The following is a 266472-nucleotide window of genomic DNA, read 5'->3' as shown; positions in this document are numbered from 1 at the left end:
GATAAAATTACCTCTTTAAACCCTTATTTAATGTAACACATTACCGATAACGTTTAATTTCTGGAATTTAACTTTTTTATAGGGGTGCCAAAAATATCGATGACAGAAATATTAAGTATCAAAATGTATCAGTTTTGATTAGGAATGATATAGGCGTAGACAGATAAATCAGTAGACTGATTGGAGTATCGTTGTAAATACGAATACATTCACCAAAGCAAAATTTTTATTTTTTTTAGGGCTGTAACTTTGTGCTCAAAATACGTTTATTCTTGTTTAGTCCATGGTTGTGCCTGAAAAAATTTCACGAAATAATTCCTTGTCTCATTTTTGCTGCTCGCATAAATTATTCTCTTTTTAGAGGGAATGCGATGGACGATTTCTATCAGCTGTCTATTTACTTACATGTCTACGATGATAAAGCTAGCCACTCACCATCCGATAAGCCCACTGATCGTGTATTGGTCACGATGTGCATGATCATGATCTTCAACATGCAGATCGCGACCAACACACAATCAGTTTTATTGGACGTGAAGCTGGTGAGCTTACTTGATCGTCAGTGACTGACTTAACAGTATTTATCATGAGGTTGTAATTTCTAACAAAGGCTACAATTAGATGTAGACAATCACAGACGCCTGCTAATAAATACTATAGGACGCCTGCGATTGCGATTGAATTGCGTTGTAAAAGAGTAACAAAAATACTTACGCAAACAAAATTTCGTCTTTTTAATACTAGTGCGATGAAGTATGATAACAAAATTTTTAGTAAGTTTTTTATTGTAGGCTCTGAATTGAGAAAACATCAGAAGCCACGTTCAACTGTCATTATAAAGCACGCATTGTGTCCAAAAATTGTCACACAACACGGCATACACAGAATTACAAATCGCTTGTTCGTGAAATTACCCCAAAAAAGATTGATTTCAACCGCTTTATTTCTTTGCGCGATCACACCTTTTTCTGTATTCTGAGATTGTAGGTATAAAATAAGAATGAAGGCTTTATAAAACCGCAGAAGCTCAGCAGGGGATTGGAGAAATACAACAGATCTATCAAAGATGATACCGACGACTACAAAAACAATGGGGATCAAATTATCTTTGAGGATGTCTTTGGTGAGACTCGGACATCGAATCCTCGACTCAGTAGCCTCTTTTAATTAAAAAAAAACGTGCTTTTGATAATCATCCTATTTATTATACGAGTAGTTATTCACTACAATAAAATATACTTAAACAATACACATCACTATCTAGCCCCAATGTAAGCATACAGAGTAGCTTGTGTTATGGGTGCTAAGATAGTTGATATTATAATATTAATATACATTTATATACTACATATAAATACTTATATAATGTATAAATATACACAGACACTGGAAAACACCCATGCTCATCACACAAATATTTTCCAGTTGTGGGAATCGAACCCACGACATATAAATAGACATTTCTATATCCAAAAGAGTGTCATATCTTTCAATCAACCATTAATGTTATTTAACATTAATCATTTTTATTGTATTCACGAAAGCACAGCCCATTTTACCCCAACCCTAATGTTACACCCCGATTCCATCGCTATACATTAAACATTGCATGATTATTATTCAATTGTTACATTTTAACACGAACGCGGAACGATGGCCATAAACAGTGCAATAGCGAACATAACCTCAAATGAATGCGAAAGTATAGAGACTATGGCCCAAAGTGCTGCTAAAATAGCATTCCACAACTTCAAGTGGCAATTTGTTACACTAGTTTTGTTCAATACGACACTTATGTGCGGTGTGAACGCTTTTCTGCGGTCTTTTAAAAAGAATACAATAGTTGCTAACGATATGTATATTCCGTTGTATTCTCGGCGTTCTATTACGCGACAGTATGTTATATTTGGAACTAATTTGGATAGCATTTTACATTTATTAACTTGGATGGAGAGACGTAAATTTGACAACACCGCCGATCATCTGATCATATGCCAATCTAAAGGACGAGACAATTGCGATGAGGTTATCGCTCTGCAATATTTATGGGAGCGAAGAATTATGAGCACTATATTCATTAACGATGTATTCCATAATGGTACGAGTGGTTATTATTATGAATACGGAGAAGAATGCAGAAATACACCGCCAATTAAAGTAGCCGATTGGGATTCTTGCGTTTCCACAAACATATCGAGTTATTGTGCTGGAAAATTTCCTCTGCCATTTCATAATATGTACGGATGTCCTCTAATAGTATCAACGTTTTTCCAACCTCCTTACATGTATATCACCGATGGTATGCCTTCAGGAGCTGATGGAGACTTGTTGAAGATTATAATACAAGCGCTGAATGCTACTCTCGTGATCAAGACACCGAGTAGAGGAGATGGCTGGGGAAATCTAGACGAGAACGGTACGTGGGTAGGATGTCTCGGTGACCTTTACTTCGATTTAGCAAACATTTCTATGGCATCTGCTGCCATTACCCACGCAAGATACACGTCGTTTGAACTGTCCATATTTTACTACACTACTACAATAGTCTGGATAACACATCCACCAACACTGGAGCCATCTTCGTATAAACTCCTTCGCCCATTTAAGGTTGACGCTCGAATTGCTTTAGGCCTTTCTTTTTTATTTGTTGTTATTCTGGCTCTATTTTTCAGAACTAACTTCTGTACATCTTTATGTCACATAATAAATGCAGGCCGTTTACCGGATAGTGTAATATTCTCGGCATGGAAGATGTGCATGGGTCAAGCAGTCACTGTCGTACCTTTGAAAATGACGACTCTCTATTTGATACTGTTCTGGATTTGGTACTGTTTCTTAGTGAGAACGTTTTACCAAGTGCATCTGATTAATTCTTTAAAAACAGACGTATATTCGCAAGAATTGTTGACTATAGAGGATGCTATTGCTGAAGGTTATTCCTTTGGTGGAGGTCCAGCATTGCGGGAGTACTATGTTGATTCCCCTTTAGTTTATAGAAACTGGGAAGGCAGAGATAGTTCTGAGTATAAAATGATTTTGTTAAATATATCACAAGGAATGAAGTACGTTTTAGCGGTAAACGTAGCAATGGTCCGAAAGTTTCTTAGAAAACCAGGAAGCAAGTTACAAATTTTACCTCAGACAGTTATTTGTAGCCCTATAGGCATATTTTTGAAGAAATATTCTCCTTTAACTGAAGTGATTAATCGAAAATTGACACATTTGTTTGAATTTGGATTTCCTGAAAAGATTTTCAAGAACAATACCGATTCAGGATATGTGGAGAAACCGACAGATGAGAACAAACCGATCAAGCTCATACATTTCACGGGATGTTACATTTTATTGTTAGTTGGCTGGGTTTTGTCGTTTATTTTGTTTCTTATTGAATTGTACGTCAATAGACAAAGGAAACCTACCATTAGGTTTAGTAATTGATTTCGTTAATAGCACAAGCCATCAAGATATTAAAATCATTAATATTTCAATAATGACATACATTTAAAAGTATTAAAAGCAAAACTGCAGCATAACGGCATATAAAAACGCATTACAGTTTAACATGTAAAACGGCAATCAGCGATGTAGATACTCATTGTGCGAACACAGATATAGGCACTTTAGCGTTAATTGTGAAACTTTTAGAAAGTAAACTTTTAGATTTATTGATTTGACTATAACCGAAATAAAAGTTATGTTTTAAAATCATGAACCACACAGCAAATATATTACCCCCAAATCCAGAAGCCTTGAGAACAATAGGATGGATTGCAGCGAAGATAGCTTACTACAATTTTGATTGGCGGTATATCACACTTGTGATGTTTCACACAATTCAATATGTGGTTGCGTTGGATTCATTTTTGAGTAATTATAAACAATCTGTGATATTGAAACGTGGAAAATTTATTCCTCAACATCGAAACGTCGTACCGCAATATGTACTATTTGGAAAAGATACTGATTCGTTAATTGATACAATTAACTGGTTGGACAAATCCAAATATGATAACTCTGGGAAATACATCATTATTTGTACATCGCCTTATAATAGAGATTGTCAAGAGTCACTGATTTTTGTAACTCTATCTAAAGTATTGATTATTAATGCGATATATTTAAGAGCAAAGAGTTTAAATGAATTAATGGCATTTTCGTATAAGATCGTACTACCAGATAAATGTATAAATAGTGAACCGTTTGCATTAAATATTACCGAATGTTCGTCTGATGATTGTTTCAAAAATTTGTATCCAGAGAAATTGAAAAATTTCTTTAAGTGTCCATTGATCATATCTACTTTCGAGCAGCCACCGTTTATGTATTTAAATAATATCACTATGGAACCTTCTGGTGGAGACGGTGATATTGTGAAACTGGTAGCCAATGTGTTAAATGCAACGTTAGAAATAAAGACACCTATTGAAGGTAATGATGCTGGTTTGTTTAGATATAATAATTGGACTGGTTCTTTGGGTGATGTTTACAATGACCGAGTCCACGTATCAGTGTGTTCCTTACCCGTTACAGCGAATAAGTACGGTAATTTCCAAATATCTTTCATATATAACTATATGGATATAGTTTGGACTGCACAGTTACCACCATTCAAACCGTCATGGCAGAAACTTTTGAGCCCATATCAGACGGACCTGAGAATAGCATTGTTCTTCATGTTTGTTGGAATTGTATGTGTGAACGCATTCACAAATTCTAGTATGTGGAGAAATATTAGAAGAGTCGTTAAAATGCGTCCTATACGGTCAAGTTTATTGTTTTATTCGTGGGCATTATTTTTAGCCATGCCTATAATGAAGATGCCAAGAAGACGTCCTCTTTTACTAGTCGTGTACACCTGGATATGGTTTTGCTTTGTAGTGAAAAATGCGTATCAATCAGTGCTCATAAGATCTCTGAAAAATGACATTTACGAGGACTTTTTCTCTGACTTTGAGAGCGTTGTAAAAAATAAACTACCTTACGGAGGCCTTGCTACTTTGAGGGAATATTATATTGATGAACCGCTTATTTACAAAAATTGGATAGCATTAGATTATGACGACGCTAAAGACACTCTGGATAGAATTTCCAATGAAAGCACCGATTTTGTTTTAGCGATGAACAGGGAAATCATTATTGAGCATTTAATCGTACATAACACCAGACGTTTGCAACTTTTGCCTGAAAAAATTGTCAATAGTCCAACTGTGATGTATTTTAAGAAGCATTCGGTTCTAACTCAACCAGTCAGTCACGTTTTGAGCATTTGTGTAGAAGCTGGGCTAACTCAAAGAACTTACAGAAATTATATAAGCCACAAGAAACAGCTGTTTTCTCAAAGATTAGTCAAAGGGCAACGTAAGCCCCTCACTTTTGATAATTTTAGAGCTTGCATGATATTGATAGTTTTTGGGTGGTGTTTGTCGACCATTTTTTTCGCAGCTGAAGCTTATTGTGGACGTATCGAAGCTGAGAGTTAAAAAAAGCTTTAGAAGGTAATACATACAACTTATTTTAACAATTTGAGTGCGTATTTTAGCTAGGCTTTATGTTTTTTTTTCTATAAAGTTCTTTTTAGCTTGAAGTTCCACTCAAATTGAAGTAAATTTATTTAAATTAAGTACTTATTACTATATTTTGAATTTTTATTTTAGTGTGCGATTGTCATGAGTGTAATAAATTTTTGTAACAAAGTAATCGTGTTTTAGTATTTCCAAAAAATTCTTGTAAGATTTTTATCGGGAATGTCACCCAATATCGCATGAAATTAATGACCTTATGATCCTGAGCAGTATAAGCTAACCAACGTGCCAGTTAATAATATCAAAGATAGTTTTCCCAAAAATGCAAAATTGTTTATTTCAAGTAAATTATCACTTTAGAATCGTTAAGTTTTACTATTTGCATTTCTACCACCGGTTCAGAAGACAGGTTCTGCTGAGATGAGCCGGCAATAAACTCTCTTTAAAACAGTTGCACTTTTTGACCGACTGGTCCAAATATGACTTAAATTTCGTGACTTAATATTTTCTATATTTATGTATTTATTTATTTATTTATTTTTGTCTCTTCTAAGTTGCTTAGCTCCTTTAGCTCATTTGGGTCACGTCGGAATCAGCAATGTGGAATGTGCTACTCGATCCGTTTCTGCTTCATTTAATACGCGGAGGGTTGCGCTGGGTTTTAGTGGTATTCCGGTCCTGGCTATGGCGAGTCCCATATACCCTTCCGAGAAAATTGCTACTTCTGTGGAAAAGAGGACACTCCGCGACATGCCATATTCGAATGCCCTGCCTGTGATGATCTGAGAGGGGCGACACATGGGGTAGATGGCCACGTAGACTCCGGCAGCCTGATTGCGCGTATGCTGTCAAGCGAAGGCGAGTGGCAGAAATATGCACAAATGCTCCGGAAAATAATGATAAGAAAGGAAAAAGAGGAGAAAAAGAAATAGGAAATACCCTAGAGGCAGTTAGCACGATGTAGTTCCGTGCTAACTCTGACGATAATATAAAAAAAAACATACCCTCCCGAGGGTACCACGGACAAAGCATTTCCCAGTGAGAAAAAAAAGTTATATCGTTCTCAAGCGATCAGGCAAACTATGAGCAGTAGAGAAGTAGGATTTGACAGTTGCTTTTTTAAAATCATCACTCAATCACTATTCATCAATCATCATTTTTAGCACGTTGCTCATATGGTTACTGATTTCCATATCAACAGCTGTAGCACTCAATTCGACAAGTGAGTCCGTTCATTGTGTCAATCTGTATTCATTAACGTTACTTTGTAACGCTCTTCACTGGGAATACCTACTTATTGTGTAGTTATGACACCTTCTATGGCACAGTTGGTATGGTGTCGTGGTTCTATACAGAGAAGTCCTGGGTTATACCCAGCTCGGGTTAATTTAGGATTTTAAATTTTTTTATATTGGCTCAAGTTTGGTCTGTTGGTATGCAATTTATTTATTTTTTTTTTTAACTTGTCCTCTTAGTTATAAGTTAAAGTAAAACCTTATCTTTCTTTTTCTGATTTTCTATTTTTATGATTTTCTCTACGAAAATAGAAAGAGAGAAAATGCATCACTGTGTTGGCACAGCCTTCAAAGTGATCATAATATGACGTCATTTTCGCTTTTTAGTTTATTTTTGTGATTTTGAAGTGAGTTTAATTTTTTTGTTTAAAAGATTTTATTTTTCTTACTGTTTTTAGTGTTTTTTTTTGTGCATTTAATTTTCATAAAAATCAATTCAGTATTTTTTTATAATTGCCCATACTGTGGCGCTTTCGTTCACATTTCCACGAAAACTAAATGGGACCAATCTGGAAGTATACTCTTCCAAACAATAAAAGAATTTTTAAAATTGGTTAAAAAATGACGAAGTTATGAGGTAACAAACATAAAAAAAGAAAAAAAAAACATACGCGTTGAATTGAGAATCTCCTCCTTTTTTTGAAGTCGGTTAAATATTGTCAAAAATGATTTATTTAGATTAAGTACAAAAAGAATGGCTATCTACGAGTATGTAAGTAGGTAAGTAAGGTATAGCTAGCTATTTATTAATTCTTTGCTAGCTGACTAGATAGTAAGATGCTAAGTTTTCAAGAGCAGATAATAGTTAATACCTTTATCTCTAATTGTTATTGTCTTGAGCCGTGAAATGGTTTTAGATCTTATCTGAATGTAAATAACCAGTTTCTTTCAGTTATATTATTATGTATAACAAAGTTGTGCTCAAGTGTGTTTGTATTTGTTAGCCCCCGACGCAAAAAGATGGGTGTTATTATATGTTTGACGTGTCTGTCTGTCTGTGGTACCTTAGCTCCCGAACAGATAAAGCGATTTCAATTAAGTTTTTTTTTGTATTCAAGATGATTTATGTGCGAGTGTTTTTAGATATGTTTGATGATAATCGGTTGAGCCGTTTAAAAGTTGTGGGGGTGAAAGTTAGAATAACCCATGTCTGCAAATATACTCGAGTGGGGTCTCAAATGAAAGCGCACTAAAAGAGATGGCAAAAAATCATACTTTATTTACATAAAAATATAGGAGGGAAACTCCGGGACATGTTTTCGTCCAAAATTCCTCAGTGCCTGAATACAAAAGTCTTAGAACAGTGCGTGTTGCCAGTGATGACTTACGGATCCGAGACCTGGTCGCTAACTGTGCCACTCATAAAAAGGCTCAAAGTCACACAGCGGGCGATGGAGCGAGCTATGCTTGGGGTTTCTCTGCGTGATCGAATCAGAAAAGAGGAGATCCGCAGAAGAACCAAAGTCACTGATATAGCTCAGCGAGTCGCGAAGCTGAAGTGGCAATGGGCGGGCCACATAGTTCGAAGAGCCGATGGACGTTGGGGTCCCAAGGTGATCCCGCACCGAAAAGCGTGTTGGACGACTTCCCACTAGGTGGACCGAGGACATCAAGCGGGTTGCAGGTAGCAGCTGGATGCTCGCGGCTAAAGACCGTTTTGTTTGGAAGTCCATGCAAGAGGCCTATGTCCAGCAGTGGACGTCCATCGGCTACTACTAATGATGATGATGATGATGATAGGAGTGCCCTGTGAAATAAAGTCGGTGAACATGTTTTAACATGCTGTCGCTATAAAGAAAAACAAATCGTGCATACGAGTTACGACTGAAACTAACATTTTGGATATATTTTTATAAATATAAAGAAATAATATTTTTTATATTGAACAGGTTGATATTTTTGCCAGTAACCGAGATCAAACGTTGTTGTTGTAAAGAAAAATATTGTTGGTTTTTTTAGCCATAACTTTTTCTACACAGTTGGTAATAAGGAGCTTTTGATCTGGTTATCTAATGATATATCGAATGTTGTTTTTGGTATAAAGGCAGGAATGCCGGTACTCATTTATTTTTAAAATATCATATTTTTATTAAAATTTGTATTCTATGGATATTTTTTACGAAGACCCGCTTTCGATTCACTCAAAAGTCCCGACTTGCAAAAAATCTCGTTATTCTAATTAGCGCCACCTGTATAAAATCATCGTAACCAGGTAGTAACGTGAACCATGGAAGGCAATTGTTGCTTATTAATACCAAAATTTTCCATTAGGTGGCGCTTTATTATATTGCGGTACAACAAAACGACGTTTTTTGTCAGCCACTGACGATCAAGTAATCTCACGTGTTGGTCGTTGACATGATGTCATCAGTGTCGGATTTACCAGTAGGCTAAGTAAGTTGCAGCCTTGGGCGGCAGATTTCAGAGGGCGGCAAATTTGGCCCAAGTGGTTTTTATTACAGAAATAAAGAAGTTGAAGTTTTCAAGAGTAGTTTATTCTTGAAAACTTCAATGAAAATTTCAATATTTTAGTCCTACTGTACGTACCAAAAATATTAAAAGTCGCAATGTTACCGACAGATAAAATGTAATAAAAATGTTTGCGAACAATAGTCTCAAATTTCAGAGGACACGGAGACATTAAAATTAATTGAATAGCCTATGGTGGCATATTTGCAAATCCGCCACTGGATGTCATGCACATCGCAATCAACACACGGTCAATTTTATCGGACGTCCAGCCGTTAGCGCTGTAGGCACGTGAGATTACTCTTGATCGTCTGTGGCTGATGTTAGAGAATCGTGTTTTCTGAACTCTTGGAATATCGCCAGTCTCGGATTAGCTAAGCTATTTACAATACAAAAAATGAGCACCCTAAAATTTAAGCAATGTCAAAATCCGTGCGATTTTATTGATAGACTAGCTGACGGCCGCGACTTCGTCCACGTGGAATTCAGTTTTTCTCAAGTCCCGCGGAACCTATGGATTTTCCGGGATGAAGTGTAAATCCAGGGTATTATACAGGAAGAAATTTTTTTTAGTACAGATATTTTTATATTTTGTATATAAACAAAATTTAATAAACACGTATTTTTTCTTTTTTTTTTAACTCAAAAAAAAACAAAGTTATCGTTAGCTAAAGTTATTTACGTTTAAACAGAATTTGAGGGACACCCTATCGCTGTACTATAATAGGCAACTACAAAATCAGCTGGTAGGTAGGTTAGCGAGCGCCCGCGCCGAGGGCCGTTGACCTTTTTTTATTTTATTTTTGTTCGATACCTATTATTTTTTATAATAATTAAAGGTCGTCACTTTTGAGCTGAGTACCGATATTCCCTTCATACTTTATTGGGCTTAGGACCATCAATAATGCCTGAAGTGCATGCGTAATAATAATAATAAAAACTATGAACTTTCGATTGAAATAATGAAATACAAATGATGATTATTATTACGCAAACTTTTGCATTATTAGCTTATTTACATTAATCAGTGATATATAGTTTGTTTTTGTTAATTTGAAAATTTTAATCACTGTATTTTAACAATTGTTCGAAATGAAGTCCATTTCTTTCAAGGCACAACCGAGCACGTTTTAATAAAATTGTCATTTAGTTTATTTAAAACACTTGTTCCTCACATTAGGCACTGCGGGGTTCAGGATTCCTTGGGCTCGTAGCCTAGGAACACTCACTCGTTCGTACATTGTGCAAGCTGCACGAAGGCGTTCATTGCTGAGCAAATACACTCGCCCCATTTCGTAATAGTCGCGATTTGAAAATCCCGACATAGTGACATGCACATGCGATTTATTAATTAGGTAACTAAAATGCGCACGCGACGGCAGATTGTCTGTCACTGGTCGCCCATCGGCAATTCGGTAGGCGTCCTCAGGGATTTTTCGATCCCCTCACCTCTGCCACCCCCGTCAGTCGAAGCCGAAGCGACATGCCTACGGCCGGTATTTCTTTGTCGGCGTCTTACAAAGTGCCGCCAGCAGTTGCGCAGTTTGTTTGGTAATGTGTCCATTATTTTGTTATTTCTGAGACATAAATTGAAAAAAATAAATTACATAAAATGTATCGAACTGTATGTAGATTTATGTTCTATTAATGATACAGAACCACGAAAAAAAATATCGGTACTAAAGTCCGAATCACCCTGTATATATATATTTATCTTCGTTTTAAATTTCAGCTATATCAGTTCGGCCTAAGGAGGGAGTCCTGCCCCTGTAGCTAAGTGGCACGTCGATTCTCTTTCTATGATCGCAAACGCTTGAAAAACTGGAAAAATGTATGGGAATGACAGATCTTGATCACGAGACCTGTCGATAGCAAATGTCATTCCCATACTTTTTTCTAGTTTTCGAAGCGTTAACGGTCATAAGAAAGAGAATCGACTTGATGACAAAGACAAACACACACACAGGGATCGAATAGAGAAGAAGAATCCTTATAAACGACTAATAAGAGAATCTTAGGTAATGTTGGCCTCCTCTCTGACTCTCTGCCTCAGTTAGGTTAGAATCCGGTCCGGGGCATGCACCTCCAACTTTTCAGTTGTGTCCATTTTAAGAAATTAAACATCACTTGTCTCAAACGATGAAGGAAAACATCGTGAGGAAACCTGCTTACCAGAGAATTTTCTTAATTCTCTGCCTGTGTTAAGTCTGCCAATCCGCATTTGGCCAGCGTGGTGGACTACTAGCCTAACCCCTCTTATTCTGAGAGGAGACTCGAGCTCAGCAGTAAGCCGAATATGGGTTGATAACGAACGAAGTACCAGTAGTTTGAGAGCCTCAATGTAAACAAACAAGCAATCAAATCTTTGCTCTACTAAATCATCAGCCTGTATTTGTCCACTGGTGAACATAGACTTTTCCGAGAGCGCGCCACCACACACGATCCTCCGCCTTCCTCATCCACTTCCCACTACCTTCTTAATGTCGTCCGATTATCTAGCTGGAGGGCGTCCTACACTGCGCTTGCTGGTACGTGGTCTCCATTCCAGAACACGGCTGTCAAAGCGGCCATCTGTTCTACGACAGATATGGCCCACCCACTGCCACTTCAGTTTGCTAAGCCTTTGAGCTAGGTCGATTTATTTTGTTCTCCTACGGATTTCCTGGTTCCAAATTTTGTCCTTCATAGAGACTCCTAACATAATATTATAAATGGAAAAGACAGTCTGTCTGTTACCTTTTCACGGCTAAACGGCTAAACCGATAAAGATGAACTTTGGTTTAATGGTAAATGGGAACTTGGAGCAAAACAAAGGGTACTTTTTGACACTAAAATGGAAGTAGAAGGGGGTGAAATAGGGGTTGAAAGTTTGTATGGAAAGTCCTTTATTTTTAGAGTTACAGTTTTAAAAAATTGTAGCACAAAGAGGTAAAGTTTACATTGATTTCCACGCGGACGAAGTCGCGGGCGTCCGCTAGTCTACATAGGTATATCAGTCACAGGGTAAACAGTAATTTACATTTAGAAGAACTAGAACTAAGAAGGAAAAAGGTGGGTAGGTAATTTTGTTAGGTCCAAGGAATTTGCATTACAAACTCCAGTAGTGTTGTCTAGAGTATTCCCTAAAGTGCCGTCTTTCTTACTTACCCACGAGTCTTCCAGGTTTCTCTGCCGTTGATTTTTTAAAGTTTACATAAAACTTTAAAGCTGGTGTCGCTGATATATTAAAAAAAAGATGTGCAGTTATATAGAAATAATCTTTTATTGACCGACAGTAAAGGTTTATAGCCCAGGAGCCAGCAGCCAGGAGCAGGATAGTAAGAAGACTAGCCGACGACCTAATATTATTTTCCCCGTTTTCGCCACATTTTTGATCGGTGCTTTGCTCCTATTGGTCGTACCGTGATGTTATGTAGCTTATAGCCTTCCTCGTTAAATGGGCTTTTCCACACAAAAAGAATTTTTCAATTCTATAAGTAGTTAAGTTCATCAGAGGTAAGGCAGAAGTACGAAATTGCCTATACCGGCTAGAAAACGGCGTTAAACAAGGGCTGATCACTGCGCACTAACTTTAAAATTCTCTATGTCAGGAACTAATTAACGTATCGCAAAAATTCTTTCACGAGCATTTTAATTTTTTTTTCAATGGAGAGTACAGAAAGCTAACATTTAAAAATAGTGAACTTTTTCCATTGATTACTATCAAGTTTATTTTCCGTGACTAGCTTCATCTTGATGAGACGCTCAACTTTTATATTTACGAAAATTCATGATTCTGGTAGCTAATTGGGTTACCAGGTAATAAAAATTTCTGAGCGTCAGAACGAGATAATGTAACACGCAATTTGTAGGACATTGTGGCTGTTAAGTTGCATAACGCAACAGTAAAAAACAGCGGGTTAGTAACAACTCCTTCTAACTTGTATCAATAATAAGGTTATTAAAACAAATAGGTACAAATTCAAATTGCGTGGTACGTTATCTCGTTTCGACGATGATTCTGATGATATTGATAGTATGAATGTTTGTTACTCTTTCACGGCTCGGCTACTAAACCGAATCACCTGAAATTTGAAGTAGAGACAGATTATAGTCTGGATTAACACATAGGCTACTTTTTATTCCGGAAAAATCCATGGTTCCCGAGAGATTTGTGAAAAACTAAACTCCACGCGGGCATCCGCTAGTAGAAAAATAAAGCTTGTTGTGTCCGATTTCGGAAAATTCAGAAAATGGATCTACGACCTCATCCAAACCTAGTCTTCTTCTTCTTCTTTATCGTTACACTCTTGACAGAGTGGTCGTGGTCGTCATTTGGGTGCGGCGGCAAGCCTCACTATCCGTCGCCATTCCTCCCGTAGTGTGGCTCTCCTAGAACATTCGTGGAGCGATCCATGGAGAGCGGTTTTTACTTGGTCAGTCCAGCGCATTGATGACCTGCCACGTGCTCTTGTGCCCTCCACCTTTCCTTGCACTACAAGTCTCTCTATGGATGTGTCATCTCTTCGTGTACTAAAGAAAGTCAGTATAGCCAAACCAAGTAGGTTAACCAAAAGAAAGAAAGAAAGAAAAGATCTCTATTTTTAAGTAATGCCACATATCACATTAAATCTAAATTATAACATATTATGGCTTAACTGTCCACTCAAACAGTGGAGCACTAAAGAATGCCCTGTAATATGTGGCACAACCTAGAAAAAGGCCCCAACTCAGCATTTTGCCGCATACTTTCAATAAAAAAAGTATGCAGCACTGATTTTCAGTTAGGACCCAGTTCAGGTGCCGCCACGCACACAGTTCAACACTTTACGTAAACTATTAAAGACAATTATTAAGAACTAATTAAAACTAACTAGGTAGACACATTGATTAAAAAAAAACCCAGAAAACTTAAACATAACGATGAAAAACAAAATTAATGATACAAATAAAAATTACCTGCAATATAATTATGTATACTTTTTTTTTGTTAAGAACTCTTTTTACTAATTTACCAAAAGACCAACGGGGCAGTAGCTACAAAATCATTACCACAATATTCTAGTTGTGATTACTGTGGGTCGCTTTGACAACAGAGCGTGGATGCACGGTGCATGGCCGTACCTGCATTGTTTCTATTCGAGTTCAACGTTTTGGAAATTTCGAGATAAATCATTTTGACCGTCGGACACCTTTGTAAATCACAGCCGAAATTTGCGCTCCCGAATTTCACAGATATTTTCGTTGGCTGTTAGATGTTGCGTAAACTTGTTTATAAACAACGTAAAAAGGACAAATACATTTGTTTTGTTGTGATTTTGTTTGCGTAAAATTTTTAATATTATTCTGAGGTCAAGATTATCTTAGTCATGACAAGTTTACGTATCTCTTTTGTCCAATGCAGTGTTGTAAAAACAATTTATTTCAGATCAATTATTATTCATGAATTAAATTACGATTCAAAAGGTTGGCTACTTACTACTAAAGGTAGGTAAGTGCTGTATCATAATAATAAAAAAATCTACCGAGTTTGTTTTCTGGCTTTTCCTGACATTTTTAACAAATGATAAAAAAGCCTTCAAAATTAAGGTCTAATTAAGGTCTAATTCCAACGCCCAAAATTAAAAATGTATCAGTACTCGAAAAATAGTAGATTGTTATACAAGAGGCTAAAACGACCCATTATATACGAAGTATTTTTAGGGCCCGAGACGTAAGGCGAGAGCCGCTAAATAAAAACCGAGTTTATAATGGTTCTTTTTAGCTCCGTGTATAACAATCTACTATTTCCCTACTCCTGCTCAAAAACGCTGTCATATTACTGCTCCAATGCGGGGCTAAACAACCATTTCAGCCTCTAGGGGCTAAAGTAATTTTGTTTTTTTAATTGTTGTCTGTTATGAGTACTAGCCAAGTACTAGCATAAAATACTTACCTCGTATATAATGGGTCTTTTTAGCCCCTTGTATAACAATCTACTATTGTTTTAAAAACGCTGGCGTGTGAATGGAGGCTTATGGCCTTTGTAACGCTTGTAAAATTGTAACGTTTTTGTAACGCTGAAGATTTTTCTATACAATTTCGAAAAAAGGGCTGATCTTTTTCTCTCTGGAAGGACGTTTAAGTAGAAAAACACTAAAATAACCATCAGTTAGTACTGCAAATTACATTTATTACGCATTTTAACTTCAGCTTATTAAACAACTTTAAGATCATATTAATTCATTATAAAACACGGCTTAAACTCACGTGACAACGTCTGTTTGGCTCGCCGCGTTGCAAGAACAAATTCATGATTAAGAGCCCCGGGCATACTTCGACGTTGTTACGTGAGTTTTATCCGTGTTTTTATATTAATTCAACTCACATAGCAACAAGGTTTGCTAGGTTCGCCGCATTGCAAGAACAAGTTCATGATTAAGGGCCCCAGCCATACTTCGACCTGTTACGTGAGTTTTATCCGTGTTTTTATAATAATTCAACTCACATAGCAACAACGTCTGCTAGGTTCGCCGCGTTGCAAGAACAAGTTCATGATTAAGGGTCCCGGGCATACTCCGACGTTGTTGTCACGTGAGTTTTATCCGTGTTTTTATAATAATTCAACTCACATATTAAAAACGTCTGCTAGGTTCGCCGCGTTGCAAGAACAAGTTCATGATTAAGGGCCCCGGCCATACTTCGACCTGTCACGTGAGTTTTATCCGTGTTTTTATAATAATTCAACTCATATAGCAACAACGTCTGCTAGGTTCGCCGCGTTGCAAGAACAAGTTCATGATTAAGGGTCCCGGGCATACTCCGACGTTGTTGTCACGTGAGTTTTATCCGTGTTTTTATAATAATTCAACTCACATAGCAACAACGTCTGCTAGGTTTGCCGCGTTTCAAGAACAAGTTCATGATTAAGAGCCCCGGGCACACTTCGACGTTGTTACGTGAGTTTTATCCGTGTTTTTATAATAATTCAACTCACATAGCAACAACGTCTGCTAGGTTCGCCGCGTTGCAAGAACAAGTTCATGATTAAGAGCCCCGGCAATACTTCGACCTGTCACGTGCGTTTTATCCGTGTTTTTATAATAAATCAATATGAATCACGATGGTTTAAGTTCTAAAATTTCAACATCGTTTACACCCCGGCTTATCAGTGACCATGTGTTCGCCTTTAGTGCTCATTTGCACCTCGGATTCGGATCCGCATTCATCGGAGCCATCGCAGGAATCCCTGTCCTCTACTTTGTCTTCACAGGAATATTTATATGTACACTGTATGTTACATTTGATCTTGTACGTCCCGGAGAATTTGTTGGCGCATTTGTCTTTGCATTCGTCTTTTGCTTCACATCGTAGACTGTTGGAAAAGAGATTATGTTAGTTGTGGCACCAAATTCGGAACCGATTTTTAAAAATATGTGCCAAATTTTTTTATTCCCCTCCAACTGGTACGACAATAGTGGGGTTTGAACCACCATCCTTCGGTGATGCTAGGTGATTTTCATAATTTAATTATCATATCAGCCGATGGATGTCCACTGCAGGACATAGGCCTTTTGTAGGGACTTCCAAACGTCACGATACTGAGCCACCTGCATCCAGCGAATCCCTGCAACTCGGTGTCGACCAACACTGCGCTTACTAGTGCGGGGTCGCCATTCCAGCTCTTTGCGACCCCAACGTCCATCGGCTCTTCGAACTATGTGCCCCGCCCATTCATTGCCACTTCAGCATTATTTAATAGTATACATAAACGCACAAATAACAAAGATATTTGTAATTTTGTTGAAACGCCCATACAAATCTAAATCGACGACGTAATCCTTTCGTGCTATTTATTATGGAGCATTTTTTTAGCGATTCGTGGCAACGCCAAAAATATGAGCCTTTAAATTCCTGCAGCTCCGAATAATCGCAGATACCCTGTTACATCTACAACATTGCTTTACTATTGGCATCATCGTCATTACCAACCCATATTCGGCTCAGTACTGAGCTCGAGTCTCCTTTTAGAAGGAGAGGGGTTAGGACAATAGTCCACCAAGCTGGCTCAATGCGGATTGGCAGACTTCACACACACAGATAATTAGGAAAATTCTCTGGTATGCAGGTTTCCTCACGATGTTTTTCCTTCACCGGTTGAGACACGTGATATTCAGTTTCTTAAAATTAATATACCTACAATTTAAAAAACTGACATTATGCCTTTAAAGTTCCTTAAACTGTAATAGAAGTAAATCAGTGGCTCATCAATACACTGGTATGGCAAACAGCGCACGTCCGCCCTCGACCAACGTCAATCATAGACTGCCCGCCAAAGAGGAAATTTGCTGCCTAGCCCGCTTCTCCCCCTACCAGTATACATGAGACAATGTATATAGGTATCTATTTAGCAGACACAAATACTACAGTATGCATTACCTGTTAGAGATTCTCAACAGTTTCTTCACAATAGGCGATCTTAAGGTCTTATCTTCGTTCTGTAATGATCTATCTTCTTTATCCCTCTGAACTCTGTACCGGTTTTTGTCAGATAGCTGGTATGGTTTTCGTGTACTCTTTTTGTACTGTACTGCTTTCATCTTGGGCTTGAATAAAGAAAATAAATTTCAAGGCTGATTAATGATTATACATTTCATATAATTAATTTAATTTCTAAGAAATTTAATATCGCGTATCTCAAACGATGAAGATCATCGTGACGAAATCTGCATACCTGAGAAATTTTTTTATTCTCTACGTGTGTGAAGTCTGCCAATCCGCATTAGGTCAGCATGGTGGACTAAGACCTAACACCTCTCATTCTGAGTAGAGACTCGTACTCAAAAGTGAGCGCAAGGGTTGTTAATGATGATACATTTCATTACCTACTTATTATATCTACCACTGCGAAGTTTTAATAAGTAACGGGTAGCTAATCGTGTATTAAACATTTAAACCACATAAGTGTATATAGCACATATGTATATATATAGGATGCTGTATACCGGTATACGGGGGTAAAATGTAACCTGTTACTTGCTGATAATGTATCTTTACACTTAAAGAATTAAAAAACTGGCTTAGTTTAGGCCAGAAAGTGATGATATAAACAATTCAACTCTCATTTTCATTTATAAAATTAACTAGCTGACGCCGCGCGGTTTCACTCGCGTGGTTCCCGTTCCCGTAGGAATACGGGGATAATATATAGCCTATAGCCTGCCTCGATAAATAACACTGAAAGAATTTTTCAAATCGGACCAGCAGATCCTGAGATTAGCGTGTTCAATCAAACAAACAAACAAACAAACAAACAAACAAATAAACAAATAAACTCTTCAGCTTTATAATATTAGTATAGATTAGGAGGTTACAATTACGTTTGAATTAAAAAAAAATAAGGCCAACCCTTACTGACCAGTCTGTAGAAAAGTAAATGAGAGACACAGAGACATTTATAAAGTTGCAATTAATTTTAATAGTCCAGTTTTAACCTCTTCATAATGTCAGTTATAGCAATGTTAGGTGCGCTCCCTATTTGTAAATAGTTTTAATTGCGGACTCCGCAGTCCATGAATGTTGGTTTCAAAAATATTTACTAGAGATGCGCCGAGTAACACTTTTGCCGATTAACGAGTACCGAGTTTTACTCGGTTTAATTCTTTTTCAACCGAGTACTCGGCCGAGTAACTCGGTTCAATCAAATTCCCATTTCGCGCGCGTAAACAAGTATTAATTCAATACAAAATTGTTTTTTTCAAGTAGGCTTAGTTTACAAACACTTTTGAAACGTCAGGTTTGGCTATTTGTAGTGACTCTACCAACAGCTCAGAAGGCGCAGTCTCTGTTGAGAAGAGCGACGGGAAATTCAACAGTAGCTCTTTTAAATCTTCCATTTTAATTTATTTGAGATTTTCAAAGATTTCCTAAATTACTGATAAATACTTTTTGATTAACACTGTTGTTTTAATTATATGTACCTAAATAATGCTTTTCTTAAACAAGGTATACTCGGCATTCACCGACCGAGTTATTCGGCCGAGTACGAGAATCAAAAAATCCGCCGAGTACGCCGAGTACCGAGTATCAAACGAGTACTCGGCCCATCTCTAATATTTACCTAACAAGTTAAACATAACGTTTTAGTTGGGTTGAATTTTTATCGCAAAACGAATGCTTTTTAAGCTCAAAAATGTCTGCTATGGCAACATGCATCACGTTTAGAGTTTGAATACTTGTTTGCTCATCTATACCTAGTTTTTTTTTCTTTACAAGTAGTAGTACTCATCACATCTCACCTGATGGTAAGTGATGATGCAATCTAAGATGGAAGCTTGCTAACTTGTCAGGTGGATGAAAACCCACACTCCTTACGGTTTCTACACGACATCGCAACGGAACGCTAAATTGCTTGGCGCTACGTTTTTGCCTTTAGGGTGGTTTAACGGCCGAAGCCTCCCACCAGCGAGACCTGGACCAATAAAGAAAACCTCAATCATCCCAGTCGGGGATCGAACCCAGGACTTCCGTCTTGTAAATCCGACGCGCATATCACTGCGTCACGGAGGCCGTCAAAAGTGGTGATGAATCTAGACAAGACCAGGTCAACCCCAGGGTTTACACAAATGTATTTCTAAATTCTAAGCCTTAATGTCATCTAATATGTGGCATAAACAGCTCTATCTTTTTTTTTTACGTTTACTTTGAAGTTTTTTTTTTCCAGTGTCAATAGTTTATAGTCCTGCCCCTGTATCTTGTAAAGTTACAGTGATGTGACATCTCATATCCATGGCTCATTTCCATGGTAGCTATACGTTGTAAATGACATTTTATTATTGGCATCCCATAGAAATGAGGTTAAAATTCTAATAAAATTTGTTATAGTAGAATATATAAAATAGCAGAATCACACCTCTGGGTATAATATGATGTTAATTTCTACTCGATAGTGTTAACAAGATAAAGTATCTTGACAGAGAGACAGATGGATGTCAAAGTGATATGATCTGTTTGTCTTCTTTTGAGGAACTCTAAAAATTAAAAAGTTTGTTATGTAATACCTGATCGTGTCCCAACAGCTGATGAATCAAGCGGTTTCCATCTTCAGCACTAGATTCCAAAGACAATACGTTGTCCAAACGAGCTCTATCTTCGTTGATTACAGCATCTTTCTCCAGTATAAGAATGATTGGTTGCTTGTGATGGTGGATCGTGTTGGTCAGTAGAGAAAGAAGATTTGATGGCTTGGATGCTTCGGCTTTTGGCAGCGTCTGAAAATTAGTATTGGTGTATTCATTTACTAATTTATTATTAATTAGTACAGACAAATCCATTTACACTAATTAAGAAGGTACCTACATAAAAATTAAAAAGAAACAAAACACCACAGTAAAAATGAACAAAAATAAGAAAAATTAAACAAAAAACGAATGGCATAGGTACAGAAATAGCCATTGACTATCTTAACTAAAATAACAACTATAATAATTATAACGAATACCAGAAAAAAAATATTTAAAATGTAATTTGAATAATTTTCTCTCGGAAAATTGCAAAATATCCTTGCACAACTATCCCTGTATTGTATCACATTATTATTTTTTAGTAAATCGCTTACTACCTCACGATTGCAAAGACAAGAAAATAGTTCCCATTTCATTTAAAAGTTCATTAGCTCAGGTATACGCCTCAGGTATACGGGTATACCCAGGTCAGCTCATACGTGTTGCTTGGATGCATTACTCTTTTATAGGTGACTAGCAAACGCCCAGTAGTTACAACTGCGTAGACCCCGTTTCCGATTTAAATAAGGGGATAAATTAGCTTATGACACTCAGAAATAACGCGGCTTTGTATTGATAAAAAAAAATTAAATGGGTTCAGTAGAACCAGAGATTACCCCCTAAATTGACAAACATTACCCCTTTACAATATTTGTATAGATTTCAGTTACCTAAGATTTCACTTACTCGAGCCAATAAACATTCTTTTTAAGATTATATCGATATCGAGTACTGTTATGAGTGGGCCTGGGCAAATTGTTTTACTAAAAATATCTGTATATTATACAAAATATTTGTTCTTGTACCCAGTTTACCGAAATTGGAGGTACACGAACTTTTTTTTAGCCCCGAACGTTCATCGGCTCTTCGAACTATGTGGCCTGCCCATTGCCACCTCAGCTTCGCGACTCGCTGAGCTATATCAATTTCAGAGTTTGAATTTTTCTGTAGATCTCCTCAATTCTGATTCGATCTCGCAGATTAACTCTCGCAGAGAAGCATAGCTCGCTTCCGCTAAGTAACTTTGAGTCTTTTTATGAGGTACACAGTTAGCGACCAGCCCTGCATTCTGTAAAGTTACAGCGATGTGACATCGCTCATTACCACAGATATATAGCTTTTAGCGATGTCTGTTCTGTGCTCATTACCAAGGCAACTTTGTTGTTAGTGACATTTTAGTGTGGAATAAAGTATAGAAATAAAGTTCAAATTCTAATAAATCTTATTAAGGGCGAGAATAAAATTCGATTCGACGCGATACGTAGCTCAATATCAAAAATATAAATGACTAGCTGACGGCGCGCGGTTTCACCCGCGTGGTTCCCGTTCCCGTAGGAATATGGGGATAATAAATAGCCTAAAGCTTTCCTCGATAAATGGGCTATTTAACACTAAAAGATTTTTTTAAATCGGGCACGTAGTTCCTGAGATTAACGCGTTCAATCAAACAAACAAACAAACTCTTCAGCTTTATAATCTATACTAATATTATAGTATATATATATATATAACCTATAAAGAGGTAAAGTTTGTAAGTTTGTAAGTTTGTCACATTCTTTAAATGGGGTAATCTTCGGAACTACTGGTCCGATTTCAAAAATTCTTTCAACAGTAGAATGCTACATTATCGAGGAGTGCTATAGGCTATATTTAATATGGGTATCATATATATTATCCGAGTTATCACAGTTTTTGTCATACAGGTCGGACCGAAAATCCTCTTAAACAGACTTATTCGCATGCGCTGCCTCAACTATTGTGTAAAATTTAAATTAATGTGTGGAGACTTTATGTATCTTTAAAAGTTCTACAAAAAAGTCCGTGACACCATATATCTATCTTCTATATATTAGCAGATATAGTACCTTTTGTGTTTTAAAAATTATTAATATTATGTTCTTAGGTTTACGTCATTATTTATACTACTAAACTTTAATCCTTATTAAAATAAATTATTTAATAATCACGACGATATTATGGAGATAAGATTTGCCCTTTACAGTATGTTAATTACTTAAATAGTTTCGGAGATAATACAAAATTTCTAAAAAAGACGCAGAAATTCCGCTATATGACGCCCCGCGTTTTCATTTACGTAGTTCCCGTTCCCGTGTGAATATGGGGATCAAACATAGCCTATAACACTCGCAAATAACGTAACTTTCTATTGGTAAAACAATTTTCAAAATCGGTCCAGTAGATCCAGAGATTACCTCCTAAAACCACACACACTTTACCTCCTTATATTATTAGCATAGAAGTCTCTATTTCCCTTGGTCATCGCACCACTCTCGAAGGGCTGGACCGATTTTGCAAAGGGTAGGAGTAAGATAGAAAATTTATAGAGTAGGGTAGGGTACGGGTAGGGACGCGTAGGGGTAGGGTAGGGGTAGGACCGGGGTAGGGTTAGGGTCAGAGGTAGGGTAGGGGTAGGGTAGAGGTACGGGTAGAATAGGGAAGTGGTAGGGTAGGGGTAGGATAGGCGTGAGAAAGGGGTACGGGTGGGATTGGGGTAGGAAAGGGATAGGGTACGGGGAGGGTAGGGGTTGGATGGGGGTAAGGTGTAGGTTAGGTAGGGGTAGGTATGGGGTAGGGATAGGGTAGGGGTAGGGTGGGGGTAGGAGTAGGGGTATGGTAGGGGTAGGGTTGGGGTAGGGGTAGGGTAGGGTAGGGGTAGTAGTAAAGTTGACATCGAATTTTACGCGGACGAAGTCGCGGGCGTCCGCTAGTATTAGTATAGATTTATTTCATCTTGTCAACAGAATATAAGGTCTTTTCCCGTCAATTAATTATAATTAGGAAATAAATACTTACAAGAGCCAATATAAGTGTAATCGAAAACATTATTTCCAAAATAAATGTTATTGACGCCATTTTTGTCAGATTTCCGCGGCGTCTGCTTCGAAAATATTGGATTGAAAAGTAATTCAATAAATTTTCGCTCCAATAAATTTAATCAAGTGGATTAATTATTTCCTGATTAAGAGGTTTAATTTTACGTGGATTTTAATGTCTTTCGCGCAGATTTTGCTAATTAAATTTTCGATCGGATTTTCGTGTCTAGTGTTATTTCATATTTTACGAATACAAACGTTTGATCGCGGTTTCGTCTGCTTTTTTGACTACTACATCATCATCATCATCATCAACCCATATTCGGCTCACTGCTGAGCTCGAGTCTCCTCTCAGAATGAAAGGGGTTCGGCCAATAGTTCACCACGCTGGCTCAAAGCGAATAGGCAGACTAATCACACACGTGATAATTAAGAAAATTCTCTGGTATGCAGGTTTCCTACTGCATAACTTGATGTTAATCTGATGTCTTTTCAATTTTTTAAGCTTGCATTTATCTGATGATAAATATGCTCAATATGTAAGAATCAGGGAAAAAACAGACAGAAGGAAAATAAGAAAAGCAGATGGTGAAGATGAAGAAAACGCTTAGATATAATAGAGTAAGGTATAGCTTCAATCCATAACTTAGATTTTTTTTTTTTTTTATTCTCTACAAGTTAGCCCTTGACTACAATCTCACCTGATGATAAGTGATGATGCAGTCTAAGATGGAAGCGGGCTAACTTGTTAGGAGGAGGATGAAAATCCACACCCCTTTCGGTTTCTACACGGCATCATACCGGAACGCTAAATCGCTTGGCGGTACGTCTTTGCCGGTAGGGTGGTAACTAGCCACGGCCGAAGCCTCCCACCAGCCAGACCTGGACAAATTAAGAAAATCTCAATCGGCCCAGCCGGGGATCGAACCCAGGACCTCCGTCTTGTAAATCCACCGCGCATACCACTGCGCCACGGAGGCCGTCAAAATAGATTATTAGTTAGATTAGTTTTAGTGATTTTGCCATCGATCGTAGATCGTTAGATGGGCCTCAAACCTTCGCGGAATTGTCATTGGTTTCGCACATTGTACGTCATCACTGGTAACACATTTCTCTTTATTCATGTTGTGGCTTGTGTTTTTACACTTCCAAAATGAACACGAAGGCATAATTAAGGGATGTGAATAAAAAAAAAACAGTAAGTAAATATTTTTTTAAGTGCTCGTCCACTCACAGCATGCGCTTGTTACGTACTAAGATAAGATGTGCGTGCACGTCTTTGGGTAATGACATAAAATTGTGCGTTCTTTAGTATGGAGGGGCCCATCTAACGATTTTTATCGATGGATTTTGGTATATATGCTAAATCGTTTTGTACGTCTTTTCGTGGAAGGGGGAAAGTAACTAGCAACGACCGAAGCCGTAGACTTATGGTATTAGTGAAGTATAACGAAATGACAAAGTTTCAATCATGTAGGTAGGTATTTCAAAATAATATTAGTGTTCAAGCCACTACAGCTTTTGACTAGGTTTACCACGTTAACGGATTTTTCTGGATATGTCAAAACAATACGAGCCAAAACGCTATCGACCATATAATGACGTCACATTAGCGCCAAATCTGGGGGACTTCTTTCACGAAAAGGAATAATTACCTTAGTTTTGAAGTTTATTCCTCTAGTGTCATCAAGTAACACATGTCGTCACAAAATGGACGACAGCGTTTTAGACGTTTGGAAAAATTGAAAAATTACATAATTTTTAAATCAAGTTTATTAAGAAATCCTTAACTTAAATTAATTAATGTCGATATATTTTTATAAAAAAAAATCAATTTTCGTTGATGACATAAATTAAACGCATATAAATAAAATTAACGTGTCTGTCTGTGATTTCAAAATCACTTTTTTCAAGTGCTTATAGTTATTTTTAAGATACGAGAACAAAAACAAGCTTTTTTAAATATGGTCTGTTTTTTCAGAGCTAATCTTAACGAGATATATAGAATATGATTTAGGTTTTGATTCTCTTGCAAGTGTCAAATAATGCAACGTACACAAATAACGCAAACACAGCCATTATTTTTTAAAATTATAGATTGCTGTTTTCATTTTCAACAAATCGTAGAGATGTTTACAACTGAATATGCTATTATTTCGCTAATATAATAAAGGCGAAAGTTTGTGTGTAAGTGTGAAAGTGTGTAAGTGTGTAAGTATGTTTGTTCCTAGGTTACGATGCGGCTACTGAAGCGATTTGGCTGAAATTTGGAAATGGAATAGATAAAAATAGATTTTACTTTGGATTAACACATAAGCTACTTTTCATCCCGGAAAAATCCATGGTTCCCGCGGGATTTGTGAAATCAAATGTCTTGACAAACAGACAGATGGACATCAAATTAATTAACCTATGGTTACGTATATTTTTTTTTCAAAAAATTAAAGTGTTATCCTTATTATTTCTCCCACAAAAGGTCCACCCTACTACTGAAAGCAGAGTTTTCCAAGGCATTCCTGTGACATACCTGCATCGCGGCACGCTTTGACTGTCTTAAAATATTTTATCGACGTCTCCGAGACTGGCTCCGTCGAGCACGGTTCGATGATCAGATTTGAGCACGTCATGAGGGTAGAATGAGATTTGCGAGAAAATTCACGCCGACAATATTTTTACGGGCACTTCAATCACTATGCTCAACATAGCATTTTGAAGTTTCCATTCTTGTCCTAAATATAATGGACCGAGAGACTGCGATAGCAACACTTACCTCATTGTATGTTCCTATCTAAGTCATCATCATCATCATATCACCCGATAGACGTCCACTGCAGGACATAGGCATTTTGTAGGGACTTCCAAACATCACGATACTGAGCCACCTGCATTCAGCGAATCCGCGACTTGCAGGGATTATGATGATCTATCGGCCGATATGATGATGATGATGATGATCGTGGTTTTGGAAAGTAGCAGCTTTCAAGGGTCAAGATCTTAAATTTTCCAATTGTAAAATGTGATTTTTGGTACCTACTGTTTACACACTTACAAGCACTTTCGAAACGTCGGGTAATAATATCTATACTAATATTATAAAGCTTAAGACTTTGTTTGTTTGTTTGGTTGAACGCGCCGATCTCAGGAACTACTGGTCCGGTTTGAAATTTTTTTTTAATGTTAGATAGCCCAGTTATCGAGGAAGGCTATAGGTTATATATTATCATTGTATTCCTACGGGAACGGGAACCACGCGGGTGAAACCACGCGGCGTCAGCTAGTTATTAGATAATAGTGATGACAATAAGTCTAAAACTTAAAATTCAAGTTAAATGCGCGCCCGCATCAAACTCAGCCAGGGTTCATTTTTTGTTTATCATCATTTTACAAATTTATCTAGAACTAAGTAAGTATTCATTCGTATAGTGCAATACATACCAAGATTTTTTATCGTCTAAATAATCATTAACACTATAATAAGATTTTTCCAAAAGCTTGATGCGTTTAATAATAAAAATTTTAATAAAAAAATTCAACCGACTTCCAACTCAAAAATTAACCTTAACTAAAAAGGAAGAAATAACTTCTTACCTATGTGCCTTCTGATCAGTTTGAAGGCGGTGCCAAACCAGTGATGTTTTAATTCAAGCCGCTTAAATTACAATTTTTCCGCTTAATTTACATTACACTGCCTCCTCCTTTTTGGAAGTCGGTTAAAAACATTGAACTTATTGAGAGAGAAATGATTAGGTTGATTAGGTGAGAAATTATTCCTCGAGTCGTGAAAAAACTTATATTTGTAGCAATCCTTTAAATTTCTCTTCAAAACAATTTATCAGTGGCTATTTTAAGGGTTGCCTCGAAGCTAACCTAACTAGCGACTGGGGATTTGATTTTTTCACTTCTCTTCTCAGCAGAACCTGCCTTCCGAACCGGTTATAGTATGAATAGTCAAATGGCGTGTCAAAAGTGCTTGTAAACTTGTAATATAGGAATTTTCACTATGATTTTGATTTTTTGATATTATTATACCGAATGTCTGTAAACTGTAGTGTGTTTCACCAATAGATAACTTAACTGAAATCTCTTGATAAATAGGTATTTCAAATGATGTCGATGAATTCAAACTATTAGAATTGTTTAAGAATCTTTATTTCTCTCAAAGACATATTTAATTCTTTTTAAAGAACTTGTTACAATGGATCTAAGGTAGGTACTTAGATATTTTCTGAGAAGACCTAATTCATCGAGTTTCGCGGAAAATAGCAAAGGAAAATTATTATCCATTGCACTTTTACGAAGAAACTAAGATTCTATTTAATAGAAAAAATATCGTTAAAAAGTCCCGTTGAGTAAATATTTTATAAAAATCTCTTTACCTTAACATTTTAAATATTATGTTTTCTAACAGGTATTAGAAATCTTTACCACAGTGCGAATGCGGAAATAGAAAATAAATTTCTATTTCAGCTGTTTTGATCTATAAAAGTTTTTTTTTTTTCTCTGGGTTTATCTGCGATCAGTAAGAACTATAAGCAGATATGTTCTATGATAACTTCGCTTTTCGAGTGTATTCCCCAGTGAGAACATCCCCTCATTGTTTTTATAATAATATGTCTATGTAATAATGTGCTTTCTTTTAAGCCTGCTCTGATATGTCCTGTAAATCAGTTTTGAAGCCAGAACATTTGGATGACTCATCAGTCGTGTTTTATACTTTTGCGAGACTCTGTCAATCTCTTCGTAGACAGTTTTCACCTTTAGTTGCTCATGAATCTCGTTATTCTTTCTATCTATAAAAGTAGAAAATCCTTTTACGCATTGTTGTGTTAAATCTCAAATGAAATTAAGCAAGCAACAAATCTCAAAAAATAGCGATTAATCGACGCCTCTCGTGACCAGAAGGCTGGCCTATATTTTGGTCAGAGAATCAGCCATACAACGTTGCAATGTTTTCAAGTATTTTTTAATATATAAAAATAGCACTTCATAGGACATGCCAGCAACACGTCGTACAACGTACTCTCTTGCCCGTCAGCAAGGCTGTTAAGCCTCAAGGTACTGTTATACATGCTCTAACATAGCATGCTAAAAATGTGCTATTAAGTATGCTCCATACGAGCATGTTTACATTTGCTAGCAATAAGCATGCTATTTTTAAGTATGCTCCTGAATAAGCATGCTGAAAGCAAACATTCCAGTTACACATGCTAATCTTGCTTGCTTTGTATCTATCGCTCTCTGTCTGTAGTATCGTGTTAGATAGGGAGAGATGAAGGTGAAGAGAATACAGAATAGCAATGCTGATCGACTAGCATACTCAAAGAAAACCCGTTCAGACTGCAATGCGATACACATGCTAATAAGTAGCAACTGCTCAATAGTAGCATGCTTTCGTGCTTCAAATGAGCATGTGTAACAGTAGTTTCATGCTGCATACTGACAGAAATTAGTATGCCAGTATTACCTACTACTTCGGAGGAGCTCTGTCACAAATACCCTAAAAGAATTCACATTTTTTTTCAAAAATACCTATTCATGTCAGAAAAAGAACCCTACGCGGAAGAAATTATCTCATTGCTCTTTATTTCTAAACGATTCTTTATTCATTCAAATGAAATATTTATTAAAAGATTTATGACATTCAAATACGTCTGAGCCAAGATGGTGGCATAGTATGGCCACACTTTGGTGTTTTACACATATTCTTCTTCTTTGGCTGGCATACGTCGTAGTCGTCGTAAGTTTCTCTGCATTCCGTAGTGCATGTTATGTACAGTTTCTTAGGACATCGCCTGTAGCAAGAACTCAGTTTCTTACATCTCGTGCGTAATGCTTGGCGCAAGATCTGTTTGGTTTCTTCGAACTCTCTGGCCGCTTCTTCGTCTAATTCTTCGCGTTCTTCGGCAGTCTTACAAACAAATAAATTAACTTTATCATCATCATTATAAACCCATATTCAGCTTACTGCTAAGCTCGAGTCTCCTCTCAGAATGAAAGGAGTTAGGTCAATAGCCCACCATGCTGGCCCAATTCGGATTGGTAGACTTCACACACGCAGAGAATTAAGAAAATTCTCTGGTATGCAGGTTTCCTCACGATGTTAGCCTTCACCGTTTGAGACACGTGCTATTTTAATTCATAAAATGCACACAACTGAAAAGTTGGAGGTGCTCCCCGTAGCCGATTCGAGCCCACACCCTCCGGAATCGGAGGCAGAGGTCATATCCACTTGGCTATCACGGCTCTTTTATTCTTAGTGTTGCTAGATTAAAAATACTTACCCTCAAAGCATGATACAACAAATAAGCTTTCTCCTCATAAGGTGCACCTAAAGAATCGATGTCTGGAGATATGTCTTGGGTTAAATCAACTTGAGATAGAAGATTATCATTTCCCTCTATATCTTTGCCTTTATCGTAGTACACAGCGACATATCGTGGTTCACCATTTGATAGAAGTTGAAGAATATTGTGTTTCCGACTTTCGACAGCTCCATTCTAGAAAAAAAATGATGAAAGGAGATGGCCCATTTCAGATCCACTCTTGTATCCCGTATCATTAAAATTTAAAAAATACAAGGATTTTATTAAAATCTAAATAAGTGAACTAATTAAAAAGAAATAAATAAAATTAAAACGCAAGTTTTTGAGTTATATCAAGATGGCGCCCATAAAGCAACTGTGACATGACAATTGACAGCAAATGTCATTCAAAATCCTATTACAAAAAAAAAAATTGTACCTTTACAACTGAAAATATACTTAAAATTAAAATACTGAACCGTTTAACACACATGTTAGTAAAAAATGTTCCGCCAATCTTTGAGTACGCTTGGAATGATTTAATTAGATTATAAACATTCATCTTAATTAATTATACTCGAGCAGAGATTATAAGCAATTTGTTTTGTTAGGACTAATTTTGCACAATAAGGGTCTGTGTAGACGATGGAACTTTTGGAACTTTTTTTGACGATGGATGATTTTATATCTATACTAATATTATAAAGCTGAAGAGTTTGTTTGTTTGATTGAACGCGCTAATCTCAGGTCCGATTTGAAAAATTCTTTCAGGATTTATCCCATTTATCGAGGAACGGTAACGGGAACCACGCGGTTGTATTTGAACGTTTTTTAACGTCCGTTAAAAAAGCTCTCGTGCGTATAGGGGATCAATCTAAGATCTGCCGGATCTTAGAAATATATACCCTCATTTAATAATAAAATATATTATGATGAAAATATGTTGACAATCTCCGTGGCGCAGTGGTATGCGCGGTGGATTTACAAGACGGAGGTCCTGGGTTCGATTCCCGGCTGGGCAGATTGAGATTTTCTTAATTTGTCCAGGTCTGGCTGGTGGGAGGCTTCAGCCGTGGCTAGTTACCACCCTACCGGCAAAGACGTACCGCCAAGCGATTTAGCGTTCCGGTACGATGCCGTGTAGAAACCGAAAGGGGTGTGGATTTTCATCCTCCTCCTAACAAGTTAGCCCGCTTCCATCTTAGACTGCATCATCACTTACCATCAGGTGAGATTGTAGTCAAGGGCTAACTTGTAAAGAATAAAAAAAAATCATACAAACATCGGGGGAGTTTGTTTTGTAATAATATGTAAGTACCTATAAATATCGAAGGTCGGCTGGCCTATTCACTATTTTGTTCTTTATAACCAACCTATTAAAAATAAACATCAAAACATGTGAGAAATGTCATGATCTTTGTTGCATAGAATTTTAATTTCGTATATGTCATCTACCATGTCAAAGATAGTGTATTAGCAGAACCGAAAACGTTGAAAGCTTACGCTTCACATGTTCAAGTTTAGATATAATAGGTTGAGACTAAAGACTCAATCAACATATTAAAATAAACATCAAATTGGTCTTTACACCAAAATAGTGAATACGGCAGCTGGTCATGGCATGCTCTGAATCGAATACGAATGACTTTTACGACCTCCGTGGCGCAGTGATAGCGCGGTAGATTTACAAAACGGAGGTCCTGGGTTCGATTCCCGGCTGGACCGATTGAGATTTTCTTAATTTAACGATTTAGCGTTCCGGTACGATGTCATGTAGAAACTGAAAGATGTGTGGATTTTCATCCTCCTAAAAGTTAGCCCGCTTCCATCTTAGACTGCATCATCACTTACCACCAGGTGAGATTGTAGTCAAGGGCTAACTTGTAAAGAATAAAAAAATTACATTTGAAGAATTTTCTTTCATAAGTTTCTGTCCAGTAATTTCATTGGAGAGCTGTGATAGCCTAGTGTGGGTTCGAATCCAGTCCGGAGCATGCACCTCCAACTTTTCAGTTGTGTGCATTTTAAGAAATTAAATATCACGTGTCTCAATCGGCGAAGGAAAACATCGTGAGGAAACCTGCATACCAGGTACGGAGGTCTGCTAATCCGCATTGGGCCAGCGTGGTGGACTATTGGCCTTACCCCTCTTTTTCTGAGAGGAGACTCGAGCTCAGCAGTGAGCCAAATATGGGTTGATGACGACGAATATCATTAATAATAATAATAAAATAATAATAAAATCTTTATTCACCAAAAAAAATATACATAAAACCATAACATTGCCTGTGGTCTCCACACTAGATTGATCTGTATCGTGGAGACCAGGTAGGATTTTCTAATGCTTTCCGTTGGACTAGGACTAATTACAAAAATTACAATAAATAGGACTACATTACAAAAAGAAAAACATTACAAAAAAGAAAAGTAAAGTAAAACAGTAAGCAGAAACATTAGATGGTGTACACAATTATTTTAGCTTATTTCATATTTGCATTGAGTAATTCTTCAGTGTCTGTATAAGTTAAACTTTTTAACCAATTAGTTATTGTTAGACTTGCCTGATTTACTGAGAGGTTGCAAAGATCACAGGACCTTGCAACAAAGTTGTAGACTTTTGCATCGACATATGGTGTGAATCGTCGAGCGAACTCAGTTTTCGCAATTGGGAGATTGACCTTGACTATTCTTTTTCCAAATACCTTTTTTACATTTGGGGATTGTAGCAATTGTCTATGTTTTGACAAAGCTGCTTTTAATATAAAGAGTTGACGAACTGTAAGCACCCCACTATCTTTATGTAGTAGTGCGGTTGAATATTTGTATGGTTTTTTTAGCATTACTTTTAATACTGATCGTTGAGCTCTCTCTAGATCTATTAAAATTGTCTTTGCTGCACTTCCCCAAGATAGAATGCAATAGTTAAGAAGCGACTGGCATAATGAAGTGTATACTAATGTTAGGGTTGACGCGTTCGCTATATCGCGTATTTTTTTCATTATACCGATGATTTTTCTGACTCGTTTAGAAAGGAAAGCAATGTGTGGTCTGAAGGAGAGCTTATTATCGATCTGGATCCCAAGATATTTAATGACGTCGACCTGACCAATTTCATCACAAGCACACTGAGCCGTTATGTGGCGTTTTGCATTTGTTACGCCACAACTGTGGATCTTAAGGCCATTGTTTCGTTTTTTGGGAGCGGAAGCTGCAGTTTTATGAAAGCACAGGTATTTTGTTTTGTCTATATTCAGCGTCAGTAAATTGTGGCTAAGCCAATTCGATAAAGCAGATATTCCCGACTGTGCATTTCGATAAGTTTCTTCCCAAGTTATACCATGGAATAGTAAGACAGTATCATCGGCGTAACAGATGATGTCAGCGTTCTTGAGTGGTATACTGTGTATATCGTTAATATATAATATAAATAGCGTCGGTCCGATTATGCTACCTTGAGGTACACCAAAATTGATACTTTGCACGTCACTTTTTAAATTAGATATTTTTGTACACTGCTTTCTGTTGGTTAAGTAACTTTTAAACCACTCAAGTGGTATGCCTCTTATACTGTTGCATTCGAGTTTTCTTAGTAAAACCGGGATGGACACAGTATCAAAGGCCTTTGCCAAGTCCAGGAATAAACCTATGCAACCTTTTTGCTGGTCGAGATGGGCAGATACAGTAGATGTTAGAAGACGGACAGCATCCTCCGCAGATTTATTATGCCTAAACCCAAATTGCCTCCCTGATAGTATGTTATGGGACTCTAAGTAAGACATAAGTCTCTTGTTAACTATTTTTTCCAACAATTTGGAGAAGGTTCCAAGCAATGATATGGGTCGATAGTTTTCAGGCTTGTCTTTGGGGCCAGCTTTATATATTGGGCTTACCAATGCTATTTTCCACTCTTCGGGAAATACACCTGTGCTTAAGCTTAAGTTAAAAATGGTAGTTAGTGGGTCAATTATTTCTTTAGCCGTTTGTTTAACAAGTTCGTTGTTTATTTCGTCATAGCCTGAAGCTTTCCCATTCTGGAGTTGTGAAATAAGTGCTTCTACTTCATAATTGTCTGTAGGGGTCATAAAAAAGGAATCACGTGTAGAGTGATTTTGTTTTATGTTAGTTGCTATAGACTCTTCGGTTTCACCAATATTTGATAGTATATTATTTGCTAAATGTTGTCCTAATGTTGAGAAATAGTTATTACATGAGTTGAGAGATTGTGTTTTTTGTGTGGTTCCGAGAAGTTCATCTATTTTAGTGTGAGAATTTTTGGAATTGCATATATTTTTTATAGATTTCCATAACTTTTTGGAGCTCTTAGAGCTTTTTTCTAGTTCTTTCCTTTCGTATTCAGTTTTAAGTTTCCGTAAAAGGCTATTACAAAAATTTCGGTACCTCTTGTATGTAATTTTTAAAATCTCATTGTCCGAGTCTGCTCTAAACTGCAAATGCAACTTGTCTCTGTGTTTCATGCACTTTAACAGACCATGCGTTATCCAAGGCTTTAGGTTGAACCTTGACCTAGTTATAGTGACTATTTCTGTATGGCGATTTATGATGTTTAGCAGTCGAGACATGAAGGAGTTTACTGCCAAGTTCACATCACGGCTTTCGTTAATAGATGACCAGTCTTCACTTCCCAAGTCTAGTTTTATAGCTTCAATATTTCGTTTTAGTCTCTTCCTTGGTAACCTGTCAGAATTCAATTTTAGTGAGAACCCAGTAATGGCTATATCATGATCTGTTATGTCTGAAGTGCAGACTATACCAGTTGCTTTCCCAGTTGTTCGGGTCATTATGTGGTCTAAACAAGCATCTCCTCTTGTCGGCAAAGTTATGCTAGGCAGTAATCCATGCTCGGCGATTAAGCAGAGATATTCAGTATAGCTAACATTATTTACAGATTTCAATATATTTATATTGATATCTCCACAGACAATTAAATTGGCGTACTGTTTTAATTCGTCGAGTAGATTGTCCAGTGACTGAAGGAAAAGGTCTGCATTTTTTCCAGATGGTGAGCGGTAGATACCAACTATTGTTACTAAGTTTTTTAATTGTATCAGAATACAGTCTGATTCACTCAATTGAGGTTCTTTTAAGGTAACACTGTGGGAGTTTTCCACATATACAACCACACCTCCATTTTGATTTCTTATTCTCTCAGTTTTATAAGATGAGTATCCTGGTATATGGGGTATAATTGGATTACCACTTAGCCAACATTCACATAAAACAATGACATCAATTTTTGAATTCAAACGCCTAAAAGTCAAATAGAAATTGTCAAAATTTTTTTCTATACTTCGTATGTTGAAAGTTAGCACTTTGAAATTGTATCCTGAAGAAAGTGTATTGTTACACTGTTCTGGATAGCTTATTGAGACGCATTCAATTTGCATTTCGTCTATCTCACTACCCAGGTCGTCTGGGTTCATAGTGAAGTATATAATTGTTTTTTCCTAAAGGTACTTTATGAAATTTAAAATGTGAGTATGTAGTTACCCTAGCGGAGTGGTAGTGTAGTATATATAGAGTAAGTATTAATTGGGTGATTGTGTTGGCATGCAACATGTAAGCCAAGATAACTATGTCAAAGTATCCTAAATGTAGCTCACTTTTTACATACAGAAAAAGTTTACATGAAAGAATATACAATAATAACAGAATAAGAATAGCAAGGAAAATCAGAATTACAAAGCCCAAGCAATGACACTTAACAACACATTGTAGTAGACTAAAGAAGACTATAAAATTATCTTCACCTAAGCAATTTAACAATGTTTTAGTAGGTAGTAGGAAATATCTCAAGAAAGTAACAATCCCACACAGATAATAATATTTCTCTTGTGTTTTTTTAAGATACTGTGACAAGTTAATTTGCATTTTACAACAATCCATTAATATTATAGTTATACAATACATATTTAAATAAATAATTCTAGTATAATAAAGATTTGTTTTCTTTCCCTGAAATCTAAAAAAGTAATATTTATTTTGCATTTTACAACAATACATTAATATTATAGTTTTACAATACATTTTTAAATGAATAATTTTAGTATAATAAAGATTTGTTTTATTTCCTTGAAATCTGAAAAAGTAATATTTATTTTGCATTTTACAACAGTACATTAATACTATACTTTTACAATACATTTTTAAAGAAATAATTCTAGTATAATAAAGATTTGCTTTCTTTCCTTGAGATCTGGAAAAGTAGTATTTATTTTGCATTTTACAACAATACATTAACATTATAGTTTTACAATACATTTTTAAATAAACTATTTTAATATAGTAAAGATTTGTTTTATTTCTTTGAGATCTGAAAAAGTAGTATTTATTTGGCGTTTTACAACAATTTAATGTAATTTTACACAACATTTTTAAAATATATATTTTTACAATGATAAAAATTAGGTTTGTTTCCTTGTGATCTGATAAAATAATAGTTATTTTAATTTTACAGCGATATAATACAATTTTACAAAACATTATTAAAAATGAAATTTTATAATAATAAAGATATGGTTGTCTTTCTTTAAATCTGAAAATATAATAGGTTAGTCTAGTTATAGGACAAAAATGAAATATGTTTAGGAGGTTATAACATTGATGTATTATTTGGTGTTGTTTTATTTTTATTGATAAGTCGCTCCAGATCTCCTTGATTGCGCATAACAATAGCAGGTTTCCCTTCGCACTCTCGGACATAAATAGTCCCGTTATTGCACCAGCAGAAGGCATATCCCATTTCTTTTGCTTTAGAACGACACTCACGAAAAAATTGCCTGTTTCTCTGTGTAAGTCGCTCGTTTATGAAAACTTTCTGTGAAGGACCGTCTTCTTGGACATTATTGTCGTTCAGATAAAGTGTCGTTGAATGCTTTGTTTTTTACTAATGAAGCTATTTCAGAGCTAGCTAAAAAGAAATAAATAAGATGGTTAATTAACCGGATAATGTTTAAGATGCTTTGTTTCTAACCAAATGTGAAGACTTTGTGTGATTTTGGTTAATTAGAGGCAGCGGTTTTGAAGATTTCGTTGTACGTAAATAACTTATTTGAATATGAATTATCAAAATTTAACTAATTACGTTTGTGCGCTTGTTTATCTATATTTATTATAAAGAGGTATATTTTCACTGACATTCACTGGAAGAAAGAGAAGTTCACGGAGCAACTTATATACTTTTTATCCCGAAACATAGATGGTTCCTGCGGGATTTAGCAATTTTAATAAAAATCTATGTACAATTGTATACTAGTACATCTATACTAATATTATAAAGCTGAAGAGTTTGCTTGTTTGATTGAACGCGCTAATCTCAGGAACTACTGGTCCGATTTGAAAAATTCTTTCAGTGTTAGATAGCCCATTTATCGAGGAAGGCTATAGGCCTATAGGTATGTATATTTTATCCCCGTATTTCTACGGGAACGGGAACCACGCGGGTGAAACCGCGGAGGCGTCTACTAGTTATGATATAAGTGCAGTAAGTTGAAAATTACAGCGAAGGCGATATTGCAGCTCGAGCCAAAGGCGAGTGCTATAGTAAGGAAGCAGAGACTGTAATTATCAAAGCGCACGTATGTATATACGATGTTTTATAACACATTTGCGAGGAAACACACCTTGAACACACTTTCTGAAAACGAATTTGCATACTTTGCCTATTTTCCATAAGATGACATTTTGATACGCTTGTCATTTTTGCACAGATAACGAAGTGAGCACACCAGCGTTTGTTTTTTATTAGACAAATGCACCAAAAACAGCCAGTATTACTAATAAAGTAAATAAAAATTTTCGTGTTTTTGATACAGATAAATGGTTGACATTTAATATTAAAATTAAAGAATGGAATGGCTTTTATTATATTTTATCACACAAAGTTAATTAAAAAAGTACTGTTCGTTTTTAGACGGATGACAAAGGTTTTATATTACATTGCGGCACATGTGTGTAATGAGATACATTATGATATTGAAATTGGTGAAATAAGCGACACTTTACGAGCAAATGTGTTATAAAATAACTAATGCAACTGACCCCATCCCCAAATGTAATGGCCAAGGGTTCCTGGGGGATTTGTGAATAAAAATCTATGTACAATTTTATGGAATAACTAATGCAACTGACCCCAACCCCAAACGCAGTGCCCAAGTATAAATCCTAATGGAAATGGCGCCAAATTCTGAGCATCTCAGAGGACGTGCACGAAGGCTTTAATTGAATCTATAACGATCGCGCCGGCCGCTAGAGTCGGGACTGGAATAACATTAGATAAGATATATTGAATCCTAGCTCGCTTTAGCAAAACCAATCTTAATATCTCGATTCTACACCGCTAATATATAATAGTGAGATGACATATTTTATAGTATACACAGATCAATAGGGATGATGACAGTTTTTTTTAATTGTATGTAAATTAAGAGTATGCTAATAGTAAAGCAATTTTGTAAAAGGAACAGTGTATCTGCCATCATTACTTTCGGAGCTACAGGGATTTAAAGGGTCAGATTTGCGACGCTGCCGCGGATCCCTGAAAAACGACCTATACAAAATGGTACGAATTAATGACGTCGTAGGCACTTAATGATCGTTAGATTTGTATGGACATTTAAACGAAATTACTAATATCTTTATTATTTCTGCGTTAATGTTTATAGTTCAGATATTAAAAAGTGTCACATTTAATGTAAGGAAGCTTAAACTGTATGAATTTTCATTTAATTAGGATAAAAGATTTTTAATAGATTTTGAAATTTTATAATCTTATTTATTTTGCAAATATCCAGCCAATCTTTGCTTTTTATGTATAAATTAGTTAACATTGACCCTATTTTAACGAATGTATCATAAAAATCAATAAGTTTGAATCATCCCCACTGTATGAGCTATGCTCGGAGTACCCATCTCTGCGTGATCGGATCAGAAATGAGGAGATTCGCAGATGAACCAAAGCCACCGCATAGCTCAATGAGTCGCGAAGCTGAAGTGGCAATGGACGGGGCACATAGTTCAAAGAGCCGATGGACGTTGGGGTCCCAAGGTGCTGGAATGGCGACCCCGCACTACAAAGCGCAGTGTTAGTTGACCCTCCACCTGGTGGACTGACGACATCAAGCGTCGCTGGGATTCGCTGGATGCAGGCGGCTCAGTATCGTGGTGTTTGGAAGTCCCTACAAAAGGCCTATGTCCTGCAGTGGACGTCCATCGGCTGATATGATGATGATGAATTGTAAGTCTGTATGGATCAGATTGTTTGGCGGTAGGGGCAGATAGTAGAAACATGCGAACGAAATGCGTATGTTGAGATGGCTGTGTTGTGTGAAAAGAATTAAAATAATAAGGAATGAGTATATAAGAGGAAGTCTGAAAGTGGCGCTAGTGATAGAAAAGTTAAGGAGTAATAAGTTAGCAAGGTTGGCATAGTTGACACGTGAAGTCACATTACAAGAATAGTGTTAAAATTGCAATTAGAAGGACACAAGAGCAGAGGGAGGCGTAAGAAAAGATGTTTAAAGAGTGTCAAAGACGATATTATTGAATCTATAATCACACTGGTCATTGAAGTCACAAGATATATTGAATCCTAGCTCGCTTTAGCAAAACCAATCTTAATATCTCGATTCTACACCGCTAATATAATATTTAGATGACATTTGTAATATATGCAGATCAATTGTAAGTCTGTTGTGTTGTCATCATCATCATCATCATCATAATCATCATCATCATCATCATCATCATTATATCTGAACACTGCAGGACATAGGCCTTTTGTAAGGACTTCCGATCACGATCTTGAGCCGCCTGCATCCAGCGAATCCCTACGATTCGCTTGATGTCATCTGTCCACCTGTTCGACCAACACTGCGCTTTCTAGTGCGGGGTCGCCACCAACACCTCGTGATTCCGACGTCCATCGGCTACGTACTATGTGCTCGCCCGTAAGCCTGTTGTGTTACATGGATCATAAATGGATAAACAATTTATTCATCATCTATTTATTACTTCTTTTTTTAAAATTTTTAACAATATAAGTATAAAAAAACAAAAAAGAAAATGTAAAATACAAAACATTATTAAAAATTTATAAAAAATTTCACCCTCCCGCTGCGGGACATTTGAGTGTCTAAGCAACCGGTGGTCAGGGCTCCAGAGTGAGGAACCTCCTCACAATACGCGCCGTCTCAAGAATCACTGCCTTTTGTATCCGACTCTTGATCCAACAGTTAAGCGAAAGCTTCTTAAGGTGTTGGTCGAAGCTTTTCGCTATAAGACCATTGACTGAAACAACTATCGGAACAATAATAGTTGACTCAACATTCCACATGGCGGTAATCTCGTGAGCAAGGTCCAAGTATTTTGATACTATTTCCTTTTCGGCTTTAACCAGATTATCGTCATGTGGAACAGTAATATCAACAATTATTGCACGACGCACTGACCGATCGACTAGCACTATATCAGGTCTATTGGCTACAATATACCTGTCAGTGATAATCGTTCGGTCCCAGTAGAGCAATGCACTGCTATTTTCAAGAACTGACGCTGGGTCGTACCATAGGTACGACCCAGCGTCAGTTCTTGAAAATAGCAGCCTTATCGATTTTGAGATGCCTTACTATAGAGTAAGGCATCTCAAAATCGATAAGGCCATATTGAAGAGCAAGCTGTTGGTGGATTATCTTGGCTACTTGATTATGTCTGTGCAAGTATTCGCCGTTAGCAAGGTGAGAACACCCGGACACAATATGCCTGAGGGACTCCCCAGGACGATGACACGCTCGACAGATGTCTAGAGTGCCATCTTTCATAATGTGTTTCCGGTAGTTTCTCGTCTTTATAACTTCGTCCATAATTGCACAGACAAAACCCTCGGTTTCCCCAAAGAGGTCACCGAATTGCAACCAAGATACAGATGTTATTTGATCTACATCCGGCCCAGTAAGGGCCTTGTAGAATCGTCCATGCAACTCCTTGCTCTTCCATATTGCCACACGATCTGAGTTACTGATTACTATAGGCTTGCGCCAGTTCTCTTTGCCTAGGGATAGCGGGGTAAGTCCCTTATCCACTGCAACGACATCCTGATACATACTCACATTCATCTTGAGAAAATGATCTCTGAGATTGCACACCTCACGATTATGGAGGTTCCTGGCGTTTAAGAAGCCACGTCCTCCACACTTGCGTGGGAGGTACAATCTCATTACAGATGAACGGGGGTGATGCATCCGGTATGACGTCAGCAGTTTGCGGACTTTACAGTCCAGGGAATCCAGTTCGGTTTGAGTCCACTTTAGAATGCCAAAAGTGTATATGAGTAAGGGCATGACCCAGCTATTGAAGGCACGCACCTTGTTACCGCCTGATAAAAGACTTTTTAGGACTTTTTTCAGGCGGCCAAAGAAGCGTTCCTTCACTACCTGTTTCATATTCCCTGCCTCAATACAAAGTGCTTCTGTCATTCCAAGGTATTTATAGGTCTCGCCTTCAAGGAGTGATCTGAGAATGACAGTTTCTGAAATAACTATATTCTCGGAGCTCACTATCCTTCCTCGCTCTACATTGATGACCGCACACTTGTCTACACCAAATTCCATCCTTATGTCATTGCTAAAGGTTTGAGTAATCTTCAGCAATCACACTAGGTCTGTACGCTTTGATGCATACAGTTTGAGGTCATCCATGTAAAGCAAGTGGGATATGAGCTCACCACCCCTGCGAAGGCGAAAGCCTAGCCCTGAATCCCGCAGTAAAGTACTGAGAGGATTAAGAGCTAGACAAAACCATAGAGGGCTCAAACTATCGCCCTGGAAAATACCTCGCCTAATCCCTATCAGTTCATTCGATTCAGAACACTCAGAAGCGCCTGGGTGACGAAGAACTGTCATCCACTGTCTCATACATGACTCAAGAAAAGAGCATAGTGTTGTATCGACCTTGTACAACCGCATGACCTCCATGAGCCATGAATGAGGCACTGAATCATAGGCCTTCTTGTAGTCTATCCAAGCAGCCGTGAGATTTTTTCTGTTTCGCCGAACCTGTTGGCAAATAGCAGTGTCTATGAGGAGAAGTTCCTTTGTACCACGAGACCGGGCCTTACATCCATTCTGTGTTGGGGCCAAAATATGATTTGCATTTATATGCATCGTTAATTTTGATGACAGAATGGATGTAAATTCATCATTATTAATAGTTTGGCCAGAATATTTTTAGGCAACCTATCATTTTTCAAAGTACTAAATTCGATATTAAACACTTTTCATCCAATAAATAGATGGGTAAAGGTCGTTTCTAATACGGATCTTGTAAATTTTTGGCGGTAAAAGGATCGGATAGAACCATGCGAACGAAATGTATGTTGAGATAGATGGGTGGTATGAAAATAATAATTAATAATATAGCTGACGCCACGCGGTTTCACCCGCGTGGTTCCCGTTCCCGGAATACGGGGATAATATATAGCCGTTCTTCCTCGATAAATGGGCTATCTAAAACTGAAAGAATTTTTCAAATCGGACAAGTAGTTCCTGAGATTAGCGCGTTCAATCAAACAAAGAAACTCTTCAGCTTTATAATATTAGTATAGATAATGGAATGATTAATATAAGAAAAAATGTGAAAGTGGCGCTAGTGATAGAAATTTAAGAGTGGCATGGTGTGATCTTGTCAAGTCCCATCACATTACAAGAACAACGTTAAAATTGCAAGTAGAAGGACCCTAGATGAGAGGAAGGCCAAAGAAGAGATGTTGGTATAGTATTTTTTACGCAATGTTACTTATAAATTAATTATTATTATTTGAACAATAAAAAGAAATTACTCACATCTGAATTGGTACAGTCTTCAAATATTTACTAAAATAGGAACATTATTTTCATGCACTCACCTTCATTGTAGGCACATTAGGGCGTGGTAAACCGGCTGAAAAACTTGCTGTAAATATCTATACTATTATTATAAAGCTGAAGAGTTTTTTTTATTTGTTTGTTTGATTGAACGCCCTAATCTCAGGAACTACTGGTCCGATTTGGAAAATTCTTTCAGTGTTAGATAGCCCATTTATCGAGGAAGGCTATAAGCTATATATTATCCCCGTATTCCTACGGGAACGGGAACCACGCGGGTGAAACCGCGCGGCGTCAGCTAGTAGCTTATATTTTTACTGTTTCATTGTCGCGGTCCGAAATAAAGCATATTCACAGTTGACTATTATTATTGTCTAGATGACGCCACGTGGCTTTACGCGCGTGGTTCCCGTTCCTGTGGAAATACAGGGATAATATAAAACCTATAGCCTTCCTCGATAAATGCGTTATCTAAAACTTAAAGATTTTTTAATATCTGACCAATAGTTTCTAAATTTAGCGCATTCAAATAAACAAGCAAACAAACAAACTCTTCAGCTTCATAATATGATATAGATATACGTACGTGTTATACATATACGTATGAAATAACGTGTTAGTTGACGCGTTCTGAAGTAGTTTTATTAGCTTAAAAAGTTGTTTTATTGGGAGAGCTTTAGTCAAAAGTGAATATGATAATATATTCTACTATTTAATTTATTAATTATATTTTTAATATAGTTTTACAGAATATGATTATTAACACTCTTATAAATCTCTATTTGCAGGTAAAGGAAAGCACCTTATCAGTTAGCGTCTAAAAATTGCTGGAAAACTAGCCCGTTTGCGAGGACCAAGTATTATTGCAATATCCATATGTCTCTGTTTATAGTGGGTAAGATAGCCCAGCGTTTAATTGCATTTCATATTTCAGAAGCTTCCTGAGTTACGACGTCTTTTGCTGTTGTATGCATTCGGTTTTATGATCATACATCCCAGGACGTATGGCCGGAAGATAATTAAAGTGTGTCTGTAGCTTTATGTTGTAAGAGGGAATGCATGAAAATAAGAACCGACCTGAGGATTTTTTTAAAACCTTTTACTTGTTATTACCCGACTGTAAGAAGGGTTATGTTTTACGCGCGTATCTTGTATGTATGTTTGTATGTATGTAATATTCTTTATTACCTCATATCTTCCAAACCGTTTGACGGATTTACGTAATTAATATATCGTTAGATTTGTCTTAATAACCCAAGTGTTCTTAGATAGGTGAAATTAAAAAAAAACCAACAAGACGACTGTGAGAGTCTGTAAATAATGTAGACGAAAATCATTCTATTCAATATAATAGGTCCAGACTGTTTTCTAATTGCTTTCTACACTTCTGGACTGAGCTTGTTTTTTTCTTTTCAGTGTTTGTATAATTTATGCAGTCGGGTTTTTTTATTTGTTTAATTAATTTATTTTTTTGTTTTGTTCTATAGATTTTTGCTATAGGTGTGGATGACTTACTCGTATTTACCGCTAAATTAAATCCACATTCTAACGTTTGGATTAAGTTTTGTTATCGTCAGTGTAAACGCAATAATACGTATAGTTTTAGCAGCTTCAAAGGTGGATTTAAAAAGATGAAAATCAATGTCCAACGTTTCAAAAGTGCTTGTAAACTAAGCCTACTTAATAAATGAATTTTGCCTTTAACCCTACAAACAACGTTCTCTAGTGCGTGACTCCACTCAAGGTCATTCTCTGCCATTCTAGGGTCTCATTTAAAGTTTCATTTGTTAATTAAGTTGTCCTGACAAATATTGTGAGTCATAAGTTTTGTTCGATATTAGTTTTCTTATATTTGTAATCACTTTTGAGTCCTATAATAGGCTATACAGCCATTTGAAAAATACTTGTATACAGAGAAATACTGAGTCAACAAATATAATAATCTTCAACGGCGAAATATCATTGATTTTATAGTAGGTATTAAGTCTTAAAACTATTGTTTAAAATTCAAAGCGATAGGGAACCTTGCACGGAAGTGGTTTCCTAATCAAGGGTCAGGAATTGGAATTTTAAATGGGCCACGACCACGAACTGCCCCAGCCTTGCCTTTGACGTTGCTCCTACTACGGTTATGTTTTGAAATTAGAAATGCTTAAACGAGTTTGGATCGAGAAGGTTGTATATTACTAAAATTACTTTAGATATACTTTATATCCAGTTGCTATTTGTAAAAAAGAATACAACTCTGTTCCCTACCAAAAGACTAATGTGCCCAAACTGGCGGGGCAGGCAACCAAATAAAATCTGTCTGCCACCGAGACGGCTGGTTCTTCTTTCAAATAGTTGCTTCTGTATGGCTGTTCCTTTGTACATTAAGCTTCCAGAATCCTATAAAAATATGCCCCTAATAAAGTTTAGGCGAATAATCTTCTCCATTTTAAATAATAAGAATTATTACAGTGTTGACGAGTACATGAATGACAAAATTTTGTAATGTATAAATATTGACGTTTTAGTATAATAAATTATTGTTAAATACTGTAAATATTTGCACGCTGATATATCAGTAAATTGTGTTGGATTTTTTTGTCTATAGTGTAAGAACCATTGTAACCCACAGTTTCAGCAAATAAATTATTATTAGTATTATTATCCAAACTATTAGTTAACCAGTCAGGTATATTTTTAAATTGAAATTATTTCAATTTGGAGTACTGAACATGTTTTTAGAGTGACTACTATTGTTTAATATTATTATTAATCTTTTTCCCTTAGATACGTTATAGATTGGAGTAAGTTAAATGGTAATAATATAGTAAACAAATTTTTAGGTTACCAATAGATATTGGTGTCAATTTCATCAAGATCGATTGATTTTATCAAATTTTTTATTTATTTTTTTTTTTTATATATTTTTTTAAATTTTTTTTTTGCTAAAATAAAAAAAAATTACATTAATGACTGACATGTCAAAGCACAGTCTAAATAAGTGGGGCTAGAACTTTTATGAAAACTTGCGAACGGGTTTTTTTAGTGAGGTAAGTTGTAAGGAATATTTTTTTTTAATTTTTCCCCTTAGATAGAGGATAAAGATCATGATATATAAATATAATTCCTTTATAGAAACAAACACAGAATTTAATGCCACCAGAGTTACCGGCATCCACTAGTAATTTTATTACAGTTTTAAATTTTAATTACTAATTAAATTACGTTATTTCGACATCGTATTCGTAGCTCTTAACGAGCACGTAGTATGGGATGCCCGGAAGGTCGACCCTTTGTCGGGTCAGAGTGCAAAATTTACGATTTTACTAGATTTACAACACTCATAAAGGATTCAGCAGATAGACTTTACTTTCCAACTTTAGATGACCCTCGTGGAAGTTAACGCGACCCGTGTATAGTTGGGGTAACTTGACAGTTATTACCCCATGTCTAAAGGCGTCTTTACATCAGTGTTATGCTGGTATTAACTTGTCTAAAGGTGTCTTTACACAGGTGTCACTGCACTGCTGGCTTATTCATTATTTTGGAATTCCTAACAACAACTTATTAAAATTAACATCAAATGAAATAGGAAATGTCATTAACCTATTGCATGATATCCACGAAAGGTTGTCAGCACCGGATGACATTTTGTTACATAGAATCTCAATTTCATATATGTCAACTAACACATTTAAAAGTTAGTGAATTAGCCTGCTGGTGTTGCCATGTCTAATTTGTACATTAGTGCGGTGCGAGTTTTATGCTGTCTAAAGGTCCAGGTTCTATCAACTAAAAATCAGTGCTGTATGCACATTATATTTTGTATGGCTCGGTACAAGCAGCATATTGCTGAGCTGTTACCTTATATAAATTACTTTTCTTTCTTTCTAAAGGCGACTTTTTAATATCATTGTAGCGCTGGTATCGCCATGTCTAATAGTGGTTGTACATGAGCGCGGTGTTAGTATTGCCTTGTCTAAAGACGACTTTACATCAGTGGTGAGCTGTTATTGCTTTATCTAAAGTCACCTTAATAAAGTTCTGTGCTAATTTACCCGTCTGAGCAGCTTTACATCAGTGCTGTGCGGGAAATATCTTGTTTAAAGGCGTTTTCTCATCTGTGATGTACTGATATTGTACTGTATTCAGACCAGTAAATTATGAGTATTGAGTATTAGGGTTATTATGTATCTCGGTTTAGCATTCAAATAATGAGTCACTACATCGTTTTTCATCATATTTTTGTTTATACAATCATCTAACATAGTATTTTGAACGAAATGACATAAGTATCTACATTTTACGTAAAGTGCCTGTAATATTGAAGTAGCAATTAGTAAGATTATTTCATCGAAAAACGGATATTTACGTTTCGTTGAAATAATTGTGTTAACTGTTATAAGATCATAAAACAAAAAAATCACTGCCATTTAATGTAAAATGACGTAGACAATTTAATTTTGTTGAAATAACTATGTTAGATGATCACAATTACGAAAATACAATGAAAAACGATGTAGTGACTTACTATTTAAGTGGTACACCCTGCAGGACTAGAAGAATGACTTATTGAGTGAATGAATCGAAATAAACAAAACTTTTTGTGCCAGATCCAGTCCGATGAAGTATTTTATACTTATTGCCAGAAATAAGCTCAAAATTGTACCCAGGACTTATTGATTAACATTTGTGCCAGATCTTATCCAGGAAAGTATTTCATGATTATTGGTGGCAAAAATAAACAGAATATACCCAGATGTACAAAAGACTCAGGACGTATTGTCGTGCTTCAGACGTCCTGCAAAAATATCATCTAATACAAATAATGAAATTGTAAGAGAAAACCATTTGCTAAATAGAAAGATCTCGCAATACAAAAGACTTTTGTTCCAGTATAAATAAAAAGGAGACTATAATCTAGCATTAAACAAATTAACCTTCTTATATAACGTATAACGGTCTATGGAATAAAGGCAGAACGTAGGAACTTGATGCTAAATACGTTAGTGATGTTCGATTATAGTCTTGTCGATAAAAAAATAAGTAACAGTAAATAAATTTATTAAGCCAATGCGAGACACCTGGTACATATTTTATAATTTAAGCATAATGTGGCGGAAGTTTACCAGACTATCGGCTTGACCTGCCGATTAAAATATATCATAACAATAAAAAACAAAATGGCTAGAGAACTTGTCACTTTGAATATTATTGTAGGTATGAACATATAAATTTTACTCAAGATTTTTAACAGCTAATTTCTTGTATAAAAAACTATGTACATAAGTTAACTAATAGTATAAATCTGCAATTGAATAGCTAATAAAAATAATATTGGTTGTTGACGCAATTGTCTGTTTAAACGTTTTGTTACTATTATGATGTTAGTTATCAAACCAAAACCACATAAATTCAAACTTCAATCCTTTCGAACCCTGCAGTCATATTTATTCTACTATACACAATTTATAATAATGTAAAAAATATGTAAGCAGATCAATTAACGATTTAAAACAAACATTATTTTAATATATAAATGCGATATATCACGAAAACTCCTTGACGTACGTTAATGCAGGATTCAAAAGGATTTAAGTTAAGAGAAGGTCAAAGATGAAATTTTACAGTTGGTAGATGTACGATAAGAACTGATTTTGCAAGAGGACCTTGATGGTCTGGCGGTGTAACTTCGTCCGCGTTTAGACCTATGAAGGTCTAAGCCTCCATATGTCTACGGGCGGACTAAGTCGCTAATTATATGTTTTATTGTTTTATTTGTGTATAGGGATATTAAGTTAATTTTATTACAGTATCGATATCGACAACAGATATTATTCCAAGGGAACATCACTAGTTGTTTAAAGGCTAGTTTATTGTAGGTAAATTAGATTAGTCCCATCGGATCGGGCTGGGCGCGCTAGCTACGGTATTATAACATTAAAGAGCGTTTATGAATAGCTGGAGGTTTTAAATTTCAATTATTTTAATATACAGCGGTTTTTGTGGCTTCTGACCCTGTAGTTGTTTCAGTAGTTGGCGTACGTGGCTTTGTATCATAATATGGGATAAAGTGCTGGGTCGGGCTATGAAATACTGATCTTTTCTTTCTTTCAAGAAATTATCAGTAGCCCGGGGTTAGGAAGTTGTTCGGACACCACCTTGCATCGAAGAGCAAACTACACTACGTCATCATCATCATCATAATTAACCATTAACCATATTTGGCTCACTGTTGAGCACGAGTCTCCTCTTAGGATGAGAGGGGTTAGGCCTTAGCCCACCACGCTGGCCCAATGACTTTACACACCTAGAGAATTAAGAAAACTCTCATGAATGCAGGTTTCCTCACGATGTTTTCCTTTACAGTTGAGACACGTGATATTTAATTTCTTAAAATGCACACAACTAAAAAGCCCCGGACCGGATTCAAACAAACACCATCAGAATCAGAAGGTTAGAGTTCATAACCACTGGGCTATCACGTGTGACCTACACACCTGCCTACTACGTACACCTACTCGTAATGCCGTTGGTTTCTGTTGTTATCACTAAAATATGAACCTAGGACATTTCACATATCAGTCATCTCTTTAAACGCTGGGCTAATTTAATGATCCATTTAACTAGAGTGCCACTTCTAGTATCCATTAATTATTCTAATTTATGCAAATGTCAAGCAAACTGAATGGGATTCTGTTATGGGCCCTTATGTGCCTTTATCGCACCCATATCTTACCTATATCGTACCTATATCGTATTTATATCGTACCTACATCGTACATATATTGTATCCATATCCTACTTATATCGTACCTACATTGCACCTATATCGCACATATATCGTACTTATATTGCACCTATATCGTACCTGATGTAAGCCAAAGAAACTTGCATGCAAATACCTTGAACGAATGATCTCTCATCATCATCAGCTTATTTTAGACCTCCCTGTTTACATGAAGGGGAGTATGGAGCTTTTGGACCTACCACGCTATCTATATCTATACTAATATTATAAAGCTGAAGAGTTTGTTTGTTTGTTTGTTTGATTGATTGAACGCACTAATCTCAGGAACTACTGGTCCGATTTGAAAATTTTTTTTACTGTTAGATAGCCCATTTATCGAGGAAGGCTATAGGCTATATATTATCCCCATATTCCTACGGGAACGGAAACCACGCGGGTGAAACCGGGCGGCGTCAGCTAGTACCACATAATATATTTAAAAAATACCAATATTTAGTACCTCTCCAAGTAATCGGAAAACACAGTGTTAGGAGTGGGTACGATAATAGTCCATCGGACAGCGATCAAGCCACGACCTCAGTGATGAGTCCTAAAGTGTTCCTTTACCATTTAGTTTTTGAGGCTTTTATTTGGATGCCAATGTTTTAATTAACGGCACTACCAGATGTTAGCGACCGCTAACTATGGGCCTCATAAGAAGGCTCAACAGAGTCACTCAGCGATGAAGCCAGCTGAGCTTGGAGTTTCTCTGCGTGATCGAATCAGAAAAGAATAAACAGGATATCCGCAGAAGGATATAAGTCACAGACATAGCTCAGGGCACGTAGTTCGAAGAGCCGGTGGACGTTGGAGTCCCAAGGTGGGATGGCGACGACACACCGGAACGCGCAGTTAGTCGTGGTTGGCAAGTTACCAGCCGCTGGATGCTGGCGGCTCGAGACCGTGTTGTTTGGAAGTTTATACATGCCCAACGACCAGCAGTGGACGTCCAACGGCTGTGAATGATGATTATCAGGTGTTAGTGACTAACCGGGGCTGACAGCTTAACGTTCTCTCAGAGGCATGGTAGTGTAACAATCATTTTCCTAACTCCGGGCTTAGAATTTCAACTGAAAACTTGGAAGAAAGTAAATGCAGTATCTCTTGTAGTATGATGTATCCGATTCCGGATTCAAACCCAAGACCTCGAGCTCCGAAAACACATAGGCTAACTATATCAACTAGACAGTACACCAGAGAAAGTATAAAACCATTTTAGGAATGAACTATCTCCATTCTATATTTAATATGATAGTCAAGTTATCGATAACTAGAATCTTGGTCCCATGAATTCTTTGTACAATGGAATATATAAACAGGCATTTTATAGGGAGGTATGTTATTATCGTGATAAAGAATCGATATTGCGGTGAAAGTCGTAAAAGCGACGTAAATCGACTAAGCACCGATTGTAGTCGATAAAATATCAATACGACGATATTATCGTTCTGATTGTAGAGCTATCGATTGTTGATAGAGAGGGGATATTTTGTTAAAAAAAAGAATAATTTTTATTTTGCAGAGTCTCAATTTGACGACCTCCGTGGCGCAGTGGTGAGCGCGGTAGATTTACAAGACGGAGGTCCTGGATTCGATCTCCGGCTAGGCAAATTGAATTTTTCTTAATTTGTCCAGCCGATTCGTTCGCGTACTGAAAATGCGGTCTGGCTGGTGGGAGGCTTCGGCCGTGGCTAGTTACCACCCTACCGACAAAGACGTACCGCCAAGCGATTTAGCATTCCGGTACGATATCGTGTAGAAACCGAAAGGGTAGTGGATTTTTATCCTCCTTCTAACAAGTTAGGCCGCTTCCATCTTAGATCACTTACCATCAGGTGAGTAGTCAAGGGCAAAGTTGTAAAGAATAAAAAAAAAATCGTGGTGAACAGTATATTTTATAGATATAAATTTTAAGCCTCAGTTATTAACTGTTTTATTAACTGGAAATATGGAAATTACTTTAACAACAACAAGGAAATAATTAATAAAATGAAATAAATTAAACGGAATTATAATAATAAATGAACACGTCTAAAATGAATATGAAATATGGCATTCTGTCCTCAGAATTTGTACATTTTAAGCGACGAGTAAGTCTAGTGTGAATTTAAATTAAATTCATTATTTTACTGATTGCTTGTTTGCATTAAATGCAAAAATGTAAATAATAAATAACCTAAGATATATATTATTTCTACTGAACTAAGGCAGGTGAACTGTTTAAAAGCTTAAAACTAATGTTTTTCGGTTTCATCATTATCAAACCATATTCGGCTCACTGCTGAGCTCGAGTATCCTCTCAGAATGAGAGGGGTTAGGCCAATCGTCTTTCATCGTTCGAGACACATGATATTTCCTACTAATATTATAAGCGCGAAAGTTTGTATGGATATTTGTACGGATGTTTGTTTGGATGTTTGTTACTCTTTAACGCCGCAACTACTGAACCGATTTGACTGAAATTTGGAATGAAAATACATTGACACATAGGCTAATTTTCATCCCGGAAAAATCCATGGTTCCAGAGGGATTTGTGAAAAACTAAATTTCACGCGGATGAAGTCGCGGGCGTCTGCTAGTAATTTCATAAAATTTGAGGTGTATGCCCTTGACCGGATTCGAATCTACACGCTCCGGATTCGGAGGCAGAGGTCAAATCCACTGGACTATCACGGTTTTAAGGTTTACGGGTCAGGTTCTTCTAGTTGTATACCTAATAGGAAAATTTCCATTTTTGCATTTCGCCAACTATTAAGCATACATTTAATTTAAAACAAAAACTTATTCACACATCCTATTGTCATGATGTCATGATCATTAGGTATCAGCATACCTTACTACTATAGGAACAGACTTCACTTCTCAAAGGAATACTCCCTATAATAGTTCTATTGGAGGAATTTTCAGTGACAATGTCTTAACTTTTTAACCATAGAATTCCTAAAAGTACTCGTAGATCTTTTGATGGAGTCTATCCATCACATGTGATGTTTATAACTACAACTTTCGGTGTGAGATCGCTTTTCCCATACCTTGGGACGCCAATATCATACTGCTGGTTAGCTTAAACCATCCCTCGTCAAAAACTATGCACGTTACATGTTTAAAGTTGCCCGTCTACTGCATTTTACAGAGCGCAATAATTTTAAATTTTACCTTGATCAAAAACCCTGTGTCAGCCACAGAATATGCAGATATGGAATCACCCGCATTTTCAGTACGCGAACGAATCGGCTAATAAAGAACTAAATGAACTGTCGTCCGTTTTTAATGACGTAATCGCTTTCGGGGTGAAATTTTAATACCGTATACACCCCGCAAGCTCAGCGCGCGAATAAAGAGTCGGCATCATAGAGTATTTAACTATGGAGATACATCGCACCCAAATTCACCAACAAAACTGACTGTCGTTTTTTGAGGGGGACGAGGTAAACTCACACATCGAAAATATTTAACACCAATAAACATATTTTGTGTCCTTACACTACAACTATAAATTTGATTCGATACACTTATAATATTACAAAGACTAACAAAACACAACTTGTATACTCGTTACAGAATATTCGAATACTTGATCGACTGAAGAATCAATTGTGTTTAGATATTGTTTTAGTACAACATTGATTTAATTAAGTTAGAAATATTTGCAAATGAAACGTAACTTCATCTTTTATTAAACAAGAAGCTGTTGACCGTTTTTTATGCCATTCAATTACACGACAAAAACAATTACATTAATGATTAATGAACCATCGATTCTATAGAGACATATAGAAATAGTTTTTATAACCGCGTTAGATCATTGATCTTATACTTTGACAGCGGGGTAGATTGTAGCGAGGCAGGTCCCTATGTAATTCATCTGAGACGGGCATTCATTAATACGGAATTATGAAAACAAATGAATAAATTAATACAACGTTGAATGTGCCGTGAGGGATTGAATGAAACGGGATACATTTGTAATTTGCGCCTCTCTTTTGTTTGTTGTCATGGCTGTGTTATTTGATTAAAGGCTTTTGTTTTGGATGTGATTTAATGATTTACGAGTTGTTTTGTGAAAGTATTGGATTTTGATTCCGACGTAACAAATTAATTGACTAATGGATTTGTGAATATAAACATACAAGCCGACGCGTCGCGATTTCACTCGCGTAGTTCTGGTTTCAGTGAGAATACGGGGATAAAATATAGCCTATGACAGTCACATATAACGTGGCTTTTATTGGTAAAAGATTATTAAAATCGGTCTAGGGATTATCCCCTACTACACCTACCACAAAGCTTTTTCCACTTCATAACATTTACAGACTAGCAGACGCCCGAGAGTCCCGAGACCTTTTCGCGTCAATTTCTGTTTTACAAATCCCGCGGGAACAATGGATTTTTGCGGCATAGCCTAAGTCTAGTCTGCTCCAAAGTCCAAATTATCTCTATATTAGTAGGCTTGGTACAATAGTACTATACTGGCCTCATAAGAAGGCTCAGAGCCAGGCCAAAGCAAGGCTCAAAGCCAGTCCGTAAGCCAGATGAGAGGGAGAGAGAGAGAGTAAGGCCAAAGAGCTGTCGTATAAGATAAAAAAATATGCGTTTCCCATAGAAATAGATTTAAAAAACGCTTTCACTTTGACATGAAATATTACCAAGCGAAACCTCGGTCAAAGCTAGTATATCTCTATAAGCAGCAATTAGGCTTACGTCCAGGCTGTAGACGCTACAATTAGTGCTCGGAGGAAAGCAGGAAGGCTATTACACACTAATTTCCCAACGAGATAATTCGAGCGGAAAACTCAAACGGAAACTATACTACGGTACGGGGTTTTCGCGAATTAATATCCTTAACATAGATCCATAGATCATAGAGATTAATTTTATTATAATTTTTGTTGAGTTTTGTAATAATCGGGCTGTGATAGTCCAGTAGATACGACTTCTGCTTTCGATTCGGAGGGTATAGGTTTGAATTTGGTCTGAGGCATGCACCTTCAACTTTACACAAATGTGAATTTTAAGAAATTAAATATCACGTGTCTCAAACGGTAAAAAAAAACCTCGTAAGGAAACCTGTATACCTGAAAATATTCTTACGTGTGAGATGACTGAAAATCAGCACGGGAGAATCAGCTTGGTTCTACTTTACAATTAATGTGTATAGAATCAATCATCTTCTATTTCCCTACACTTATGATTAAAATTTATTTTTCCAATTTTATATGGGACTAAATGCGAGATATACCCTTCAAAATCGGACCACACAGTAAAGTTACGCGTGTTCATACATAAAAAAATATATATATATCGAATTGTTAACCTTCTCTCGTTTTTGGTCAAGTGAAAAGACTGGCTGATGTAGATTATGTGAGTCATAACAGACATAAAATAATGAATTCCAATTATAAATTCCACGCCAACGATTCCAGCAATTGTACTTTCATTTTAATTGGAATGCACTCAAGTACTTGGATTCCATTGAAGTCAAGTAACGGCTGTTTTTGCAGACGGAGTGTGGGGGAAAGGTTAGTCGTTGGTGTCAAGTGACATTTCGTTGGGGTGACAAATTGATCCTGCTCAGTGGGGTGCGGGGTTTCAAAATCATAATCAGTCATTCGTCGCATAGTACAGCTATTTTTGGACTTCTTCATTAATTTCCCTCGAATCCTCAGCTCCTAGATTCATATTTAAGTAAAAGAAATCAGGACTCCTCCAATCAACATCATCATCATCATCGTCATATCAACCGATGGACGTTCACTGCAGGACATAGGCCTTTTGTAGGGACTTACAAACATCAGGATACTGAGCCACATGGATCCAGCGAATCCCTGTGACTCGCTTGTCAGTCCACTCTGAGCCTTCTTCTTATCATACTTAGCGACCAAGTCTCGGAACCATAGGTCATCACTGGCAACACGCACTGTTCGAAGACTTTTGTCTTCAGGCACTGAGGAATTTCGGACGAAAAATGTCGCGAAGTTTCCCGAATGCAGCCCAGCCGAGTTGGATTCGACGGTTCACCTCTTTCTCGAAATTGGACCTACCTAACTGGCTCATATGTCCTAGGTATACGTATTCGTTTACAATTTCGAGTGCAGCGTTCTCAACTATAACTGGGTTGAGCGATACAGCATTGCATATTATTTTCGTTTTGGCCATGTTCATTTTCAGGCCCACCAAAAATACTATATTAAATTACTACCTAACCTATTATATATAGAATTTATGTCTAATTCTTGAGTGCCTGAAGACAAAGTCACAGTATACATTACTCTGACAAAGTATTCGAACAGTGTGTGTTGCCAGTGTTGACATATGGTTCCGATACTAGCTATGGCCCTCGACTACCGGGACAATAATAGTTGACACAGCATTCCTTCACACACGTAGAGAACTAAGAAAATTCTCAGGTATGCAGATTTCCTCATGATGTTTTTCCTTTATCATCTGAGACACGCGATTAATATCTTAAAATGCAATTAACTAAAGAACATGAGAGGCTATCTATCTATGCGCTGGACTATCACAGTTCTATATGTGATAAACATAACCCTCCACCGGCGTTGGATAAAAACAGTCATCAACGCAATGTGTATCGCATTAGAAAAGCAGACATAGTAACATTTACCATAAAGGATCGAAGTAGAAGGCGTGGGGCACGAAACATCCCACATCAAATACACTCCGACAACTTCACACAAGCACATTGTTTAGTTTTAACACACATATTTATATCTATATCATTATTATTTTGTCTATGTAGTTTATGATTCCTCTCAATTTTTATATTGGTTAGGCTCTGTGTTTTGACATTTAAAAATCGTGTGTGAATCTGTGAAAAGAAAAGTGTCGGTGCAAAAAACAGAAATGAACGGTCAACGGAAAAACTTATTTAAACCTTCTCATAACTTTATTCTAATACTTTAACGGGATCCCGGGGACTATAAAACTCAAGTTATAGTGTGATAAACGACCTTAACTAAGTTTTCTTTCACTACGCAAGAAGCGCGTCTATTCATCTTTTTGGTAAGTGTACGTAGTTTATGTATTAATGTATTTCGATTCACCGGCGGAGCACCCCAGGCTCGATTTTGACTAAAAAATAGCTAAATATAAAACATTGGTCCTTCGAGTCGCGATTGTTATCGAAATTTCGGTAACAAACTTGTCAAATCGTGTTCGGGCGTGGTTCGCCATACAAAAATTACTTTGTCATTCGGACGTTAAAATTCAAAAAATTTACATAAATTACTGCACACAATTATATTATAGTTACAGGTATATGTTTATCATATGGAATTTAGTTTATAAACCCCCTTTTATGTATGGATGTAGTCTATTATATTACATATTGGTAAAATCTACATAACTTATACACTGGGACACAATAGTTTCTTTCACATGTAAAAGAGCATCGGAAAAGCTCATTTTACAGCTATTTCACAGTCTTAAGAGCATCGGAAAAGCTCATTTTTCTTAAGAGCATCGGAAAAGCTCATTTTACTTTGGCATTAAAATTTAATTAAAAGTGTTATCATGGGTAAAAAAGTGATGACCAAGGTGCGCTATGAGATGGCTGTTTCAAATATTGAGTGTATTTATACACTTGCTCAGGATTTATTAGAGTCAGAGTCAAACAAAGTCTTGTTTAAGACCAGGTGTTCGGATTTGGAAACAATATTTCAAGATTTTCAGGAGTTGCATGTACAATTGGCATCGGATTCGGGTACAGATTTTGATTATGAGGAACATATGAATAAGTTTAAACAAGTAAATAATTACTATTATGTGGCTAAGGCTAAGTATGCAGAGGTGTATCAGTCTTCGGAGCTGCCAAAGGCTAGTTGTTCAACAAACACACAAACAAATTCAAAAAATAATATAATTCTTCCAAAAATTCAGTTACCAGTTTTCAGCGGCAAAATAGAAGAGTATAGCCATTTCATGGACTTATTTGAGGCTATGGTGGGTAATAATGGTGGGTTATCAGATACCCAAAAGATATTTTATCTAAGTGGGGCTCTTAGTGGGGAGGCCAGGAGTTTGGTACAACACCTGTCAATGGTAGGGGAAAATTACAGTATATTATTAGAAATTTTAAAAGCTAGATATGGAAATAAGAGATTGCAAGCAGATAGATTGCTTCAAACATTGTTATCGGCACCTCATCCGGGTAAAAATATTGGGTCACTTAAATCATTTTTAAATTTGTTAATTGAGACCACTAAAGGTTTAGAAAAATTAAAATTTCCAGTTTCAGAGTGGTCCTATTTGCTTCTATACATAAATTTAAATAAAATTGATAATTCTATGAAGAGACAGTTTGAAGATAAATTTGGTTGTAATGAAGACTTGCCTACCTTTGAAAATTTTATTAATTTCTTAACAAAGGAGGTTCAGATTTTGGAAACAACTGAATCTCACAAAAGTTCAAATTCCACTAAGGTACATATTTCATATTCTAATAGTCAAACTGAAAAACAGTCCTTTTTGTGTGTTTGTTGTAATGGGTCACATTATTTAAATAAATGTGAAAAATTTAATAAATGGGATGTAGCAGCCCGGAAACGGTTTGTAATTGAAAAAAGGTTATGTTTCCGTTGCTTCCATAAACATAATATTAATGATTGTAGAATAAAACTAACTTGTGGAAAGTGTAGCTCTAAAAAACATAATTCATTAATTCACTTGGACGAGGGGTCAGTAGGGAGCGGTCCTACTGGCAGTTATTCAACTCAACCGGAGATGGTCCCGGGTGGGTCAAAATTTAATTGTTCAAGTGAAAGGAAGCCTGAGGTGTCTAATTCTTTACATGTAGGTTCGGTTTACACCAGGCGCAGGGTTTTGTTGTCTACAGCCATAGTGCATGTGATGGATAAATATGGAAAAAATCAGGAGGTTCGGGCCTTGTTGGACAGTGGTAGCCAAAGTACTTTTATTACTGAAAGGTGCATGGCTCGTTTAGGTTTGCGCATTCATAGATCTGCTGATATTGATATTACAGGGGTCGGTGGCAATATATTGGCTGGATGTAAAGGTTATGTCACATTGAAGATTTCCCCATGTCATATCAACAACCCAGTGTTAGTTACTATGGGGTTGGTATTGAATAAAATAGCAGATGATTTGCCTAGTTCATCACTACCTAGCCACTTGTTAGATTGTTATAAGGGTATTAAATTGGCAGATAATCAATTTAATACAAGTAATAAAATTGAAATGCTCATAGGAGCTGATCTCCTCGGAGATATTCTATTAGGAGGTGAAATTATAAGACCTGCTGGTTTACCATGGGCTATGAACACCATATTTGGATACATTTTACAAGGGCCCATCCAGGATACTAAAGAAAGCAAATCAAGAGTGCAGACATATTTTATTAATACAGATGCTTTATTAGAAAAGTTCTGGGAAATAGAAGATATACCAAACATGTTGGAGGATCCCAAGGATAGGGAGTGCAACTTAATTTATGAAACAACTCATCAAAGAGATGAAACAGGAAGATATGTGTTGCGTTTGCCTTTTTTATCAAATAAACCTGAGTTGGGAAGTTCTCAAAACCAGAGTCTCCGAAGATTTTATTCCATGGAGAAAAGATTACAGTCAGATCATGTGTTAAGAGACAAATATGTTGAGTTTATGCAGGAATACCAGAAAATGGGTCACATGGTACCTTTTACTGGAAATTTGGATAGTCCTCATTACATAATACCACATCATGGAATTTTTAAAACAGGTTCAGATAAAATAAGGGTAGTTTTTGACGCAAGCCTTGCAACATCATCAGGATATTCTCTTAATGATTGCCTCCATGCAGGTTCAAAATTGCAGCATGACGTCATGCAGATTATTTGTCGGTTTAGACTTCATAAAATTGCCTTTTCTACGGACATCCGGATGATGTACCGTATGATTAACATTCATCCTGAAGATCAAAGGTACCAACTTATATATTGGAGAGATACACCTGAGCTGCCTTTGCAACTCTTCGCATTAACAACAGTTACTTATGGTATGAAATGTAGTCCGTACTTGGCTATAAAAACTTTACGTCAACTGGCTGATGATGAGTCCTGCTCAACCAAAGACAAGGTAGTTCTTGGTGAAGCTGCTCAGGTCCTTAAGACTTCGGTATATATGGATGACATTTTGGCTGGTGCGTCAGATATTCAATCTGCTCAACAATTAAAAAATGATCTGGTACACATTCTTTCATTAGGTGGGTTTGAGTTGCGCAAATGGATGTCAAATGAGAAATTATTGTTAGAGGACATTCCTGAGGAACACCAGGAGAGACCCCATGTGTTTCACGCGGATGGTCCTGGGTTTATAAAAATTTTAGGAGTACAATGGAATCCGGTAGCGGATAGTTTTAGTTATAAAACTGGAGTGGACGGAGGAAAGGAATGGACAAAGCGAGCTATACTGTCTGTGTTAGCTCGCATGTTTGATCCCATGGGTTGGATAGCCCCGGTTATATTACAAGGAAAAATTTTGATGCAACAGATTTGGATGCAGAGATTATCTTGGGACGAACATCCACCAGCAGATATTTTAAAGGAATGGAATTTGATTGTCAACAACTTGTCTTCTGTGGAAGCCATTCAAATTCCAAGATTTGTGTTGACAGAAAATCTTATACACTGTTCATTACATGGGTTCGCTGATGCTTCTGAGAAGGCGTTTGGAGCATCAGTGTATATTAGATCAGTTGATAAATACGGACAGGTCAAAATTGGGTTAATGATGGCCAAAACCAAGGTGGCGCCTATTAAAACTAAACTCAGTATACCTAAGTTGGAATTGTCTGGTGTAGCGTTGATGGTTAAATTGTTAAAATATGTTTTAAATTGTATCCAGGGTAGGGTGACCATACATGATATTTTCGGTTGGTGTGATAGCAGCATTGTTCTTTCATGGCTTAAAATTCCACCTCATCGGCTTCAAGTTTTTGAAGGCAACCGAGTGTCCCAAATTCAAAATAGTGGTTTAATAATAAATTATCGATACGTTCCCACTGAAATGAACCCCGCTGATATTGCTAGCCGTGGTTGTAAGGGGCATGAACTAGAATCTCATCACTTGTGGTGGGGTCCTAAATGGTTGGCAGCCAATATGGATGAATGGCCTGCTAATATTGTAAACAAATCGGTGGTTCCTGGTTTACGCAAACAATATATAACTTCTGCTTCCAATGTAGCTTTTGTATCCGACATTTCATTCATTTCTCGATATAGCTCTTTTTCCACTTTAATCATGGTAGTTGCCTTTTGTATACGCTTTGCGCATAATTGCCAAAATCCATTAAAAAGATTTTCGGGTCCCATTACCGTTAAGGAACGTAATGATGCATTAGAAAGGTTGATTCGCTTGGTGCAGTCGGAAGCGTTTGCAAAGGACATAGCTTTAATAAACAAAAACAAAACTTGTTCCACTGGTTTGAATAGATTAAAACCTTTTATGGACAAGTCCGGATTACTACGAGTCGGTGGTCGACTGGAGCGATCCAGTTTGCCCTATGAAGCAAAGCATCCTTTGTTGTTACCAAAATCACATGTATTAACTTCCTTAATTATTGTGCATTATCACAAATTATATTGTCATATAGGAGCAACTGCGTTGCAAGCGATATTGCAAAAACAGTTTTGGATAATGTCGGCTCGTCAAGTTATTAGGAGTCACTTATTCAAGTGCATTAAATGTTTTAGGAGTAAAGCTAAAGTGGAAGAACCTATTATGTCAGATCTACCTTCGGATCGGATAAATGCTACAGGATTGTTCCATACTGTACAAACTGATTTTGCTGGTCCTTTTGCAATCAAGGTTTCTAAATTACGGAAAGCAAAGGTGGTAAAATCATATTTATGCGTTTTTGTTTGTTCGGCTACTAAAGCCATACATTTAGAAATTGTGGGGGACTTATCGACCGAAGGTTTTTTGTCGGCTTTTGCCCGTTTTGCGGCTAGACGTGGTTTGCCATCCTGCGTCCGCTCGGACTGCGGAACGAATTATGTAGGTAGTAGTCGTCATCTCGATGAAGTTCAACGGTTTTTACGCATGAAGGATGTCCAAAATACTTTAATTCATCAAGTAGGTCATTCTGGAGTTTCTTGGCAATTTAATCCTCCTGCAGCTTCTCATTTTGGTGGGTTGTTCGAAGCCGCTGTTAAATCTGCCAAAACCTTACTTAAACGGGTAGTAGGGGAGCAAACTCTAACTAATGAAGAGTTTTCAACGTTAGTTGCAAGAATAGAGGCAGTGTTGAATTCGAGACCCTTATGCCCTTTAACTAACGACCCGGACAATTTAGATGTTCTAACCCCGGCCCATTTTCTTATTGGTCGTCCGCTTTTGGCAGTTCCGGAGTATGAATGGCATCACATGCCGGATTCTAGATTGACCCGATACCAATTAATTACTGCAATGTCGCAGAGGTTTTGGATAAGGTGGAGTGAGGAATACCTACATACATTACAAATGAGGCTTAAGTGGACCTCAACTACTGATCCGCCTAATCTAGGACACCTGGTTTTAATCAAGGACGAAAACTTATCTCCACTTAAGTGGAAGCTTGGAAGGATACAAGAATTAATACCGGGAAAAGATGGGATTGTGCGGGTTGTAAAGCTTCTAACAGCCACAGGGTCATTGGTGCGCCCAGTGGTTAAAATTTGTAGACTTCCAATCAATTAATTTAGATAAAGGCTGTTTAGCCTTTCTCGGGGGGGGAGAATGTTTAGTTTTAACACACATATTTATATCTATATCATTATTATTTTGTCTATGTAGTTTATGATTCCTCTCAATTTTTATATTGGTTAGGCTCTGTGTTTTGACATTTAAAAATCGTGTGTGAATCTGTGAAAAGAAAAGTGTCGGTGCAAAAAACAGAAATGAACGGTCAACGGAAAAACTTATTTAAACCTTCTCATAACTTTATTCTAATACTTTAACGGGATCCCGGGGACTATAAAACTCAAGTTATAGTGTGATAAACGACCTTAACTAAGTTTTCTTTCACTACGCAAGAAGCGCGTCTATTCATCTTTTTGGTAAGTGTACGTAGTTTATGTATTAATGTATTTCGATTCACCGGCGGAGCACCCCAGGCTCGATTTTGACTAAAAAATAGCTAAATATAAAACACACATAATTACACAAATGACTGCGACGGTACCTAACCCTTTCGTGCTCGAAGGCGAGGGATATATCTGTCACTTACTGTATAGGTATACAATGTGTAACTGAGTTAGAACCTTACTTGGTTTATGGTTTTTTGATTCCATAACAAAATAAAGTTTTTAACACTGAGACAAGTGTTTACGATAAGTAGTAAAAAAAGTAGACAATTTTCAGGAATCTTTTTTTTTGCAATTGCAAGTTGTAGAGTCAACATCTCCTGAGGATGCTCCGGTTTCGGGGTGAAACGTACGTAGAGGGTATTTCGTCGGACCTGGGTGACGTTGTCGCATGGGTTCGTCGGCTTTTCGCGGATAATAGCAAAATAAATAAATCATTATATAATATTCAGGAACTTCTGAAGTAAGAAGGTAAGGTAAGAAACAAAATCCTATTGTATAATAAATGATTATGATGTACCTTTGAGACGTTTGAGATACACAGGTGACTACAGAGGTGAGATTTCACTGAGGGTTTCGTACAAACGTAAATCGAAAACTACAGGTTCCTTTTGTGGTACGGGACCTAGAAAAAGTCGTTATTAAGGGCGTTTTAATAAAATATACTAGCTAAAGATAAATAAACGAAAAAGTAAACATTTAAAAAGTGAACAGTAGATGTAATCATTGGTGACTCGCTAGCATGACAACAACAAAGGGCTGTCAAGTTATCGACACGCAAAAACTCGCGTTGTGTAGGGTCAGTTATAGGGGCAGTATATGCGCAGAAAACAGATAAAATTGTTTCAAAATTTCATGTAGTATCTGCGTTTGATATCAAATTTGCGTGCGATTATTGTGAAGATGCCACTTTTGCCTGCGGTTTTGCTCACGCTAATGCCAATTTGACGAACTACAAATGCCAATTTGGTATTTGTAGTCCGATGGCGTTCACCATAAACGTACCATAATATGTCTAAAAAACTCTTGTTATTGGAAACAAGTTAATTTGGAAAGTTTCAGCATTGTATTAAGATCACATAAAAATATATGAATACAACTTGATTTTATTTAACTGAGCTGACTGAATCGAATTCATAATTAGTACAAATTCAAAAATATAATACCAAAAAAGGCATTATTATAAAAAACCCGACTGCTTATGCGTAACGAACTAAAACAAGTATCACAATATCTATATAAAGTACTGACAGAGTAAAGATACTGACTAAATTCTTTATGTTGCCGCATGCGGTGACATGGACAAAAAGAGTAACAGAGTGGAGGGGGCCAGTGGGCAAAAGAAAGAGAGGGAGAACTTGCAACAGATGGGAGGATGAAATAAAACGCGCAACGGGTCCAAACTGGATACAAATAGCGCAATCCAGAGAAAACTGGCACAATTTGGAGGAGGCCTTTACCCGCAGAGGGGTTCCTACAGAATAGTTGCAATATAATATTAACGTACCTAACTAAAACTACTTAAAAAAATACTTAAAAGCACTAACTATTAAATAATAATCATCTACTTTTTGATACTAACACAATTAAACTAAACTCAACTTAACCAAACCTTGTAAACTAGTACTTCTGTAAGAAATAAATGGCTTTTTTATTTTTATTTTATTTTATTTTTATTTATTTATTTATGCGGTGACAAATATTGGTATTTCATTCTTTGCCCTTAAAAAAGCATTATTTATCCCCGCCTGCAGCACCACAATGTTTTTAATTTTATAATAATTCGGGGTATTAAATATTACTTATATGTAATAATGTAGAAACAAACAACATTATTTTTAAAAGCTTTCTTTTAGAACAACATATTTATTCGTATTATATATGAATAAAAATTAAATATACACTTAATTTCAAATAACGAGTTCTCACGAACCAAACATGCATCTAAAAATTTTACACCAACAAGGCACCTGTGACGAATCATAAAAAGACTTGATCGGCAAGTGACAAGCGTGCGAAAGAGACAGTCGGCTGCATCATTCATGTGAGAGCGAGACAGCTGCACGTCCTAGGTAGCCTCATTACATACGAGTTACGGAATCTCGACAATACCCATTATATCCTTTCTGGGAAAGAAGATCGCCTTATAGATGGCTTAGTTGGTCGATATTTATTTTTATTGTTAATTTGTGTAAACAATTTTTGTTTTCTTTCGTTTTTTTATAAATTGTCAATTAAGTATATAACTACAATTAAAGGATCACTAACCAAATGCTAAGCATCCTGAAGTGGTAGTGGGCGGGTCATATTTGTCGCAGAACAGCGGCCTTATTATGTATCTCAGTGTACCATTCAAGCAATGAGTCACTACACCGATTTTTGTCGTATTTTCGTTTTTGTGATTATCTAATATAGTTATTCCTATGAAATTACCTTGAATATGTCATTTGCCATCAAGTGGCTATGATCTTTTGGTCTAACTATCGTCTTTCATGAATATTTTAGCAAAATTACGTAAATATCAGTGTTTCGTTAAAATACCGTTACTACCTGCTAATACTACCTTTTTTTTTTTTTTTTTTTTTTTTTTTTTTTTTTTTTTTTTTCCTGCCAGTCAGTACGGAACCGCTTTGCATTTCTTCGTACTGACTTTCTATTTATCAATTTATCATTCCTCGCTTTCCTTTTTTTCTGCCCGTTCTCTTTCCTCTCTCCTGATCATGATTGCTCTGAGCATCTGAGAGTATTTCCTCCATTCTTCCACGTCTACTAGCATGCGTGCAATAAGGTTTTGCGCATCCACGCTGCCCCTTGGCCCCTGGGCCGCTGTTCTTAGGTCAGCGCAGCCCGCACACTCGAAGATTGCGTGTCTCGGAGTGTCCTCCTCGCCGCAGAAGTAGCACTTTTCACTCGGTGCCTTGCCAATAGCATACAGGTAAGTATTGAACACCCCGTGCCCACTTAGTGCCTGGGTTAGCCATCGATCTACTTCCCCGTGCTCCCGTTTGTGCCATCTTTTCAGCTCGGGGATCAGCTCTCGTGTCCATGTCCCCTTTCCTGTTCTGGTCCACTCGTTTTCCCATTCAGTCAGTGTGTCTTCACGTACTTGTAGAGATTGGCTATCCTTCCTTTCAAACAGAGTTGCACGCTCTTTTACTAACTTGGCTATAGGAATAAGCCCTGCTATCACCAGCACCGCTTCCGTGGATATTGTTCGGTATGCGCCGCTAATCCCTATAGCGAGTCTTCTTTGTACTGCCTCCAACTTTTTTCGGTATAGCTCCACGTTCATAGCTCCGGAAAACAGTGGGGCGCCATAGAGAATTACGGATTGTGCTACTGACGCCAGCACCCTTCGCTTACCAGCTCTAGGGCCTCCTTTTGTAGGCATAAGTCTGCAAAGAGATTCCGCTTGCCTCTGCGCTTTTTGGGATATTTCTTCAATATGTTTTTTAAAGTTTAAACTTTTGTCGAGCCATATTCCCAAATATTTCACGTGTTCCTTGGGGGTCACAGTAGCACCTTGGATTAGAAAATTTATAGGGCTGAGCTTTCGCCTTCCACTAAAAACCACAGCTTCTGTTTTCTCAGGTGCTAGGGCCAGGTGCTTTCCTTGCATCCAGTCTTTTATACGTTCCAGTGCTCTATTTGCCCGAGACATAAGAACTGCTTCAGTTTTGGCCACCACTACCACGGCTAAATCGTCAGCAAATCCTATCACATGGATGCCATCTTCGTGTTTGAGCTTAAATACTCCGTCGTATAATATATTCCACAGTGTGGGACCCAGAATTGATCCCTGAGGAACTCCGCTGCTGATTTTTATTGTATCCCTCTCTCCTTTGCTGTCTATTATTTCTATGGCTCGATTTTCTAGGTAGCTGCCTAAAAGGTTCTGTATATAGCCAGGGAAACCTCTTTTCCTGATTTCTATGAGGATTTCTCTCCATGGGGCAGAATTAAAAGCATTCCTGACATCGAGACATATCAAGGCACATAACTGTCTAGTTTTCCGTGTTTCCTGTCTTGCTCTCATAGCCGTTTCTATTACTTTCTTTACTGCCATTAATGTGGATCGACCTCGTCTGAATCCATACTGATGTTCTGAGAGACCACCGTGATCTGGCAGCAGCTTCTCGATTCTATTTACTAGGAGTCTCTCCATTAGCTTCCCATAGCAATCAAGTAAGCACACTGGCCTATAACCCGTAGGGTCGTCTGCAGGTTTATTGACTTTTTTAAGTAGGACCAGACTAGCTGTCTTCCAGGATGCGGGGAAAATTCCTGACTTAAACAACATGCTTACGATCTTCCTTAGGGTTTCCGGGATAACTTGCGCAGCTAACTTAACCACTTCTGGGCACAGAAGATCTGGACCTGGTGCTTTTTTTGACTTGAGGCCTTCTGCAGCATTTTTCATCTCCTCCTGTGTTACTTCTGGAACCTCAAGTCCATTTGCAATAACTCTACCAAAGTCTTTGTGCGACGGAAATAGTACTTTCACTACGGATTTGATAAGATCCATGTCAAGACACGGCGGGCGTTGATGCAGTTTTTTAGTGACTATTTTATATCCAAGTCCCCATGTATCTTTATCCACCTCCTCGCAGAGTTTTCTCCATTGTTCTTGCTTTGCCCTAGAAATTTCTGTCTGGAGGGCTACTTTTGCAGCTTTGTACTGTTCTTTAAGTCGCTGTATTTCTTCTTCATTACTTTTAACCTCTTCTAAATTACTCGTCCCCTTTATCCGCCTCTTACGAGTGTATTTTCTGCGACATGTTGTGCAGTGCTTTCTTTTTTCCCCTATATTTTTATTCCACCAGTAAACGGGTATTTTCTGTCGACGGCTTTTCTTTGGCATCGCTTTATCGCAGGCCTTTTGTGTCAGCTGCACTAGTTCTTCTGGTGAGTGTACTTCCTTTTCTTTCAAGGCCTGCTTGAATATGTTTTGGTCCATCTTATCCAGTCTCCATCCGATACACGTTTTAAGCGTTTTAAACTCGTTTCGGAGAACTTTAAACTTTATGTACCTGTGTCCACTCAGGCTATCTTCATTCAAAACTTGCCATTCTCTCACTTGATGTACTAGGCCAGAATTTACAAATGTAATATCTGGAGTGGAGTTTTTTGGACCTCTTTGGAATGTTGGTTCAAGTCCTTCGTTTACAATTACCATGTCCCTACTCGCCAGCATTTCCATAATTAATCGACCTCTAGTATTTTCAGCCTTAAGTGACCAGATTTTTGACGACGCATTGAAATCACCGGCGACTAGGATGCTGCCGCGTTGTGAGTTTATGTTTTCAAAGAGCTCATTAATATCTCTGTCAAATTCCTCCAAGCTAGAGTTTGGTGAAAAATAGCAGCTATATATTGTCAGCCCCGCCATAGATATTCCTATGAAGCCATTACCTCTACTCACCACTTTAAATTGTATTTGTTTGTTGTAAACAATAACCGTTACATCACCTCTCCGGTCCGTGATCCATTCCTTAACCTCCGCTATATTTTTATTAGGTTCTGCTACTATGGCTAAATCAATGTCGTGATTTTGTACGGTAACTTCGAGCAGGTCATGGGCAACTCGCGTTCTGTCCAGGTTAATTTGTAGCACTTTAAGAGGCGAGTCTGTCGCTCCATTCCCTGCTCTTACGCCCCGTTTTTTGGCTTGTTCGGTCTTCCAAGTATCTTTGTTTTCCAAGAAGGACAGTATCTTGAGCCCATGCTGTGGTTTGTGTTAGTCTGACCTCTATCACTGCAAATAGCGCAAACTGCTTCATTCCTGCATTCTTTAGCTTTATGCCCTTCTGTACCGCAGTTATAGCACTTCTTGCTCCTATCTTGTCCTTGGCATTCAGTTGAGATATGGCCATGTTCTAGACACCTATAACATTTTTTCCTTTCTTCTATTAGGTGCACTGGGACTCTCATCCATCCTATCTTGATTTTACCGTCCCCTACTATTTTGAGCGCCTCCTCCTTTGGTAGCGCTATTATAGCGGTTTTAACCCTATAGCTATTTTCCCAGAAACTCTTAATGCGGAACTCTGTTGCTTTGTTCTTAAGTGTCTCCTCTAGCTCTTCCCTTTCGACTGTGACATCCATCCCCTTAACTATGATGTCTTGGGATTCTCTTAGTGCTTTCAGGCTTAAAGTGGGATACAAACCCTTAATTTTTTCTTTTACTTTTAAGGCTCCTTCATTTTGCTCTTTATCAATTTCAAGGAGAATGTCCCCTTTCATAGTCTTCCTTATCTTAGAAAAAAGAACTTCCTCACTTGTAAACCCTGTTTTCACCTCTTTTAGTACGCTTGCATAATCTCTATCTTTTACCTCCACCAGCAGTGCTTCAGGTTTTGTTTTTGATGTTTTAATTCCTGACTTTGTAGGCGTTTTTTTCACTTCTCTGCTTCTTCTACCTTTCTTTTTTCTCTCTGCTTGGGTACTTTCTGTCATTTTGTCCTCTGCCTGTGGTATTTTTCCGTCGAGGCTTTCTGTTACTTCAAACGGTTTCTTAGTTTCCTTGCGTTTTTCTAACTTCCCTTTCCTTTTTATTATCTTCCAGTCCGTTTCTGTGCATAAATCGTCATCCCATTCTAATTCCTCCGTTTCGCCTCCGGTCGACGTATTTGTACCTTTTTCTTCCAGCGTTACTATTTTTTTTGCTCTTTTCGGAGCCCTCTCCACATCCTCATGGCTTATATACTACCTACTACTAAACTAATGTTACTTTACGTAAAATGACATTTATTGTGTCATTTCGTTGTAAACACAAAGTTAGATGATTGCAAAAACGAAAACACGATGAAAAACGATGAAGTGACTGATTACTTGAATGGTACACCGAGTTACATAATAACCCTGCAGATGGCCACTGAGACACGTGTTCTGGAGTTGAGACCACGTACCAGCAAGCACAGTGTAGGACGCCCTCCAGCTAGATGATCCAACGACCTCAAGAAGGTAGTGGGAAGAGGCTGGACGAGGAAGACGGATCGTGTGGTGGCGCGCTCTCGGAAAGGCCCATGTCCAGCAGTGGACGAATACAGGCTGATGATAACAATTATTACCTTATTGGTTAGAGAATCCTTCTTGAATGTTATAGCCTGGTCAACGGCCATATAGTTCGAAACGAAAGGCGCAGTGTTGATCGACCCCCCATTAAGTGGGGCGATATTAAAAGGGTTGTTTAGATATACCTCTTCATCTAAGCATAACGTATGTTATGATGTTTCTTCTTCTTAAAAGCTAAAGAGGATTGTTGCTTATATTTAGAACCCAAAGATGTTAATTTAATAAACAGTGTCATGTCATTAGTTTTTGCATCGTCCCTTAACTTCAGGTGAGATCAAGGGATCACTTATTTATTCCTACTTCCTACTAATATTATAAACGCGAAAGTTTGTATGGATGTTTGGATGTTTGTTACTCTTTAAAGCCGCTACTACTGAAGCGATTTGGCTGAAATTTGGAATGGAAATAGATCTCTCTGCATTGACACACAGGCTACTTTTTATTTTGAAAAAATCCATGGTTTCCCGAGATTTGCGACAACTGATGATTTTGATGATATGAATGTTTGTTACTCTTTCACGCCTCGACTACTGAACCAAAATAGCTGAAATTTGGTATTAAGTTATATTATAGCCTGGATTAACACATAGGCTACTTCATCCAAAAAAAAAATCCATGGTTCCCGAGGGATTTGTGAAAATATATATAATAATTATAATGTATATACACTATGCATCTACAATGTATATATAAATATATTGTACATGCATAGTGTATATACAACATCATGTTTCATGCATAAACCAAGTAGACCTGCATAAAATGCACCCCTCACAGTAGGTAAAAAACGCCAAAGTAATCAGGCACATTTAGTTGGGCTCACGAAAGCTCTCGCTAATAGGGTATCGGTTTTTGTGAAGCCCTTCACGCGTAGATTAGGGCACAGACTGATATAACGTTACGTGTTTTAACAATGTAGATAGTACCTAATGAAGTTAGATTCTTGTTAGATTTGGATATCTTCTAAAATTTGCATTAGGTATGAATATTATTTAAACGGGTACATACCACGATAAAATGGGACCTAAGGGCTCAGTGACTCAGTCCCTGACCGCGATCCATGCGACTTGGTCGAAATATCGACATTAAAAATCTCGTCGTTTTATCGTGGTATGTACCCGTTTAAATAATATTCATAATGAACAACCACGAAGTAAGTTTAAAATCATTTGCTTATGATAGACTCGATCCATTGGAGCGGTAGGAGAATAATCCCAAGTCACGGTTACCCCCTCCCGAATGGCCCTCTAAGCCGAAGTCTCATAGGAGACGCCCTTAGAGAGTCATTCCGTCCTCTATCTTCATTTCAGCCTTCGGGTCTCATTAGGTGATGCTTCTGCGCTCGCCCGAACTACACCAGTCATCGGCATACCACATGCAGTCATCGGCACTTACTCAACACGAAAAACAGGAGAATAATCTATATTCTACTAGCGGTCCCGGTCAAGCTTCGCTTTGACTTATATGTGACTGAGTATACTTCTTCCCTATCTAGGGGCAGGGAAGAAGTATACTCAGTAAGATATTCCTTCTTCCCTATCTAGGGGCAGGGAAGAAGAAGTTCCACTGTTTGAGTGGACAGTTAAGTTATAGCGATACCTACCTATCCAAAATAAACTAATTTATAAGTATGCCCGACTAGTTTTGAACCCATACAGGGCCCTTAGTCATGAGCTGGTTCTTGCATCGCGGCATGATCCAAACTGACAAACTGACTGACTGACAAACTGAGTTTTAGCCGTGTTTCATAATCAATTAATATGAATAACACTCACGATAGTTTAAATTCTAAAATAATTTATAAGTATTATTCCCATAATTCTTCTGTTCGCCTTTGGGTTTTACCTAATTTTTCGTTCCTGAATCACCCCAGTATTGTCGAAATATAAATAAATATCTGCTTCGTAGGTTCTATGTATTCAATAATTTAAACGGCTGGAAACGTAAATCGATTTGTGAAAGACAATGAGTACTTTATGTATGCACTGTTTTATTTTTTAATTTGTTGATCTAGGAATCTAATGTGGGACCTCGAGATTCGCTACGTTGGTTCTGTGGTTAGACTAGTACGAAGAGCCGATCTACGTTGGGTCCCAAATTGCTGGAATGGCAACCCCGCACCGGAAAGCGCAGTGTTGGTCGACCCCCCACTAGATGGTACGAGGACATGAAGTGGGAGCCGCTGGATGCTGGCGGTTCGAGATCGTTGTGTTTGGAATTCCATGCAAGAGGCTTATGTCCAGCAGTGGACGTCCATCGGCTGATAATGATGATGATGATGAAGTTGAGTCTATAGGTATCTATTGTTAATCTTAAATTACTTTTGGACCAACCACAATAGACTTGCTTGACAGATTAGGTCTGTAGGCTATTGGTTATACAAAATGGCGAAATCTGGTTCTGAAAATTTGTAATAAAAACAAACTTAGCAAATATGTAACCCAAGTCATTAAACGCCTTTTATAAGTAGGTATGTACTATAGTTTACTTAGTAAAAGAAAATTAGGTAAGTAAAAATATTATTCTGAAATACACGTGAAGCGAAAAGCGAAAAGCGAGAAGCTCTTTTTGCGTCTGTACTTATCAAAGGCGAGCTTCAACTTGGTAATTAATCATAGTTAATGAGATTTGTTACCTTAGATACAACAAAAATGGCGGCCGGCAGAGATTTTGATGTAGTGTCATTTTGTATTTTATAATATAAATTACACTCTGAAGTAGTCTATACTAATATTATAAAGTCATGGTGTTTTAGCAATTATGTTAGAAGAAAAAAAGAGGTGGCACTTGAAAGCCACATTATTTGTGAGTGTGATAGGTTTATTTATTCTCACGGGAACGGGAACCACGCGGGTAAAACCTCGGGGCGTCGGATAGTTATGAATAAATTACACTTTGAAATAGTAATAGTGTGTTGGGGATAAATTATAATTTTGTATGCAAAGAGCTTTAGTTAATGTTAACAGTTGCATGAATTAAATCAAATTTCTACAAATTTTATTTCACGTTTGTTTGGAAGGTTGGTATATCGACATTGTTCATTCTATTTTATTGGATTAAATTAAGTATTTCGTGCTTTTCATTTTTTGCTTTAAATAAAATCTAATTAGAATGGAATCTTTTTGAAAAATTACAATATTATTTAAGACTAGCGGACACCCGCGACTTCGTCCGCCCTTATAGCCCAGTAGTATCGCTGTAAAAATGGAATGACTTCTCCCGTTTTCCCAACATATCCCTTCACTGCTCTGCTTCTATTAGTCGTAGCGTAATGAAAAATATAGTATAACCTGTACAGGAGTATGAAGAATAATTGTACCAAGTTTCGTTAAAATCGAGTAGTTTTTGTTTCTATAACGATCATACAGACAGACAAACAGACAAAAATTTTACTGATTCCATTTTGGCATCAGTATCGATCACTAATCACCCGCTGATAGTTATTTTGGAAATATATTTCATGGACAGAATTGACCTCTTTCCAGATTCATTATAAGTATAGATTTTGATATAAAGCCTTTTTGTAATTTTTTTATTGAGAAAGAATACAACAGGATATCAAAGCTACCTCATCCTCCGGCATGGCTGGCTCCAGCCATTTGACTTTGGCTCCGTGGCGCAGTTGTGTGCGCAGTGGATTTACAAGACGAAGGACGATTCGATCCCCGACTGGGACGGGACGATTGAGGTTTTCTTAATTGGTCCAGGTCTGGCTGGTGGGAGGCTTCGCCCGAGGCTAGTTACCACCCTACCGGCAAAGACGTACCGCCAAGGGATGACGCGTACCGCTACGATGTTGTGTAGAAACCGAAACCGCTTCCATTTTAGATTGCATAATCTCTTACCATCAGGTGAGATTGCAGTCAATGGCTAACATGTTGAGATAAAAAAAAACCTAATATCTATACAAATCATGCCCACGTGGAATGGTGGCAAGAATACTGGCTGCATTTCCGCGGTGGACAGCCAGTCTGATCCTTTGCGCAAAATAATGTAAATTAACCGAAGGTTTTTAATTGAATAACTTTATCAGTAAAAACGAAAGAACGTAACGTTTCGTAAAGTTATAATATTTTTAATTTACCACCCCATATCGTTCCAAGGTCTAGACTGTTTAAAGTAAAAACAAAATTACCGATCTGAAATGTATTATGAAAAGCTGTTTTTGCGCCCGCTATTTACCGAAGGAGGGCAACTTCGCGACTGTAATTAATCATAGTTAATGAGATTTAGCACTTAAAGGCAAAAAATATAGCGCCAGATCTTGATGTAGTGGTTTTAAACGTAAATTAAATACTTTATACAATAAACAGTAGATTACATCAGAAAATAGGTTATTAAAGATTTTAAACTAATGCTTGTGATTGATTACTTTTAGCCCGCCAACCCGCATTATAGCAGCGTGGTGGGTTATAACTCCACATCCCTCTTCTATAAGAAGGGGGTCCTGACACTGTAGGGGGCCTTTAAAATAGGCTGATAATGATGATAATGATGTTTATTTCAATGAACATCCTATTAATATTATAAACGCGAAAGTTTGTATGGATGTTTGTTACTCTTTAACGCCGCAACTACTAAATCGATTTGGCTGAAATTTATATAGAAGATAGTTAATACCCTGAATTAACAAATAAGTTTTTTTATCTCGAAAAAAAAAACCACGGTTTTTGCGTGATTTGTGAAAAACTGAATTCCACGCGGACGAAGTCGCCAGCATGCGCTAGTATGTAATAATTGTACCTTAAAAGGAAAAAAAACTAAATTTTTATACGGTCAACTAACAACAAAGCATTTTAGCCGTAATTAGCCATTGTAGCACTCGTGCTACAATGGCTAATTACGTGCAGTGGCATACAAATACTTTCCTACGACCATGATAATACCTTGACCATGATAAGAAATAAACGTATTAACAAAAGTTGATAAATAATATAAGTACCTATGTTTGGCGTTAGGAACGGCATCGATTTAGTCTTGGCGTTGCTTTTTGTCTCATATAAGGAAGTTAGTAAAAACTTTTTAAAAATAAAAAAAAAAAAACATAGTATCACGGTTTACCCGTAAGGTAATAATTATTATCAAACGACCTCTAGGAATACCTCTGTGATACGGTTTGATGTTTAATATTGAGTAGATTACGAAATGGCGCTAGAAAAACCATCTTTTTTATCCCTATACTTGTCAAAGACTCGCTTTTATCACCAGGTCGGAAATTACTTCATTAAAAAAAAACAGCCAAGTATCTATGAATGCTTTAGTGTTATTTCTCATTATAGCGTAATAATGCTGTCTATATGACAATGGTATTATAGATACTAAAAAACCTCTCATAATGTAAAAACTAAAAGAAAATATACAACTATTATTAAACAGACAAAGTCGCAGGCGGAATCGGATCATAGACAAATAAAGTTATGTAAAGTAGTATAAAGAAATATAGTCAATGCCTCTCCATGTCTGCGAGCATTGTATTAAAGTGGAAACTGAAAGCAAAGGACAAAAACAGATTAAACTTTGCTACGAAGTAATTGCATTTCTAGTTTAAAATAACTCAGACAAACTATACTATAAAAACAAATAATTACGATTTGCCAAGTCTACATATACGGGATATTAATACCAATGCAGTGACAGAGAGGGAGGATATTTAAAACATGTTAGAGACAAGGACGGAATATTCATATGGCATAGAGTAAGTGCAACAAACTAAGTAGATATGCGGTACTGTATAAAATTATTATTTGCTTTGGGATTTAGCTGTGCTATTAATTCTATTAAGTGCGAAATACTGTGATAATAAATTTCAATTTTAGAATGTTTCATATAATGTGCATTGGAATTACTTAGTGTTAACAAGTTTCAATAAACATTTTGATATCGTTTAATAATTTAATGTATCTATGTTATTAAAATTTAATAATTTTATATAAAAGTATTCAAAATACGTTTAAATTTGTACAAATCTTAATATATAAATGCGAAAGGTCATTCATCACGAAATTTCAAAAACCGCCTGATTTACAAAGCTGAAATTTGGCAGGGACGTAGTTTATAGTTAGTAGGTTACTAAGAACAGATTTTGCTATAGAGCCGGATTAAAGAGGTCTAAAGGCGGACAAAGTCGCCCGCGTCCGCTAGTTACTTTTAGACTTCAGTTATGTAAAGTTTAGAGAACAAAAATCTAGATCCTGATGTGAAATTTTAATTAAAATCAATAAATAAATAAATAAATATACTTAAACAATACACCTCACTATCTAGCCCCAAAGTAAGCATACATAGTAGCTTGTGTTATGGGTGCTAAGATAGTTGATATTATAATATTATTATACAATTATATAGTACATATAAATACTTATATAATATATAAATACACACAGACACTGGAAATTAAATTATAACACAATTATGATTACATTATCTTATTTATGAGTTTGTTCCACTGTTCTAGAAAATGGTCGTTTTCACTACCTATCTTAGTTCATGAATGTAATGATGAAGTCACAGTAAGTGGATTTTAAATACTTAAAAAACTATGAAATATTTTTACTTAATTAAAACATCCAAGTTTTACTAAGACTAATTAAAGAAAATACGTTCTATGTCAAAGCATTAAAGTTTTAAAAAGCTCCATTGATTAATTGCCACCTCGGTATACAAATTACTCTGTGACACAAGGGCGGGAAACGGTTCGACTCGACTCAGTATTTGCCTCGGCATCTATACGAGTCTACGCGTCCGTGTCACTTCAATAACGTTCGGGAATTTACGTGTGTTATTTTGATTGCTAATTTGTTGTCATAGACAAGACTGTTTGTTTCTAAACTGAACTTTGAAAATCGAACAGACTTATTATTCGATTTATTTGAAACTCTTATCTGTGTTGAGCAAAGAGGTTTGAATTGTGGATTTTTAATATTGTTATTGTGAAAATATTGTGTTGTTTGGATTGGGAGTTGTTTGGGTGAGTAGAATATACTTTTGTTTTCCTTAGTTAATGAAAGTTTGTTAGATTTTCATTTATGAAAATTGAAAAACCGTTCAATTGTAGAGCTAAGTTTAATACTTTTCAATATTTTTGGGATTTAGAGAACTTCTTTATTTTTTTAATATTTCGTTTAAAATAGATTTTTAGAATTCTTCGTGCTTTTTAGTTGATGCCTGTGTAACTGTGTAAGCACGATTACTTTATACATTTATTTACTGAGTTTTAAACTATTATTTTTACTTCAGCATTATCTTTCTATCTACCTCCTTATTAACATAATTACATATAACTTCTAATGTAAGTAATGGCAGTTTGAGTATGTAAACATGAGAATTATATTTTTCAATTATCTAGTAGTAGGTATGTGCATGATTTGTTTAGTTTTTGTTAGGTGAGTAGGTTCTGTGTACATTGTGAGTACCTAGACCATAAAGGGTTATTGATTGAGGTAACCTACTTATTTGTTTAAAAAATTTAGCGTGGCAGATTTAAAACATTTAGATTACTTTCAAATTTTATTTGACGACCTATGTAGCGCAGTTGATTAAGCATACCGTGGTTCATTATGAAGGTTTCATTCATTATGATTCACAGCTCGAGTCAGTTTAGTACTTTATTAATTTTTATATTGGCTCAGGTCTGGTATTCTGACTCAGTCAACAGGCGGCGAGTCGGAACACCGTGGGGTTTTAGTCTGTTGAAGTCCGTCGTGGGTTTTTAGTCTATTGAAGTCCGACATAACCTTCATGCCTCCCTCTGGTGAAAATAAGGATTTCCCCACGTTAAAAAAAGGCCTGGTATACTGATATTTATGGGTTGTGGTCAGTTACACCCTACTGAAATAGCGTAAGTAGGTAGGTACCTACCGCTAAGCGATTTTCCCGGTTGCGGCATCATGCTTTTGGTCCATGTGGTTAGTCTATGCTCTTCTCAGACCAATTACCTTTGGACTTGTATCGCACAACAACAAAATTGTCTGTCGTTTTTTGAGCGGGATGAGGTAGACCCACATATCGAAAATATTTAACACCAATAAATATATCCTGTATCCTTACACTACATGCAACAAAAAATTTAAATCGTAACGCACACGTGTGAATAACACAATGAAACATAGATTCTATAGACGCAGTTTGTATAAGCACGTTAGATCGTGATCATATACTTTGGAGGGGTAACGTCTAGAGAGGCAGGTCCTATAATAATTGGTCTGTGATGCTCTTAGATCACGAAGTCCTGAGTTTTATGAAATTATAAGTTTTTTAATCTTCCAAGAGACGTGATAGCCCAGTGGTTAAGACCGATTGGATTCGGAAGGCGTAATGCATGTCCAACTTTTCAGTTGAGTGCATTTTAAAAAATTAAATATCACGTATGTATCTAAATCGGTGAAGGAAAAAATTGTGAGGAAACCTGCATATCTGAGAATTTTCTTAATTCTCTAGGTGTGTGAAGTCTGCCAATCCGCATTGGGCCAGCGTGGTGGAGGCCTACCGGGTCATACGACCCACTGCTTAGTATGAATTTGTATGAAGCACTGAAACACTAAACAAATCCCAAAACCGCGTCGCGCGATCGGGAGTAGTGGGTCATACGACCCGGTCGTGGTCGCAGGTCGCCGTCGCGGGTTGCGGTCGCCAAGAACCGAATGCTACATTTCGTCATCAACCCATATTCGGCTCACTGCTGAACTCGAGTCTCCTCTCAGAATGAGAGGGGTTAGGCCAATAGTCCACCACGCTGGCCCAATGCGGATTGGCAGACTTCACACACGCAGAGAATTAAGATAATTCTCTGGTATGCAGGTTTCCTCACGATGTTTTCCTTCACCGATTGAGACACGTGATATTTAATTTTTAAAATGCACACAACTGAAAAGTTGGAGGTGCATGCCCCGGACCGGATGCGAACCCACACCCTCCGGAATCGGAGGCTGAGGTCATATCCACTGGGCTATCACAGCTCTTGAACCGAATGCTACATTTAGAGGTAGAATAAACTTATACCTCTTCCAAGTAAGCCCGCTTCCATCATATACTGCATCGTCACGATATCGCATTCAAAGGCTAACTTGTCAATGAATAAAAAAAAGTATAGGTTGATGACAATTTTAAACTGCTTCGTCACTTAACATCAAGAGAGTGAAATCGCAGTCAAGCGTAAACCTGTCGAAGAACAAAAAAAAAAACAAATAACATCCCTTGGCGTGCACTTTTATGATGGTCACTGTAAAGCACACAAACGCACTATGGTCAGATAAATCCATTCGTCCCAGTTACCCATTTTTGGATCGGCATTTTTAAAAATATACTACCTATCCGAAAAATAAAAGAGCTCGGCTAGCACCTGTTGTTTAAAGAATCCTTTTCCCAGAGCTACGAAACACGTTTTCATGGCATAAAAAGCGCCCAAAAAAAAAAAATAAACATGGCGGCTTCGTGTTTTGAATGAACGATTTTAATAGATTTCGTGGCTGTTTTTTCGAGTACGGTTTGTTTTCATATTATTATTGAGTTTGTTCTTAAAGAGTGCTTTACTTTAATTGTCTTATTAACTCACTAGCTCTAGTATTTTTTGTGCAAAACCTACTAGGTTTGTGGTTGATTAGTGAGGATTCATAAGTAGGTGTTTTACTGTAGTAACTTATTAGGAGGTACTGCAGTGATATATTTTAATTATTAGATATATTTGCTACTACATTTTAAAGAAACTCGGTAGAAGTTTAAAGGTATTATTTTTGTAGAGAGTAGCGAAGTAGAAACTCTAAATGTTGTACACAAAACTTAAAAAACCCACAAGTTCTTTATTTATTCTAATAAAATTCAAACATATTTCTAGAGCAACCAGTACGTTGTTGCAGCTGCTTTATTTGAAAGGATGTACACTGTACATAACAACGAGTAATATCATAAATATTTTCTTCATACGAGTAAATTTGTTACATTAACAAATGTAAGACTAAGATCACAGAACATGGAAAGCGCTAGTCGCTAAGGCCTAGTTCGGACTACTTTAGTATTTTAGTCGAGTATGAACAATTTTTGAATTTACCGCCCAAAAATTGTTCGTACTCGATTAAAATACTTAAGTAGTCTGTACGGCCTGTCAAGGTAAAATAGATTTTATAAACATTTTAAGGTGCTGACAGACTTGAGTATTCACTTGTAACAGATGTCACGTTATTTTTATTTGTAAAACAAATAAAAATACGGCATAATTTCAAAAGAAAAATTTATTAAAAAAAAGAACTGATGAGAGGGTCGGGGTGTGTGTGGCCGGCTTAAGGTCCGCTGCAATTTCGGTACCACACTCTCCTTGCTTCTTCAATCCGCGTGGTTCGCGCCTGCAGGGCTTTTTGATTCCAAAGGGGATCCCCACGTCGATCCAAGTCTCAAGGAAGTTCCTGGAATGCACCATATGATATGCATTTTATAAACGACTATACTATAGTAATCTCGCGGACTACCACATTATTTAGCAAGCAAGAGGGGTACCTACTAATGACATTCTACAATCTACATGCTTCTAGGATGTGGCAGTCGTACAATATAAGAAAAAAAACAAACTAACTATTATTTAACTAACTCTAAGCATTTTTACATTTTCAAATAAATTGCATTTTCATTGCAAATTATAATTACAAACAAAAACAGAAAAGAAGTATTTACAACAATGGAGGTATTACGCTAAAACTATATACAACAGGAACAAACATCACATACTATTAAAGTTAGGTAATAAGAACATTTTATTTGACTAAATAAACTTGCACAACTTACCCAGTATGGGAACTTCTCAAGAACACAATTAAATTCGGAATTGTGAAACCAAGAATAAATTGGGTAAAGATTATTATTTCTTAGAATACGGTAGCTCTCTCCAAGACCGTTCAAAAAAGTGCTCGTTCATTTTCAAACGTCATTGCCAAAGTCTGTGGACTTCGCGATTGTCAATGTCCACGCGACATTGACATTTGACACGTTAGAAGCGTTCCGTAGCACATAAAGGTGTGACCTAATTTAATAACAAAATTAAATATAGATAAATATTTTTTTAGATTTACTTTTTAACTAGTCTATATATTTTAGAAATAAGTTTTATTTTTAATTTAAAAATATGTTCGACGCGTTACAGTACCGCCCTTCCTAAGTAGAATTTTGCCTAAGTGAAATTCTTTACCTACCCTGCATAAAATAAAACTAAATAAAAATAAAACTAAAATAAATCTAATTATACTTATTCACTAACTTTAAATCCTTAATATGCCATGCACCTATGTTACGACCTGAGAGATCTTCAAGTACATAGACTAAAGGAGATCGCTTTTCTAATACCTTGCATTTTTGATATTTGGGTGCCAGTTTCTTGCTGAAATAAGCTTCTTTGTCACTTAAGAAATAACATTTTTTCCATACGTTATCACCGACGTTAAACTCGATATGTTTACGTCTTAAGTTGTATCTTTCAGTGTTTTTTACGTGGCTTCGCCAAAGAGCGGTTTGCACTTTATCAAAAATGACAGCCAAATGACCTAAATTTTCTGCATACAAGTCACGCGGAAGAAATACAAATTCGTTTGAGGTATCGTTGTCGATATAATGAGACCCTGACGTAACAAGCTCTCTTCCGTGAACTAGAAAGGATGGTGTGAAGCCGGTAGTTTCATTTATAGAATTGTTGATTGCAAACTGTATCTTCGGAATATTAACATCCCACGACCTATGATCATCTTCCACGAATGATGATAATGCCGTAACAATAGTTTTGTTATAACGTTCTACGGTATTTATTTGTGGAGTATATTTAGGCGTAAAGTGGATGTTTGGGATGTTGTATGTTTTAAGCAGTTTATCAAGCTCTTTGCTTATAAACTGACTACCATTGTCCATCACGATAGTCTGTGGAACTCCGTGTACCAAAAATACATCATTTTCCAAGTGTTTAGTTATTAAATCGGACGTGGCTCTTCGTAACGGAAATATTAAGCAATACTTAGAGAAGCAGCATGTCACAACGAAAATGTAACAGTTTTGTTTTCGAGTATTGGGTAAAGGGCCGGCCAGGTCAATTGAAAGCATTTGAAATGGGCGAAAGCATTCTTTTGGCCTGCCCATTTTTCCTAATGTATTATGAGTGGGTATTTTATGGGATAAACATGAATCACAAGATGAAACAAAGTTCACTACATCCTTATGCATGTTGGGCCAATAGTAATTTAGACTTAGTCGTTTATAGGTTTTGAATATTCCAAAATGTCCCGAGATTGGTTCGGAATGGTTTTCTTTCAAAATTTTTAAAAAAGTTACACAGAACATCGAGCATTCGCACTTTTTATATTTGTCGAACTGAACAACGAGCCGAGCCAAGCATAGAGCCAAATATTTCTACGAACATCTTGAGAGTTCTAGCGAACGTTCTATTTGATGCTTGTCAATGATATTCTTCATGTAGATGTCAAGAGACGACTGACTGTCACACTAGAGAGCAAACAGGGGTGCGGGAAGAGAAGTGCTAAGCAGCGGGACGCGGAATGATGTCAGAAGCATTGGCGTATCTAGGATTATTTCCTAGGATGGGCACCTTAAGGGGCCAGCCCCTAATGTACTGCTGAACAGAGATGACACTCATTATAGAAATATCGTTTACAATGTTTGTGGACACTGGCCTCTGAAACAGGTCGACTGATTTTATAGATTTTTCTTTGTATATTTTGTATTTTGGCGTCCATCAATTGTCGTTTAAATCGGTAGCCCACAATTCTAGAGTGGGCACTGGACCATTCTAGGGTGGTCCCGGCCCACCCGCTATATATGTCTATGTCAGAAGCTTGGCTCGGCAAAAAGCTCCAAGCAAATCTGCTCGCTAGGACGCTCGCCAAAATGTTCGCGTATTTTTCTGTGATGTAACATTCGCACGAATGCTCATTACAAGTGAATACTCAAGTCTGTCAGCAGCTTTTTCGTAAATGTCAACCATACGAGTACATGGAAATAATTGTCATTTTTATGATACCGATCCACTTATAAAGTGAGTACATTTGAATGAAAACTTAAATGAATGTAATCATAAATTTAATGTATGTAAATACACTTCGACGTTTTTGCATTGTCCTGTCAAATAACTCACTCTATTTGCGATCAGATTTAACCCTGCAGCGCACGTCTGTAATAATTTATATGGTTTTCATACCGCTATCTTATAATTTGACATAATCGAGTCTGGAAGCCATTCGTTCATCATTCGTTCATTACTATGGACATAATATCAAGGATATCACTTTATATGGATCTTTACGCTTATAACGTTCCACTTGATTTACATAATCAAATCAATTCGTCCGTAATAGTCCCTTGAATTCTTTCATTCATCATTCGTTCCTACTTATGCAATAGGACATAAATAAATACAGATAAAGGACAGTAAGTTTTACTTGGATTTCTTTGGTGTTATCATTTTTATTTCGATGTGCATAACCAAATCAGTACACATTTCATTAAAATAATCGATTCGTCAGACATTGTAGTTATAAATAAAAGATTTTGAAATCTTATCCTTTAATATTATTTCTTCTTTTGTTTCTTTGATTTCTTTGAGAAGTCGTGATAGAGAGTCGACCAGAAATGTATTACTGCCTTCGAATAAATGTACTACTTCAACCAAGAAGGATTTTTGTTGTCTTTATTTTCTGTTTTTTTTTTATCTGTCGCAATAGCATCGCTTGGAAGTTTTCGTTAGCACAGAAGGTAACATAGAGGGGCAGAACTTCAAGGGACGTTATTATAAATAAATTGACTATTAAGATATGTATACAAATATTTTAATTTAAGGTAAAAAAAAATTAAAACCGTCAAAACAATTGACATTTCAAAATTAATTTTTAATAAACGGAACCACTCGCGAAGGTAGGAAATGGTAACAAAAAACAGATCCCTTTCCTTTTGTTTATAACGGATATAAATAACCCGGTTTTAACGATAAAAAAACATAAAAAAAGGAAACTTTTTGTTTTACGCATTGTTTAAATCTCGATCACAGGCAGTTTGTCTGTCAATGATTTATCGATTTAACTGCGCCCTCGTAAAACTGCCAGCGCAGGGATATATTTGGTACCTAGCCTTACTTCTTGGTACTCGTATATATTGTTTTTATTAACCGACTTCACGAACGGGGGTTCTGTATCTATACTTAATATTATAAAGCTGAAGAGTTTCTTTGTTTGGTTGAACGCGCTAATCTCAGGAACTACTAATCCGATTAGAAAAATTCTTTCAGTGTTAGATAACCCATTTATCGAGGAAGGCTCTATTTTATTAAGGCTATTGATGAATATGTTATAGCTTGGCAACTTTGTTCGTAACACTCCCGATGGTCCGCGTGGGCCGGGGGGCGTGTAGCGGTGAATGAAACCCCACGACTGATGCACCTCACTTCCCGGCACGCACGATTTCACACCCGCACAGTGTCACCAACGAACTTGCCAGACTATAGATACACTTAATCGTCACTTCACATTAAGTGAGATTGTAGTCAACCGCTAAAACATCCCGAAATAAAAAGAAATAGATTAAAAAATGTGGGTAAAAAATTATTACTTCAATCGTCTCTTATCAGACATAGTAATCTGTATTTTATCTCCCCATGCTACAACGATCTGAAATACATCTTTATTTCATCTGAGATATGTTGTTGGATAGTGGAAATGTTTGGGTTCCGTATCATCTAAAGTAATATAACAAAGAGGAAAGATTTGGTTGTTTGTTTGTTTATATGTTTGTATGTATTGAATAGGCTCCGAAACTACTGAACCGATTCGAAAAACTATTTCACTGTTGGCTATCTTGTTAGAAGGAGGATGAAAATCCACAGCCCTTTTCGGTTTCTACACGACATCGTACCGGAACGCTGAATCGCTTGGCGGTACGTCTTTGTCGATAGGGTGGTAACTAGCCACGACCGAAGCCTCCCACCAGCCAGACCTGGACCAATTAAGAAAATTTCAATCGGCCCAGCCGGGGACTTCATGAAATGAAGTCAATTACCTTACCTTACCTTATCAGCCGATAGACATCCACATGGACACGAACCTCCAAGCACAACGATCTCGAGCCGCCAGCATCCAGCGGCTCCGCGCAACCCGCTTGATGTCCTCGGTCCACCTAGTGGGGGGTCGACCAACACTGCGCTTTCCGGTGCGGGGTCGCCACTCCAGCACCTTGGGGCCCCAACGTCCATCGGCTCTTTGAATTATGTGGCCTGCCCATTGCCATTTCAGCTTCGCGACTCGCTGAGCTATGTCAATGACTTTGGTTCGTCTGCGGATCTCGTCATTTCTGATTCGATCACGCAAAGACATTCCAAGCATAGCTCGCTCCATCGCCCGCTGTGATTTTTAGCCTTCTAATAAGGCCCAAAGTTAGTTTTTTTAAAGAATATTTGCCATATTTTTTATAATATGACCAATATTGTCATTCCCTTCCAACAAGTCGGGAAAGACTGTGCTAGGAGTGGGTACGACAATAGACCAACTGCAGGGCGGGGATCGAATCACCACCCCTCGGTAATGAGTCCAACCACTATTGAGCTATTGAGGCTTTTAAAACTCATAATATATATACACTTTGATATCCCAACATCCCTTCAAACTAGTATATTTTTCAGTTGATGAAATTTTATTCTATAATTTGTCTTTGTTGTAACAGGTAACCGTATTACGTAATTATATTGTTTGAGGAACCCTAAAACCAGTAGTCAAGTTTAATAGCGCATTTCTAACCGGGATTCGAATCCACGCCCATTACTACCTGGCCTGCGGTTTATTTCTATCACCAGGCCATTATCACGGAATGGGGTTCGATTTCCGACAATTTTTGTATCGACCGCGATTTCAATCGGTTCTAGATAAAATATATAGCTAGGTATACTTATTTTAAAAAGTTCTCCTAATAATTAAATGCTAGATTTATATGGTTTATATTTTATTATGGTTGATACCTACATTTAAATTTTTTCATAGATTTACATGTATGTATAAATAATAATAAAATCATTTATTCTCAATCAATTCTCAGGTATCCAGGTTTCCTGACGATATTTTTTCTTCGCTGTTTGAGATACCTACGTGCTATTTAATTTATTAAAATGCACATAACTGAAAAGTTAGAGGTGCATGCCCCGGACCGAATTCGAACCTACGCCCTCCGAATCGAAGGCAGAGGTCATATCCACTGGGCTATCACGGCCCGTAGGTATAGTGAGCAAATATAATCGAATATCACAGGTGCATCACGTTCTTTAGTATCCAATATCATATTGAAACGCAGTATCAGGAATAACGACCATCTTTGTTTAATGAAAGCCGATACCTTTGACGACGTTGCATTTTAAACACCTGCATGTTATTCTATGACACTGAGATATAAAGTAGCAAGTTCACGTATCTTGTTATAAGCGGCTAAAGATTCTGTTTGTCGCCGATAGCTTACAGCTTATTGGTTGCTTGCGTAACTGTACTAGCCAGTGGAAGCTTGATTAGGTCTGGCTAGTGTTTTAAAATCTAGCCTTTGACGGTCTCCGACAAGACGGAGGTCCTGGGTTCGATCTACGGCTGGGACCGAATGATGTTTTTTTAATTGGTCCAGGTTTTCCAATTTTTAATTAGCTTGTTGTTGTTAGTTGAATTTATTTCTTAAAAAGATTTTAGATAGATAGATATACTTTATTTGCACACCACAAAGACAAATACAAATTAGGAAGAGATCAGCATACAAAAAGGCGGCCTTATCGCTAAGTAGCGATTTCTTCCAGGCAACCTTCGGTTTAGGAAAACTCATAAAAATCAGCAGGTGGCGTAAAACAAAAATAACCCTAGTATTAGTAATACACATACATACAAATAATTTACATCCTAATACATAAAGAATATTACACTAATACCTACAATAATAAATAAAATACATGAGAAATAATAGATACAGATCGTCTTTACTGCACCAGATAGTGAGTCTTTACGGCATTTTTAAAAATGTCCAGTGTCTTTGATTGCCGTATGTTCAAAGGGAGAGCATTCCATAACTTAACGGCTTGCACAACGAAAGAATATTTATAAAATTTCGTCTTATGCACGATTATATTTTATATCCATTTATACCTACAACTACTTTAAGCATAAAGACGGAAATAATCAAAGATTCCCTCATAAAATATGTCAGCCAAAATGTACTTTAACTATATTCAAAAACAACGCTTACTATATGGCTATAACGGCCTTTAATAAGCTACCCAGTAAGTTGCAAGCAATGCCTCTCCAAACTTTTAGGAAAGAATTAAATAAATGGCTGCTCGAAAAGAGTTTTTATAAAATAAATGAATTTATCAATTTCATGAAATAATGACATTATGACATAAGCAATTTAATCTATTAATTTTCATCATCGATTTATTTTTCATTTTCTTATTCATTAAAAGTTTTGTTCTGTAAATAGCAAAATTTTATTTATGGTTTATTATAATAAAAATTGATGGCAATAAAAATTGTAATAAATATATGTTAAATTTAGGTTGAAATTTTTATTGTAAATTTTCACATCAAATATAATTATGTTATAAGGATAAATTATTGAAATTAATATTTTAATTGTAAAAATTTTGCATACTGTAATCAGTTGAATGTATAGGTGACTCAATATTTTTAAGACCAAAACATGTACCACATTCTAGCAAATAAATGATTTGATTTGATTTGATTTGATACAGGAAAGGGAACTACGCGAGTGAAACAGCGAGTCGGCAGCTAGTATTTATGTATTTTAATCCAACTTTGACCTCATACGACCTGGCTTAAGTTGGGTAAATAACATAATTTATTTCCTTGCGAGTCGTAGCAATAAACTGGAGAACAAACGAGATTCTTTCCCTCAATTATCTGCTAATCCTTAAAGGGTTTCTGTGATAAAACCCCTCGTGTGGAAAATTCTCGAATTATCACATACACCATCAAATCCCCCGTGGCTTATACACCCATCCCATACCTTTTAGTTAAAAAGGTTACGAAGTTCGCCGTTGTTAAGTGATTTATGGTAAGTTACTTGGCTGATTTACATTCATGTTACATAACCGTGGTTGGATTATCTTTAAATTTTTTAAAGAGGTATAGCTTGTGGTGTTAAAGGGGGAAATATATTTAGCTGATGGGAGGCTTCGGTCGTGGCTAGTTACCACCCTACCGACAAGTGATTTAGCCTTCCCGTACGATGTCATGTAGAAACTGAAAGTGGTGTCGATTTTCATCCTACTCCTAACAAGCTAGCCCGCTTCCATCTTAGATTGCATCATCATTTACCATTAGGTGAGATTGTAGTCAAGGGCTAACTTATAAACAATAAAAAAAACTCTGGATCTAACTGACCAGATTTTGAAAATTCTTTAACCACTAGAAAGCTACTTTATTTGTGAGTGTCATAGGCTATTTTATCCCCGTATTCTCACGGGAGCGGGAACTACGCGAGTGAAACCGAGGGACGTCGGGTATTTTTAAATATTTTGATTATATTAATAGTCAATTATATTTTTTAATGAGCTTGGTTTACCTGTCCAACTAAAAAAATGCCGTGCTGTACTAAACGTCAAACTAATGCTGTACTAAACGTCAAACTAATGCTGTACTAAACGTCAAACTAATGCTGTACTAAACGTCAAACTAATGCTGTACTAAACGTCAAACTAATGCTGTACTAAACGTCAAGCTAATTGTTAACTAATATTTTTGTCAAACGCTCTATTTGTAAGGGATTTGTTATAGTGACGTCATGAAACAGTTGAAATATAAACCATCATGGCCGACAGACGTCTCAAAAAAATATGAAAAGCTTTTTTTCAATCTACTTAAACTTAAAAAAAAGTTTCAGGTAGCCTATTGAAAGATGCCTCAAAGTTATTATAGACAAAAAGATAACGTTTTTTTGAGCGAGAATGAGTTAAATTGCTTATAACTGCATAAAGGAATCCATTGATTTCAATTTACTGTACGATTAAAGTTCCCACACGACGTAATATATTCCCATTACCCAGTGTACCCGGTATGGCAATTAAGCTTAGACTGCACTCACCGCAACAGAATATATATTAGACCTTGGCATATTCACCCGCGTATTTCCCATTCGCGATAGAACTTCAACGAACATTTTAAAAAAAGAATTGGCCAAATTGGTCCAGGCGTTGTTGAGTTATGCGCTTACCAACGCATTTTGCGATTCATTTTTATATTACAGAGTAGAAGAGGCCCCAAAGGACCTCCTTTGTCTAGCCCTCTCGCAAAAACCTTACTATGTATGTACTAACTAGGAGTATAAGATACCTCCCTACCAAATTTCAACGTTGTACGTCAAGCAGTTTGCGAACTGATATCGTGATGAGGAACCATGATAGTACTACGACCTCTGCCTCCGATTCCGGAGGGTGTGGGTTCGAATCTGGTCCGGGGATGCACCTCTAACTTTTCAGTTGCGTGCATTTTAAGAAATTAAATATCACGTGTCTCAAACGGTGAAGGAAAAACATCGTGAGGAAATCTGCATGAGAATTGTCTTAATTATGTGCGTATGTGAAGTCTGCCAATCCGCATTGGGCCAGCGTGGTGGACTATTGGCCTAATTCCTCTCATTCTGAGAGGAGATTCGAGCTCAGCAGTCAGCCAAATATGGATTGATAATAAATTCCGTTAGAATACGGTTAAAAAATATAGCGCTTGTATCGCATTAACAATGTAGCTTTCCATTAGTAAAAGGACTTTTGAAATCGGTCCAGTAGTTTTAGAAATATTCGTAACAAACAAAAAAAAATCTTACGTCATCAGAATTTGCCCCAAAGTCACTCAACTCACCTTATAGGTAACGACCGATCACAGATACCAAGAACAAAAATATACTGTACTAGCGGACGCCCGCGACTTCGTCCGCGTAAAATTCGATGTCAACTTTACTACTACCCCAAACCTACCTCTACCCTACCCCTACCCCCACCCTACTCCTACCCTACTCCTACCCCAAACCTACCCCTACCCTACCCCTACCTTGCCTACACCCTACCCCCATCCTACCCCTACCCTCACCGTACCCTATCCCTTTCCTAAATAAATAATGACGTAAACCTAAGTATATAAAATTAATAATTTTTAAAACACAAAAGGTACTATATCTGCTAATATATAGAAGATAGATATATGGTGTCGCGGACTTTTTTGTAGAACTTTTGAAGATACATAAAGTCTCTATACATTGATTTCAATTTTACACAATAGTTAAGGCAGCGCATGCGAATAAGTCTGTTTAAGAGGATTTTCGGTCCGACCTACATGACAAAAACTGTGATAACTCGGCTAATATATATAATAACTATATAAAACCTATAGCACTCCCCGATAATGTAGCATTCTACTGGTGAAAGAATTTTTGAAATCGGACCAGTAGTTCCGAAGATTACCCCATTTAAAGAATGTTACAAACTTACAAACTTTACCTCTTTATAATATTAGTATAGATGTATGTGTGTACCTATGTATAATCAATGTGTACTCAGCTTAAGTCTTGTCTAACGTCACCAAAGGAAACGGACGTGCATCCAATGCCTGAGATACGAGTAGGTACTGGATGCATTCCTCCATAGCCTTTGGCGTTTATTTCAAAGGATATATGTTTAAGCTAAGTTAGTTGAGCTAACTGCTTCGTTGGTCTAATACAGAGATCAGTTTAATTTTAGCTTGATATGAATACAGAGATCAGTTTAGATGCATCTAAATGCATCATGGTTTTCATTGATCTAAACTAAGCTATACATCGCAACTTCAACTGTAGATCTTAATTTTAGCATGAATCGTTTTTACTATATTATCATTATCAGTCTATTTTAACCCTTAAACACCTACCTTATATTTCAGTCACTTAACCATCTACGTGCGGTCTCAGAGACCTTTAGTGAAAGACTGTACGAATCCGAAGACAAACACGTGCACGCACGTGAGCGCAAACGCTTTATAGGTCGATGTTTAAATAAGGTACAGAGACGGGATCCGCTAAAAAATAAATTGAAAATACGTAGTGGTCTCTGTGACCGCACGTACGTGGTAAAGAGTTAACGACATGCTATAGCGCCAGGTCTCCCTTCTTACAGCAAAGGGGATATTATGGATGCTTAGATCCACGACGCTGCTACAATGCGGGTTGACGGGATTAGTATGATTATGTTTGATTATTTATGTATCGGATTTTAATGATAAGAATAATGATGAAGACTGGTTGGTACCTTTTTTTACTGCACGACATCGCACCGGAACCCTAAATCGTTTGGCGGTACATATTTGCCGGTAGGGTGGTGACTAGCTTTGGCTGAAGCCTCCCACCAGCCAGATCTGAATTCAGAAAACCTTAATCGGTCCAGCCGGGGATCAAACCTAAGACCTCCGTCTTCTAAATCCATCGCACATACCATTGCCCTACAGAGACCGACAAGTACCGATGATTGAAAGCGTGTAACACCACAAACTTCCAAACTCCTTACTGTCAATTAACACTAAATTTATACGAAAAAAACGCACATAATTTACTAAGCACATACCCAAGACTTGAACCTAGGAAAGTAGAATCCGAAGTCACTAGACGAACGAGGTACTAACATAGTGACATTACCACCAGTTAATTAAATATTACAACCACACGCAGTATATTCACTAAAACAAGCACTAAAGTGCCTTAAACTTTAATTAATTACGTACTTTAGGCATTAAGTAAGGCTAAATATCTTAAAGTAGTTACCTGCCAACCCGCAAGCCTTAACAATGGCTTTAATGTATCCCTGATAGGCTGTGGTAAATTTATGGATGCAAAGATTCACCATGGCTTGATTAAGTGGTTTTGGTTCCTCGAACCTGTAAGACTATTCTGTGACGATATTTTTAAAACTCGACAGTTTGAATTTCGAAGTAGCACTATTCTGTAACGATATTTTTAAAACTCGACAGTTTGAATTTCGAAGTAGCGCTATTCTGTAAAGATATTTTAGTTGCACACTCAATGAAAACATACCAAAAGTATTTCGTAAACATCCATATCAACTTGCAAGGAACCTAATCTATACTAATATTATAAAGCTGAAGAGTTTGTTTGTTTGTTTGATTGGACGCGCTAATCTCAGGAACTACTGGTCCGATTTGAAAAATTCTTTCAGTGTTTGATAGCCCATTGATCGAAGAAGGCTATAGGCTATATATTATCTCCGTATTCCTACGGGAATGGGAAACACGCGGGCGAAACCGCGCGGCGTCAGCTAGTGATGAAGAAACCTGGTACAACTTTCAAAAGGCTCAAGAGATGAGAAACACAAGATGTCATGAAATAGACACTACATTATTATATTCCAGTTATTCCACTTATCATCAAATATTCTATACCTATACAAACTATACCATGTCCAGATTGAATTGCGCTATTTGGTAAATAAACAAACCCTTTTGTCGATGCCAAACTTTCATAATAGTTTTCAGAACCATCAAACTATTAAAACACGCACAAACACTTTGTTCTTTACAATCCACCTATGGAGAATCATACAAACGTAACATTTTTTTAATTTACACAGGGTTTAATCAAAATTTTTAGAAATAAACGAAATTAAACACGAAATTATGCACACAGATTACATTTAAATGTTAATTTGACGTTTCGTCTCTCTAAGGTTGTGCCAAGTAAAATTGTCACCACAGATTAAAAATGAACGATTTACCGATTGTAAATATCGAATGTATTCCGTTCAGTATCGATATCGTAATTGAGTAATTTGAATAAAGTATTTTTTTCATAGCGCTGTTTAGTTAGTTACGTACTTATATGTTAAAAAAAGATAATGCGTTAACAAGTACTGCCTAAATTTTTTAGTACTCTTTTAATTTATAACAAACAGATACAAGTGAAAAAAATGTTATTTGATAGGTATTAATTAATATGCAACAGAAAGAGGTAGATAGTTAATATCGCGCGTATTTTGACTGTGTGATTAGTGTTGCCAACTTAGAAGTGAGTTTTAAGTAAAGTTATTTTTTTACAATTGATATAAAATTCGATTAGTAGTAGTTAATTCTCGATATAGTTCATCAACGGCCCATCACTAGGATGACGTCACAACTAATGTCAGTGATGAATACGGCCATATTTGTTTACAAGATTTTGCAATTCTAAAAAAACGAAGTTTACCTTAGGTTAGTATTTTCAAAACAATTTTGTTTCATAAATAATATGTTTACAAGTTTAGTTTACGCACTCACTCTCTGCACCATCATCTCCAGCTACTGTTCAGTTCCGAAATATTTAGTGTTTCACGAATCGTCGGGTATAAGATACCCGACCTCACACGCGGAGGGTTAACTATAAAGGCTGTTCTCAGACCAATTATAGAAGGACCAGTATCGGACCCATATTCACTAACGAAATTTTCTGTCATTTTCTAAGGAAAACGTGCTTAGATTTGGTATATATCTTTTACTAAACTATAAGTTTTTGCCCGTTTTTTAAATTATTCAACTACACAAAAAGGTATTTTTACGGAGCTCTTTAACCGACGAACACGATTACAACTATGAAACATCGATGCTTTAGACACAGTTTTTATAAACGCATTAGATCGTTGATCATATACTTTGACAGAAAATTAACGTATAGCGAGGCAGGTCCCATAGAATAGTTGGTCTGAGAGGCTGTTGGACTGTAACCTCAGCGACATAAATACCAGTACTTACCCGTACGTACCGGAGCACGCAAACAAAACAGGAATCATATCATAACAGTAATTGTGACCACGCTAATGCATTCACGGAACGTGTAATGTAACTAGATCCAGCTCTTTACACGGGTCAGATGGAAATAGCTTTTGATCACGTTATGGTTGAACATTGGATACAATTTTCTTGCTGAATTGAATTGGATTGAACTTTGAAAATTTCTGAGCGGCGTGGATTCATAATAGAAAAGAGCCAGTAATTTTTTATTCAACTAGCTAACGCCGCGTGGTTTCCGTTCCCGTAGGAATACGGAGATAATATATAGCCTATAGAGAGCTGTGATAGCCCAGTGGTGAGCTGTGATAGCCCAGTGTGAGCTGTGATAGCCCAGTGGATATGACCTCTGCCTCCGATTCCGGAGGGTGTGGGTTCTATTCCGGTCCGGGGCATGCACCTCCAACTTTTCAGTTGTGTGCATTTTAAGAAATTAAATATCACGTGCCTCAAGCGGTGAAGTCTCACGTGTATCACGTGTCTCAAGAGTAAGAGAAGAGAGTGTGTGAAGTCTGCCAATCCGCATTGGGCCAGCGTGGTGGACTATTGGCCTAACCCTTCTCATTCTGAGAGGAGATTTGAGCTCAGCAGTGAGCCGAATATGGGTTGATGATGACGACCCTTTCTCGTCAAATGGGCTATCTAACACTGAAAGAATTTTTGAAATCGGACAAGTTGTTCCTAACGTTGAAGCAAACAAATAAACTCTTCAGCTTTATGATATTAGTATAGATTACAAGCTAGTCTTCGACTGCGATGTCATCTGATGTTAAGTGTCGATGTCGTCTCAAATAGAAGCAGTCTAACTTGGAAAAGGTACAAGTTTATTCAAGACATACCTTTGTCGGTTTCTACACGGCTTTGTAGCAGAACGCTGAATCGCTTGACGGCAAGTCTTTGCCAGTAGGGTGGTAACTAGCCACCGCCGATGTCTCCTACCAAACCAAAACTAATTTAAAAAATATAAAATCTTTAACTGACCGAGCTGGGAATCTAACATAGAGTGTTTATATTCTTTGGTAGAGTAAATTATTGTATAGAAAACGTACAAAACAAAAGATAATCTAGAAATAAATCTAAAAATTTAATTTATAGCGGGTTTTGTGCGATAGTCGGGCAACTATCGCTCGTCTGATTTCAAGTATTTTTCTGAAATACGTTGTTTTGCAGTGCTAATTACGTTTATTTATTAAAATTAGTTTGTTTAATTCCCACCAATAAATTTGTTTATATAGCTCCAATTCATAACTTTTAGACAGCCTCCGTGGCGCAGTGGTATGCGCGGTGGATTTACAAGACGGAGGTCCTGGGTTCGATCCCCGGCTGGGCAGATTGAGATTTTCTTATTTGTCCAGGTCTGGCTGGTGGGAGGCTTCGGCCGTGACTAGTTACCACCCTACCGGCAAAGACGTACCGCCAAGCGATTTAGCGTTCCGGTACGATGCCGTGTAGAAACCGAAAGGGGTGTGGATTTTCATCCTCCTCCTAACAAGTTAGCCCGCTTCCATCTTAGATTGCATCATCACTTACCATCAGGTGAGATTGTAGTCAAGGGCTAACTTGTAACGAATAAAAAAAAAAAAAAACTTATAAGAAATTGGGTACTTAAGTACCCACGGGCAGCTCCCGCAGGAGGCGCCACAGATGGCGCAAGATGGCGGTCACAGATGACTGGGACCTCTCTGTTCAAAACCACACATAGTACTACCAAATGCGTCAGAGAGGTCGTCAAAATATAATAATTTAATATCTACTGATTAAAAAAAAAACTATAGTATTACTCGTATTAATGTGAAAATTCGTCAGTCAATCAATCAATCATGCAAATAAATACCATTCCTAATTAAAAAAAAATTTTTTAATGTATATTTAGGGCACGTTTAGTCGTTTAAAATATACAATTACAACACAAATTCTGTATAAGAACTTATTCTTTTGCACTATTTAAGAAACTTACACGGAAAAGGCGTGGCTACGAAATTTCGAAATGTGTAGGTATGGTATTAAATGCTCTCGCTTGGATAGTTTTTTAAAAAAATAAATCTGAACACCTATACTAATGAATGTTGCAATTAATCTTAATTTTCTTTTCAACTTGTCGTGGTTTTCGAAACTGCAAAGCTACAAAGCTGCAAAGATGTATTATGGTAGGCGTCCACTGATCCGCATCGTAAGTATGGGACGCATCGCATCAAATAGATTTTTAATTTTACGGTAGATAAAATCCGTTCGATGCGGATCAGTTGACGCACGTGTATGACTTTCTATACAAAGAATACAAAAATATCTTAATGTAAAGTGGTGTTATAATTTGTCTATGAATGAGCTAAGCAACGGTTATCTGGTAAACGGGTATCAATGCCACACGACTCCGCCTGTATTGTAAACAATTTATCTATAGAACATATAAAACGCTAAAGCTAATGTTTTAGCATAATGGTCTCTAGCTAAGTTAAATTACTACACAGGGTAAGTACGTCAAGAACACACCCTAAAATATACTGCCGGTAAAGAGTAGTTTATAGTTTCGTCATATGGGACCCTTAGTCATGAGCTGGTTCTTGCAACGCACGATAACACTCACTGTAGTTTAAATTCTAAAAAAGTCCATATATAAGTTGATCGTGGTTTTGTGAGATGGCTACGGATGCTATCAATGCCTCAAACAGCTCAATAGCTCAACGGTAAAGCGCCCGGACTCATCACCGAGGGGTGGTGAGTTCGATTCCGGCCCGCTAGACTTTAATCGTTCCCCACTCTTAATACAGTATTTCCCGATTAGATGGAGATAAATGAATATTGATCATATTTAAAAAATATATGACAAATATTATTTAAAAAAAAAACATACGTCCCTTTTATTTTCTATCTATGCTGACATTATAACGACGGACAGTATAAAGTTTATACACGACATCGATTGACAAAGTTTATATTAAATTAACGTGAGCAAAGTCACACAAAAACCAATAATTCATAGTGTCTTGTCTTACTATACTTTTAAAATCGCCACGTTTACTGTTAACTCCATGTATTATTTCTATAATTTCAATGTCTTCCATATTTATAGACATGCCAATGCACAGGCATAGACCACAAACCGCATGGTGACAGAGATCGAGCCACAAAAAGTGGTTTTCCATCCGCCCTTAGCATTCAGACCCGCACATTACTACAATTCCTTTACAGTTACAGATCTTTGTAAACTGGTTGGTCTATCAATCTGCCCAGTGATAAATGATCCCTGATGCGCTTGCTTCTATTTATGTTTTGCGGGTCTATTGAATATGGGCTTAGTATGGGAAGCTGCTTAAACGGGTTCAATAAACTATGTTGTGTGAGATGAACTTATCAATTACGTATTGGTATGAAGCTTGGAACACTATTTGTAGAGTTGGTACTTGGAATATTGTACCGATATTATTTCTATTTCTCGATCACCTTAAAAGTATGAAAGCCTCCTTTTTTTGAAGTCATTTAAAAATAGAGGCGGAGAGGCGAAACCACAAAGAAAACGGGAGAGCTGCGGATTAGGGATTACAAGTTCTAGTAAATTAGTATTGAAATGACTTTGACCAAGTACGAGGCGAATTTACTAGCCAAAGGTTCCGTCGACATTTGACATACATAATGAACTAAGCATCATTACTGAAATTCTTATTTAAAGTGCCCTGTAGTTACATCTTCATCGAGTAACAGGATACCATCCGTATTCCCATCGGAACGGGAACTACGCGTGTAAAACTGATTTGAAAAATTGTTTTATCTGTAGAAAACTACATTGATATAGGCTATATTTTATCCCCGTATTGTCACGGATATGGGTACTAAGAGGGTGACCTTAAGGTTCTAGTAGTAAATTACAAAATTATTTCATACACAGAAAAATTCGCTCGATGCAGGTGGCTCAGTATCGCGGTGTTTGGAAGTCTCTACTAAAGGCCTATGTCCTGCAGTGGACGTCCATCGGCTGATATGATGATGATGATGACACAGAAAAAAACTTAGGAATTAACTAGTTTCACATTGCGGCGGAGTTTCCGACAGGTGTGAACAGTCCCTAAGGATTAAGAAATTATGAACGGTATATACCCAAATAGCGAGGCTTAAACTAAATTAGTAAACAGGGAGAGCGTGGCAGCAATTAATTACTTTTTAATTACAAACTAACACTCTGCAAGTACTTCAAAGTTCACTTACCGTGCAGTTTATTTTGAAACTACATTTAAAACACTCGTGGACTTAACTTTGCTCTCATCACTGTGATCAGTTCTAATTAATGTCCAGAGTTGGCTACAGACTTCTTTAATAGAAGATAATCTACATACCATAATAATTTCTGAACCGATTTTCGTGAAAATTCAATGGAACCAATCTGAAAGTATACTCTTTCAAACAAAAAAATAATTTTCAAAATTGTTTAATAAAAATTATGAAAAAAATGCGCGTCGAATTGAGAAACTCCTCCTTTTTTTTGAAGTCGGTTAAAAAGCCAGCAAGCAACATAAGATCAAGTTTTTCGTCAAATCTGCACCGCGTTTATGATGTGGGCAGTGAACGAAATATCGAAATACGATAATTAAACAAATTACGATAATTAAAACACGATAATTGGGTGGATATTACTTTGAATTTTTGATACAATAGTTATTAATTTAGTTCTTTATCTTGATTTTCTATTTATTATAGGTACATATATATTTTATACATTTAGTAATAAATACACTTCACATTATAAATTCATATATAAATCACACTATATATCTTTACATCTGTAGTTTAATTGGTACTTAATTATTATTTTTAAACATATTTGCTGCTTCTAATTGAATTTAATTCACTTGAATTTGTTCTCATTTTTATTTTTTTTTTGTTAGCTGTGGCGTCACACGGGTCTCAGCTGAAAATCAGCGCCGTGTGTTATGCTTGTATATAGTACACGGCATATGCTGTTTTTATGCAGACAGACATGCTGTTTTTAGTTAAGGATACTACTGTTTGTAACTTTTAAATTTGAATAAATTTATTTTCTTTCTTTTTTTCTTTCTTTAAATATGGTCATGCCCACCAACCCATAACCCATATTAGTTGGTGGTTTTCACTGCCCACATCCCTAAGCGTTGTAGACTTGACAGTCAACTTAAACTTAAAGGCTAGTTACCACCTTACCGGTAAAGATGTACCTACCTACAGTCAAGCGATTTTGCGTTTCGGTTGGACAATGCCTCATCAGTGCATTCCATTTCGCAATCGCAACGGATCAACTCATTGTAGTGGTAGGCGTCCACAGACCCGCATCGTACGTATAGAACGCATCGCATCGAACGGGTTGTAATATTCTTTGTATAGAAAGTCATAGGTGCGTTCACTGATACGCATATCCGCATCTTAAAAACTCGCATCAAACGGATTTTATTTATTATAAAATTAAAAATCCGTTTTTTGCGATGCGTCCGATAGGTACGTTGCGGATAATTGGACGCCTATGTTTAGCCACACCTGTGATGCAATGACGTACGAAACTGCAGTTGCATGCATACAAAACAAATGTTTTTCATGGAGACTCACTCGTCCGTCAATCCGTTGAAACTTCACCTGCATAGACGCAACGCCCAACGCGCTAATGGGGCAATGCAACAATGCTGTGTAAAAATCATCAGAGGTAAAAGGTAGAATAAACTTGTACGTTGTATAAAAAAATAAACATATTTTTTTATGTCGATTAAAAACAGTTATGTTTTTTTTATTTGTACTGAATTATAAGATGAAGTTATCCACATCTTATAATTAACTACAACGTAATTAAAACTCTAATCCATCTTTTAATTACAAACAGCATGAGTTCAGTTACCAATTAGAATGTATAGCGCGGTCTATTTATGAACATTCTGTATACAGATGTTGCGGTACATATCCGCTGTTGGTTCACCTGCCGCGCGGTTCGATTTTACGCGATACTATAAGATTTATAAGTAGCCAAGTTGTTAACATCACGAGCTTAAGCATGCTAAAGGCAGGCGTCCACTAACCCGCATCGTACGTACCGGACGCATCACATTAAACGTATTTTAGTATAGAAAGTCAGTGACAGAAAAATTGAGGAGTAGAAGGTTAGCTTGGTATGGGCATGCAATGCGTAAGGAGGAAAGTCATATTACTAGAAAAATGTTGAATGTGCAAGTGGAAGGGAGATATTATAGGAGATTATAGGAGAGGAAGGCTAAAGAAGAGAGCTGGATTGTGTGAAGGAAGGAGTGGATGATGAGTTGACGAGTATGTGGTGGATTTTGGATGGTCCAAACCACAGGGAGTACGTAGAAATAAAACACGTTGTTCTTGAATAGTAGAGTTGCGTTCGCTTGTCGCTTCGAGAGAGAAATGCGTGCAAATGCTCGGTGTAGCCGAGTTTTATTAGCTGTAAAGCGTGCGCAATCTTTATTGTTTATTTCAACTAAAATACAATGTACAAACGAGACAAACTTATATGTTAGAGTGGGATGGATATATATATGAATGAAAGAGAGGTACGCTAGACAAAGATAGCTATATACCAGTCCCTACAAGGTCGCTGCATAGTTAACAGCTAACAAATATTTAAACTTATTCTATTGGGTAATAAAAGCCTGTTATATAATATGTTTATTTGTCGCTTATGTCTAAGGTAAACTATTTTAGTTATACAAAAGCTAACAAATTGGTATATACTATACTTATTATATACTTATCTTTAATGAAATATCTTTATTACGTAACAATCAAACTTATATACTAGACAATCAGGCTTATATACTAAAACAATCTTCAACAGTCTCCCCCTCGTGCGAAGCGGTAGCCCGAAGCACTCAATCCAGGGAAGAAGATTGTGATATCTTCACCAAGCGGGAAGCGGGTCTCTTCAGGATGCCGGCGGTTGTTCGAACGTCTACGATGCGGGTTTTTCCATCTGGTCCAGGATAGGTAGTGATGATTTCTCCTTTTGGCCAAGATCCACGGGGAAGTGAGTGGTCGACTATTATGACGATGTCTCCGACTGTTGGATTGAGGAACCCGTTCTGTTGCGTGTTATACCGAGGCGTTATCGTAGGTAGGTATTCGATAAGCCATCGCTTCCAGAAGTGATCGGCGAGGCGTTGTACGGTTTTCCAGGTGGCTGGCCCAATCAATTCGTGATCTGTGAAGTCTCCCATACGGTAGGTGCCACTTGATCTTCCGATTAAAAAGTGGTTGGGTGTTAAGCTCTCTTGATCGTCTGGGTCTAGAGATATTTCTGTTATCGGTCTCGAGTTAATTAAATGTTCTGCTTCCAATAGTAGAGTATGAAGTATGTCTTCTTGAGGACGTCTGGTGTTCAGTGTGGTGATTAGTGCGGTTTTTACAGCACGTACCAATCTTTCCCAAGCTCCTCCCATGTGCGGTGCTCCCGGAGGTATGAACTTCCATTTAATTCCCTTTTCTTCTGTCTTTTCTATCATTTTGCCATATTCTAGTTGTAACTCTTTGTTTGCTCCAACAAAATTAGTTCCATTATCGCTATACAGGATTTTAGGTTTTCCCCGACGTGATATCATTCTTCTGAGAGTGAGAATCATGTTGTCTGCTGATAATGTCTTCGCAATTTCTAGATGAACTGCACGTGTTGTCAAGCATGTGTATAGTGCTATCCATCGCTTGTCTGTTTTCCTTCCAACGGTTATTGTTATTGGTCCAAAGTAATCCACGGCGGTACAGGTAAACGGATACTGTTTTTGTTGTAGCCGTTCTACGGGCAAGTCTCCAAGTGGTGCTGTTGTAGGTAAGGCTTTGTGAGTTTTGCACCATTGACATTCTCTCGCTATAATCTTCACTGTGCTTCGTAGGGATGTTATGTAATACTTTTGTCTTATTTCGTTCATTATGGTGTTGTTGTTGCCGTGATTGTACTCGTTGTGGTAGTAGGTGACGAGTAATCGGGTAATTAAATGTTTCCCATCGAGTATTATAGGTCTGCGATAGGACATTGCTAGACCACTAGAGGCAGATAAGCGCGTCTCTAAATACAGGATGTCGTTTTCATAGACGACCGTTAATCTTTTGAGGCGAGAGTTCTTGTTTAGTTTCTTATTTTTCTGATGGCTTTGTATTTCTGTCTTGAAGCTGTCGTTTTGGATTTGTTGTATGATTTTCTTTTCGGCCAGTTCGATATATTCGTGGGATACGGGTGGTATCTTTATATTTACTCTTGCTATTTCTTTTATTTGTTTTGAAGTTTGCAGACGTTTTGTTTTTTCGTAGGGCTTCCAAGTTCGATCTTTCGTTATGGGCTTGGTTGCGGCGACGGTCTTGGGTTTCTCTATTAATGCCTTAAAACGTTTGACGCTTTGGAGAAAACGGGCTGATGCCCGTAAGTATCGTGTCCAAGACGAGAATCGTTTTACGTCTGGTAACGATGGGTCGATGCACTGTGTGCTGGTGGTGGTGGTAGCCGTTAAAGTTCTTTCTTCGCCAGTGGGTTCTGGAAGGCGTTGACTGTGGTCTTTGGGCCAATCAGCGACTTCATGTTTCAGAAAATCAGGACCGTTGAACCATCTATGGGTATGGTTGAAGTTTCGTAGTTGTCTGGTGGCGTCATCTGCGACGTTTAGTTTGGTTGGTACATATCGCCATTCTGAAGGTCTCGTAAGTTCCTCTATTTCAGCCAATCTGTGGGCGACGAAGGCCTTGAAGGTGCGTGGGTCTGATTTGATCCATGCTAATACAGTTCTGGAATCTGACCAGTAGTACTTTTGTTGTATAGTGGCGTCTATTTCATTGGCTATGTTTGACGCGAGTCTGGAGCCCAGTAATGCAGCTTGTAGTTCCAATCGTGGAATCGATGTCGGTTTTAACGGTGCTACTTTTGCTTTCGCAGCCATTAGTTTGATTTTAACTTTATTGTTGCAGGTTGTTCTCCAATAGGTTGCGGCAGCGTAAACGGTTTCGCTTGCGTCGACGAAAGTGTGTAGCTCCCCCTCGTTATGGGAGTTTGTGCATCGTGGCACATTGAGATCTCTTAAGTGATCTAGGTTTTTTAACCAGTCTATCCAATGCTCTTTCAAAGTTGAAGGTATGTGGTCATCCCAGTCTATATCGGTTCGCCATAGTTCTTGTATTAACGTTTTTCCTTGTATTAGAACCGGAGTTGCTAGGCCCAAAGGGTCAAAGACAGACATTACAGCACTGGTGACTTCTCGTTTTGTAGGTAGTCGTGTTTCATTGATGACATCATCTGGAGTGTGACGTAGATTTACTGTAAATCGTAAGGCGTCGTTGTTTGTTTGCCATATCATGCCCAGTGTCTTGCCATATTTATCTTGATCCCCTAAGTTTACGTTATCGGGGCTGTCCGAATTGAATTTCTTTATGACGGCGGGTTCGTTTGATGTCCATTGTCTTAATTCGAAACCTCCGCTTTTATGAATACGATCTACTTCATTGCATATTTTTATTGCTTCCTTTGTTGTTGCGAAGCTTTGTAGATAATCGTCCATGTAATGGCAGCGTTTTATCGCTTTAATGGCTTCGGGGTATTTTTCTTTGAAATCTTCGGCGTTGCGGTTTTTTACAAATATTGCCGAGCAAGGTGAGGATGTGGCTCCGAATATTAGTGATTTCATTCGGTATTCTTTTGGATGTTCGTCTGTTTCGTTTTCTTTCCACAGAAAACGTAAGCTGTCTCTATCTTCTTCTCGCATTACGACTCTTAAGAACATTTCTTTGATGTCAGCCGCTATTGCTATCGGGCCTTGGCGGAATCTTATTAGTACTCCAAAGAGTGATTGTAGTAGATCAGGGCCTGGTAGTAATGCGTCGTTTAGGCTCTTGCCGTTTGTACGTTCGGCAGCGTCGAATACAACTCTTAGTTTTCCTTTTTGTGGGTGTGTAACTCCAAAATGTGGGAGGTACCACGTTCTTGGTGAGATTGGTGTTGTAGTCGCTAGTTCAGCGTATCCACTATCTAATAGTTTTCTTATTTGTTCAGTGTAACTTATTTTGAAGTTTTGGTCTTTGGTAAATTTTCTTTCGAGTCCTTTTAAACGTCGTAAGGCGTTGCTTCTGTTTATTGGCATTGTTTCGTCATCGGTTTTCCATAAAAGGCCGCATTCGAACCTTCCTTCAGGTAGACGGTGAGTTGTTTTTTGCAAGATATCTAAAGCCCTTTGTTCTGGGTCGTTAATCGGCTTTCTTTGTGTTATGCCTAATGAGTCTAGGTCAAAATGGTTTTTTATTAGTTTATTGATATCTTCTGGTTCTTTTGCTTTTGTGTGGTTGACAAACACTACGGGCTTTGGTGTTTCTGTTTTACAACCGTGTAATATCCAGCCTAGGCAAGTGAGTGATGCCACAGGCTTTGATGAATGGCCGGCTTTTATTTGTCTGGTAACGATAAGGTGCCAATTGTCTTGGCCTATGAGTAGTGAGGGTGATGTCCCGTCGTATATCAATTGGTCTGATATGTCGTCTAAGTGCGGACAGTCTTCCAAATCTTCCGGTTTTACTGACTGTGGCATGAGGTTGAGTTGTTTTATTGTGTGAGCTTGAAGGCTATCATAATGTCTTGAAAATAATCCCTTGATTCGAATATTGATACTTCTTGATCTTTCTGTTTTTATTTGGTGACCACTTATGCCTTCGATTGATAGGCTTCTTTCGGGTCCTTTAGCTCCTATATTGTCGGCTACTTCATCTGTTAACAAAGTTACGGTTGATCCTTCATCAAGTAGTGCCATCACGGTTTCTGTGCCATTTGGTCCGCTGAGCTCAACTGGTACTATTTTCAAAAAGGTCTTCGAAGTTCCAACGTGGTTTACTGAAACTAGTTTGTTTGGTTCAGGTTTCGATTTGTCTTCATGTAGTAACTCGTGATGTGTTCTTGTACAACCATCCTTACCGCACGGTTTTGATCTGCATTGTACGTGCTGGTGGTTAATTTTCAGACATTTGAAACACATCCTGTATTTCTTTACTATTTCCCAACGTTTTTTAACATTTTCTTTCGTGAATTGTTGGCATTTTGTAATATCGTGAGTTTGTTCACATAAAAAACATTTTTCTTCATCAACTGTTGATGCAGCTAGGACTATTCGCATCTCTTCTTCAAATTCGCTATCGTAATTGGAGTCTTCATCGCTTCCATACTCTACTTCGTGATTAGTAGTGTTGACTCTTCCTTTTCCAGTGGGTCTTGCTTTGTTGTAATCGATTTTGGATTTGAAGCGAAAGCTCGGTTCGTCAAACTGGTCTGAGATCATGTTTAAGAACTCAGAAAGAACACTGAGTATAGGTTCATCTGTTTTGGTACATTTGTACTCTTGCCATCTGAATCTGACTATTGTACTCATTTTATTTATTATTCTGTCAGATATATCGGTGGAGTATAGGTATTCTTTACGGTTCAATTGTTTGATCGTGTTTACACTGTTAAATACAGCGCTTGCAAAGGCGCCTATTCCTTTGATGTCTTCCGACATTCGTGGTAGTCGATCGAGCGTAGCTATTTCGCTTTTTATAATATATGTAGGTTGGCCAAATCTTCTTTCTAGTTCTTTTAAAATTATATCTGGTGAAGTGCTAGTATACAGTAGTGATTTGACTGTATCTTTTGCTAGTCCTTTTAACGCTTTTCGAATGCGTGCAACATTTTCTATGCCACTGAAGAATGAGGCGGTATCTTTGTAGTGGCTAATGAATGGTATCCAATTAATTGGGTCTCCGTCAAAAAAGCACAATTCGCTCATATATGTTGGTGGTTGTTTCGGTGCGTCGTCATTTTTATCTTGTTTTAGTACTGCTTTTGATAATAGTGATAGCAGTGAAGCATTGATACCTTGATTTAAGTCGGTATTGTTTGTAGTTGAGGTAGGTGGTGCTTTATCCATCCATTCATGTACTATTGTTGCTCGATTGTCTATGTCTTGGTCGATTTCTTGCTCTGAATCGAGTTGTATTAATTCTAGCTTGGCACGCGCTATTTCTTCGTCGGCGATTGCTCGTTCTTTTACTCGTTGTTGCAGTTCTATACGGGCTTGCAATTCGGCGCGTCTAGTTTGCGAAGTGTGACTTCCACTTGGTTTATTTTTTGATTTTTCGCACATCGTTTTATTTGTCCCTTCGGAACTGGTTGTTTTCTCATTACCGGACGATATTTCAGTACTAGTTGTACGTTCTTTTCTTGATGAGTCTTCTGTTCTTGATGAGCCGCCTGACTCATCGCTCGTGTTTTCTTTGGACTTCTTGCTTCGAGTCTCCATAGTACTCGTCTTGAGTTTTCTCGTCCCTAAGTCCCTAATTCCCTACTGCCCTATCAGCCCTAACAGTCCTGCTTGAGGGTCCCGAAGGACACACTCTCCCAGGGATGGAATGAGGATTAGGTGAGGTGGGAATCGCCCAACAGAGGGTAACACGTGAGGGTTAGAGTGCTCAGGTATCGGGAGGAACGCCCGACACCCTCGGCTGTGCCTACTAGGAGGACCCCTATCTCACGTGCACCGTATTGGCGCGATCAGACTGGTACAGACTTATAGCCGGTTAAGGCAAGCTGGCAGTATCGTCTGGTATACTGCTCCCGCCGTTAAGGCGTTAGCTCACTGTTCACCGTTTGACACCGTTAGGTGGTGAACAGATGAGTCGCGGCGAACCGCTTAGTGTCTTCTCCACGCGACGAAGTGGCCTTCCCAAAAGGCCTTGCGGTCTTCAGCAGCTTCTTCTGAGCTTCGCCTCAATGCACCCGCAGTGACGATTGGTGCCTCTTCGTTCTTGTGGTCTTGACTCTTCTTTAGTCTGTAGTGCGGCGAAACGATCTTCCCCACAAGCCTCGCGGTCTTCGGCAGCTACTACTGAGCTTCGCCTCAATGCACCCGCAGCGAAGGGTCGATGCCTTTTCTTCGTACTAAGGCAGACTTCTTGACGTCACTTCTGTTCCGTGGCCCAACCAAAAGATCTTCCCAGCCCGCGGAACCCTGTTCAGCGGCGATAGGTCGATTCCTCTTCGGTTCTTGCCCGCGGAGACACTCTCTTGCTTGAGCTTTTCTTCAACTGATGTTTGCCGGCTCGTTGAATCCGGCTCGAAGGACCATGCACTGTGGTGGATTTTGGATGGTCCAAACCACAGGGAGTACGTAGAAATAAAACACGTTGTTCTTGAATAGTAGAGTTGCGTTCGCTTGTCGCTTCGAAAGAGAAATGCGTGCAAATGCTCGGTGTAGCCGAGTTTTATTAGCTGTAAAGCGTGCGCAATCTTTATTGTTTATTTCAACTAAAATACAATGTACAAACGAGACAAACTTATATGTTAGAGTGGGATGGATATATATATGAATGAAAGAGAGGTACGCTAGACAAAGATAGCTATATACCAGTCCCTACAAGGTCGCTGCATAGTTAACAGCTAACAAATATTTAAACTTATTCTATTGGGTAATAAAAGCCTGTTATATAATATGTTTATTTGTCGCTTATGTCTAAGGTAAACTATTTTAGTTATACAAAAGCTAACAAATTGGTATATACTATACTTATTATATACTTATCTTTAATGAAATATCTTTATTACGTTACAATCAAACTTATATACTAGACAATCAGGCTTATATACTAAAACAATCTTCAACAGAGTAACAGAGACGAATGGAAAAGATTGAGATTAAGGGAAAGTAGATGAGATGAGAAAGTCATACAAGTACCACTGATCCGTATCTTACGGTCGCATCGAACGAATTTTATCTATTGTAAAATTAAAAATCCGTTTGATGCTATGCGTCGGATACGTACGATGCGGATCTGTGGACGCCTGTCACAGTATATTACAGGATATATAGCAATTGATGAAGTCCTATTGCAAATCGGAATGTCTTTTCATTGACCAATTTAAGTAGGAATATTAGGATTTGCGATTTATTAACGTTTTTTTATGGAGTGTATGGCAAAATGCTCATAATATCACCCCCATTTTAGGGTTTTGAAATTTAAATATTCCTGGGATGAAACTTGTTTCATCAACTAAATCAAATCAAAACTCTGACTAAATCAAAATCTTTTGACTTAGTTGAGTTTGTATACTAGTTACTGAAAGATGTAACGAAAAATCGAAGTACTGTTAGACGCATAAAAGAACTTTGTTACAAAGAAAATCTCATGACACGCTAACTTAATCGCTATAACTATAGTTAATTTATGATTTCTGACATAAATCCCTACGAACGTACGTATGTACTACGTATAAAGTCATTATAAACATGTATATTTGTCTTTTTAAAAGTACCTATGTACCTATAAAAAGTAAAACAAGTCAAAAGTAAAAAATCATTTATTTCAATTAGGTTTAGTTTACAAATACTTTTGTAAATTAAGATCTATTATGTAATTGTAATAATTAGTCGAAAACTTAAAATTAAAGTAACGAGGGTTCCAAATGCGCCTTAGCCCGAGAAGAGCCCACAACAATGTTTATACTCGTTAGTATTTTTTGCAGCCAAAACCTTCAAATACTCATCTCTTTCTCTAGTATGCTGTAAGAGGCAAAGACCTCTTGACAGCGTACAAAAGCGATCAAGTGAAAGCTATTTAGCAACAAATGAGTTGTAGTGAGTTTAGCCGCCTGAAGTGGATGAGTTAGGGCGTCTCAAGCGCTCTCGGAAATAAACCCCGGACTAACCACCTGGAGCTTAGGAATGTTGCCTCGTATATGCGGTCTAAGACAAAGGCTTTAGCGGTAAGCATCTATACTAATATTATAAAGCTGAAGAGTTTGTTTGTTTGATTGAACGTGCTAATCTCAGGAACTACTGGTCCGATTTGAAAAATTCTTTCAGTGTTAGATAGCCTATTTATTGAAGAACGTTAATTAATTTTTTAATTTTTTAATAATGTTTTTTTTTTAATTTGACGTGGAACTAGCGGACGCCCGCGACTCGCGTGTAGTTCTGTTTTTCAAAACACTGAGGGATGAAAGTAGCCCCTGTGTTAACTCAGGGTATTCCATTCATACAGTCCAAACTTCAGTCAGATCGGTTCATTGGCTATGGCGTAAAGTAGTAACAAACATACAAAGTAACTTACATAAAACTTGCGCCTTTATAATATTATACTCCATACCAAAATAGCTGGCAATAAAGTACACTGACCTTTCGGTGGGTAATGCAGGGGTGACAAACTTTTTATCAGTGTTAAGATTATGACAAACTTTAACTAATAAATTTGCATAGACATAGGTTATTACTTTTAAGTTATACATGAATAATACTGAAATGATAAATAAGGTAAGTTAAGTTAGAGTAAAGATAGTTAAGTTATTTTGTTCACAACTAAATATTTTTAGCGCAAACTTAATTTATGTTAAGTTCTGACAGCCATTTTCCAATATAGAATTTCGACTAACTTAAACATGACTAACCTAAACTTTTATTATTTGTTTGTCTGTTTTTTTCAATGTATTAATTCTTAGGTTGTTAACTATTTTATTTTTAAGTCATTTTTCATATTAACTAAGAAGAAACAAGCAATGTAAAGATTTGTTAATGTTACCGAGAACCTTCTTTTTAGTCCGAAAATTTAACCGTTTCCCCTCGTGTGTGTTTTTACCTTTTTAATTAAAAAAAAAAAGATATGCCAAGCTCCTGTTGATTGCGGACCCCGGAAGGCCAATTAATTTATTAGAGTGCTTTTATCGTGGCTTTTATTGTATTTTTTAATTCCCGCCACACTAGAGCGGGGTGGGTTCGTGTCCCAACGCGTACTTCATTTTGTAAATTAACTCATTGCCTGGCGAATTTTGCTTTGACATGATGTCAATACTAGTTAGTATTAACTCCCTGAACTCCCTAACATTATTATAAAGAGAGCCGTGATAGCCCAGTGGATATGACCTCTGCCTCCGATTCCGGAGGGTGTGGGTTCGAATCCGGTCCGGGGCATGCACCACCAACTTTTCAGTTGTGTGCATTTTAAGAAATTAAATATCACGCGTCTCAACCGGTGAAGGAAAAACATCGTGAGGAAACCTGCATACCAGTGAATTTTCTTAATTCTCTGCGTGTGTGAAGTCTGCCAATCCGCATTGGGCCAGCGTGGTGGACTATTGGCCTAACCCCTCTCATTCTGAGGTTAGCCGAATATGGGTTGATAATCACGATTAACTCCCATGTTGTCTAGTGATTAACATGTACGGCGACTTATCTTGTGTTCGAGTTTAAAATATTGCGTATTTAAGTAATCTATTCTTAATATTATAAAGCTGATGAGTTTGTTTGTTTGAACGCGCTAATATCACAAACTACAGGTCTGATTTGAAAAATTCATTTATTGAGGAAGGCTATATTATCCCCGTATTCATACGGGTACGGGAACCACGAGGGTAAAACCGCGCGGCGTCAGCTAGTTACAAATATTCTCAATGAATAATATTCTATACTACTATTAGAAAAGTTTAAAATTTTATTTAGAAAAATGGTGTTCCAGCCTCATATCTCGAAGATCTAGTTAAAAAGTTTATTCCAGGCAGGATTGTCTTAAAACTAAATAAATATAGTCATATATATATTAGGTATAGTCATATTTATATTAGTCAAACAACAAACAAACAAAATATTGTTCTCATTTTGTCAAGTGATCCTTGACAGACAGACCTGATGACAGAATAGTTAAGAAAACCTCAATCGGCCGAGCCGGGGATCGAACCAAGGACCTTCGTTTTGTAAATCCACCGCGCATACCACTGCGCCGCGAAAGCCGTCAGTGATTATAAAAGAGATCCTATAAAGAGGGAGACTATGTAGTAAAGCCACTATAGTAGGCGTAGGGAGTTAATGATGAAAAACTGGTAGCTTATTTAATTACCCCATAATGAGCATTCAGTGTGGGATCAATAAAGAGATATTAACCTCAAATCGACATGACCAATCCATGTCCACACTTTATCACACCAATTAAAAATGTTTATCGTCTCAATCATCAGCATCGATAGTAAGTCCCTAGTTAAGGCGAACTATGCATGTCAGAAAATCTCGATATTAATTATAAATATATCTGGATTGGACTCATAAGGTTATTTATAAACATTGATTAAAATATAAGCGTCAAACTGCTTCAAAGTAAATTTTTAATCAATGTTTATAATTATGGTCACGGTACACCCGTGACCAAAAGTGTATCTTCGGTGAAAACGCGATTTGGCATATGAAGTTAAGATGTTATAAATAAATATTAGATTATTAAGTTATAGAGTGATGTTATATACTAATGATTTAAAACTTATTTCGTGGTAGTTTATTACGAATATTATTTAAACGGGTAGTAGGGTATACCACGATAGACGACGAGATTTTTAATGTCGATATTGACACGATATATACAGTTGCATGGATCGTGGTCACGACGGAACTGAAGTTTGCGAGATGCGAAATGTCATCAGCTGTTAGGGGCAGAACTGATCTACCCTCTTTCTTGTTCTTTTTTCAACAACCTCACGTTTTTGGCTGTTTCTGCAAACCAAACTCACGACATCGAATAACAAAAGCGATGTCGTGAGTGTGGTTTGCCAAAACAGCCAAAAACGTGATGTTATATACATACAACCTACAGATTTACTCAAAATATTATGGACTAACTAACACAACTCGTACCAATAGTTCCAGAGAATAACGCGTTAAACCAAACAAAGTCTTTAGCTTTATCAATACACTAGCAACCCGCCGCGGCTTCACAAAGGCTCTATGTATATTGTACATATTAATATTACAAGTCTATACTACAGGATACCTTTATGGGATACCCCAACGAGACAAAACGTACGTCCTCCAGCCGCTAGGCCTTCGCTTTTTAAATTTCTGATATATTTTCTGTACATATTATGTATGTACTTAATAAAAAAAACCCTTCTTTTGAATCTCTATAGCTAAAAACTGCATTAAAATCCGTTTAGTTTAAAAGATCTAAGCGAACATACATCGGAAGCGACTTAATATTTTTATTATCTGTTTGTCTATCAGTCTGTTTTCCCGAGCTAATCTTTGGAATGGCTGGACCGATTTAAATAGAATTAATTTAAATCCATGGTTCCCTCGGGATTTGTACAAACTTAATTTCGCGGCTAAATCACGGACGTCTGCTAGTAAATAAACAAGACTATCACACTAATATATTCCTCTTCTGTGGCTACAGAAGAGATTTGGCTGAAATTTGGAATAGAAATAAATTTTACTCTGAATGAACACATAGCCTACTTTTCATCCCGGAAAATTCATAGTTCCCGCGGGACTTATGAAAAACTGCATTCCACGCTCCCAAAGTCACGGGTGTCCGCCAAAAAATTACTCATATGTGTAACTATTCGCCTTAACATAATAACAAAGTAAAATTTTCAATGAAATATCGCATAAAGTAAATTTAACCGATAATGATGCGTTTTTATTGGTGGATTTATTCAAGCGCCTGTAATTATCACGGGAAGTCGATCGTAAACATAAATACGCAGTAAAACGTACAAATTAATAACGGTAGCTTTATATATTGCTGGAGAGTTAGCAGCCAGACCTTCATCATTTCATAAAAACTGTTTTTTTTTCCGATTGTGTAAATACCGATGATGAATTTCTGATAGCATGGATGATTTGACGGCCTCCGTGGCGCAGTGGTATGCGCGGTGGATTTACAAAAGCGAGGTCCTAGTTTGATCCCCGGCTGGGCAGATTGAGATTTTCTTAATTTGTCCAGGTCTGGCTGGTGGGCCGGCCGTGGCTAGTTACCACCCTACCGGCAAACCCGTACCGCCAAGCGATTTAGTGTTCCGGTACGATGCCGTGTAGAAACTGAAAGGGGTGTGGATTTTCATCCTCCTCCTAACAAGTTAGCCCACTTTCATCTAAGACTACATCATCACTTACTATCAGATGAGATTGTAGTCAAGGGCTAACTTGTAAATAATTAAAAAAAAATCAAGGATCAAGGAGTATGAAGCGAAATTAAAATTATGATTTACTAGGTAGTTAAGCAAAGTTGCTATGATGTTTACATCTACCTCAAGGATCCGTAGAATCATAGGTAGATGTTCAATATTTTATAACCATTGAAGAGGTTTTCTATATTTATAACAATTATTAATTAATTCTGCTGCACACCACAATGTTTAGAGATAAATATTACGCCAATGTTAAATTAACAAAATGCGCAAATGGTAGATCCACTAGTTTCTCATGATTTTCAATGTCAGAGGAGTCATCGTAAGGCTCCTTCAGCGGCGGAGGTTTAGGCGGAAGCATCGCCTGACAGGGCTCGAAGGCAGAAGCAGAAGAAGAGATGAGTGGAACGAATATATAAGGCCGTCTCTTCTGAGAATCGGATCTTGTCAGGCAAACACTTGACTTCATGGTAAACCTTCGATTCGACATTTAAACAAGAAATTTAAAGTTTTATCTCAAAGAGTGTTTTTCAAAGGGTTGCTTCAAAGTGGTGACACCAAAAATGGTGACTGGGGATATAATTTCTCATGTTATGCTGAGGAAAATTTAAAAAAAAACTAGCGGACGCCTGCGACTTCGTTCGCCCTTAGACTTCTTTGATTCGTGTCTATCGCAAAATACGCTTTTTAGTGGATATCTACTACTATAAACTACCTCCCTGCCAAATTTCACCTTTGTACATCACGCTATTTTCGAGATTTTGAGACGAATGAATGACCTTTCGTATTTATTTATTAAGATGACATTATAAAACAATACAGCATGGTTGGAAAGCATGAGCACAAACTTTCAGCTTTTCTGACGGCTTTCTTAGTCCAGGTCTGGTTGGAGGCGTCGGCCGTGGCAAGTTACCACACTACCGGCAAAGACGTACCGCCAAGCGATTTAGCGTTACTGTACGATGTCACGTAGAAACAAAAAAGGGGTGTGGACTTTCATCCTGCTCCTCACAAGTTAGCCCGCTTCCGTCTTAGATTGCATCATCACTTACCATCAGGTGATATAGTAGGCTAATATTGTAAAAAAATTTAAAAAAAAAAAAATAAGCTCTTAAAAATAAGCTTTTTTTTTAAAAAAAGAAAGAAAGAAAGAAAAAACATTTATTCCAAAAATTGTGCCAAACATTACAACCATCATATTTACTTACTAACTTAATTTTATATATTTGGCACAACCTTAAAATAGGATTCAGCTCAGCATTGTGCTGCATGTTCCAAGCAAATGCATGGACACACAGCGCTGATTTTCAGCTGAAGACTATCACACTAATATTTTATAAAATATATTTTATATAAAATATCGAAGGTCTAGATGCTCTGGCTCCTAGTCTAATATTGCTGTCTACCGCCGCTTGAGCCGATACCTGGTATTAATATTGTTTTATGTGGTTGTAAATAAATTTGTAATAAACCTTGCCTCAAAATCTTGCATGTCAGAAATAATTAATTTTATGTTTTAAACAAAATTTATTATTTTAGGTAGGTACATATTATATCTCTGTATCTCTGCGTGATCAGATCCGAAATGAGGAGCGGACATAGCTCAACGTGTCGCGAAGCTGAAGTGGCAATGGGGGGGGAGGCACATATTTCGAAGAGCCGATGGCCGTTGGGGTCCCAAGGTGCTAGAATGACGACCCCGCACTAGAAAGCGCAGTGTTGGTCGACCCAAGTGTTGTTCATGTGGATTGAAGACATCAAGCGAGTCGCAGCGATTCGCTGGAGGTAGGCGGCTCAGTATCGTGATGTTTGGAAGTCCCTACAAAATGCCTGTCAACAGTGGACGTCCATCGGCTGATATGATGATGATGACACGAGTATATGGACTATGCGGGTGATACCGTGGGATGTATGCTAGTTAAATAAACCCCTATAGGTATTTATAAGGCAACCTAGTTGAATGAGCGAGCAATTTTAAATGATAATCTCCCGATACGGGTACGCGAAAAATAACTGTACGATCATGCCTTGGAACTGGTCCAGATAGTGGAACAAAATCGACCCTTTGGCAAAGTAAATCGAGTTCTAATTGTATTGAATAAGGTTCAATTTGAATATTGGAAGCCCAAGTCCAATTCAAGTTACGAATTAAGTCCTTTGACGTCGCAAATCTTTGTAGTCAGATAATTTCGGCCTTTCTATTGCTTGTTTTAAACTAGTAATTGAATTTTCGTTCGCTACGTTTTTCGACTACAAAATAGGAATTCTCGGGTAAAGATGTTTTTCGCTACACTACCTTTAACTATTGCTTATGTTTCCTAACCTATACATCATTAACAACCCATATTCGGCTCACTGCTGAGCTCGAGTCTCCTCTCTGAATGAGAGGGTTAGGCCAATGGTCCACCACGCTGGCCCAATGCGGATTGGCAGACTTCACACACGCTGAGAATTAAGAAAAATCTCTGGTATGCATGTTTCCTCACGATGGTTTCCCTTCACCGTTTGAGACACGTGATATATAAAGGTACATGCCCCGGACCGGATTTAAAGCCACACCCTCTGGAATCGGAGGCAGAGGTCATAGCCACTGGGCTATCACGGCCTAACCCAACCTTACCTATTAGCGGTTGTTTAAAGGCTTATACAACTGGGTTCACTAGGTAATTTGTTCAGTTAAGGTTCGATGGGTTCCCGGAATGGAATACGAACTTTTTTTTTACAAAAATGTCTGTCTGTCCTTTGTCAGTCCAAGTAGCATTTAACATCGTGTGAACAAAAAAGTCGGTAGATATAATTATATAATGATTTATTTATTTTGCTATCATCCGCGAAAATTCGGCGAACCCATGCGACAACGTCACCCAGGTCTGACAAAATACTCTCTACGTACGTTTCACCCCGAAACCGGAGCATCCTCAGGATATGTTGACTCTACAACGTGCAATTGCAGGTTGTCGCATGGGTTCGTCGACTTTTCGCGGATGATAGCAAAATAAATAAATCATTATATAATCATGATGAACTTCCGCAAAGTAACGCCTGCTTCTATCCAATATCGGTAGATATAGTTAGAGAAACATTATTGTCCGCCAATCCACATTGAGGCAGCGTTGCGAGCTTAACTTCATGATGATGATGATGATGATGATGATGATGATGATGATGATAATGATGATGATGATTAATGAATAAAGTTCATAATATTGTTTACAAATTGTCTGATAAAACACAGATATTATGTTTTTCAATAAGTTGAAAGTTTTTTTCAATCACAACATTTTGGCGTGACAATGTAAAAGCAGACAGACATTGTTGACTTTCGTATATATAATAATTATTCCATTATCTACATATATACAATGTTACAAAGCATTTAATAGTTTTGAAGTAATCTTTCAAATCCATTTAATGCTGCTATATCACTAAAAGGTATTATCTTCACAAGGGAATTGTATTATGTTCTACAACTCTACTCCACAGGGGGATTCCATAATGATTCACACGGGCTTAGAGACCATTCACACGGAGTATTGTACACGCGAAGAAACGTTTGTATCACGAACCCGCGTTTACGACGCCACATAGCTCCAAGTATTTACAATATTCTAAGTTTGTTTATTATACATATATATTAAAAAGGTCAGCTGAAATTTTGTGATTCCAAAGTTTTACTTTTAAAATTAAACGCGGCATAAAGGAAACATCAAAATTTTTAGTGTGTTTGAAGCGCGTGTTTGTAAAGAGCCAGGTTAAACGAGTCAATTATGACTTTTGACTGAAATTTCAGTTGAGTAACTGAAATATTCACTGAACCTGGAAAATACAGCGTATTAAACTAATAATAATCCTGACTGATCTTTGATGATGGCGGTAGTTAGTGGTAACTTACTATAGGCGGACTAGGCCAGGTACCAGTCCAGACGTATATCGATTTAAGTAAAATAAATTCATTAAAATATAAGCTACTTCACCGTATAGACCCTGAAACTGAATTAATACCATTTAGCAGTAATTGTATTTTAGAGTTTTGTATCGATACAAACGCTCAGCTTATAATAATCGATGTGACTGTTATGCTTCATTTTCAGTGACTGAATATAGTTTTAAGCGTTAACTGCGCGTTTAAAATACGCCGTGTGTTAGACCCTTAAGCTCGGGTTACTACAAAGAATAGGTATGTACTTCTGTAGTAAAAAGTTAAACCATTGTTCGCCTGAACTTACATCTTGGGTAGGAACTCGTAGTTTACCGTTGCTGGAGTTTATACTTTATATGGAATATTGTCCTCAATTGTTAGTGACAATCCGGATCGTGTGGTGGATTCTTTTCATTCTTATATCTGAGAAATAATATTTTCTTTTAAAATAATATTATATTTTCCATATCTTCTAAATATACCCAACATTTAGTTTCCCATTCGCCAACGGAAATACATTATTAGATAGAAGGAGCCGTGATAGTCTAGTGGATATGATCTCTGCCTACGATTCCGGAGGGTTCGAATCCGGTCTGGGGCATACACCTCCAACTTTTCAGTTGTGTGCATTTTAAGAAATTAAATATCACGTGTCTCAAATGGTGAAGGAAAACATCGCGAGGAAACCTGCATACCAGAGAATTTTCTTAATTCTCTGCGTGTGTAAAGTCAGCCAATCCGCATTGGGCCAGCCGCTTGGTGGACTGTTGGTCTATCCCCTCTCATTCTGAGAGGAGACTCGCGCTCAGCAGTGAGTCGAATGGGTTGATAATGATGATGAGTTTTGTGTTAGGAGTATTTGCAATAATAAAAGTTTTGTGCGTGTGTGTGTGGGCGTGGATTGAACCTCACATCATGGTGTTCATTCCGCCCCCTTTACCGTTAAGTTATTGTTGATAATAGGGTTATATAATGAGAGCCGTAATAGCCCAGTTGTAAGTAAGCACCTGATGACATTTTTGACATGTGATCTCAATGTTGATCTGTTAGCATTAAATATATAGTAAACTAGTAGCCGCGCAGTTTTAGCCGCGTAGTTCCTGTTCCCGTAGGAATACGGGGATAATATATAACATTCCTCAATAAATGGGCTATCTACCACTGAAAGAATTTTTCGAATCGGACCAGTAGTTCCTGAGATTAGCGCGATCAACCAAACAAACAAACAAACAAACTCTTCAGCTTTATAATATTAGTATAGGAATTACTGACAATAGCTATTCGTGTAACTGTACAAAACATACATCAAAGTTAGTGAATTGGCCTGCTAATTTCGAGTTCTGAGTTGGGCTTTATAATATTTAGCTTTTGAAGCTTCAAAGAATTTCTCAGTATTTGCTCGGATGTTGATGCTGTTAAAGCCCACGATAATCTATACTAGAGATAGGATATTAGCGCATAAACTGAGGCGGACAAATGTGCATAATTATTGTCTTAATTTCATTTAGTCGCTTATAAACAACGAAAGTTATTTAAACACAATATAATACCTAAATATTGTCTACAACATCGAGTTGTGTGTTAAAAAAGTGTAAAAACTATATATACATAAATATATAATGTAAGTACACACAAAATTAAAAATTAAAATTGTGGATGTGTGTGCTCATAGGAGTCTCTAAACTCGAATTACTTTTTGCGGTGATTTTGTAGGCACGTAACATATCTATAGTATAAAATAATCATTCATATTCATCTATTTGTTGAGAATACACAGATAATTATGCATTTGACCAGAAATGGTGGAAAAGACACAATTAAAATAAATTAAAATAAACTTAAATTGTGAAGGTACCTATGTTTAGAAATTAATTAAATTATATTATAAATGTCAAATATAAAAGTAATTGTAAATCAAAATGTCATAAAAATAAAATATAATAATTGAATTAATAAATGTACCAACACAGTTTTTATATAATAAAATTTTAACATTGGTTAAATCACATACATCAAATGGCTGTTTTTAATCATTAATTAGTAATAACATTACATAAGATCGTGAGCGGGACACTGTCATATGTGTGATATTTAAATTATATAATTATAATAAATTCATACTTTTGCATTTCCCTAAAATTATTTCGCAACAATGTTATGACTCCCCGGTGGTAATACTCGTAGCGTTCTAGTCAAAGATATTTACTTAGAGCAGAGAAGCCATAATGAAATATAAATACGGCTGAATCTCACGTGATAATGTCGAACTATGTAACTGTGGACCTTATTAGAAGGCTCAAAGTCACTCAGCGGGTGATGGAGCGAGCTATGCTTGGAGTTTCTCTGCGTGATCGAATCAGAAATGAGGAGATCCGCAGACGAACCAAAGTCACTGACATAGCTCAGCAAGTCGCGAAGCTGAAGTGGCAGTGGGCAGGTCACATAGTTCGAAGAGCCGATGGCCATTGGGGTCCCAAGGTGCTGGAATGGTGGCCCCGCACCAGAAAGCGTAGTGTTGGTCGACCCCCCACCAGGCGGACTGACGACATCGAGCGAGTCGCAGCTATTCGCTGGATGCAGGCGGCTCAGTATCGTGATGTTTGGAAGTACACACAGAAGCCTACAAAAGGCTTAAGTCCCGCAGTGGACGTCCATCGGTTGACATGATGATGATGTATAGCTAGTTTGTCTCAAGCCGCGTTGCATTAACAAGCTCATAACTAAGAGCCTCGTGTGGGTTTGAATTTGAAGCTATGATTCTCATGATATTGAATCATTATTTTAAAATAATACACACAATAGCTTAAATTCTAAAGTAGAGAGGTTATCGTCACGTTTTCAGTACTAAAATGTTTTTATTTGTTTGTATGAGGTACTTTCTTAGTTTTATATTAACATTGTCAGAATATTTAAAATCTAATATTTACTCTTGACTGACATCTCAAACTTGGAACCGCACGACACACTTAAATAGAGTTAACACAAGAACACACAAGAAGTTAACAATTTTGTGTTAATTAGTAATTTTGTGATACAACACAATCTAGCTAACAGGCCCAATATTCTATAGTCCTATCTATACCTAATGTAACCTTTAAATAGTCTTTGTTTTTATTACATTTGTATGCAAATTCTGTAATATAATAATTGAACTCTTCCTCCCATGAATTATGTATGGGAATAGTTAATTTAAGCTACTAAGTTTAATTTACTTGAGTGTTTCCGGTATGCAGAACTCATTCATCATCATCACAGTGTTTATGCACGCTCCAAGGTACCTAATACGTAAGCTTATTTTTTGAAGTTTTTTCTATGAAGCCTTCCCTTCATAGAAAAGGAGAAACTTAGAACTTAAGCTAAAACATGTCAAGTCAAAATGTAAAAAATAAAAAGCCGTCATAACCAGACCTTTGCAATTTTATTAAAGATGAAAGTTTTTCTATATACGCGTTTTAATAGTAAGGTCCATGTCCCGGTCATAGAGAGCCGGTAATACCGACCGGTACAGAAACGAAAAGCCTCCCGCTGAAAATGTCGTCTTTGCAACAGTTCCAATTATTTAGTGTCTCCGTATTTATCTTCACTTTCTAATTCGTTCCTTATTACAAACATATTTGTGAAGGGTGAACGCAACTATCTATATCTATAGTAATATATAAAGCTGAAGAGTTTGTTTGATTGAACTCGCTAATCTCAGGAACTACTGGTCCGATTTGAAAAATTCTTTCAGTGTTAGATAGCCCATTTATTAAGGAAGGCTAAAGGCTATATATTATCCCCGTATTCCTACGGGAATAAGAACTATGCGGGTAAAACCGCGCGGCGTCAGCTAGTTAAACAATATTTGAAGAGGTTACAACAATTTTCTACATACTCGTTTTAATAGTAAGGTCCGTGTCCCGGTCATAGAGAGTCGGTACTACCAACCGGAACGGATACGGAAGTCCTCTGCTGAATGCGGTGCAGTAGAAACTGCCGTCTTTGCAACGGAGCCGAATTATTTATTAGTGTGTTCATTCTACGGCGCGGTACCGGACGGGTTTATGTATTTTAGAATTTATAACCGGGCTGTGTGTCTTGGAGTGTATTGATTTAGTGGTCGCTTGCTCGGATTTAAGATAACTGTCTGCCTGTTTCGTTTATTTTTATTTGTCAAAGAATTTGTCAGGATATACAGAAGTTTTGGCAAATACTTGCTGTTTGCTGCGTTATCAAAGATATCTTGATTAACGTCCTCTTTGACACTTTAGCATAAATGGCTGGAGTGTAGCGATAGCTTTAACAAGCACGGATTAATGATGGTAAGATAACTGTCTGCCAGTATACCTTAGAAATGACTTGCTCTTTACCTCGTTGTTGTGTTGTTGAAAGCCCGGGAACACTGAGAGCGTCAACAACTCGAGGACGTATCTTCCTTAGGTGACAGATTCCCCGTATCCATCACGGAGGTCCTCGTCAAAGAAATCTTTACCTTTTACGTCAATGTTCCCTTTGACATTTTGGCTCCTTCGTCTGGAGTATGCCTAAAGGTAAATGGTATAACCAAACTTTCGTTTAGAAGTCCTTGCATCACTCGCTGTAATGTTTGTTTAGGAGTTCTTATGTTTGTCTTCCGTCTCCATCATCAGACAATAAGGCTCTATAGTCCATATTATCTATACTAATATTAGAAAGAGGTAAAGTTGTGATTTTGAAGGAGGGTAATCTCTCGATCTACTAAACCTATTTTGAAAATTCTTTTTCCACTAGAAAACCACGTTATTGGGTATTGTCCTCGTGTCTCACGGGAACTGAAACTACGCAGGTGAAACTGCGAGGCATCGGCCAGTTATTTATGTATTTCTTAATGAATTTCATTTGAAATACTTTCACAATCCAATACACAGATGGGTGAATGTCGTTTCCAAATTAGATCATCTACTATTAATCAGTTAACTTCTATGAATTGGGATGTTGAACGTGCATTCAAATCAAGTGACTCGTTTGATACATCTGCAACGTGCCCACATGAAATAATGATATAATTTGCTAAATTGTCGCCTTTATGATATATTTCCGTCGGCGATGTTGAATTGGGGTAATTATTCATGGCCGCCGCTGTGATGAACGCCCGGCGGCTTTATTTTTGCGGTGTAATTTAATATTTGCACGCGCGTACACTAAAATATTGGTGTACCTACGAGTGTGTTTCGTTCATATTTCATTCGTTCGTTATCAACCCATATTCTGCTCACTGCTAAACTCGAGACTCCTCTCAGAATAAGAAGGATTAGGCCAACAGTCCACCACGCTGGCCCAATGCGGATTGGCAGACTTCAAACACGCAGAGAATTAAGTAAAATGCTAGGTTTCCTCACGATGTTTTCCTTCACCGTTTGAGACACGTGATATTTAATTTTCTTAAATACACACTACTGAACAATTGGAGGTGCATACCTCGGACCGAATTCGAACCCACCACCCTCCGGAATCGGAGGCTGAGGTCATATACACTGGGCTATCACGTATCTCATATTTATATATTTATGTACAATATTATACTTCCTTCGATTCGGAGAGCGTAGGTGTGAATCCGGGAAATGCACCTCCAACTTTTCAGCTATGTGCATTTTAAGAAATTAAACATCACGTGTGTCAAACGGTGAAGGCAAACATCGTGAGCAATTAACCTGCATACCTGAGAATTTCCTTAATTCTCTACGTGTGTGAAGTCTGCCAATCCTTATTTGGCCAGCGTGGTGGACGAAGGTCTAAGGCTATATATTATCCCCGCATTCCTACGGGAACGAGAACCGCGCTGGTGAAACAGCGCGGCGTCAGCTTGTGTTATCTAGTCGTATTTCATCAATATTGATATTATATAATTAATGTTTAAATATCAAAGGCATTCCAACCTTAAGATTGACAATAAATAATTCTTTTAAATTGGTATACAACTAAATAGTTCTTTAAAAAAATAATTATCATCATTTTCATCATTAATAGATAGATGTCCATTGTCCACTGCTGGAGATAGTAAATATTCGATCTTGACTACGCGGGCTTAGTCCTCGAGCACCCAGCAACTCTTTGCTAATATAATCTAAAGTATTATTTCTTTTTTTTTTCAGATGAAACCTAGAAAGAAATGCAGATGAAGAAAAAGCATCAATGATTTAAACTTATGGCTATAAAAGTCAAAATCAACAAGTCAAAATGGATGCAGAAGAAACAGATACAGCTGTATTTGAAACAGATATTTTTGATGAAAATGGAGATATTTTACTTGAAAATAAGAAAGCAGATCAGAAGCTAACAGACAAAACAAGAGATGTAGATATACGTATAGATAATTGTAAAAGTCCAAAAATACTAACAAATGCTGCCAAATCCAGAATAACTAGTAGACATGCAAATCCACTATTTTTATTATTGAGGATAGTTTTTGAAACGTTTTTAATGAAGAGATTGGTTTTTCTATTGTTCTTAACACAATATGTAAGCGGATACCAGCAGAAGTTTGCGATCGAGCCACAGGATCAGGTAATTTTTTTTTACAGAACCTATTTATTCATCCTTAAATCGTGGTATTACTGAGGTTATATAGTTAGAACCTCAATATCAAAACATCAGTAAGATTCCGAGTCTAGATTGTGTCTGACATTTAAATACGCGCGAAATGCATGTCACCGGAAGCGTGGAAGTAAATTAAAATTTCATTAAGTCTCGAGTTCTGGGAACTTTGAAATTTTTCATAGTTGCGATGGCATAAATAAAAATGCACCTAGCGTTTCGCAGTCACGTCGACGTTTGCTTGGAATAACAGTTAAGCAGGCGAAATTTAATTTTTGCTCTGGACGTTCTTCATTTGCGAATGTTTCCGGTATTTTTAAAAAATTCAAGGGAAATTTGGACAAGATATGACGTGGCATTTTTTTCTAACGGATCCTAGTGAAACACCTTGTGCTGACCACTAAGTTCATGTATGTACCTATTTCATAGATATTTTAATATGTCATCTACCTTTATTTATTAAGAAGTCTCCACATAAAATATTACAAGTAGGTACACAATAAAAATGTCGATTTAATATTTTCCGATGTTGGAAAACCGTAAATAATCCAAGAAAAACCTCCCCAACGTCTCCGCTGGGAGTAGGAATTTTTAATATCCGTTGATATTTTCAATACAACCAACTTCAGTCAACTTGCACTGTTTATGTAAAACGTAAAGCTGTATGCACGATGTATTAAAAACATCGCGACTATTTACTTTGTAACTACATTGTATTTTCATTATTAAGTTTGAAAAACTTTTTAATTTTTCTGCCGTTTTGAATAATTTGTGATAATTTATTTTTTTAAAGTAATTTACTTAGTATATGCTAATATTTTGGTATACGTGAAGAGTTTATAATTTAAAATATTTTAGTAATAGTAAAGACTTAACACCTAGTCTTTCCAAATAGTCATAGTTGTCGTTCCAAAAATGTTTTTATACTTGAAATAAATGAATTTTGATTTTGTGTATCGTTGATAAACACATGGTGAAATTTTCAAGACTCTCCTTTCTGGTCTGCCCTTCTCTGGAGGAGAGTAGATATAGAGCTTAAACCAATCTCGTTGTTTTAAGCTCTATTTTTTGACTGGTGGGGTAGTTAGCAATCTACCAGCAAAGACGTATCGCGAAGCGATTTAGCGTTCATGTACGATGTCGTGTTGAAACCGAAAGGGGTGTGGATTTCATCCTACTCCTAACAGGTTACCTCGCTTCCATCTTTGATTGATTGTATCCCCTTACCATCAAGTGAGATTGTAGTCAAGGGCTAACTTATAAATAATAAAAAAAAGAAAAAGAAGCGTGTTTGACTCTTTAACTATTATTATTCTACGCAGGAATGTTACTGGTTAAATATACTCATTTTCTAAGTTAGTCCTATTATACTCATAGACTGCGTCGTCTCTTAAGATCAACTTAAGCGTTAACTTAAAAAAAACTTATTCCTATAGTCTTTGTTAGTGGATACCCAGTGGATATGACCTCTGCCTCCGATTCCGGAGGGTTTAGGTTCGAATCCGTTCCGGGGCATGAACCTCCAACTTTTCAGCTGTGTGCATTTTAATAAATAAAATATCACGTGTCTTAAACGGTGAAGGAAAACATCGTGAGGAAACCTGTATAACAGAGAATTTTCTTAATTCTCTGTGTGTGTGAAGTATGCCAATCCGCATTGGGCCAGCGTGGTGGACTATTGGCCTAACCCCTCTCATTCTGAGAGGAAATTCGAGCTTAGCAGTCAGCCGAATATGGGTTCATAACGACGATAGTCCTTGTTACACAGCGTTCCTTATACACGCGCCCTAACTAAAGCAAGGTTTCGAATCGGGTGGAAAGTTTGATTTATGGAATGGAATTTCCTAAATTAATATTCTGAGGTCCCGCAACTTTGATTTTCGGTCGCTCCTGAGGGATTCGGATTTATTTATTAGACGGGGACCCTTTTTGATTTAAATCGGCTAATTGAGACGGTCAGGGAATTTGTTTAGGCACGGAAGCCGTGTAAATCAAATAGATACGTTTGCCTTCAAATAATATAATGAGAGATTTGTTAATGTTTTGAGATCGTTAAGAATTGTGAGAATTATATTTTACGCCTACGGAAATGGGGTTTTATGTTTTTTTATTACATAAATGAATATCTCTGTTTTGCTGTGGTTAGTTAATGTAACTCTGAACTTGATGTCTAGAGTCATAAATGTAGATATAAATTTATGATTAAGAACCCGGTATTGATTTTATATCAAAACGGCCTTATTCCGACAAAATAAGCGATATTAAGTTGAAATATATTCCAGTGCCTAACACTATAAAAACAAGCAGCTGGCTTAATCACTATTTAGTCTTTATTATCAACCTATTAAAATAAACATCAAATAAAATAAGAAATGTCATCTACCTACTATATCATATACCAGTAAGCACCGGATGACATTTTTACCAGAATCTCAATATGGTGTATGTCAACTAGCATACGTCAAAGATAGTGAATAAGCCTGCTGGTTTAAATTCAAATTCCGCTTGTTTTAAAATACTAGCTGTTTGGAACCATGCGGTTTCACCCGCGTGGTTCCCGTTCCAGTATATGGCCTTCCTCGATAAATGGGCTATCTAACACTGAAAGAATTTTTCAAATCGGACCAGTAGTTTCAGAGATTAGCTCGTTCAAACAAACAAACGAACTCTTCAGCTTTGTAATATTAGTGTAGATGTTCACAAAATACACCATGTCTATGAGTTTCACAAGTTAGGAATAGATACCGTACTAAAAAGTGTTTGATTCAGATCCCAATTTACGTGGAAACCTGCAATGGGACCTAACATCAGTAAGTTGGACTTCCATTACCATTTATCCGTTTTATGACCCCTCCACGCGAGCTCCTAAAAGATTATGTTATTCCATTATTACAACTGTAACATTTATGGCAGCTTTGGCACATGTTGGAGAGTATCATACGATATGTATGTAGTAGATAGGACATAGTGTAGAACAAGACAATTGGCTACTTTTTGCACGCGATATAACTAATAGAAAAATATGATCTTATGAGTTGTTAAGGTGTAATGTCTTCTTTACTTAAGCGATTATTTTGATGTTTTGCTTACATGCTATAGTATTTCAACAGAAAGGCATACATTTTTCGTTTAGAAAAAGAGATTAAAAGATAAAATGTGAAACGTTGGATAAAAAAATTGGTTTCTTATTTTGACAAAATAATAACTATTAAAAGACCAGTAGTGCTAACATTGGACCAACAACATAATCTTGTGCAGAGAAGTAGACAAATTTCAACCAACGGCGGTGCAACCGGAAATACCACTATCTCTTACATTGCGTTGGGACGAAAGAGATGGGACTGGGATAACTCCGCCGCCATTCGACGACATTTTGTCTATTTCTCTTCATTTGGTACTGTTAGCACTACAAAATCGTTTGTTTCAGTCTTTATTACCTTTAGAATTTTTCTAATAGCTATTCCTGAAAATCTATTAAGTAGTTTCAGAGACTAACGCTACGAGACATATTTGTTTATAATTATTGTTTAGGTGACATCGAAGAATTATTTTCTTTGATTAATGTCTACCTCCGACATTAATCAAAGATACAAGAAAATAATGCTATGCTAAACAATAAAGCGTTTTCATATTATGTGCATTCGTTCAAAGTCGCTGGCGTTAGTCAGTTATGTAAAAAATCAGTCTTTTTCCTGTCTACATTGCAAATAAATATCTATTGTACAGGTTACATGGTATTCTGTTTTAGCCTAATAAAAGCCGGGGTGGACAAAATGTCGGGCCCGCAGCGCACAGGGAATAATAGATGCTTTAAAATGGCAACATTTATGAATTCTCCGACAAAAGGGAAACATCTTTGCCGAGGCAAAGTGGATAGCTCTTATACTTACGTGAAGTTTTTTTCTGAATTTAATATCTTACGTTATGGACCTAGGTGAATCTTTTTATCATGATCATCATTATAAAGTCACTGTAGGTAGGGTAGGGTTTTCCCAATGGTGCGCACAAGAATTTTAACTAGGGTAGGCATTATCATCATCATCATATCACTATCAGCCGATGGACGTCCACTGCAGGACATAAGCCTGTTGTAGGGACTTCCAAACACCACGATACTGAGCCACCTGCATCCAGCGAATCCCTGCGACTCGTTTGATGTCGTCAGTCTATTTGGCGAGGGGTCGACCAACATTGCGCTTTCTAGTGCGGGGTCACCATTCTAGATCCTGGAGGTCCCAACGTCCATCGGCTCTTAGAACTTAGATTACGTGCCTTGCCCATTGCTAATTCAGTTTCCAGACTCGTTGACCTATGTCAGTGATGTTAGTTTTTATGCGAATTTCCTCATTTCTGATTCGTTGTAGAGATAAATGTAGTAAATATTCATCATGTTCTAGGCAAGCGCATTCCACCATAGGCTACATCATTTACAAAAAAAAACATTACTCGTAAATAACAGTGACAATCACAAAAATTCGTGAAACATGAGACTTTTTTCAATATAACGAAGTCTTCATGGACAAAATGTCAGGTCCGCAGCGCACAGGGAATAATAGATGCCTTAAAATGGCAACATTTATGAATTCTCCGACAGAAAGGGAACTTCTTTGTCGGGGCAAAGTGAAAAGCACGTGAAAAGCTCTTGCATGTGAAGTGTTTTAAAATTTCCACCGTATTACGTTACTCGTAGGTGATGCAACTCGTTACTATTATGGGTTATTGTGAAAAACTGGATTAAACCAGCGACCTAGTTCGTGATTCATTTACTTGTAGTAGTGGTAATTTATAATAGTATCGGTATTTAGTTTGGTAACGGTAAATGTAAAGATTGGTTTAGCTATAAAACTTCATTGCGTTTGTTGTGTTGGTCGACCCACCGGTGACTGACGACATCAAGCGAGTCGCAGGGATTCGCTGGATGCAGGCGGCTCAGTATCGTGATGTTTGGAAGTCGCTACAAAAGGCCTATGTCCTGCAGTGGACGTCCATCGACTGATATGATGATGATAACAGTGCAATGTCGTGTTACTACACGTTGCACTCTCACCAGCCATATCTGGACCAATTAAGAAAACCTCAAGCGGTCCAGCTGGGGATCGACCCAGGACCTCAGTCTTGTAAATCCACCGCACCATGTGCCACTATACCACTGCGCTATGGAGGCCGTCAAAAAGTAGTTTAGTTTAGACACACAAATGCGTTTCTGGTGTCACCTCGCCAAAGACAAATTGTCTTCCTGATTGATTGAATAACTGTCAATTATATGGTTTGTTTCAGAGTGCCGTAGTAGGGTCCAGGGTAACGTTACCATGTCGAGTTGTCCACAAGGCTGGCCAGTTGCAGTGGACCAAGGATGACTTCGGTCTCGGCACGCATCGACATTTGACGGGCTACGAGCGGTACAAGATGATTGGAAGTGATGAAGAAGGTAAGGACATTGATCGGATCATAAAAACTCAAGTGAACTAAATCAAAATGTGTCCCTTTGCCGGCAAAAGCAAGTTTACCATTTTCTAAGGCCATCTGGACGTAGATTCTAACTTTATCCGCAGTCAGGCCATCAGGATTTATACATTCAGGCCACAAATCCCATTGGAACGGCCCTATATGCCCACCACTGATAACTCCATTAGAGAGTCGTTCTCCCCTCCTTTATTTTCCCTTAGGCTCCCAAGATAAGAAGGCTTCATGCTCACCCTCTGGTGATATTGCTGCTGTCCCATTAAGGAGCATATAGCTAACACAATCAAAACACTATGATATAGTTGCTTTTGCTAATAGAGCCTTAGATTAGTGAACCGAGGCAGAGCGAAGTAATAGAACAAATCCAAGAATTTTTAGGGAAACGAAAAAATGGGTTATAGGATAACCTTATTGTTCTAGTGTCTATCTAACTGGTTGTCTGTCAAAAGCCTTTATCTCGGGGACGTAGGTATCGAGTTGAAATCAAAACCATTGACTATATATAAAATCTACATTCCCTTGAAGCTGTGAAAATATCAGATTTTCAAATTAACGTAAAATAACGATATTATATACCGCTGTTTATGCCACAAGGAAAGTATATTTTGATACTGTCAATGAATCAAAATTTAAATAAGAAACTAAAATTTATTATAGTTAAACTTGAACTATTAAATTTGGCACGTGATTGTCTTATATTCGTACCTAATACATATCTTGTACTAGTATAAGGAAATATTTGTAAAGTTACCGACGTCAGTTTAACGTGACAACGTCATAAGAAAATACTGATGGAATGGTTGCATTTTTCAAAAGAAAATGTTCGTTTTTCTAAAATACTGTTTAATGATCTTCATAGACCACAATATACTTCATTTCTTGTAAAAAAGCTGGCAACCCTAGAGCGAGGCAACGACGCATGACGTCATTCTTTTTTCGAATGTGCAGCCGGCTCCATCGAATTATAAGACGTTGTCACGTCAAAAATTGTACGAAACCCTCAACGGGCGAGTCCGTCTCGCACTTGTCCGGTTTTTCAATTCCCGATGACAGAAACATTAAGCCCTTAGTCCTGGTTATTACAAATACAATATTACACCAATAGTGCTATTACGCAACTGGTAAAGGGATTAATTTGTGATCAAATTTATTCTATTGTAATTGGATTCCACTTTTAAGCTTTGTAATCATTTTAATTGATACTAATATTAAGCTTTAGCTATATTAAGCTAGGTTTTAGCTATATTAACTGCCTCATTGGTATAGTGGAAAGCCTATGTGGCTTAGGATGGTACGAGGTTTTAGGTTCGAATCTTGCAAGTTTGTTGATCCCATGATATGCGGGCGACGGGGGGAAACACCCCCGTGTGAAATTGTACGTAAGGGTAAGTAAGGTGCATTGACGTGGGTTTTTCATTCATCGCTATACGCCCCACGGCCCTCGCGAATCATATAGTAGGTAGATGATATTTCTCAGTTGATTTGATGTTCAATTGTTTTAATAGTTCGTTAGTAAAGACCAAATTTGTGAATAAGCCAGCTGACCTTATATCGGGGCTTGTAGATAGATTGATAATAATGATGCTTTTATATAATTGGCAGTAAAGTTTTATATTTTCTTACAGGAGACTACTCGCTGGACATTAGAGACGTTACCATAGATGATGATGCCCTTTATCAGTGCCAAGTCAGCACAGGACCTAAAGGTGAGATATACCAACATATTTTTTTTTTATTAATTATGAAAGAAAACAATAAGGAACTTAAGCTAACTTATCGTAATAATTATACAAATCATGCTACTGTAATATACTTCCAATTAAATACATAACGAACTATCGAAAACCGTTTGACAGTAAAATATGAAATTTGGCAGGGAGGTATTTTTTAATTAGTAGACGACGACGACATCTAGGGAAGGACGAAGTCGCGGGCGTTTTCTAACAATAATATTTATCTATAGTCGAATAATTAAATCTGCGATCTCTTTTGAAGTTTCCTGTGATACCATTTTTTAATGAATCAAAAATAGTGATGTGACAAAGTGAACGATCATGATTCCCTCAATATGTTCAGAACCAAATTAGTAAATAATTTTAATAAATAACAGTTACATCTGTTATTTATTAAGAGCTTTCTCAGTCTGTGGCTTAATAATAAACGTAAAACCTATTTTGAGTCACAGTGATGAAAATAAAATTATTCTAAGACCTTATTTAATTTGACTAATAACTGAGACAAATAAAATTAAATGAATGCTTTTAATAGATCCGATTTTTCATGTTATGTTATTAATGACTAGCAACGCCTGTGACTTCGTCCGCGTAAGTAAATTACCTACTTCAGTATTATTGTATTCCGGAATTATTAAAGAACGAATGAAAAAAAAATACACAATAGCAAAGATTGATCTCTATAATTAATAAAATATTGTTGCATAAATAGGGTAGTTGACTCTTATCAAATTTAATATACACAATATAATTTTTTTGTATTACTTGAAATTAGGATTAATTTAAGAATTGTTAAAACCCAATGTCATTTAATATGAAATAAGTTTAAACTAGATATTTTAAAATGGAAGATAAAATGTGAAGAAATATTGAAGGAGTTCCGATACCAACACATTAGTCCCTGCTCAGTATAGAACCGTATGCACTCTCGTTGATCTTCGGAGTTCCGATATTAGAGTCATAAATTTTATTGTTATTTTTTTCTGTCTCTACTTTTTCTTCATCTTTATTTTCATTATTAGACGATTCTAAACTTAGTGTTTGCGTTGGCTTAGGCTCTAAATATTTGTTTTAAATTGTAGTTTTTCGACCATCACAGAGTCGAACATTTAAATAGTCATTGTTTATTCAATGCAAACAAACAAACAAACAAATCTTTCACCTATATAATATTAGTATCTATATTAAGTCGGGTTTGTTACAATACTTACAACACAAGAACGGCTGGACCGATTTTGCTGACAATTGGTGGAGAGGTAACTAAGAACCAGGAGAAGGACATAGAAAAGAGTACTTACTTAGGGTAGGGGTAGGCTTGAGTAGGGTATGATAGGGTAGATGTAGGGTAGGGGTAGAGAATCAGTCAAGGCGAAGCTTGACAGGGTCCGCTACCTGATAATAATTAGCATACTAGTCTCTATCCTCTATCCTCCATCCTCATAAACTTGGCGTTATTGTAACTAAATAACAACTGTAACACTTTTTTGTCCAATAAATATTTTATTCTTAGAATTTTATTATAAATTTCATTAGGTACTCTAAATTTTCAAATCGGAAGTAGTGGTACTCTCAGACTAGGGCAAATGTACACAATTTTTGTTTTAATCGTCTGTCACTAAGCGTTATGATAGAAATTTCTGTTCAAAATTCCTCTTTGAGAGTGAATTATCTGAGGCACTATTTTTTACTTATACAGAACAGGACATCACTATGACAATAAATATGGTATCATTATTTTACAAAGTGACATTAGCATCTGTCAGAAAATTCGCACGATTAAGGATTATACTATACGTAAAACTAGGATGTTTCTTATTTGGCATACTAAAGATACACTGTATAGAAGGAACCAATGAGACAAATGTAGGTAGTATGCAAAAAGTTAATCATCATCATCATTATTATCAACCCATATTAGGACTTTCAGAAAATTATTTGCTTCATAGGTTTCCTCACGATGTTTTCCTTAACTATTTTGAGACACGTCATATTTAATTTCTTATTTTTTTTTTTTATTTATTTCTTAAAAAAACTTGATATTTAAACATAAAATTCACTGACTGCAGCTCGATAGGCCAGACATAATTATCTTAATTATAGTGTATCATGTCACGCAAAGAATTCTAAATGAAAAATAAAATTATTTAATTAATCAACATCAACTCGGTAAACAAAAACGGACCCTTTAACATTATTCTCTCTTACAAAGTCGCAAAGTACTGTGTACGTCTAAATACGGCCCCCGTGAGGTAGGGGCCCTAAATAAACTGACGGACAAAAACAATTACAATTTAGCGAATGGAGTCCTGCAAACAGAGAATTAGCAAAGGGACTTTGTGACAGCTTTTCGCAATAATTGTACACCGAGCCCATTTGCACAATTTGAGTATTTTGGTTTATTTAGAACGGTGAATTTTTGATCAAAAAATCAAATTCGTCTTCAAAGTTGACTTCAACTTCGTCGACATTTGAAACTTCAAGTTTGTCTGTTTTTGTAATTCCTACCATTGATTTAAAAAGCAAGTCTTATTGATAAGAGTATCAAGAAACTCAGCCCCTGTAGCCAAATGACACGTTGATACTATTTTTACGATCGCAAACGCTTCGAAAGAATGAGAAGATCAAAGATGGACAAAAAGAGTGACAGAGTGGAGGCGGCCAGTGGGCAAAAGAAAGAGAGGGAGACCTTGCAACAGATGGGAGGATGAAATAAAACGCGCAACGGGTCCAAACTGGATACAAATAGCGCAATCCAGAGAAAACTGGCACAATTTGGAGGAGGCCTTTACCCGCAGAGGGGTTCCTACAGAATAGTTGCAATATAATATTAACGTACCTAACTAAAACTACTTTAAAAAATACTTAAAAGCACTAACTATTAAATAATAATCATCTACTTTTTGATACTAACACAATTAAACTAAACTCAATTTAACTAAACCTTGTAAACTAGTACTTCTGTAAGAAATAAATGGCTTTTTTATTTTTATTTTATTTATTTTAAACGCTTCGAAAACTAAAAAATATATAGGTCTGTGTCGTTAACTTTCGACAGGTCACGTGATCAAGATCTGGCATTCCCATACATTTTTCTAGTCTTCGAAGCGTTTGCGATTGTAGAAAGAGAATCGAGTTGTTATTTTAAACCCGGTACGCCTGGTAGGGTCTGTCAGACCCATCTCGCAACGAGAACCATCGTAATTAGTTCAAGTTTGAATTTTGCGCCGCTCAGTAGCTGTGTATTATAAAACGCTTAGTATCCTCCGCTTCTTCTGTCTCTGCTACTGGCGTCAAACACCGTTCAATTAATTTTAAATGTGCAAAGTTCTTTGAAACTTTCAAATCTTGTATCTTGTCGAAGTAAGTTGAGTATAGTTGTAAATATTGAAATAATGATTTTTATTTTCGATATTTTTTTTAATGTAATCTCATTTTCTCCTTTAACATATTAAAATGTACCTAAGAAAATAATATTTAAAAGAGTAACAGGCAGCAGCTGGGTCTGACAGACCCAACAGGCAAACCGTGAAAACACCACCAGGTTCGGCAAGGGTTAGAATAGTCATCATTCAAAATGTAAATTTCACTAAAGGATTAGAATAGTCGTCAAGGGTTAGAATAGTCATCATTCAAAATATAAATTTCACAAAAGAGATAAGTCGTCAAGGGTTAGAATAGTCATCATTCAAAATATAAATTACACAAAACATTTTAATTGACCTTAAAAGAGAAGCCTTCAATTCAGTTTTTCTCTCTTTCAATATCTCAAAATCAGGACTTTACCCAGATCACAAAGTCATCACTAGTTATCTTTTAGACCAAAGAGGCGCTGATTCTGATTTATTACTTGCCCAGACCAATCTTATGATTCATCCATAGCTTTTAAACTTTTAAGAAGCCATAAACTGGTCGGAAGCCGTAGTTACGACGAAATATGGCAAAGGGGAATCGCTGCCACGGCCCCAAACGTGATAATATCTAGGCGTCTCTATCCAGTCGTTATCATCGTGAATTATTCAAAAGTCACTTGAATATACTCGTATTGTCTTGCTTTTGGATACGGTATATAAATAAGTTGAAAACAAGTTGGTCCAAGGAAGGAAAAAGTTGTCTTGATTAAAGTATTGCCTTCGATTCCCACCAAATTTACAAAAGAGAACAGATAAAATGTTGTCTTATAGCAATGGACCTTCAGTAATTAATAAAATACAAAGATGGTCATGGTTTTATTGTGTCGGGGCCTAACTTACTTATTTTTATAATGACAACTGTTAAAAACCGTAAACTATATTGAATGTTTGAATGTTATATCGATAGGTCTTTAGTTGCCTAAAATAATATAAAATCTTTTTAACAAAAAAATTTAACCGAATTTAAAATCACAAAAAACTAACTAAAAAGCGAAAAATAACATCGTATGTGCCTTCTAATCACTTTGAAGGCAGCGATTTTCATGAAAATTAACTAGGACCAATCTGGAAGTATAACTCTTTTAAGCAAAAAAAAGAATTTTTAAAATTGGTTAAGAAATGACGAAGTTATGCGGTAACAAACATAAAAAAAAATTGAGAACTTCCTCCTTTTTTGAAGTCGGATAAAATATAAATATATCTAAAACTCGTGACTTGTATTAAACCCATGAGGGTTTCTTTATCATGACCAGATTCATTAGTGTTAGTTTAAATTCTAAAATAGCAAACTGGCATGAATCGACAATACTTAAATAAATATCTAATATACTAAATCTTGCAGAGTCAGAGCACGCATTATGATATAAAGCTTTGACTACTTGCTTTGTGTAAGCACATCCAGAAACACAAGGGCTACAAAACACAGCTTGGCTCGCACTTTTCCTTACAATGTTTTTCATCTTACCTCCGAAATTACCGCGATAAGAACTTTTACCGCCCTCGGGTCATTATGTCATTATCAACTTTAAGCCCATTGCAATAAAGCTTCGTATTGTCTGACAGGAAAACCGCTTCCGTGGAAACAATTTCGTGAACGCAAACTTTGAAATGACAAAGATGGTATTTATATTTAAAAAGGTAAAAAAGATTTTCGCGTGTTCCGTGTAAAAGGGACATTAATAATGACGCATTGGACTTGTAATGGGTATTTTTTTATAATTTATCGTTTATATCCCGGGCCATGACCGCGGCTCAAAACTTCGCAAAGAAAATCGTAATAAGTTTGGCAATTCAAACTGTTTTTAATTATTGATCATTCAAAGAATTAAGTGCAAATTAATACAAATTGACGACCTCCGTGGCGCAGTGGTATGCGCGGCAGATTTACAAAACGGAGGTCCTGGGTTCAAGCCCTTCAAGCCCTGGCTGGGACGATTGAGATTTTCTTAATTGGTCCAGGTCTGGCTAGTGGGAGGCTTCAGCTGTGGCTAGTTACGACAAAGACGTACCGCCATGCGATTTAGCGTTCAGGTACGATGTCATGTAGAAACCGAAAAGGGGTGTGGATTTTCATCCTCCTCCTACTTACCATCAGGTGAGATTGTAGTCATGGGCTAACTTGTAAAGAATAAAAAAAAAACGAATAAATATAAATTAAAGAAACATAACTGCCTCGTTACTCTAGTGGTCAGTTTATTTTCTGATCTTAAGGTCCTGGCTTTGAGTCCTAATTATATGAAATATTGATTGTTCTTTCTTTGTAGACATTCTTAGTAGTTTCCCGATAGCCAGCTTGGTGGATCTACGTTTAAAAACTCATTTTCTTTGAGAGGAGAGACCGTTAACTTTGACGTATGTTAATTGAAATTTACCAAGTAGATTATTGTTAGTAATTCTTAAGTCACGTTAATTCGTATTTACTATTTCTTTAATGCTAACTGAACAAAATTGAGATTTATGTAAGAAGTGTTATCAAACAAACCTTCGTGGACATCATAAGTAGGCACGAGTATGTGATGTTTTCCAGTTAAAATTGTTGATGATGATTAAGTTTCACTTGTTTGAATGAAAGAAAAGAATGAAAGAAAAACATTTTTATTAGGTCAGTAAAAATCAAAACTAAGCTTTTATATTATAAGAAAAAAAAGAAAAGCGCACTGACAAATAAAAGTCTCCCACTCAGTTTTTTTTAGGCTTTCAGTGGAAACCGTTAAAAGGGTGTTTGCATTATTAATAACTAAGTGCTCAAGTAGACTAAAAAAACAAAGTAAGCAGCTTGAACTACACTAACGCGATCCGCATCGCTTGTCACATCGCTTGACGCATCGCTAAAAGCCGTGGCCACTGATAGGTATTTTATAATAATTTATCGGCTTACGGTTAAACGCTGATTTTTTTGTGATATATTTGGTTGTTTCTTCTAAAATTGTTTTTCTTTGTAATTGGAAAGTCTTGCAAGTTTTCTTTTACGAGTATCTCCGTATTACGCGTAAATTGATATGGAAGATTTACTCTTCAGTAAAATAATAGTACTTTCACGCATACACTCTACTACTAATCGCGAGCATAATAGTCTATAGCTAGCTAACATAAGTCAAACTATAAATATAGCTATTAAATCTCATCCAAATCGGTTCTACTTATTTTCCGAACTTTAGAATTAGAACAATTTTTCAAATGGCAAAAGTTTGTTTGGAGTTTTATTTCAAGTAGGGTTGACTTGAAATAAATGCAATACTGTATATATACATACAGGTACACATATATGAGGGTCTAATACTCTTCTTTATAGCTGAGATAAAGCTAGCTAGGAGAGCTGTGATAGCCCAGTGGATATGACCTCTGCCTCCGATTCCGGAGGGTGTGGCTTCGAATCCGGTCCGGGGCGAAAGAAATGAAATATCACGTGTCTCAATCGGTGTAAAGTCTGCCAATCCGCATTGGGCCAGCGTGGTGGACTCAATAGTCCACCACGCTTTTAATTTGATTTGATTTGATTTGATTTGTAGGGGTTAGGCCAATGCCTAACCCCTCTCATTCTAAGAGGAGACTCGAGCTCAGCAGTGAGCCGAATATGGGTTGATGACGACGAATACTCTTCTTATTTATAACTTCCTTTCTAAACTGTGTTAAAAAAATTAAAAAAAAATTATAACCGAACATTGCATATGTGTTTAAAATGTGTTAAAAGTAGCTTGTTAACTAAAAAGCAGAGCTGCACTTGTTACTGCGGTGCATTTTCGAAAAAGGTAATCAAACAAAGGCCGGGAAAATGAAAGGAAAAGCCACTTTTGTGGAACGGACCGACAAACATGGATGGCCGCTGGTTCACCGTGCGCTGGGGTGAAGTGAACAAATTATGTTGAGATAAGTTTGTTCATTCGTACACGGATCTTTTTTTTTTTCCTTTTCTTTTTTTTATCGAGAAGTTCACGCTTCACTTTGATATAATCATCTTGTGGTGCACCGCTACACTCTGTTGATGGCCTCCATGGCGCAGTAGTATGCGCAGTGGACTTACTAGACGAAGGTCTTGGGTTCGATCCCCGGCTGGACCGATTGAGGTTTTCTTAATTGGTCCAGGTCTGGCTGGTGGGAGGCTTTGGCCAAGCGATTTAGTGTCCCGGTACGACGTTGTGTAGAAACCGAAAGGGATGTGGATTTCATCCTCCCCCTAACAAGTTAGATTCCATCTTAGATTGCATCATCACTTACCATCAGGTGAGATTGTAGTCAAGGGCTAACTTGTAAATAATAAAAAAAATGCTACTTCATGAGGAGTATAACATTCTACGATAATATCCCTTGTTAGTATCTAAAGAGTATATCCTACAACATCGTTGCATCTACGAGGCGTCTTATCCAAACCTTTCTTCTTCTAGTTATATGCAAAAGACTTTAATGAAAACATTTGCATTAAAACATCGATATAGGATATTTAAATAACAATAATAAAACTCATTTATTCAGCTTAAGACTGGTACAGAAATAGTTAAAACTAAATTAACTTAAAATTAAGATATAACTAAAAACGCTCCTGGATCTAAGCATATAAATAACGTATGAGTTTCGAATTTGTTTCTCTGTCTCTCTCTATCTAACATGGTACTATAGATTAAATAGAGCTATTGAGACGAATTGCAAACTTGTGCTGCCGAGTTATAAAAACATTTCCTTCTTATGAGGCCCGGCACTGGCCGGACTGGCAACACGAACGAGTTGCGGAGCTGAAGTGTCAATGGGCCGGGCACATAGTTCGGAGAGCCGATGGACGTTGGGGTCCCTAAGTGCTGGAATGACGACCCCGCACTAGAAAGCGCAGTGTTGGTCTACCATCCACCAGGTGAACTGACGACATTAAGCGAGTCGCGGGGATTCGCTGGATCTTTGGATGTTTGGAAGTCCCTACAAAAGGCCCATGTCCTGCAGTGGACGATGATGATGATGAAGGAAGTCTGAATTTTTGTAGCCAATGCCATGAAACTATTAAAAAATTAAAAGAAAATCATTGTAGCACGGCTTACCCGTATGGTAATGAATTACAAACGACCTGGTAGGAATGAATAGCCATGCGATACGGTTTGAGGTTTTATATTGAGTAGATTACGAAATGGGGGTAGAAAAACTATAGGTATTAATGTGGCTTTTATTCTATAATACTCCAAGACCGCGGTTATTACTTCACCAGTTATTCTAAATATAAGCCTTTACGAATGAGCAAGTTTAAACTGTCGAATTGTACAATGTATATACTCACCGAGTTTAGTTTGCGGTCAGCTTTAACGCGAAACAATAACTTGAACCCCCCATATTTCGCGATCCAACGCCGCCGCTAAACTAACTTGCCGCATAATTTCATTAGAATACTAAATCCCGCCTAAAAGCTTCTAAGCCTTCAGTCGAATCGTCTACAGAAGTGCTAATAATAATGAACAAGTTATATTAATTATTTTTTTTGAAAAACCTTAGTCATTTTTAGTTAAAATTACGACTGTTACTTCAACATATCGCTTTCGTCGTATCAGAAAAACAAATATAATAAATAATCTTCAGATTGGCTTATTAAATTTTCATTGCCTTTGAAACTTTCAATCAAGTTACGTTACGTTATCAACCCATATACGGTCCACTGCTGAGCTCGAGTCTCCTCTCAGAATGAGAGGGGTTAGGCCAATAGTCCACCACGCTGGCCCAATGCGGATTGGCAGACTTCACACACGCAGAGAATTAAGAAATTATCTGGTATGCAGGTTTCCTCACGATGTTTTCCTTCACCGTTTGAGACACGTGATATTTAATTTCTTAAAATGCACACAACTGAAAATTTGGAGGTGCCCCGTACCGGATTCGAACCCACACCCTCCGGAATCGGAGGCAGAGGTCATATCCACTGGGCTATCACGACTCTTTCAATCAATTCAATTCAATCAAGTACAATAAATTAATTTAAAAAGAATTTTTGAAATCGGTCCAGGCGTCTTTGAGTAATCGGTGTACATACATAAGAAAAAAAAAAAAAATACCGACCGAATTGAGAACCTCCTCCTTTTTGAAGTCGGTTAAAAATCAAAAACTAGATTGCAAGTGGGTTGCCGAAAAAAATGAAATCCATTATAATATGATTGATTATTATTTTGTACACTTGAACTTTTAAAAACACAAGGAACTTTATGATGAAGATTATGATTAATATTCTAAAAAAAAATATTTGATGAAAATATACGCTCATTCTATACTTAATATTATAAAGCTGAATAGTTTGTTTGTTTGATTGAACGCGCTACTCTCAGCAACTACTGGTCAGATTTGAAAAATTCTTTCAGTATTAGATAGCTCATTTATCGAGGAAGGCTATATAATATTATCCCCGTATTCCTACGGGAACGGGAACCACGCGAGTAAAAATGCGCGGCTTCAGCTAGTATTGTTATAAAACAATACACATTTTAATCGTATAAGTGATTTATGTGTTTTGTGAGTCAGTCAGTTTTTAAACTGATGGTTTAGTGACAACACAAATCGATCGAAATATGGGCAATTTTAAAAGAAGGTGTGATTGTAATAACATCATTCATTCATCATCAACCCATATTCGGCTCACTGCTGAGCTCGAGTCTCCTCTCAGAATGAGAAGGGTTAGGCCAATAGTCCACCACGCTGGCCCAATGCGGATTGGCAGACTTTACATACGCAGAGAATTAAGAAAATTCTCTGGTATGCAGGTTTCCTCACGATGTTTTCCTTCATCGTTTGAGACACGTGATATTTAATTTCTTAAAATGCACACAACTGAAAAGCTTTTAGTAAAATCTTATTATAGTGTCAATCAGTATTTAAATTATAAAAAAGTCTGGTGTTAAACTGTTTACGACTGTTTAATTATACGACTGTGTGCTTATTTTTAAATAAGTTTGTAAAATGGTCTTCTCGGACCAAGGCGCGTTTGGAACCTTCGTAACTTTAATTTTAAGTTTTCGAATGATTATTATCACCATTATCTTAGTTTAATATAACCTGACGTTTCGAAAGAGCTTGTAAACTAAGCCTATTTGAAATAAATGAATTTTGACTTTGACTCGACTTGATCGATTATTATAGAAACTGTTATGCAATCAACAAAGTTATTGTTAAACCTTGCCCTTACGGAACTCAAATATATTGAAAACTAGATCAAGTGCTGAGTGGCTTGGACGCAAAGTTTGAGTTCAATCTGGTATAAACAGTTGATAATCTTACTTAAGTCGTGGCTGAAGCCTTTATAACTTGGGACATTAATACACTTAAAGGATTTGGGAGTTTATTTTGTACTAGCGGACGCACGCGACTTCGGCTGCTTGAAAGTCGACATAAATTTTCAACTACCCCTACCCTACCCTGCCTGCCCATCAGTCTCATCAAACATTCATACAAACTTTTTTCATAATTTGTATTTCAAGATTTAACACTAACACCAATTACGTAAATTAATATTTTATTTGAATAATAAGCAATTATAATCATATTAGATTAAATTCTTGTAACTTTTTAAAAATACTACATCTTATTTCTGTAGTATTTGTGAACAGTTTTTTATTATTTAAAAACCATAAACGCCATTTTTTCTTGAATAACATTGAAAATTACGCCACGCCATTGACGGTCAATTATTCTCACGTTTCTGCAGCACGACTATAACTGATCGTGTATTGGTCGCTGTGTGCATCGATCGTAGATGGTTAGATGAGCCCCGTAGCGTCGCGGAATTGTCATTGGTTTCGCAAATACTTACGAATGATAAGTAACAACTTTCTCATTATTCGTGTTGCGGCTTGTGTTTTTACACTTCCAAAATGATCACGAAGGCATAATTATGGGACTAAACAAGAAAAAAACAGTAAAATATTTTTTTAAGACACAGCATGCGCTTGTTGCATACTAAGTTAAGATGTGCTTGCACGTCTTTGAGTAATGACATAACATTGTGCGTTTTTTAATATGGAGGGGCCCATCTAACGATTTATAACAATGGCTGCGAGCATGACGGCTCGACTTATGAAACGTCTTCGCGGCCGTTTGCGCTGCAGAAACGTGAGAATAATGGGGATGATGACTAGGTTTGAATATATTGATTTTTATGATACATTCGGGTAAATAAAGTCAATTTTAACTAATTTATACTTATAAAGCAAAGATTGACTGGATATTTGCAAAATAAATAAGATTATAAAATTTTAAAATCTACTAAATTTTTTTTATCGTAATTAGATAAAAATTCATACAGTTTTAGCTTCCTTACATTAAATGTGACATTTTTTAATAAATGAACTATAAACATAAACGCAGAAATAACAAAGATATTAGTAATTTTGTTTAAACACCCATACAAATCTAACGATCATCAATTGATTACGACGTCATAAGTGCGTACCATTATGTATGGGGCGTTTTTCAGGGATCCGCGGCAGCGCCGCAAATCTGGCCCTTTAAATCCCTGTAGCTCCGAAAGTAATGATCGCAGATACCCTATAACTTTTACAAAATTGCTTTACTATTAGCGTACTCTTAATTTGTATACAATTTAAAAAACTGTCATCATCCCTATTGACCGTCAATGGCTGACTTGATGCAACGCTTTGTGTCGCACTGACTCGAGAATCACTGCCATGTTCCGTGCGCTCTCAGCCTATTATTCTTTAATCTGTGGTGAAAAATACATCTCAAATTTCGTCCCGGTAAAGGCTATAAGCCCGTTAACCCGATTTTTCATAAGCAAACTTTAATATTGTCTAAAATAAACTTATGAACGTCCACGAACAATGGCGAGGGAGTTTAAAAATTGTTGCTGCGGTCCAAACAGAAAATAGTTGTCTAGAACTTTCCAACAAAATAATCTACAGCGCGTAAATTCGGCCCGTTTTTCCGAAGTTCGTGAAGTTATTAAAATTTTAAACTACCTACTAAATTTTTGAGATAATATTATCTATACGACTAATAAATTCCCGCGTGTTCGTCGACGAATTTAGTTTCTTAGTAGATAGACTGAATAAAAAAGCCAGACAAGTGCGAGTTGAACTCTCGTGACGTGGGTTCCGAACGTTGTTAATCTATCATGTTTTTGAAAAATGTCATGTTAATAATAAATTATACCTATATATATTTTTTCGTTTCTTCTGGACCTATTTGTTTCGTTTAATATTTATCTAAACCTTAAATTATTCGAATAGTTATAGTAGTATAGTATTTCTGTATTTTTTTTCCAACTTTTAGATACAGCAGTTTCGGAAAAAAGGGCATGCTCAATTGCTTTTGTTTAAATAAATTGAAAGCAATTTTTTTGAATTTCAAAAAAAAAAAAAAAAACAAGACCTTTCATATGATGTATCACACAATGAAGTTAGTAAAAGTTTTTTTTTCAACTTTCCATCTTACCCCCCATAAGTGCTTTTCATATTCTATCTATTCACGATACATCCCTGTATTTGGGTCACAAGAATTGATATGTGTACTAAATTTCAGTTGGATTGGTCCAGTACATTAGGAGAAAACAGACAGACCTTAAAATGTGCGCGAGTGAGATTATAAGGGTTCCGTTTTTGTACTACGTACGTTCGGAACCCTAAAAAACAACTTAAAATTCTCTGCGGAGTTTTTCAGTATCCTCAGTAAGAAGCTGTCACATCAGAATAGCTTCTATCCTTTTAATAAGCTCAGGTTCGTTCTTGTATGGAGTTCTGTTCCTATTTATGTGATAGTACCGCTAAATACCAGCTTGCTAAATTGGATTCGGTGGATAGCCGGTCCAGAAGGCTCATATTATGAAAGGTTGTTACTTCATCATCATCATACGCCTTTTGTAAGGACTTCCAAACATCACGATCCTGAACCACCTGCATCCAGCGAATCCATTCGACTCGCTTGATGTCGTCAATCCACCTGGTGGGGGGTCAACCAACTACTACGCTTCGTAGTGCGGGGTTGCCATTCCAGCACCTATAGACCCCAACGTCCATCGGCTCTTCGAACCATGTACCCCGCTTATTGCTACTTCCACTTCAGCTTCGCGACACGTCGAGCTACGTTGGTGACTTTGGTTCTACTGCGGATCTTCTCATTTCTGATTCGATTACTTATCTATCGGTATTCTATAAAAAATCAAATAGTTTAATTTTTTTTTTTTTGCCACAGGTGAAGCAGCCATTCGATCGAAATCCGCTCGTCTAACTGTGCTGGTACCGCCTGAACCTCCAAAGATCTTGAAAGGACCGGTTCTGGAAGCTGTAGAAGATAGTGAAGTGACGTTGGAATGTGTCTCAGTTGGAGGAAAACCAGCTGCTGAAGTAAGTTATTTTAAGTTTACTTTAGTTTTATTTGTAATTCAGCATAAAAATCATCATATCAGCCGATGGACGTCTTCTGCGGGAGATAGGATTACTAAAATCACGGTCCTGAGTTCTCCCCCTCCATCCAGCGATTCCCTGCGACTTGATGTTGTCAACACGTCGTGTATGTTGTTATAAGACTTACTCATAGTTCTTATTGCTTCTTTTACTTAATGATGTTTTACGACGTTTCATATTCGTTTGTTTTATTATTCACGTATTTTTAAATATTATTTGTAGCTAGATTATTTATATTATATTACACATCTAATCGTAAATATGAATAAATAATAGTTAACCTGATTTACGAATTAACTAATGAATACATATATGTGAGTAAGTAAGAGTGTGACTGGGAGTGGAAGGGTATAGCAAGGTGGATTCATCGCTCTTAATCTCTTTATTACTTATATGCATTATGCAACGAGAGATGGTAGATGCAAAAAGTATAAGAGCACTAACATTGAAATTAAGTAGAAATTATTTAACAGCTTGAGAGTAGACTTCAATGTCTACTCATCATTATCAACCCATATTCGGCTCACTGCTGAGCTCGGGTCTCCTCTCAGAATGAGAGGGTTAGCCAATAGTCCACCACGCTGGCCCTATGCGGATTGGAGACTTCACACACGCAGTAAATTATGAAAATTCTCTGATATGCAGGTTTCCTCACGATGTTTTTCCTTCACCGTTTGAGACGCGTGATATTTAATTTCGTAAAATGCACACAACTGAAAAGTTGAAGGTGCATTCCCTGGACCGGATTTGAACCCACACCCTCCGGAATCGGAGGCAGAGGTCATATCCATTGAGCTATCACGGCTCTTGTTTACTCGCAAGCTGTAAAATAAAACAGTCATTTAAATTTTGAACTTTATATTTTAAATGTTTCACAGATTACGTGGGTCGACAATGATGGAGGCGTACTTAGCCAAGGGGTGACATATACTATCGAACAAATGGCAGACGGTCGCAGGTTCATTGCTCGGTAATAATTTCATTTGAATAAAATCTTTTTTAGTTTAGATGAAAATTTAAACATTGAAAATGAGATAGGTATCAGATATGATACTTTACACAACTTTGCTTATTATTGTTTTATATTTATTAAGATAATATTACTTGTCAATTAGATCAACACTTCGAATCCATCCGAGAAGACATCACCACGACCAGACTTATACGTGTCAAGCTCAGAACACTGCAGATAGAGCGTATAGAGCAGCTACTGTAAAACTAAAGGTAAATAATTATTTTTAGATATTTAACATCGAAAACCTCAAGAACATAATAAATATACATACATCTGGTCTGTTGGCATCGGCCGTAGCCTAGCTATCGTCTTTTAAGACGTAGCGCCAAGAATTTGCGTTCCGGTACAATCATCATGCATGGCAGGACAAAAGTGACTCAGCACGCACCGTTAGCGCTTGCGCTGCGCCTGCTCAATGATCTAACTGGTAACAATTTAGAATTGGACGTTTTTCACTCTCCACCGCACATGCTTGTAAAAACCATTAAATTATTATTAATGGAGTAAGTTGATGTTTTTCGGGCATTTAATTTTTATGTTTTGTTAAATTGTTAAGTATATTATTGTTATTGATTAATGTTTTTTGTATTTAAATTATTAATGTTTTTTTTTTTTTTTTTTTCTTTTTTATGTTATTTTTGTTATAGTTTGTAATTTTGTTTGTATTATTCTAATGTATGTATAGCCTGGGAAGACGAATTGGGCAACTGTAATGTCTTCCCGGGTATTGATTAAGTAAATAAATAAATAAATAAATAAATAAATCATCATCATCATCATATCAGCCGATGGACATCCTCTCCAGGACACAGGCTTTTTGTAGGGACTTCCAAACATCATGGTACTGAGTCACCTGCATCCAGCGAATCCCTGCGACTCGCTTGATGTCGTCAGTCCACTTATTAGTGCGGGGTCGTCATTCCAGCACTTTGGGACCCCAACGTCCATCGGCTCTTCGAACTATGTGCCCCGCCCATTGCCACTTCAGTTTCGCAACTCGTTGAGCTATGTCGGTGACTTTGGTTCTTCTCCAGACCTCCTCATTTCTGATAATTGACTCCGGTGAAATGCCACACAGAAATTATCTTGGAGGGGTACTGCAAGGTAGATTCATCGCTTTAAGAACTTTTAAAAATTAATTAAGATATCTTATTAAAAATTTCTCAAGAAAAATATTAGCTAATCCTCTCATTTAACGCAAAAGTAAGCCCCGTGCTATAAACGCTCAGCGTTGACATAAAATAAATGAAATATAAAACAAAGACTTTCGCCACGAAAATTGGATGTGTAATCCTGCTTGCGGGTTCGGCTTATCGACGTCGTTCTAGAGACATAACATATTTTCGAAGTATTTTTGATATTTTTGAAGTTTATAATAGCAGGATTTATAAAACAAGAGGACTTAATAAATGGATATTCGATGGAAGAAAGAGAGCTGTATAAAACTACTTATATGAAATAGAAGAATAATTTCAAAATACGGTAGTTTTGTTTAAAATATTATGAGCTTTAATAAAATCTTCATTAATTGTTTTCATTTCTTCTAGATAACTTATTACAGCAATTACAACTCATTGTAATAATACGTATTTGGACGATAAGAATTTTCGTTTGAACTGTTTTTCTGATAGGTTAACCACAAAGCCGCCTTTTGTATCCTGCTCTCTTCATAATGTTTCTAATAAATATCATGATCAATATCGTCGTCATCAACCCATATTCGGATTACTGCTGAGCTCGAGTCTCCTGTCAGAATGAGAGGGGTAAGGCCAATAGTCCACCACGCTGGCCCAATGCGGATTGGCAGACTTCACACACGCAGAGAATTAAGATAATTCTCTGGTATGCAGGTTTCCTCACGATATTTTCCTTCACCGATTTGTGCATTTTAAGAAATTAAATATACGTGATATTTAATTTCTTAAAATGCACACAACTGAAAAGTTGGAGGTGCATGCCTCGAACCGGATTCGAACGCACACAAACGCACATAAAACAAAGTCTTTGTTGTCAAAAATTGGCCACGTAATCCCACCTACATCGCGGACTTATTGACGTCATTCCTGTCTCAGATATTTTTGAAGTTCCTAACTTTCTCGGCAACTTATATATGAAATTCTAGATGTCTTATTTGGCGTAAATCTTCACGGTGATATATATAATCTTTATTGTTGTTTTCCGTTAAGTTACTCGGAAGTTTTCTTTGCTTTTGGACTGACAATCTGCTTATGCCAGACATACCTCATTTTAGGAAGCCATTTTTTTACTGCTGGGAGGGTTGGGCCGTAGCTAGTTACCACCCTACCGTCAAAGATGTACCGCTAAACAATTTAGCGTTCCGGTACGATGTCGTGTAGAAACCCAAGAAGGTGTGGATTTTCATCCTCCTCCTACCAAGATAGCCCGCTTCCATTTTAAATTGCATCATCACTTACCATCAGGTGAGATTGTAGTCAAGAGTTAACTTGTCATGGGTTGACAAACTTCCAGCATTCATAAAATGAAGTAAGTCAGGCTTTGCAGTCTCTCGGTGTTTCAAGTTAGTCGTAAGTTGCCTTTGCTTTTGTCAACTTGCGTAATCAAATGACTAAACAGGAATTCTTTTAGTTTTTCAAGCCCTTTTGTTATTGCTTGTAAGTTCTTTTCTTTGGTTTTTATTTGTCTACCTGTTTTGTCATTCTTTTCAACAAATCGCATTGGAATTTCATTTTGGTGTTCTATTAACATTTTTTGCTTGACTGTAATGTAAGTTAAAATTACTTTTCATACTTTAGAGAAATATTATTTTATCTAAATATTTTTAAACAGATGTTTAGTATTTCTTAACCTCATTGGTATCATCATCGTCATCATATCAGCCGATGGACATCCACTCCAAGACATAGGCTTTTTGTAGGGATTTCCAAACATCATGGTACTAAGTCACCTGCATCCAGCGAATCCTTGCGGCTTGGTAGCCCATTTATCTAGAAAGGCTATAGGCTGTATATTATCCTCGCATTCCTCGGGAAAGGAAACCACGCGAGTGATACCGTGAGGCGTCAGCTAGTAGTTATAGCCTGATGTTGGAGCGCGTACAGAATAAATTTATTAGATATTTGTATATGAGGCTGTATGGGGTATACCCATACTATCCATTAATGTACCCAACGTTATTTATACTAGGTATGGTCGGATATAATGAACTGCGGGTTAGGAGGGAACTGGCACTCGTGTTATATATCTTTAAACTCTTAAGAGGAAAGGTGTATAATGCGGAGGTACTAGTACAGGTGAGCCTAAACGTCCCGGACCGTTACGTGTCGCGGAGACGCAAGCCTCAGTTGCTGGTGGTACCGAGCGGACGTACTATTTTAGCCAAAAAAGCTCCGTTGACGTGCGCACTTCGCACTCTCAACGTCGTAGCTGAAAACATCGACATCTTCTCTTGTACTCTGAGTGAACTCACAAGGATTGCTGAGTGGTGTATTTGTTATACTAAGTAGGTAATATTAATCGTAATGTATATAGGTAAATAGAATTAAGTTTTAGATTTATAATATAGTACTAAGCTAGCGAATTAGGTGATATTTGTAAGGCTAGTTTTAAGTTACGATGATAATAAATAAATAAATAAATAAATAGTTATATCAAGCTGATGCACCCAATTAGTTTTGTGACGCAATCAAAGACAAGCATTCTAATTAAGACGAACCATAAACCGTGCGCCATAAAAACAAATGATCACAAGTTGCATTGATGTAGCATAAAATGGAATGGGACAAAATAAAATTGTACCATCTTGCACACATAAATTACTCCTTAATCCAAACCCACCAATAAACGGATAAAGGAAAAACGTAACGAAATATAGAAACAGACGGAAGAAAAACCTTTCTCCGCAATTTTTGTCTTTCCCGTGAATTTCCGCCGAACTGCCGAACGTTGTCCAGGCTAAATTGGCACACGGGCGAGGTACAACTTTCTGACTTATCTCAATTTTAGTGCCGTGTACAAAAGTGGGGTGGGTCTGTGAAGTTTGGTCGTGGTTTTATACTGGTAAAGTGAAAATAAGAGGGCAATATTGTAAGGCACTAATTTTGTGACGACGTTCTGGAAGTGTCAGCATAGCTCGAATTCTCGTCGGACTGGACTTTTTTAATGTGTTTTTTTTGTATTTGTAATTAATTGATGGATGAACTTTGATATTATATCAGGAGATGAATATAACTAAATGAATATAACTTTTGCATTATATTTTTTTATTCTCTGGTTATCGTATGACTTTTTTTTTTTTTTTATTCTTTACAAGTTAGCCCTTGACTACAATCTCATCTGATGGTAAGTGATGATGCAGTCTAAGATGGAAGCAGGCTAACTTGTTAGGAGGAGGATGAAATCCACACCCCTTTCGGTTTCTACACGGCATCGTACCGGAACGCTAAATCGCTTGGCGGTACGTCTTTGCCGGTAGGGTGGTAACTAGCCACGGCCGAAGCCTCCCACCAGCCAGACCTGGACAAATTAAGAAAATCTCAAACTGCCCAGCCGGGGATCGAACCCAGGACCTCCGTTTTGTGAATCCACCGCGCAAAACACTGTGCCACGGAGGCCGTCGAATAAAGTTTATAGAAAAAGTTATACTCTTTTCTTAAAGATGCCCAGGTTGTAAGAATTAGGAAACATTGCCTTCGGGAGAGAGCTCCATACCCTAGCCATAGTAGATAAAGAAATTACCCCCTATAATGCCACGAACTTTAGCTTTTTATAATATTTATAATAGATAAAAAAATAAATTGACCCAAATTGGAAATCCAACCCAGGATCTCTATGTTGAGTACCACAGGACTACCAACTGCGGCACAGATGTTGTCAAAATATACAGCGTTCAAAAACATTGTGCAAAAGAACGTGACTTTTGACTTTTTTTATTATAATGAAGCGATTTTATTTTCTTAACTAGCTGACGCCGCGTGGTTTTACCTGCGTGGTTCCCGTTCCCGTAAGAATGCGGGAATAATTTTTACCCTGTAGCCTTTCTCGATAAATGGGCTATGTAACACTGAAAGAATTTTTTAAATCGGACCAGTAGTTCCTGAGATTAGCGCGTTCAATCATACAAACAAACACTTCAGCTTAATAATATTAGTATAGATTTCTAAAGTTATTGGTTTACCAATCGATTATTATTAAGCAGTAAGCTCCAAAAACCAGCAGTGCTTTATTCATGATGAATTAATGACCCTATAAGAGTCAGAACGAGCTGATAAAAGGAAGTACGAGTAAATACGTAGTCATGTAGAATGTTAAGTTTGTAGCGTGACCACGGTTTGTTGTTCTCCGGGAATTTAACTTTAAAATTAATCCTTTTTGAATTGCCATTTGAATAAACTTTGTTTAGCTGATTTATCGCTCTAACTGGTTTTTAGCTGTTGCTAAAATATGTGAGGAAGTTTCTGAATGCAAAAACTTTTTGCTGTGGCTCACTGAAGTTGCAGGTTTGAAAGTTTCTCTTTTGTTTTCACTAAAGGTGAAATAGTTTGAGTAATTGTATGTTTTTTGGGTAATGTTCTGTAGACGTGTATTCTAGATGAACTGATGAATCATCATCATTATCATATCAGCGGATGGACGTCCACTGCAGGACATAGGCCTTTTCGACCAACACTGCGCTTACTAGTGCGGGATCGCCATTCTAGCACTTTGGGACTCCAATTTACATCGGCTTTTCGAACTATGTGGCCCGCCCATGCCACTTCAGTTTCGCAACTCGTTCAGCTATGTCGGTACTTTGGTTCTTCTGCGGATCTCCTCATTTCTGATTCGATCACGCAGAGATACTCCTAACGTAGCTCGTTCCATCGCCCGCTGTGTGACTCTGAGCTTTCTGATGAGGCCCAAAGTTAGCGACCAAGTCTCGGAACCATAGGTCATCACTGGCAACACGCACTGTTCGAAGACTTTTGTCTTCAGGCACTGAGGAATTTCGGACAAAAAGATGTCGAGAAGTTTCCCGAATGCAGCCCAGCCGAGTTGGATTCAGCGGTTCACCTCTTTCTCGAAATTGGACCTACCTAATTGGATCATATGTCCTAGGTGTCACAAGTTAACTGTACTTATTAATTATTTATTTCTTTCATTTTAGATTAGTTGGAGGCTCCAGAGGAATAGTGAATTCCAATTGCCATAGTTAATATTTGCCAAAAAAAAAAACTTTAAAACCGTTTTGTCGCATCGCATGTTCAGTTAGAGCATTAACAAGCTTTCCAATGCACGGTAAGGTTAATAGTTGAATCCGGACGTCCAAATTCAGTTATCTACTTGTGTCAACATTGCTTAACCGGCGCAATTAGCTAATTTGCGCTGTCGCAACTACACCACACTCTCACCTAGACCACAGAATACGATATAGTATTCAAACAGACGTCTTACATCGCTAACTTTGTTATAGCAATCGCGTCTCTAACATTATGACTTAAGATTGAATTCTGCTTGAAGCGGTGTTATGTACCTACTACCTGTATGCATACGAACAGAAGCGTAGACAGGCTAACACACTAAATAACCGCATTTTCGATGTTCTAAGTATGATTAGACGATCTCTTTGACACAATCTGTTTGATTTTTTTTTTCAAAGCACCAGGACAGTAACAATGTCTGTGGCAACACAGAAAAAAAACAGCAGTTGTTCTTTAAAATAATAATTTTATACCCAAACATGTACAATCACATGAAAGTTTTATAGTAATAATAATCAAAGCATATTAATAAAATTGTCTGTCTGTGTTCAAAGATAATGTGTTTTCGAAAGTGCGTAATTATTTACACGATAACAAACTCTCCTCATTCCTGATTCGATCACGCAGAGAAAGTCCAAGCATAGCTCGCTCCATCGTCCGCTGAGTGACTTTGAGCCTTCTAATAAGGCCCATAGGCCAAGCTGGATTCGGCGATTCACCTCTTTCTCGAAATTGGACCTACCTAACTGGACTGTGTGTCCTAGATGTATATATTCGTCTACAATTTCGAGCGCAGAGTCCTCAACAATAACTGGGCGGAGCCCAATCAAGATTATGAACAATAAAATCACATTGGAATTATCATTTTGACGGCCTCCGTGGCGCAGTGGTATGCGCGGTGGATTTACAAAACGGAGGTCCTGGGTTCGATCCCCGGCTGGGCAGGTTGAGATTTTCTTAATTTGTCCAGGTCTGGCTGGTGGGAGGCTTCGGCCGTGGCTAGTTACCACCCTACCGACAAAGACGTACCGCCAAGCGATTTAGCGTTCCGGTACGATGACGTGTAGAAACCGAAAGGGGTATGGATTTTCATCCTCCTCCTAACAAGTTAGCCCGCTTCCATCTTAGACTGCATCATCACTTACCATCAGGTGAGATTGTAATCAAGGGCTAACTTGTAAAGAACATTAAATTCATTTTTAAATCAATATTGTACAGACTATTCTATTCTATTGTATTATTATATCTATAGATAGTAATAGCATGCAAATCTGAAGAGTATGAAACACGTTTAATATCATTCAAGAGATCAACGAGTTGTCTAGACGAAGCCATAGACGCGAGTATTAAAAGCGTGAATAAAACCATTAGACACACCCCATTGTTACTCGTTATGTCGAAGTACCCTACAACTACAATTTACATGTTTTAAGCTGCGATTAAGCTTTATTCAGTCTACGATCAAAGGAAGCCCTCTGCTGCTTTTATAAGGGTTCTTCGATAGGGCAAACTTAAGGAAGATAAACTTTTGTTGAACTATTCGTATTTTCTTCTTCTATACTTATAATAAAACTGGTCGAATTCTATTCATTTATTCGCAATTTAAGATTTTACTTATACCGCTTGTAACACCAAACGTTACTGTGGCATAACGGACGACAGCGCCATCTCGAATCTATACTTACAATACGAATTCTGTACATTCTGTACATTGAAGATATTTTGAATTTTTTTGTTGGGGGGTTTTTTCTGTCTGTCCGTCCGTGTTTTTTTGTTATTCGGGCACCATGCTGAAACTACTAAATGATTTCAAATGAAACTTAGTAGTAGCCTATGTGTTCCAGAGTAAAATCTATTTACATTCGAAATTTCAGCCAAATCGCTGAAAAATTGACAGTTTCATTACAAACTTTCATCCCCTATTTTATCTCCTTGGGGGTAGAATTGATCAAAATCCTTTCTTAACGGATGTCTACGTCATAACAACTACCTGCATGCCAAATTTCAGCCCGATCCGTCTAGTGGTTTGGGCTGGGCGTTGCTAGATCACTATGTCAGTCAGTCAATCAGTCAATCAGTCAGTTAGTCAGTCAGTCAGTCACCTTTGAGTTATATATATTTAGATAGGCCAGCAGAAATCGACAATACGACTTACTTAGAAATAAGCATAACAAGCATTTCCCCATATCCAACACAAAGAGCTCCAGTATTTCGCAAAAATCAACAAATTCCACGTTAAAAAGAACCTTCTAATTTCGTACAAAATTCCCATGCAGATATCCATGGAACACAATTAAGAAATTTTTACGAGAGCACAAAACAGAACAGAGTCGTTTTCTCATTTAATTTTTCGCATTTCCCCCGAGCATGAGTCTGCAGAATATCTTGTAATTGGATTGTTATGCTTCAACCCGACTGAGAAAATTTATCTGTATATAACTATTATTTAAACCCATATTATATGAATAGAGAGTTTATGTAATGCTCATGTATCGCTCCACCCAGTTATAGTTGAGAACGCTGCACTCGAAATTGTAGACGAATACATATACCTAGGACATATGATCCAGTTAGGTAGGTCCAATTTCGAGAAAGAGGTGAACCGTCGAATCCAACTCGGCTGGGCTGCATTCGGAAAACCTCGCGACATCTTTTCATCTGAAATTCCTTAGTGCTTGAAGACAAAAGTCTTCGAACAATGCGTGTTGCCAGTGATGACCTATGGTTCCGAGACTTGGTCGCTAACTATGGGCCTCATAAGAAGGCTCAGAGTCACACAGCGGGCGATGGAACGAGTAATTTTATGAGTATCTCTGCGTGATCGAATCAGAAATGAGGAGGTCCGCAGAAGAACCAAAGTCACCGACATAGCTCAACCTTGCGAAGCTGAAGTGGCAATGGGCGGGGCACATAGTTCGAAGAGCCAATGGACGTTGGGGTCCCAAAGTGCTGGAATGGCGACAGTGTTGGCCGACTCCCCACCAGGTGGACTGACTACATCAAGCGAGTCGCAGGGATTCGCTGGATGCAGGTGGCTCAGTATCGTGATGTTTGGAAGTCCCTACAAAAGGCCTATGTCCTGCAGTGGACGTCCATCGGCTGATATGATGATGATGATGATGATGATGATGATGATGAAGAGAGTTTATTGCTGGCTCTTCTCAGCAGAACCTGTCTACTAAACCGGTGGTAGAGTCTGTACAAATAGTCAAACTGAACGTTTCAAAGTGCTTGTAAAATAAGCCTATATTTGACTTAAGTATAGCCTGGGTTCCATTCCTGGGTCGGGCTGTAATATATCGATGTTTCCATTTTTAAAAATAAGTTATTGTATTTGTATGATTTTTTAATTATTCTCTATTGTTTTAGATACAATATGCGCCAAAAGTGAAAGTGGTGATCAAATCACGGTCAACCAATGGCAGGATTCATGAGGGAGATGCTTTGGTCGTAGGTAAAGTATTTTAATCATGGTTATCTTAGTAGCTCACTGCAACCAACTCTACTGCTACACTGCGCGTCAACAAGGTGATGTTTGACTCAACAACGATCATTATCAAAAGTTATAATAAAGACCGGAACCGACAGTTTGTGACGGTGTAAAGCGCCATCTGTTGGTATGATGACGAAATCCGTACAAAACGCGCTCATAATAAGGTGCGAAGAATTGATTATATTATGGGTCGCTAGTGAATGGGCGTCTAAACCATAGATGGCGACTGGAGCGTGTCTCTTTGTGTGAGATTGCGTTTCGTTTCAGGGTCGGAGTGTGCAAATTGGCAATTTTCGGGTAAAACAAACGTCGTGGGGGTTCAAAAACATATAATAAGGCACTAGAATGGTGTTGGCAAGCTTATGATTTGTGAATACAAAAATAAAAGGGACAAAGATTTTCTATTGTTATAGTTAAGATTTGTATGAACGAACAAATTTTTTGATGCGTCGAACGAGAACGTGTGAGAAAAGTTCTCGCCGGGGACACGGTTTCGAGCATTTTCTGGAAACAGCCACCATGAGCTGAACAAAAATATCCGGGGGGAAGGATTTAATGTAGCAGGTCTGCTGAGACCAAAAACCTTAACTAAAATATTATGTTCAGCTCATTGAAAATATAAGTTTTATTAAGTCTTGGGAAAATCACAGGAGTCTTCCTTCCCGTTGGCAATGAATTCGTATATTTAATATTTGGGGGAATAATGGGCTAGAGAGAGCTGATATTATCAGTGGGAAAAATAAAAAATAGGAAAATAAGAAAGAAAGATATAAGAATGAGTTTCGAGAACCTTTGAGAATGTAAAAGGGGTAATTTATGAGTTTTTACGAGTTTCGAAGAGGTTGTACGAATCCGTCGTGACGTCGCGGGATTCGTGGAAGGCTTTAAGACGATCGTCATTTGCCGGTTACAACATCCGGGAACGTCGCAAGCTGAAGGAGACGGAGTAGCCGTACCAGGTCAAGGGAGTCCGGCAGGACATATAACCGGGTAAAGACCCAGACAAGGTCAGTTCTATCCTGTTTACCAAGCTTGCGTTGATCTTCGGTGTTATGGACGAAAACATATCTATACAGTGTTAATTTCGGGGGGGAATTTTGGATATTTGGACATTGGATCTGAACCGTGTTCGGATATAATTTAAAGTTTAGTGCTTAACGATTTATGGTGGTATTTTTGTATTTTGGTATTTTGTATTCTGTACGTGGTATTTTGTACGCGGTATTTTGGTATATTATGATACCTTGTGTAATTTGCCCCACGTTGGGCGCCATTTGCGACCGCGCAGGCCCACAGGGTTGGAGGCCGCAGGCCCACGCGTCACAAAGAGAAAATAAATGTGTCGGAACTTATGTTCAATCCAGCTCCAGAGGTCCTGGGTTCCAGTCCACCTGGTCCACTGTATGCTATTTCCTACCAAACTAACCTAACCTACCTAATTGAGACTGTGAGGCTATTTGGATGAGATAATAAAGACTCACACAGAAAGTCCAGAAATTCTTTATTTGTCAGTTATTTCTTATTAGATACTTGAAACTATGATAAATCATATGCGCTTAGTGCGAGTGATGTTTTTCTCGTCCCACGGAGGAAAGAAGATGTGGGTTACTTGGACCGGACTTAAAGGCTCTGATGTCCCGGTATCTCAGTCGTTGAACTGAGAGCCCGTGGGTCCAAATCACACTACCGGTCACCAACCAACCAAACGGAAAGTTTGTTTATTTTCCCACATTCCCACCTCCGTAAGAGAAAGCATAACTAAACCTTTAATTAAGCATGTACTTCTATAGAATCCTCAAACAGCATAATATTTGCTGTTGTACAAAATTACACAAGGTATCATAATATACCAAAATACCGCGTACAAAATACCACGTACAGAATACAAAATACCAAAATACAAAAATACCACCATAAATCGTTAAGCACTAAACTTTAAATTATATCCGAACACGGTTCAGATCCAATGTCCAAATATCCAAAATTCCCCCCCGAAATTAACACTGTATAGATATGTTTTCGTCCATAACACCGAAGATCAACGCAAGCTTGGTAAACAGGATAGAACTGACCTTGTCTGGGTCTTTACCCGGTTATATGTCCTGCCGGACTCCCTTGACCTGGTACGGCTACTCCGTCTCCTTCAGCTTGCGACGTTCCCGGATGTTGTAACCGGCAAATGACGATCGTCTTAAAGCCTTCCACGAATCCCGCGACGTCACGACGGATTCGTACAACCTCTTCGAAACTCGTAAAAACTCATAAATTACCCCTTTTACATTCTCAAAGGTTCTCGAAACTCATTCTTATATCTTTCTTTCTTATTTTCCTATTTTTTATTTTTCCCACTGATAATATCAGCTCTCTCTAGCCCATTATTCCCCCAAATATTAAATATACGAATTCATTGCCAACGGGAAGGAAGACTCCTGTGATTTTCCCAAGACTTAATAAAACTTATATTTTCAATGAGCTGAACATAATATTTTAGTTAAGGTTTTTGGTCTCAGCAGACCTGCTACATTAAATCCTTCCCCCCGGATATTTTTGTTCAGCTCATGGTGGCTGTTTCCAGAAAATGCTCGAAACCGTGTCCCCGGCGAGAACTTTTCTCACACGTTCTCGTTCGACGCATCAAAAAATTTGTTCGTTCATACAAATCTTAACTATAACAATAGAAAATCTTTGTCCCTTTTATTTTTGTATTCACAAATCATAAGCTTGCCAACACCATTCTAGTGCCTTATTATATGTTTTTGAACCCCCACGACGTTTGTTTTACCCGAAAATTGCCAATTTGCACACTCCGACCCTGAAACGAAACGCAATCTCACACAAAGAGACACGCTCCAGTCGCCATCTATGGTTTAGACGCCCATTCACTAGCGACCCATAATATAATCAATTCTTCGCACCTTATTATGAGCGCGTTTTGTACGGATTTCGTCATCATACCAACAGATGGCGCTTTACACCGTCACAAGTTTAACTTGCTCTTCGGAACAAGTTAAACCATCACTATGGTTTATATCACCAGCATCTTATCTCCGGATAATCGTCGTCATCAACCCATATTCGGCTCACTGCTGAGCTCGAGTCTCATCTCAGAATAGTCCACCACGCTGGCCCAATGCGGATTGGCAGACTTCAGACACGCAGAGAATTAAGATAATTCTCTGGTAAGCAGGTTTCCTTACGATGTTTTCCTTCACCGATTGAGACACGTGATATTTAATTTTTTAAAAAGCACACAACTGAAAAATTGGAGGTGCATGCCCCGGACCGTATTCGAACCCACACCCTCCGGAATCGTAGGCAGAGGTCATATCCACTGGGCTATCACGGCTCCGGACAATAACCCAAGTAAAAGCTGACAAATTCCTGGAATAAATTAAAGCTTAATATTTCATAACCAGCTTTTAGTTTTTCCTATTGAGTTTTTTTTTATTTATATAAATAATAAATATTATATAAACAAAAAATATTTTTATCGCAGGATGTCAAGCCACGGCCAATCCAAGCAACCTCACTTATCGTTGGTTCATCAACAATGAGCAAGTGCCAACTGCTAAGAACATCGAATTGGTGAGTCATCATCATCATCATATCAGCCGATGGACGTCCACTGCAGGACATAGGCCTTTTATAGGGACTTCCAAACATCACGATACTGAGCCGCCTGCATCCAGCGAATACCTGCGACTCGCTTGATGTCGTCAGTCCACCTGGTGGGGGGTCGGCCGACACTGCGCTTACTAGTGCGGGGTCGCCATTCCAGCACTTTGGGACCCCAACGTCCGTCGGCTCTTCGAACTATGTTCGAAAAATTGGTGAGTATTCTATAGATTTCCCAGGAATCCCGAAGGTTCTGAAACTTATTTTTTTTATTGTAATAAATTAAAAATTCATTCTCTTTGTCCAGAGTGAATAAGTGTAATCAAAATAATATAAAATAATCAAAAATCTTGTGAACGCAAGAGCCGCGACTCCGAGCAACGAGTTTATGTGTGCCTAGTGTGAGTTTTCAATATTTTCATACTGTTACTATCGCCATAACGTAAACGCGAATTTATATGACATTGAAACAGTTGTGCAGTAGTGCCACTAAATGGCTGTGTTTAGAAAATCGAGTTTACGTTAACGCGATAGTAACAAACTGCCACTATGCCCTCAGGTGATAGATACTTACCGCTGCCATTTGCGAGATGAACCTCTAAATTAAAATCCCTTAAAACCTTGCGAATTCCACCGAATCTATTGATAGTAATTAGAAAGATACATAATAGGTAAATTGATAGTCCGCTTAGTATAATATATTAGCTGATACACCAGCATTCTGTCATTAGATTAATTAAATTCAATAAACGCTAAATACTATGACGTACGGGTATGTGCTAGATTTATAGGACTCTCGAATTAGTACGTATTAAAGAATTAGCTTCAGATAATTATAATTAGTACCTGCGCAAATGTTCTGAGATAGATAACGTTAATATTTTTTGTCAAACCGAAATCGAACCTAGGACCTTATGATTCACAACACTATACAACACCAACGAGGTATTTTAATTTATGATATGATGAATTCAAGTTAGTAAGTATATCCCTAATCACATATAAAATCTATAATAAGTAATATTATAAAGCTGAAATGTTTGTTTGGTTGAATGCGCTAACCTCAAGAACTACTGGTTTTAGTTGAAAATTGTTTTTTTGTGTTCATAGACCATTTATCGAGTTAGTCAGATTAAACAATAATAGGCAGATAGAGCGCACGAAAACAACGGTGTCGTAGCCGCTTCAAATACAAAATTCAAAAACGAATACATTCTCGAGTCAATTCATTCAGAGTTAAGTAATTTTCAATATTATTCAAGAAAAATGGCGTCATATGTTTTTAAATATTTTAAAAACTGTTCACAAAAACTAAAGAAATAAGATGGAGTATTTTTATTGGTCACTAGCTGACGCTGGGTGGTTCCACTCGCGTGGTTCCCGTTCCCTTAGGAATACGGAGATAAAATATAGCCTATAGCCTTCCTTAATAAATGGGCTATCTAACGCTAAAATAATTTTTCAAATCGGAATAGTTCCTGAGATTAGTGCGTTCAATCAAACAAACAAACAAACTCTTCCGCTTTGTAATATTAGTATAGATTGATTATTATGTTAATTTACGTAATGGTTTTAGTGTTAAATTTTTAAAAAATACAAATTATGACAAAAGTTTGTGCGGATGTCAAGGAGACGTGTGACGTTTGTTTTTATGGGTGTCACCGGCTTCACCACGCTGCTTGTAAAGACTCATTCTGGATCATCTTTATTCTGTGGAGTGGAGCATCAAAGAAAAATGTAGCAAGAATGGGAAATCTTTATGTGTACACTGACTTTTTCCCGGACGAAGTCGCTGGCTTCTGTTACTATAATAAGGCAAAACAACAAGGACTGTTCAAAAATGTACAGTGCCGCATATTTTCAAGATCCTCGCGGGAAGTACCCACATCTGCAGTGTGAATTTTACATAAGCCGCGTATGGGGGTGCAATAAGCATCCCTATATTTACACCACGACAGGAAGGTCTTTACGACGTTTGCTATGCTCGTGAAGTTGCACAAATACACACACTTACACAGATAAAACACACACTTTCAACTTATTCATGTTACATGATGAGTTTAGCATTGTAGAGTTTTATATCTATATATTAACACGAGGTAAAGGAGATGGTCCATTTCAGGTCAATTCTTATACCCCGTATCATTAAAATTTAAAAAATACAAGGATTTTATTAAAATTTATTAAAGTGAATAAATATATCTAAATAAAAAGAAATAAATAAAATTAAAACCCAAGTTTTTGAGTTCTATCAAGATGGAGTCCTTAAAGCAACAATGACATGACAATTGACAGGAAACGTCAAATCGACTACTGCATTGAAAACGTCATCAATCCGCCATTATTACCCTTAATAGTGTTGCATTTCTTGAGAGAGAATGAATGTAATTTCGAAAGAATTAAAGTATATTCATAGATTTTCACAAATCCCACCGGAACTATGGATTTTCTAAGACAAAACGTAGCCAATTTATTAGTGTAGGTAATAGCTAAATCATCTCTGTTATACGGTATATAGGAATAACACACACAGTTGCACAAAGACATACTGACACACACACAAACCAACCTTTGTTTTTATAATATTAGTAGCGGACGCCCGCGACTACGTCCGCGTGGTATTCAATTTTCACAAATCCTACGGGAAACGTGGATTTTTCCGGGATAAAAAGCCTATGTGTTAATCCAGAGTAAAATCTATTTCCATTCCAAATTACAGCTAAATCGCTTCAGTAGACGCAGCGTAAAAGAGGAACAAAAATACTTACACACTTTCGCCTTTATAATATTAGTAGGATTCATGTTTAACATTAAAGTTACAATATTAAAAAGTCGCTAAATGTTGTTTGTTGTTGCAGATAATCTCCAATGTATCCCGGAGGCACAATGAGGCGACTGTGAAGTGCGAAGTTCAGAACCAAGTCGGGAAAAGTGCGGACTCCAAAACTTTGGAGGTCTCCTGTAAGTCATTGTTTTTAAAATTTTATAATATGCAGCTAAAATAGGTAGGTATTGGGACCTCATAAGAAGGCTTAGAGTTGCTCTGCGGGCGATAGAATAAGCTCTGCATTGACGGCCTCCGTGGCGCAATGGTATGCGCGGTGGATTTACAAAACGAAGGTCTTGGGTTCATTCCCCGGTTGGACAGATTGAGATTTCCTTAATTTGTCTAGCTGGTGGGAGGCTTCGGCCGTGGCTAGGTACCACCCTACCCGCAAAGACATACCGCCAAGCGATTTAGCATTCCGGTACGATGCCGTGTAGAAACCGAAAGGGGTGTGGATTTTCATCCTCCTCCTATCAAGTTAGCCCGCTTCTGTCTTAGACTGCATCATCACTTACCATCAGGTGAGATTGTAGTCGTAGAAAAAAAAACAAAATAATATAAGCCACGCCCTGCTCAAGCCAGACCAGTAGTTTTTGAGATCATTTCAAACATACTTTTACATATATTACATTATTATATAGTTCAAAATTAATATAGAACCTCGTTTTTCACACTCGGTTAAAATCGGAAGATTACAATAGTACAAGCGTGCCAAGGAAGGTCTCCAGTCGACAAAGTTCTAAAGATACAAATTGAGATTGCATACAAAAGTTTTCTTTTGTAGGAAACTTTTAAATAACTATTCATAATAAGCATACAGAATTCGTGTTTGTAGAGTCTTGTAGGTTCCATGTAGAATTCTCTGCTTTTCTTTTGTACAAAACTTCGTAACTATCCCTGTATACATAGCATACTTAGTATATTTGCTACTCTATGTGAAAGCCGTTTTGACGTGTGTAATGCCCCTTAATTTTTTTTTTTAAAATATTCCTTTTTTAACCGATTTAAAAAAAAGGAGGAGGTTCTCAATTCGAGACGCATGTTTTTTTTTAATGTTTTTTACCTCACAACTTCGTCATTTATTAACTAATTTTGAAAATTCTTTTTTGTTTGAAAGAGTATACTTCCAGATTGGTACCATTTTATTTCATGAAAATCTGTTTAGGACTTTTGTGTTAAAATTAAAATAATTGAAGTACGTCTTTGAAGTCGGTTTCATTTTCATGTTAAAAATATTATTTTCGTAGGGCGTAGGTTCGAATCCCTTCTAGAGCATGCACCTCCAACTTTTTACTTAGGTGCATTTTAAGCAATTAAATCTAGCGTATCAAACGGTAAAGGCAGAACATTATAAGGAAATCTGAGAATTATACCTGACAAATTTTCTTAATTCTCTGTGTCTATGACGTGTGCAATCCGCATTGGGCGGCGTCGTCGACTATTTGCCTAATCCTTCTCATTCTGAGAGGGGACTCATGCTCAACAGTGAGTCGAATATAGGTTGTTAATAACCTGACATCCCTATCATAAGATACTATAACGGCCTTCATAAATCGTCGTAGATATACTGCTTGTAGATCCTTGTAGATTTGCATGTGACTACGAGTACAAGTTAAAAGTAAACAATATGCCAAGTGCTACACACGTCTGTGCAGCACTTGGCATATTAGCGTAACTTGGCGAAGTTTGCCGTCATACTCCCCGCCGGAGTTGTAGACTTGCCTATTAATTATGTAGGAATGTGCCGCGATAAAGGTTTGCAGGTAACTTGCTTTACCTACTTCCGAAGTGAAACTAAATTTTACTAAGGATACCTACTGCATTTCAGTATCATTTTTTCGCAAGTTTACTCAGTGAAATTTTTGCCAAATAACAGACTTTGTTTTCAAGCTTTATGAATGTTGAGTTTACTATTCTAACAGAATACTAAAAATCAAAATAGCGTCGCTAATTATAGTACTCCTAGTACTTTGTAGGCTGGAACAGTTAGTGTAAGTTAAAAGTAAACAATGTGCCAAGTGATGTAGCGTAACTTGGCAAAGTTTGCCATCATATCCCCCGCCGGAGTTGTAGACTTGCCTGTTAATTATGTAGGAATGTGTCGCGATAAAAGTTTGTAGGCAACTGTTTTACCTATTTTCGCAGTTAAACTAACTTTTACATAAGATACCTACTGCGTTTCTGTACCATTTCTTTGCAATTTTCTCAGTGCAATTTTTTCCAAAATATACAGCAGATTTTATTTTCACTCGTTAGGTGTGTTGAGTTTCTTTATTCTAACAGAATACTAAAATTAAAATAACGTCGCTTATTATAGTGCTCGTAGGTTCTTGTAGGTTTGGAGCAGTTAGTGTAAGTTAAAAGTAAACATTGTGCCAAGTGCTGCATACGTCGGTGCGGGTAGCGTAACTTGGCGAAGTTTGCCGTCATATCCCCCGCCGGAGTTGTAAACTTGCCTATTAATTATGTAGGAATGTGCCACGATAAGGATTTGCAGGTAACTGCTTTACCTAGTCCCGCAGTGAGGCAAACTTTTACTCGTGATACTTAAATCTTGTAGCAATACTTTTCAAAACATTTCTGGGTAATTTATAAAAAGAAAATGTACTTTTCTCAGGTATTATTTACACCTTGCAACTGATAAGGGATTAACTTCTTTGGGACCTTCTTCTTTTTACTTCTGGGCTGTTTCCGCACTTGGCCATGTGATTGGCCGTTGTACGTGGGTCCTTCGGTGTAGGTTCCCGCTGGGACCTTATTATCTATATTAATATTATAAAGCTGAAGAGTTTGTTCATTTGCTTGAACGCGCTCAACTCAGGAACTACTGGTCCGATTTAAAAAATTCTTTCAGTGGTAGGTAGCCCATCTATCAAGGAAGACTTTGCAACAATAGGCTATATATTATCTCCGTATTCCTACGCGAACGAGAACCGCGCGGCATCTTCTTACATTAGATGTCATGTCTGTGCGGATGTAACTTGACGATGTTTGCTGTCATATCCCTCGCCGGAGTGGTAGACTTGCCCATTATGTAGGAATGTGCCGCGAAAAGGATTTGCAGGTAACTGCTTTACCTACTTCCGCAGTGAGACAAACTTTAAAAGCAGCACTCAAGCTAAAAGTATAGCTGTTCTTAAGTATCCAATTCTTTGCGAACCTATGTTTTGTTGATTCAATATTTATTTAATAAAGTTACGTTTCACGTTTATGATTTAAGTACAATATGTTCACATTTATGAAATAATCACGAGTACAATTGCGGGCGACAGAAAGTCCAGCTCTTTTTTTGCACAAATGAACAACCTGACTGTCCAACATGGACATCATTATCATGGACGTCCACTTCTTACATAGAACTTCCAAACACCACAGAGCCGCAAGCATCTAGCGACATCCTTATACCCACTTGATACCATCAATCCACCTGCTTTATGCCCCGTCCATTGTCACTTCAACTTTATGACATGTTGAGTTGTCAGTCTTATATGTACTTCTGCGAATCTCCTCATATCCAAACGAGGTTTATTAAGCCAGTATTTTTTGGCGACCATTCCACGTGGACATGATTTAGCTATTAGAATAAGGCAGCTCTATTTACTGTGTTGTTTTTTTAGAGAACTCATATTTGATTTTCCGTGATATAGATGGACCAGCATTTCGAACAAGACCGCAGAACGTTCAGGGTGATATCGGATCTTCAGCGACACTTACTTGTCTTGTGGACGGGCATCCTCAACCCAAAGTGTATTGGATGAGATATGAACAGGATAGAATTATTGTAAGTATTGTAATTTATTTTAAGTTATTATATTTACACTTATGGGGCAGAATCTCTTTGTTTTATTGAATATGCACGCGCTATGGCACGAGAATTCCTGCAGCTCATCTTGATGAGAAAACTTACCTGTAGAAGAGGTGCTGGTTGCAGAAAGAAGTCCTGACCTTCGTAAGTCGGAGCAGAGAAGCAGAAGATCATGGCAATTTACTAAAACTTTACCATCATCAATATTGTCAGCCAACGTACATTGATGGAGATATTATTTTATTTTATTTTATTTTTTACATGTTAGCCCTTGACCACAATTTCTTCTGGTGGTAATTGATGATACAATCTAAAATCGAAGCGGGCTAGCTTGTTAGGAGTAGGATGAAAATCCACACCCTTTCGGTTTCTACCCGACATTGTACCGGAACGCTACATCGCTTGGCGGTACGTCTTTACCGGTAACTAGCCACGGCCGAGGCCTCTCACCAGCCAGACCTGGACCAATTAAGAATACCTCAAAATCAGCCCAGCTGCAGATCGAACCCAGGACCTCCGTCTTGTAAATCCATCGCGCACACCACTGCGCCACGGAGGCCGTAGTTAGGCCTCTTGTGAAGGTTTCCATATACCACGATCTTGAGTCACCAGCACACCAGCATCCAGCGGCATCCTGTAACTTGATTGATGTCGTCCGCCCACCTGGTTCAGGGTTGCCCTTATAGTACCTGGGACCCCAACAAACTATATGCTTCGCCCATTGCCTTAACACTACACTACACTTAACACTACACTTTAGAACTCGTTGGGCTACGAGTATATTGGCTTTGAATCCGATTAACCATTAAAAACAACCGATATCCTCCTTTTAGGAATCGGTTGATCGAACGAATCAACTCTGTAACCCATTCTCGCCAACTAGCAGTCAACGTGCGATACAAGTTGATAAAAGTTAACGAAGTGCACGTCAAAGTTGTCAAATTCGTGTGTCAACGTATCGTGTGACGTGAACAAATTGCGTTACGTCGGCTTCACGCCGTCGCGACGACTCTAGCCGGTGTTAAGTTCCATTGAAATTACTCAATACGGCATTGCCTCTGAATGCAAATTGAAATATGGATACAACATTGGTTTTGAATTTTGTCCAAATAAAGCTTTTTGGCACGGCTTTCGGATACTTTATTTATATTCTAGGATGTTGCTTTTTTATTATATTGCATTATTCTAGTTCAGCAAGACATTTATACTAATATTATACAAAGGTAAAGTTAGTGGTATTGTTGGGGGTAATCTATGGATCTACTGAACCGATTTTGAAAATTATTTTACCACTAGAAAGCCACATTATTTGTGACCGTCATAGGCTATATTTAATCTCCATTTTCTCACAGGAACTGGTTAGCTAGTACGTTATAAATTTCGATACCCTTGGGAATGTAAAATACAATGCTGTTAATAGCATAGTCACAGTTGAAATCTTCTGTTAAAATCAGTATTTTTAACAGAGGATTTCAACTTATATAGTCTGACAAGTTCGTTGATAACACTCCCAAGATATGCGGGCGACGGGGGAAAATACTGCATAGATGTGAAATCGTGCGTGCGGGGAAGTGAGGTGCATCAGTCGTGGGTTTTTCATTCATCGCTACACGCCCCCCGGCCCGCGCGGACCATCTGGAGTGTTACGAACAAAGTTGCCAAGCTATAGCTCCACGCATCTCTGAGATGGTCTTAACAAACATGCAACTATATAATCAAGTAAATATTGTGTGAGAAACAGCACCTCTACAACAACAAACAAGTAAGTACTAGGTACGCAACTAAGTAATACTCTGTATAAAATTGCAGTCAAGAGCCACCTTATCATTGTAGAAATCGGCTAGAATTTCAAACTACATAGTGTATTTTATTGTCCCTAGAAAGTGGCCAAGTCATCAAACCTGACGTTAACGATAAGCAAGCAGACAGCAGGGCAGTATTGGTGCCGAGCCTCTGTGGATGGCTATCAAGACATCGAGGCGCCTGCCATGGTTTATGTTAAAGGTATGATATGCTCTGAATCCCTTTTATTTAAAAGAAAAATCCTTTACGGTAAAGGCCTCCTCCAGGTACTGCCATTTTGATTGCCTTCAGTAGCCAGTTTTTGCCGGTGAAATTCATGATGTCGTCGACCCACCGATAACGTGGTCTGCCTCTGCCTCGCTATCCTTTCGGTCCCGGCCATTTCGTTATTCTGATAGTCCAGCGATCATCTGTGAGTCGAGCGACATGTCCGGCTCATTTCCATTTGGCTTTAAATACTAAGCACTTTATTAATTGTAGACTGTCATTATGGAGAAATAAAAGGCTTTTTTATTTTATTTTATTTATATGTACCTCTTCATTGTCGACTATGTTCAAGCAGCAGTCAAATGTTTTTTTTTTTTGTTAAACCCACTTTTTAAAAAGTTACCGCAAAGCTAAGTGACAGACAACTAGGGATATGAGTTTTTAATACCCCGGGGAAAATATTAAAAACGCTTTATGTTTGGACAAAAATTTAATCAGGGGGTTTACCAAAACCTTTTGCAAAATCGTAATAACTGTCCATGTTATGGGCGTAAGTAATGTTATATCTGTAAGTGGTACGAATTGAGTGAATGATTTGGTCGATGTTATCCAAAATTGCTATACGAAATCTCTCGCAGGATTGGATCCTGTGGCAGAATTGGATAAAATAGTGGCACTCAGGGTAAAAATGTCGAAACATGATTGAATACCTACGGATTTAAGAGCTTGTAGTAACTCTGGATGCTTGAAACCTGCCTACCTTCCAAAGACCACGGACCAACCTCTAGTAGGAGCATGGGCTGATCGGAATAACGGCCTACATAGATCTCCCCACAATACCCCAATATATGAAACAGCTCTCGAAAACTTAATTTGAGAGAGCCGCCACGCACCCCAACAAACTAGTGGTTGAGGCTTGCAGCACATCCCTGATACCAATGCTGATTGTAGATCTAGACGCCCAAAAAACGTCCTTTACGATCTTGACAATGACATAACGAACAACAATGCTTCCCAGGCAACACAAACACAAGCTACACAGCGTCTTCGCCGGCAAAGACGACGCCCCCGATAACCGACGTCACCCAGACATGGGCTTTTTAACTCACGATCTCGGGGGCGCCCGGAGTGTATCAGACACTCTGGCCAAAACACCCTTCCCGAATGGCCCTCTAAGCCGAGGTCCGAGTCTCAGAGGAGACGCCCTTAGAGAGCCGTTCCGCCCATCTACTCTGCTTCTGCGTTCGGGCCCCATCAGGCGATGCTTCTGCGCTCGCCCAAACCCCCCGGTGACGCCGCTGAGGTCCCATAAGGAGCCTACGGCACTTACACAATCAGAAAAAAAGCATGGGCTAACAAACTTTAACTGCTCTCGAAATGAAGTAAGTCTGTTTACCACAGTCTCTCGGTCTATAAACTAAAAATCTAGTGAGGAACACCAACATATCATTTTATTACTCTCATATTTATCGTAGAACGGAGTAATAACTTCTTCGCCACGATTAACTTCACATTTTTTAACCGAGTTGAAAATCTCGGCGCAAAGAACGCGCGAACAAAGTTTTTAAGTGATGACGTCATTTGCACCGCCATTTTGCAGCGCGTTGGAAACTTTGCCGCAGTAAATTTGCCGCGGAGTTGGGGCGTTTGTACTTTGTACAACAGTTCGCTCTTGTAGCGGCGGAAAGGATTTTTGTTAGCGCCTCTGGAGGCCAGATCCTAATAAAAATACCTCGTGTTCGCAACTTGAGGTTATTGTGGGAGAACGGATAAAGTAGGAAGTTATGAAGCTTTATTTGTATGTTTCCTTTGAAAGTAATGGACCGATTTTGAAAATTCTTTCACAAATAGGAAGCTGCATTATGAGCGGGTAGTATAGGTTATATTTTAACCCCGTTTTCATATAGAGACCTGACCTTTGACGCAATAAATTAAGCGTGGAGTACTAATGCCCCTATACAATCAGTTCACTTTTGTAGCGGCGGAAAGGATTTTTAGGCCAGATCCTAATAAATTACCTCGTGTTCGCGACTTGAGCTTACTGTAGGAGAGCCGATAAAGTACCTATAAGAAGATTATGATGCTTGGTGTTGCATACAATGCGTTTTGTATTTTGTAAACGTGTGGGTTGTTTTGAACTTTCTTGATGGTCAAGATGCGTTTTGTATTTTGTAAACGTGTTGGGTTGTTTTGAACTTTCTTGATGGTCAAGTGGGTCTTTGCGGTTACGAATCAAAAGGACCTGGGTCCTTCGTCAATATTGATCCTGTGAGCGATGAAATCAAAGACCACATTTGTAAATGACGCAATTTCGTATACCATTTTATTCATTCAATACTTTTTAAGAATTTAGTAAAATTCTCTGATTTGAGAAATTGGTAGTGTTAGTAACTATGTAAATGTACCGGTCATTATATTGTGCATTTTAAAGAATTAAATATCACCAGTGAGAAAACCTGCATACCAGAGAATTTTCCTTATTCTCTACGTGTGTGAAGTCTGCCAATGCATTGGGACAGCGAGGTGGACTAACCCTAACCCCTCTCATTCTGTGAAAAGACTCGTGCTCAACGGTGAGCCAAATATGTGAGTTGTATACAAACACACACTTTTTATTAAAAAAAAAAAAAAAAATGGAGTTCTAAATTGAAAATCACAGAATTCAATTCACTCTCGTTCAAATTGATGTTTGAAACTGGCACTTCATATGCGGGCATGGCATAGAATGTTAATTATCTGCGGGCACGTATGCCGAGTTAAGTTTTGAATTCGTGACTTCTATGCAGCAAAGCCAATACTATACTCGCTTTATTGACTTTGCTGGGTAAAGCGCGCTGTATAGATGTTATGTTTGTGAACTTTGCTGAGATTGCAGTACTTATGTGGGGTTACTTTGATCAGGGGTGCGATTCTGCTATTTTTGTTACAAGTTTCTCGATTACAGGTGTTTTAACATTATTTATGTTATTGTAGAGGGGAGGTGTCAGTGTTGGTATATATAAGTGGATGTTTGATGACTTGCACTCAGTTGTTTGTTAGGCAGCGTATACACCGTCACGCTGCCAGTCGCGTTAGTGATTTTGTGCAATGTTTTGTGTATGCGTGTGTGTCTATGTGCGTGTGCGTGCGTGCGTGTGTGTATGCGTACCTATCATCATCATCATTATAGCCCGATGGACGTCTCCTGGACATAGGCCTCTTGCATGAACTTCTAAGCACAACGATTTCGAGCAGCCAGCATCCAGCGGCTCCCTGCAATGCGCTTGATGTCCTCGATCCACCTAGTGGAAGGTCTACCATCACAGCGCTTTCCTGTGCGGGGTCGCCATTCCAGCACTTCCCAACAGCCCATTTCAACGTCCATCGACTCTTTGAACTATAACTACGCCTTTACCTATATGTCTTCATCTAGGTTTATGGTTTTATAAATTTTAGGTCCACCAAAAATAATGTCCAATCAAACTCAGTACGGCGTGGAGGGCGGCAGTGTCCACATAGAGTGCGTTTCCTTCTCGGTGCCCAAGCCGGACCTGGTCATATGGAGCTTCGGAGGATATGAGCTGAGTTCTTTTCATAACCAGGTAAGAGTTTGACTAAATACTAAATACTAAAGACTCAAGATCTCAGTGGTAAAGAGAGGCCGGACACATCACTGACAGGTGTCGGTTCGATCCCTGCTCGCTGGAGTATTCTCGTACCCACTCCTTTAGTCTTCCTTCAGTCTTTTCCACCTACAAGGCCCCTCCAAGTAGGTAGTTGGAAAACGGGATTATTGGTAAAAAAAAGCCAAACTTGGAGTCCACAACCAAATTAGGAATAAAATATTTAAACACAAAAATTAACTAAAAAGCGAAAAATAACATCGTATGTGCTACCTTCTGATCACTTTAAACGCGGTGCCAACACAGTGATATTAACTTAAGCCGTAATAAACTTTTAGGATTCAAAGACAGTTCTTTCCCGTGGTTCTTTCAGAAACGGCTTTAATTAATACGTCACTGGCACTTGTCTAACTGAGAACCTCCTCCTTTTTTTCGAAGTCGGTTAATTAAGGTAGAAAACGCATGTCTTTTTTATAAAGTGTTATTTAAATTATATAAACTATACATCTATTATATTTCTAAGCTTATAAATCAAAATTTTAATTAATTTAGGGACAACTTAATAATTATTAACTTAATAATTATATAATTTAGGGTTTTTACTCATCATACATATAGGCAAGATGATAAGTGCAAGTAAATGCTTGTTTCGTTATCTATATCTAAAGGAAAGGTTCAATTGTGTGAAAATAATTTTTAAATTTAACGCTATGAATGAACCGTTAAATTTAAATGTTGAATTGTGAATCTTAATTTAGTCATTATAATAGTAATGTTTATTGCAGGAATATGTGTTCTTGGAGGAATCTTTGCCAGACGGCTTGACAAAATCCACACTGATCATCCGAGAGAGCCAGTTGAAGCACTTCGGTTCATACAACTGTACCGTCTCCAACGCATACGGTACTGATAGTGTGGAAATAAACGTTGTACCTGACAGTAAGTATCATCAGTGGTGTGTAAAAGGTTTTTAATTAAGGTAGGCACTGGTACAAGGGTTTGTGATACGAGACTTCAGGGTAGGCAATTTTGCATCTATTAGGTCTACGCCAATGCGTATTGCGTATCATCATCTATACTTATAATAAATCAGTAGAGAGATTAATTCTGTACAATTTGTCTGTCTGTATGTACGTTATAGAAACAAAAACTACTCCACGGATTTTAACGAAACTTGTTACAATTATTTTTCACACTCTTTGGCAGGTTATAGTATACTTTTCATCACGCTACGATTAATAGCAGCTGATCAGTGAAGGGAAATGTTGGGGAAACGGGAGAAGTTACTCCATTTTTACAGCGATATTACTGTAAGGGCTGGATTAAAGAGGTCTAAGGTTCTTCATAAAGTGTTTTTCAGATAGCATGGGTACGCTGACAATCGCCTGTATGACGTTCATAATACTATTATCGTAAATCGCGGCAAATTTTGAAGAGTGAAACCAACTGTCATCCGCACCATCCTACATAAAACGAACTGTAACAAGTAGGTCTTACACGAAGTTTTGTTCCAGAGTCGATACCCCTCATCGTGATAGTCTGCACGGGGTCGCTGATAACGATAGTCATCCTCATAATAATGCTGGCAGTAATGCTGTGTCATCGCCGCGCGGGCAAGGACCTCAACAAGCCGGATATTACCGAAGTTGGTAAAACTTGCGACCCCTATAAGGATAGTGACCGAAATTCCACCATAAGTGACTTGAAACTCGAGTTGAGACAGGTCGAAGGCAGCTGTGATATGGTGAGTTCTTCATAAAAGTGTGCAATATGTAATTTGGTGGTTACAAATGGTTCTGGATCTCAGATTCTGGAAAAGTTAGCAGCCTGATATTTGGGTAAATGATATCTCAAAGTGTTAGCTTCGTTATGACTATACAAAATACACAATTTGTAAAACTTTTCTCGATAGTGTATTTTTTAAAAAAATACATGTTTAGCTCACATTTTGCTTTCAATCTCAGGAAAAGCAAACTTATTTTCTTAAATTTTTGTTTTGTATAGAAAATTAGGTATTTATCTTGAACATGGCCATTTTGTTTTTCGTTATGTTGTTTAATTTACTTGCAATTAGGTAAAAATGGATTTGGCGCTCATGTCATAAAATTTGCGTCGCGCGTCAATCGCTCCGTGCTTTTCACTCACGTGAAAGTCATAATTCGGCGTCTCCTTTGCGCTTCGAATTTTATCCATATCGTACCGACGCGTTGTGCGCTCTTAAAAATCACACAATCACACAAATATTATAAAGACGAAAGTTTGTGTGTAACGGCCTGTTTCTTCATCGCAAGTAACAGTCAAAGTAACGTCATAAATAAAAAGTGACGGTCTTATTCATTGAAAAATAAAGTCTTCTTTACTACTTACTACTTTTACTGTTACTTTAGCTTTACATGAAGAAACTGGCCGTAAGTGTGTAAGTATGTTTGTTCCTCTTTTACGCTGCGGCTACTGAAGCGATTTGGCTGAAATTCGGAATGGAAATAGATGTTACTCTGGATTAACAAATAGGCTCCTTTTACTTTTCATCCTGGAAAAATCCATGGTTCCAGCTGGTTTTATGAAATACTGAATTGCACGCGGACGAAGTCGCGGGCGTCCGCTAGTGTAAAATACTTTTAGACTATTAACTAAAAAGGAGGATAAGAAGAAATACTTTATTGCACACAAAAATAAATAAAACACACCACTTGTCCAATTGAGTCGATATGATAACTTCGAAATTAGATACACGGTTTGGGTGTTAGGTTTATTTTCGTTACAGAATTTCTTGATTTGCCGCGCTCAAAATAAATAATAAAAAATATGCAATAGCTCAAAAGATTAAAAATGAATAGTTAAGAATTAGCATGCAAAGGCAGCCTTATTGCTATATGGAGGTTAAAGATATAGTTTATTGAGAGCAGCATGAACACACATCCAATCAGTTTTGATCAAAAATATCCTTATTATCATAGCTTTTTCACCATTTAATTATAACTTTATTGTGTAAGACAAATAAAATAATTATTAACAATTGTTTATGATTTAATTCACTATTTAATTTAATTTAAAAATTAATATTGACAAAAATTTTTAAAGATCTCAATTCGCAGGACAATTCAAATAATGGCTCGGAAACGGACCTCCGGTCAACTTTACAGCTGACGACGAACTTGGGCCTTCCCCTCGCAGGGCCCGTGCCCCTTCCCAACGCGGCCTACGACAACGAGCTCATGGACCAATATCAGCGGTACAGCGATGATTTTAATCAGCCACTACATAATATTCACTTTAAGGTAAGCACCGTATACGTATTGCTCAGGGCCCCTCTCCGACGATGCAAACGACAGTGAGCTTATGAACCAGTATCAGCGTTACAGCGAAACAAACACAACAAAATGTTCACTTTAAGGTCGTCGTCATCAACCCATATTCGGCTCACTGCTGTGCTCGAGTCTCCTCTCAGAATGAGAGGGTGTAGGCCAATATTCCACCACGCTGGCCCAATGCGGATTGGCAGACTTCACACACGCAGAGAATTAAGATAATTCTCTGGTTTGCAGGTTTCCTCACGATGTTTTCCTTCACCGATTGAGACACGTGATATTTAATTTCTTAAAATGCACACAACTGAAAAGTTGGAGGTGCATGCCCCGGACCGGATTCGAACCCACACCCTCCGGAATCGGAGGCAGAGGTCATATCCACTGGGCTATGACGACACTTTAAGGTAAGTAGCCCTAAATGCAATGCCCAGGGCCCCTTGCCAACACGGCCGAGTTCATGAATAAGTATCAACAGTACAGCGACGATTTCAATCAGTCACTACACAATATTACCTTTAAGGTAAGTGAAGTTCCGTACAGGGAAAGTCCAGGGCTCGTGCCCCTCCGCGACGCGGCCTACGACATCGAGTTCTATAGTTCCTATAACTTTTTACAGGAAAATCTTAAAGATGCCATTTAAAGCATTAAGCTTTCAGTTACCAAAATCAATACGTTCCTTAAATTTAGTGTAAAGAACCTTCCATGCGAGTGTAACGTGCAGGTGTCCAATTTTTTCTATTATTGTTTAGGTCCTTCGTCCTTTCCCCGTATATTTTGCCTTCAATTATATTTTTATTGAAATTATCGTTTCCTATTATGTGTCCCAACATTTTTCCATAACATTTTCCTCTCTCGTCCTAAATAAAGAGACAATAAAAGGCGAAACTCACAATGCCCTCTTTGTGAGGACCCTCCCTGCCTTTGTTTAGGGGTCGTGGCCATCTTCCATCGGGTAATTTAGTGGATCATAATAATATTAATAATAATTGAAGTGTCCCCTTAGTTTAGAAGTTAGCTACGAGTATTTGCTCAACTATGGATTGCGATTAGATTCCCGTTTCGGAAAAATAGTAGTCCTTACTAATATTATGAACTACTTGACGCCGTGCGGTTACACCCGCGTGGTTCCCGTTCCCGTAGGAATAAGGGGATAATATATAGCTTTCCTCGATAAATGGGCTATCTAACACTGAAATAATTTTTCAAATCGGATGAGTAGTTACTGAGATTAGCGCGTTCAAGCAAACAAACAAACTCTTCAGCTTTATAATATTAGCATACATGTGAAAGTAAGTTTATCTGTCTCGTCTTTATTTTCAAGTGAAAGTTCTATTTCAATCGGTCCAGCCATTCCAAAGGAAAGGCTGAATAAACAGACACAATTTTTAAAAGCTTGTTTGTGTTTTAGTATCATGTAAATAACTATAATCACTTGAGAATACACAGTGGTCTCGAAATCACAGAAACTTCTATTTTTAACCGACTTCAAAAAAAGGAGGAGGTTATCAATTCGTCGGAATCTTTTTTTTTTATATGTAATTGATGGGCATATCTTTTTGCGTTCCGAAGATAAACTTTTGTCCGTTTCACCACAAGCGTTAGCTTTTAGCGATGTCTGTCCTGTGCGATTCACTATTCGAACCTGGAACTTGTGACTAGAACACTAAATCAGTTAGGCCAGGCAGAGACTAACATTAGAGGGGGAATATTAAATTTGATAGCTCGCAAATTTCAAGCAATATTGACTTTGTTTCATTGAATTTAGTATCAAATTACGCTTTGCGATTTGAGTTTCCAGTCACGTACCGAATTATTACACCGGCAACTTGCTTATAACATTTTAGCTCTATGATATATCTATTAATCAAAACTAAAACCGTCTCGATGGTTCAGTGGTTAGCCTATGTGACTTAGAATCACGAGGTTCTGGGTCCAGTCTTGGGCCGCTCTAAGAAATACTTTTGCTTTTCTATCTTCTTTAAATGCCCACCTGCCTATACAACGTCGGCCCCGGGAACCAAGATATTAAGTGGCGTGCATAAGTTTGTCAATGAAGGTATGCACTAGTAAGAAAATTAAGCAAACTGAAAAAAGTTAGAAGACAACTCTTAGGGTCTGCAGTGAATGTATGAAGTGCACGCCTTTGCCAGGTATACTCTCAGATAAAGTATACGGAGATGATAATATGATGAATAATATTGATTCTGGTTAAATAATTGGCTTAATAAAAGTATGTTTCTTAAAAAAAAAAACATTTTTTTGAATCACTCTTCTTGTTTATAAAGTGCATTAGTGTAACAAAGCAGGAAAGTAACATTTAAAGCTGTATTATTTTGTTCTGTTAGCAACAAGCTTCATCAACAAGAAAATGATCAAACAAAACCAATCATAAGTCTTTAAAAAATGACGTAAAGCTCAAGCTGTACGATGTCGTGTAAAACCGAAATGAGTGTGGATTTTCATCCTATACGTCTAACAAGTTAGCCCGTTTTATCTTAGATTGCTCACTAAGGTACACTTGTAATAAAAAAAAAACCTACACAATCTTCATATGTCCGAGTGGGCACTGAGCCTTATCAACAAACAGAAAGAAGTACTATTATACATTTTGTTTAGAATTAAATGATACTTGTTATTCTTTACGTAAGACAAATCACATCTATGTCTATACTTATAATAAAACTGGTCGAATTCTATACATTTCATCGCAATTTGAGATTTTACTTATACCATTTGTAACAACAAACGTTACCGTAGCATAATGGACTAGCAGCGCCTTTTAGAATCTATACTTATATTTGCGAATGTAAAAAATGTTCTGTACAAAATGTACCGAACATTTTGTACATTCTGTACATTGAAGATGTTTTGAAAATATTTGTTGCAGGGTTTTATATACTATGCACAAAAATTAAGGGAGCAGAAAAAAAATCCAAATTTTTGGGGGATTTTCAACAGGCTGTAACTTATACAAAAATGGTCGTACAGCAAAAAAAATAAAAAGCAAAATACATCCATTCAAACATCGATATCTCAGCGAGAAATGCTCGTATCGAGATTTAAAAAAAACGAAATTAAATCTGAATAAACAAGCTATCCGGTCCATATAGAGGTTGAGTCGAAAAAATTTTTTCCACGTCCGTAGATTAAAAAAAAAAACCAAAAAAAAATCGAAAATTTTTTTTCGGTGGTTTTCTTATGATTACTCGAAAAATATTTTCAAAAAAAAATTTTCAAACTCAGATCCAAAAACTAAACACTTAGAGCTACAATTTGCTTTTTATTTTTTTGCTGTACGACCATTTTTGTATAAGTTACAGCCTATTGAAAATCCCCCAAAAATTTGGATTTTTTTTCTGCTCCCTTAATTTTTGTGCATAGTATATGTACAATTGATACTGAAGCCGATTTTTCGACTTTTATGTCTGTCTGTCTGTCTGTCCATGATTTTGTTGACCGGGCATCACGCTTAAACTACTGAATAAATTCAAATGAAAACTGGCACAGTTTGAAACCATAATACGGAAAAGGTTATAGGATACTTTTTATTGCAAAAATAAAATAAGAAGGGGGTGAAATAGTTTGTATGGAAAATCCTTAATTTTTTGAGTTACGTTTTTTCATAAATCACAAAAAAATACGAAATATAATGAAATTCAAAAGTTTTTTAAATTAAACCTCATAAGTGGTGAAATAGGGCTTGAAAGTTTACATTGATTTCCACGCGTACAAAGTCGCGGGCGTCCACTAGTTAATATCTAAGCAGTTAGAGATTTGGGAAACAGTCGTATTGTTTAGAAAGACGATATTACTTCGTTACTTTGGAAATTTTAGATAATTCCTACTCACTTTCCGTGTCATATTTCGCGATACGAATTTCGAGTCACGTCTTTTATTATTTTCAAGGGAAAGTTGTGTCTAAGGTAAGGTTTCATGCCTTGGGAAAGTACTTTACTTTGTTAAATCGAAATTTTGAGTTGTTTCTTAGCAATTTCGTGAGAAACTTTCAGAGTTTAATTGACTTCAAATATCACCATAACGATGTTTTAATGACTCGTCAGTATGAGTTTCGTATTCGTCTCTATCTTTCTCTGTCTAACACGATACTATAGATAGGGAGAGATATAGACCAATTCGAAGTACGCACACAATAGCGCTACTTCTGACGCCTTTTAATCGCAAATTTTACTATGTCTTACTTTACATACATACTAGCAAACGCCCCGATTAATAACCCCGTGTAATGTGTAATTCCCTTACACGTGAAAACATGTGGATAAAATAAAACTTAATAAAGACACGAATACCGTGGATTTCTATTACTATTTTTTGATATTATCTAAAACACACACGATTGTTTAAATTCTAAAAAGGTCATGAATATTCAAATTGCAAACTTTACTGACTAATTTGTCAAACTTGGTCGAAAGCTGTTTAATTTTTCCAAGTAATTTAATGACGTGAATATCGAATCTATTCATAATTTTGAAGAAATATTTAAGACGAAGCTCCACTAACCAAGTTTGGTGAATTCCCTGAAAAAATCCTTTAAAATAAACCGACACACAGTTTTTGGGTAATTTTATTCACATACATTCTTTTTAAAAGTGGGTTAGAATTAAATTTTCTTTTTAATTTAAGCAGCAAATAACAAAAACACGAAATGAGGTTTTATAGAAAGGATCTTAATAAATAAATCCCTAAAATTGCCAGAGAGGAAACCTTATTAAGATATAGGTTAATTGGAACTGATGCCCAGTCGGTTTTAGTTAGCGTTGAAGTTGCTTCTTAGCGACTAAATAATGCAGGGCAACTAAGAAACTTTGTGCCTAATGACATTAATATAGCAAGGCCTGATATTGAGGTCTGGAAGTTATTGGAAATTTACTTTATATAAGCTTACTTAATTAGTTGTAGGGGTCTTTGACAGTTTGACAAGGTATCTATGCATACAAAGAGAATAGGGTAGTTGAGTCGTATTAAATTTTATATAAATAATATTAATTTCGTGTTGTATGGATATTAATTAATAAAAGTTAATGATTTAATTAAAACTTAATTTAAATATCACGTATTTTTTCAAATTTTACAAACGTCAAAAACGCTGTCGTCCATTTTGTGGCGTCACTAAAACCGGTGGTGGATTTACCAGTAGGGTAAGTAGGCTGGAGCCTAGGGCGGCAGATTTCAGGGGGCGGCAGATTTGACCTAAAAATATGTTTCTTCTACAGAAATAAAGATACGATAATTTTAATATTTTAGTCCTGTACGTCCTCAACAGTCCTATACTAAAATATTAAAACTTAAATTGCAAGTTTTGATTGACGCAATTTAGGGAAATTGTATTGATTGGGAACTAGGATGGATACCTGTCGAATTTCAATATGATTTTTTTTTTCAATCTAGTAGATCAATGAACAATTTAAGACCATTAAAAAAAGTGTCAACTAGACCATTGTTAATGCTCAGGTTGAAAGTATAGTTGCCGGTAAAATTGGCTTAAAAACTCATGCGATGACGTACAATAATATAATGGATTTTTAAAAAGTTTAATTAATCTTCGGGTTGGCGAGCTTAGGGTGATAATTTGTAACTTTTATGGTCACTAGTAGTAGTAGGTAACCCATATTCGGCTCACTTCTGAGCTCGAGTATTCTCTTAAAATACGAGGGTCTAGGCCAATAGTCCACCAGCGTGGTGGACTATTGGCCTAGCCCCTATGCGTATTGGTAGACTTCAAACACGCAGAGAATTAAAGATAATTCTCTAGTATGCAGATTTCCTCACGATGTTTTTCCTTCACCGTTTGAGACACGTGATATTTAATTTCTTAAAATGCACACAACTGAAAATTTGGAGGTGCGTGCTCCGGACTGGATTCGAACCCACACCCTCCGGAATCGGAGATAGAGGTCATATCCACTGGGCTATCACGTATCTTGGATATAAACCTAGAAATTTTACCAATTTTTAATAAAACATTATTTTTTAATTAAACAAATACGTATATCAGCATCCACCAACCTAAAGGATTCTTGTAAAATCTCATAAACAATCTGTCTCTAAACCCATTCACTACGTGACTGGAAATTTCGATAGCGAAACGTAATTTGACGCCCAAAGCAATGGAACTTTGTCAACATTACCTAAAACTACGTTATTAAATTTAATATGGCCGTCGCAGACTCAAAATTTAGCGCTGTTTATTGAAACAGTGAATGTATCTAATTTAGAGTTGTTTGCAATACAAAGCACAACTGGTTTGGTTATTCCAACATAACTGCGGAATTGATTTCCAAAATTAACAGTTGGTTTCCAAAATTGGAAGTTATTTATTGACATCCGAGTTTAATGTTTACTGTTATTGGAATGAATAGTCCAGGATCCGTGGAGATTTTTTACAATTGATCACTATCAAGAAAATCTTGATGAGACGCTTAACTTTTATATTTACGATAATTCTTGATTCTGGTATTTAACTGGGTTACTGGGTTATAAAAGGGGAATGGCCACCGGCCCATACAACGCCGGTCCAGGGAACCCAGATATGCCCCCGTATAAAAATATATGGAGATGATAATATGATGTTTAACTAAGGATCTGAAAAAATAATTGGCTTAATGTATGTTCCTTGAGAGAGCCGTGATAGCCCAGTGACTCTGCCTCCGATTCCGGAGGATGTGGGTACGAATCCGGTCCGGGGCATGCACCTCCAACTTTTCAGTTGTGTGCATTTTAAGAAATTAAATATTACGTGTCTCAAACGGTGAAGGAAAAATATCTTGAGGAAACCTGCATACCACGGAATTTTCTTAATTCTATGCGTGTGTGAAGTCTGTCAATCCGCGTTGGGCCAGCGTGGTGGACTATTGGCCTAACCCCTCTTATTCTGAGAGGAGATTTGAGCTCAGCAGTGAGCCGAATATGGGTTACTGATAATGATGATGACCCAAAAATCTATTAGAATTTGTATTTTCAGACGCACGACCAGACCAACGGTTATGTACCATACGTGGATTACTCCAGGGACTATGCACCGCCACAGACAAATGATTCGATGACTGGTTCCTTATCGAGGAGTACTGATGCCTCCACATATCAGAGCCATTGCGGGTCTTTGAACCGCCAAGGCAGCTGTGGACGTCTTGGTGGAATGATCGGACCTGATCGTAAGTTTGTACCTACTATATTGTACCTACTATATTTTTTAATGTGATACATCTAACCGCACGTAAAATTTCTGGCGTGGCGACGAGTCGCCACGCTATATGATAGTACATATGTAGTAGAAATTTAGAATTAGACTTTTTTCACACTCCTGTTTATCAGCTTGTAAATAAAATTAAATTGTTACTAGAATTAATATTTTTAATTTTGTTTTTTCTTGACTAGTTTATTTTTATTGTTATTTTTTTGTGTATTCTAATTCTTGACTATTGTTATTAAGTTATTTGAATTGTTTAATTTTAGTTAATTTGACTTGGTTAATGTTAATTTATTCTTAATTTTTAATTTGGTTGAATTTGAATTATATTTATTATTTTTAAATTATTTTGATTGTTTAATATTCATTTTGTAATTTTAGATTTATTGTTGTAATTATATTTCTGATTGCTCGAGAAACGAATTGGGAAACTGTAATGTTTCTCTGGGCATAATTCATGTCTATAAATAAATAAATAAATAAATATATATATATACAGTCTATATGCAGTAGTGAGTACGGTGTGGCGACGCGTCGCCATGCGCAATCGACTGTGCGATTCTCTCCCACTCGATCCGGCGTTAAGCCATCTCTCTCGCTACACTGAGCTCGGATACCTATAGTGAATACTCCGTAGTGTATACAGTGTTGTTTACCTTTTACAAAATAATGTCGATGTTTTTTTCTTCTTTCGATAGTCTGTGTTGTCGTAACGGATCCGAGACATCGTACTTTTAAGCTCAGAGCTTCTCAAAGTCACTCAGGCGATGCGCGATATGCTCAGAGTGTCTCTGCAATAAAGCCATCGATACAGCTCAACGATTTGGAAAGCTGAGGTGACAATTTGCAGGGCATATAGTTCGAAGAGATACACTTTGGGGTTACAAGGTCGAATGGTAACCACGTACCGGAAAGGGCAATGTTGGTTGATCCTCTATTAGTTGGATTGATGACATTAAACGGGTTTCTGGAAGCCAAGATGTATAGAACTCCCTAAAAGAGGTCTATGATAAGCAGTGAACGTCCATCGGCTGATAATTATGAAATTATGATGAATATAATTTTGGCGGGGCATGGTCGGTCAAAATAGTTGTAGTAGCGCTTTAAGATGACAGAGCTCATCCTGGGAAGAAGCACCTTACTTATTTCGACCTGTGCAAAGCTGTTTCCTAGTCTGGAGTTATTTGCTCAATTTAAATGTTATTTTATGTTTTTTGGAAAATAAGATGTTTCCTCTTCTTTATTCATAAATAGTGCAATTATTTATACAAGCTGTAGTGTTCGTGTATATATACACCGGTAGTGGGCGAGAGCGGCCAGTCTATCTCTGGCTCAGACTCAATACATAAGGACTAGTATCGCACCCAAATTCACGAACAAAATTTTCTGCCATTTTCTAAGGAAAACGAGCTTAGATTTCATACATATCTCATACTAAACTAGCAGTTTTTGTTCGTTTTTTACACCATTTAACTACACAAAAAGGTATTTTTACGGAGGTTTTTAACCGACGGACAAGATTGTAAACTATGAAACATCGATAATATAGAGACAGTGTTTATAATCGCATAAGATCGTTGATCATATACTTTGACAGAAAAATAATGTCTTGCAAAGCAGGTCTTTATCTGTCTGAGATCTGTATTAGTCTGAGATCTCTGGCATCCAGAAGAGGCGGACGTGCGCTGCTGGCCAGTGTAGTGGTGAGACGCTAACTTACTGCTATTACAGTAAGGATAAGGGACCTTACACTAGCTAAGACAATACTATTTAACTAGGCTAAACTTATTATAAAAATAAAATAAAAGGAAATATCATTATATCTACAACTATAAAATTAGAATAAATTAAAACTAATACCTAAAAATACTTACCAAAACTCGCCGCCCTTGGTATGGTGCCCATTTCCGCGTTGAATTGCGATTAAAAATTCCTCTTCTTGTCCTTTAGTGATACCAATGGGAAACCCCGGCGTGTTAATTACGGGCGGAGTCGACGTACGATATGCTGCGACTTACGGCAATCCATATTTACGAGGAAGCAGTGGACCGATGTGTGAGTTTATGTAAAATCTTCTTGATTAATCCTTTACCTATCTATGTTCTTGTCATATTATAGTTCGTTCATCTATAAAGAGCCTCAATAGCTTAACGGTAAAGTGGTTGGACTCAACACCGAGGGGTGGTGGTTCGATCCCCGCCCCGTTGATCTATTGTCGTACTTATTCCTAGCCACAGATTAATTAATTTTCGACGGCCTCCGTGGCGCAGTGGTATGCGCGGTGAATTTACAAGACGGAGGTCCTGGTTTCGATTCCCGGCTGCGCAGATTGAGATTTTCTTAATTTGTCCAGGTCTGGCTGGTGGGAGGCTTCGGCCGTGGCTAGTTACCACCCTACCGGCAAAGACGTACCTCCAAGCGATTTAGCGTTCCGGTACGATGCCGTGTAGAAACCGAAAGGGGTGTGGATTTTCATCCTCCTCCTAACAAATTAGCCCGCTTACATCTTAGACTGCATCATCACTTACCATCAGGTGCGATTGATGTCAAGGGCTAACTTGTAAAGAATAAAAAAAAATCAATAATATAGGTACAGATGGAGCGTACGGAACACGACGGTGTCGCACCCGTCACAAATATGAAATTCAAAAACGAATACGTTCTCTTGTCAGTACGACACGAACCATCGCATCGGTAATTTTCAATATTACTCAAGAAAAATGGCGTCTCCTCTTCGCTGTGAAGTCGGATTTCTAAGTACGGCCATCTGTGGAGCCATTTTTAAAAGTCGAGCGCTCCAAGGTCACGCGTGTTTAAAACGCCCGATTACATTAAAATGTATAATAGGAGCTATTTAAATATATTTTTTGTTGGAATTGTTATGAAACAAGCTAATTTTAATTAATAAATGTAATAATGCAGTAAAAACAAGTAATTTTCAATAAAATATTGAAATCCGAACGCGCGATAGTTGCCCGACTGTCGCACAAAACCCGCTATAATTTAAATTTTTACCTTTATTTCTAGATTGTCTTTGGTTTTTTACTTTTTCTATACATTATTTTACTCTACCAAAGAATAAAACACTCATAATGTACAAAGATTTAAAAAAAATATGATTCTTATGTTTTACTGTTTTCAAAAACTAAAGAAATAAGGTGGAGTATTTTATTATTGATTATTATATTACGTAATCGATGTTAGTGTTAAATTTTGAAATACAAATTATGAAAATATGCGAATGTCAAGGAGACACGTGACTTTTGTTTTTTTAATGGGTCGCGCCGACTTCAGCACGCAGTTTGTAAAGACTCTCTCTAGTTACTCTATGCTCCTAGCACAGTATTTCCCATTAAATAAATAAATAAATAAATATACTTAAACAATTCACATCACCATCTAGCCCCAAAGTAAGCATACAGAGTAGCTTGTGTTATGGGTACTAAGATAGTTGGAGGAGCGGAACTGTTGGTTATCACTCATCTCACTTCATAGTGGAACTTAGTTACCGAGTCAGCTAGTCGTATCTATGTTAAGGCACTTCGACGTTTTAATAAGTAAATGTGTCTGTGAACTTATTTTTAATGTATTTTTTGCCACAGCTTACATACCACCAAGCAATCCTGCCAAGAACGCTCCCCCACCTTACTACACTTTGAGAAATACTAATCATCACCCTCCAAGTAAGTACCTACACCTATTTTTTATTTTTGTCATCAATAGATTATTAAGTTTCTTAGCAACGATGTACCTATTAATGACACTTGGTCCACTCCTTAATATGAGTTCTAAATACACAATTACAAAACGCAGGCTATTCGTAATTCAAAATGATTGCCGGGGTTATATACACCTTGTACGTTTTTAACATTGCCGACCAATTGTAGACCCTATGACCCTAATTATAAAGCCCTTCGTAACAATGTAATTTATGCCATCATCTTCTTAGGTACGTCGGTAACCTCTCCGTCGTCATCATCATCATCACGACCGTTCACATCACCGCCCACCTCATCACCAACTAGCAACCATAGCGCTCAGCCTCAAGTAAGAAGAGTTCAAAATATTCTTAGTATTTTTTTTTTATTCAAATACGTCCCTGTATTTACAATTACGCAGATAATATTTACTAAAAACCCAAAAAAATAATTAATATTAAGAATTACAAAACTCAGTATGTCCCGTCCATAATAGTCTTCGAAATATCAAAAGTCAGGTGTAGGCAACATTTTTAAAACTTTGACTTCTTATTAGGTGCCTAAACCACTGGTTCAGGCGACTGGAGGCCTGTACATACTTCCACCGTCCAGCCAGGGAAGCATGCACTCATCCCAAATATCTACCAAAGGTAAATAAACGTTATAATCTACTCAAAGCTTTGCTTTACTTTATTCTTCATCTTCTTTGTTGCTACTCTCTTGACAAAGAGGTCGTGCTCGTCATTTAGGTGTGGTGGCACGCCTCACTATCCGTCTCCACTTACTTTATTAGTTTTTTTTTTTTTATTGTTTACAAGCCCTTGACTACAATCTCACCTGATGGTAAGTGATGATGTAGTCTTAGATGGAAGCGGGCTAACTTGTAAGGAGGAGGATGAAAATACACACCCCTTTCGGTTTCTACACGGCATCGTACCGGAACTTTATTGGTGAATACTTAAATTGTAAAACAAAATTATAACTCAAATTCTCAGTATAAAAAACCGAATTGGAAGTCATACTCTTAAAACAAAAAATATATTTGTATGTTTGTATAACTTTGACACCATCGAACCGATGTGCCTCAACCGGATTAGAGATGACATAATGCGGAGAATTGAAAAAATTTAATTTTATGCGACTGAAGGTAATTGGGGCGTCCCCCTTGTGTAACGTTTCAGTAAAAATAATTCCCTAAGGCCATTTACTACATGTCTGTGTGGAAATATACATCCCAGAGGCGTCCAAGTGGACTACAAAAATTATTTCTAATATACATAAATAAAAAGAATCTTTTAGTGTACATAATATTATAACTTATTTTTTTATTTCCAGGAACCGGGACTCATGTATAGTTCAAAATTTATCTTTAGTGAAATAAAAAATTAACGAACAAATTATTTGTGTTTACACATTAAAAATGTTTGTAATATATGGATAGAGGTAGAGAAAGAGAAGTTTGTAAAATAAATACCTATCCCAAAACAGTTTTCACTTTTATTTTGGGATATGTCGCTGAATTTCTTACTTATATAAGTTTAAGAAACTTTTTGATTCAATTTAAAATGTCAATGTATTATTTTGATAGTTAAGTATTTTTACCATTGAGATGATATTACGTCTAGCGTCCCGTAAACTTCCAGAAGTCCCTACCTATTTATCAAATCTACAAGGCCCTACCTTACTTAATTTTTATAAGTAGGTATACTCTTTGATACGGTAAAACTACTATGAAATTAACATTATTACTGATTTTGCGCATTTTCTCTTCTATTTCTCTTGTTGTAATCTGAAGTATTATTATGTATTCTAGATGTAGTAAAATCTCATTGACATTTTTTATTTTTAAATAGAGGAATACTTTTCTATAATAAGATACTCAGAACAGCCTAACTAGAAAGCTTTAAGTATAATGTCAAAGAATCAAATTTAGCATAAAATATTGTAAGGACTTTTCATTTATATAAGTTTTTAATTAATTTACACTAATGTACTTTTTATATAGATTATAGTTTTTAACTCAATATATATACTGAGTGGTATTGCCTAAGCCTCATGACATCATAAGCACGAAATGCAACAACAATAAAAAATTAAGTTGTTGAATTAGTTGCAATGCAACATAATATTGTTGCCTTGCTATTAAGTCAGAAACTTAATTCTGGTCGTGAAACTAAATAAAAGTTTTTGTTACTATAAATAAATGACAATAGTTGTTATAAATAGTTTCTGAGCGGTCTTTATAATCGTATGCTTGAAAACTATTACAACAGTAATAATTCTATAGCTTGGCAAATTCGTTCGTAACATTCCCAATGGTCCGCGCGGGCCAGGAGGAGGGTAGCGATGCCCCGCGCGCACGACTTCATACCCTCGCATTCAATCCCTCTGCCCCACGCGCTCGACTTCACACCCGCGCAGTCTTTTCCCACGTCACCCGCGTATCATGAGGCTTGCCAAGCTATAATACAATTATAATTGTTGTGATTACGTTGCAATTTTTATCTGATCGTGAATTTAAACACTTAAATTAGTTTTAAAATATAAAAGTTATTAATTTTACGTTTTATATCAATTAATTATTTAACTAAGACTGATGATTTTTAAAACTATGTAGTTATTAAAAATAGATTTAAATTAAAATAATGCAAAATTTTAATTTAACTTTTTTAGCTAGAGGCATTGTATATAAAAATAGTTTTTTTATTTGTTTTAAAAAACTGCCATGTTCTATTACCTTGCCTAGTTTTTATAAAAAAAAAATGTTTATTTTTTCAAGTATACAATAAATAACGCATTAACAAATAATTGTTCTCTAATATATTTTTTTTCTGCCGATTTCGAGCCGTGATAGCCCAGTGGATATGACCTCTGCCTCCGATTCCGGATGGTGTGGGTTCGAATCCGGTCCGGGGCATGCACCTCCAACTTTTCAGTTGTGTGCATTTTAAGAAATTAAATATCACGTGTCTCAATCGGTGAAGGAAAACATCGTGAGGAAACCTGCATACCAGACAATTTTCTAAATTCTCTGCGTTTGTGAAGTCTGCCAATCCGCATTAGGCCAGCGTGGTGGACTATTGGCCTAATCCCTCTCATTCTGAGAGGAGACTCGAGCTCAGCAGTGAGCCAAATATGGGTTGATGACGACGATATATTTTTTTTCTGACCTTGCATGTCAACATCTTGTCTTTGTTTAGTGTCTGTAAAAGAAAGCATGTTTTGTCTATGAGTGAGTTTAAGATGTCAATTTAAGTGATATCATGTCTTGCGCTTCACATAGACTATACAAACATAGTGTGTAACAAAGGTTTTATGCTATTAGATATGTCACTAACGAGTCGAGACTTTTTTTTTATTCTTTACAAGTTAGACTACAATCTCACCTGATGGTAAGTGATGATGCAGTCTAAGATGGAAGCGGGCTAACTTGTTAGGAGGAAGATGAAAATCCACACCCCTTTTCGGTTTCTACACGACATCGTACCGGAACGCTAAATTGATTGGCGGTACGTCTTTGTCGGTAGGTTGGTAACTAGCCACGGCCAAAGCCTCCCACCAGCCAGACCTGGACCAATTAAGAAAATCTCAATCGACCCAGCCGGGGATCGAACCCAGGATCTCCGGTTTGTAAATCCACCGCGCCTACCACTGCGCTACTGAGGCCGTCAAGACTGAGGCGAACAAAAGTGGCTAATTGTCTTAATTTCATTTAATCGCATAGTAATCAAAGAAAGTTTTGAAACAATACCTGAATATTGTCTACAATGTCGAGTTGTGTGTTCAGGGAGTGTAATTACACTACTATTGTAACTATTCAATATACATAAATCTATACTAATACTATAAAGCTGGAGAGTTTGTTTGATTGTTTGATTGAACGCGGTAATCTCTGGACCTACTGGTCCGATTTGAAAAATTCTTTCAGTGTTAGATAGCCCATTTATCGAGGAATGCTATAGGCTATATATTATTCCTGTATTCCTACGGGAACGGGAACCACGCGGGTGAAACCGCACGGCGTCAGCTAGTATATAATGTAAGTAAACACAAAATTATGCATGTCTGCTCAGTGGAGCTAAATTCGGATCATTTTTGCGGTGATTTTGTAAGCACGTTACATATCTATAGTATAAAATATCGTTGGTGTGCAAATATACATACTGACTTGTCCGGTACTTAGTTATGTCAAGTAGACATGAAAATTAAATCTACACTTAGTTTTAGTTTTCTGCTAAAGACTGTATTTAATGCATTTAATTTTATATAATTAAAAGGCTTTTTAATTAATATACAATATTGTACAATTTTAGTCAGTAAGTCTGTCCTTTTAGGAATAAAACATTTATAATGTTTTTTTAAATGTAAATAGAAAATGTCGAAACATAGGTTGAAACTAGGTTTTAAATACTGAATGTGTTTTTTATAGTTTTAATTTAGTTGATCTACTGAAACATGAGCTTTGCTTTTATTTATTAAATTTGATGCAATAGCCACTTACCATCAGGTGGTAATTAAATAATTAGGTAATATTTTTTTTAAACTACAAGCTATTTAAGTACGTAAAAATGCAAATCTCATGATTCGATATTTCAATTCTTTGAGCATGTTGATATATTTTGATGCTGTGGTAATAAAAAAAAGGTTTTAATAGGTTGGTCTTTTTTTTTCAAACTGATTATGACCCACTTATACACACACAAGGCGGTGTTCCACCACAGCTGCAAACGGAAATAGCCTACCAGTAGAACTTTGTTGACGACCCCCCACTCAGCACCGGCCTGAAGTAAATTTTAGAATAGAGCAAGATCCAATTATGGCGCCTCTACTGTTTGCTCCTAATAATATATACCTATACCAATTGTGAGTGCAAAGTAAGTATGGTACGTGAAGTACTCGACCATGTTCTGGAGTGACCAACGTTCTTTACCATTTAGGCGCCCTCTAGGATTTGGCGCCTGGAGCGACTGCTCCGTTCGCCGAATGGACGGGCAGGCCCTGCCCCCACTCAATTTACAGCGTTACGACCTTATCCTTAGCTGCTTTTACGTCCCAGGCATGACGTCCGGACGTATGCTCTCTCCTAATCGATCAGTGACTATTAGCTTGGCTAGTTGACAATGAAACACGGCAAAAACTCACGTGGTACAACGTTGGAGTATGTTCCACTAGTTTCCAACCCATATGATCCAACTGGGGCGCGCCGCAGCTCGTAGCGCGCATTGGGAGAAGGGCTGAGCGGTGGGAAGTGAATGTTCCGTTATAGGTACGCTCCGACGGTTTCTAAATGTCATCTTAATTGTATCAATCTTGCAAGCAAACCGAATTAACACTATGTTGGTATGTTATTTTTATTATTCAAGAGATGACTTTATTTTAATAATGAAGTCATACAGACCACGCTAAAAATAAACAACACAATTCACATAAATATAACAAGGCTTTCATCCCCCGTTAAACCCCATCCAGCCCTTAGCACCCTAAAAAGGGTTCGCAATTTCATAGTTGTGTCTCACTCATCACAAAGAGGGCCCCGGCACAACCTCTTAAGAGTCTTTTCTATTCTAAGAGGCAGAGGGTTGCTATAAGTGGTGTGTTCCAATAACTGAAAATGTTTTGATTGTATTGAATCAACACTCGGACGGGAGTCGAGGAAGTTTCTCGATTTCATTCCTCTTGTGGTGTGATGAATATATTATTTTGTTTAAATTTTATTTTATCAGCTCATTTCTTTTTATTCTTTACAAGTTAGCCTTTGACTACAATCTCACTTGATAAGTGATGATGCTATCTAAGATGGAGCGGGCTAACTTGTTACGGGTTGGATGAAAATCCACACCCCTTTCGGTTTCTACACATCGTACCTGAACGCTGAATGGTTAAAGATATCCTTGACAGTTAACTAACACTCCCCTTCTCCGCTCGTATTGTTCTCCCTGCCTAGTCAAATTTAGTAAAATTCTTGTTGATATTACTTACTAGAGCAGCTTATAATACCCGTTATAATATACTAGCGGACGCCCACGACTTCGTCCGCGTTAATTTCGATGTCAACTTTACTACTACCCCTACCCTACACAACCCCTACATCTACCCTACCCCTACCCTACCCCCACCCTACCCCTACTCTACCCCAACCTACCCCTACCCTACCCATACCTTACCTACACCCTACCCCCATCCTACCCCTAACCCCATCCTACACCTACCCTCCCCGTACCCTATCCCTTTCCTACCCCTATCCCACCCGTACCCCTATCTCACGCCTATCCTACCCCTACGCTACCACTTCCCTATCCTACCCGTACCTCTACCCTACCACTACCCTATCTCTACCTCTACCCTACCACTACCCTAAACCCGGCCCTAAACCTACCCTACCCCTACACTACCCCTACGCTTCCCTACCCGTACCCTACCCTACCCCTAGCAAAATCGGTCCAGTCCTTCGAGAGTGGTGGTATGACCATGAGAAATAGAGACTCCTATGCTAATAATATAAAGAGGTAAAGTTCGTGTGGTTGTAGGAGGTAATCTCTGGATCTACTGGACCGATTTGAAAAATTGTTTTACCAATAGAAAGCTACGTTATTTGCGAGTGTTATAGGCTATGTTTGATCCCCATATTCACACGGGAACGGGAACTACGTAAATGAAAGCGCCGGGCGTCATATAGCGGAATTACTGCGTCTTTTAGAAATTTTGTATTATCTCCGAAACTATTTAAGTAATTAACATACTGTAAAGGGCAAATCTTATCTCCATAATATCCTTGAGATTATTAAATAATTTATTTTAATAAGGATTAAAGTTTAGTTGTATAAATAATGACGTAAACCTAAGTATATAAAATTAATAATTTTTAAAACACAAAAGGTACTATATCTGCTAATATATAGAAGATAGATATATGGCGTCGCGGACTTTTTTGTAGAACTTTTAAAGATACATATAGTCTCTATACATTAATTTCAATTTTACACAATGGTTAAGGCAGCGCATGCGAATAAGTCTGTTTAAAAGGTTTTTAGTCCGACCTGTATGACAAAAACTGTGATAACTCGGCTAATATATATGATACCAATATAAAATATAGCCTATAGCACTCCCCGATAATGTAGCATTCTATTGGTGAAAGAATTTTTAAAATCGGACTAGTAGTTCCGAAGATTACCCCATTTAAAAAATGTGACAAACTTACAAACTTACAAACTTTACCTCTTTATAATATTAGTATAGATAACATTTTTTATTAACCGACTTCCAAAAAGGAGGAGGTTCTACGTTCGGCTGTATGTATGTTTTTTTTTTTTTTTTTTTTTTTTTATGTATGTCCAGCGATAATTCCGTCAATTGTGGACCGATTTTGAAAATTCTTTTTTCGTTTTGTAGGGTTTACTTCCAGGGTGGTCCCATTTTTTTCATGTCAGGATCTGATGATGGCATCATGGAGAAATTGAGGGGAACTTTCGAAAGTTGTAGAGACGGCTAGTACGTTTGTTAGTGTTTCCGTAAGGTATTTTAAACCACTACAACTTTATGAAGGTTTGGAGTTGGTCTGATGATGGAGCCGAAACACAGACGATGGAACTCGTCAAGGATTTACCACCTTTTGTTTGGGCTTGATTAATTTGTATTGATGAGTACTTTCCACCTATATGGGTTGTGACTGTATTAAGGGTCTGGTGATGAAGACGAGGGACAGTGAAGAGAACTCCTCGACGGTTCACAGTAGCTACCTTGTCTTTGGACTTGATAAATTTGTATTGATGAGAACTTTCCACCTAGATGGATTGTGACTGTATTAAGGGTCTGATGATGAAGACGAGGGACAGTGAAGAGAACTCCTCGACGGTTCACAGTAGCTACCTTGTGTTTGGACTTGATAAATTTGTATTGATGAGAACTTTCCACCTAGATGGATTGCGACTGTATTAAGGGTCTGGTGATGAAGACGAAGCACAGTGAAGAGAACTCCTCAACGGCTCACAGTAGCTACCTTGTGTTTGGACTTGATAATTTTGTATTGATAAGAACTTTTCACTTAGATAGGTTGTGACTGTATACACGCAGTGGGTATGCTAACACTAAAAATAAAAAAATAAAAATTTTAATAAAAAAAATTCAACCGACTTCCAACTCAAAAAATAACTTTAACTAAAAAGCAAAAAATAACATCCTACCTATGTGCTACCTTCTGATCAGTTTGAAGGCGGTGCCAAGCCAGTGTCGTGTTTTAATTAAAGCTGTTTCTGGAATAACCACATAAATTTTGTAGTTTAAACGTATTTAATTAAAACATCACTGGCTTGGCACCGCCTTCAAACTGATCAGAAGGTAGCACATAGGTAGGATGTTATTTTTTGCTTTTTAGTTAAAGTTATTTTTTGAGTTGGAAGTCGGTTGAATTTTTTTTATTAAAATTTTTAATAGATAATGTACTCGTAAATATTTATTTGGTAATACATTTCCAACAAACTGGTTTCACATTACTCAAAATCCACGGAATCGTCAATTTGACGGCTGCGGTCTTTTTAGTGTTTTATCTTCTTGAAATAAACAAATTTGAATTTGAAAAATCATCGGAGTAGAAATTTGATTTCATAAATTCTAAAATTTGAAGTCACAATAACGAAAATCTGTAAAATGTCGTAACAAAATGTAATACACTGAGTAAATGAAAGGAAATATAACAATACAAACTGTTGCAGTTATACAACTAGTGCCTAATAAGCGTAGATACTTAAAAATTTACTACAGTGTTGCAAGATTATTGAGAAAGTTATTCTGTTATTTATTTTACTATACCTACAGCTGTGCTTGTATCGTGTACGATTTTATTTTTATTCCTTTGAAGTTTTTACAAAACTACTTTGTAGGAACTGGCACAAGTCTGAACAAACAAGCCAGCGGTAGGTTATACTATGCGAAAAGTCAACAGAAGAAATTTTTCTTTACTTACTTATATAGGTAGGTATACCTATAGCTTCATTATAAAAATAAAGGTACTGTTACACATGCTCTAAAATAGCATGCTAAGACGTGCTATTAAGTGTGCTCCATACGAGCATGCTTATCATCAGTTTACATTTGCTAGCAGTAAGCATGCTATTTTTAAGTATGCTCCTGAATAAGCATGCTCAAAGCAAACATTCCAATTGCACATGCTAATTTGTATATATCGCTCTCTGTCTATAGTATCGTGTCAGACAGGGAGCGATGAAGGTGAAGAGAATACAGAATAGCAATGCTGATCGACTAGCATGCTCAATAAGCAATCCTGTTCAGACGCGCTAAAAGCACATCCCCTTCCACCCGCGCAGAAAGCATGCTCATAAATCGCAAGACTGTTGATTCTTGAGCAAGCTCGAAATAAGCATGCTCATTAGGTATTAGCAATGTTGCGATACACATGATATTAAGTAGCAACTACTCAATAGTAGCATGCTTTCGTGCTTAAAATGAGCATGTGTAACAGTAGCTTAATGTCAGAATAGCTATCTAGGGCCTAAAAACGATAAAAACTTGGTTTTATACTACAGGGTCTCCTAATTAGACAAGAGTTGATTTAGACGGCCTCCGTGGCGCTGTGGTATGCGCGGTGGATTTACAAGACGGAGGTCCTGGGCTCGATCTTCGGCTAGGCCGATTGAGATTTTCTTAATTGGTCCAGGTCTGGCTGGAGGGTTTCAGGCCGTGGCCTTATCGCTAAGTAGCGATTTCTTCCATGCAATCTTCGATGTAAAAGAACATAAAAACATCAGCAGATGGCGTAAAACGAAAATAAATATATACTTTTTATTTTAGAATTAAATAATCAATTAATAATCAATTAATATATATATATGCATTGCTAGGCACGAGGGTGTAAGACCGCCAATTTCCGGGCAGAGAATTATAATTGAGCATTTCTAGGAAGGAAGGAGAGCTGTGATAGTCCAGTGGATATAACCTCTATCTCCGATTCCGGAGGGTGTGGGTTTAAATCCGGGTGGAGCATGCACCACCTACAACTTTTCAGTTGTGTGCATTTTAAGAAATTAAATATCACGTGTTTCAAACGGTGAAGGAAAACATCGTGAGGAAACCTGCATACTAGAGAATTTTCTTAATTCTCTGCGTGTGTGAAGTTTGCCATTCCGCATTGGGCCAGCATGGTGGACTGTTGGCCTAACCCCTCTGAGAGAAGACTCGAGCTTAGCAGTGAGCCGAAAATGGGTTGATTACGATTAACGAACGATTATTTCTAGGAATAAAGAAAACTCAGCAGTGCAGCTCGATCCTTGGTTTGACGTAGGAACTCTTGATCCAAAGTCACATAGAACAAGAACGTTGTAAAAGTGTAATAGTAATAGTGTAATATAAAGTATTGGCATATCTAGGATTACTTCCTAGGGCATCAAGTCTATCATTAGTTTCAAATAGAATCCTTTATCGGTAGCCTAGAATCATAGGGTGGGCAAAGGTCCATTCTAGGGTGGGCACGGACCACCCTGCCCCTCTCTATATACGCCTATGAGGTGAAAATAAGTCGAGCAGTTTATGCAATATCGGTTTCCGCAGTAAAATATCGGTTCACATTTAAAAAGCGATAATTTAAATGTATTAAGCGGCGAGACCTATTGACATCGAGACTGCTAGATTATGCAATTCCAGTTACGGGCGGCGCTAACCGTAATGCTCAGCGCACATTACGGACGGATTTGACGGATATTTGATTTATTTAGCCATTTATAAAACTATATATATATTTATATATTTATCAAACTATGTATATATTTTACTAATGAACTTTACTAGGAACTAAAACCTGGGTGAATGGCTTTTGTCGGGTTTGGGTGGTGTGGTTTGGATTTTTCGTTGAAAACAGCATTTGAATATTTTTTCTATTTTATTTATTTATTTGTCCTTTTTTAAGAATGCTAATAATACAAAATATAATACAAAAACACTATTAAAAATTTATAAAACAAAATCAACCCTCCCGCTGCGGAACATTTAAGTGCTCACAACTTTTAATATTCAATTTATTACTAACTAGCAGAACCCCGCCTAGGTTTTAACCACTTAATTTCTACTCCCGTGAGATAGACATGAGGGTAAAATATAACCTGTGTTACGCCCTAATAATGTAGCTTTCTATTATTATACACTAACACTATCTGGAAATATATAGATTTTAAATAACTAATACTCTATCCTAATTGCGAATATACACCTATATCTACATGCGAGTGTATAGGATCAAATACAGGATCTCCTTTTTTGTAGTCAGTCAAATATATATTGTGTTAAAAGTATTTCTGGGGTTATTGTAATGTAGGTAAGTAATATAATATTTTGCATGCCGATCGGGCTGAAGTTGGAAGCTGAAGTGGCAATGGGCGGGGCACATAGTTCGAAGAGCCGATGAACGTTGAGGTCCCAAAGTGCTGGAATGGTGACCCCGCACTAGTAAGCGCAGTGTTGGTTGACCCCCCACCAGGTGGACTGACGACTTCAAGCAAGTAACAGGGATTCGCTGGATGCAGGTGGCTCAGTATCGTGATGCTTGGAAGTCCCTAAAAAAGGCCTATGTCCTGCAGTGGACGTCCATCGGCTGATATGATGATGATGATATGATGAATTGCAAATATACACATCTATATCTACATACGAGTATATAGGATCAAATACAGAACCTCCTTTTTTATAGTCAGTTAAATTAAATTTAAATTTTAAACTCTTCAGCAATATGCGCTTGGGTTTAAGATAGAATTAAGCGCTCAACAAGCAGTGCAATGTTTACGTTCAATCTCCGTAGACGTCTGCTGCGGCCTTATTGCGGATAGCAAATGCAATATTGCAATATCTGGACAACTGATTTTAATATCATCTTACTGAATTCTCTACTTACGAGTACCTTGTTCGTTCAGTGATTATTAGCAGAATCAAAAGTGATAACAAAAATTTGTTTGTCAGGACAACTTAATTAACAAATCAAACTGTAACCAAAATTAGACCCTAAAATGGCAGAGAATGACCATGAGTGAACGTTGTGTGTAGGGTTAAAGGATCCTTTGACAGCTAACAAATACTCCCCTTTTCCACTCACTCATGTCACTCTCCCCGCCTATCCCAAGTAACCCATAAAGAATTACACAACAAGAGATGTGGACGACTCGAACGCCACGAGCACACTGAAGCCGTCCGTACCGCATGTCGTTGCAACGCGGCGATAACAGGTTAGCCTGTACAACTTACAGTGGAATTCATAGACGTTGTAGGGGCCAAGGGACCATTCAGCCGCTGAGTGTCGAATTTAACTTTTTGTTTGAGAATTTGACACTCAGCCGCCAAACGATTTAGCGTTCCGGTACGGTGTTGCGTAGAAACCGATAGAGGTGTGGATTTTCATCCTCCTAACAAGTTAGCCAGCTTCAATCTTAGATTGCATCATCACTTACCACCAGGTGAGATTGTAACAAGGGCTAACTTGTATCTAAAGAATAAAAAATAAGAAATTAAATATTACGTGTCTCAAACGGTGAAGGAAGAATTTTCTTAATTGTCTACGTGTGTGAAGTCTGCCAATCCGCATTGGGCCAGCGTGGTGGACTGTTGGCCTTATCCCTCTAATTCCGAGAGGGTTGAATGATTTGTTGATGATAAGGAACAAAATAGGAAATAGGCCAGCTGGATCAACTAAGCAGTATAAAAGTATACTGTGGTCTAGCTGAATGTACCCACTTTAGCATGTCGAGTCGAGAGCAAAGATGAAGCAATCCGGCACAATGTTTACGTTTAATCTCCTGAGACGTCTGGCCGCAGCATCCGCATAGATACTAGTAATGGACCGTAAGATTGATCTTAATATATAGAGAGTGAATATGCAGAAAAAGGAAATGGTCCAAAATTGTATGCCCAGGATCAGTCATTGTACCCTGGCGGAAATCGAAGAAAATACATTTTTTAACTATTTTTGATTATACATATCTACGAATTTACTTTAATTCTTTCGAAATAATATTCATTCTCTCCCAAGAAATGCAACACTTTAAGAATAATAATGGCGGATTGATGACGTTTTCAATGCAGTAGTCGATTTGACGTTTGCTGACAATTGTCATGTTACTTTAAGGACGCCATATTGAATTAACTCAATAAATTGGGTTTAAATTTTTTTTTTAATTAGTTAGACTTATTCACTAGATTTTAATAAAATACTTGTATTTTTTAAATTTTAATGATACGGGGTACAAGAGTGTGACCTTAAATGGACCATCTCGTCTGTTTATACAACCTTTCATCTACTAATATTATAAATTCGAATCTTTTCATGGCTAAACGGCTGAACTGATCAAAATGATAAATGGGATTGGATGGGATTTTGGTATTATGATAAATGGTACCTTGGAGCAGAACATAGGCAACAGAACATAATAATTTACCCAAGTACCTCATATGTACTTGGGTAAATTACCCAGCCGAAGCTCGGGCAGGCGAAGCCACAACCAGAGTTAACAGGTAAAAAAACACTATATTTTAAATAAAATAAATTATTATTTCCTAATTAATGACATCATACAGCTGCACAAAATAAGTCACTGTACAAAATATGTATTTAGACATATAATAAACTCAACTACAGTTACTATTTTTTTTTGAGTAATATTTACACCCTAAACTTGACATTGACACTATAAATAAACAAATTAGTATCAAGGGTACTTCATAACAATTTATTACATTTGGTGTATCCTATGTGGTACGGTAGATCTAAATGAGTTAAGAAATTAAATATCACGTGTCACAAACGATGAAGAAAAACATCGTGAGGAAACCTGCATATACGTGTGAAGTCTGCCAATCCGCATTGATTTGATTGATTTTTAAATGTCTTTATTATATAATATATTGTAACAGTGTTGTTAGAACAATAGACTTATAAATATTTCTTATTGCTAACATGCTATGGTCATTTGTTTGTACAGGCTTACACACCTTTATAAACATTTAGAAAAATGGCAGGAAAAACAATCAGGACATAATTTACAAAGTAATAAACTATTATTAACTTGAGACATGCAGGTACCAACCTACCACTGCTAAGCGCCCGTTTGTTTCAAGCACTTATAATACATGTACATTTCTATTAATTATATTATTACACAGAAGTAATTTTACAGATGGTAACTTATTCTACTATGGTATTTATTGTATATTATTGAAATGAACTTAATTTTTTTTTTTTTTTTTTGCGGGTAACGCACAATTATATTGAGCGAACGGATCGGTGACGAGCGCGCCACCGGTCGCTTGTTATTACTTATTGCTATGAATCACCGAGAAAATAGTGATGGGGCAGTCTATATTTATTGTATGTCGATGCGTACGATAAAGTTTTGAGTCTACTACGACCTATTGACGAAACCAAAATGTTAGGATGAATGGGGTTATTATGTACATAAAAATTACGAGACAATTTAAGGATGTAATCTTTTAGCAACGGATATTTTAACTGATCATGTAGTTTTTTTTAAATTAGTTCTAAATGGCGTATTGTATGAAATTTTTAATGCCTTGTTTTGAATAACTTGTAATTTGCAGTATCTTGTTTCAGAGATGCTACACCAAACAGGGGCTGCATATGTTATACATGGTCTCACTAAAGTGGAATAAGCTTTTAATTTTGTTTTTGCACTCAGCTTAGATTTCTGTCAGCTTATCATTCTGAGAGGAGACTCGAGCTCAGCAGTGAACCGAATATGGGTTGATAATGATGATGTAGATGTTGATGATAGATTAAAATATAAGTATGTACCGATTATTCAACCAATAACTAGTTAACACACAGATATTCCAATACAGTTAGATTTATTATTCCAGTAGGTACGAGCTCCGATAGAATAGGTATGGGCGTGCTAGAGCAAATGTTAGACAATGCACTGACCGGAAGTGGTAAACACAGCGGTTTCCGTAGCTGTGTTAACACATCCGTCTGTGTACCATTTGACTAATCTATAATATGCGCATTGGTATAAATCATTCTGCTTTGAGATCAGTTTTACAAGATTTCGTTTAACTTGTGTATGTATAGGATAGGGTTACCAACCATACTATAATATGGTAGCGGACGCCCGCGACTTTGTTTGCGTGGATTTCAATTTTTACAAATCCCTCGGGAACCATGTATATGATTCCGGGATGAAAAGTAGCCTATGTGTTAATCCAGAGTAAAATCTATTTCCATTTTTATATATTTATTTTACTCATTTATTTCCATCCATTTTATATATATTTTTTTATATTTCCAAATTTCAGTCTAATCGCTTTATTAGCCACTGCGTAAAGGAAGAACAAACATACATACACACTTACGCGAGCGTGCTAGTATAAAACAAGAAAGTCTTTGACATGCTCTGAATCTGTTTGTCTTTGACATGAAGCTTGGAATTCTTTTATGTATTTCCTCGTTTATTATACAGGGTGCTCGGGACTATTTCCCATAACTTCAAGGTGTTAACAAGTCCACTTATAAAAACCGAACAATTTTTTTTTTTACTAAAAAAACTTTATATGTTATCATACAAAGTAATTTAAATAATTCCGACTATCCATGTAACACACGCCTTTAACTATCCTTGCATTTAAAACTTTATCATTAACTAGCGGACGCCCGCGACTTCGTCCGCGTGGAATTCAGTTTTTCACAAATCCCGCAGAAACCATGGATTTTTCCGGGATAAAAAGTAGCCTATGTGTTAACCCAGAGTAAAATCTATTTCCATTCCAAATTTCAACCAAATCGCTTCAGTAGCCGCAGCGTAAAAGAGGAGCAAACATACTTACACTCTTGCACACTTACACACAAACTTTCGCCTTTATAATATTAGTGTGATGTTAGATTTAGTGCTTGTAATACTTCGATCTTCGTTACTTGCACCGTCGCAATGTTGTTAGTCTCTCAGTTTTATAACACGCTTATACGAGTAAAGTAATTTATAATAAATCCCGAAATATATCACAGAGGAAAATAATGATAATACATTTAAGCAGAAACTTAAGAAATGGCTTATAAATAACTGTTTCTATAAAGTAGATGAGTTTTTACAATTTAAAACCTGTCTATATTTATCCAAGACCTCAACAGCACGACAGCCTACAAATATTGAAACTATCAATTTGTAAATAACTAAAAATTTATTCATATTTTATTTTTAAATTTGGACATTATTTTATTTTAAAACTTGGACATTGCTCATTTATCACATTATTTTGACAATTGTAATTGAGTGGATATGTTTATTTAATTTTATTAGCGTTAATTAATCTACTATTATGACATTACCATACCTGACATTTATATTATTTAAAATCTTGAACATTCTAATTTAATTCTATAAATGTTCCGCTCAAGTTTTATCTTATTTTTATCTTATTTTAATTTTATTTTTTAAATTTTTATCTTATTTTAATTTTGTCTAATGAAATGTATTATATTTTATCTCTTATTATTGCATGTAACATTATTATTTTTAGCCATGCCCTGACAGGGCCCCATGTATCATGCATGCTAAGCTTATGTATTAGTTTGTAAGTGCATGGATGCTAAGTAAATAAAAATATCAATATCAGAGCTTCACTTGTAACTATGTATGTAAGAAAATCTTAAAATCTTAATTTGACCCACTTCCCGGTCTTCGATTAGGATGAAATTTTGCACACGCTCTCAATTCTGATGTGATGAAATGAAAGGGTTTGCTGTCAGGAATACGAAAAAAATAGTTACATGACTTAAATCCAATATGGCGGACTTTCAAGATGGCGGACAGGCTATTTGAAATGCACCCCATGATATGGGTATCAAGAGTGTTTTTTAGTTTTTTAAACTATTCATAATATTTGACCGGATATACTTCGATAAGTGTGCGTAGGAACTTCACTATCTCTTACTACTTTTTATCAATATGGTTTCTACGGGGTTTGCTAGAAAGTGAATTAGAAGCTGACGAAGACGAGAGCGTGCTAGTATAAAATAAGGAAGACTTTGACATGCCCTGAATCTGTTGATCTTTGACATGAAGTTTGGAATTCTTTTTTGTATTTCCTCGTCTATTATACAGAGTGATCGAGAGTATTTCCCATAATATATCCTCGAGAGTATATCCTTGCATTTTAAAATACGTAATCGTAGTGGACTGTCGATATCGACGAGATTTAGCAACTGGTACTCCGCACTTCACTAGTAAGCTACTTCATGATATTTATCAATGAATAAGTTTGACTTAGTCATAAGAGTTATGGAAAATACTCCCGAGCACCCTGTATATTGTAATTGTCTCACGTCGAATCATAGAGTAACAAGATATTAATTATATTCTTTTCTTAAATACTCACATAAGTATTTTAATAATTAATTATATGGAGTTATAATAACTCTTAACAACTTTACTGGGCCTCATAAAATGTTAGTAGGTCAAAACACAAAACGACATCAATACAATGTTCAATGGAGACTTTTTCAGGAAACGAATATACTGAAAAATCCACCCATTTCAAAGCAATTTATAAACGCTCGATTACCAACTTTTTGTCTAGCCAACCGATTAAATCTGATAAAACAAAATATGTAACAAGACCTGAAAACTTTAAACTATTCCATACAACCTTCTATATACCAATCAATACCAAACCATCCAAGCGACAATATCCCTTAGCATTTAAAAATGAAGGTGGATATTTGTGTGTATAAGTTTGCAAGGAAAAATATGTTGTTTTCAATTGTACAGGCTAGCGTTTATCTGACGGTCATGCCGTTACACCTGATCATAAAAAATAATTGAATAGCATCAGAAGGGTGGGCCGGCCCCATAATATTACCATACTACGCAGTGTAATGTAGGTGTTTTTGGGATCGGCATTCAGACGATATCGCGAGATTATGGGATGAAATGCTGTTTCCAGACATTTTCATCTTTTGCAAATTGGTAAAGGTGAGGTATAGCTCTTTCTAGTTAGTTAGTTTTTATAGTAGATACTAGCTTAACTTTTGACGGCCTCCGTGGCGCAGTGGTACAAAACGGAGGTCCTGGGTTCGATCCCCGGCTGGGCAGATTGAGATTTTCTTAATTTGTCCAGGTCTGGCTGGTGGCAAAGACGTAGTTACCACCAATGGTCTGAAATAATTCGTCGCTATCAACCCATATTCGGCTCACTGCAGAACTCGAGTCTCCTCTGAGAATGAGAGGAGTTAGGCCAATAGTCCACCACGCTGGCCCAATGCGGATTGGCAGACTTGACACACGCAGAGAATTAAGAAAATTCTCTGGTATGCTGGTTTCCTCACGATGTTTTCCTTCACCGTTAGCGACACGTGGTATTTAATTTCTTAAAATGCACACAATTGAAACGTTGGAGGTGCAAGCCCCTGACCGGAATCGTACCCACACTCTCTGGAATCGGAGGCAGAGGTCATATCCACTGGGCTATCACGGCTGTCTGAAATAATATTATCAAAGATTTATTTATTTATACTTTATTACACAAAACAAAAACAACAACAAAGAAAACAAAAGAAAACATAGATAACAAGTATGTGCAAAGGCGGTCTTATTGCTTATAGCAATATGCAGCAGACAACCTTTGTATAAAGGAATTAATGAATTGTGTAGAATGATTTGTGTAGAATTTAAAATTATCTCCTTTTACTCTCTCAATATAAAATTACTAATTATCCACTTAGCAAGTTGCAACATTAAATCAATTCAGAACCGCGAATCGGGAACAATAAAAACTTTGATCACGTTGAATTAAGTTCATTAGACGATTGTAAATCGCAGTTAACTACTAAACTTGGCTCGTAAATCGAGTGGTCGAGTCGTAAATTTTGTCGTGAATCGAATCCATTCGGAGTTCAGACGTGCACTGAACTCCGGCGATGTGTTTTTTCAAATTAACTTTTACGTGAATCGACGTCGAACGTTGATGAATTGGTATCAACATTGTCATCGCAACAGGCCTCCTCTCTCCTATAATAAAGGGGAAGATGTAATCTTCCTCTTTATTCCCATCTATCTCCTATACATCCATCTCCTCACCATATAGGTGCTCGTAGCACCAACAGGGGTTGACTGATTTGGTGATAGATTTGACATTGTAATAACCACTACCAAATGTTAATGGTAAAGTCTAAAATTAGTCACACTAATATTATAAAGGCGAAAGTTTGTGTGTAAGTGTGCAAGTGTGTAAGTATGTTTGTTCCTCTTTTACGCTGCGGCTACTGAAGCGATTTGGCTGAAACTTGGAATGGAAATAGATTTTACTCTGGATTAACACATAGGCTACTTTTAACCCGGAAAAATCCGTGGTTCCCGCGGGATTTGTGTAAAATTAAATTACACGCGGACGAAGTCGCGGGCGTCCGCTAGTTAATGATAAAGTTTAAAATGCAAGGATAGTTAAAGGCGTGTGTTACATGGATAGTCGGAATTATTTAAATTACTTTGTATGATAACATAAAAAATTTATTTAGTAAAAAAAAATGTTCGGTTTTTATATGTGGACTTGTTAACACCTTGAAGTTATGGGAAATACTCTCAAGCACCCTGTATAATAGAAGAGGAAATACATAAAATACATAAAATTCCAAGCTTCATGACAAAAGATCAACAGATTCAGAGCATGTCAAAGACTTCCTTGTTTTATACTAGCACGCTCGCGTAAGTGTGTATGTATGTTTGTTCCTCCTTAACGCAGCGGCTAATAAAGCGATTAGACTGAAATTTGGAAATATAAAAAAATATATATAAAATGGATGGAAATAAATGAGTAAAATAAATAAAAATGGAAATAGATTTTACTCTGGATTAACACATAGGCTACTTTTCATCCCAGAAAAATCCATGGTTCCCGCGGGATTTGTGAAAAACTAAATTCCACGCGGACGAAGTCGCGGGCGTCCGCTAGTACATCATATATTGATATGAGAAATACATACATTATACGTTATTTGCTTATAAGTGTTAAAAAAAAGCCTCGTGTAGTCTAGCCCTAAATTTAATCCACTGATAAGTTTTGTTTGCTAAGAACCTTATAGCTCATGGCTTTGTATTTAGAGCGGGAACAAAATAAAAGTTCGCAGCGCATCGTAATAAAATGCTAACCACGTTTTACAATCGGACTCCATTTTTATTCTACCCCTTTCTTACTTTCAACGAATTGCCACGCAAGAGTCGCGATTCTATGTAAAAGGTTCCGTAGCAATTTTTTTCGGTCTACTATGTGTTGTGACTTCGTCCGCCCTTTGACCTCCTTTAACTGACCCTGTCGCTAACTACGTTCTAGGTGGACTACTTCTAACTATTAACTACCTCTCTGCCAAATTTCATCTTGGTTCCTTGAGTGGTTTCCTCAAGTGGTTTTCGATATTAAGTGACGAGTAACCTTTCGCTTTTATAAATATAGACAGGCCTGTGCTTGACTACAAACAAAACAACAACAGACGTGCATGTTAGGATGGTGGACTGCAAGGAATATTTTATTAAAATTGTCTTTGATTAATAATGCACTAAGCTTGCGTCTCTATATTCATTATCAGTGGCATGCAAAGAAAAAGAGGCAAAAAGAAAAAGAGGGGTATAAAAGTAGTAAAATTGGAAGAAGTAGAAAACTTCCTCCTCCAATACAGTTTTGTAATGAATCTTCAGAGTATGCTGAGCATTTATGCTTATTTGAAGTGCACGCGACTAATAGCGTAGGCTGATAATGGCTTGTTGTAATGAAATGGATTCTTAAAATTGCATAGAGAACCCAAGGAACAACAATTCCAATAGAAAAGGCTCAGATGCGTTTCCCCGTGTTTGGACGGGCCTTAATGCAATTAATATTTGTTGTACCGTTGCTTCTCTTTTTGTTTGGATAGACTTCGCTCTGTTCAGATGGTGTTATTCGAGAGTGAACCAGTTTTATAGATAGATGCCTTAAAAATATATTTGCCTCACGAGGCTAAATGGTTTTAAGTAAATATATCCGCACTACATAACATTATCTACCCATATTCGGCTCACTGCTAAGCTCGAGTCTCCTCTCAGAATGAGAAGGGTTAGGCCATTAGTCTACCACGCTGGCCCAATGCGGATTGGCAGACACACGCAGAGAATTAAGAAAATTCTTTGGTATGCAGGTTTCCTCGGGATGTTTTCCTTCACCGTTTGAGACACGTGATATTTAATTTCTTGAAATGCACACAACTGAAAACTGTTGAAGGTGCATGCCGCGGGTTACACCCTTCGGAATCGGAGTCAGAAGTCATATCATATCGCAAAAAAGCTATGTTTTATATTTCCTTTTATTTTGTTAAATATTATTGTTTTAGTTAGTGTAATTAATCTTCATAACTAAACAATATTATGATGATCGTCCGTGGGTATACCCCATATAATATACACATTTTTGTCCGGTTATAAAATTTACTGAAATATGGTATTCAAAGCAACGAAGAAGGCTCTGATAAAAAATGATAATTATAACCGAGACATATTGCCAATGGCAAATTATCGGAAATACATATTTTTATAATGTGTGTGCCCCATTGCATTAAACCGTCACCTACGAGCTAGTGTGAACAATGTAATCAATTTTGTTTGCGTTTATTAGAGCGGCGCTACCAGTATTTTTCAGCATCAAAAGCGCGGGGGTGAAAAAGTGCGCTATAAATTGCGGCATTTTTTGCGTATCAAAGAACTATCACAGTGCGCAGTTTGTGACCCTTTGTTTCTTTATTAAAAAGGCGGGTTTTCCAAATTTTTATATATTGCTGCTATTATTTGCAAAATATAGTGTTCTATAGTTCGAACATAGTTCGAAGAGCCGATGGACGTTGGGGTCCCAAAGTGCTGGAATGGCGACCCCGAAGCGCAGTGTTGGCCGACCCCCCGCCCGGACTGACGACATCAAGCGAGTCGTAGGGATTCGCTGGATGGCTCAGTATCGTGATGTTTGGCCTACAAAAGGCCTATGTCCTGCAGTCGACGTCCATCGGCTGATGATGGGATAATCTCTGGATCTACTGAACTGATTTTGAAAATTCTTTTACCACTGGAAAGCCACGTTATTTGTAAGTGTATAGGCTATATTTTATCTCCATATTCTCACGGGAACGGGAACTACACGGGTGGAACCGCGGGAAATCGGTCAGTAATATATGTATATATATTTTTTTTTTTTTTTTTTCAGGAGGAAAAAAATCCTCATGGACATCCTGAACCGGATAGTGCCGGACTCCTACAGGCTAAAAAAAAGCCCCTCCTGTAAATATATGTATATGCAATGATGTATAGAATACAGAATTGCACTATTGGTAATAATCGTAATTTGAGAAAATCTCAAGAAGAAAATTGATATTTGTCTCTATTCTCGCTTCAATAGTAATATTCAAAATTTTAAATTCATTTATTTCAATTATGCTTAGTTTACAATACCTTTTGAAACGTTCAGTTATGTAACGATTTTGTGGTGGTAAGTAAAGTTGAAAACTTAAAATTATAGTTACGAGGGTTCCAAAGACGTCTTGGTCCGAGAAGAGCCCACAAAAAACTCGGAAAAATCAAGTCTATGGTCGCAACAATTTACAAATAAAATGTTCAAGCAAATTAATATTAATTTAGTATCTATAAATCGTTGTAGTTATGACATTATGTATACCTACTTTTTAAATTTCGAAAAAAAAACTGTTTGTAATTGTGTTTTTGCGGGTGTTTCTCCCAATGGCCGTATACCAACCCTACCTAATTAAATCCGAACATTCGAAATGCAATGTCCATGTTTTTCGTTTAAAAAGTAAATAAAACTTCCAATAGGAAATCATTCACATTTTATAATGCGATTCTGTTTTAATGGAATAAATCTATACGGCATTAAAATTTAATTGTATATCCCGATGCGTTAATGTTAACCGAAATAAATTATTCCTATAATTAGATTGAATTTAGGCTGGTTATTAAACGGTGGCCACAATTAATTTATTTATGGTCATTCGTTCGGCACAGTTCGAATGAACTTAATATGTTAGGCTGCATTAATTTGGTCTAACCCAAAGGTTCTCAAAGTGGAAGATAATGCCCACAGTTGAGTGTTTTAGATTTAGGGCAATACACGCATAAAGTTAGGGGGCATCCAAATGGTACAGTCTGAAAATAGGCAGAATAAAACATCGTTTTATTATTCAAAAAAAAAAATCAAAAATTCAAAATTCATTTATTTCAAGTAGGCTCAATTTACAAGCACTTTTGACATACGTCAGTTGACTATTTGTAAAGATTTTACCACCGGTTTGGAAGGGAGGTTCTGCTGAGAAGAAACCGGTAAGAAACTCAACAATTGCTCTTTTGAAAAAAATCATACAATATTATTATTTACAATTGATGGCAACATTACAATTTCTTATAGTTTTACTTCCTGTGTGAAGGTGGAAGCTGATCCAACGGAATCCAAGCATCATCATCACAGTCTTGGGGATCTTGTTATAGAAGAGTACACCCAAACCTACAAAATGAATTAAAGTATGTAATTAAAATCTTAAAGGCGACTCACCACCTTCATCTTAGTGTCGGATAGTCTGACCGTAGGTTTTATTACTTTCTTACTGCCAGATGACAAAGACATAACTCATAAGGATAACTTATTACTAAACTAAGCTCAGTGGATGTGACCTCTGCCTCCGATTCTGGAGGGTGAGGGTTCGAATCCGGTCCGGGGCATGCACCTCCAACTTTTCAGTTGTGTGCATTTTAAGAAATTAAATTATATCACGTGTCTCAAACGGTGAAGGAAAACATCGTGAGGAAACCTGCACACCGGAGAATTTTCTTAATTCTCTGCGTGTGTAAAGTCTGCCAATCCGCATTGGGCCAGCGTGGTGGTGGACTATTGACCTAATCGCATCGCTCGCATCTCCTCTCATTCTGAGAGGAGATGCGAGCTATGCAGTGAGCCAAATATGGGTTGATAACGAACGAACGAAATTGTTTTTAAAGCTAGTTGAATTATATTATGAAAAATTGCATTATTTTAGAACGAATAGCATAAGGTCTTTAAATAAATAATCTACAAATGGGGTGGAGGTCAAAATAAGGTTGAGAACCTGTGGTCTAACCATTTGTTCCTAAGCGCTGAACGGTTACGCAAAATGGGCATTATTAATGTTAATAATGATTGTGTGCATTGTTAATAAATTCGATTTGTGGTAGAATGTTAGAGTACGTAGATACTAAATTAAAATTAAGCCATAAATGCAGCAAGTAACTACCTAACCAGTTTCTTAATTTATTAATAAGTGAAGGCCGGCGACTTCGTCTGAATAGTTTCTAGAATAACACATGAGGCTTATCACTTAGGCCTTTCGCAATTTCACTTCACTTCACTTTGTTAGACATGTTTCTTGCATGTCATATAAAGTGTTACTTAAAGGCGATTGTATTTCACTTACCATCAAGTGGCTCATCTGTTTCACATTTATTTATGTATTTCACAAAGGCTACTTGCCTCGACTGCTGACCGAAGGATGGCTCATATTTTTCGCAAAAGAACAGCCTGACTGTCCAACGCGGCAATGCAGTTCTTGCCACCATTCCACGTAGGTATGATTTGTGTAGTATTTAAGATAAGTTAGCTCAAGTTTCTTATTTTATTTTCTCAATAAAAAAAGGGTAAATCGTCTAGATGCGAAAGGGTACTAATCACGAAATCTCGAAAACCAGTTGACGTACAAAGATTGGTAGGGAGGTAGTTTACAGTTAGTACGTCCACTAATAATGGATATTACAAGAGGGCCGGATTAAGGAGGTCTGAGAGCGGATGACGTCACGGGCATCCGCTAGTCGATACTAATATTATTGATGCCAAAAGTAAGCCTGTCTGTCTGTCTGTCTGCCTGTCTGTCTGCCTGTCTGTCTGATACCTTTTCACGGCTAAACAGCTGAATCGATCAAGATGAATTTTGGTATGACGGTAAATGGGATCTTGGAGCAAAACAATAGATACTTTTTGACCCTAAAATTAAAATAGAAGGGGGTGAAATAGGGGAAAGTTTACATTGATTTTCACGCGGACGAAGTCGATGGCGTCCGCTAGTTGATAATAAAAGAATGATTGTGAGGCATTAACTCCATTATTCTTGTAGTTAGCAAGTTAAGGAATTATCATTTCAAAAGTTCACAAGTTTTGAATTTCCATTGCCGCGAGCGAAATAAGGAACAACCGACTTTTGAACTGTGAAACTAAATCAAAAGGTTCACCCGCAGGAATTTATCTTGGCAGCAAAGTTTATAGATCATTGTCATCATGAAGAGAAAAATTTTCACTCTAGGGAGAAAATCTCTTTCTTCACAAGATGATATTGTAGATAAATCGTGGCTAGAAGCACAAAATATTCATATAATAGTATTAGCTTTTAAGGTACAAAAAATTAGCTAAAGATATATTAATTCTTTGGCAAAAGAAATGTAGGAAGACAGAAAAAGAGATGGGTCGATGACTCAATAAAAACAGCAGGAAAAATCTGGATGCATATTGCCAAAAATAGGGAAAAAGATGGAGGAGACTTTAAAATACTTTAAAATTAATAATCAAGATATTATGTATTGTATAATTGTTAAGTAGAAATAAAGGTATAATAAATAAATAAATATTGATTCTAAATTTCCAATTCGATTTTAACGTTGGAAGGGAGGATTTTAGTACCCACGCCTCACCCCAACGCGCGCTGCGAGCGGTGGTGCGCGCCGCTGCGTCACGTAGCAAGATCCCGCTCATGACTAAAGGAAACTAGTCGGGGATACCCCGACATTGTATCACGTAAGTTTTAGCCCTGTTTCATAATCAATTATTAAAAATAAAAAAAAAACCTCAATAAAAAGCTTAACTTAAAAGCCTCAATTGATTAACGGTAAGAGCGGTTGTATTTATCACCGAGGCACCACCCCTCGGTGATGAAATGGTTCAATCCTTACCCCTTTGGTCTGTTGACGTACCCACTGTCGGGGGGGAATGAGAATATTGGTCATATTATAAAAAATATGGCAAAAATTCTTTTATAAAAAAAAGAAAAAAATTAATATGAAGAGAGGAAATCAACCTTTACAATAGAAGGTACGAGAAATATTCCCATCAAAATAAGCTGATAATGATAAAAAAATTACGAACGAGTTTTATAATAGGGATACGATATAGTGTTTTCCTCAATTAATCAATTTTAAGACACTTTTTTAAGACACTGTTCCAATTAAAAAACAGATCACAACATGTTTCCTGAGGCAATTTGTTGGGACTTTAAAATGTTTAACATAAAACGGCTTACAAATTGAACCAAAAAAAAGGGAACGGAGGTTCTTCAGAGATTTGACGAGATTTTTCACAGCGTGAGTTAATTTGGCAAATTTTTCCGATATCCCGGTAATTGGATCGGGTTTTTTACTCCATAGAATCTGCAAAGTTTTGCAAATGTTTTCACGGAGGATGGAAATGTTTTTTTTTCTTCGTTAATAAATCTTTTTAGATGTCAATTCAACATATTTTTTACGAATATCTCTCTTGAAGTCGTTGTTAACGGCGAAACGAAAATATGATTTTGACAGTGACTTATGGTGGAGAGGAGGAGAATGAAAATACACATCCCTTTCGGTTTCTACACGACATCGTACTGGAACGCTAAATCGCTTGGCGGTACGTCTTGCCTAAGGCTGAAACGAAGAAGAAGTTAAAAGAAAATCAAACCCTGACAAAAAATCTTAGAGGAATATCGATGATACAAGATTAAGATATATTATGGAAAATCCAATTTCTAATCTCAAACAAAAATATCCATCTGGAGCTACATAAACCATCATTCTCTATACCTATACGAAAAGTAGCACAATACTTTCATCACACATAAAAATATACAGACAACAACATACTTTATATCTAGTCAAATAAGATACAGAATGCGGTGGACATTTTAAAAGTTCAAGTTAGAATTTGCGTGCTGCAATGTATACATACGGCGGCGTTTTTAATTTCGCAAAACAAACATTAATTTCCTTCGAAGGAGGGCAGTAAGCTTGCACCAGTTTTCTTTCTTTATAAAAAATACAATCTAAATGTATCACACAGTCTAGGACCTAGATTTTAAGAACCTGACACTTTATTTTTGTATTCGTATTTAAAGCTCTTTTTAAAATGTTTGGAAGGCTTATTTTTTAAGTTCTTTTGAAATGTCAAGTCTATCTGTTTGTAGGAATGATATTTTATACTAGAGATGGGGCACTAACGCATCAAAACTAAGGCGGATAAATGTGGAAAATTTACTTAATTTCATATAGTCGCTTATTAAACAACAAACGTAATTTAAACAAAATATAATACCTAAATATCGTCTAATATGTCATTATCATCATATCAGCAGATGGACGTCCACTGCAGGACATCGGCCTTTTGTAGGGACTTCCAAACTCACGCTACTAAGTCACCTGCATCCAGCGAATCCCTCCGACTCGCTTGATGTCATCAGTCCACCTGGTGAGGGGTCGGCCAACACTGCGCTTATTAGTGCGGGGTTGCCATTTCAGCACTTTGGGACCCCAACGTCCATTGGCTCTCGAACTATGTGCCCCGCCCATTGCCACTTCAGCTTCGCAACTCGTTACTACTACAGCTATGTCGGTGACTTTGGTTCTTCTGCGGATCTCCTCATTTCTGATTCGATCACGCACAGATACTCCTAACAAAGCTGGTTCCATCGCCCGCTGTGTGACTCTGAGCCTTCTCATGAGGCCCATAGTTAGCGACCATCTCTCGGAACCATAGGTCATCACTGGCAACACGCATTTTGTGTGTTAAGGAAGTGTAAAAACTATATATACATAAATACCTATTTAATGGAATAAAAAACCAAATTATGCATGTGTGCGCTAGGTGGTGTAGCTAAATTTGGATCACTTTTTGCGGTGATTTTGTATGGGGACGTAACCTATCTATAGTATAAAATTATCATTGGTTTGTAGTTCTAGTTTTAACTGCTTCGTTGGTTCAGTAGTTAGTTTACGCGGCTCAAGAGCAGAGGGCCTAGTGGCAGTTTGATACTGTTACTGTCACGTAACGTAACCGCGAATTTCTAAGGAATTGAAACAGCGCCATCTAGTCTATTTATATTATATTCCATATAAATTTGCGTAAACGTCAACGTGATAGTAACAGTATGAAAATATTGATAACTCCCACTAGGCACACAGTTAAGTTCACAAGTTTGAGTAAATTGTTTATTAAAATTTTTACAAATAGTAGTAGAAAGGCGAAAACAATGTTCAGCCATCATTGTGTTCTTCATCATTTTCTGCTTGTCAGAGATAAGCAGAAATATATTATAACGAAACGTTTCTTATTTGTATGGCTAGGATATAGAACTCTCTCCCGAAATCAGTGTTTTCTAATTCTTGCAACCTAGGCATCTTTAAGATGAGAGTAAATAGGCATTTTCTAGGCTAGCGCGTTCCTTAGGTCTCTCATCTACACTTACTTTCAGGTGAGATCGTGGTCAGGCGCGAGCTTATTCTCCGTAAAAAAGCAGGTCAAAGTCAAAGTCTAAATCCATTTATTTTAATTAGGCTTAAGCTACTGTTACACATGCTCATTTCAAGCACGAAAGCATGCTACTATTGAGCAGTTGCTACTTATTAGCATGTGTATCGCAACATTACTAATAATGAGTATGCTTATTTCGAGCTTGCTCTAGAATCAACAGTCGTGCGATTTATGAGCATGCTAATTGCTGCGCGGGTGGAAGGGGGCGTGCTTTTAGCCCGTCTGGACAGGTTTGCTTATTGAGTATGCTAGTCAATTCTATTCTACTCTGTATTCTCTTCACCTTCATATCTCTCTGACTAACACGATACTATAGACAGAGAGCGATAGATAGAGCGATAGATACAATTTAACATGGGTAATTGGAATGTTCGCATTGAGCATGCTTATTCAGGACCATACTTAAAATAGCATGCTTATTGCTAGCAAATGTAAACTGATGATAAGCATGCTCTTATGGAACATACTTAATAGCACGTTTTTAACATGCTATAGAGCATTTGTAACAGTACTTTTAGTTTACAAGCACTTTTGAAACATCATGTTAATAGATAATGGTGATGGTCTCACAAAAGGCTCAACTACTAAATTCCTTAATCAATCGTAGTCTTCATTAATGCCAGAAAAGTCTGTTAAGTTGAGCATAGTTTATAGTCACTGTCCTTGGTTGTAACAAATCAAGCAATCATAATAAAGTCCTAACATTAAGACATAATGGTACGAATAAGTATAACAATAAAAATTTCGCTTACGCTGAGATATCGCGAGTCGTTACATTATTCTGCCACATAATCGCCGATCGAGGGGATGTAATCGACATTTCTTTAACAGGGCGAAAAATCGGCGAAGATTTATTTCATTAAATAGGGGGGTACAGCGACGTTCAATTATAGTAATTGGTGGTTGAGATTTCAGACTATGTATTCGCAAATTTCACTTTATCTTTAAAATGATTTCTGGAACGGAGTTTCTTATCAAGCGACGAACAGATGGTAACCGAAAAAAGTGTTATATTTTTTTTTTAACTAGACACAGCTCTGAAACTCTCCTCAGTCCTATCATTATCATCATACCAGAGAATTTTCTTACTTCTCTGCGTGTGTGAAGTCTGCCAATCCGCATTGGACCAGCGTGGTGGACTATTGGCCTATCCCCTCTCATTCTGAGAGGAGACTCGATTTTAGCAGTGAGCCGAATATGGGTTGATAATGAGGAATGATGATGATGGCTAATCTATACTAATATTATAAAGCTGAAGAGTTTGTTTATTTGTTTGTTTGTTTGTTTGATTGATACTGGTCTAATTTGAAAAATTATTTCAGTGTTAGGTAGCCCATTTATCGAGGAAGGCTATAGGCTATATATTATCCCCGTATTCCTACGGAAACGGGAATCGCGCGGGTGAAACCGCGTGGCTTCAGCTAGTATTCTTATAAATAAGAAAAATCTTATCGATAAATTACCGATACCTAGATGCTACAGAATCAGGCCACACTACAAAAACTGTAAGGCGATATAAAACACGTAACAGCGTTAGGCGACACAAAATGGCGTCGGCTATTATGCTATAGAACAATGAACTCCTCGAGCGCGAGTGCCCTGGCCAGCTGTAGGGCCCTTCACTGGCACAAGTGGGCCTCCATAAAAAAATCTGCACAGAAAGTACTTTACGAGAAATTTGCCTTGTAATTTGCGGAAGTATACCTATAAAGGCAGATTCATAATGTTCAACGTAGTGAAACTACGGAGCGTTGGATAGCCAACGCTATGTAGTAATATTTTGGGCGTTGGAAATAGACCTTCATTTAACTTCATACTACATTTGACTGCTTTTTAACGTCCGTTAAAAATGCTCTCGTGCGAATGTGGGCTTAGGCGTAATTCATTACACATACGTCGGTGATAACATCTAGTGGACGTTTAAGATTTTCTAGATGGTATACGACTGTGAAGTCCAGAATCCGGTCCGGGGCATGCACCTCCGATTCGTTGGCTATCCAACGCTCTGTAGTTTCACAACGTTAAACATTACGTTTCACTACGGTGGACGAAGGTTCATATGACGACATCTATGGCCCAGTTGGTTGGCCTCCAACATCGAGTGATCATACTTGGTAGACTCTAGCGACGTATACAGGGTGCTCGGGAGTATTTTCCATAACTTCAAAGTGTTGACGAGTCCAATTAAAGGAGCCGAACTGCATAACTAATATTTTTTTAACTAAAAAATAAAAACTTTTTATGTTTTCATAATAATTCCGACTATCTATGGAACAAACGCTATGCTTGCATTTTAAAATACGTGAAACTTGGCTACCTACGTCATAATTATAAGGATGCGTATATGGGACACATTTTAAGATCTATTTATAAATGAAATATTATTTACCCCGAAAATATTATTTTTAGAACACGTCATGTTTTTAATTAATTTTCGGTAAAGAATATATTGATGCAAAACAAATAATTAAGTGTGTAATATAGTGTAAGGAATTAAATATAATATTTATGTTAAAAATGTCAGTAAGTAAACTTAAGATAGATAATAATTTTAACTGTAATACTGTCTGAATAAAAGGCTTTTATTATTATTATTTTTTTTTTTATTTATTATTCAACAAACAACACATTGAAATTAAGCCTAACCATAGTGCAACACAAACCACAGTTAGTTTTACTGTGCACTGGTTATTATTGCATAATACAATATTTAGGAACAAACAGAACATTATTAACAAACAGAAGAGGATAAATAAACAGATTAACAAACAGAAGTGGATAAATACCAAGAATAATCATTATAGGGTAGTTAAATAAAAGTGTGAGTGAACCGGTGCTGCGACGCTACACGCTATTATTATTATAAAGAATATAACCCAAGAGTTATGGAAAATAGTCCCGAGCATCCTGTATATTTATAATTCTGTATTTCTTAGCAGGTAACTATTATATCAGCTAGAGTGAAATTCAGCGAATGTCGCGAATCAGTAAGTATGCGTGTCGCGAAGTAATTTATTGCTGAATATTTACTGCTATCTGCTACTGCAGGCGGTTATTGTATAAAGGGTTTAAAAAGTATTTAAAAAGTGCCGCTTAAAATTTGTATTATTTTTTGAAATATTTTTTGCTAAAGAATCTTTAACAAAAAATAATTCAAAATGTTTAAGAAACATTTGTGTTCGAAAATGAATATTTTCGGAGTAAATAATATTTCTTTTGTAAATACATCTAATATGTATCTCACACGCATCCTTATAATATTTTTTTTACCTTGAAGGCGTTTAAACATGGATAGTCAGTATTATGTGAATTACTTTGTATGAAAACATATTTTTATTTTTGAACGTATTTTAAATTAAATATTAATCACACAGTTCGGTTCCTATCAGTGGTCTCGTTAATACCTTGAAGTTATATACGTATAGAGTACTCAAGAGTATTTTAGACTTTTTAGACTATACTCCCGAGCACCCTATAATTATTCTTTTGGTCAGGTCATGAATGAACCCATACGGGGTCATTCATGACCTGGTTCTTGCAACGCAGCACTATCCAAAACTATCAAACTAGATCTCTACAACAAATTCTACACGCAAAACATTGTAAGCATTTCTGTACATTCTAAATGATTGACTCGACATACAGGAAATGTTTGCAATTGTTTTCCATATTTTATACTAGCTGACGTCGCGCGGTTTCACCTGCGTGGTTCCCGTTCCCGTAGGAATACGGGGATAATATATAGCCTATAGCCTTCCTCCATAAATGGGCTATGTAACACTGAAAGAATTTTTCAAATCGGAGCAGTAGTTCCTGAGATTAGCGCGTTCAATCAAACAAACAAACAAACAAACAAACTCTTCAGCTTTATAATATTAGTATAGATACATTGTTGCGCAAACCAACGACTGTCATTCAATGTTCTTCAACGAAAGCGAAATATAATGATTTTTTTTCAAAGACAAGTTAACAGGCATTGTTTGCAATTTCACCTGGTTTTTTACAACGATGCCACCTTAAATTACGAGCTGAAATACCTGACTGTTTCAAAAGTGCTTTTTTGAAATTTTGAATTTTTTGAAACTTCATTTTCGAACTCTTCCCAATTCTTCGATTGGAATAATTTCATTATTCACTAACTCAGTTGCTTTTAGAGACTATTCATCATCATCATCATTGTTATCAGCCGATGGTTGTCCACTGCTGGACTTAGACCTCTGGTAAAGACTTCTAAACAGCATGTTCTCGAGCTACTCGCCTCCAGCGGCTCCTTGCTATTCGCTTAATTAGACGTTTCTGTTTTCAGATGTTCTAATGCTGAAGGACAATGCATTCGTTTGACATTGAATGGTGTTCCTTAGAAGCATACTATAGTATTTTAGGTTAAAAAAAATGTCATTCAATGAAAGTCTAAAATGTACTAATGTTAAACAGGCTCAGTTGATTTTATTCTTTAGAAGACAGTGGAGTGAATAACCCAGCAGGCACGAACCCAGGACCTCTCAGTTTCAAACCTCCAATTACGCAAATGCGTCGGAAAGGTCGCTCAAACCAAAGAAAAAGAAAAAGGAAATCGATCTAAATAATTCATCACGCCTACATTAAAAGTTGGACCCTTCCTTCTCTTTGAACTGAAAACTGTTTTTATTAAATTTCTAAGTGATACTGCAATTGAGCCAAACCTTTTTTACTTTGAACCAAAGTGATTTTTCTTGTCGTGAATTCTGTATGAGGGCAAGTTAATATTTTGTTTTACTCTTCAGGGACCTATGTGGGGTCTGTGGGTGGAGTTTACTTGGATGTATGAAATAATCGTATGTAGGTAACGTTGATCAACTCGAGACAGTGGTTTTCGGAGGCCATGTCCAGCTGTGGATGTTCATTTGATTGAATAATGTACCGTTGAATCCAAATTAGGACAAACCAAATCAAATGAAAATTCATTAATTTCAATTAGCTCAAGTTATGTCATAATGGTAATAATTAAAGGCGAAAACTTAAAATTGAAGTTACAAGGGTTCAAACGCGTCTTGGTTTGAGAGGTTTATTATTTTTTTTGTGTTCCACGATTTTACAAACTTATCTAGAAGTAAGTAGGTACACAATCGTATAGTGTCAAGTTTTTTTTATGTTTTATATATTCAACACCTATATTATGACTTTCCTATAAAGCTTATTAATATTAACTTATTAAAAGACATGCTTTACGAAGCAGTTTATTATAAAAATATTTTACACCATAGTTTGCTAGATTTATAATTTTGTAGCGTCGCTATAAATATTACATACATACAGTTTGAGCAGTCATAATAAATTATTTGATTAATTTTTGGGTTTCCATTATGTACGCAACTTCTATCTGCTAGTCCCAAAATACATGCAACCTCGCCATTCTCCTTTCTGTTAAATTAAAATTACCACATCCATACATTTTTACATACATACACGTAAAACTTTTGCGCCCCTACGAAGCCTTTGTGATGTGTATAATACGTACTCATATTAAAACTACATTCACACCGCTGTATTATAATGCGCCTGCGCTGCATCGCATCTATCTTCAGTCATTAAACGGGTAGCTAACGGAACGGTTGTTTCATTTATGTTGAAGTACACAACATTGGCGAACGCGGCGGGATTAGTAATTATCCACTTATACCTACGAGTGCTACGTTTTAGATTCGTTTTAAAACTAAATATCTACCAATGTCGACTTATTTGGGTCATTTACAAAATTTTGACCACAAGAATGGCGAGTGGCAGATATTCAAAGGGAAGTTGACGCAATTTTTCAATATTAATAGTGTGGACGATAACGTGAAAAAGATTGGGATTTTATTAACTCACATCAGCGACGAAACTTACCGTTTGGCAGCGAATTTAGCGTACCCGCAGCAGTTGGACTCACTAGGTTACGGAGAAGTCGTGGCATTACTGGACGGCCATTTTAAACTACGACAGTGCTCGTTTGCTGACAAGGCGAATTTCTACGGAGCGAGTAGAAGCCCAGGCGAGTCATTAGGAGACTGGGCGGCGCGATTGCGAGGTCTGGCGACATATTGCGACTTCGGCGCCGCCTTGGAAACCAACCTAGTGGATCGTTTTGTCCTCGGTTTGGGATCAGGCCCGGAACGCGATAAGCTCTTTGAACAAAGACCTTCTACGCTCACGCTGACTCGAGCTATTGAGCTAGCGGAGCAGGCAGAAAGTGCGAAAAAGGGGAAGGTGGTACGTCCTGAAATAGATGCAGTGCACGTCAAGGAGGAGCCGGTGTTCCGCGCGGAATTCCAAGGTCGCGCTAGCCGCGCCACCCCGTTTCGGTCGGGCCGCGGTGCTTTTGTCAACAACGGTGATTCGACGAGACTTCGTGATCCGCGATGTCAAGTCTGTGGTCTGAAGAATCATCAAAGTGATAAGTGCCGTTACAAGGGCTATAGATGCAAAAAGTGCGGGGTCAAGGGTCACCTTAAAAGTGTCTGTGTGCGCGATAATATCGGGGTCAGTGCGGGCGTTTACCGTGTGGAAGATGAGCCTTGTGGGGTTGACGAAGCGTGCAAGGAGTGTAAAAATTTTAATTTAAGGTACGTGAGTGATAAACCTATACTAGTCGACCTAACCTTAGGTAACAAAAAAATGACTATGGAGCTTGACTCGGGGTCAGGGCTTTGTGTGATTTCAGAGATGTTGTATAAAGACAAGTTCAATAATTTTAAATTATCTAAAAGTAATGTAACTATGTGCATGTATAGCGGACATAAAATAACACCTTTAGGTTTTTTTTCGATTAATGCCAATTTTAATAATGTAAAAAAAAGAATTAAAATCTTTGTTATAAAAAACGGAGGTCCTCCCTTATTGGGTAGGGATTTTATGTCTGCATTTAATTTAGCAATCACTACTATGAACAAATTAAATTATTTATGTGATGATAAAGATGTACAACGTCTGTTAGAAAAGTTCTCTGACCTTTGGCGTGATGAGTTGGGTTCGTTTAATAAATTTAAAGTGAAGTTGCAACTAAAAGATAATTCTGTTCCAAAATTTTTTAAGCCACGCCCCGTACCTTTTGCCCTTAAAGATAAAGTAGAACAAGAACTCGATAGATTAGTAAGAGTAGGTATTTTAGTTCCTATTAATTATTCTCAATATGCTACTCCGATAGTGCCTGTACTGTAGGCTAACGGTCAAGTTAAGATTGCAGGTGATTTTTCTGTAACATTGAACAAGGACCTCTTAATAGAAAAATATCCACTGCCTCGGATTGAGGAAGTATTTGCAAAGATTGGAGGAGGTGAGCGTTATAGTAAGATTGATTTAAAAAACGCCTACAATCAGTTTATTTTGGATGAATCTTGTCAGGACCTCACCGCAATAAATACTCACAAAGGGCTCTATAAGTACACACGTCTTCTCTATGGCCTAGCTAACGCTCCTGCGATTTTTCAAAAGTCTATGGAAACCCTACTATGTGGTATAGACGGAGTAAGTGTGTGGCTCGACGATATATGTATAACGGGACCCGATAGGTTAAGTCATTTAAAAAGACTCGACGAAGTTCTTAGTAAACTTTGTGATGCGGGGTTGCGTTTAGAGAGGAATAAATGCGAATTTTTCAAAGAAATTGTTAAGTACTTAGGATACGTCATAAGTAAAAATGGGTTAAAGACTTGTCCGGAAAAGGTCCAAGCTATACTTAACGCGCCAGAGCCGACAAACGTTACTGAAGTGAAAAGGTTTTTAGGTTTTGTAAATTATTATAGGCATTTTATACCTAACGCGTCAGCTTTGCTGCGACCGTTGCATGATTTGTTACGCAGCGGTACAGCGTGGCAGTGGGGCGAGCATCAACGCGCTAGCGTGGCGGCTGTACGCCGCTGTTTGTCGTCGGAGCGTGTCCTCGCGCACTTTGAGCCCACGGCACAACTTATTTTAGCTTGCGATGCCGGGCCCGACGGCTTGGGTGCTATACTTTCACAAAGGGCCGCCGATGGCGCTGAGCGCCCGTTGGCGTATGCCTCGCGTTCTCTCTCAGCCAGCGAGAAAAATTATAGCCAAATACAAAAAGAGGCTACTGCTATAATTTTTGGTGTAAAACGTTTCCATCAGTATTTATACGGCTGTAAAAAACCTTTTGTACTGAAAACCGATCATAGGCCATTAGTATCGATTTTTAACAGCAAAACGGGTATACCGGTCACGACGGCGCTGCGGTTACAAAGGTATGCTATTATTTTATCAGCATATAATTACACCGTGCAATATGTGTCAAGCGTTACAGTGATAGTTGTGTTACAGATCATGATGAAGTAGATACTCCCTACGCGCTCCGTTTTTTAGACGAAACATCCGCGGCTGTTAATGCTCGTGACATTAAACAGATGACGGAACGCGATACGACGTTGCAGACTGTTATTAAATATTTAAAACGAGGATGGCCTCGAAAAGTGACCTGTAGTTCAATTTTACCTTATTTTCAGTGTAAGTCTGATTTACAGTTCGAAAATGGTTGTCTTTTTAGAGGTCATAGAATAGTAATACCTTCCTCGCTCAGGGAAAAGATGTTGATAGAATTACACGACACACACTTGGGCATCGTTAAGAGCAAGAGTAACGCACGGGCGCGCATGTGGTGGCCGCAGATAGACGCACACATCGAACGCTGGGTGGGCTCGTGTGCGACGTGCGCGCAGCTCCGCGCCGCGCCCCCGCGCGACCCGCCCGCGCCGTGGCCTGCCGCCACGGCTCCCTGGCAGCGCGTGCATATAGACTACATGACTGTAGGCCAAAGGGTGTATCTAGTAGTGGTCGATTCGTTCAGTAAATGGGTCGAGTGTCTGTATATGCACAATGGAACGTCGACTAAATCATTAATAGTAAAACTAAAAAACATATTTTCAACATTCGGGCTTCCAAAGGTTTTGATTAGCGATAACGACGTTAAAATAAATTCGAGTGATTTTAAAAATTTCTGTTTATGCAACGGAATAAAATACATGACGACTCCCATATATCATCCGCCAAGCAATGGTCAAGCCGAAAATTCGGTCAGAACTTGTAAGAAAATGTTAAAATGTATTATAAAAGATAGCCCGACAGTTCACCAGGCTCATGAGTTGTTATTAGGATATTTGTTTAATTATAGGAACACCGTACACTGCACCACCGGCGAAACACCAGCTCGGCTAATGTTCGGCAGAAATCTTAGATCTCGCTTAGATTTAATTTTACCGTTAAGTAATTCTGAGGTTCATGTACACGCAGTACCCGGAAAAAGGTGTTTTACCGTCGGAGATGTCGTGTGGGTCAGGTGGTACAGTGCACGGAAGGAAGCTTGGCAGTTGGGTACTATAAAAGAGAAGATAGGAAATAAAATGTATAAAATTTTTATTCATGACCTTGAAAATTGTTGTATTAGGCATGTCGATCAGATTATAAATTATACTGGCAATAAAATTGCCGACAGCGAGTCTCATCCGTCTTCCACTTCACCATCGGCCCCGGCCTGCCAGCCTAGCGCCGAACCTATGGTAGATCAGTGCACTCAGCCTGAAGTTACAGATGCCGTCGACATGGTGGAAGAGAAGATGAATGAAGCTCAAGTATCAATGGTACCTGATGCCGAACGGGTGACAGACGAAGGAGAAAAAGAGGAGTGGCGTGATTGTGAGGACGGAGAGTGTGAGAGAGGACGCCCTGACACTGCGAGCCTGGGGTCACCGGTACCGCCGGTGACATCGGTGACGTCGCCCCAAGCGCGGGAGGAGCCTCCTCATTGTGAGCTCGAAGCGAGTGCGCCGGTACCGTCTCCCACACACCCTCGTCCAAAACGCCCCAGAAAGCGAATAGATTATAAGAAATATTTTTAGTTTCTAGTAATCGTATTTTTGTTGTCACCAGGTTCCAACAACTAAGTGTGGAGGAATGATGTGTATAATACGTACTCATATTAAAACTACATTCACACCGCTGTATTATAATGCGCCTGCGCTGCATCGCATCTATCTTCAGTCATTAAACGGGTAGCTAACGGAACGGTTGTTTCATTTATGTTGAAGTACACAACACTTTGACTCGGGAAACAGTAAACAAAGTGGACCACCGAAGGGACCACTAACTCGACTTGTGAATGTATTAATAATATCGTGAATTATTACTATTTACGCCGATGCGGCGAACCAAAACTTTAAACGAAGTAAGAAACTTTAAGTAACTTTAAAGTTAGGGATGTATGTATCCCTCAGTTACTATTGAATTTGAAATTAGTTCAAAATTTTGTTTGTTGTTTTTGACGGAAATGGGCGTAAGTTATTTATTTAATAACTAGTTCATAGATACTGGTTCGGTAGAAAGGCTACTTTAGCACCTTTTTTTTTTATTCTTTACAAGTTAGCCCTTGACTACAATCTCACCTGATGGTAAGTGATGATGCAGTCTAAGATGGAAGCGGGCTAACTTGTTAGGAGGAGGATGAAAATCCACACCCCTTTCGGTTTCTACACGGCATCGTACCGGAACGCTAAATCGCTTGGCGGTACGTCTACGCCCTACGCCGGTAGGGTGGTAACTAGCTACGGCCGAAGCCTCCCAGCCAGACCTGGACAAATTAAGAAAATCTTAATCTGCCCAGCCGGGGATCGAACCCAGGACCTCCGTCTTGTAAATCCACCGCGCATACCACTGGGCCACGGAGGCCGCAGTTACTTTTAGTTCTACTAAATATCTCACAAAAACATGAATAAATTTGTCTGATGGGAGGCTTCGTCTGTGGCTAGTTACCACCCTGCCGGCAAAGACGTGCCGCCAAGCGATATAGCGTTCCCGTGTCGTGTAGAAACCGAAAGATGTGTGTTTTCATCCTCCCCCTAACAAGCTAGCCCGCTTCCGTCTTTGATTGCATCATCACTTACCATCAGATGAGATTGAGAAGGACTGACTTGTAAATAATAAAATATAATAGTTTAAAAAATTAAAATACGCTTTCAGCACTCACTAATTTTCGTATTCCTGACAGCAAACCCTTTCATTTGATATCCATAATATAGGGGTGGATTTCAAACAGCCAGTCCGCCATCTCGGGGAGGCCACCATATTGATTTGTAATGACATTTTTCAGCTAATCATGTATTGTCATCAGAACTCAGAGCGTGTGCAAAATTTCATCCTAATCGAAGACCGGAAAGTGGGTCAAATTAAGATTCCAAGTTTTTCTTACATACATACATACAAGTGAAGCTAATTTAAGCGTGTAGAAAAATTTAAATCTTTACAGTGTAAATTTATTCTATAGAAAATAAAGCGTTTTATTTGCAAAAACAATTTCACTTAGATATCAAAGATGTTCAGTTGTTTGTACAAAGATTTTACCTTCACGGACAAAAAGCTCGTAATTGGTCCTATCTAATACCATCAAAAGAGCGATTAGGCTCACAAAAGAAAAACATTCAATAATTTCATCCGTTTATAAGGATAAAGCAATTATTATACCCGATAACCCCGGCAGGGTTAAACGGGCCCGTAAATTTGATCTCAGATACTGTTTATATCCAGTGACAGGGAAATAACAAAAGCTTCTTTTGTATCGGGGTGTTTAGTTAAATAAATATCATTAATTTAAATTGTAATAAAAATATTTATTTGGGGTTTAAAAATCAATTATTTAAGTGTGAAATTCTAAAAAAAGGATTTAAAGCTTGGAACGACAACACTGCCAACCAAGATGACGAGATAATTTTTTTTTGATTGTGTAAAGATCACTATCAGAATGTTAGCGATAATGACCAATAAATACCTCTTAACCTGTACTTCAAGGGCTTTGAGATCCGATGGTACATAGGCCATCCACAGACCTTCAGTGCAATTATGAACTTCAGTAATATCAGGTACTTTGACGGCAACCGTGGCGCAGTGGCATGCGCGATGGATTTACAAGACGGAGGTCATAGGTTCTGTTGAGAAAAACTGCACTACCAACTGCGCCAGAGGTCAGGTAAAAAAAATATATACAGAATGCTCCGGAGTGTTTTCCATAACTCTAGGGTTATATTCTTTAAGGGAAATTAATTAAAAATGTCTACGGAATATGTGTTCCGTTTTATAATAAATATTTATAAATATTTTCGGAGTAAAAATAAATAATAAATATCACTAAGTAGCTTACTAATGAATTGCGGAGTGCAGTTGCAATATCTCGTAGAAATCGTCAGTCTTAACACTAAGATTACGTATATTAAAATGCAAGGATAGCAGCTAAAGGCGTGTGTTAAATATTTGAATTACTTTGTATCAAAACATATTTTTTTTTTGGTTAAAAACAATTAATTATGCAGTTCGGCTACTGTAAGTGGACTTGTCAACACGTTGAAGTTATGGAAAATATTCCCGAGCATCCTGAATATCTACGACACATGACCAAATCGATTAGCGATAGAACCACACCCCGATTTTGGTTTCATCTAATGATTGAAACGCTTCCATCAAAAACCACTGAGATTAATACAAATTGTTGAATAATTGACTCAAAATCTCCCTCCCTTGTATTGTTCACGCTCCCAAAGATATTTTCGCCCAAAAAAGGACTTCTCATAGTCTTCTATTATGATCGCTTTTTGAGAAATTACACCGTTTTACAACCATTCTGTGCCGGTGATAATGAATTGAAGGGAAATTCTTTACGGGGCGAGAGTGGAAAAAAAAATGATAAATTACTTGTCATTTTGATTAAGGAAACTGCGATTAAAAGGGGCAAAATTTTGTTTGTATAAAAATTCTCATGGTGAGAAATTGCTTTTTAAAGCCTTCGGGTTTTCGTGGGCGCGCCTTTGTCTGTGTTTCGGTAACATCCTGTTTAAGGATTTTCTTGAGCGAAATGGATTTTTTGCACCTGTCCGGAGTATAATATCCGGGGCCTTCTCGATTTATATTACTTTTTAAACGAACCGGCGCTGACCTGATACTGTCAAACTATATATTGACATTCATCATAATCGGCCTGTTTAAAGGCTTTATACCTCCTTATTTAAGGAATATCAACCGGTTTGTAAAGAGCTGGCTGCTCTAGACCGCAGTGGCTGTAAGTCTATACAAGGCCTACGTTCAGCAAATTAATTGGTTCATTATCATTACCCGAGCTGAGAATCGGACCTAGTACCTCATGCATCATCATTATCAGCCGATGGACGGTCCACTGCTGGACATAAGTCTCTTTTAAAGACATTCAAACACCACGGCTTATAGCCTCACTAGCGGACGCCCGCGACTTCGTCCGCGTGGAATTCAGTTCTTACAAATCCCGAATCGTCGATTTTTTCGGGATGAAAAGTAGCCTATGTGTTAATCCAGAGTAAAATCTATTTCCATTCCAAATTTCAGCCAAATTGCTTTAGTAGCCGCTGCGTAAAAGAACATACATACTTACACACTTACACACTTTCGCCTTTGTAATATTAGTAGGATAAGAAGTAGGATAGTAGGATGATTCAACGGTCCCCCATTACCCTTTTTACCACTGCGCTTTTCGGTGGAGTGTTGCTTTACCCATAGGTATCTTAGGAACCCCACACCCAGTAACTCTTCGAACTATGTCCCCCGCCCATTGTCACTTCAGCGTCGTTACGCGTTGAGTTACTTTGGTGTTGCTGACCCTCCAGGTTGCTTTACTTAAAGGCGATGACATAATTTTATATTCAATAACCCAACAACAATATCATTAAAGCAGATTGATAAACTTTAAATAAGTAACAATCTTTACGATAAAATTAGACCGCTACGTAAATCAATCTTGATGTGAAACGCCGTGACAAGAACGTACGTATAAATATTTTGACGAACATTTTGAAAACCTCTAATTTTTTTTTACTGTCCTGAAAGATTCTTTAACTTAAGAAGCTTGGATACCAACAAACGTAGTCTTAAATCTTATTTGATGCCTTGAAGCATTTTTCGGAATAATTCAGGATTTTTTTTAAAACAACTACAAGCGATAACTACTAAGCCCATAATTTCCTTATAAAGAGACTTTTTTCTTTCTATGAACAAAGATTTACAAAATTATAATTGATTGAAAATTACAAGAGTGCATAGAATACACAGTCACAGATGAACCTCTAGAATACTTATAAATAGACACCGCATACATATAATTAACAAGAATATTTATATTGTAGGAATTAAACATTCGTTTAGAGAATGAATATTAGTACAAATTACATTTATGACACTCAATCTCAATACCAACATTTAAAATGTCTTGTCTGTTTGTCTTTCTGTACGAAGTAGATCCTACTATCCTACTAATATTATAAACACGAAAGTTTGTGTGCATGTTTGGATGTTTGTTTGAATGTTTGTTACTCTTTCACGCTTTGATATATTATAGCATAGGCTTCTTTTATTCCGGAAAAATCCTTGGTTTCTGAGGGATTTGTGAAAAACTAAATTCCACTAGTACACTAGTACACTAGTACACGTACACGCTAGTGTGATGGGAAACATTAGTTCCCACATCAACAAACGGTGAAGGAAAACATCGGGAGAAAACCTACTTTGCAATTTCCTTAATTCTCTGTTTGTGTGAGAGGAGACTCGAGCTCAGTAGTGAGCCGAACATGAGTTGATAACGACAACGAACCAATTTCACACAAACGATTCGTAGGCGTCTGCTAGTACTAACTATTGTTTTCAAAATAGTTACTTAAATGTTGGTCTTTACACCCGTGTGTTTCCATCAACAGATCTTCATCAAGGTCCAAAGGAAAGGATAGCCAACTCATTAATCAAAAGGGATTTAGTATATTTATCGTTGACGTGAAGGATTTGTCTTCCTGAGAATTGCCTCCACTTCAACAAATTAATAGTTCACTTTAATATTTGAAATGGGAAATTGTTATTGTAACTTTGCTTTAATAATAAGTATCTAAGTATTTGAAGGTAGGTAGGTATAATGGAAATAAGTAAAAGTTGTCAGATTAAGTAGTCCAAATGTTGTTAATAACTCCAAAGCCATTGCCGTTACCAACAGAACAACACTTAGCTAGGTATGTCTTTCCTACTAAGCGCCTATCAACTTGAGGCCTAGGCCAGGCAAATTCATTTATTGCCAGAATAGTGTGTGAAGTCTGACAATCCGTATACGGCCAGCGTGGTGGACTATTAGGCCTAACCCCTCTCGTTCTGAGAGGAGACTCGAGCCGAATATGGGTTGATAAAGATGAATGATGATAATGTACAGTTGGAACCAACAACTTTTCACTACACTTTGACGACCTCCGTGGCGCAGTGGTATGCGCGGTGGATTTACAAAACGGAGGTCCTGGGTTCGATCCCCGGCTGGGCAGATTGAGATTTTCTTAATTTGTCCAGGTCTGGCTGGTGGGAGGCTTTGGCCGTGGCTAGTTACCACCCTACCGGCAAAGACGTACCGCCAAACGATTTAGCGTTCCGGTACGATGCCGTGTAGAAACCAAAAGGGGTGTGGATTTTCATCCTCCTCCTAACAAGTTAGCCCGCTTCCATCTTAGACTGCATCATCACTTACCATCAGGTGAGATTGTAGTCAAGGGCTAACTTGTAAAAAATAAAAAAATAAAAAGAAATAAAAAAAAAAAACAAACTGTATTCCAATGTACTGAGTTAGCGGCAGAAAGTAGCATGACTGTTGTATTTACCTTGATTAATTCTGTAACAAAGAGTAACTACTACTAAAATTGAATTTTTTAGACAGTGATTATGAAATATGGATGCTTGGGTCGTCTTTCATCTTCACACAGGACATGTAATTAATAATTTTCTGTAATTAAGTAAAGAATGATGATTAAAATAATAACTGTTGAGTTTATTGCCGTTTCTTCTCAGCAGAACCTAACCTAACCTACATTACGAACCGGTGGGAGAGTCTACAAATAGACAAACTATTTTTTTTTTAAATAATGCTTGTATACTAAGCCTACTTGAAATAAACAAATTCCAATTTACCTTACGAAAAGAAATATAATTATTGTTTCATTTCATTCAAAGCCCCGGTATGAAAAAATAAATATTCGATGAACGAATGATAGCGTTACGTTTTTGTGCGCAACCTATTCTGCGCACCTTTCACCGTGCGCTGCCGCTAACAGCGTGCCGCAGCCTGCTGCTCCTTGGTTGCGCACCTTTCACTTTTCAGGCGTAAGTATTGAAACGTACATAGTGTATGATGCGGGACAACATACACCTATTTAGACAGTCGATCTGATAGAGTAAACTCATTCGTGCGTCCGAGCTGACACACTTATTTTAGTTATTAAAGTAACTCGCTATGTATTTACAATTATTCGCACTAACTAAAACAATAATATTTAACTAAATTAACTACCTAAACCCAATAGAAAAATAAAAAGGAAATATAAGATTATGTTTAAAGACTTAGGCATTGTAGAATTTATCCGATTCGAATTTAAGTTTATATAAAAATAAATAACATTTTGATATGTCAATTTTCATTAACACTTGCGCGATTTTCATCACGTATGTTTCCAAAAAACTTCATCAAGTTTCAAAGCGAAAGGATTGCCGATTCATTAATTAAAAGAGCTTTAGAATATTTATTGTCGATGTAGATGGCTCAGAGAGTCTATTGATTTCACTTCATATGATTAATAGACCGGTAGATAAAGACAGAGTTTTCGTTTAATAAGTCATAATTGCTTCACGGACATGCGTCCAGACTCAATAGGACATGGGTTAGATCCCCACGCATTGGATTACAGTTACTACTGATTAGAGGAAAATATTAGGCATATCTATATACTTGCGGACGCCCGCGACTTCATCCGCCCTTTTTAATCCGACCCTATCGCAAAATCCGTTCTTAGTGGATACCTACTAACTATAAACTACTTTCTATACTAGATTTCGTGATGAATGACCATTCGCATTTATATATTAAGATTAAGATATAAAAGAAAGTCAGGTTTGTTACAACACTTATAACTCAAAAACGGCTTAGAACCAGGAGAAGAACATCCTTGTGAAGAATAAAAAAAAGGAATGAGTCAAAGCGAAGCTTGACCGGGTCCGCTAGTTAAAAGTATTTCTGATATTCTTTATAATTTGAATATATGATTTTTAGTAGTAAAGAATTTATTCAATTTAAGAAAATGAATCTTTGATTATACTCACTCATAACCGACACATTATTTGTGACACTGTTGAGCAAAAAGACACACAGATGTACCGCTTGTAGACCGCATAATATTAATCAGATATGGTCTAAATATTACAGGAAACGTCCTTAAGGAGACTTTATGTTTCCGGTCTTCTAGCAAAAATAGACAACACAAATAATATGCTAAGTTTGGAATGTTACTCTGTTACTATTTGTAGCGTTTACACCTCACATCTAGTCCATTCCCATTTTTCTAGCATTGGGGTTTACCATGGCAGAGATTTTGCACTAACCAGAACTTCCAGAAAATACTGCGGTCCCTGTAAAAGCCCACATACCGCATAATAATACTCAGTTATGGTCTAAATATTACAGGAAACGCCCTTAAGGAGACATTCTGTCTCCGGTCTTCTAGCAAAACTACAAATAATATGTTAAGTGTGGGATTTTTGCGGCGTTTACACCTCACATCTAGTCCATTTCCGTTCCCATTTTTATAGCATTAGCGTTTACCATGGCAGAGATTTTGCGCTAGCCAGAACTCCCAGAAAATGCTGCGGTCCCTGTAAAAGCCCATAGAAAAAAGAATCAGAAAAAGCTCTTAGACGACTTATCTTGCAAGTCTTATTAAAAAGTCGCTGAAAGTCTGAAAATCTAGCACGTGGAAAAGCTAAAACATAAGTCCGTCCGTTTTAAAGTGGAAAGTGTTTTAATTGCACTAAGTAGTGTAATTCTACGGAAAGTTGCCGCGTCCCCAAGGTTATGTCCCCGGCAATAAAACTTGACGTCGCCGACGAATGGATTTAACATGTTGTGCCGCCGGCGGAGTGAGGCTAAATTTTACTTTAGTCTCTTTAATGGGGTGGTGGTTTAGGGAATCTAGATGCGACATGTCTTTGGTTGGCCGTTAACACGTGATGATGATAAAGAACCAAAAAATATAAGCATACTTACGTATATCAGCACCAAAACTTGCCTTTTATCATCATCTTCTTTTTCATAATCGTCATCATCACCAACATCAATATCATCATCACCATCATCATTATTGACAACCATTGTTGGATTAAGTCCCTTGTAGCGACTTCCAAACACCACTTTCTCAAACTGCCAGCATCCATATGCCCCTAATATCTGCTTGATGCCCTCGTTCCAGATAGTAGGAAGTTGACCAATACTGAGCTGTCCAAGATTGCCAACTAAAATAACCGAATTAGCGAGCCGAATTGTTCGGCTCACTAACATTTCGGTAAGCCGAATATTATTATTAAATGTGAATACATAAAATTACTAAACTAATTTTCATAAAAATTAAACGCGATCAATCTAAAACAAAAAAAAAAGATTTTCCAAAATTGATATCAAGAAATGACTAAGTTATGAAGTAACAAACACTTAAAAAAACATACGCGTCGAACATCCTCTTTTTTTAAGTGGGTTAAAACATGTATTACACAAGTATGTGCAAATATATGCAAATCAAAAAATATATGCAAATATAGCAATATCTGCCAGACAACCTTTGGATATAGGAATTAGATTATTAAAATGCGGTTTAATGAAAACAAAAAAAAACATATTTAATATGTAAAAACCCTTTAGTAAGCCCATTTCCTAAAACTATTGTATATTTCACCTAAATAACTGTGATGTTGTAAAGACATATCCGGCAATACTCTACATCTGTGAACTCATACACACACACGGCTATTGTGTTAGATGTTTATGTTGAGAGAAAAGTTAGCTCGGAAAACATACACAGCGTTACAAGATTAAGCCGCCTTACATAAGTTATACCTAATAAGTATATACTTACTTAGGTAACCGTATAGGTATTTTATTTATTATTCCTTTATAAGACAGGTGAAGATTGAACTGTTTCGTTTGGCCAGTGGTAAGCCCATGTGGATAGGGATCATGAAGTCTGGATCAGAGTTCTGGGTCGGGTCGAGCTTTTTTTTCCTAGAAATTTTCAAAGCAAAGGAGGTGTCCGAAATTGGGCCCACTTTTTAGAACGATACAGAAATGAAAAATGTACTAAAAATCTTGTATATTTTATTATATTATTCCATTAGAATATTTATACTTATATTAAAACTGTAACAGGTCAAATTCTGTATACAATCAATACTGAAGCCAAAAATTTTTTTTTTGGTTTACTTGTTTGTCCGTATTTTTGTTGACCGGGCATCACGCCGAAAATACTGAATGAATTCAAATGAAACTTAGCACGGTTTGAGACTATAATACGGAGAAGTTGTACGTTAGTACTTTTTATTGCGAAAATAAAATATAAAGAGGGTAAAATAGGGGTTGAAAGTTTGTTTGAAAAATCAACTTTTAGAGTTACACTTTTAAAAATTTGTTCATAAATCATAATAAAAATACGAAATGTAATGTGATTTAAGATTTTTTTTAATTGTGCTCATTCGTGAGCCAAATAGGGGTTGTTAATGGTGATGATGATGATCATAAAAAAAATATATTTGGTCTGTCTAATTGAAAGACTTCAGTAGAATTTGAAACTTCCCTGTTGCATGGCAAAAAACAACGCCATTGAATAGCATGGCACCTAACAGTTAACTGTTAACTACCATGTTGCACAGCTTGGCAAAATGTAAACTCAATTGAATTATGGCCACAATGGCTTTTATGCCAAAAGGCATAACGTTTAGTTACGAGTATATAGAAAGCCAGCTGTCAAAAAAATTTAAATAATTAGTATCTTCTTTATTTTTTAAAACACTTCAAAATGAGAATATGTTTTTTAATCAAACTCAGGACCTCTCTCTTGAGAACCACAGCATTACCAACTGCGCCAGAGAATTTGTAGGTACATTGCATACTCTAGTCGAAAACCTTATGCAAGCTATTCAAAGTGAAAGTTGTATCAAAAACATATTTTTTACTTAGCCATTGATTTCATTGAAGGAAATGACCTGATAAATATGAAAAAATATTTTGAACTAGTGGAGATATAACGTGCACAAGGGTATGAAGGAAAATTGTATCAAGTTTCATTAAAATTTGTCGAGTAGTTTTTGTTTCTAAATCGAACATACAGACAGACAGACAAAAATTTTACTGATTGCACTTTTGGCATCAGTATCGATCACTAATCACCCGCTGATAGTGAGTGAGTGAGATATTGAAATATATTTCATGTACATGATTGACATCTCTACAGATTTATTATAAGTATAGATGATGGCATATTTTTCTACCATTAATTTGAATTTTTTGATATATTTTAGCAATATCAATAATTTTTAGTCAGCACTTACCGAGTGAAGGTAGATAGGTAGAGATCATCATATTATGAAGTAATTCCAAATTTAAAATATTACAGCATTCGAAACCAAAGACAAATTTATACCTTTTATTTCCGTTTTGTACTTCTTCCGATTTTGGTAAAGCGGCAGCGCTACGTTTTTTAATGTGTCGTCCTAATAATCGTATATCCGGATTCGCGTAAAATTTAGCGAAATTTCTCGAAAGTAAAATGCCAGGGCTGGCCATTAGCACATTTTATAATGCACCGGCTGGAAGTGTAATGCAAATTAATACCCGGGTGAGACGTTCACGAGATCTAGGGTTGTCACTTAGAAAAACGTGAAAATTATTAAAAAATATTTTTATAAAACGTAAAGTAACTTTTCATTTATCTGTAGTACTGAATTACTTGGAAAATGTCTTTCTGAAACTGATCTACTTCTAGCTTGTCTTAAATCCGTCGAACCTTTCTAAGGTGTTACGAAGTTATTGGTCGATACTTAGTGAGCATGGCAAAGTCAACAAAGTTAATTGTAGTAGATGATTTTATTATCACCCAAGCATCATTTATTTATATATTTAGTCATTCTTTACACTAACAATGGCATAAGAAAACGTGTATGTTTATTCCTCTTTTGCGCTGCTGCGCTGAAATTTGGAATAAAAATGGATTTTTCTCTGGATTAACACATGGGCTACTTGTCATCCCGGAAAAATTCATGGTTCCCGTCGGATTTGTGAAAAACTGAATTCAACGTGTATGAAGTCGCGGGCGTCCTCTAGTAAAATATAATTATATCGCGTGTTAGTGAAAGAACTGCCATCTTTTACAAATAAACAGTATTATTAAATCATGTTGAAAATCAGTTCTGCATCCTTTTTTAATTGAAAGTATGCGGCAAAATGCTGAGTTGGGGCCTTTTTCTAGATTATGCCACATATTACAGGGAATTCTTTTGTGCTCCACTGTTCAGTTAAGCCATAATATAATTTAGATTTAATGTGATATGTGGCATTACTTAAAAATAAAGATCTTTCTTTCTTTCTAATATATTACATACTAGCTGACGCCGCATGGTTCCCGTTCCCGTAAGTAAACGGGGATAATATATAGCTTATAGCCTTCATCGATAAATGGGCTGTCTAACACTGAAAGAAGTTTTCAAATCGGACCAGTAGTTCCTGACAAACAAACAAACAAACAAACTCTTCAGCTATATATATTAGTATAGAGTATAGATAATATAAGTTTATACACAAAATAGTCGCTCAGTTGTTTGATATCTTCTAATTTTTACGTTATGTAACTACGAATTCTTAGAAAACATAAAAAATATGAATGAATTCGGTTATCATTCTCAAGGAAAATAAGGATAAATTTTTATATAATATATGGATTAGCATTGTTTAATAAGCTAAGCTAAGATATTCTTCAACCACCACACCATATTTATTCGTAATTGTGGAGGCAACGACTAAATATTATAATAATTTAATCAATAAATGTAAGGTGTTCAACCCTATTTAACACGCATTATCGAGCAAACTAAGCCCGGCGCCTCAGTGTATTACTACCCTTCTACGATCCAATTAAGCCTAGACCAGACAAGACTACGCAAATCCCCCTAACTCTATCACTTTTACTCGTGCTGACAACCATCACAAATATGAACTCTGTCTTCATAAAAATAAGATCCAATTTTAAATGAAAAGTTTGTAAAGAGGTTGCTCTTGAATGAGATCGATGATTTTCAATGTTGGCAAAACGTTACAGGGAATGTATTCCAGCCTTTTTTTTTAAGTGTTTTTGAGTTGAAAATTTCCGATCAGCGTTTTTGTAATTGGATGATAGTGTTTGCATACACATCCTCCGAGAATCTCTTTTACATTATGCGTAATTTTCATTCTATACTAATACGATACGATACGCGCCCCGGCTTCGCAAGGGTACTATGTCGATTTTTTTAATATTTTTTTATTTTGTATGAGCAAGCGCCTAGCTGCAATCACGCCTGATGGTAAGCTATGGTGCAGCCTATAGTGGAACGCGCTTGCCTAGAAGATGCCTATTCACTCTTGACTTGAATATACCCATGTTTTGTAGGTGGTGGGGAAAACGGAAGCTGGAAGAGCATTCCACATCTTTGCAGTGTGTAGTATGGAAAGAGGAACTAAACCGCTTAGTACGCGTCCAAGGAATATCGATGACGTAGCGGCATAGATCTCTGCGATGCCTAGCAGTCCTGTGGTAGAACGGCGAAGGTGGCACAAGATCTAACAGTTCCTGAAATATATCTTCTAGAACACTGATAGACAGGCAACCTTTCGGCGATGCCCTAAGCTATGAAGTTTAGAGTTTGATAATGCTTCATTGCCAATGAGCCTTCTAGCACGTTTATTCACTGAATCTAAAGTAGCAAGCTGATATTTGGCGGAACCATCCCACAAGTGGGAGCAGTACTCCATACACGACCTATACTAATAATTATGACGAGTCTAAACTAGCCAAGTGGCACGTCGATTCTATTTCTACGATCGCTAACGCTTCGAAAAATATATGGGAATGACAGATCTTGATCACGTGACAGCATATGTGCCACTTGGCTATGGGGGCAGGACATTTTATGGCACATCCTGCGCCTGACGAACGCTGCCAATCAAGATGAAACGTACGGCTCGGTGCCTCCGCTTTTTAAATCTCTGATATGTTATGAAACACGGCTAAAACTTACGTGATATTAGGTCGGAGTATGCCCGACTAGTTTCGAACCCATACGGGGCCCTTAGTCATGAGTTGGTTCTTGCATCGCGGCACGATCTAAACTGTTTGGAGTAACTCCGACCTAATATCACGTGAGTTTTAATTATTTTAATTTAATCTACGTAAATATTGGACTTAATTTTATACTATGTAATTTGAGAGTTTGTATGGGGGAGGTATCTGGATCTACTAAGCCAATTTTTAAATAAATGATTTTTGATTATTATAGGAAACTAGCAAATCCGGTCAAGCTTTGCTTTGACTCATTCCCTACCCCTATCATATTCCACTCCCACCCTTCACCTACCCTACCCTACTCCCACCCTACACCTACCTTACCCTACCCTACCTCTACCCTAAAAAAAGTGCTCTCTGTAAAAACCAACGTCGTACTTCAAAGAATGTTCTAAAAAAAGAATTAGCCAAATTGGTTCAGCCGTTCTCGATATTTGCGCTTAGCAACACATTTCATATATTCATTTTTATATATATAGGATGTCCCGTAAATATTACGACATACTGTACAGGGCAAATTACATTGACCTTCAATTTAATTTGCCCTGTAGAGTATGTCGTATTGTCGTATGCAATTTTTGTATTTTGTAGAAAAATCAATATGACTTAAAAACCGTAAAATTTCGGCTAACATATATTGCGTTATTTTATTAGACCTTGATGTCAGCTATCACCTTGTAAAGTATGTCGTAGTATTTACGGGACACCCTGTATAGATAAGTGCCTTATTTGCATAACTGCAAAACGTTGCTTTGATCTACTCATTAATGGATCATTTGCTGATTCCGACAATTATTATAATTACTATAAAACAAATATTCAGAACCATCAGATGCTTTGATCCCTTTCATTAATTGAACATCACATCGAAGTCCAGTATTTAGTCGTGTAGTTTTTTTTATTTTTTATTCTTTACAAGTTAGCCCTTGACTACAATCTCACCTGATGGTAAGTGATGATGCAGTCTAAGATGGAAACTGGCTAACTTATTAGGAGGAGGTTGAAAATCCACACTCCTCTCGGTTTCTACACGACATCGTACTGGAACGCTAAATCGCTTGGCGGTACGTCTTTGTCGGTAGGGTGGTAACTAGCCACGGCCTAAGCCTCCCACCAGCCAGACCTGGACCAATTAAGAAAATCTCAATCGGCCCAGCTGGGGATCGAACCCAGGATCTCCGTCTTGTAAATCCGCCGCGCATACCACTGCGCCACAGAGGTCGTCAAAAAGTCTATAGTACTTACTCAACGTTAGTTAGGTGCAACTTTTCTACATGCGTTTCAGCGTTCGAACAATCGCTTCGTTGTAAGTCCTGACAGGTTCTGACAACACGTATTAGAGTGGTCGCACATTGTCCACTGCTGTTAGAGAGATTGATGTAACTTCTTACGCGTGGAAACCCTTGATTGCCATGAAGAAGGTTATACTGAGTCGACATTAACAGATAAACTTATACTTTCGGGGATTTTTTTAGGACTAATGAAGAGGAATAATCATCAATTCATTATCAACCCATATTTGGCTCACTGCTGAGCTTAAATCTCCTCTCAGAATGAGAGGGGTTAGGCCAATAGTCCATCACGCTGGTTCAATGCCGATTGGCAGACTTCACACTCGCAGATAATTCAGAAATGGTCTGGTAAGCAGGTTTCCTCACGATGTTTTTCCTACACCGTTTGAGACACGTGATTTTTAATTTCTTAAAATGCACACAATTGAAAAGTTGGAGGTGCATGCCCCGAACCGGATTCGAACCCACACCCTCCGGAATTGGAGGCAGAGGTCATATCCACTGGGCTATCACAGTCACGGTCAAGATGAATAATGCCGCTATATATTTTTGCGTAACTTTAACTGGTTACGCAGCACACGCAATGTAGCTTTGGCAAATTTGTATTTGGACACGACAAATTTATATTATGTAACGAAAATAATTGTTCAAGTGCTAGAGGTACGTGTGAATAAAGAGTGAGTATTCAAACCTCCTAACAATTTCTACAATCCTAGTACTTTGGGCTCAACAGTGACTTTTTTTTATTTCTTTTTTATTCTCTACTAGTTAGCCCTTGACCTCACCTGATTGTAAGTGATGATGCAGTCTAAGATGGAAGCGGGCTAACTTGTTAGGAGGAGGATGAAAATCCACACTCCTTTCGGTTTCTACACGGCAGCGTACCGGAACGCTAAATCGCTTGGCGGTACGTCTTTGCTGGTAGGGTGGTAACTAGCCACGGACATAGTCTCCCACCAGCCAGACCTGGACCAATTAAGAACATCTCAATCGGCCCAGCCGGGGATCGAACACAGGACCTCCGTCTTGTAAATCCACCGCGCATACCAATGCGCCACGGAGGCCGTCAAACCTTCACTTTCATTCCCAACCAATAAACATTGTCGTGAGTTTATGTAACATCAACTTCCTGTGATTTCTGTTAGCCTAGTATGTACTTTGTTATATTGTGTATTTAACGCTTTTTCGTAAACGTTAAAAAAAACATTTACTCAGTAAACAAACTTCCTGTACCCTCTGTTACCCTGGTACATAGTGACATGAAGCAGTCTGCCAGTACAATCTACTGTTGTAAACCCCATAAAAGAAATTCTTTCCTATTGGATTTTATTAATAGTAGATTAATTACATATTTATTGTATGTGCGGCATCCTTACAACCTCACAGTCATTGACGTTAACGACGATAACAAATAACAACGGCTGTCATGCGTAAAAATAGACAGCTTTAGATTGTATTGTAAAGCAGTGTTCAGAAGTTGTGGGTATTATGTAAACGTCCAGTCTCGTTTTCAACGATGATGCAGCGACGAAATGATACAATCACATTAACAAAGCAAATAAAGATGCTTGGAGCCCGTTGGATCAGCTTCCACCTTCACACAGGAAGTAAAACTATAAGAAATGTAAACAATAATTGTTATCAATTGTAAATTATAATACTGTATGACTTTTTCAAAAGAGCAACTGTTGAGTTTCTTGCCGGTATCTTCTCAGCAGAACCTGCCTTCTGAACCGGTGGTAGAATCTTTACAAATAGTCAACTGACGTGTCAAAAGTGCTTGTAAACTGAGCCTACTTGAAATAAATGATTTTTGATTTTGATTTTTTGATTTTAAGCAATCAATACAGTAGTAGTATAGGAAAGAATTTTAGAATGTATGACAAACTAGCTGACGCCGCACGATTTTACCCACGTGGTTCCCGTTCCCGTATGAATACGGGGATAATATAAGCCTGACCGGACCAGTAGTTCCTGAGATTAGCGCGTTCAATCAAACAAACAAACTCTTCAGCTTTATAATATTAGAATAGATGATGCCACTGGCAGATACACAGATACGCAAATAAAGTTTAAAAAAAGTTTACTAAACCTATTACACATTCAACGACAAGTGAATAGGATACGGCAAATTAATCTGTGACTTAGCAGGATAATAAAAAGAAATGTTAAATAGTAGAATTCCCCAGAATGTCCTATTTTGCATGAATGAAATTACAAAGCGTGACACCAAGGGGTTTCCTTTTTATATAAGTAGCGTCATGCAAAATGTGAACTGATAGATAGAAAAATGTGAATAGAGCATTTAACGATGCAAAGTCTTTAATGTACCGGTCAATAGGAAAAAATAGTTTCGCTTTGTACGCCTCTACTAATAAGTCAGAGATGTCTTATTGTCTATCAATCAGTACTCGGCTTAGCTACAAAAAAACTTAGCTGTCATTTAATATGGCAGGAGAACACTAGTATGTTTATAGTGCATTACCTTAGCCGATTTATTTTATTTTTACATTTTAGTGGTCTTTTACAATTTATTTAAAATTTAGTTTTAAATTACTGTTAATATAAATAATGTTGTAGTAATGTTAACATAAATTTAATGTTAATTGTTAGTTTTAATTTAACTATTAATATGTATTTGTTGTTGGCTGAATATAATTAAAAAAATGTTAATTTCTAGGTACCTAACCTTTATAAAAATTTTAATAAAAAAAATTCAACCGACTTCCAACTCAAAAATTAACCTAAACTAAAAAGCAAAAAATAACATCTTACCTATGTGCTACCTTCTGATCAGTTTGAAGGCGGTGCCAAGCCAGTGATGTTTTAATTCAAGCCGTTTAAATTACACAATTTCTGTGGTTCTTTCAGAAACAGCTTTAATTAAAACATGACACTGGACTCCTCCTTTTTGGAAGTCGGTTAAAAAGAAAATCTTACTACTGAATAAAAACTGTGAATTCTATAACAATAAAACTTTTAAATTTCTTATTTTGAAGTTCAAGATATAAAGACACGTGAGTTTTAAAAAAACTTTTCACTACAAAAACTTAAAGAAATATTGGCATGCAGTAATAAATCTCGACAGTTGCACATGGTAGGCTGTCAGCGCTCCATTTGCGTGACACCAACCATGTTGGCGATATCTAACTTTGTTTTATAAAGAAACTTTTGAATTTATGCAAAGTCGCAGACAACAACTATGCAACTAATGTTTAAGCTTAAAGAAAAACCACTACACTAGTTTGTCTTATCTGGCCAATGTTTTAACTTTATTAAAGTACAATTTCTTGGTTAATTTTAACCAAATCCCGATTAACGCAAGTTTCCACTTGTACCTACTATTGTTTTTTTTTTTTAATCTCTTGGGTCTGACGGACCCTACCTAATTATTTTTGTTTTTTTTCTACTTCTAGAATAAAGCTGGGTTAAGGATTTCATTCAATGAAATCGTACATTAGAAAAAAACATATTACATGAAACATTAAAATTAATTAAGAGTGTAGAGTAAAACAAACATCATCATCATCATCAACCCATATTCGGCTCACTGCTGAGCTCGAGTCTCCTCTCAGAATGAGAGGGGTTAGGACCTAGTCTACCACGCTGGTCCAATACGGAATGGTAGACTTCACATACGCAGAGAATTGAGAAATTTCTTAGGTATGCAGTTTTCCTCGCGCTGGTTTTCCTTCACCGTTTGAGACACGTAATATTATTATTTTTTTTTTAAATGCACACAACTGAAAAGTTGGAGGTGCATGCTCCGGACCGGATTCGAACCCACACCCTCCGGAATAAGAGGCAGGGTCATATCCACTGGTCTAACATGTAGAGTCCAAATAATAGTGTGGAACTAACAATGATTATTTCATACTATAGATGCCTATGTTACGTGCTTACAAAATCACCGCAAAAAGTGATCCGAGGGCCTAGTGGCAGTTTGATACTGTTACTATCGCGATAACGTAAACGCGAATTTCTAAGGAATTGAAACAGCGCCATCTAGTGGCACTACTGCACAACTGATTCAATTCCATATAAATTCGCGTTTACGTCAACGAGATAGTAACTGTATGAAAATATTGAAAACTCTCACTAGGCACACTGAATTTAGCGAATCCACTGAACACATGCACATTTTTGTGTTTATTTGACGGCCTCCGTGGCGCAGTGGTATGCGCGGTGGATTTACAAAACGGAGGTCCTGGGTTCGATCCCCGGCTGGGCAGATTGAGATTTTCTTAATTTGTCCAGGTCTTCTGTCTGGTCTGGGAGGCTTCGGCCGTGGCTAGTTACCACCCTACCGGCAAAAACGTACCGCCAAGCGATTTAGCGTCCCGGTACGATCCCGTGTAGAAACCGAAAGGGGTGTGTGGATTTTCATCCTCCTTCTTAACAAGCCCGCTTCCATCTTAGACTGCATCATCACTTACCATCAGGTGAGATTGTAATCAAGGGCTAACTTGTATAGAATAAACAAAAAAAACTTATTTTATATATTTATGTAATTATATATTTATTACACTTCCTGAACACACAACTCGATATTGTAAACAATAATTATAGATAATAAAAAAGTTTTTAACGGCAATCAATCAATCAATCAAAGCCTTTATTACTTCTTAACAATAAATTACATAGTTATTTTAAGTTTATTTATCCTATACTATTTGTGTTAGTGTGTTAGTTTATTAATATTTAACAAAATTGCGTGTACATTTTTTTTTTTACAATTGTTTGTTCTTAAATAAGTGTTAGGAGGTTATAATTGTTACATATGTTAGTATAGTATTTAATAATTATGTTAAGAATCCCTCACTGGGTATAGGCCTCCTCCAGCTGATACATTTTATTCTTTCTTTTCTATGTTGAAAAATAATTTGTTAGTTATGTAGGTTTGCCATCCATAGGTAGAACGGCAACAGTAGATGAATTTCAATAACGCTATTTCTTTTTAATAGAAAATAAAGTTTATAACCCGAAGGATGGAGCAGGAGTTATATAAATTAACACTTCACTCGTACCAACTTGGCGGAGTTACGTTTGGGATAGCTCGTAAAAACTGCACTTAATGTTGTAATTAATTTTCATGCTCACCTAAATCGTGAACCTATTGCGCTAAAATTATGGACTATACTTTTTATGATGTCTTATCCTACAACGCTATTCTGTATCTTTGGAATATTTCGAGTGATCAATGGGGATGATGACTAGGTTTGAATACATTGATTTTTATGATACATTCGGGTAAATAAGGTCAATGTTAACTAATTTATACATTAAAAGCAAAGATTGTCTGGATATTTGCAAAATAAATAAGATTATAAAATTTCAAAATCTATTGAATTTTTTTTATCGTAATTAGATGAACATTCATACAGTTTTAGCTTCCTTACATTAAATGTGACATTTTTCAATAAATGAACTATAAACATAAACGCACAAATAACAAAGATATTAGTAATTTCGTTTGAACGCCCATACAAACCTAACGATCAGCGAGCCAACAACGTCACAAAATCGTGCCATTTTGTATGGAGCGTTTTTCAGGGAATTACCAAAGAAATGCCTAAAGAAATTTATATAAAAAAAATAATATCGTAATGTTTATTTAAAATCTAAATTTTTATTTAAAAAAACACGGCCAAGTGCGTGTCGGGCCACGCGCAGTGTAGGGTTCTGTAGATTACGTTAGCACTTTAAGACTTATGTAATGCACAAAAATACCGATAAAGATACCCCACACCATGGGATAGACGATTCTACTCTCTTGAATTTTTTTACGTATCCATAAACAAAGTTTATAAGGATTCCTCGTGGACACCAAAAAGAACTCCAAAAAGAGACACCTAGCCTGTCTGAAGTGGGGTCTGAGTCCTTTTATTGAAAAATTCTAATAAAAAAAAGCTCAGTATCTTAAAGCCCGACTCAGGATTCAATCCTGGTCTACCTGATCCGGAGCCCCATAGGCTAACTACTGCACCAATAAGTTATATATGATTACTACATGACTGTGATAAATATTTTAAACTTATTTTATAAATTTATGTAATTATATAGTTTTTAGTTGGTCTACCTGATCCGGAGCCCCATAGGCTAACCACTGCACCAATAAGTTATATATGATTACTACATAACTGTGATAAATATTTTAATATATGTATACTAAAAACTTCGAAATGTAGTTATACCTACATCTCTATTATTCCGCACAATCCATACAAAACAATCGCAGTATATTTAGCATCGTACAGTGCTAACAGATCGTTCGTTATTCGTTGCAACGCTTACTGAAAGGCCATATTTATTGCAGCGACTAGTATGTTCTAGATCTAGACAAAACAATGCTACATAGACACTGGTAGTCGGAACCAGTGAGATGTTAATACACTAGAGTACCATATATACGGGAAATAATTTTAAAAAATTACGCACTGAAATTAAATTTGTGTATTTTTAGTTAGCTTAGTTAACATACACAGATGAGCAAGTTTATGTGTTTGTACCAAAGTTTTTAAACCATAGATTATGTTTCACTAGCGCGAAACTGAAGCGAAGGAAGGCGCCTAATTATCTTAGTTTTATTTAGTAGCATAGTAAACAACGAAAGTTATCTAAACTAATAATACCTAAAATATCGAGTTGTGTGTGTTCAAGAAGTGTAAAAACTATATACCTACTGTACAAAAATACTAAATACCATTTTATAAAAAAAATATATTTGTTTTTATTTTGATGGTCCACTGGCCACTGCAGGGCACAAGCCTCCTCTCACTTATAAAAAAAAGCGGATTTGTAGTTCAGAATCACTAAACAAGGGTGAGATTCCGCTATTTTACACTCATTGGCGAACTTATCGCCTATAACACCTCTTGTTCGAATTTGAACCTTATATTTATCCTCCTGCCTACCAGAGATATTTTTGTTTAGTATGTTCTTTTGTTCTTACGTATTATGAGTAGTACAGTTGTTACCTCTGTACTACTCATAAGGAGGTTATAGGATATAGATGCCAAAATAAAAATATCACTAACAACCAAGTTGCCATGGAAACGAACGATGTCCCAACGCTTTACTGCAGGGCTGCTCTAATACAGATTTGTAAATTAGTGAGTATTTATACTGGTAAGTACAGCTAAACTGTTCATGAAACTAGTCAAACTAAATATAAAATGCGGTAAAGTTATAACTAAAATGATATATTTTGTAGAGTTCAGATAATAACATCTCACTGGCCTCAACAGAGTACATCCGGCAAGTTATAGAACAGTCGATTCCGGATTGTCTCAGCGCGAGTGTTAACAGCGATATTTACAGGATCGCGATCGGATTAATAATTCACGGATTCCACTGTTTCCAAAAACGATCCAGCACTATTCTTAAAACCGTGCGATATCCTAATACTATTATTATATAATATAAGTGTCAATTCTCTGTTTATTTGATGCGCTTACCGATCATCGTGAAACTTTTTTTACACAAAGTCAGTATGCATAGCACTTATGCATGGGTAGATGATTATTATTATCAGATAAAAGGTTTACCCACTGTTTCTAAACATTAAATTTTAGACGACTGTCCGAATATCCTTATTCGTAGAGAGCAAAGTTTCTGGAGGCTATAAATTTGTCAAGTTTGCCTGTCCCTCTATTTGTTGTAAGATTATTAAGCCTTATATATTATGATTATAAATAAATATGGTACAGGAATAGTTCTGACATAAAAGAAAGAAATAATTTTGGTCAGCAAACTAACTTATAACAAAAATTAAACATAGTATGTAGAATCGACTTATAATTTCTTAGGCTCCTCAAATTTATTACAAAATTTCTTAAAAATTACAAAATTTCTGTGGTTCTTTCAGAAACGGCTTTAATTAAAACATGACACTGGATTGGCACCGCCTTCAAACTGATCAGAAGGTAGCACATAGGTAAGAAGTTATTTCTTGCTTTTTAGTTTAGGATAATTTTCGAGTTGGAAGTCGGTTGAATTTTTTTTATTAAAATTTTTATTTTTTTATTTTTAGTATTAGCATACCTACTGCGTGTGTACAGTCACAACCTATCTAAGTGGAAAGTTCTTATCAATACAAAATTATCAAGTCCAAACACAAGGTAGCTACTGTGAGCCGTCGAGGAGTTCTCTTCACTGTGCTTCGTCTTCATCGCCAGACCCTTAATACAGTCACATTCCATCTAGGTGGAAAGTTCTCATCAATACAAATTTATCAAGTCCAAACACAAGGTAGCTACTGTGAACCGTCGAGGAGTTCTCTTCACTGTCCCTCGTCTTCATCATCAGACCCTTAATACAGTCACAATACATCTAGGTGGAAAGTTCTCATCAATACAAATTTATCAAGTCCAAACACAAGGTAGATACTATGAACCGTCGAGGAGTTCTCTTCACTGTCCCTCGTCTTCATCACCAGACCCTTAATACAGTCACAATCCATCTAGGTGGAAAGTTCTCATCAATACAAATTTATCAAGTCCAAACACAAGGTAGCTACTGTGAACCGTCGAGGAGTTCTCTTCACTGTCCCTCGTCTTCATCACCAGACCCTTAATACAGTCACAACCCATATAGGTGGAAAGTACTCATCAATACAAATTAATCAAGTCCAAACAAAAGGTGACTGCCGTAAATCCTTGACGAGTTCCATCGTCTGTGTTTCGGCTCCATCATCAGACCAACTCCAAACTTTCATAAAGTTGTAGTGGCTTAAAATACCTTATGGAAACACTAACAAACGCACTAGCCGTCTCTACAACTTTCGAAAGTTCCCCTCAATTTCTCCAGGATGCCATCATCAGATCCTGATATGAAAAAAATGGGACCACCCTGAAAGTAAACCCTTCAAAACAAAAAAAGAATTTTCAAAATCGGTCCACAATTGACGGAATTATCGCTGGACATACATAAAAAAAAAAAAAAAACCTACATACAGCCGAACGTAGAACCTCCTCCTTTTTGGAAGTCGGTTAAAAACTATGAGATATCAAATAAGCAATCGGCTTAAAGAATATTCTCCCAAAAGTTGATATTCGTACTATATCAATACTTGCAACTGCATATTGAGCTTGTTATTGTAAAGTTCTTGAGTGCAGACAATTTATTACTTTGAAATATTAATGAGTAAGTAGTACCTATGAATAATATTAAAATTAAATTCACCATTATTTCAACTAGCAGAGGCCCGCGACTTCGTCCATGTCGAATTCAGTTTTTCCCAAATCCCACGAGAACCATGGATTTTTCCGGGATGAAGAGTAGGGAGGTTAAGGAGGAACAAATATATATACTTACACACTTAATTTTTTTTTTTTATTCTTTACAAGTTAGCCCTTGACTACAATCTCACCTGATGGTAAGTGATGATGCAGTCTAAGATGGAAGCGGGCTAACTTTTAAGGAGGAGGATGAAAATCCACACCCCTTTCGGTTTCTACACGGCATCGTACCGGAACGCTAAATCGCTTGGCGGTACGTCTTTGCCGGTAGGGTGGTAACTAGCCACGGAAGAAGCCTCCCACCAGCCAGACCTGGACAAATTAAGAAAATCTCAATCTGCCCAGCCGGGGATCGAACCCAGGACCTCCGTTTTGTAAATCCACCGCGCATACCACTGCGCCACGGAGGCCGTCAAACTTAGGGTAAGGTAGGGTAGGGTAGGGGTAAGGTATGGGTAGGGTAGGGGTAAGTATTATAATAAAATCGATAGATAACAGTAATAACCATTTATCACTAGGGCACAAACGGAGCCTGCGAGCTTTAAACTTGCTCATTGAGTGTATTCGCTCCAGCAGGACTACGTGCCGACACATAATATAACTATTGATGTGTTTTATGACCTACTAAATCTCACTTTTATTAAATGGCACTACGAAAGGTCAAGATTTATTATTCAGATTAACTAATAGGTTGTTCCTTTTCTTGACAGAATTTTTGTAGAGATTTTCTATTTTCGGACTTTGTAGATACAAAGATTTGTAGATAGTCAAAGAGAGACGTGATAGCCCAGTGACCTCTGCCTTCAATTCGGAGGGCGTAGGTTCGAATCCGGTCCAAGGTATGCACCTCCAACTATACAGTTATTAAATATCACGTGTCAAATTGGTACACTAATATAGCTACACAATGTTTAGATTATTTGTTTAAATAGCTTTTGTTAAGAGAATAAGTTATAACATGTCTAATAGCATAAAATCTTTATTAAAAGCAGTGAGATTTATTCTATAACCGAAAAAAACCACCAAGCGATTTGTCGTTCCGGTATGATTTCGTGTAGAAACCGAAACGGGTGTGGATTTTCATCCTCCTGCTAACAAGTTAGCCCGCTTCAAATAAATTGCATAATCACTTACCATCAGGTGAGATTGTAATCAAGGGCTAACTTGTAAAGATTAAAAAAATGGACGGAAACAATAAAGTACTGATGTCTGATATTCAAATCAAAATGATGCATTATAAAAGTCAGAACTGAAATTGTAATCTGTTTTCTCTTTTGTATTAAAATAGTTGCACAAATACCGTGTCCAAACATTGATCAGTTAAATATGGTTAAACGGAATCGAATTACATACATTGTATAAAACTATACAAAGTAATAACTTCCTACATTGAAAAATCACCCTTAATGTTAAAAAATAAAGTTGGTTTTATCTTTATCTTGTGGTATCTTAAGTTGCTTTAGTTAGATCTTGATGAATACTCCGATTTATTCTAGATCGTATCGCTAATAACATAAATGCGAGATTTGCTTGATATATATTGATTGTTTATACATTGTTTTGAGGGTAGTTGTAAAACGGAGCAGTGTTTTATTATTTTTCACGCTTGTTGATGATACGGTGAATGATAGTGGGCAGAATCGCCGAGTTATTAGGCCTACATTATAAGAATTATAATATCTTCATGGTTTGTTTCTTTAGATTAAGCCTTTTAGGTTTCTGTATTGGCAAAGATATGTATAGTAAGGATATATACACACATACAAACATACACACATACGCTCGAAAAACATTACCATCCGTCTGACGCAGTCGGGTAAAAACCAGTCTAGTTCTAACTCTAGGCAAAGATTTTTAGATTATCTTCTAAGATTATCATTGTTATACTTAATATTATTTTTCAATATATTATTTATATGCGAATAATCTATGTAATTATTATATTTAAAAAAATATATGATTGTAGTTAGATTTTGTAAGAGTAGATAAAAACTGTTACAGAATAGCACTACAAGGGAGGTACAATTCGCTATTTAACACTCGTTTACAAACTTTTCTCCAATAACACGTCCAGCCCCTGCATTCTGTATAGTTACAGCGACGGGACATCGCTCGTTTCCATGGCAACGTCGTTGTTATTGACATTTTTATTTTTGGCATCCCATAGAAATAAAGTTCAAATTGTATTATAACTTGTTATAGGCCAATCTACGAGTATAAAGAACAAGAATCGATCGGATGCTGTTCGAATTAGAACTTTTTGTATCGGATGCCAAATTTAAAATGTCACTAACAACGAAGTTGCCATGGAAACGAACGATGTAACATCGCTGTAACTTTACAGAATAGCGCTGCAGGGATGACATAACGCAGTTGCACAGTACGCGTTCGATTGGACAGCCGATGTTACTCCTTTAACGCAATTGCATAAATAAATCCGACTCAAGCCAATTGCTTGCGTCGGCATGCATGTCGCGCGCGAATGTAATTTACGACAGATTTACTTGATGCGTTTTACACTATTTTCTTGTTTAACTACTATTGATTTGCAGCTTTGCTCACATTTTTCAGCCCCTCATGAACTGTTGTTTATCTTTTTACACGCTTTATATTAGCGTGTTTGCGTGTTGCATATTCTACACTATAGCAGCGATGGCCACCAACAGAAGCCGATGGAAGGCGTGGACCCGCAGGAGGCTGGGATCTTACCAGGACCACGATCTTCAGTAATGAAGCAACGACTATAGAGAGAGAGAGAGATATATTAGCTTCACTTGTAACTATGTATGTAATAAAATCTTGGAGTCTAAATTTGACCCACTTCCCGGTCTTCGATTAGGATGAAATTTTTCACACGCTCTGAGTTCTGATGGTAATACATGGCTAGCTAAGAAATGTCCAAATCCAATATGGCGGCCTCCCCAAGATGGCGGACTGGCTGTTCGAAATCCACCCCATGATATGGATATCAAATGAAAGGGTTTGCTGTCAGAAATGCGAAAAAAATAGTCACGTGACTTAGATTCAATATTTGTAATTTGTGCGTGTTAAAAGCGTGTTTTTTAGTTTTTTAAACTAAATTTTTAAACTCTTTGGAACACTGATAACGAAATAGCTGTTATTCATGCCACTGTCATGTATTGAGGGTCATTGTAGCATGTGTTATGTGGCGAAGTTGAAATTTTTAATTTTATTTTCGTGACTTTTGCAACTTTTCGATGTCGATTTTTCACATCTTCATAATAACACCGTATTATAGGTATACAAAAATTCAGCTCACTAGGATTTTTTTCCCAGATTTCCAATTTTTAGGTACAGTAGTTTCGGAGAAAAAGGGCACGGTCAATTGTCGTCTATTTGTTTAAATAACGTGAAAGATATTTTTTTTTAATTCCAAAAAAAATATTTTTAAAATCCTCTTATACCTTTCATTTGATGTAGGTATCACACGATGAAGTTAGTAAAAGTTTTTCTTTCAACTTTCCATCTTACCCCTCCCCCATAAGCGTCCTCCATATTGAAATTTTATCTATTCTCAATACATCCCTGTATTTGGAAAACTGCCTCGTTGGTTTGGTGGGTAAATTATTTGGGTTCGTATCATGAGGCCCCAGGTTCGATATCTCAAGAAGTTCGAAGTTTGAGAATTATGATCATGAATAAATATTTAGTTCTGGACTGAAGAGATATAACTTCCTTTTGCCTCAGAGACCAGAAAGAGAAAATTTCTCCGAATTATTTCACCGCGGCTAATCACCTCGACTGGTGACAGAAAAGCTGGCTCATTTCGGTAGAAAGAACCAGCCCGGCTATCCAAAACAGAAATGCAGCTAGTATTCTTGCCACCATTCCACGTGAATAATATAGTTACTAGCTGACGCAGCGCAGTTTCAACCACGTGGTTCCCGTTTCTGTAGGAATACGGGGATAATACGTAGCCTATAGCCGTCTTCGATAAATGGGCTATCTAACACTGACAGAATTTTTCAAATCGCACTAGTAGTTTCTGAGATTAGCGCGTTGAAACAAAAAATTCTTCAGCTTTATAATATTAGTATAGATTAGGATAAGTTATCCTGGGTTCGCCACCCGGCTGGGCCGATTGGGGTTTTTCTTAATTGATCCAAGTCTGGCTGGTGGGAGGCATCGAACGTGGCTAGTTACCACCCTACCAGCAAAGAGGTACCGCCAAGCGATTTAGCGTTCCGGTACGATGTAAAAACCTAGTCTTATTACATTATATCTATTTTTACATGCAAAGTACATGCTCAAATAACAACGTCTCTAATTAACTGTACAATTAAGTCACATTTAAGACCCTTTCACATAATTCCGTGTTGTACACAATAGAGATTACTCGTAGACCTTTGGCCTTGAATATTTGACAAATAACCTTCCCGACAATGGACTGACCTTTCCTCGGGGCCGGCTTGTAAAGGTACGTCACACGAAACTTTTGCACAGCCAAAAAAGTATTTTGACATTTTAATATTTAATTTAATTATTTTTAACTTTTTCTTAAGTTTCAATAGATTAAATCACTCGAAACTTGTTGCACAATCTATCATAATTCTATCTAACATACCACGCTGATTCATAAAATAAAAAAAAAACATTTTTTAATGTGTGCTACTAAATGAGCATTGTCCTATTGAACTTTGGAATCACTAAAATTACTTACTTTTGGATTATTTACGATTTTTCAGTATAGTTTTTAATTTTCCTGGCTTAGTGAGTGCTAAACCACTGCATAATTTTGCACAACTTAGTTGCATATTAAAGATAATTATTATATGAAAGAAATTACTATGGAATTTAAAAGTTACTTTTTTTTTATTTTTTTATTTATTTATTTCGGTTTTCCCTTTTAAAAGAATAAATATTAATTTATGTATTTTAAATTAATGATTTTTTTCTAAGCGAAAACATAGTTGATTTATAAACTCAAAAAACGCGCCGTTAATGAGGTGCAGTGTGACGATACCTTTACTCCGAGATATAATATTTAACAAACAGCTCTCGCTATACAAAGTTTCCTTTGTATAATATCATTAAAATTTATTATAACGTCTCCATTTCCCTCATGACCATTAATTTTGAATGTGAAAAATAATATTACAATAGCAATATTTTCATAGCAATATTTAAGTGATTTTTATGACCTAAATGGTAGATTCTGGGTTCAATTCTCCACTCAGTTATTACTATATTATAAGGTTTTAAGCTAGTGGATGCATGCGACTTCATACGCGTGAAATTAAATTTTTTCACAAAATCTGCGGAAAGCATGTATTTTCCGGGATGTATATGTTACGCTATGACTTCCTCTATTTACCTGTGAAAGTTTTGATGAAATCGCTTCAGCCGTTCCTGAGATTATCTCGAACAAATATACAGGCAGACAAAAAATTTAAAAGTCTTAATTATGTGTTGGCTTCATGTAAATAACTAAAATTACTTGATAAAACCTTGCCAAAATTTTTGATACATTTTTAATAAGTGATAAATTCGATTTTTAATCACTTATTAAAACACTCTTAGTCAACTTCCACTTCACTCGTGCACCTATATTGCTAAAATGTACTTTACTTAAAATAATAAACCTTTAAAAGCGAATCAAAGAATACAAAAAAAGATTTCTACGATTTTCCCGGTAAACTTTTAACATAAATTTTCCTCCTCCTGACAAGTTAGCCCACACCCATCTTACATTGCATCATCACTTACCATCAGGTGAGATTGTAATCAAGGGGTAACCTGTAAAGAATAAAAAAAATAGTTTACGTTTAGGATTGTCATAGATATATGCAAACACACATGGTAAACTTATACCACCTCTCCTTAACGTGGTGAGGTTTTTCATAATTCATTTATTTCAAGTAGGCACAGTTTACTTTTGTTACGCCAGTTGACCATTTGTAAAGATTCTACCACCGGTTCGCAAGGCAGGTTCTGCTGAGAAGAAACCGACAAGAAACTCAACAGTTGCTCTTTTAAAAAAATGTCATACAGTATTATAATATACAATTGATGACAACATTACAATCTATACTAATATTATGAAGCTGAAGAGTTTGTTTGATTGAACGCGCTAATCTCAGGAACTACAGGTCCGATTTGTAAAATTCTTTCATTGTTAGATAGCCCACTTATTGAGGAAGGCTATAGGCTATATATTATATTCATATTCCTACGGGAACGAGAACCACGCGGATGATACCGCGCGGCGTCAGCTAGTTTCGTATAGTTTTACTTCCTGTGTGAAGGTGGAAGCCTTTAAACCCCCACGTTTATATTTTTATATAAGAAGACATACCAACTCGTAAGAAGAAATAAATATAAGCTTATAATTTATAGCGCCTGCTCTAAAATAAATATGAGGGTTTAAATAACAATTTTTTGAAAAGAATACCTCCCATTCAATTCAGGGCGTCAAGTAGAAAATTCCGCCCGCTACGTGAATGAAGGCTTTTGTAAAGAAAACTCTTTATGTAGCATTATTTTTAAATGTATCTCGGCTTTTTAAAAACCATTACTCGGCTTTCACGTGAAACTTGAAAACGGTTTTCTTAATTCCGATTCATTTATGGCGGATTTATATTCTAAAGTAGCTTTTGCATTTGGCTTTGCATTCAATAATTAATATTTAAATTTATTTATTTATTTATTTCCATGATTGCCCAGTGTATATGACGCCTGCCTCCAATTCCAGAGGGCTTTGGTTTGAATCCGGTCCGGGACATGCACTTCCAATTTTTAACATACAGTTATGTTATGTTCTTTAAGAAATTAAATATCATGTGTCTCAATTGGTGATGGAAAAACATCGTGAGGAAACCTGCATACCTGACAATTTGGCGAGGGCGGTGGACTATTGGTTTAACCCCTCTCCAGTGTGATATACATAATTTAAGCCGGATTTATATTTGTCTGGCGTGTCGTGTCGTGACTCATCAGAACAGAATCGTCACAGTACATTTTATAAGGCAACGTTTACACTTATGTGTTGTGACATGTCGTGATGGCTTCTGATGTGTCGCATACAAAATGTATGAAACCAAAACAACTCTCAACTCCAATTTTTCAGTTGTGTGCATTTTAATAAATTAAATATCACGTGTCTCTAACGGTGAAGGAATATATCGCGAGGAAACCTGCATACCTAAGAATTTTCTTAATTATCTGCGTATGTGAAGTCTACCAATCCGCATTGGGCCAGCGTGGTGGACTACTGGCCTACCCTCTCATTCAAAGAGAGAGACTCGAGCTCAGCAGTGAGCCGAATATGGGTATCTTATCTATTTTTCTATACTCACATAACTTCTAATTGATTTTTAAACGTCTAATAAAAGCAATGATCATCATCATCATAATGATGTAAGTAATCAGAGATAGATAAGGTATAATTATATATACACTCGTATAAATAAACACTCACCTGAGAAGCAGCCAGTGCATCTAAGACTGTCACAATGAAATCCGTAAGTTTCTTTATAACACATTTGCTCGTAAAGTATCGCTTATTTCACCAATTTCAATATCGTAACGTATCTCATTACGCATATGTACAGAAAAATGCACATGTGCCGTAATGTAATATAAAACCTTTATCATCCGTCTTAAAACGAACGGTACTTTTTTAAATCTTAGCAAAAGTTATAGCAGAAAAGTGCTCAACATTTTATAAATAAAATTAACTTTATGAGATAAAATATAATAAAAAAAAACATTTAGTTCTTTAATTTTAATAATTTTGACCATAAATGTCAATCATTTATCTGTATCAGAAATAAAAAAATATTAATTTACTTTATTAGTAATACTGGCTGTTTTTGGTGCATTTGTCAAAAAAAAAAACAATTACATTTGTACATTGTTTTTTTTTTGGTTTCTTCACCGTTTGAGACACGTGAAGTGTAATTTCTTAAGCACACAATTGAAAAGTTAGAGATGCATGTTCCGAACCGGATTCGAACCAACACTCTCCGGAATCGGAGGCAGAGGTCATATCCACTGGGCTATCACGGCATATTATGGTTATTTATGTGCATTGATTCTTGGCCTCTCCAGAACTGCAGCTAGTTCTATATTAGAACGAGTATCCAAAGCTGTTCAAATAGGATCTTACCAAATTTGGCTAGGCAGGGAGAACAACACGAGCAGAGAACGGGGAGTGTTGATCGATTGTCAAGGAATTCCTTAACCCTACATCCTGTAGTCACAAGTTCAGGTCTCTGCTCGGAGATTTCCTCTTTACCACGCGATGGACCCGGCACCCGCACGGTGAATCCATGGAATCCTAAGATATTCGTCTCATTCAAATATAACATTATTATTTTCAGATATTCTACATCGCGATAATCGCATTGATGTTTGCTGCGTATGTGTCTGCTTGGAATACTGAAGACAATGAGGTTCCATATACGGCCGCGCCTCAAGATTATTATATTCCATCATAGAGACCCGTGAATCGAAAAGCGTCTCGGAATGCCTGGGGTCAGTCTTAATTACTCTTATAAAAAACAACGTCTGTGGCGAGCTGTCAAGCTGTCATGTCGTAAAATCAGCTGCTAATTCTAAAATTTGTTATTTTTGTTAAAAACTTTGTAAATTAGTATAATTAAGAGTAAATAATTGTTGATTGTTATCAATTATATGTATAAAAACACAATTAGTGAAACCAAACCAATTGCAAATACGACATTACTTGAAACCAAGTGACGGAAGATTGCTGTTTGAAGGAACTTCAAATTTCAACGACTAAAACCCGGGGAGTATTGTATTTTATTTGACTCATATTGTATAAATGCTATTATTTGACGTAAATTGTATAAACATTACCCCAATAATTATTTTTTTCATAAATCACACTTCAATATTACTTTTACTATTAATTACGATTTACGATAATTTTAAATTGGCAATTAAAAAAGATAATATTTTTTGAAATAACAGTGGCGTGTTATATTATGATAAGAAAAAATCAATACAACAAATGGATTATGTGCCTTAGAGTTAATTCGATGTGCTGATTTATTGTTATTTTTATTACACACGCTTCTGTTAATAATAATCATCAGTTTGAATTATATAAGTACTAATCTCGGTAGGTAGGTAACTAACTGCCAATTATAAGGTAGTTTGAAATACCCAATATCATTATAATATCAATATTGCTGATAACGTATCTCAAAAATTTGGTGTTCCTTATAATTGCTTCTCATTATCTTTGATACTACTGAATACTTTCGCTGGTGGTCATCAATTATAATTTGCTTATTGCTTTCTATTGCCATGTTTGACACTACCTAATAAATAACATCAAACATTTAAACATCTTTTACTAAAATCTCTTTTTAACAGACTCAGAAGTGGATTAAAAAATAAGAAAACCAATGTTGAACAAAGGATGATTCACAATATTTTTCAGGACAACTTAATTAACAAATCAAACTTTACCAAAATAAGACCCTAGAATGGCCTTGAGTGGAGTTACGCACTTGTGAAAGTTGTGTGTAGGGTTAAGGGCGCCCTTGAAAGTTAACCAACACTTCCCTTTTCCACTCTAGTCACTCTCCCCGCCTATCCCAAATAACCCTTAAGAATTACACAACAAAAAATGTGGACGGTTTGAACGCCACGAGTAAAGCCGACCGCACGACTAGCGCTTTATATCGCAAGTCGTTCCCGCCAAGCGATCGGTATCAACCCCTATTTTACCCCCTTCTCATTTTATTTTCACAATAAAAAGTATCCTATAACCTTCTCCGTATTATTGTCTTAAGCCGTGCCAAGTTTCATTTGATTCAGTAGTTTCAGCGTGATGCCCGAATAACAAAAAAAACACGGACTGACAGAGAGACAAAAAATCGAAAAAAATATTTTTAGCTTCAGTATCGATAATATACCCCTTAACAAAAATTTACAAAATATCTGCAATATACAGAATGTACCAAATGTACAGAATTCGTATTATAAGTATAAATTCTAGATGGCGCTAGTAGTACTCTATGCCACGGTAACGTTTGTTGTTACAAATGGTATAAGTAAAATCTCAAATCACACTTATATTATAAAGGCGAAAGTTTGTGTGTGTGTGAGTGTGAAAGTGTGTAATTACTAAGTGTGTAAGTGTGTAAGTATGTTTGTTCCTCTTTTACGCAGCGGCTACTGAAGAGATTTGGCTGTAATTTGGAATGGAAATTGATTTTACTCTGGACTAACACATAGGCCCGGAAAAATCCATGGTGCCCGCGAGATTTGTGAAAAACTGAATTCCACGCGGACAAAGTCGCAGGCGTCCGCTAGTTTCGAATAAATGTATTGAATTCGACCAGATATAGATGTAGATTCTTTTTTTTTAATTTTTAACTCATTGTTATTATTTTTAATAATAAATCGGACGCGGCACGTAGACTCAATTTATCCACACACGTGCCGCTGTTATGTAAATTAAAGTTCATACGTGAGTGTTATTAATTTAAAACGGGCCATGATACAGCTATGTTAGTTTTATTAAAATTGTTCTACTGTTATTAATATTCTATGTGTACTTGGTTTGTAATTAAAAGCTCTCTAACTTTGTCGTCTCTGAACTAGATACACATCGTTTCAAATTATAGTTTACCTACTTAGCGTATATACAGGAAAAAAATTTTTTTAGTGCGGATATTTTTATATTTTGTACATAAACAAAATTTAATGATCACGTATTTTTTCTTTTTTTTTTAACTCAGAAATAACAAAATTATCGTTAGCTAAAGTTATTTACTTTTGAACAGAATTTTAGGGTCACCCTATTGTGCGTTTATTTTATTTTCGTTTGATACCTAAAGGACGTCACCAGATCACTTTTAAGCTGAATATATCTTGTTTAGTAATAATATGTACATTATTTTGTTATTTTAGAGACATAAATTTAAAAAAAAATTACATAAAATGTATCGAACTGTTTGTAGATTTATATTCTATTAATGATTCAGAACCACGAAAAAAAATATCCGCACTAAAGACCGAATCACCCTGTATACTAAATAGGTAAACTATGATAATGATGATGATGCCTCAAAGCCGATTTCGGCTACAGTGACGCTTCTGATTCCTCGAGTCTGGATAAGGAACTCGGATGGATTGTTGGATGGACGATGGAGATGGAGTTCTCTGGTGTGCTTTCCAGTGACTAATGTACCCTATTTTGGCCTTAAAAGTACGACTACATAGGGCACAAGTTAACACACCATCACAGTAATTGTATGGAATTGCGGCAGGTGGACGAAGGTTAAGATCATCTCGCTTCCGATCTAAGTCAAGTTGTTGCTTAAACTCTTTTGTCTTGTCTTTCACTGTAATAGGTAAACTATAATTTAACTATAAGTATATACATAAATTTTCGTTTTTATCCGAGTACCTGAGGGCCCAGTGACAGTTTGATAATGTTACTATCGCGTTGACGTAAACGCGAATTTCTAAGGAATTGAAACAGCGCCATCTAGTGGCACTACTGCACAACTGTTTCTATTCCATACAAATTCGCGCTTACGTTAACGCGATAATAACTATATGAAAATACTGAAAAACTCACACTACGGCACACTGTTTTTTGATATAAAATCCATTAATACTCACAAATAACGTGACTTTCTATTAGTAAAAGAATTTTAAAATTTAGTTACGTGGATCCAAAGATTACCTACCCCCAAAACCCCACAAACCTTACCTCTTTATAATATTAGTATGGACTAGCGTATTAAGTTCCCGACTGTCGGCATGAATATGTTTGATTTTATTTTAATTTTAAGCATCAACGGCTATACTTTATAACCGTGTCTCAATCCCGAAAGGTTTGACAAACTTACAATCGAAGTTCTAGGACCAATAGATGGATGGATGGATCGGGTCAATTTAGGATTTTATGTTTTCTTTATCGGCTTGAGCCAATTTATTCTATCAGCTCTGATATCGCATCGGCTGTATCTAGTTACTACCCTACTGCCAAAACCCTTATTTTTTTAGGTTTAAGGCAAAAAGTCTTCTACCTTTAAACCATTGTAAAACACAAATCCCCATTTAAAGAACAGTCGACGATTGATGATGAAACAAACAGAAGTGGTACTTTAGAGCACTTAAATTACCTAACCGCGAGTCGGGTGTAACTGAGGATTTAGGATTTACTGAATAAATAGGTGTCTGACTTAGAGAGAAGAATGAATCACAATACGTCAGACGGGGGCCCTCGATTGAGCGCTTTGCGATAAAAACTAGTGATGTGACAGGAACAAATGTCGATAGATGACAAAGAAAATTAAAAAAAAAAATCACCATCAAAACACAAAACGTATACATTACCGATATTAATTAAAAAATTTCAAGGAACATGTGTTCAAAAATTAATCTTTTCAGGGTATATTTCTTTTGTAAATAGATCTTAAAATGTGTCCCTTATAGATACGTATCTTTATAATTGTGACAAAACCAAGTTTTATGTATTTTAAAATGCAAGCAAGGATAGGTAAAGGCTTGTGTTACATGGATACTCGGAATTATACGAATTACTTTGTATTTAAAATATTAGCTATGCAATTCGGCTCCTATAAGTGGGTTCGTCAACACTTTGAAGTTATGAAATTAGAAAATACTCTCGAGAAACCTGTATATACCTGTATAAAAAGCAAACAATATGTCAACAAATCTATAAAACATAAGAAAATATCGTATGTCTGTTTGTGCTTATCTGTTTGAAGCAATGCCAAGTGACGTGTTTTAAATAAAGCCGTGATAGAACCACAGGAAAAAACGTACGCACAATTTATACCTTTAAGAAAAAAACGGCTTGAATTAATAACCACCTTCGAACTGATCTGATTGAGTTATTATAAGTTAGCATTTGGAAGGGTAACACGAATCTAGGTAATCTTATTTATTAGGTATTGTATAGTTAATATAGCTAAGTACAATAAGTAACTTGTAATTAAAAACAAAATCAATAAGTGATACAATATAGCCATTTTGCGTGAAACTGTATGCATAAAATAAAACATGTATAGGTAGCCAAAAAACTTGTTAGTAAAATTTCATTGAAAAAAAAGGTCTAAACAAAAACTACTGTGTACACAAAAGTCACGAAAAATTGTTATAATAACATTTTAGTTTGATATTCACGCCAATATTTCTGTGCAAAATACCTATGTATTGACTAAACAATTCCTTTTTGTTTTAGAATAGTCATAAAATTGCGATCGGTTAAATTGGCGTGATTGCCATTTTGCAATAGCACGATAGCTATCACTTTTCGATTTATATTTTCTGTAAAAATGTGTATCAACAAATATAAAGAACAAACCTTATGAAATAAAAAATATTACTACCCCAGATCTGATATTTTCATAATTAGTAAATAATGATAATTAAAATCAAGTGATAAGCTTGTCGGACAGTGGCATATTTTATTTATAAATAATATATTGGACGCACCAAAATCTGGAAGATGGCTTGCCAGGAAAAGACATCACCACCATGGTTCATATTTAGTTTTGTTCGACTTGGCATGAATATCATATACTTTGATCATTAAGGTCATGATTAAATATTTTGTTTAGTGGCCCCAAGGACTGTTTACTCTTAACAAAAAATATCGATAAATTATATAGCCAACCCTACAATATTCAGAGCAGAACGGACTAATTTTATTAGGTGGATTTAGAAGGCTATGATAATATACAGATACGGACCGCCCCCGCTATTCCTTGCTTATTTTCTGCTTCAGGACTTTAAGGATTCACTTAAAGTGATAAGAATTTGAGGAGACCACATTTTTCTGAATAAATTTATCGTTCGAGATCCCCTGATAAAATAATATAATACGACTGGAGCGGGTTGGTTACTTCCTTACGTAAGTTTTTGGTTTTGTTTTCAAAACAAATGCAGCAAATCAAATTATCTATAATAATATAATTAAAAGGTTTGTCCTGAAGGGGAGGCAATTTATGGATCTACCGATTTTTTTTAGTCCCGTCCCGAACATCCTGTGTATTTGATGTGTTTATTCATCAGTCGATCAGTTCCTTCATGAAAGAGTGATTTGGAATTTGCACCCACCATGCTACTTCAATACTGGTAGTGTGCCGTTAAAATAGGCTCATAATAATCATCATCATCATCATCATATCAGCCGATGGACGTCCACTGCAGGACATATTCCTTTTGTAGGGACTTCCAAACATCACGATACTGAGCCGCCTGCATCCAGCGAATCCCTGCGACTCGCTGATACTAATAATAATAAATAAATAAACAAACGTTATGTGTGGAACATTGAGTTTATGGTATGCAATGAAATTTCTGGTGATTTTAACCAATAAGCCCTCCCATATCAAAAACTATAAAAAAATTATCGTGTATGCTAATATTATAAAGCTGAAGAGTGTTTGTTTAATTGACCGCGAAATCTCAGGAGCTACTGATCCGATTTAAAAAAATATTTCAGTGTTAGATATGCGAGTGGTCCTGGGTTCGATTCCCAGGGGGTCAGTTTAGGATTTTTTAAATTGACTGAGGTCTGGTCCCTACGTAGACAAAAACAAATAGACAAAGACGTATCGATTAGCTTCCCGTAAAAAACGAGATACCGTGTAGAATAAATTTGTAGCTCTTCCAAGCAGGCCCGCTTCCATCTTAGACAGCATCGTCACTTAACATCAGGTGAAATAAAAGTAAAGGGCTAACTTGTCATAAAAAAAATCCAAACACAACATATAAGACTTCAATACCACTGATGCATTGAGGTTTTCAATACGTTTGATAGATCACGACCATTGCTACAGGGTGTACTAAAAACTTCCGAACAATCAGTTGAAATAATGACTGTCCCATTGGACAAAGGTTGGACCAATTCAACTGCCGTTAAGCCGAACCGTCGGATCCAAATCTAAATGTAAGCGTCAATGGGTGGCCAACGTTGGCAGATGGGCCGATAGTTACTGGCCCAGCAAAAAATATGGCCGCGATTTATTTGGGTGGTTATGGCGCAAGTTAAGAACTCTGGCGATAAAATTGAAAATTAAAGTAGACAAAAAATTGCTTAAGTAAAAACCTGTATTTTAATGTTTGGTACTATATGGAGATAAAGTTAACCCGTAGGTCTGTTATTTGCGTTTTTTTTTTAATTCTAAATCACAAAAATAAACTAAAAAGCGAAAAATAACATCGTGAGTGCTACCTTCTGATCACTTTAAAGACGGTGCCAAGCCAGTGACGTATTAATTAAAGCCGTTTTTGGAAGACATGGTTCTTTCAAACAGAAAAGAAAGATTCAATATTGTTTTTAAGAATTTATGAAAATGTCATAGAATTTTCACTATCGTGCGAGAATCGTGCCTTCAACTAGTACCTAGTAATTGTAGGTGTAGTATAGAAAGACATAGAAGAATGAGTAGGTATAACTATTAAACTAGGGTTCAGTAATGTACGTATCTTATTGCGAAGTCTTTTACCCAAACTCGCACCGAAAGAGTTACCTAAATATAAAGTTAAAGTGTAATGTTAAAAAATGACAAGTATTAAAACCACCAAGTGCAAATAAATCTGGTCCGTTATGAACATGAGTTTGTATATATGATTTTTACTTTTTCAAATCAAACTTTTCTCCTTTCGTCCAAGTTAAATAAATAATAAAACAAAATCTGCCTAATATTTCTGCGCAATATTTTTTTGACTATCTTAATTTTCAAAATCGCTTCCGCTTATGTCTTGGCTCTTCCTAAAACAAAGGAAGGTTCCCCTCAATCTTAAGACGCTCGGACTGTATTTTATTTGATTACCTGTCACTTGGTGGGATCATGGCGAATGTTTTACAAACATGGACCATCGGCCAGATTGATGGAAGCTAACTAACGAGTAGCGGTGATTAATTGCTTTGCAATTTTTGTTGGGATTTTCTTACTTCACTAAGCGCTTAGTAGTAGCTTCAGTTTTGAGTTTATTTAAATAATATTTGACATAATATTATAATTATCTCTTACTTCACTAAGCGCTTATAGGAGCTTAGCTTCAGTATTGAGTTTATTTAAAAAAATATTTGACATATTATCTCTTATTTTAAGGAATAAATTATCACGTGTCTCACGGTGAAGGAAAAACATCGTGACGAAATCTGCATACCAGAGAATTTTCTTAATTCTCTACGTGTGTGAAGTCTGCCAATCCGCATTGGACTCGCGTGGTGGACTATTGGCCTCTAACCCTTCTCATTCTGAGAGGAGACACGAGCTCAGCAATGAGCCGAATATGGTTGATAACGAATATCACGTGTCTCACAGTAAAGGAAAACATCGTGAGGAAATCTGCATACCTTAGTCCTGATACCTGAGAATTTACTTAATTCTCTGCGTGTGTGAAGTCTGCCAATCCGCATTGGGCCAGCGTGGTGGACTATTGGCCACCACGCTTGCCCAATGACTCGACTCGAGCTCAGCAGTGAGCCGAATATGGGTTGATGACGGTAACCTACTATAAATTCTTACTGCCGCAATGAATAAACTATTATGGTACAGAGTAGTTTTATGTTGTTCGCATCTAAATTGCATATTTTCTAATTCTCGGTTCCCCAAGAAATGCACCTTGCTAATTGGACCGGTGCTGGTACTTCTAACAAGGGCCCTCTATATGCGTAAAATATTTGATCCAACTTCGGTGCGTGTCAACAAGACACACGTTATGTGCCCTTAAGATGTCAGCAGATTTTTTTTATATAGTTATTTTTTTATTTATACCTCCTACAATTGCTTGATTTACTAATAATCCTACTAACATTATAAACGCGAAAGTTTGTATGGTTGTTTGGATGTTTGTTACATGCAATGATATTTAGGTTATATAATAATTGTAACTTATTTATAACTCCTTAAGCTGCATTGTACAAAAACTACGCAACATTCCTTTGTGTTAGAATTACGTAATATACTATTACTACGTAACATACTCTTTAACGCCGCTACTACTAAAGCGATTTAGCTGAAATTTGGAATGGAAATAGATTTTACTCATGGTTCCCGCGGGATTTGTGAAAAACTGAAATCAACTCGAACGAATTCGCGGGGGTCCGCTAGTTGTATATAAATAAGAAATTCTTTGTAGCTATAATGTTACAAAATCGCACGTCGAATAGCATGTTGAGTCATTTGCCCCGTTAAAAACAAAAAAATCTGATAGTTAAATATGAAATCAATAATAATAATAATAATTCTCGGTCAACCTAGTAGGGGGTCGACCAACACTGCGATTTCCGGTGCGAGGTCGCCATTCCAGCACCTTGGGACCCCAACGTTTATCGGCTCTTCGAACTAACCAACTCTTCGTCTAGCCAAGTGGCACGTCAATTCACTTTCTACGATCGCTAACGCTTCGAAAACTAAAAAGATGTATGGGAATGACATTCGCTATCGACAGGTCACGTGGTCAAGATCTGTCATTCCCATACATTTTTCAAGTTTCCGAAGCGTTAGTGGTCGTAGAAAGAGAATCGACAGTCCACTTGGCTAGGGGGGCTGGCCCTGCTACCTTCAAATAACAATAACTCAAACAAAACTTGAATACGTGCCGATACAAACGTAAACCAGTAATTAAATCCAAAACAAAAGTAATTACAACTGAACTTTATTTAAAGTTGAATTTACCAAGGGCGGCAATGGAATCTGTCCCTTGAAAAACCATTACGATTTACGAAACACGTGACCAATTATAGTAAAGGGCTTGTATTGATTACGAGGTACCCTACCTTTGTTTTGAATACCTTTCGCTATAAAAAGCATCGAGTATGTATTTGAAACGCACAGATTAAAGAATAATAGATAGATAGAGCACGCAACACGCTGTTTCAACTACAAAATTCAAAAACGAATACATTCTCGAGTCAGTACGAAGCGAAGCGTCGCATCAGTCATTTTCTAATTAATTCAAGAAAATTTGCGTCTTATGTTTTTGAATATTTTAAAACTGTTTACAAAAATAAAGAAATAAGATAGAGTATTGTTTTATTGCTAGTTATTGATTAATTTACGTAATCATAGTTAGTGTTAAATTTTGCAATAATAAATTATGAAAAAAGTTTGCATAATATGCAGATGTCAAGGAGACGCGTTTGTTTTTGTTATTCATGGGTTTCACCACGCTGCTTGTAAAAACTCATTCTGGATCATCTTTATTCTGTGTTGAAACTATGCCTTCAACATTGATGAAATACAATGTGCATAGTGGGAGTTTTCAATATTTTCATACTGTTGTGTGTGCATTTTAAGAAATTAAATATCACGTGTCTCAAAACGGTGAAGGAAAAACATCGTGAGAAAACCTGCATACCAGAGAATTTTCTTAATTGTCTGCGTATATGAAGTATGCCAATCCGCATTGCGCCAGCGTGGTGCACTATTGGCCTAACCCTTCTCATTCTGAGAGGAGACTCGAGCTCAGCAGTGAGCCGAATATGGTTTGATAATGATGATGTTCTACCATACGTGCTACGTATGGTACGTAGAACATGAATTAAATGAAGAACATGAGATGCCATACTTCCGGTATTCATAAACTGAGTTACATATACAATATTTATTCTATTCTACCACTAGTCTCATCCGATGGTAAGTGATGATGTAATCTACGATGGAAGCGGGCTCACTTGTTAGGAGTAGGATGAAAATCCACACCCTTTCGAACGCCGGCGCGGTACCTCAGGCTCTAGTATATTAAAGAGTCAAATTATCACCTAGTCTGAACTGATCCTATAGATTGCTATTTAAATAAATTAATTAATATAATTGATAATAATGATTAATAATTATAATTGATATTGATGAAGTGTGTAGACAGAGCCTTACTACCAAAGTCAATAATATAAATTTCAATAATAAAGTCGAATATTTCGTCCAAAAACCCAAAAACAAAAGGTGAGAAGGTGAGGGTTCCCCCATTTTCACCTCGAACTAATCAGTCATCAAAGCACCGTCTGAATTGTGAATAAAATCTCTACATAAATATACGCTTTCCAACATGGGAGGTGATGGTCCAAGTCATAAGAATAGCGAATTATATATTTTATATTAGATACTATATTACGTGCCTAAAAAATCATCGCAAAATGTGATTCAAATTTAGCTACTGAACTGAGCGAACACATGCACAATTTTATGTTTACTTCTATTATATATTATTACTAGCGGACGCCCGCGACTTCGTCCGCGTGAAACTCGATGTAAACTTTCAACTACCCCTATCCTACCCTAAAATCCTGGAAAATTGTTTTACCAATAGAAAGCTACATTATTTGCGAGTGTCATATAAAAAATAGATGTTGGCCTATTCTCATAGATACCGGACAAGCACAAAAAATTTCATCAAAATCGGTTAAGCCGTTTCGGAAGAGTACGAAAACTGTGACACGAGAATTTTATATATTAGATGTATAAATATAGTTTTTACACTTTATGAACACACAAATCGACATTGTAGACAATATTTAGGTATTATTTACTTAAATAGCTTCATTGTATACTATGCAACTAAATGAAATTAAAACTATTAGCCGTCTGTGTTCGCCTCCAATTCGATGCGCCAGTGGCATATCTAATAGTATATAATCTTTGATTATAATCATACCAATTTATTCTATACTAGCCGACGCCCGCGACTTCGTCCGCGTGAAACTATCCTACCCCTACCCTACCTCTACCCTACC

At 37.0% G+C, this 266472-nt stretch overlaps 7 protein-coding genes and 1 long non-coding RNA gene across 9 annotated transcripts; 4 read left to right on the top strand and 4 right to left on the bottom strand.

The window, feature by feature from the left end:
- The first annotated feature begins 1289 nt into the window (after nt 1-1289).
- Nucleotides 1290-3473, top strand: LOC112056379 (uncharacterized). The gene has a single exon (XM_024096802.2). It carries the CDS (start codon nt 1654-1656, stop codon nt 3436-3438), a length of 1785 nt encoding a protein of 594 aa, XP_023952570.2. The 5' UTR covers nt 1290-1653; the 3' UTR covers nt 3439-3473.
- Nucleotides 3474-3554: 81 nt separating this feature from the next.
- LOC112056378 (uncharacterized) lies at nt 3555-5697 on the top strand. The gene has a single exon (XM_024096801.2). The coding sequence runs from the start codon at nt 3708-3710 to the stop codon at nt 5478-5480; it is 1773 nt and encodes a 590-aa protein (XP_023952569.2). The 5' UTR covers nt 3555-3707; the 3' UTR covers nt 5481-5697.
- Nucleotides 5698-15656: 9959 nt separating this feature from the next.
- LOC112056377 (uncharacterized) lies at nt 15657-23425 on the bottom strand. The gene is made up of 4 exons (XM_052886973.1): nt 23341-23425; nt 20305-20514; nt 17684-17850; nt 15657-16619 (listed from the first exon to the last, which is right to left on the bottom strand). Exons 1-4 carry the CDS (start codon nt 23398-23400, stop codon nt 16388-16390), a joined length of 669 nt encoding a protein of 222 aa, XP_052742933.1. The 5' UTR covers nt 23401-23425; the 3' UTR covers nt 15657-16387.
- A 5576-nt stretch (nt 23426-29001) lies between these two features.
- LOC112056376 (uncharacterized) lies at nt 29002-30168 on the bottom strand. The gene is made up of 3 exons (XM_052886963.1): nt 30102-30168; nt 29642-29857; nt 29002-29268 (listed from the first exon to the last, which is right to left on the bottom strand). Exons 1-3 carry the CDS (start codon nt 30153-30155, stop codon nt 29002-29004), a joined length of 537 nt encoding a protein of 178 aa, XP_052742923.1. The 5' UTR covers nt 30156-30168.
- A 32059-nt stretch (nt 30169-62227) lies between these two features.
- LOC112055133 (irregular chiasm C-roughest protein) lies at nt 62228-189083 on the top strand. Of its 2 annotated transcripts, none has more exons than XM_052886729.1 (22): nt 62228-62367; nt 122212-122623; nt 127931-128081; nt 129742-129822; nt 143424-143575; nt 144514-144605; nt 144751-144859; nt 154238-154322; nt 157858-157946; nt 160835-160937; nt 164451-164584; nt 166489-166612; nt 170054-170199; nt 171006-171159; nt 171735-171964; nt 173316-173498; nt 180508-180697; nt 182683-182787; nt 184335-184415; nt 184682-184779; nt 184987-185080; nt 185766-189083. In XM_052886729.1, the coding sequence occupies exons 2-22, from the start codon at nt 122297-122299 to the stop codon at nt 185783-185785; spliced, it is 2748 nt and encodes a 915-aa protein (XP_052742689.1). In that variant the 5' UTR covers nt 62228-62367; nt 122212-122296; the 3' UTR covers nt 185786-189083. The 2 variants fall into 2 exon arrangements, with proteins under 2 accessions (XP_052742689.1, XP_052742688.1); XM_052886728.1 differs by lacking the exon at nt 62228-62367 and adding an exon at nt 76164-76435.
- LOC128198933 (uncharacterized protein K02A2.6-like) lies at nt 79674-81767 on the bottom strand. Its single transcript, XM_052886730.1, has 2 exons — nt 80239-81767; nt 79674-79862 (listed from the first exon to the last, which is right to left on the bottom strand). The coding sequence occupies exon 1, from the start codon at nt 81655-81657 to the stop codon at nt 80686-80688; it is 972 nt and encodes a 323-aa protein (XP_052742690.1). The 5' UTR covers nt 81658-81767; the 3' UTR covers nt 79674-79862; nt 80239-80685.
- On the bottom strand, nt 100118-105541 carry LOC112046930 (uncharacterized). Its single transcript, XM_052886962.1, has one exon. It carries the CDS (start codon nt 105539-105541, stop codon nt 100118-100120), a length of 5424 nt encoding a protein of 1807 aa, XP_052742922.1.
- A 65076-nt stretch (nt 189084-254159) lies between the features above and the next one.
- On the top strand, nt 254160-256083 carry LOC128198981 (uncharacterized). Its single transcript, XR_008251678.1, has 2 exons — nt 254160-254230; nt 255092-256083. It is a non-coding gene; the product is annotated as an uncharacterized LOC128198981 (long non-coding RNA).
- Nucleotides 256084-266472: the final 10389 nt, after the last annotated feature.

This window comes from Bicyclus anynana, chromosome 18, assembly GCF_947172395.1.
Source record: "Bicyclus anynana chromosome 18, ilBicAnyn1.1, whole genome shotgun sequence".
In the NCBI taxonomy this organism is placed as follows: Eukaryota; Metazoa; Arthropoda; class Insecta; order Lepidoptera; family Nymphalidae; genus Bicyclus; species Bicyclus anynana.
This window is presented reverse-complemented; position numbering and strand designations above follow the sequence as displayed.

Excerpts from the sequence above, each read along its gene's own strand:
- LOC112056379 (XM_024096802.2), top strand. The coding sequence starts at position 1,654 with ATGGCCATAAACAGTGCAATAGCGAACATAACCTCAAATGAATGCGAA.
- LOC112056378 (XM_024096801.2), top strand. The coding sequence starts at position 3,708 with ATGAACCACACAGCAAATATATTACCCCCAAATCCAGAAGCCTTGAGA.
- LOC112056377 (XM_052886973.1), bottom strand. The coding sequence starts at position 23,400 with ATGGCGTCAATAACATTTATTTTGGAAATAATGTTTTCGATTACACTT. Across the intron at positions 17,851-20,304 it reads AGCTGTTGGGACACGATCAG|CCCAAGATGAAAGCAGTACA; the intron begins GTATTACATAAC and ends TCTTTATTCAAG. Across the intron at positions 16,620-17,683 it reads CTGTTGAGAATCTCTAACAG|TCTACGATGTGAAGCAAAAG; the intron begins GTAATGCATACT and ends CTTTTCCAACAG.
- LOC112056376 (XM_052886963.1), bottom strand. The coding sequence starts at position 30,155 with ATGTGTGTTAAACGGTTCAGTATTTTAATTTTAAGTATATTTTCAGTT. Across the intron at positions 29,858-30,101 it reads GTATATTTTCAGTTGTAAAG|AATGGAGCTGTCGAAAGTCG; the intron begins GTACAATTTTTT and ends TTTTTTTTCTAG. Across the intron at positions 29,269-29,641 it reads TGTTGTATCATGCTTTGAGG|ACTGCCGAAGAACGCGAAGA; the intron begins GTAAGTATTTTT and ends TTTGTTTGTAAG.
- LOC128198933 (XM_052886730.1), bottom strand. The coding sequence starts at position 81,657 with ATGCATAAGGATGTAGTGAACTTTGTTTCATCTTGTGATTCATGTTTA.
- LOC112046930 (XM_052886962.1), bottom strand. The coding sequence starts at position 105,541 with ATGGAGACTCGAAGCAAGAAGTCCAAAGAAAACACGAGCGATGAGTCA.
- LOC112055133 (XM_052886729.1), top strand. The coding sequence starts at position 122,297 with ATGGATGCAGAAGAAACAGATACAGCTGTATTTGAAACAGATATTTTT. Across the intron at positions 154,323-157,857 it reads GGGAGATGCTTTGGTCGTAG|GATGTCAAGCCACGGCCAAT; the intron begins GTAAAGTATTTT and ends TTTTTATCGCAG. Across the intron at positions 164,585-166,488 it reads ATGAACAGGATAGAATTATT|AAAGTGGCCAAGTCATCAAA; the intron begins GTAAGTATTGTA and ends TATTGTCCCTAG.